The sequence below is a fragment of the Uloborus diversus genome, chromosome 5 (assembly GCF_026930045.1).
Source record: "Uloborus diversus isolate 005 chromosome 5, Udiv.v.3.1, whole genome shotgun sequence".
In the NCBI taxonomy this organism is placed as follows: Eukaryota; Metazoa; Arthropoda; class Arachnida; order Araneae; family Uloboridae; genus Uloborus; species Uloborus diversus.
The window spans coordinates 106,153,706-106,442,063 of record NC_072735.1 but is presented as its reverse complement, the minus strand read 5'-3'; the positions used below and the strand labels follow the sequence as shown (position 1 = coordinate 106,442,063).

Sequence of the window (288,358 nt, the reverse complement as noted above, 5' to 3'; positions counted from 1 at the left end):
CCCAAGTAATATATGTATAGGCACATATCTCAATATTATTTTCATTTTTGAGAGTTTGACGATAGAACTTCGTTGGCGAAAAAAAACGACTCCATTTTCCGAAAATACCGTTGTTGGACTCTGAAGAAAACGATAAGTAGAAATTTTCTCTCACACAAAGGCAGCTACTAAGCAGCTGATTTTTCTATTCAAGCATGAAATTAAAGTAACAGAAACAAAAACAGCTGGTGTCGCTTTCAACAATACCTAAATGATTGTGTGAATTTGCGGCACGTGGTGTCTTGTATCTATAGCTGGACAAACCTAACCTGGCAGCGTTAAAATGCCACGGAAATATAAGTTCGTTGCTTGAGGCACCTGGGGCCCTGCCCCTTATCCTCTGGTGTGGTATGTTGAAAGTTCTCCGGTTGGGGACATGGCTTTATTTTGGCGCAGAAGATGGTTGCGTGGATGTACGAGAGATGTGGCTTCCTCTAACGGGAGTACCATAATGGTTAGCCGAAGGCTCTTCAAAGTAAATTTCAACTAAAGTTCTTTTTTTAAATAGGTTTTTTTTTTTCACTTCCTACATATTTTTTTAAGTTTTATACTTTTTTCCCCCGTGGGGGATTTCTAGGCTATTTGAATGAATAAAAATAATAAAATAAAATTAAGACAATGATAAAATGTTGATAAGAAATTAAAAAAAAAAATAGTGAAATGAAAATATATAGGAGCATGCTCCCAACCAGAGTGTAGCACAATAACTAGAGTCGAAACGAGGTATGAACCCGATAAGGGATTCGCTCACCCAGTTTCGAATTTGAAACTAAGCTAGCAGAGCGTGAGGCCTGCGAGAATTTGCCGGATCCAATGGATCGTAATTTGGAAGGTTGTTAAGTAGTGGATTGCCAACACGGGGGATGTTGTAGTGAAATCTCTTGGCGAGCTTTTTGCAAAAGTTGTGGAGCGTCGGGATGCCAACCTCTTCCACCAGCTTGTCCGTACGGACGTACCAGGAAGGGTCGCACGCCGCTCGAACCATCACTCTCTGCAGGTTTTCAACTCTGTTAAAGTTAGAGATTGCAGAAGTCGCCCATATGGGCGCTCCATAGGTAATAATGGGTCTTAGGCAGGACTAATAAATGAGCAGTTTATTATCCGTTGATAAAACGCTTTTTTTGTGCAGGAGATAATTTAGTGGTTTTTTGGAAGTGAGGTACTTCTTGCGTACCTCTTCAATGTGAGGTCGCCAGGTTAAATTACGGTCGAAAGTTATGCCTAAATATTTCGCCCGCTGAGACCAATCAATCGGGTCGGTATAAAGATGCAGTTTAATAGGAGGGAGCTCAGTTGTTCTTGTAAAAAAGCAGGTAGCTATACTTTTGTTGGCATTAACTTTGATTTTCCAAGTCTTTAGCCAGATATCTAGATGTGTTAAGTGGTTTTGAATTGCTGAAAAGGCTTGATAAAGTCCCTGAGCGGAGGCTAGTATGCAGGTGCCATCTGCATAAATGGCAAGATGCGTGTTGTCCATGTGTGGGATATTGTTTGAGAAAATTGAGTAAAGAGTTGGGCCTAAGAGGCTGCCTTGGAGGCACCCCGGCCCGCATGTGTCTAGGTGTTGAGAGAGTTTCTCTCACTCGAACGATAAAGTGCCTATTCATAAGATAGGAGCTGATAATGTTTATGAGTGCATGAGGTAACCCAAGGCGTATAAGTTTGTAAATTAGCGCATCAATCCAAACCCTATCGAATGCCTTCGCTATGTCAAGGAAAAGCCCGATGGTTTTCTGATGATTTTTTTTTCAGCCTCTCTGATTAGTTCTGTGACTCTAAGTAGTTGGTGGTTTGTAGAGTACTTCCTGCGGAAGCCGAACTGTTCAGCTTGTATGATGTTGTGATCCGCAAGAAAGTCAAGAAGTTTATTGAGAATGCAGAATTCAGTAATTTTGGAGAGAGCAGAGAGCAAGCTGATTGGTCGGTAGTCCGACGACTCCGCTGTTGCTCTTTCCTTTTTTGGAACAGTGATTATTATAGCAGTTTTCCACTCCTGCGGAAAGTGACCCAACTAGAGTATTTTGTTAATGAGTTTTTCAATATAGAAAATAGTACGAATTGGCAGGTTTTTAATTAGAGAGTTGGTGATTCTATCAAGGCCTGGGCTTTTCTTTTTCTTACACTTTTTGACATAGCTTAGAACATTTGAGGGCTGAATCTGAAGGGTGTTGCTAGCGTGTGAAGTTGTGAAGTAATTGTACAGTGTGATGTTAACAAGTGATTCAGTTTCGTCATGTCTGGTGTTGTTAGGTGTGAACTGCTGTTCGAAATGATCGGCAAAAAGTTCTGCCTTTTCAATATCAGTCACAGCAGTTACAGTTTGGCCTCCTGGAAGGGTTTTGCCTTTAATGGGCGGAATGTGTCTATACGTCTCCCGATGCCGCTTGACGGCTTTCCAAATGGAAGTGTCGTCCGCAGTAAGGGAGGAAATATATTGAGTCCATGAGTCATTTTTGTGCCTTTTAATTGCTTGTTTAACTAGTTTCTGTGCCTTATTGAGGTCGGACTTGGAAGCAGGATTCCTGCGGAGTTGATAAGTTTTCGTAGCTGATTTTTTGACCTAATTAAGTTTCTGATGTGGAGGGGGAGCTCCTTAGCTTTGCTTTAAAATGGGGATGGAGGTTTTGGAATGGATATTAATAATGGTATTAGTTAAATTGTGAGCAGAAGAATCGAGCTCAGTCCCAGTATTGATGTCCTGAAAATCAAAGTGAATGGAGTTCAGGAGTTTACGAAACCTGGGCCAATCAGGTTTCGAGGCGTGTGGAAGTGCAGTATTCACTGTAACCGCGTCAAAGACAAAATTGCCTATGTTGTGATCCGAGGAGAGCTTTGCAAGCGAAGTCACCTCGCAACTGTAGGGAACAATTTGACCATCCCAAAGTCAATAGTAGATGCGCTGGTCACAGTGATACGTGTAGGTGTGGGAGCGTTAAAATGATGTGATTAGGATCTACGGAGCTTCCACAATGTTGCCAGGTTGGTTTGCCCCAATTATAGAAGGATGTACATACAGGTAGTTATCAAAATTATAGAAACACCTGTGAATAAAAGTGACATTTTTGAATGCGCTTCGTAAGTAAGTAATAAAGAATAAAACTAGATATCTATTTTTTTTATAAATAATAATGTATATGATCTGGTAGTATTTGGTAGTTTAACGGAAGTTCTGGAAGTCTTGAATTTTATTCAAGTGCGTGCAATGTCGGACCTCTCAAATTTTTAAAGAGGCCAAATTGTTGGAGCGCGTCTAGCTGGAGCAAATGTAACTGAAACATCTGAACTTTTTGGTGTTTCGAGAGGTACAGTATCTTAAGTCATGCTAGTATACACACATCGCGGTAAGACAAGCTTGGATAAGCAAAACAGTGGAAGGAAAGAGAAGCTCAGTAAAAGAAATCGACGGGTGTTGAAGTGGATTGCAGTGTCTAAAAAGTGAACAACAGCAGCAAAAGTGATCACAGAACTTAATCACGATCTGGGTTCACTAGTGTGAGTGATTATAGTTAGAAAGGTTCCTTTATAAACAGAACATTTACGACAGAGTAGCGATTACGAAATTTATTTTCCAAGTGCTTCTATTATTTTGATAACTACCTGTAAAATAGTCTGGCAGAGTACAGGGGGAGAGGATATAAAAAAGCGACTGTCATTTGGACAGCGAGTGGAGCTAGTCACAAAAACCGGCAATCAGAGCAGCGTTTAGCTACAGTGGCAGTGGACCAGAAGAATCAATGAGAAAGAACAGCCAGGGTACAGGCTTCAAATCTTTTACTACTAGATGACGTACTTCAGAAACAAAAAAATAGCAAACAAGCTTTGGAATCAGATCAGACTTCAATGATAATAGTAGGGTTAACAAAACAGTAAATAATGTTTCCTAATTTCATCATCTGAAACAACACATAACTTTCTAAAGCTTTTATTCATTTATTTTTTTTAAAGTTCGAAATTCGAGAACGACGACATTCACCGATAAATGTCAGCGTATGGCAAATACGTCGGTGAACCACCGAACATTTGATTATATCTTTATGCATTAGGACCAACACTGGTGTGTGTCGACAAGAACAAATATGCTCTGGTGGAGGTCGAAAAGAGAATTTTGAAGTCAATAGGAGGCCAATGAAAACTTACACAGTGTGACACATCCTTCTCACCGTGATAGATCTAAGAGAAGAGAAAAAGTCACGTCACCCTAGAGACGTTTTATCTCTTCTGGAATACTGAGTAAAAAAGTAAATCTTCGATACATTCAACTATCACTATTAGGGCATGGTGGATGTCAACATTTTGTGGTGTAAATTTGAAATTTAAATGTTTAGAAAATTTTCGAACATGCACTAAGCGATTATGGTAATGTTGACATTCTGCAGGTTTCAGTCTTTTACGGTAATACATAGTATGCAGCACATTAGTATATTGTGCAAAAAATATTTTACTAATCATTTACAAGCAGAAAGGATGTTTTTTCAATGATTTGGGGCTAATGTTGTGAGAATCATGTCGCATGTTTGAATTTTTCTTAAGCAATTTCTCTTTAAAGATCATCCTCACAGTAAATTTCTACTTACGAATAAAACATAATGAGCTGAATTTCACGATTTACGAGTTGGGAGCATAAAACAAAATATCATTACACGTAAAAGGGAAAATACTGACTACAAATGCATTTTGAGTGCTAAAACAGCAAAAGAAAAATTCAAATCTCCTTCCTCGAAAAAAAAATACCGTTTTATGCAGCTATAACATCTCCAGAGAAATCCTTACATTCTCATTTCTCTTTTATTTCTCTCACAACTTTCATTTCACAGAATTATTTATCTTTATCTCTTGTTTATTATTGTTTATTATTTTGTACGGAAAGTTGTTTTGGATCAAGCAAAATAATATACTTTTAGTGCTGAAGCATAAACAACGGCTTAAGACTAGAAGCGCTCAGTTTATATGGATCGTTAAAAGTTTATTAGAAAATTTTCATCACCATTAAAATTTTTTCTTTTCCTCACATTCATTTTTTAGTAAAACAAGTACGAGCGTAATTTTTATTTAATATTTTTACAAAAAAGCATGCAGTTTTGTAAAAGTTTTTTTTGTCTAAATATAAAAATTAAAAATAGCTGATGTACTGAAAGTTTTATTTACAGTTTATCATTTGTACGGGTTACTTGTATTTGATATCACATCGTGCAAAAGAGGGAACATTACCTTTAGATGTCCTTTCTCGTTTAAAATATTTTTAACGCTCTAAACGAAATGGATACAGGTTAGATATTTTCTGAGTCTAAAATCATCCTATTAAAAATACCATATTTTTCTTTATCCTACCCTTCTTTATTATACACTTGTGATACTAATGGGGTCGTTTCCAAAATTTTAAAGTAATTTTTTTTTTGAAAGAGCATGCTTAAAAACAGAGGTTCTGACCATATTTTAAATAATTTGCTTAAGTTTAATATTTTTAAAAAATTACTTAATTCGGTGCGCTTTCATTCTTTGTGCTTCTGCCGATGACATCACAAATGATGAAATGCCATTCTGTGTTGCCATTCAACGAGCAAAATATTTAATTCGCATCTTTACCTCAAGTGTATTTTCAACGATATGGTTGATAGCAAGCTTAGAGCGCAATTTTAATTCGCTTTTTGATTATCATAACGTGGAAACGCGGTACAAAGATGCGCCAAAAGAGCATCATTTGTGACGTCATCAAGACCATGCCTTGTTTGAAAAATTGGACACTTAAAAAAATCAATTAAGAAACAACTGTTGGGAAAATAAAATAATTTTTTTGGGTCCATGTTATTATTATTATTTTATTGTATTTATTTATTTATTTTTTTGCTTATTCTATCAATTTCAGTTACTAAAAGTACTATTTTTGACTGAAGGAAACAACCCCATTAAAACATAACCGTTGACTCACTTATAACACAAAGTACCCGAAACTTTGCAGAGCAGTTTAAAATAGGCTCAGAGTTACTCTGAATGAGTGTACCGATATTTTTCTTTCAGTTTACGTAAATGTTAGAATACTAAATCAACTCATTTACTAACCAATCATTAGTACTAATTAATTACAGAAACCAAGCGACTTATTTGTATGCGTTTATAATTACTTCTACAGTAAATAAAAAATAGATTACAAAATTTTCATGCATAAGTTTAGGGCTCAATAGGATTTTTTTTTATTTTGGCTAGGATATATTTTAGTAACCGATTATTTGAAAATCGTTCTCTTAAAAACTGTATCATTGCAGTAATTTATATGTATACATTTAACTTCGGGCTATCCGTGTTAGTTTATGTTTGGATTTTCAAGGAAAATTGAACGTCTCAGGCAAGAAAAATCCCAGTCCCACTGCAAATAATCGCACCTTTTTGTTCAGAAAAAAAAAGTTGATCCTGTATAGTTTTTTTATAAACAGCACTCTAATCAAACCTGATGAAAATTTCCTTTTCTGCCATGTTCCATAGACGTAAAAATTGACTAGAAAAGAAAACCGTCTACGTCCTACAGAAGTAGATGGGAAATAGAATACACCTCCCTCCAAAAAACAAAACGAAATCTAATTTAATGAGCAGACGTGTCGAAAACCATGTTACTCAAGAAATTTCAGGCTGTAGATGACGATTGCAAAATCCTTGTTGTTCATGTTTGCACGTTACAATATTTCCTCAATAAATATGAAAGGATTGTTTTATATGCGCACAAAATCCATAAAAGTCGAAATATCAAGGGATTTTCTAACTACGGGTGACTAATCTGCTAACCAAATAATACTAACTTGGGTTACTGGATTTCAGTTTGTATATGTTGGTACTAAGAACCAAAACACTCTCATATTTTCTTTACGCCGCACAGTGGGGCGAAAACGCCAAAAAGCGCTCATAAATGTTATTTTTTTCCTGTATCCAACCAATTGAGGATTAATAAATTTACACAGGCCTACCTCTTAGCCAATCAGAACTAGAATTTTAGAGCCCTTCGTCCACTACAAAGCTGAAGGGAGCCTTTAGAAAGTTGAAGAACCATGAGTGCGGGAATTTACAAAAATTGCTTTTAAGCAGTCTATAATTTTTTTTTCTTACTAAATGCGGGTATTATTTAATTTCTCTCGTGTCCAACGATAGTAATAGGACGAAAAAACAATGAGTAACGAAATTCTCAACCAAAAATCGGTTTTGATCAGCACCGAAAACTTGGGAATTCAAGGTTATTTTTTCCAAAACACTCTACAAAAAAGGTACTTTTATGTCCTCTTAGAAATTAATATTAATAAGTCATAAATGGTCTGTAGAAAGACAATGAAAAGGAATTAGCTGCGTAAACCTGCGAACTTTGGATCCTGAGCCGAAACAAAACGAGAAAACTCCATTATAACATGCCTGTGTAAGCAAACAAGGGAGAGAGGTTCAAAAACACTTTTAAGCGCTTTTTGGCGTTTTCGCCCCAATGTGCGCCGTGCTGGTAAGTTAATGAATAAAGGTTTTTCTTTTATATAGCTAACATAATTTTAGAATGAATATTTATTAATTTTTAATGAACTTTTTAAAATGTTAAGTAATTTTTTTTTTTTTATGAAGAAGCTATTTTAATGAATTAGCTCAATGTGCGGGGAAAAAAATAACGGATCTTCAAAAAGAACGAAATTGCCCATGTCTAATGTGCACTATCCAACCCAAAACCCCAAATCTGCCTCTTCCTTTTAAGTTGTTTCATCCAAAAATGCTTCTCTTCTGAAATTGTATACGTTTTATCCATCTTTTCCTTAATTCCTCTAGGCTTTTCTCACGTGTCGTCTACTGCTAGGGGATTGAGGAAATAGGAGAAGATGGCAGAGAAGATTAAGCGAACGAATTCGAATAAGTTTCACTTCCCAACTATTTAGAGCTGACGCATTAATTGTGGCACAAACCAGAAAGATTATTTCTGAATAAACGTACAATTTAAATAGGTATTTTATAGTAATAATTCCATCTGCTTTTTTTAAGGTAGGCCTTTTAACTTAAGCAAGTTTGGCAGAAAAAGATTACCAACATTATTTCAAGCAAAATAATTAAAGCAGGAAAGTGAAATAGTGTCTTAAACAATGATTAGCAGACACTTAAAAAAAAAAAGCGAAAAATTTTCAGTTACAATAAGCTATTTAAAGACTGCAAACAATATACCAATAGTATGATTACGAGATCTAAAGACTGCAGTTTTGTTCTTATGTGTCCTTAGTCTGGAAGTCAAAAAGCTTCAATAGTTTTAAAGCTTTTAACTTCATTTTACGAGTTGAGCCGTACATTGCTCGCGGACTCTCGGAGGGGCGCCAAATTAGTTTTATCCTCCAGTTTGAAGGTAATCTCAGCTTCAATGGAAAGATGTCCGCCTCTAGCTTGGTTTTCCAGATTCATGAGTACACGACAAGCACAAAACTATTTTCTGGACGGCACAACCAGGCTGTCGTTATATTAATTGCAGTTCTAAACCTTAATCCTCTCTTAATGGCGGTAAACCTTACAGTTTACCAGTTACAGTTACTTATTATTCTTTTACTTACAACATATTACTTTAATTTACAGCTTACTGTAACTTACAGCTTATTTTTATCTATTATTATTTTTATCTTTTATTTCCAATGGCAGTTAGGTTTGACAAAAGGAAAAAAATAAAAAATAATAAAAAAAACAAGAACATGAACATAAAAATACTCATTTCCACATTCTTCTTCGCGCCTTCCGCTTTGCAACTGATGATCCATGGAGAACTCTGTACTGAAGAAGATGGCGGCCATTCATAATAAGCTGACTTCGGCAAATGGGACAATAACGATCTGGGGCCAGGTTGATCCTGTGTAAGTGGGCAGCAAAACAGTCATGTCCAACGTTAAGTCGCGAAACAACAACTGCTTCCTGGCGTGGGCAGTCGAGAATACTATTTGGGTTGAGGTCCTTCCGTTTTTTGTTAGATACCCTTTATATTAGTTGAGTGTGGAAATTGTTGACCCTTTACTTTTAAACACTTGTTTAAAAGTTGAGTATGGGACCGAAATAGTGCTAATTTGTTGAATGGGGTTATCTTTTTAGCCAGAGTGTCAGCAATTTCATTTCCCTTAATTCCGCAACGAAAAGGGATCCATTGGAAAACGACAGATTTACCAAGTTTTTGTAGGTTTTTAATAGAGTTATGACATTTCAATATAACTTCAGTAGATGGGCCGTCCATAGATTTTATTAAATGGAGAGCAGCTTGTGAACCAGAAAGAATGACAGCATTTGAAAATTTATCGCTGAAACATAAAAGTTGTTCAAGTGCAACGCAGATCGCAGATATTTCACCGTCATAAACAGTTCTAATAGTTTCCACTGGGGCATAAAAAGCAAATAAGTCGCAAAACACTCCAGCACCCGCATTAGGCTAATCAAGTAAGGATTCAATCGGTAAAGACACTCAACCAATGAGGTTCCGGGTAAAAAGTATCCATTGTTTCGAGTGTAAGATCGCGAAGGACAACAATAGGAGTATCATGTTTTGTAATTTCTTGTCCCAGACACAGATTTACGCTTAATTTATAGCAGTCGAAGGGGTTTATAGGTTTAATTTGGTTTTCGAGTGGGAGGGATATGTCCACGTCCAATCTTACTGCTCGTTCTGTTACTTTCTGGGTAAATCCGTCTTGCGTTTTTAAGTTACGAGGAGTGCATGGATAGTCAGACCAGAAATTATCAATCTGCATCAATTTTTTATGTAGGTGAATAGCTTTTTCCTCAAAGACAACACCCAACGGTTTAATGCCGGTAAGTTTTAACATTGAGTCAATAGGTGTGGACTTCACAGCACCTGTGATGAGTTTGATGGCTTGATTTTGTAAAACCTCCAAATTTTGTAGACGTGATTCAGACATAGTAATGAGGGGCTCACAACAGTATGTGAAAAACGGAAGGATATATTTTTGATATGTAAGAGCGAGGGTAGAACGGGCACAACCCCAAAGACAGCCAGCTAGTCACTTTAAAATTCGAAGTCGCTTAACAATTCTACCTGACAAATACTCTACATGATTCTTCCAGCTTAATTTCGAGTCAAAAACAGTGCCCAAATAGGTATAGGTGTCAACATTATCGAGGGTAGCTACATCGAGAAAGATTTCTGGCGATTTTTTTTTATGTAACGGAACCAAAAATTATGAACACTTGCTTTAATCGAAACAAAATATATAAAAAGGGAAACCCCTCCAAATGTGTTATTCTTACTGAAAATGCCGAATACTAATAGCATCATAATCTCTGTGCAAATGCAGACAGAAAATCTTAGTGGAAGGGGAAAACTTATGGCGGCAGCCAAATTCAAACCTAAAGCAGGAAAAATTCTTTACATTGAAATATTCAAATGACATGGTTACAATAGCCTCAATTCTGAAAATAATAATAGTACTAATTATAATTTTAAGTTTAGAAAGAAAATTTTCCTGTTTATTTTAGACTACTTTAAAAGATGTAGTTAGACTACAACATTATATATGTATACGCATCATTTTATTTTCTTGTAAATCGACAACGTTTTGAATATGGTGACTAAATAACTGACTTCCTAAATTCTAAATTAAATTTCGACTACTAAATATATTTTTTAATATCAGTTTACACATATGTCGCGATCTGGTAAAGTAAACTCACATCAGATAAAATTCTGTTTTAAAGAGGGGAAGCTCATAAAAGACGTTTTTCGAACCTTTCTGAGTAAATCACAATTCACATCTTGTCTTCATCACACAACATAGCTACGGAGTTTCTTTTTTTTGCATACATCTATGTACACCTTCTCACAAGTCTCAGTAGAAGAGAACTCGGTTTGTTGCACTAAAAATGTACCATAATTTTCTGCCTTATTTTGAGCTTGAAATTTGAGAATTAGTTGTGAGAAGTGCTTTATTTTTGAATTAATGAAGAATCACATTGGGAAGTTTCAACGTTGCCTACTTTAACTGTTGAATTTTCACCCATTCTCAATTTTACGCATCTGGCGCTCTTGAGTTGCAAATCACTTGAATTTTATTTCACTTTTCTCGGAAAAGTTACTTTATATACGTAATCAAAAACTTCATCGGTCTTCAACCATCAGGGGAAAGCTATTTGAGGATACATATGCATACATAAACATTCATTATTCATACATTGGGGTGGTAAAAAATTTTTTTTATCAGCTAGAGCCCAGGACACCCTCTATTGTTTTAGACTTAGTAATAGTATTATGCTGTAAAAGTTTTAGCTTCTTACTCAAATTTTAAGAGGGTGCTCAATGACCCCTTAATTTAACATTAGCAGTAGCATAAAAAACGATACAAATGTAGAAACATTTAATTTCCCCAGCTTTTTTTTTTTTTTTTTTTGTAAATAATTATTTTATTGCAATGTACATGCATATTACTAGTGTATATTATAATATGTATCATTGTTTTCTTAGTTCAATGTATTTTTAACCCCCTCCCCATACTTATGAAGTTTGGGGGAGGTGTTGAACACCCTCTTTCAGTTGATATAGGACGCTAATATTCTTCCAGTATATTACTTACTATTCACAAGTCTAAAAATATTGAGGGGTGTCGCGTTATCTAGGAGAAACTTTTTTTTTACATGTATTTTTGAATCACCTTAACATACATTTTAATGACATTTATGATTATGAATACTTTTTTATACAATAAAATAATTTTTTGGTATAAAATCTCAGTTCACCGATTTCCTAAGAATAGAAACTGGATTAAACACCAAAAAATTTCTTATTTTGAGAATATCACCACGCAGTATATATCTAGTCTTCGGTAAACCTATTTATTTTTGGAGAAATATTTCGCAAGACATTTTCTATGAATAAAAATTTCGAGCTCTAGTCGGGAAAATAACATCGAACTCCTGAATGCATTATTTGCTATCATCGAGCAATATTTTGAAAAAAAATAAAAAGTGGTAACAAATGCATCTTGTAAAGTTGTAAAAATAAAACATACTTTTCAGAAAACTCAGAAATCTACAAACTGAGTATTGTAGATTTTCTTAGACATCTTTTCGTGTTTATTGGAATGGTAAATCGTGTGTTCCATAAAAACATATTTTTTTCTATGCCATTTGGGGGGGGGGGGGGGGGACATGAAAAAGGAAACTCATAAAAAGAGAAATTAAGTGCTTTTATTATGTGTTCTTTTAAACAGCGTTAAATGTTGCTCTTTTAAAGATGAAAAAACGTATTTTTCGATAATGGTTAAAATACTTCAAAATGCAAATGCGCTTTTGTAAAACTCTGCAGTCGGACCAAGAACTGCAGACTTCTCAATAGCTCGACCTGTTAATGATAGCATCAGACCTTTAGAGACAATAAGATATTCCGTCAAGAGCTCAACGAGACTGCTTTCCCGCGTATCAACATTGATTTTCTTGCATCAGAGCATTTTGCCGCGGACAGGTAAACAGCAGTATCTAGAGAAATGAGTTTTCGAGATGTTTAATGAAATGCGGTTTGCATTACATACTAACAATAGGGAAAAGTTAAAATTAAGACTTTTATTCGCGCTTTTTTTTTTTTTTTTTTTCAGCGTAAACCAAATAAGCAAGCTTCTCTTCTCTACTAATACTAAAGCTGAATCTCTCTCTTTCTGGATCTCTGTGACGCACATAGCGCCTAAACCGTTTGGCCGGTTTTCATGAAATTTGGAACAAAATTAGTTTGTAGCATGGGGGTTTACACCTCGAAGCGATTTTTCGAAAATTCGATTTTGTTCTTTTACTATTCCAATTTTAAGAACACTTTACCGAACAAATTATGAAAACGTTGAACATGGGCGAGCAAATGAACATAGCAAATTGGCGACAAGTTTTCATTCAATTTTTGTAAATATGCAAGTTAAACAAATGACCTTTTAATTTTCTTCTACGGGCAAAGCCGTGCGGGCACCGCTAGTGTACAATAAAGCTAACGTATAATAGATGACAAAAATGCAAAAACATGAAAAATGAAAAATTCGCAGTTACTGCCCACAGCAGTATTAATCTCTGAACTAACTAAGGTTACAACTTATGGGAGGGGGGGTGACCCGGGCCTGATCTGTCCCTTGAAACGCAACAGTAAACTTCAAAATAAAAACTCCATTTGTTCCTTTCTGTTTACATTCCTTTTTATATCATCTTATCAATTTTATGTATATATGATTGTCCATGTGAAATTATTATCAAATTATAACTTTCTATTTACATTTCCAAGTATTAGAGTTGACTATTTTTAACCTTTGAGGAATTACTTGCTACGCTACTGGTACTGGGTAAATTTAAATATCTAGATTGCACATAAAAATAGTGTAGGAAATGTGAACTTTATAAATAAAGTTTATGTAACCTTCCCCATGTAAAAATTAGTAGCCAGTTTCTTCATATTTGTAGAGCTGCTGAAGAAAATGTAAGACTAATAAATTTTGGAAAAAAAAACTTTTTTCAGTGTCATTTTCAAACAAGGATAAAGTTTAAACAATTCTGGAAACGCTCGGAACTTTCAGAATGTCTTATTTTTGTTGCCTAGTCTTTACTCACCAACTATTTAGTTTCAAAAACCCCCATCAATGTGGCAGTAGAGCTTGTTTCCCTGTTCCTAACTCTGCAAAAATTAGTAATCAGCTTTTCTTATTCGACGCAATTCGTCGCGACTATTTTCCATTGCACACAACAAATGAAAATACATTGGACACAGGTTCACTAGCAATTACGAAATATTTTCACTTGTGGAAACCTAATACGAGGGACGTTTTTCAAGTAAGTTCCGTTTTGAAATTGCAAAGACATTTATTGCAAAAAAATCTACCACCCTTACGCTACATTTCGACACTGCTCCCGTGATTTTCCAAGCATTTGTCATAGCGTGGTACAGGTTTTTGTATACCTATTCGTAGAAAATTGCCGCCTGTGTAGTCAACCATGGGGTAACATGTTCTCTGAGCTCATTATTGCTGTTGTGCCACAAACCACCTAAGAAAGACTTTAGATGCCGAAACAAATGAAAGTTGCTGCGAGCGAGGTGGGGGCAGACCAGAGGATGTTCAAAACGTTCCAGCCAAAGCCCTGTAAGAGTTCTCATGGTCGTCTACACAGGCGGCAAATTCGTACGAATAGGTATACAAAAACCTGTACCACGCTATGACAGATGCTTGGAAAATCACTAGAGCAATGTCAAAATATAGCGTAAGGGTGGTATATTTTTGTGCAATAAACTTCTTTGCTCTATCTATACTCGTTCTTTTTTTATTTCTAAACGGACCTTACTTTAAAAACAAGCCTCTTACTAATGATTCGAATGCTAATTAAAGTTGGTTTTTATTATTTTCAATTCCACATAGTAGCTAAAAAATGTTTTCTGGAAAGGGAGTGTTTATAACAGTGTTAATATGCATCTGCATTTAATATATAAGTAAAGAAAACGTATATATATATATATAAACAGAGGCCAATTTCACAGCTTTGAAGTAAACTTTAACTGCCTCCTTTAATAGTTTTAATGTATTCTTCATTTTTTGAGTTTGTGTTTATGTGTCTCTTCAGTTTTATTCATGTATTTATTTATTTTAAAAAATAAGCTAATTCTTCTTAACATTTCTTTTCACCTTTCCCACTTTTCGTTATAATATTTATGCATAAGTTCTTCAGTAATGTGTTGGTAAATCCCTTTCACTGAAAATTAGTGTAAGTACAAGTTTCTAATCCCCTTCAACGAAAAGTGCTTAAACAGGATGGGAACCATGCGAATAGCGCATCATTAAATCCACCGAAAACAATTATTCTTCTACTCTTAGCTATTTCATTATGCAAATACGTTTAAAAGCAGAACAAACTATGCTCACTCTAATATTTAAAATATTTTACCGCAACTTCCAGTCGTGTGTTGCGAGTAATAGTTGGAATTCCAAATAGTTAAGTCTCATTATCTTTTCTTTCCCTTTTCTTGACAAATCTCTTGACTTTCATCTGTTTGTCTTTTTTCTTTAAATTTAAAGAACTTAAATAGGTTAGATATCATGGAAAATTTTTTACAGTTGAAAGTTGCGAAGTAAGTCAAATAGTGCAAAATGCATTCGCATATAGCGTAACATAGTTTTCACTATTAATAGAAAAAAATAAAACATTTTTTGTTCTTTTGCGGCTGTTGAACTTTTTTTCTTTTTAATAAAGTATTTCGTTGTAAATTTTTAAATACAAGAGGAGATACTGTGATTAAACTGCGGTAAATATTTTTTTTCTCTGTCGCTCTTTCTCTCTCTCTCTTTTTTTTTTTTTTTTTTTTTGCTTCAAGCCGCTCTTTATCCAAATCTGCAAATTATTCTTATAATAAACTTATGTTGTATGATTACCATATGTAACAAACAAGCACACTTCAGTGCGCAGTATTTTTCTCTTTAATCCAAACTAATTGGAATCAGGGGAGTTCAGACTACCAAATCTTTCGGATTACATCACAAATTAGTCTTTTCAAATGTCTTAAATAACAGCTAGAACATGGTTCCTCAACCTGGAAGGTGCGTCTCTCTAGAGGGCGTAGAAGAATTTCAAAAGGGGGTGGAAGAGCGTATAAAAATAATACAAGACAAAACTAAACATTATATGATTTAATCACATTTGTGGTCAGATGTAAATAATCGTGACATTACCCTTTTTTTTCTGTTTTCAAAATTCAGAGTCAACTTTTCCATCCTCTCCAAGACTGAATGATCTCCTTGATTTTACGAAAAATCTCTCATGGTGAATGGGAGATTTTGTTTGTTGTTGGGGATCGTTGTTGTTGTTGTTGTTGTTGCACGCCCCCGTTCGCCAGCAGGGCTAAACCAGGTTCATGACATCGTACACCCTCAAAAAAGCCAACACTGTTAAAGGATCGTCAGCTTAATTCCATTTTGAGAGCTCCAAGCACGAGTGAATGTATTCTGGTGAAGCCTGCACAGAAGAACAGTTGGAACAAATTTCAAAACTCTTGGAACCCTCGGAAAAAATCATCGATTTAAGGTAATCACTTCCAAGGCCGCCAAGAATAGTTTGAGCCTGTCTATTAAAACCTAGAGCCAAGTATCCTCCAGGACGAGAACAATGATACCAATGGTGCTCTGGGGGGACCATCCAAGTGGATGTATTGATGGATAAATTGTAGGAGCTTTTATCAAGGCATTTAGTGCCATTGAAAAATGAAATTACCGAACAGTTTCTAGAAGTTACTTCAGGAAAATGGAAGTTTGCTGACAAGTAGTGACTTTAAAATCGTCGTAAACACACTTCTCGATCATGTTCAAGAATAGTCAATCAATCTAAAGTGTGATTTTTAGTCGATTATATGTTAAATGTTCAAGCAGGAACGAATCTGCAAACAAGAAAAGCATTTCCTTGAAACGAAAAATCGTGAGAGTGATTTGTAAAAGGAGGGGGGGGGGGCACAGAGCTTGAAAGGTTGACAAATCCTTGTGCTAGAACTTGGCTCAAGTTCTTCATAAATATTACCGAAACGAGAGAAATGCATTGCATTTTAAAGTATTGTTTATGCTATTTAATTAACAGTAAACATAAAATATAAACAATATTACAAAAGAAATTACTACAGCAGGATTAATTTTATTCAAAGTACACGTGTCTCATTTCGGTGGGGGCGGATTAGTGGACGTTCGGATTACGGGGGTTCTTATTGAAGAGGTTCCGAAGTTTATACCAAGACAAAAGTAATAATTTTAGTTATATCCTAGTCTTTTCTGTAAGAATTCAACGAAACCCAGATAATTGTTCTAGTATCAGATAAACTTTTAAAAATAGGTATAAAATAAAATTATCCTAAGAAATATTTTCTTCTTATAGAGCAAGTAACAAAACACACAAGCGTAATGTTTTAAAGAAAAGAAGTCGACAAAAAAGAAAACTTTCTTCTTCAAATAAATATTTTTACTGCTATAAATGTGGATAAAATTTCATGATGACTCCAATTCGCTCATTGAAGGTTTTATGAATGTTTTGATAGGGAAAATTGACGAGAATAAGTCGCAATATTTTTTACTTTATTAATTACAGCATTGTTTCACATATGTACTACCCGCTTTCGCTGAGTTTACACAAGGTAGTAAGAATATTCCAATATCAATAAATATTCGCTACGAATTTCATTAATGCTAGATTTGAAGTTCTTTTTCCAAAACAAATATTTAAATCATTTTTAAAATGTGGTATCGCTACAAAGACTCATTTTTGCAATGCAGAAAAGAATTTGATCTACCAGCGTTATGAAGTTCAAATTTTTTTTGCATTGTTAAGATTTTCCTTGCAGCACGTGCATGTAATATATGTACGCATATTTTTGTGCGAAAGAAACGTTGTTTCTATTATTACATTGGTGAAATATAATCATTTTATCCTGTACCATGCAATAGTTCTCGTCTTCTTTTCAAGAGTTTGGGAATTTGAGGAAAACTTCGAGATATTGGAAGATTCAAGTTATAAAACTTCGGGCGCGAGTTGACTATAAAAGCAGCGAAAATATACCATTTTAAATGCTTGCCTAAAATATTTCTTTGATATACATATCGTACCCCGGCAAGGAAAGTAATGCAGCTCAAATTTTTGGAAAAACGTACTTTATGCATATAAAAACTAAATTTTATGCTCTTTCTTGTCACAAAAACCGCACAAAGTTAGCTTACATAACCGGTGCGTAGTGGCCGGTGCGTGTAGTAAAAACGATATCATCAATAGTGACATCATTAATTTTCTTAATTTATAAGTAATATTTTTGAGCTTCAAATATGCATTATTTTTCTAGACAACAAAACCTAACCAGTTAACATCACATTATTCATTGTTTGCGTGTATTGCGTGAGACTAAACCGCTTAAAACTACCTATTTCTTAAAACCTTGAGTTTTTCCATTGCTGTGTTTAAGTTGTATCACTTTCCCTGTCGGGGTGCGATATCATGGTTTATTTTGTTTTAAATGTTCTTTGTCTTCCACTTTTCTACTTTTGAGTATTCTCTTAATATTTAAAAATAAATTTATACATTCAAACACGTTTTACAGTAAAATCAAAGCAATTGAGTTTTTTCTTTTTTTTTTTTGGGGGGGGGGGGGTACTTTAACTCTAAACAGGTGAGGAATTTTTTACAACTTGAGTGGTGCTGTAGCTCTATTATTTTTAATTTTCTGCACTCCAGCGCTCCACAAAATTTAACCAATTAAAGTTGGAAAATTTACAATAACTACTAAAATATTTATCATAAAAATGCTACTGAAAAATTACCGTAAATGGGATACATATACAATTCAATTCCTATATGTTAACATTACAAAATAGTTTAACGTAACAGTCCAGTTTTGTTGCTGGGCTGTAAGAAATTAGAATTCAACTATATAACGACACATACACGATTATATTGCAATCTTTGAAGAAAATAAAATGATTTTTTCACCAAAAAGTTAAAAAGCATAATGTAAAAGGTAGCAATTGAACGAGCATAGTGAGACATTTTTGACGCAAAGGTTATTTGCCCTCGTCCCCCGACTTTGAGATATAAGGTCTTAAATTTACCGAAAATACGAAAAGTGCCAAATTTAAAGACTTGGCGTGACATTGAGAGTATATGCGATTTTACTGTCTGCGTGCGGCAGGACATCCATCTGCAAAACGTGTGAAAGATGTTTTCCATTGCTCACCGAAACTCGCAAAATTTTGCGACTGTTCTATAAATTTTGGCCGGCTTAAAATATCTCCTATTTCTGTAACGGGAAGCCAGGGCAAAAAATCTATGTGTCCAAAAACATGGTTTGCTTCACTCTTCCGATTGCTACTTATTTAGATTTTTTTCCTAATTACACTATCGAATAGTTCCCTGTTTAGGTCGTTATCCAGAAAAAGTCAGAATATTTCATTTCAAAATTCTTACAATTGAAGATCACTAAGGTTTAACAAAAACAATTGGTTTTGATATTAGTTATTGAATAATTAGTTACTAATACAGGGTATTATTCAGGTATAAGTCTTTTGCGACTGCGAGAAGCTATTGCTAATACTTAAGGACATTTACAATATATCTCTATGGCTGCATTCCTTAAAGTAATTCCAGGGAAGTGTATTAAAACTGCAAAACTACAACAGTACAATTATGTTTATTAAAATGTAACTTCATAGAAGATTTCTTGCAATTGTCGAGCAACCAAAGATGCTTTCCATTAATAATTACACTTATTTAAGAATGAGACTTAGGAAGATTTACTACAAATTTCGAAACTATCACTAATGCTTTATGAAAAATGTTAGTTATTTAAGTTCAATTTTTTGAAATACTTTTTCCAGCTACAAAAAAACTATTATTAATACTTATCCCCGATTGAGTGCTCAATTTTTCTTAAAAGGAAGTCTCTTAAATATTTGTATTTTTTTTTGAAGCAAAAAAGAAACTAATTCCAAAATTTATGTTCGGAAATTACAAATTAACGTTAAAGATATCGCTAAGTAGTAGCGTTTTACTGTGTGTGGGGGGGGGGGGGGAGGAGCGTTCCGTCCCGGATGACACCCTTTTTGAGGGGTAAAACCCAAAATAGATTTAAGAGTTTTATAAATATAAATACATCAATTTTTTAAAAAAATTCAAAAGTTATATGCTTTATATTATACTTAAGTTACCAAATGTCATCGAAAGTGGAGCACAGTAGTATGGAAAGGGGGTGGTGGTATATGCATAAAGAGCAAATTTTACATAAAACACGCTCATGATTTGTACTTCCATTTAAGTGTAAACTATCGTTACACCAAATTTAAAAAAAAAAAAATGTTTCGGAAAATTGTATGATAAATTGTATTGTGTTTACATCAGACTTTTTGTGGGGGGGGGGAGGGGGCAGGGGAGGGGAGGTGAAACCACAAATTATCACCACCGGTGACATTCAAGCTAGTAATGCAATTGCGCTTAGTATAATGAATCTGAAAAAGCAAAGTTCAAGGCAAAGTCCTACTTTGCATTCCTTGCCGGTAATTTCAGTTTCTTTACAAAATTTTCCAACATGTTTAAACAGCAACTAACAAAATGCTTATAATACATTCTACATTGAAATAGGATACACATGGCTTGCAAAATCACGAAGTGTCGTTTTAAATACTGCAGAAAGTGACAGTACTGATATTTAAACTATGAAATAGCAGGATAATGTTTTGAATATACGTCATACCTGTGGAAATTGTGGGATGAGCAAACTTAGTAACATTTACGCACACAGCCCATGGAAATCACAGAATAAAGAGTCAGAGGTTTTAAAAAATACTCTAACTTTGTGTTTTAATTCTCAACAGTATAATTTCTCAGAAGTTTCATATAATGGGGGAACTACATCACTTGTGTCACGAATGTGATTATGTTTATTTACGTACAAGCGCATGGTGCAGATTTTTTGGCTCTGCGAATCAACCAATTATAATTAACAAAAGTAATCATACTTATTGAAATATAATTACATGAATGATATTGAAAAATGACGAATTGTCGTTTTAAATACAGTAAAAAATGACATTACTGACATTTAAACTATGGAAATAGCAGAATGATGTTTTGAATATACGTCAACGTCAAGCTTGTAGAAATCGTGAAGTCAGCACATTTATTTTAAATTCTCGCTGCCGTGGAACTCACAGAATAAAATTCTAATAAAATAAAAGTGTGTTTAAAAAAATACTATAACTGTGTTTCAATTCTGCACAGTAGCCCCCATTATTTCGGTATCCCCATTAAGTCTCCTATCGTCATTGAGGCCCCTCGCACTTGCGACCTAAAATGAACCATTGCATGTAAAAACCTTGCAGTTGTTTCTTCTCAATGGTAAAAACACACTGACTTTTGTTTACATTACTTTGATGCACATTTATATGTTTTCAATTGAATAATATGTGCAAAGAGAAGAATAATGTATCTACAAGCTGATATACATAATTTACTTTGAAATTATTTCGAGGACTATTGATGTAATGATAAAAATCAGTTGGCCAGAATTTCTTTTTACACCTGAAAATTTTTTACGCACCAATTGTTGTTTTTAGTTTCAATTTCATAAAAATGGCTCCCTCTTTTTCGATTGAAAAACAATTCATTGATGCATTTCATTTCGTCGATAAATAATATAAAGGTATAAATCATCACATGCAATGTTTTAATGCATTTGACTTTAAAAAATGAAGAAGATAATGACAAGTCTAAGATCATTAAAATATTGCGATTTGCATGCCTCCTTATTGTATTATTTTTTTAATAAAAGAGACAAAAGAACATTGCAACAAATTTTGCACCATGAACATATTTCGGTTTAAATACACTTAAAATTTGTAATGCCACAGATAATAATATCAAACATGAAATTAAACATTTACGTATGATCAAATGAAAAATGCTTTAGATTTAATCGAGCTTTAAAAAAGCAAAAGAAAATATATAGAAAACGATTACCTACAAAGAAGCACAAAAAGGAAAATTAATATATATTGAAATGTTAAAAATAAGTTGATGAAACAATGTTGTGTGCTAAGAAAGAAAATTATTTGATCATAAGCATCTCAATGATATCGTAAGATGCAACAATGTTTAAGCCCCCAATTCCGTAGCTATAAAAATTTAAAAGTATTTCTTGTCACTGTAATTGAAACAATTTTTAAAAGACTAAAACTGTTAGCTTACCTTCAAGTTAAAACCACCTGTAAATCCTTATCCTGGACTCGTATTTGGTCAGTTCAGAGCTCCATTTCCTTTATCAAGACACATTACCATCCCCAGAGAAGTAATCTCCTTTAGTTCATTGTTCAAAATCGAATCGGATTAGCCCAGTCAAAATCCACGCTTCCCACCCAATTCAATCTTAAGGCATCGAAACACCGAGCTCATACAGAACACTATCTTCTTAGACGAGAGGAAATAGACAATAATTTGAAGGGGAGTTCCACTGAAGAAGATTTTTTTCCACTCAATTCTCGGACTCTCTGCATCTCCGCATCTGAGTTCCGAGTCCTGAAACAGCAGTGGAAGCTAGGGTTGCCAGTTGGTGAAGCACAGGACTTCAAAATGATCGCCAAGCGTAGGCTGTTTGGCGAGGAAGAATGTGAGACTAAAAAGACCTGTAGCTCCGCAAGATCATTGATCTTGCATGCTTGGTTTTTTTAATATGCTTTTCCATCGATTTGGTATTTTTTCTAAGTGGAAGAATGGAAATTAGCCATATTGGTACATGATTAATATTTTAAATACAGAGAGCAGAGGCGTAATGGGTTATTTTTATGCATTTGCTTTAAAATGATGCTCTTAAGCACAGATTTAATATTTAAAGTTTAAGTAATCTGTGTACAATGTGATAGTGATTTTTCCTGTCGAGATTCATACAACATTTACCATGCTGGGCAAAAACGTCTTTGAAGAAATATTTTTTACTCTTTTGGTTGCATTTTAAAAATCTATCTTTCAATTCGACAAAAATTCGACCAATTATATGATTTTTTAGCACAAGAAGACCAGTGAACTGTAGAACTGCAAACCAAACTTGTCATTATATACTACATGCAATACACCGACTGCCCGATAATCTCATTCAGATACTTAACTTTCGAATATCAATATCTGTTCAAAAACGCAACATTTAACAAACCCCCCCCCCTTTCTTTTTTACTTTTTTTCAAAACCAGCAATTAATTCTAGATTCTAGGTTATTATGTTTTATCTAAATTTATAGAATTGTTTAACGAAACATCGATTCGAGATCCAAAATTACTCAGAAGAATTAAGGGTCAAACAAACATTCAATATCGAACGAGCTAATGAAAATATCATCGTTTGTCTTAAAACCAATTTGAGGTCGCCGTAACATCCGACGCCATAACACTAAAAGCTTGAGTTCAATAATTTTATGAAGAGTCAGTAGGAGTCAATTACGTAGAAGGGATATAGCAACAAAAGAAGCAACAAATTTATTATATGAACACCCTAACACTACAAGGACTTAAAAATGCGGTCTTTAATTTTGAAAAATTTCATATGCCCTCCCCCCCCCCTCCTTTGAAAAACTTTTCTCGACGCTACTGGTTGGGGTAAAGGGAAACAGAATTTAAATTTTTTAATTCACATCCTTTTATTCCTTTTGGATGAATGACGAAATAAAATTTTGTGCAGTGTCCAAGACTACACTCCCGGGAGTAACTAGGTATGAACAATTGGACTTTATGACTGTCTGTTACAAAATAAAATCATGTTTACATTTACCCCAAAGTAATTCATTTTACCCCATATATCAGAAAGTGGTTTCTTAAATTATATGGAAAGTACGAATTTATCAAAATAAGCATGTGTCAGTGATAACAATTCTTGCTATGCAATTTTCTTTCCGTTATTGTGTGTGTCCTATGAAAGAAAAAAAAGTTGGGCACCACTGATCTTAACTACGAGGGTTATTTTTTTTTCAAGGTCCGATCGATCGCGAAACAAAGACCAAAAAGACGATGGAAACTCCTTTATTTGGAATATGTACATGTACATACACCTTCTAGCTACTTCTCGACGTAAACTCCGCTCCGATTAAGACATTTGTCGCAGGGTGGTATCAGTTTTTCGATACCTTCGTCATAGAAGGCACCCGCCTAAAGCCCTGGTTTCCTAGGAGTGAATCACCGATTTTCGACGTCGCTCCTCGCCGTGACGCTGAAATCAAAGTCAAGTGGATTCCGGCGTGACTATTCATGAGGTCGATTTAGCTCGGGCGCGCATGCGCAGAAGAATCAAGTTTTCTCCACGGCGAGGAGTGACGCCAAGGATCGGCATGTTCGCTCCTAGGAAACCAAAGCTTAAGCTTTCAGCCAATTCTGTACGCTGATCTGCAGTTCGGTGTCGGAGCCAAACGTCTGTCCTCCTGGCCAGTGTTTCATATGACCAAAGACCGCGTCAAGTCAGGGCTGTATGGAGGATGGTCAATCACTGTCCAGCGAAACTGCTGCAGGAGATTTTTGTTTAAAGCTGCAGTGTGTGGGCACGCATTATCGTGCAGAAGGACTATGGCTGATGACAACATTCCTCTACGTTTGTTCTGAGTCTCCCCTTTTTTTTCAGCATTCAGAAATCGAATTACAGCACGCACTTCACACTTGGCGGGAGACGCAATTGTTCGAGGCATGTTTCCTCGTTCAATGCGTTCTCCGAAATAACCACAGCGACTTGATCCACTGCACAATCTTACTTGAGACACTGCGCAATAAATCTACTCACACCATTATCGGCTTGACTTTCTGGTTTTCATTCCGCAATCAATCGGACCTAGAAAAAAAAAAAAAAAACCTCGCATGATTCTTTTAAGTTGGGGGCATTTAGAATGAGTAATTTACTATTAGTTATTGTACCTGACTGAATCTAAAACCAAATCCGTTCATAAGTAAACAAAATTATTGAGGTTTTTTCCTTATTTTTGCTTTATGTTTGAACTAATGTAACAGCATATCGCAACAACATAGAATAATTTCACGACGAAGTTTTTTTGAGTATTGAATAAGTTGTTTAATTCTCCTGGATGGGAACAAGCTACAGGTATTTAGCACAATGAGAAAAATAAGTTTAATTATGTAAAGCAGAAAAGACAAGTATTGAAGCACTGACAATGAAAACGGTCAAAAGAATGCTATTTGTGCTAAAAGACATTGTTAACCGAAATTGAATGTGACATTTCTGCACTAAAATCCGTCTCTTTGAGAATCTTCCAGTAATTAAATTCCAAGCCCAGAACTTTTTGAAACCAATTAACTATTGTACGTTTGGTCCATCAGCTTCCGAATTAAGGGTGCGGGTTTCAAATAAAATGTCAATTGTACGATGTGGACCAAAAAAAAAAAAAACATTTTGTGGATGCATAATTTTATCCGGGAAATTCGCTCATTGATCGAAGACGATTTTCGATTGTTCGAATTTCTGTAATTTATTTATATAATGTAATAAATTATTTATTTAATTACAGTAATTTCTTTAAATTAAGTTGTGCAATGAATTGATGATGTTAACAATTAGTAGCGAAATTTGCTTTATACGAGAGAAAATAATCATATCAAAAATGTTTTGATCAATTAAAGGAAAAGGATCAATTAAGTTTTAGTTTGCAATTTAAAAATATTTTTCGTTAATTCACATTTGACATTATTTGGTTCTTTCACATAATGTTTCAGTTATAAATCTATAGTTCTTAGATAAATGATTTTATGGAATAAGAGGGTGAATATACTGAAAGATGATACAGCAATATATTTATTTATATGTATTGCAATTTAATAAAACAAAACAGTCCAGTGCCCATGCTTGGGAAAGTACCCTACTTAGGATGTTTTCGCAAATTTTGCTTTGAGTACTTGCATAACTATCGGTGTTTCACCAGTAAGAAACACATGTTGTTTCAGAATAAATGAATAATTATCTGTTGAGGCTATGTGTGTAAAGCTGTTTTGCACCAGATTATGGGTAATTTGAATTCTTTTGGAAATTTTAACAAAATTTGAGATTTTTAAGTGTGGATATAATTTTGACTACCTTCGTTAATTGAGTAGCATTTGTTTGAATTTTTATCTCACATCTTCTCGGGTAAATTCTTGATTATCAAAAATAGGAACGCAGAGAGAACTAAAAATCAGCTGTACGAGGTGAGCTCACCAAATACTTTTGGTGACTTTTTTTTTTTTTTCAAATGTAGAGAGGAATGCGGTAGCATTAAAATATAAGGAAGAAGGTTGAAGAGACAAAACTTTTAAGGGCAAGTACATTCTGAAATGTTTAAAAGCCTACAAGACAGTATTATTTCTATCAAACATTGTATTTCTTTACTTAGTTGGAAAAAAAATCTTCAAAATAATTATAGCTGTCCCAAGTTATTATACATTGCTTCATGAAAACAAATTCAAAATGCTTAATGTCCCAGGTTAGACAGAAGGATCCTTAGTGTTTTTTAGGGGATATATCTAATAGATTTTAACCGCTGAAGAACGTATAGATATAAGTATTTTCCATTATCTATAAAATTGGAATCAAACGCAAATTGGAAACAGGTGATTAATCTGCTACTAAAATTAAAGTCCAAAACTGTCTCAAAGTATGGGCCTGTACCAAAATTAAGGTAGACACTTTTTCAGATGTTATTAAAGCTGTAGTTATTACAGCTGTAGTCAAAAAATGCATGAAAAAAATATTTGTAGAGGTAAAATATTTCAAAGAGCACAAAACAATAAAGTAAAAAATATTTGCTACAGTAATTCATCGAAATTATGCGCTAGAGAAAGAAATACTACAACAGATTCTCAACTTTACTAACATGAACCACGATGACAGCCCGAAATTTTTCCTTCTGCATACTATTAAAACATTGTGTTCATCCCTCAAAGGATGATCTATTCTATGGGGATGTTCGGGGGAAATGCTATGAAGCATTTTCCTCCAAGAATAAGAATAAAAACCTTGTAAAATTTCCCCTCCCCCCCCCTAAAAAAATCAATGGTACAGCCTGCTGCGTTCCTGGGCAATACTGAACGAATAACATTGCATTATTTGATTTTCGCTGACGTTATGCTATGGCTTTCGAACACAAACGCAATCAAAATGGCTGTGTAACTAATTAATAAACATCTACGATGAATAAAAAAGAAGCAAATCTATATATATATATATATATATATATATATATATATATATATATATATATATATATATATATATATATATATGAATGTTTGTCTGTATGTCATCCATGAACTCAAAAACTACCCGGCTGAAACTTTCACCGTTTGTTATTTTTGGTACTGGGAATGTTTATAGACTAGTTCGAAAAAAAATCCGATCGATAGTTCCTTTTTTATTCCAATTTAAGTCACAATCCATTGGATAAGTACGAATAAAATTATTGACTGCAGAAATTAATTCGCGTGAAAGCTCTCATTGATAAGAAGTTAGCTGTTGCCATTTTTCTTGAGTTTGAACAAATAAATTCTTTCTTTATTGTTTTATGGCTTTTCATGCAACATGGGGATTTAAAACCTTTTCTATTTGATATTTTTAGCTATTGATTGATCTTACAAACTGCGTGAGTACAAAATTTGAGTATAGTCACGGCTTCACTTGATACCTGGACCGATTATTATGAAAATTGCTATATACATATATATATTTTTTTTTTCCACGGAGAAGATGCATAATATGCTCATTGAATCCACTCGCCACCAGGTGGCAATGCAGAGTAACAACTTCTGCCCCGTTTAACCGATTGTCATGAAAATCAGTATAATGATGGTTTTTTTTTTTTTTTTTTTTTTTTTTTTTGTTGGCGTAGCAACGCGCGTCGGGTACAGCTGGTTTACAATAAAATCTTGTGTGGTTACTTGAACAGATAAGATATTTGCAACAAATTCGTGGCTTTTAAAGGAATTTAGCTTGAGCGAAGACATAAATGGTAGTTAGAAAATAGTTTCTTGATATATTTCTGTATTTTATGTCCAATTGTCCTATTATTCTAAAGCCTGAAAAATATTATTAAAATAGTTTTCCGACCAATATTAGTATCAAATAGTTTTTTTCCTCAGAAAAGGTGTCAAATTTGACGGCAGTTTCATAAGCAACTTAAAGAGGGAGCCCTCTTTCCTTCCCTTTTCTTCTATCGACAGCAATCATTAAATTGAAAAATAAAGTTAAGAATCTAAATTTAAACTAAAAAAATAACTAAAACTAAAAAAATACTTCAAAAAAAAAGCTTTTGAAATGTTTTTTTTTTCAAAGGTTTCAATGATTTTTGTATGCATATTTGAAGAATTTTTACCGAGAGGGAGGGGATGGGGGTCGAGCTTTCCCATAGTCTCCGAAAAATTCACACTGTCTTCAGAAAATTTTAGTGAGTCCACTATCAATACTGCTATCCTGGCAACTTTTTCTTTCTCCAACATCTCCTCACGTAGCCTAAAGAGTGCATCTGCAGGCATTAATTATTTTTAAAATATAGGAAACAGCACCCACCCTCTCTAACATTTCAAAAAATTGTCTAAAATTGCGTTTTTAAAACTTCAATATCCAGAAAATTCCGATGACGGACTCCATTCCGTGACAGTTCTTCTAACGTTCTCAAAGATGACCAAAAATACGTCTTTCACTGGGGGGGAGGGGGAGGAGGGATCTCTAAAGCTCGATCCTTTCCTTAATGTTACTACCAAAGATAGCCTGAAAGTTTGAATTTAAAAATTAAACTTTCGCAAATTCACCGATGAAGATCTCTAACTTTCTTAACTGAAAAATAGTTTTTACATTTTTGAAATTTAAACTTTGAACAATTTCCGGGAAATGACACATGAAACCTTTTTTCCTCATAAAAGGTATCAAATTTAACGGCAGTTTCATAAGCAACTTCAAGCGGGAGCCCTCTTTCCTTTCCTTTTCTTCTATCGACAGCAATCATCAAAATGAAAAATAAAGTTAAGAATATATATTTAAACTCATCATTTAAGCAAATTTTTACAACAATAGCAATATTTTTATTTCAGGAGAAAAGTAGAATAGTAATGGAGTTACTTAATCAAAAATAGTTTCCCATTAAAACAATAAATCTGTTTATGTATTAAATCCCTGTAACTGAAACGTAAACATTGTCTGCAATTTACTCCCAAAAATTAAAAATTCACACCTTCATCATCGGAAACTATGAAATTTCGTTTCAACCATAAAATTTCAAGATATTTTGCAATTATACTGGAAATTCGTATGAGCTTAACTAGGAAAGACAATGTCACTAGAAATCTCGAGAAATTATTTCGGAGCACAACTCCCGAGAGAGCGGCACTAATTATGCAAATTCAAATGAATTGTCAGAAATAAAGATGTTGTTTAAAGCGCATTCACTTTACGAGGAATTATGTAATCAAATCAAAGTAGCATAACTGTTTAAAGGAAATAATGTTTTAGTATTTCATTTATTAGAAATTCCGCAGTAAGAACATTTAATTACATAAATTTTAGGGAAACTTTTTTTCTGAAAAGCGAAAAAAATCGTTTGGCAGAAGAATTAGTTTCAGATAACCCAAAAATAAGATATTTTATAGACAAATAACGTAGGAATGCAAAATATTAAAAATGAAGCAGATCGGTTGCTCTTAAATGCAAAATTGAAACACGAAATGTACGTTTAAAAAGTACTTTAACTTGTTCAAAGGTTTTTAATAAATAATTGCAGTTAATACTTTTTAGTGCTATAAACTAAGCAGTTTTAAATAAAGGGAAAATTAAACGAAAAATACCTTTTTTTTTTAAATAAAGGGGTTACGTACTGGCTTCTCGTCATTTCCAGAACTAGTACCTTTTTTTTAAGGAGATGACATCCTTTCTTTCAAATGGCGCCTCTATCGGTTGATAGCTATTACCACGAGGATTTGACACTTAGCTACTACAACAGCTTAATATTAGCATATTGTTTCCTCACTTGTTATATCTGTTATTTTCTACAAAAGAAAAGTGGTAGCTATCACTTTTGAATAGATTATCAAGTTGGTCATTATCATTCAGTTAAGTTAAAATTGTATTGTTATTGTTTTTTTTTTTTTTTTTTTTTTTTTTTTTTTTTGTGAGCTTCGGAAAACAGCCGTAATTAACTTTAAGAGTCCAGTATAATATTTAAAAGGATAAACCTCTCTCTTTTTATAGCATTGACATAATTTTGTGCAGCAAAAATATTAATTCAGATTACCAATACCTGTTTTATTCAAAAAGCAGGCATTTAATTTAATTTAAAAAGGTAGTTTGAAATCAATTTCATATTAATTTGAATTTTTGTCTTACAATAAGCGAAATCTTTCTCGGAACGGCGTAATAAAGTCACTCACCCACAATGACTGAAAACATTTCAGTCATCGTAGTAGCTCTTTAAAGCAAAAATTTAACTACCATTACGAACTAAAAATTAAGAAATCTCATTAAACTTAAATTCGTATTTAACTACCAGCTTCGGTTTCAAATTAATGAAGAGGACATTCATCTATACAAATTTATGTCACAGCATTCATAAATTACGACAAACTAAGCATTAATTTTGTCTAAAATATGACTTTGTTACGGATATCTAAAAGTTTCAATTAATTAAAGGTTCGGATTATGATGTACTAATGAAAATATCTCTTTTAGGCAGATTCTGAAACATACACCGAATGGACATGGAGCAAGGATTTAGTACTTAATGTTCTGTAGCTCATTTTTGCGGTTAAAAAAAATATGTATCCTAACTTGAATTTTAAGGTCAGTTTGTTTACATGTTCTACTCAATGTGTTTTTAATACTATCCTGTAATAGGCATCGAATCTAAGACAGAAACCAAATTGATATCATTGAGTTTAGGTGAAGCTTTAACTAAATGTAAATTATACTTCTTTTTTTTTTCCTGATATATCTATACAGTCATTCACGATCACTTTCAGCCTCAATTTCTCAATTTTAAACTGTGCCACTCATATTTTAATAGTTTTATTGTATTTCGTTGCTATTAACTGGAAAAAATTCTCTAAAAATATATTATACAGGTATTCAAGATAAAGATAATTTCAAATTTTTATTTTACTAACTTAAGTCGGTTGGCAATGCCATTTGACTGCTGGCTCAACGGTAGGGGAGACTGGAGATACGTGATCCCTAGGGATGCATGATCCCATAGCCAAAAATGTACCAAAATCATTAAGTAAAGATTTGAAACCTGACAATTATATTAAAGTTATACTTGTACATAAAAATTGGCAACTTTTTTTCCAGCCATTTTCGTTTAGCTCAAGAAATTACCGTCTAAATGTGTCAAGGGAAACATTTTTTAGGAAAGCATTCCGAAGTTTACATTATCCGGTAAATACAACTTAAAAACAAATTCCGAAGTGTAATATTAAAGTATAGACAGTCTTTAATAATTGAGACATATTTTCAGTAAATTGCCACTAATTGTTAATAATAGAACAAGTATGTTTGTAAAAATCTCATATTAGGGATACTTGATTCCTTCGTTTAGAGAGATACATGATCCCAGGGATCAAGTATCCATATGACAATATAAACACAATGAAAACAATATAAATGTTGTTTACTTAGTTGACATTAACTTTAAACATTCAAAACCATTCTAATATAATAAAGCTTATCATAGTTTGAGTGATAGATTTAAACAATCATTACTGTAAATATGCTAAACAATTGAAATATCAGTTCGCACTTGTAACCCCCATAACATTTCAAACATTTAAACATAAACTAACGCTACTGATAAATTATGTTCTGGTCAGCCAAATGTGCTTGAACAAGTTGAAATAGATGTCAAATCTTTGTTTGAAAGAAAAAAAAAACATTTTGCTATTGTTAGATTTACAAAAAAAAAAAAAGTGAGTTGTCTTAGTCATTTCTTGTAGCAACAAGATCAGCGTTGAGAATAGTTAATACATTGCGAAAAACATTTAAAGATTTCTTTATATAAAAAAACTTATGTCTACAAAAATGTCAAAATCATTTGATAGGGAAATGGAAATAATATTGTCTGAAATTACATTTTGGTACGTAGCGTTGGCAAAAAAAAATGTAAAAATTAAAATGTGAAATGTGTATCAACTAACCCCGGACTCTCTGCTATCGGCAAAAATTTAGAGCAATATAATAGGCAGAAATGCTTAGGAACATGAGAAGAGTATCAAATCGAAAACTCTTTCTCAATAATAAATGATAGCAGCAGTGGTACATAGTAGTAGCTGCGGGGTTAAAAATCCCATAAATTTTTGTTTTAAATTGCATTAACCATAATATCATGTTAACCCTCTAATGCATCAGGAAGCCATTTGGAAACAGTTTTCATATGTTATATTAAAAAATATACTGTTATATAAATAGGCTAAAAATACTCTCAAGGTAAGACACAATCAAAATCTGGATTGAAATTTTAAAAAATATTTTTCCTGTTACTTATTCCGTTATTAGAATCACATATTTTTTTCTTATGAGAAAATCAAAAGTCATGCATTGCACGGTTAATTATCTGTACTCTAGTCAATAAATTCATATGTTCAAGTGCTACTGCTATAAAAAAATTTCTGTACTTGTATGAACTTTTATGAATTGAACTTTTTCTCCAGAAAGCTGGCTGTGGTAACGGGTATAAGAGCCTAAAATAGTTTCTTTTATGCGTAAATATAAATGATTAAGTATTTTTCACTGAGTTTGTATAAGGTATCCGACTACGTTGAAAAGGCGATTTTTGTCCAAAATTCACTTTTTCTCAAAATAATTTTATTGAACAGCCTCATTCTTTAAGATTATGAAACATTTTGGTTTTATAATCTACGCAAATTAGAACTCACGTTATAAGCATTTGAATACTAAATGTCTGCAGTATAACGCGTGTTAAGTCTAATCTTTACTTATGTTGTTTGAAGAATGCAATTATTTCTCGATACTGGCTACGGAAAACATGATTTTGCAAATTCTATTCAGTATTCATGCATGAAATTTGGCATGCCTGTCTTGTAAGTACTTGTGAGTGGAATAGACCACCGATTATGTAAAAGATGAAATATTTTTTGATTTATAGCTTTTTTACCGAAAAAAGTTGACAAATTTTTGAGAAATTTCTGGATAAAGTCATGTAATTTGTCATAAACCTTAAAATTCTTGAAATATTTCTTAACCTGCGTTCTGTTTCATGTGTGATATTTATACATGTGAAAAAATCTAAGCAAATTGTTTATAGCTAGTTAATTTTTATTAATACAGTGTTTCTCCTAACTAGTAATTTTCAGTCATTTTTGCCAAAAAATCACCCATTTAAAAAAAGTTATTGATACTATTGTTTATTTTTAAGCAAAATACATGTTTTAAGATCATTCTGCTTCTAAAAAAACATTAATATTATTTCATAATAGTGTTTTTAAAAAAAACTGCTCCAAATGTGGTATAAAATATTATTTACGGAATCATTATACGTTATGCACTTTCATTAACGTAAATACGACGCAAACTAAGAGATATAGGGTCGACAAGAAATAAGTTGAGCACTTCAAATGACTCTAGATTGCTTGTGCATTGGTCCCAATGAGATGACATTTTGAACTACAGATACTTCAAATGATGCATTTGAGAATTATTAAGTTTCAAAAATTTAGTTTAAAAAGTCACGAATGGGTGACCTCTGCATAAAAAAGCACTTAAAATGTTATTAATCTTAAATGATCTAAAACAATAAACTTAAATCTGTTCAATATAGCCCCATCCCGTTCAACACTGGTCAGAAGCTGATAAACAAATTTAGAATACGATGTGCTTATAATTCCTTCCGAGAAGTTTTAGGAAGTAATAGCCGTTATTTGACAAAAAGAAAAGGAGGGGGGGGGGCCTTCATTTTCATCTTTTCGCTCAAATATCAACTAAATTCATATGGTTTCTTTCTTTTATGCTATATATTACCCAGTAAAATTAAAAATGTGAGTCAACCAAGGCAGTTATTATAATAATGTTAATACTTAGTTGCTACTTTGAATATTAACTCATAAAAAATACCCAAATGAAATAAAGAAATAGTAGTAAAACTCTAAAAATATTATAATGCTACTGATTTTATGAAATTAGAAGAAAAAAAACTGAACTTCTTTAAATCAGAATAAAATTGTACTACAAATTTAATGTAAAAACAGAAAGGATGTAATGTAATAAAAATGCATTAGATAGATTATTAGACCCCAGTAGATGAAAATCATGAGTTGAAAGAAACAGATTGTTCAGAAATGTATCTTTCTGTTCAAATTCCTTTCGATTCTCTATCAAGACGAAAGAAAGCAACTCATTCCTTACTCGCTAAGTACCGAGCTGATCTGATAAATCCCAATAAAGACACAATAAACAGTCTATGCATTTCGGGTAGGCCTCATTCCCGCAGGAAATTTTCTTCTCCCAATTCAGAACTGTGGCCAAACGGAAGACTGACACAATCTTGTTTGCAAGGGGACAACGATAATTAAGAAAGAGCGTGAAAGAGGTTCTAAGGATAAAGAGGTTCTTGTTTTTCTATTCAACATTAAGTCCTTTTTACTTCCTTTTACAAAAAAGGAAGTATTGTATTCGCGAAAAAAATTTCAATCAAAAATCGGCCTTAATTTCCATTTTTCTCACCCCCGAATATGTGTTGAGTTTTTTTTTTTTTTTTCGACCCGACCACACGTGGATATATGCGTACAGACAGCCCAAATATCCATTTTGACGACTCCCGAGTTAATTACAACGAATTTTCTCGTGACGTCCGTATGTATGTACGTATGTATCTCGCATAACTCAAAAACGGTATGTCCTAAAAAGTTGAAATTTGGTACCTAGATTCCTAGTGAGATCTAGTTGTGCACCTTCCCTTTTAGTTGCACTCAGAATGTTCCTAAGGGGGTCTTTTGCCCCTTTTTGGGGGGAAATCATTGTTAATTTCGATGTAAACTTAGGTTGTGTTATGATTTGACGGACACTTGGTGATATATCGCCAGTCTCTTGGTCGCCAAGTTTTCTCGCCAACTTGGCGACAAATTTGGCAGATTTTTTTAAAAATTTAGTTTCTATTTGGCTTCTGTTGGTGATATTTAGAGAGTTAAACAATTGATTCACATTAAAATTGCCAATAATGGGGAAATGACATTAAATTGGAGTAAAAGGAAGTCATGTGATGCACACATCAGCTCGTTTTTAGATATTCATATATCATGACGGTTCTGAATTATTTTTTTTTAAATTAGATTATGTAAACCAGAAGCTCTCAACCTGGGTGAGAGGGTGCTCCTGGATGGGGAGAGAGAAGTGTAGATGGGCGATTCTCGAAAAAAAGTCCTGTGCGTGACGCCAAGTTTTTTATATTTCCCAGCTAATCAAAGCCTTCAAAAAATATTGCTCTGGGGGAATAATACATGCTTTAATATGCTATCAAAACATGACAGTTAATCCCATATTTAAGTAATAGTTACTTGAATAAAATAAAAAAAACTACACACGGGACATTTTTCGAGAATCGCCCAAAAGAAGTTCAAGGGTGGCGTGAATTCATAGAAAAAAAAGTGGAAACGTAAACTTATTCAATGTTGAGCTCACATATAAATACTTTCGACCGTATACCCTTTTCTTCTCTTTTTTTTTTTTTTTGGTTGAGGTTTCTAATGTCGTTTTTATCTACATATCCCGGTGGCTCTGAATTGCATTGAAAATGACATAAGTTGTGCTCTGTCACAGTCAATTCAATATTAAAAACCTTGTTGAGGACAAACAGTGGCAGCCTAGCCCTCCTAATTATGCTGTGAAGGCAAGGACGGATACAAGGGAGGGGGTGATGGGGGCGATCGCCCCCTCTTTGGACCAAGACGCAAGAACTCTCCCTCGGTAATTTTCGATTCTAAAGTTTCTAAAAAACGCAATTTTAGCCGATCTTCAATAATTTTACGTAAAAGAAGGGTTCTCCCTTGAAAATTTTCCGGACTTGTCTTGAAAACGCTCCTGTAACACATCTCTTAACACTTTAGTGATAGGGATCGGATCTTTGTATAGGAAGTTTTTCGAATATCTAAAAACTCAATTAGACGATTTTAGAATGATGATAAATGGAGCTCTGGGGCTTCCCCAATGATAAGGAAGTTTTCTAATTAAAATAAAAAAAGAAGCAATTTTAAGTCACCTTTGATGACGTGAAGGTAAAAGATGAAGTTCAGTGCACTCCTCCAAAATATTTTCAGAAATGGATGCTTCAAAAAAAAAAAAAAAAAATTTAACGATCTTCTGTGATGTAAAAGGCGGAGGTTCAGGAATTTATAAAAGGGCAAGTGTCTGAAATGAATCGCCCCCTTTTTGAATGCGTTCTGGGTCCGTCCTTGTGTGAAGGTGACTGGTATTGCATGATAATCTCATTTACATTCTAGATTACTTTAAATTAAGTTCTATTTAGTTCTTAGAAACTTTAATGTAATATGTTCTAATAAGAATGTGTTTAAAATAAAGCTATGTGCAGTCTTAATAAGCTTTGTGTGCAACTTCAGCTGTCCTAAGGGGTTTTAAGTTCCAAGTTTCGAGTGTTCTATTGTCTGTTTTCCACAAGAAGGCACTTGACTCCTTCTTCGTCACGTGGTGTCCAATGATTCTATTTCGTTGTTTCTGGCACAAGGTATATTCGGATCATAGTAATTTGTTGTAAAAGCAGCAGTTTTTAAAATGTAAGAATAACTAAAATGACAACAGGCAAGTGATGTAAAGTACACTAAGACTTTTTTGCACATTAAAATGGACGTCCAAGTTAAGGCTATCTGGTTGTTTCATTTAGAAGCGCGTGGATTGCTTACTGATCCCCCTCGCGTAAAATTTAACTCTGCGTTTGAGGAGGCGGGGCGAAGTGCCTTCTTGTGAAAAATGGACAATACTTGTATTGACCTCACATGGTGGTGTGAGGGTGAAACGTGACCTCATACATCAGTGTTCCAAGAGATTGCAGAGCCTGAAAGGTTGAAAATCCCTGCTGAAAAGAATGACATTAAATGCACGATGGAGCTCGCAGATACATGGTTAAGAAGCAACAAAGAGACGAACGTAAAAAGACGAGACAGGATTTGAAACTTGAACTTTGGGTGAATAAAAGCAACTCTATGCCGAAAAAAAATTTAAACTCCTATATTATTAAGTGACGGAAGTTTTTAACCGATAAATGCTCTTTTTTGTGCCCCACTTTTATTTTAATAGTGTTATTTGATCTATTAGATGAAAACTGAAGAAGAAATCCCGCAATATTGTATAGTTATAAACATTGAGAAATACTAATTGTAAGAACTATTTAAAATGCATTATTAACTTAGTTAAAAGCTACCTTGATACTTAGGATAAGTTCAATCTCATCAAAAACAACCCTGATGTAAAAATTTCCCCGCCAAGAAAACCTTTAACTTTTCCGCACAAAAAAGAAAGCCTTCATCCTAAACCCCAAAACCCTCAGCCATAAAAAGTTATGATATCTAGTTTTCCCGTCAAGTATCTGCCAAACTATCATCCTCCCTATTCTCCTCTTTTATCACATCTACTTCCGTTAGAACCTTCTCCCACCTTCAACTCCTCAGAAATATGGATAGATCTTTTCAATTGTTTATCTTGTTTGGCGGGAAGCTTTTCAAAGTGAAGTAGTGGCTTGGTGAGCAAAAAGCTTCCCGCCAAACAAGATAAACAATTGAAAAGATCTATCCATATTTCTGAGGAGTTGAAGGTGGGAGGAGGTTCTAATGGAAGTAGCTGTGATGAAAAAGGAGAAGAGGGAGGATGATAGTTTGGCAGATACTTGGCGGGCAAACTAGATATCATAACTTTTTATGGCTGAAGGTTTTTGTGTTTAGGATGCAGGTTTTCTTTTTTGTGCGGAAAAGTTAAAGGTTTTCTTGGCGGGGAAATTTTTACAACAGGGTTGTTTTTGATGAGATATCACATCTTTTTGCATTGAAATTATTACTTTGTCTGTAGTTTTAGAATTGAGAACTTCAAATCAGAAAATGTTCAATTGAAACAACCCTGTTTTGTGTTTTTAAGGAACAATAATGGCAAGCCTAATTTTACGTCAAGTTACTTTTTGACCATTTAGATGCTATGCTTGTTTTGCGAGAATTTGGCTGTTTAATTGTTATTGCAATCTTTGTATCCTCTCGGTTACATAGAAAACTTCTTGGATAATAAAATACTATATTTTAAATTATATTGTTTTAGAGTATTTTACAACTGCGCAATAAATTCTATTACAGTTTCTTTATTTGACAGATTATTCAACATTTTCATGAAGAATTTTTTTTTTCATTTCTTTAAATGTTTTACAGCTTGAGGGCTATTTTAGTCTAGCTTTTAACTTTTTGTTTTATGACTTTTTTTCTTGAATCGTATTTACGTTTTAAGAAAAAACATCGTATTTACGTTTTAAGTTTTTTACGTTTTATGGGATAATTTTAATTGTTTGGAGATTTATCTTTCTTTTTATGGAGGTCTTTGTCTTGTTTAGTGCCTAGTTCTGTTTAGAAGTTCATTAAAACGACGAAATAACGCATGCTATTACCAAGCAAAAAAAAACTAAGCCATTAAATATTTTAAGTTTGTAAGTGTCAGAAGAGCTATAATGACGTGCTAAGCACAGATGTGGTTTCTGCACATTTTATCAAAATTGAGTTATTGTCACCAGATGTTCGTTAGTAATTTAATTTACCTAAATGTCAAGTTTTTTTGGTGATTTGTGAACACGAAATATTAAAAAAAGCTTTTAAAAAAAAGTCGTAACTGCACAGTTTGCGGAGTTTGCTAAGGCAATTTGAACGTAAGTGACAAATGCTAAGCCTTCAAAATGGTATCTGCGCAGTTACCACTTTTTTCCTTAGTAATTTGTAGATACGACTTTTATACCTTAGTAAAGCAGCATATTTAATAATGTAGCAGTTTATTGTAACACAGAATATTAAAATTTATTTACCGTTGAATAGTTGATACAGGATAATAAAAACTAATACAACTTTGCATTAGAGACGTACTGAGTACTCGGTAACTATTCGGTACTCGTTGGCCTACTAGGCCAATTTGCCGAGTACTCGGTACTCGGCCAAATTTTGATCAGATATTCGGCCAATACCGAGTTGTTGCAAAAAATTGAACATTGTTCAAATCAGATATTACAATCAATAATAAATGCAGGTATATAATATACTGCAATCACTAACAGTTCAAATTTACAAGCCAAGGTTAAATTTTGAGAATAATGAAGCTTATATTGTTTCAATGGAAAAAATCTTTATTGTAATGTCCCCAAAGTTAATAAAATTTATTTATAAAAAATTTGACAAAAAAGGCAAGTATAGAAAATATGGAATTTCTATGTCATTAAATGGATTTTTGCTACGAACAAAAAATATTTATAAGGAATATAAAAATACCTTAGCTTAAAAAATAAAAGCAAACAAAGCAACGTTAAAAGCACAAATGTGCAGGAACACTGCAGACACATGTTTTGGCATTTCAAGGAACGCCTTTTTCAATGCATGAAATGTGAGCTCATGGATTTAAAGACATTCGACAACAGTCGGATTTTTTTGTCGAATGTCTTTACATTCATTAGCTCACATTTTATGCCTTCCAGTGTTCCTGTATTTGCTTTTAAAATTTTTTTATGTTTGGCGGACTAGAAATATAATAGATTAGTATAATTTGTTTAAATTCTGACTTGATTAATCTTACCTTTTGTTTATTTTTAATTTATAAAATAACTTTATTCTAAAATTTTTTACACAAACAAAATCTTTTAAATAATGCATAATTAAATTACATCTGAAATATTGTTTTAAAAACCATTATATGGACATGAAGGTATATATTACTATTCCAATAAGTTCAAAATGTACCACGCATGTGTCGGTGGTTCTTCTTAAAACATAATTGGTACTCGGTAAATCGCTTCTCGGTAACTCGGTACTCGGCCGAGTAGTGAAAGGCCGAGTACTCGGTACTCGGCCAAAGTGCTACTCGGTACGTCTCTGCTTTGCGTAATTGTTAAAGTAAATATTCAGCTTTTTCTATTTAAATGTTTGTTTAAAATGCAAATTCTAAAAAAAAGGTATGTAAAATATTCATATATTATTCTTTCATGCAAGAAAAAAAAAAACGAATTTCATTCTACGACCAGTAATATTTTTATTTAAGTATCGTTTGCTGTAAAAATTATCTTCATGCTCGGTAAAAATGAATCTAGAAAATAAAACATTATAAAAGACACATTCTTTGAATATAAACAATAGAAAATTGTTATGGATTACAGTTTTAACTGTCCGGAGTTTTGAAAATGGTATCTTTCAGAAGGTAGATTCTGTTAGGTTTGTATTAACAAAATGAAGCGTCAAATACAGCTAAGTCCAAAGAAAGCAGATGTTTTCAGTACTATTTAATGATAAATTGAGCACGTTTTACTAAGCTATTTTGTCGTATCTGTGAAGATACCCCTAAAAATTCCTAGTAATTGTCACTTACGGTGAAAATAGCTTAATATATGAAAAGATTTTGAAAAGAAAATTTGTAGTAACCACATTTATTAATTTTAAATTAATATTTTTACAAAAATACTCTCTTACGGTTTTTAGATAAGTTATTTACGAAACAACTACCGCAAGTTGAGCATTTAATTAAGTCATAAATCAAAGAAACGAGTTGTAAAACTTTAATCATCAATTTCTCATTTTGAACTGTACTGCAGATACCACATCTGTGCTTAGCACCGCAGTATACAACTGTACTCGACGTCAAATGGCGGATATCCCAAATTTGCCACAGCGACTGCGCATGATGCACGCGGACGTAACTCTTTAAAAGTCTTGATTAAATTAATTGCAAAAATTTTGTTTGTTAACAAATTACTGCAAAACACGGATATACACACACGTATTTCATATATTTTCAATTCATAATGTGCTATGTTTGTGAAAAATGCATTAATTTAGAAAATAAGCAAACCAATAAAAAACGACTATTTTTCGCTTTCAATTATAAAGTAAGATGTATCATATTCATATGCGTATAGTTTCATATAATATGTCACGCAAAATATTCTAATGGTTTAACCCCAGTTTCGCACCGACATTTAAAAATTTTCCCCTCTTAAATATATCAAAACTGAAAAACAGGGGGAAGGAAATTTCGTATCGGCAAAACCCTGGGGGGCGGGGGGGGACAGCATTCTTATCTCATTCATTAATTTGTTTCTCCGCTTAAATATAAACAAACAACATGGAATCTTAAAACAGAAAACCCAATGAGCAAAGTCCGCGCGCATGCGCAGTCTCTGTGGCAAATTTGAGATATCCGCGATTTAAAGTCTAGTTGCAGCTGTTGGATCTGTTTTAGTCTTGATTGAATTTCATTTCCTAAGACAACTTTGAACAACTGTTAGATCTGTTCTAATCTTGCAATTGCAGTCAGAGATTAACAAACCCTATGAGCTGAGAGTAAGTACATAAGAATTTAATGGAAATTAGTGATTTTTAAACTTTAATTACTCCAGCCTATGATGTCTCTGGGGGTTGAATTTTCGTATATGTACTCAATGGCCCCCCAAGAATATGTATCCCAAAAATCCTTACCATAGCCTTCGAGGGGCTGTGATAGAACCCCGGGAAGGTACAATTTGAGGAGTAAAAACGAGTGGGAAGGGGGGTCAGATGGCACAAAAGGCACATCAGTAGGGCACAAGGAATGTGTGTGCGAAATTTCAGCTTGATTCGTCTTTTCGTCTGGGCTGTAGCCCTGTCAAAGAAAACGAAAACTTTTTTGAACAGCGATTTTCTAACTTGAATTCCTCCTCCCCCTGGTGGTCCTGGGGATTGTGTTTTGGTTTATGTCGTCAGGGGCCTCTAGAGATTGAGTATACCAAAAATCAACTCTGGGAGTCTTCATGTGGTTGAGATACAGAGACGTGAAAAACCCAGAAAAACCCCAACTTGTTCTGTCGTGTTAACTGTTCCTTAGTCGCTTTTTTCTTTCGTCTTTCTTGGCGGTGGACTTGCTTTTGTTGGCTGCTGACGTTCGGTTCTCTTGGCGTCCACGTGAGAAATTATACAAAATGTATTATCATATTAAAAGTAGGGTTGCTTGGTTTAAGTGGGACCCCTTTTGAGAACAGTTCGTTTTTAAAACCTTATACAAATGTTTTGAAGCAAAAAAATTTTAACTTATTTTGTTATTTTATGTTGAATGGTATTAATAAACAAAAGTTCATCTTTTTTTTTAAAAAATGCTTTAAATATTCTTAACGATTATATTTTTTAAGAAGTCAGATGGGTGTTCCACTTACCCCTTAATAAGATGAAGTGGGCCACCCCCCCCCCTTTTATTTAAATTGAAATGAAGCATATCTAAAAAAGTATAAAGGGGGGAGGTGGTTACTTGATAAGGTATGTAAATTATTAGTATGAATAATTTTTTTGTAAATGCATCCATTTATGAGATATTTACTGTCTTTTAAATTTGTATGACGGAAAATTTTAAAACAGAAAACAAAACAATTGCATCTATGTGAAATTTATTGAAAGTCTATAGGTACATATTTTACTTTTCATAATACAATTGGATTAAGATCAATCTTGGTAAATTTACCAAAACCGTAAGTTCAAAAAGAAATTGAAAACACTAAATAGCTGCGTCTTTTTCAAGTTGGCTATGGAAGAACCATTATCACATCATCCTCGGCAATAATTCCAACACTATCTGAAACAGGGGAGTTAAAAGTGTTATATTTCTATTCGTTCTTTCTCTTTCAACATATCATCAACTTCTAACGTTAGCCCTATACAATATTTTATGGTTTTCTTTGATGTAAGTTTCACAAATACATAATCACCTGCTTAAGCAGTTTTTGTAGCTGAACTATCAATTCCTACTAGGTCATCATAGTTGTTTGTATTTCATTTATTCAAGTATTTTATCAGCGTTGCTTTTGATTTTAAAATCATCAATATTATGGGGAAACCCAGATGCGGATACAAGGGGAGGGTCATGGGGGTCATGACTCCCCCCCCCCCCCCATCTTAAGCCGTCGACAGTAGTATCCGTCCAAATTGTGTTCAAACATTTTATGAATAAAATGTTCACGATTTCAGTTGTTTTTTCAATTCATTAATTATTTTTGAAATTAAATTTTGGAAATTTGTTCTTTAATTGCTTATGAAATTAATTTGCAACCTTTATTGCAATTAGGAGCGCTATTCCAGACCGATTTCGGGCCTTTTATTGACACCCAGGCCTTGTAAGAAAATTATTGAGCCCTAAGCCGTAGGTTCTTTCGGAGGCGGGGGGAGGGGAGTCCTTCTTCAGAATGACACCCCTCCCCCAAGATGGTAGGCTGTATCCGCCCCTGGAAGAACACACCTACCCCTTATAGTGAAATTTTACAAGGTAAGTGGGACTCCTCCTCTTAAACAGTAATTACCAATATTTAAAACAAAAATTTTTGTTGCAGTTAACTTAAATGCACTAATTGCACTTTCAGTTAAACTATACATGAATGTTTAATGATCATAAAAAATAATAACTAATCTGGGAAAATTTCCTTCAAAATGTTGCTTGAACTTGCAAAAAAAATATTTTTCAGAATTTTCTTTTTATTAAGTTCTATGTCCTAGAAAAAAAAAAAACACGAAACCCAAATACATGCAAAACCAATCACTGTGATGAAATGTGACACGATCAGTGTAAAATAAAGTGTAAGAACCATGTCCAAATTTCAGTTTTCTGGAGGGGACCCACTTACCACAGTGACCCACTTCAACCAACCAACCCTAGTGTGTATTTAAACCAGAACAATGGAATTCGTAAATGCTTCAAAACAGTTTTTATTTCAAAGCATCACAAAAGCAAGCAAAGAATGATAGATGCAAGTTTGTGACCTTAGGGGCTTATATTTCCGACCCCTGCTTTAGATACATTGTCGCTGTGTGAACTTCAATGTTTACTGTAGACTAGTATTACCTATGCTACTACGATTTGAGTTGCATACAGTTTTAGATACAGTAATGCCGTGGGTAGGTAAACGGCATATCTGTAGAAAGGTGGTTTTGAGATAGTTGAAGAAACGCATTCTGGATTCAATGCTAACGATTGAGAAACGTCGGAAAAGACGTTTTTTTCGCCCTTTGTTAAAGCGGAAACTAAATAAGCAAGCTTCTACAGTAGAGCTAACGTCTAATAGATGACAAAAATGCAAAAAAAAAAAAAAAAAAAAAAATGAAAAATTAAAAATTTGCAGTTACTGCCCTTTACCTGCACACAGCAGAGTTGACTTTCATTTTACGCGGGGGTTTTGTTCCCGGGGGTCGCATAAATCAAAACCGCGTAAATTAAGACTTAATGGTAATGTAAAATAGTGTTATAATCCTTCATTCTAGTGATAACTAATTACATAATAAGTTTATTGTACTTATATCGATACCTATGCACAACATGCATAAAGAACACAAAGTAATTTAGTGTTTATAAAAAGGAGCTGGTTATGATAGTCTTTTGGCCGTCATTAAGAATTTTTCTCGTAGTTCTTTGCAGAGCATTAACCCTTTCCTGGTCACTCGCGTAACTTCTTATGGCGAGATCTACTTTCACTAGCAAATCAGAAACATCATTTGCTATTGTCAAGGAATGGCTCAAACTTTTCAATGTGAACGTTTCTGGTTGTGTGTCATGAATGTCGATATCCTCCTTGGTTTTGTCTTCCTTTGCTACTCTTTAAAGATCTTCTTCCAGTTAGTTCTGCATTGTGTGAGTTTAACAATTTTAATTCTGGAAATCGCTCCGAAACCAATTGGAAAAAATGTCTGCAGAGGTCCAAGCTCAATTATTAATGCATCAAAATGGAGTTTATTGCGTGTAATATGCAATCTCAGGTCTCTGGATTTAGAAAGAGGGGGAAAATTGGTCTGCATTGCCGCATCCGCGTAAAATCAAAACTCATTTGCGTAAAATAAAATAAAGGTGTCAAATTTCAAACCGAGTAATAAAAACCGCGTAAAATAAACTCGTGTAAAACGAGGGTCTACAGAATTTCAATGAAAAAAAAAAGGAGAACATTTCAAATTTTTGAAACTATACTTCATCTTTAGCAAAATATTGATTTGCAATTTTGCTTTCAATTTGCATGAGAGAGCAGGATTCGGCGAAGCTCTTTTCCATAATTATCTCAACTACTTCTCATTTATGTGCATAAATATTTATGGCTATTAGCCCGAAGAGCAGTAACTCTTTCAAGAATCATCACCGTCAAACCCAGATCAAATAATAGGCCATTTAGTTCGAGCATCAGTTGCGAATGGATAACGTATTCATAAGGATACTAAGTATTCACTAATTTAATCAAAATAAGTCATATTTGGAAAATATTTAAGATCTTGATTTCTGTTTGTGTCGCTTAACTGGTGAAATGACTCTTTTTTTGTGCAAAAGAGGAGGTGCACTGTAAGCAATTTTGGGTAACCTTGTTCCATAAAATCAGTAGCAGCTTAGCTGCCTCTACTGCTCTGAAGTAACTTAACAACTGAAATTCAAGTAGTTATCAAAATAATGGAAACATATGTGAATAAAAGTGACATTTTTGAATGCGCTTCATAAGTAATAAAGAATAAAACTAGGTATCTATTGTTTTTATAAATAGCAATATACATATTCTTGGGTCATTTTCTCTAAACTGCTAAATTCTTGTCCTTGCTCCAAAAATAACAAACTAACTAGTATAGAAATAAAACTGACGCTAGAATGCTTTAACAACACGTTTTTATGTTTGTAAAATAAGTTAAAACAAACACTCTATTATTATTATACATTTAAATAATTTTTTGACATGATAAATGTCATTCCCCTGTGTGTCCCCCCCAACCTCCACCTTAAAGCAAAATCAGCTCTAAAGATTCAGGAAGCCATGCATATTTGTACAGAAAATGTTGTTTAACCTCTTAAGAAGTAATATGCAATGTTGTAAAATAGAAAAAAAAATTCTTCAAGGTTTGCATTATTTTAAAAAAAAAATAGTAAAAAATGTCCTTTGATTTTTTGTCATTCCCCTGTCGAAGAATGGAATGAATGTTTCTCACACCTGGTAATAGTTGTATTAACTCATAAATTAATCTTTGAATTCTGGTCTCATCATAGAAATAATCTTAATTAGTTCTTTTTGAATAAATCTCAGACTTACTGATAACCAGTGCTGTATTTATTTGTTTAATATTATGCGTATTTACATTTAAAATGCTTTCTACAACTAGTCAACTGCATGCGGATAAAACGGATGGCGGAAAGTGAAACAATTCATTCCATTTACTAATTCAATTTTTATTCAAATCACTTACTTATTCGTTTAATTATTTTTTTACATTCCTTTATTTAATAATTCACTGATTTATTCACTCATTCATTTATTTTCTCATTCATTCACTAATTTATTCACTCATTTTTTTCTCATATATTAACTAATTTATTTATTCATTTATTCGTTTTTTGTTTTATTTCCCTTTCATTTGTTCATTTATTCGTTTATTTACTCATTTATTTGGATAAAAATATCTTTAATAATTGAATAGAAAATATTTTACTAGGAAACTATTTAATTTTTCACTTTGCCCCATGAAGACAAAGCGATAATTTCCAACTTTGTTCGGAAGAACAAATCTAGTATCAAAAATAAGAAATGATGTTTCAATGCAAGTTTTATTATAAAATACATTGTTCTTTCTTTGTGTATCATAATTTTCAGAATAAATTTCCAACTTGTTTATTTTAAAAAAGTAAGTTATCTTAACTACTTAACTTTGCCCCACATTCATCTACTTTATGAAAATGAACAAGAATTTTGAAAAAATTCCAAGAATTAAGAATGTTTCAAAAAAGCCATTTAAAATGTGTTATGGAAGTAGCAAAAAGTTATAATTTATCAGGATTTTTAATTTAAAGCAGAAAACACGTGCTCAATAATGACCGCTCCAATAGTTCCTACGCAGCACTTCACTACGGAGATAGTGTTGCAACCAAAAAGCAACATTTACAAGAAAGCATCTTGCTGAGGCCGATAGTTTTAATTAGTTCGGTTAGTAAATTAATCCCGTTTCGTTTTGTAAAATAGTTTCGTGTAGGAATACTATAAACATTTCAGTGAAAGTATGAACTTCATGTTAACCGAAAATAGCTAAGTTTTAGGGGCAGACACAGGTGTTAATGCCCCTAAAACGGTACTAACGGTAAATCCAAGCAAATTGGGAGGTACAGGGGTCTCTGGGATACTAAGTTGCTAAAGTTGTTAATGGGTCAGACCGAAGCCTCATAGCTGCATATTATTATAAGTGTTATTCCTATTATTATTGTCTCCATCATTGTTATTTAAAGCTATTGTTGTTCTTTTTACTATTGATGCAGCAACAATGACTACTTTATTTCTTCGTAAAACGAACTTTTAATGTCCACGTATTAATAGTAAACTTCTTGTATTTAAAATTTTCAAAGTGTTCATTCAATCTTTCATCAAGCAATATTAAAGAGAAAAAAAGAAGGGAAAGGCCAGAAAAAAGTTACACATAGCTTTATAAGCGTAAAAAACAGAAACCATCAAAAACAAAATAAATAAATGGTTGAAACCTGTCAATCGCGAACTAGCTCGGGGTATTTGAACTGCTCCTAAAACATGATGAAACTAACAAATAAAAAGCTAAAGATCATCTTTAATTGACGTGAATTGTCATATGGCAAATCTTTGATACGTAATGAAAAGCAAAATCAGCCTTTCGAATAGATAAATAAGGTAGTTGTTCCGTATCTTCTTATATATTTTTTCTTTATTTCACTGTAGTAGCTTTGTCATGTTTCGTTGTTTTCCAACCCCCGTACATTAAAATGGTTTATAAAAATAATAATGTATATTTAGCAAAATCAAAACAGAAAAACTTGGGTGATAATATGCAATACGTAAAAAAGTATGAAAATAAATACAAAAAAATAAAACACAAACCGATATTGATAAAACTTTAAATTGTGACTGACTTGGTTTAGTGGCTTTTAGCTAGTTTTTCGGTACAATAAGGACGTTCTAATGCAGCCTACTGTTCATTTTATGCCATTCAAACCACAGTATCAAACCAATGCTATAAATATCTAAGCACTATCGAATTAAATATATTACTACAGCAAATGTCAAATGAGTTCGTCACGTTGATGCGTTTTCCTAGATTTTAAAGCTGAAGCAATTGCTGTGTACAGTCAAATAACAAAAAAAAGGGGGGGGGGAATGCCTTGAAGAAATCAATGTATTATACCTAACTTGTTTATTTACCTGAAATTAAAGGCAATGCGGATGCATTTGCGTTGGAGGTATATTCCCCGATACTTAATTCTTCTGTTCTTGCAAATATCCCCCCCCCCCAAAAAAAAGAAAAAATTATAACCTCTCTAAGTAAAAAAAAAAAAAGTATAAAGAAAAGTTAAGCAGGTAAAGCCACCCGAATCAATGGTAAATGAATGCTGGTAAAAATTAGATTCAAGAATTACATAAAGATTTATGTTTTTCTTTTTTTTTTTTGAAAATATACTTTCAAAAAGATTACTAAACAATGGATGCACATAGAGCCCAGATTATATGCAAATGCATACGTGCATATGTAATTCCAAGTATATACGTAACGCAATTACGAGCTCTCGCATGTTTTTTCTTCTCTCTGTATTAGTGCATATAAATCCAAACTAACGAGATTTAACTAGTATGCTGTGGCTATCACGAAACTTTCTTCTATATTGTTCTTTTTTTTTCCTCATCCCTCCCCATGCTTGACGAGGAAGCAATATTCCCAACAAAAACAAAATTACACTTGCAAAAACTTGACGACCATCCCAATGTATGAATTATTGTAAAAGCAAAGCAAAGAGCGAAAATTGAAAGTTATTTTAAAAGCCTTGCTTGAATTAATTACAAATATTTTATTTGTTAACAAATATAAGATGACCACAGTTAAAAATTTTAAATCATTGAGATAAGATTTCCGATCATTTCCATACAATTAAAATCACGAGAAATACGCAGACGACAATCTATTACGATTTATCTTTGTTATTGTTGCATTAATAAAGCTATTTTTATTCAAAAAAAAAATATCAACACCTCTTGGAGCAATTGGCGTCAAAATTGAACCAAAGCCTGTTTACATATGGATTTATATATATTCCAAATTTCAACCAGAACGTAGCATTACTTCTTGAGACAGGGCACTCACAATGGAAAAAAAGAACGGGCGATTGCGCTACCCCCTTTTTAGCTGTTGACACCAAAATAAAATCAGCTCTTATACCCACGAAGGGCTACTTGCTGATAAAAAATTTTTTTATTCCGTTCATTATTTCTTGAGATACAGCAGTTACAATTGACGACAAAAAACGTTCAATAGCTCAATCCCCGTTTGAGTTATTGACACCAAAATTGTATCAGAACCTGTTCCCGTTAATGGTAATATATGAACCAAATATTGTTTGATTCCGCCAGTTACTTCCTGAGGAATAGCAAGCACGCGTAACTCAAAAAACGTCCCATCGCTCTACCCTCCTTGGAGGAATTCGCGCCAAAAACCAATGGGCACAAGTTCACATAGGAGCATATATGTGTACCAAATTTCGTTCGATTTCATGCGGTAGTTTTTGCTGTAGAGCGGCCACAAAAAACTGGTCACACACAGACGTGACACACACACACACATACACACAGACAGACAGACATTTTCCGAAAATAGTCGAAATGGACTCAGCACACCTCAAAACGTTCGAATCCGTCAAAATTCGAAATTCGAAAATTTTCACGAATCCAATACTTTCTTCTATATATTAGATATAGAAGAAAGTAAAAATAGATGCAAATCACTGCGTTTTTCACTTGCTACTGGTTTATTATACTTTTAAAAAATAATAACACAATCTTTTTGGTTCCTCATAAAGGATCAAAAAAAAAAAAAAAAAAACCCACGTGAAGTAATTTCGCGGAAATTAATACCCTTATCACACTGAATTTTGATTTTCAAAACTTATATCCTTTTCAGAATAGTTTACCATACTTTCACGTATAAATATGCCCGGTAGCAAAAACAGCTCGGCTCTGCTACGTCCGTGACAGAATCTTGAAGAGGCCTGCGAACTGCCTTTTAATTGGAAGCATTTTTAAATTCCTTTTACAAAAAAGGAAGTATTGTATTCGCAAAAAAAATTTCACTCAAAAATCGACCCTAATTTCTATTTTACTCACCCCCGAATGAATATTGAGTTTTTTTTTTCGACTCGACCACACGTGGATGAGTGCCTAAAAGCGTATAGACAGGTGAAATATCCATAATGACGATTCTCGAGTTAATTACAACGAGTTTTCACGTGACGTCTCTATGTACGTATGTATTTGCGGATGTATGTCACATAAATCAAGAACGGTAAGTCCTAGAAAGTTGAAATTTGGTACGTAGACTTCTATTGAGGTCTAGTTGTGCACCTCCCCTTTTGGTTGCATTCGGGTGTTTCTAAAGAGGTCTTTTTTCCGTTTTGGGGGGAGGAATCATTGTTAATTACTATGTAAACTCAAGTGGTGTTATAATTTGGCGGACACTTGGCGATATATCACCAGTCTTTTGGTCGCCAAGTTTTGTCGTTTTCCCCTACTTTAGGATTATCTCGCAATGTTCCCGCGGTTACCGTGCCACTCTATTCCACCGATAATCGAGAGTGTACTGTATGGAAATATTTACTGTTTAATGTTTAAATAAAATATTTTACTTAGATCTTTAATCTGCCAGACTGCTGAAAAAAATCTGCAGCTGGATAAATAAATTTACAGCAGTAAAAGTTTCTTCATAATGAGCTCTATATGGAAAAGCCCTGATACAGATGTAACTTCAAATAAATTGCAAAAAAAGGGGGGGGGGAGTTAAAGAAATGTACAATATTTTAAGGGGAAACTGAACAAAACAAAACTTTTATTGAAAAAGATTGACAAATTCATAAATAATAAAGTAATGATTTCCAACTGGTATTTCACAGTTCATAACCAAATTATTATACTTCAAATACTGCCCAGTAACGTCTGTAAGACTTGAAAAGATATTTTCAACCGTAGGGAGGGTTTTTAGTCGCAAGACAGAGCTCAATTTTAGAAAACCATGAGGAGTATATTGTGATTTTTCACTACAAAAGTTAATAATGAGCATACTATTTTCAGATCGAAAAATTGTTTTAATATGCATTTATCCCCTGAATAACACAGTGCAAAAGCAGAAAAGGCAATCAGTTTTATTCAGTTGACAATTTTTCCAATTTTTTTCAACTGACAATTTTTCTTAACGTAAAGAAAAACGAGCTGATAAACTTCCTTTTACACCAAAAAATTTTATTTCCCCATTATTGTCAATTTTAATGTGATTCAATAGTTAACTCTCGAAATATCACCAACAGTAGCGAAACCAGATTTTTTTTAAAAAATCGCCAAATTTGCCACCAAGTTGGTGACAAAACTTGGCAACCAAAAGACTGGCGATATATCGCCAAGTGTCCGCCAAATTGTAAAACCAACTGACTTTGCATCGAAATTAACAATGATTTCCGCGCAAAAAGGTGCAAAAAAGACCCCTTTAGAAACACCCGAATGCAATTAAAGGGGAGGTGCACAACTAGACCCCTCTAGGAGTCTACGTATCAAATTTCAACTTTCTAGCACATACTGTTCTTGAGTTATACGACATACATACTCACATACATACATACATACTCACAACTGCACATACATACGTACATAAAGACGTCACGAGAAAACTCGTTGTAATTAACTCGAGATTGTCATAATGAATATTTCGGGCGTCTACATTCTTAAGTGTATATGCACGTGTGGTCGGGTCGAAAAAAAGGTAGACATTCATTCAGGGGTGAGCAAAATGGAAATTAAGATCGATTTTTGAATGAAATTTTTTGCAAAAGGAAGTAAAAAATATATATTGAAGTACATTTTTAAATTTTGGTGCACATTATAAGTAGTTTTAGTGCATACTTTAATTATTTTTAGTCAATTTTATACGGACTTCACACATAAAGTAACTTACAATGAGATTAAAACCAGCTGATGTGTGCCTCACATGACTTCTTTTTACTCCAATTTTCCCATTATTCGCAATTTTAATGTGATTCAATAGTTTACTCTCTAAATATCACCAACAGTGACCAATTTGAAACCAAATTTTAAAAAACATCGCCACGTTTGTCACCAAGTTGGCGACAAACCTGGCGACCAAAAGATTGGCGATATATTCCAAGTATCCGGCAAATTATAACACCACTTGAGTTTACATCGAAATTAACAATGATTTCCCGCCAAAAAGAGGAAAAAGACCCCTTTAGAAACACCCGAATGCAACCAAAAGAGGAGGTGCACAACTAGACCCCTCTCGGTGTCTACGTACCGAATTTCAGCTTTCTAGAACATACCGTTCTTGAGTTATGCTACATACATACGCACATACATGCATACGTGCGTAGAGACGTCACGAAAAAACTCGTAGTAATTAACTCGAAAATCGTCAAAATGGATATTTCGCGTGTCTATACGTTCTAAGGCACTTACTAGGTGTGGTCAAGTCGAAAAAAACTCAACATTCATATGGGGGTGAGCAAAATGGAAATTAAGGTTGATTTTTAAGTGAAATTATTTTTGCGAAGACAATACTTCCTTTTTTGTAAAAGGAAGCAATAAAAATCATTGCTTTTAAAAAGTCAAAACAAATTGAAATATTTCAACTAGAAAAAAACTAATGGTTAATTAATATTTCGCAAAGGAAAATAAAGTTTTAAACAACGTGTACAAACTTAATCTAGATTTTTAAAAAATCACTTTAGAATACGCATGAACGAAAAGACTGAATTGTGAGTTGATGAGACTAGAGCATGTGTGATAACAACTACGTAAGCATTAGTATTTGCAACGGTGAACAAAAGAAAGATCTAAATTCTGAAAACTTCTACTCGTAAATTGAAAATGTTCTTACCTAAAATCAAAGCCGTTAACACATCCATAAGTACTGATGCAGTACAATAACTTTGTTGTAGTCTTTGCTGGATTCTCCTTCATAGGTAGACATTCACAAACAACACGAAGTAAAACATTCTTCTAATAAAACGCTTTAATAAGAGACTTGAAATGAACATGTTAGAATTAATAGAACGATAATAACAATGCTTATAAGGAAACTAACTCAAAAGGAAGCTAAATATAATGCCGCAACCAAAAGGGCTGCCGAACAGTATTCGTATTCGTAACACACAATTGGGATACATAGCTATTCTCAACGGAGAAGCTTTTTATCTCTAATGATCCTATTTTTTGTTCCAGGACAATACAAAGACAACACAGTAGATGGTGGTGTCATCTATGGAAAGTTCGAGAGAGAATTTACAACCAAACCAGTAGCCGAATAACTTCCTGGTCTGGCACCCCCAGAGGTATCGTTTCACTTGGAGGACATTGAGACCACGAACACATTTAACATCGCCCAGTCCCCTTTAATGACGACGGTGGATCTTCGACCATCGAGGTTCGAACTCAGGACCCTCCGGCCCCGAATCCGACACTCTACCGATCGGGCTACCAGGCTGCCGAACAGTGTTATGAGGAAAGGAAGTTCTGATGTTTTTACTTGTTGCCAAACTAAATTTCGAAGTTCGGTTCTTGTAGGAGTTTCTAATAGCAATCTACACAGACGAGACACGGATAACAGCGTAAAGCCTAAATAAATGATAAACAAATGGCAAATAATTTTTCTTCATAAGGCAGATTAATCACAAGTCCTTGACCCTTCTGAAGCTAATTTAAATTGATCACCACATCAGTGATGTAGGGGAATGTGGGGTAAAGTGAAATAGGTGACAAAGTGAAAAATATTTTCATTTTGCAGTGCCACCTATCTAACTACATATTAACTATCTTAATTCTGTATTCTTAAATATATAGTTTGTTCCGATCAAAAAAAAAAGAAACTCTAAAGACCAAGGTATATAAGAATACAAGCCAGTGTCAAAACTTGGTACACATATAGTAATATTTTGTTGTTTATCAAAAGTATTTTTTGTCATTATAAAATGACATAATTTCTGTAATTCAGATTTCAAATATTGATTGAGATCTATTGGTTTCCAGTGTGGTACTTATTTGGCTGATATTAGAAGTATTTGGATTGTAAATGTTAAATACAATTTGCCGAAGTACATGCGGGGCAAAGTGCACTGGGAAAAGTAAAATGATTTATTTGGTTAACTTATTTACTCATTTGGAGCCTCCGTGGCTCTCTGGTAGAAGATTCGTCTTCTAAGCTGGAGTTCGTGGGTTCGATTCCCGCCGGTTCCCTGGATGTTATTTCCTTCTCTTGCGTTGTAAATCCTTCCTGTGTATGTCCTGAGACAGGGCGTTTTGTACGCAGTCCTTAATGTATGTGAAGCTGTTTAGCTTCTGTGTAAATAAAATGATTAAATAATCACTCATTTATAGAAATATTTACTTATTTTTTCATTAATCAACGATGATGATCATGCTCTGTATAGATACTGGCTTGAATTGGTAAAAGAGGAGCATAATGCATAAATCTCCAAAAATATTTTTTAATGAAAAGAACGTAGACACCAGAGTCATTGACTGTAGTCTAAAATTATAAGATCCAAATAATCTACATAATACAGATGTCAAGAAAGTTGAAGATGCAGTTAACTTATGAAATAAATAAGTGAAACCTCAATTTGTGCATAAAAAGTGTTATTTGCGTCAAATTAAAAAGACTTACTTTGATTAAAATGAATCAAAATTCACAGTATATTAAAGCTTGAAATGTATTTATCTATAATATTAAAATCCGACCGGTTCTGAGTATGTATGCATGAACAATGAATGAATGGATGGATGCCCAGGCTAACGATTATTTCTGATTTAGCTAATAGATGTCTCGTGACCTTGATGATGGTCACGTGACTGTGATGAGGAAGAGCCGCCAAACTTAGCGACATATAGGGATTTCTCGCAGAATTTAAAAAGGAAAAAACAATTGCCAAAGGTAACAATATATATCTCTAAATCTTCAATTCCTCACCAAGCCCAAAAATTGACTTTAAAAAGGTATGACGTCTTCACTATGTAAAACGTCGAATGTCCGCCGCAAATGGCTAGTAATTCGTTCAAAATACACTGAAAAAGTTTTGTAGAAACAGACTGAAACGAACCACGTTTTAAATAAACTTTTAACAAAAATGTTACAAGAAATGAAAAAATCACTTTTGTTCTGAAAATTTATAAAAACAATTTAAATAAAACAGAAAAATTTTAGAATTTTTGCATACACGTGGTTTGACTTACAAATGTCGAATTTTGTCCATAATCCAAAAATAATTCTTTTAAATTTGAGGAAAATTTCCTTGTAATGCGAAACGCATGCATGCAATAATTTCCTATGTCTTACTTATTAACCTTCATATATATATATATATATATATATATATATATATATACATATATATATATATATATATATATATATATATATATATATATATATATATATATAATAGTAAATGATCGAGTAACGCTGCTGACGATATCAACAATGAAACTCGCGCCACGGCATAAAAATGTGATAATGGATTTTGTAATGTTTAAAATGCAGGGAAATTCTTTGTTTTGACAAGACTGAACTGGATCCGGTAATTTAACTGTTTTACTCTTAAGGCAGTCATTTTAGGGGAATGAAGATCAAAAAATGGTTGAAAATTAAAGCTATCTACTGGAGTTTAGGATTAATCCACTGGAGTTGGGGTTAAAATTGCAACTATCAATATCACCAAACAGGCAATTGTTTTGTTCAAATGTAGAAGCAATTTTCACCCGTCATACCTTGATGTGCGATTTTCTAGTATTTTATAATTGAGGCAGTGAGAAGCAAAGGGATGTAAGTGGACATTTTCAAGTTCTGAGTAAAACGCCTTTAAAGATAACTTCTGAGGTCGGCATTTGTTGAATTTTTTTTCTAAATCGTGCTATACAGCAGCACCTACCAGGGCTACTAGTACTATCTTTTGCCCCAAGACAGAGGAGAGGTTCACCTACCATTTGTACTGGATATCTCCAATTTTTTAATTTTGTCACTTACATTCCTTTGCTTCTTATTGCCTCAATTATCAATCTAAAGGTGTTATTTTTATGTTAAACTAGTGGTACCCGCACGACTTTGCCCGTAATAGAAAAATTAAAAGGTCTTTTGGTTCGCCTGTATATTTACAAATAATGTATGGTAATTTTCTCGCCATTTGGCTTGTATCCATGTTACGGTTCCGCGTTATGATAATTTCGTAATTTACTCGTCCATCTTATGATACTTTTGTTCTTAAAATTGGAACAAAAAAAGAACCACATGGAATTTTCGAAAAATCGCTTCGAGGTGCACACCCCCATGCTACAAACTAACTTTGTGCCAAATTTCATGAAAATCGGCCGAACGGTCTAGGCGCTATGCGCGTCACAGAGATCCAGACATCCTCCGGATATCCAGACAGAGAGACTTTCAGCTTTATTATTGGTAAAGATCAAAAAGAAAACTGCCGTTCTTTTGAGTGACATAAAATATATGCAACAAACCCACTAACTTAGTCATGAATAGATTTCACAATTGAGTCAGAGTCGAAATTCTTGATGCATTTTCTTTCGAGCATGATTTTACTTCTTTAAAAAGCATTTCTACTGCAACTCAAAAATTTGAAAGTATAAAATACATTATTTATGTTTCCTTGTTTTTCTTTCGTGTTAAATCCTCAGTTGAGAATAAAAAAACTAATAATTCTGTCCAGTTAAGTTACAGTTAATGAAAAATGAAAAGTTCAAATCTGTGAGAAAAATGCTGCGCTAAATTTCCAACTCTTTTTTAAAAGTAGTTTTGTTACTTTCACTTATCAACATTTGTTTTGATTAATTACTAAACGTAATGCAGAAGGTAATTTATTAAATGCTTAAATAAAGCGTTAAAAAATGAAATTTCGTGAAAGGAAAAGTACTTAATCTTATCAACGTTACATCATGTTTGTTTTTGATCTTTAAAGTTTGGTTAACATTCCGTAGTAAAAATTTTTAAAGTCTAAGCGTTAATCTTCATATAAAAAAAAGTTCACTCTCTTTCTTTCTCTCTTTTTTATTATTATTATTTTTTTTTTTTTGACGTATAATATGACGTATAATTTACATTTTTTTTTTGATGTAATTTTATAATGTTTTGAAAACAAATTTATCTTTTATTTCAAAGAAAAAGTAAATGTTAATACTTATTCGTTAAACTTTTCACATTTAAAAAACACTCCATTTTTTGCATCTTTAAATCTCTAATTGGTGATAAATGTAACATATTTGTTTTTGGACTTAATTCTATCATTAGATAAAAATATGAACATTCATCCTTGTATTTAAAGAAGAAAAAAAAGCATTCAAGCGATATTGTCTAGCTTATTTAGCAAGCAATAACAATATTCCATTAACGTATTTATCCTTGTCAAAAAAAAAAAACATTATGGGAATGTTTAAAATGCATAAGTAACAATAAATTCGCGGACAAGGAACTCTTATTTACCCGACTATGGCGAAGTTAAAAGGAAAAGTTATGTTTTTAGCTGTCTATGTACATTAGTATTTACGTATGTTCCACCGTAGCGCCTAAACTATTCATCCGATTTTGATGAATAAAGTGTCAATCGATTTGTTACTATCGCCCACGTAACATAGGCTACATGCTACATTTTGACTGATTTCAGTAATAGCAGGTGACGATTTTTTTCATTTTAGCAGTCTTTGTATTTACGTATGTTCCACCGTAGCACCGAAAATAATCATCCGATTTTGATGAATAAAGTGTCAATCTATTCGTTATTATGGTCCGGATAACATTGGTTCAAATTTAACAATAGAATTAGATGAGTTTTTTTATTTTAGCAGTCTTTGTATTTACAAATGTTCCACGTGGCACCTAAACATCCGATCCGTCATTATCCGATTTTTCTGACTAAAGTCTCAATCGGTTCGCTATTATATATAGAGTAACATGGTTACATTTTAACCAACTTCAGCAGTAAAAGGTGTCGGTTTTACCTTGTAAATATCGATTTTAATCGATTGTTTAAGCACGGGTTTTAAATAAATTTATTAATAACCCGAATATGGGAACAAAAAAGTAAAAACCAACTTTGGTGTTGATTTCTATTATAGTCTTATTAAGTAAGATCAAAGTTTCATATTCAATTTTTTTATCAGTTTGATATAATAGCAATAAATGAAAGTTACAAATGTTTGTATATCGAACTAAAATGCTTGCTGGTTAAGAGTGCATTATTTACGCTATATTTTTTATCCGTCACAGGTTAAAACGGAAAATATTAAAATTAAAAAGTTCAAAAAACTGAAACCCGACTACAGTAAAAAACACTAAAACAAGGAAGGTGCTGTTTGATGTCATCATCTTATTGAGTAAACAAGTCATTTGATATGTTAGATATTCCTATTTATTTAGTTCAGTTGAAATCCTCTGTCACTTTCACATTAAGAACCTTATAATTCAAATGAAATGCCGTTATCCTGCATTATTGACTACAGCTTTCTTTATCAACGCACAACTACGACCTTTGAATTAAACCTTATAATTTAATTCAAAGGTCGTAGTTGTGCGTTGATAAAGAAAGCTGTAGTCAATAATGCAGGATAACGGCATTTCATTTGAATTATAAGGTTATTAATGTGAAAGTGACAGATGATTTCAACAGAGCTAAATAAATAGGAATATTTAACATATCAAATGACTTGTTTTACTCAATAAGACTATGACATCAAAAAGCAGATACCTTTCATAAAATACACCGTCAGCTCAGCCATTCCATAGGGGCGGCTAATTTACTGCAAAGCACCTACCTTGTTTCTTACCTTTTAGTGTTTTTTGCTGTATTTGGGTTTCATTTTTTAAACTTTTTTTATTCAATTAAAGGAATGAGCCATATGGATAAAACGACATCCAACTCTACATATGGGGGGGGGGAGTCTTTCGGTGGATACGACTTACGATTACTAGTTATGTAATGAGTAAGTTGCACTGTTAAAGCATTACTTGTGTACTATTAAGTGTTCCTATCAAAAAGAGTTTTTTTCTTTTTTTTTTTCTTTTTTTATGTTGTTATTTTGGTCACGTGTCCCAACGTCTATGGTAAGATAACATGTCACAAAAAACTTAGAGGGATGTTACATAATGGTTAATGTCACAAAAAGTGCAGAATTGTGATGCCTCACAGAGATCATGCTGTGACACACTAGAATTGTTTTCAACGTGACCCTGCAACAATTACTTTAGGGTCAGTCACTTGACGATACAAAAAAAGTAGTTACCGTAACGTCATTTTACGACGTGGCCGTGGACTGACATTCGCAACTTTTTGCAATCTGTCAATGAATTTAATTTGACGTTTCGTGAGAGTCACGTGACGATCCCATAAGGATCTCATTTTAGTCACTGAGGGGTCATTTAGTCATTAAGGGTTCACCGCTTAGATGTTGTATTAACTAGGTGCCGAACGAGAAACTGGTTCCATGGGCAAACGAAACCACACAGTTAACAGGACCAGCGTGTGCAAAAACTATTACAAAAAGAAATTCCTGAATGAAATTTAAACAAAATAAATGCTCATTATTGTAAAATTTTCAAATCACACAACTGCGAATTTCAATTTGTTAAACTGTGAGCTATTAAAAGTGCTCAGCCTATTAACTTTAAGTGGAAGCTCAACCAGGACGTAGGATACTTCTTGAAAAAACATTTATCTTGTGCAACATCATAAAGAGCCAAATTTAAAAAGTAACTTGTTTATTATGGCTATGATATATACAATGACATGTTAAAGGAAATGTTGAGAATACGCTCTTTACATTATTAAGTAGCTCATAATACTTTAAATGACTTTTGAATCTAACATTCTAAGTCAAAGTCTGAAACGTTAAACATACTGAGCTATGATATTCATGTCAAGAGCAATAAGCCGAAGCAAACGGCAAAAACGGACAGACTCAACTGAGCTGCCGAAAGAAACAACCAAATCTGACTTGGGTTGAAATTGAAAAGGGAAGAGAATGAAGCAAAGTGCCGGGAGCTTAAATGCTACCGGCAATTTGCATATTCTGCAGACGCGATCTCGTTGCAAGAAGGAATGAACGAATGAAAAAAAACCTAATGCAAATTAAGGTTGCCAACACTTTTGGAAAATAATTTTCTTCCTTTCGTAACACAATTGATAAGTACAGGATGGCATTATTTTATGTGACGCAAGCAACTTTTGACCGTTTACTTTTGAGATTTTCTAATCTGCCCGCCTTTAATGGCAGCCAGTGGTTGCCACTACTAAAGTTGTGTATCAAGTTATACACACTGTGTGGATATTTCAGTGCAAAATTTGTCTGTAACAATTCCAACCTTTCAGAGAAAAGTACTAAGGCTACCCTACAGCACAGGAGAAGTGGTGGGTTCGTTCCATGAAAACTGTCAAAAATCGAGATAATAATATCGTCGGCATCATGCTAACTAATGAATGTGAAAAATCGCATTTTTCAAATTCGATGTTTGCTGTATTTCTCAAAAAGGGCTACTGGTTATAACTACACTTCAAACGATAGCTTTTTTTTACTCTTAAAGTTATTTTTAAAAATTCGAACACTGAAAATAACTAAACGCGTCAGCTGCAAAAAAAATATATTCAGTGCTTTAGCTCTTCTGAAAAGTGCCAATTTTCACATTAGTTAGCTTAGCATTGTGCCGAGGATGTGTGAGAATCGTTTCACGCAATTGATATTTTAATAAAAGAACTAAATCGGAACCAAAATACATGTGTAACTAAAATTGAAAAAAAAAAAAAAAAACGACTTGCATTATTATAGGGCTCTTACCAAAGTTTTGCTTCGAGGAGTGTTTTACAAAACATATTTCACGTGAAATCTATATGGTCGATAAAATTTAATTTCTTTTGCATATTCAAATAATTTTTCTTATTGGGTTATTTAAGTAAAGTCTGCTGCTTTAAGGGCATCAACACGAACGAATGCAAAAAAAATGACGTAGGGGCGACACTTTAGTTTTCAATTTTTTTTCTCGGCTGCAAATTATCAGTTTTTTTCAAAAACAAGTACGTGAAGAAAGATATTTTTTTTCCTCTATCTTACAGTATTTTTTTAGTTGAAATTAAGCATATAGTTTTGATAAAATATTTTTTTCAATAACTTTATAAAGGGATCATGAATCCCCACGTCAAGTATACATGATCCCCTCATGTGGGATACTTGATCACACTGAGAAAATACATAAACTTTTCCTTGGTTCAGCTTCATTTATAAATTTCAGTTTTCTAGATAATGTTTCTAAAAAATAACACTAGTTCTATTTTTTTATTAAATTATAATAAAGTGTACTCAAAAGGACATTTTTTTAAATTCCACTAGAACATTTTTAAAAAATGTACACAACTTAAATGAACTTATGATGCTTTTGATCAGTAACTTATTCTCTAATACAGTTGTGAACAATATATTTTATGAATAAAACTAACAATTTTTTTAAAGTAGCGTATTGAAACTGAAATTACAACAAATTAAAATGAAAAAGAAAAATTAATTTGAATTTTGACATCTTGAATTCAAATTATGTTTTTCGCAATCACGAGTGTGTGTATGCAGGCGTGTGTGTCTGTGTGTGGGGGGTATGTGTGTTTGTGTGTAGGGGTATGTGTATGTGTGTGTAGGCCAGTGTTTTTGTGTCTGTGTGCTGGCATAAATGTGTGGGTAATTGTGTGTATGAATGTGTGTGTGGGGGGGGGTATGTGTATGTGGGCATATATGTTTGTCTCTGTGTGCAGGCATGAATGTGTGGGTTGTTGTGTGTATGTGTATGTTTTTGTGTGTGTATGTGTAGGTGTCTGTATGTATGCGTGTCTGTATGTATGCATGTGTGTATGTGATTGTGTATGTGTTTGTGTGTAGGTGTGTGTAGGTGTATGTGTGTAGGTGTGTGTAGGTGTATGTGTGTAGTTGTGTATGTATGCGCGTGTGTGTAGAACATGGATGCAACCTGGAGACGGCTTTCGCTATAGGAGCAGCATCGTGATCACCCGGTCGACGGTGATGGTGCGGAGGGTGGCGGTGGGAAAATAAAATGCTAGCACGCCAAAAACAGTCAAATGACAGCAATAAGCAATCGTGATTGCTCAAAAAAAGGATGACAAGCACAAAAATCAATTTATTTGCTTCTTGTCTTGCAATAGTAAAATTAAGAGTTTTATCAATTGAATTAATTTTAAAAAAGAGGGATGAAAAATGTAAGTATCAGCATACTTATAGAAAAGAATCGAAAGCCTAACATATATTTTCAAAACCTGAAAAGTCAAATGCGAAAAATTCGTTTGTTGTAGTTCTTAAAGTTCAGCTCAACTCATCTGAATGTGCGCAACTTAACACATTTATTCTCATTTACTACACATTTGTCAATTTTTCAGGAAAAATAGATTGATTGAACATGTTACCTTTTCGCTTTAGAAAACTTATTTCAAACTCTAGAAATCCAACTTAGCATTTTATCCACTAATGAGTCTACATATTGGGAAACTATTTTTTTTTGTTGTAAATCTAACTATAGCAAAATCATTCTTTTTTTCAAAAAAAGATTTGACATCTATTTCAACCTGTTCAAGCTCATTTGGCTGATCATAACATAACTCATCGGAAGAGTTAGTTTGTGTTCAGATGTTTGAGCTGTTATGTAGGTTACAAGTGCGAACTGATATTTTTATTGTTTAGCATATTTACTGCAGTGATTATACAAATATATCACTCATACTATGATAAATTTTATTATGCTAATATGATTTTGAATGTTTAAAGTTAATGTCAACTAAATAAACAACAGCCATATTGTTTTCATTGTGGGATCATGTATCCCTCTAAACGAAGGAATTAAGTATCCCTAATATGCAATTTTTACAAATATACTTCTTACAGTATTAACAATCAGTGGCAATTTACTAAAAATAAGTCTCAATTATAAAAGACTGTCTATGCTTTAACATTACACTTCAGTATTTTGTTTAAGTTGTATAGATTGGATAATGTAAACTTCAGAATGCTTTCCCAAAAAAATGTTTCCCTTTACACATTCAGACAATCATTTCTCGAGCTAAAATAAAATGGCTGAAAAAAACAAAGTGTTGTCAGATTTTATGTACAAGTACAACTGTAACATAATTCTCAGGTTTCAAATCTTTATTTAATGATTTTGGCACATTTTTGGCTATGGGATCATGTCTCCCTAGGGATCAAGTATCCCCAGTCTCCCCTATCTTTTAAATGATGGGGAGGAAATCTGATGTGTGCACAATATAGCTTATACCCTGTTACATGTTTAAAGTGTTTTTTAGCAACCTAAAAGAATAGATGCGTGTATTTTTTTTAGTACTCATATACTCTTGTTGGAAGTAACGCTTCTTAAATTCATAAAATAGGTCAAATACAGAGTTTAACACTTTGAAATTAAGAAAACTTTGATGTTTTTGTTAGCGTCACAATTTGAAGAAAAACACTGTATTGTTTTGTAAGAAATGATGTTCAAAATAACTACAATAAAAATAAATGCTGTAGATAAAAGCCCTGATTTTCTACAAATTTTTAATAGTAAAGTTTCATTTTTCAAATGAAATTTAAAAACATAAAAATTAAAATTAAAAAAAAAACACACAAATAATAATTTTCTTAGTCAAAAAACTGTAATGAAAATCTTTTTTTTTTCGGGGGGGGGGGGGGAGATGGTCTTAAAAATTTTAGGAGAAAGTTTGAACCCTAAACACACACCCCTTATCATTTTAACTCAACTATTTCTTCTCATCGTTTCCTCTCGCCTGGTACATTTTTATACTTCCATTTTAGGCCAATTTAGTGAATACCCAAGGGTAGCTAGTGCATTTGAGGAGTTTGAGTTTTATATCAAGCTTTTCTCGTAGATTTCTATTGCGTCATAAGCATTGTGTATGCAAATAAAACTTAGGCCAGAACGTTTGGGGATAAACGTGCCAATCATGGCACTCCTGCCCGCACGTGAAGCTCAGAAGGAGTAGAGACAGAGAAAAGGAGTGGCGCAGGAAACGTCCTAGGCTAAGTGCGTTTTGCGCAGGATAAGAGAAAATATCCAACAATGCTTAAAGGTTGCAGAGGATCCTCTTTCGCAACACTAAATAGGAAGTTTAAGTAGTTTTGTGGGAATACGAGAAGCCGAAAAAATAATGCAAAAAGAACTATAAGGACATTCCAATAAATATGAGGGGCGAGCAATGACATTGTAAACATAAAAAGATCCGCTGATTGATATTTATTTTTTTATTCCACCCATGAGCACGGGTATGATATATTTGCGTACGTATTTGTCCTTTTTTTTCAGGAATTTTATGCCATAGCTTTTGAGGGTACTAATGACTCTTAAAATTTCAATGCGACAAAACAAATATCCATTATTTAAAAGCGTGTAACTAAACTTTTATAAAAGCTGTGATTGCAATTTTAGTTTCAAACGGAAACTGTAAATCTGAAACAAAATGCATAATATATAATACATTTAAACAGTTAAATGTTATTGTGAAAAAAATAATAATAAAATTTAGTTTTTTCTTAAGTTCGAAAAAAATACATATAACAGCGCGCACTCTTTCTCTCTCTCTCTCTCTCCTACTGCAAAATGCATCCATATTTCTGATATTAATTTTAAAGTATTACGACATACTTCTCTAATGACCTAAAATTTGAATTTAAAAAAGTTATTTATTTATTTTTAAAATTAAAAAAAAAAATCAAAACTTAACAAAATTTTGGAGAGTTTTTATACATTGGGGAAAGTTGCCGTCAATGAACCACGTAAGTTTTCGACTTTTTTAGGAATGGAAATCCAACTCAAATTTCACGTTAATTATAGGAACAATTTCTAAGTATATATCTCTTTTGACAATAATATTCACTTTTCTTGATAAATATACACCATATAGAATGAAAATTAAAAATGTATATTTTAGCATGTGGTTCATTCATGGCTACCGGTTGCTATGGATGGACCACCGAGTTTCCATCGATGAACCACATTCTCAAATTAAACTAGTTTGTTGCGGCCATCATGAAACTTTCTTCTATATCTTTCATATAATTCTGATCATTCCCCATGCTTGACGAGGAAGCAATATTCCCAACAAAAACAAATTTACACACGCCAAAACTTGACGACTATCCCAATTCCTGATTTATCACAAAAGCAAAGCAGGGAGTGAAAATTGAAAATTTTTTCAAAAGCCTTGCTTAAAATGATCACAAACATTTATTTGTTAACAAACACAAGATGGCAACTGTTAAAATGTTTATTAAATCATTGCGATTTTCTGATCATTTTCCAAAAATTAAAATCACGCAAAACACGCAGACGACAGTTTATTACAATTTATCTTTCCTATTGTTGCATTTATAAAGCAATTTTTATTCAAACAAAAAAAATCAGCCCCCCCATAGAGCGATTGGTGCCAAAAATTGAACTAACGCCTGTTCACTTTTGGATTCAAATTTCTTCCAAATTTCATCCAGAACATAGCATTACTTCTTGAGATATGGCACTCACAATGGGAAAAAAAAAGAACGTTCGATTGCGCAACCCCTTTTTCAGCTATTGACGCCAAAAATAGAATCAGCTCTTATACCCTCTAAGGCTACTTCTCGATACACTTTTGTTTGGTTCTGTTCATTATTTCTTGAAATAAAGCAGTCGCAATTGACGGCAAAAACGTTCTATAGCTCGACCCCCGTTTGAGCTGTTAATACCAAAATTTAATCAGCACTTGTTCCATGTTAGAGGCAACATATGGACCAAATTTTGTTTGACTCCGCCACTTACTCCCTACGGAATAGCAGGCACGCATAACTTAAGAAATGTCCCATTGCTCCACCCGCCTTGGAGGAATTCGCGAAAAAACCAATGGGCAGAAATTCACATAGGGGCACATATATGTACCAAATTTCATGTGGTGGTTTTTGCTGCAGAGTGGCCACAAAAAACTGGTCACACACACAGACAAAAATGGTCGAAATGGACTCAGCACACCTCAAAACGTTCGAATCCTTCAAAATTTGAAATTCGAAAATTTGCACGAAACCAATACTTTCTTCTATTTCTTAGATATAGTAGAAAGTAAAATTCAATGCGTAACTTACAAATATTTATAACAGGTAATTAATAAACACTACACATAACAATAAGTTATAGAAAAATAGATTTATTTTCTAAAATGTTTTATTTTCGGATAAGAGGAACATAAAAAATTCCAGCACTCACACAGCACACAGCTGTTATCATCACACCTCGTTCACCACTTGACATTTTTCCAACCTGTGCAGCACTCTTCTTAGCTAATATGTTTTCAACCTCTTTTGAACTGTTGAGAATTTTGTTAAATCGATTTTTAAAATTTTCGTTCGACGCACGATTGTACTTGTTCTCTAAAATGTCAGAGAACTTATTGACAATTTTATTATTGGATCCAGAAGCTTAAGTCTCAAACTACCATAAAATATAGTACTAACAGAATATTTGTCTTAATTAAATCTGTGGGACATGTTATTTTTCTCAGCCCAGTTTTTCGGAAGTAATTTCCAAAACGTCTTCTCTAGTTTCAAAATATGATTCATTAATCATATTCCTATTTCGGAGGACTTATCTCCTAAATTTCTAACAAGTGACTAAGGTAACAACAAACCGGTTTTATCTTCTATGCTACTGTTTGAAGTTGCTTGCAGGACTCTATATTGTCAGCAGACTTCGTTAAGGTTCATGCCACCATTTCTGTAAGCTACTGCAGCAGTTACATGCTCTCACTTATCCACTGGCTATATTTTACTAATTTTTGCATTTTTCTGGAACAGCAAAAGTATTTGAAACTGTATTATTATATTTTAAATCATATTTATAAAAAAAATTGATTTCAAATTGTAATAAAGTATAAGAGTTTTCATGAATTACTGTGATTATTTGTTTTTCATTATCATATTTATTTTAAAACAATTGAGCAATTTTCAAAGTTAATTGAGCTGAAGTTACAACAATATTTGAGATTTTCCATGAATGAACCACTTTGTCAAATGGCTCATTTGGGAAAACACCTAGCTGTTCAATGATAGCAACTGTATCATTTGGAATATTCTTATAAATGTTACAATGTGACGAATCATGATGAAACATGAAGTATGGGGAATTGTACTTGAAAAGGCACTCTTTTAAGTCAATGTTCACGTTTAGATGATCAATGATGTTCAAAGCATGCTATAACTAAATGAAAATCTCAATAATTAGTAAGATAATGGTAGAAATCCTTTCTGACCGATTAACAATATGATGAAATAATTTTATCTACTTGACGACTCTGCAGTAGATTTTTTTTAAGACAAAGGAAGGTACTAAAACTGAATACGCGTCTGCACAAACTCTGGTACGGGAAATATCCTTGAGGTCTGGTCATGGAACCGATTCATTACCCGGCAACCTTCCCCTATATATATGTATATAAAAAAATTAAAAACATTTTGGCTAAAAAAAAAACTAGATTCAGATCATAAATATAGGCAAGGAAAATAAGTATGAAAAGTTTTATGAAAATATACAATAATAACTCTCCGGGATAACATACGCGAAACGAAAAACAGATTGAGAAAAAGTTGTTTAAACAGCAACTATTGACAAAAATCTCTATGGAGATAATTTGAATTTTCTATCGATAACTCGGAAAGTGTTTAGCGTATGGTGAAAAAAAAGCATCAAGCTGTTCAAAAATAAATTGTGCATAACATATATTTTTTAGAAAATAGTAAACTTTGAAGGTTAAAGGTCTTTATATACGAGGGTTATTTTCTTTTCTTTCTTTTTTTTTTTTTTTTTTCAAGGTCCGACCAATCGCGAAGTGAAAACCAGTTAGTCAGGCCGATTACGCTGTGCATAGATTTGTTGCGTAGTCTCTCAAGCAAAATTGTGCAGTGCATCAGGTCGCTGTGGTTATTTCGGAGCACGCAGTGAACGAGGAAACATGCCTCGAGCAATTGCTTCTCCCGCTAAAAGTGTGAAGTGCGTGCTGTAATTCGATTTCTGAATGCTGAAAGAAGGGCGATTCAGAACAAAAGTAGAGGAATGTTGTCATCAGGCATAGTCCTTCCGCACGACAATGCGCGCCCACACACTGCTACTTTAACCAAAAATCTCCTGCAGCAGTTTCGCTTTACCGTGTTTGACCTTCCTCCATACAGCCCTGCCTTGACGCGTCTTCCGATTATCATCTCTTTGGTCACATAAACGCTGGCTAGGAGGACAGACGTTTGGCTCCGACGCCAAGCTGCAGATCAGCGTTAAGAATTGGCTGTAAAGCATTGGTTTCTTAGGAGGGAATCGCCGACCTTCGGCGTCGCTTCTCGCCGAGAGGAAAACTTGATCCTTCTGCGCATGCGCGCCCGAGCAAGATCGGCGTTGTGAGTGGCACGCCGGAATCACTTGACTTGGATTTCAGCGTCACGCCGAGTATCGACGTCAAAGCTCGGTCATTTCGCTTCTAGGAAACCAGGGCTTAAGCTTAGGAGGCCTTCCGTGACAGGGGTATCGAAAAGTTGGTACCACGCTGCGACAAATGTGTTAATCGAAGCGGCGACTACGTCAAGAAGTAGTTGGAAGGTACAAATAAAAAAGTTTCCATTGTCTTTGTGGCCTTCATTTGGCGACCGATCGGACCTTGAAATAATAATAATAAAAAAAAACCTCATATATAGAATCCTTTCATGTTATAATTTTGAATGAAAGGAACCATTATGCATATAATATAAAGTATCAACTTTCTAAAAAAAATATTTGTTCGCTTGTGTTACGGGTGTGCCCGTACTTTCATATCCGCAACAGGTGTAAATCATTCTTTTAAATACAAAAAAATATTATTATTTTAATTTGATATTTTATATAATGATTAGCTGCGCTGCCCGGCTTTTCTCGACCTACCATGAACATAAAAGTTGTGTCAAGTGACGTATATTCAACAATCAGACTTAAATAAAAGAAAAAAAACATCATGCAAAATTTTCCTTCCGAACGATGACAGATATTAAAATACTTTTGAGAAATTAAAATGAGAAAGATGGATTTAAAAAGCGTAACCGTGGAAACACAAAATAAAATAGTTTTTGAAATTAAAATGAGAAAGATTGAGAGAAACAATGGATTTAAAAAGTGTAACCTTGGAAATGCGAAAATAAAATGGTTAACAACTTGAATGGAGATGAGATTTTTCAAATTTGATTTAGAAAAGCTTTTTTTTATTATTTATTTAAGAGCTATTCAGAACTCCTCATGCACCACAAAGTATAACATGAGGCTTACAAAAACTTTTTTTTCCAATGGAGATAGAAGCTAAGTTTTTCGACCGAAGGTCGAGATAGACCCGTAGTAAAAAATATCGCGTTTACTAATGGTGTCAAAAAGAAAGCTGTGGGACATTTCTTTCACTTTTTAGCCTACTTTACCCGTAAACGTCAAAGAAAGAAGAAAAAAGCATGAAAGAAGGCTTAAATGCATCTTTAAAATATCGCTAAAAACAAATAATAATAATAATAATAATAAAATGATTAAATAAATATCGAAAAATTAAAAAAATGGAAAGTAGGGTATTGAGATGGGGAAAAATGTCTGTCTGTCTGCTGCCCTCCCCCCCCCCCCCTAAAAACTTTTGAGTGAATAGTCCGATTCGAACATTTTTTTTTTTTTTTTTTGATCGGAAGATCTTGGAGAGGACACCTCATTCCTATATTTCAATTTTTGATTTGAACAATTTTTCTATCAATTTTGAACAGTTCAAAAAAACTTAACATTAGCGCCTACGGGGGAATTCAAGGCAATCCCGAACTCAGATGAGAATTTGCTTCAAAACACTTTGTAAGAAACATTACATTACCCTCAACATTTGCGCCTACGGGAAAACTGGAAAGGCGGATTTATTTCAAACAACTTTTGTCGGAAATAGCTCTTGACGAACAACTCCCGACTCCAACCTCGAGAGTTTTGGGGCACCTGACTCCAACTCCGAATCCTGTTCCCGAAAATTAGTCGGACTCCGACTCCACGACTTTGACTTCGTAGCTTTGGCAAAAATTTACACACGGAAGAAAAAGGACTTGACTCCGACTCCTTTATCCCCCCCCCCCTCCAACTCCGCAAACATTGGCAGAGTTGTGTGATACTTTAAGTGAAAATGACCGATTCCAACTCTAAATCTTAGATTTAAAAACCTTCGGCTCCCGAATCCAGCTCTTTTGTCCCAAAATGAGACTGACTCCTATTCCGCAATCAAGAATTTTACTGAGATACTGAGAAATACCTAATTATTCCTAATATGATTCGTTTTTATTTTCACTCTAAAGTTTTAATTTATGTATTCAGTTTTCGGCATATATATTCGGAGTCCTTTATGTTTCTACGTAAAGCTATGCGCAGACGGTATTATATATATATATATATATATATATATATATATATATATATATATATATATATATATATATATATATATATATATATATATATATATGTGTATATATATATATATATATATATATATATATGTATATATATATATATATATATATGTATATATATATATATATATATATATATATATATATATATATATATATATATATATATATATATATATATATATATATATATATATGTATATATATATATATATATATATATATATATATATATATATATATATATATATATACAGTGGCTCCCAAAAGTCTTCGTACACCTTGAAATTTTGAAGTAAAACTAAAATAACGCAAAACTGAATTCGAATATGAAGTCCAATTTTTTTTCACATCATTCCTATGTTATTCTGAATGAAACCCAGTAGTTTTTTTTCAAAATATTGCCACATTTTATTTTTGAAATTTGTCAAAAAACGAAGAGACAGAAAAAAGATACGCCACAAAAGTCATCGTACACTGAAATATTTTCGAATAAATTCATAATTAACATTATCATATGTGGTTTTTTTATTATTTTTGCATTGTAATGATACTATAAAGTCATTTGCCTTTCATTTTTTGTGTATTTATTCCCTAATATTCTGCTTATTATTTTAAAATGGCAGGTATGCGTAGAAAACAACAAACACGATTCGAAATTCGATTTTTTTTTCCCTCACAGTAGCCGTAAATTGGTTTGAAATGTCTCTAAATTGGTTAATTTATACCGTTCTATAGTGAAGTGCTTGAAAAAATGCTTTAAAGACAAGAATCGGATCGAAAACAAGGTAAGAAAAGGTCAACTGGCAAAGTTAACAAAGCGTGATCGGAGGTTTACAGCTAAAAAAAATGAAAAATACACATTTCAGAACTGAAAAAGTTTCTGCAGAATTGAATGAAACATTTTACGTTTAATTTTTACCTAAAATTATTCGCCAAGGTTTCTGATTAGCTGGATTACATGGGACCTCTTCCCACAGAAATTTTCTTGTTCGTGCGAAAAACAGTAAGCTTGCGCTTTCCGTCGTAAAATCAATGATAAATAAGCTCAAAACGTTTTGGAACATCGTCTTACTTATAGATAAAATAAATTCAACATTTTGGGTTAAATTGTTGTATAATTGTAAATGGAAGAAAAAAAATGAGGAATTGAATCTTAAGAACTTATTTGGATCAGTTAATCAGGACGGTGAAGGTGTTCTTGTGTGAGGGTGCATCTCAGCATCAGGACTTGGAAATTTGGAATTTTTTGGTGAAATAATGAATTATGCTGTTCATTTAAATATTTTAAAAAACAATTTTAAATTATTAGCCCAAAATTTGGTAATCGGAAACAACTTTGTTTTTTATCAAGATAATGATAAGAAGCACACGTTCGAGTTTGTTGCTTTAAAATTTGTCCTTTAGCTTAGAAATATGTCCTCAATCACCAGATTTAAACTTAATGGAACATATTTGGAGATATTTGGTGGCTAGATTTCGAAAATACACCATTGAAACGAAAAGCGAACTAGAAACAGTAAGACTAGTAGTGCGACTGAACACTTACTCAGAAATTGCACAAAAAAAGAAAGAAAAAACAATGAAATCTATTCCCAGACGCTTAAAAGCAGTTGCTGGTCCTGCATGGTATTCTACTAAATAATAACTTAGTAAAAAGTTAAATTATTTACTAATTTTTTGACATTTTTTCAAAGTGTACGAAGACTTTTGTGAGATAAAATTTCCGGCACTTTTTGGTTTTTGATTTTTAAAAAATTAAGTTTTAATGTTTTATTAAAAGTTTTCATGTAGTTTTGTTAAAAATAGATCATAGATCTTATAATAAAATACCTATTCCGAAATATTAATTCTAACTAATGGATAGAGGCCTATTTCAATGAAAGTCGTAGGTGTACGAACACTTTTGGGAGCCACTGTATATACTTTTTATTGACAATGAAAATTATTTCTTTAAGTTGACATTTTATTGTTTTTATTTATTTTTGAAAATGCATTAATTCATTTAAAAAATAATTTTTTGGCAACAAGGGGAAAACAAACGATTATTGATGTGATGTATTTATTGTAATAAGCTTATTAATTTTATTATTTTTCTTTTTGAAAGCTGTTAAAGATGTTTTTTTAATGGAAAGAAGTGTATTAGTTGCTTTGTTTGAAAGGTGCTGCTATTTTATTTGTTCGTTTATTTATTTATTTATTTTATGCATCTAATTCTTTAGATGATTGAGGCATCTTTTATTCTTAGAAATCAGCTTAAAATATTTTAAAAATATGCTTGAAACAATTTGCGATTTTAGCTTTTTTTTTTGAGAATGTTGATCAGATACTAGAAAGAAGATATGGTATACGGGAAAGTAGGCTCGTTTAGTTCTGGACGGAACTGCTTGTTGTTGATATATTTAATGAAGATAGTAGTGCATAAATTTCAGCTAAGACTACAAAAATTCGAGCTAAAAAGAAAATAACTCCCGCCGTAATTAAGTTAGAGCATTGAAACAAATTGCGAGAACGAGGAAAATTTTATCCTTTCAAACGATATGTAATATTAATACGTGCAAGTAATTTTTCACCCCCTTGTTTGGGAATTTATGTGAAAATTGGGCGTAAATTGGAATTAAAGAAAAAAATTATCGAATTTTTTTCCGAACGTGTCCGCAAACCTTTCCGGGGCTAAAATAAAGATACTGTGAACATTTCAGCGAAATCGGCCGGGTAGTTCTCGATTTTTGCGCGTTCAAACAGACGCTTTTTGGAGACTTCATTTTATACTACGTAGAGAAGGTACAGTTCCTTATATTCGTGTCTCCGTTTAACCTGTAAGGCCTCTATTTTTGTAAGCGTTAGTCTTTTATGCATAATTTCCATGCATAAGAGACAACTAATGCATAGTTTCATGCATTAATTGCAAGAATAAGTCAAAATATGGTGTAGAGTTAAGTTATTGAAAGTTTGAGGCGGAGAAGAAAAGCAGTGAAAAGATACGAAATCTAACTCTTATACGGATGGACCCTAGGTCCCCTATCTTATGTTTAGGGAAATAATCTACATTTGAAAAGATTCCCAGCCCAAAGAGTACGATAGTACGACAAATATTCACTGAGATATAAGACGAAGCGTTTTGTAACTTATTCTGATTTACACTCGCAGTTAATAACATCGTTCGAAAAGGAATATAGCTGCTAACAAGTGTCTGTGGAATAAATCGGTAACCTCCCATCACATACCACAGTCCCCCGTACCAACCATTATTTGTGGTTTGACAAGTTGAATGACTGCCCTGAAGAGAGTTCTTTTTTTTTTTTTCTTTTCTTTCTTTCTTTTTTTTTTGATCCAGATTAAAAGGCGAGCAATCCCCAGGGCCCGACTAACTGAAAGTGCGGCCCAAGGCCCACAATGATAAGGAGGCCCCCTCTCTAATTTACCACTTCAAGTCAATGCAAAATAATATTCAATATTATTTAAAATAGGATGTTTTCAATCAATAAATAATTAGTTTTAATAATTTTCCGAAAAACTTGATTTTTTAATGATATGCATTAATTTTTAAAAAACTCGGGGCCCCCTTAGGAGCATGGGGCCCCAGGCCCAGGCCTAGTTGGCCTGTGCGGCAATCAGGCTCAGGCAATCCCTGGTCCAGCGTACCAGGGTAGAAGCTATATGGTCTTTGGAGCAACTCCAGTAGATAGCGTGACTTGTTGACCACTTTTTTGCTTCTTCATTCTCCTAAAATTAGTCTTTCCAGTAAAACAATTAAGTTTCCGGATCCAGTTCAGCCTTGTCACAATAAAGCATTTCCCTGCATGTCAAAAATTTCTAAAAAATGTTATCAAATTATAAATTATTTACTAAATTTTCGGTGCTTCAACAATGAAATAATGCCGTCACTCAAACTATGGCGCGAGTTTTATTGTTGATGATATCAGAGCGTTACTCGATCTGTGATTTTTGCTATTATATGTATGGGGAGGCTGTGACTTAAAAAATATTAAATATTCAATCCACGTTAATCCTTGAAATATTTAACTTCAAGCAGACAATAATCGGGGGAGTTATGGACGAACTAGGCACAGCCCCAGTAGCCCTCTATTTTATTTATTATGTCATAAAATTGTATTTATTAGACTTAAAATAGAAACTTGTAAAAGAACGTACTGGATAAAAATCTTTTTTTTTTTTTTTTCGTTTTATTTACTATTTTGAGCAACTACGAATTGCTTATGGTTTTCACTTGACCATTGAATGACGTCTGTCCTTTGATTTAATTTTTCTGTGCTTACAGTGCAGTCGTTCATGAGCCTCGGAATCGAACTCTCTATAAACGAACTTTTCGACTTTACACAACCCATTTTTACTCGAAACCAGTATCCAGCACATACCATCCAGCATCCAGCACATAACATCCAGCATCCAGCCCATGGAATTCAATTGAACTTTAACGTCTTCAGTTCAAATGATTTTTGCGGCAAAAGCCTTTATTAGAAACAAGAAACCCAATGAGTAGGGTCCTATTGCAATTCGTGATTGCGAGAAACACAATTTGAGAATTCAAGATCTCTAAATTCAAATATTTTTTCCCACTCTATTTGTGATTAAAAATAAACATTCAGTATGTTTGTACAACAAATTATCCTATTCTTTTACATTAATATTACACTGCAGTTTGCACGGAGCACTTTCAGTTGTATTCATACCACAAATAGTAACTACTTTTAATTTTAACACTTAAAAAAAAACCTATAGATATTTCTGTTTAAATTAGATGTAGCAATTCAAATAGAGTGCAGCTTGAAAAACGAAGAGTAATAAGGTAGGTAAATGTATATTTATAGTTTCACAAAATGCATACAAAAGCACAAAAACTGTTTAAAATATTGAGATGATGAATCATAGGAATGATGGTACGTTGTGTAAGAAGATGAGAAAGGAGAGAACCCACAGGAGCTTTAGGCCCATGGCCGCACCTTCACCATTACTTGAACAGTCCTTCATACAAACCAATAAAAGCTTTTATTTATTCAATTTAGCTGGTTACAAAGGAATTCGTAATGTTGGTCACGTTTTATCTCATGTAAGTCTTTTTTTAAATATACGTATTTTGCGAGGGGGAAAAAATCAGTTAGAACAATCTGCATAATTTTGTATTGCAATTTCGAATCTAAGCATACAAGTTCTTTGTCACACAATTAGCTTTTTTTCATTATCATGATTTTATGGAGTTTTTTTTTTTTTTTGATGATGATGATGAAAATGATTTTTGTAATTTTTGTTGTGCAGCTTCAATTGCATGCACAGAAGAAAAGGGTTTTCTTGTATATCCAAGACACGACATGCTAATATGATTGTCAAGTTTGCATCTTACAATGAATTAGATGATATTATAAGTTTCAGTAAAATATCATCTTATAATCTATATATATAAAAATCTCGTGTCACGATGTTTGTTCAGGGTAAACTCCGAAACTACTCAACCGATTTTTTTCAAATTTCATATCTATGTGTCATTTGGTCCAACTTAAAAGATAGGATAGTTTTTATATTTTTTTATTGCAAATTTCATATTAATTATGCAATAATAGTGTGAATTAATTGTTTAGTTTTAAAAATTCGTAATAGATGGCGGTGTAAGTTAATTAATCGATATAACTCTAGCATCGTATGACTTACTGCTAAAAACACCATGACAAAAAATTTAGAGATGTTGCTTAGAATTTCCATATAACGTTTCGGGATATTATAGGTTATTATTCACTTCCTGAGAACTATATTTTTCAAAACGTTTCCTTGAATTGCTACAAATTGCAGATTTCACACCGTTGTGAAAAATATTTTTCTCCACCAGTATCAAGATTAACTAAACGTATTTAATAGGTGTATCGGTTTCAGAGCGATTACGGTTCGTCCAGATTCACTCAACACCCAATTAGTGCGAAAAGATATCTGGAAGAGCCTTGCAAGAGTTGTAGAGGAGTAACATTCCAGCTACTTGCTTGAGAGTCTGTCTTCGCATTGGCAATGCGTGCATGAATGCTTTGAGAGCTTTCTAAGAAAAGCAGGAAGGTTCAAGGCTATTATATTAAACCTGCGTTAGGCTTCTCTGAAGCTGCCAGAATCATAACTGCCTTTAACCAAGAAGACTACTGAATTCTTCAAAAATATTCCAGGTTACTTTCAGGAAGGTTAATGAATTTAAGCGGAAAACAATTATTTTCTTTATTGCGTTCCCCAAGAGATTTTTAATATAATTTAATTCTTGCAAAGATACGTTCGCAACAGAAAATTGCAGTGACAGTTGCATCATCAAGCATTGCTGCTACTTTTTTTAGATGGTGGACGAACAGCACATTCAGCTTTAAAGTGGCCTATTAGATATTCATAACAAACAAAACGCAATCTGTAACATTAAAGAAGAAAAAAACGTGGAATGGCTGTAGTGTTGCAAGAGAGTGAAATTAAAATTTGGGATAAGTGTACTATGGCTCATGAGTAAAAGCATTCATTCGACGCACATCATAGGATTGTGCAAGATTTGAACGGCAACGATAAACTTTTAGACGAAATTGTCTGACTACTGTCTGGAGACTTCCGGCAGACATTAAAAGTTATTCCGATGAAATCAACGCATGGTTAGAAACAATCGTTTTTATAGCGTAATGTCGAGATAATGCGATTGGCCATGAACATGCGAGTATAAACGCAAAATAATCTGATCGGACAAGTATTTTCTAAGCGATTGCTATGTAATGGAAACGGTGAAATTGAACTGTATCAAAATATACAGTACAACAAATAGCCAGACAATTTCTACACTACCGTTGAGACGAAAAGTGAACTAATTGAGAGTCTATTCCCAGATAAATTTAATTTTTTTAAAATCATATTTGCCTATGTAATCGCGCTGGTTTTGTAGCAGTTTTGTTTTCGTAAACATTCCCGAACAGACAGGAATATTTGGGGATCGTCAATTGTCGACTGTCAAATACATATCCCGAAGAATGTCGCAAATTGTATTTATTGGCCGTACAAAGTCATTGGGAGTTGACACTTTCTAATGCAGGTTTGACCTAAGGATAAACAGTATTCGTTAACTGTTTAAAACAATTTTGACGACATACTATCCAACACAATCATCATTTTTTAAGGAGAAACTATATAACTTTCCCGTTTGAAGACGTATTTCATAAAGTTTAACAAACACATAAATGTCAAAAAACAGATTTTACACCAGAGATGAATATGAAGCTTTAGTTTTAACTGAAGGTTTTTGCGTTTCAATTTCAAATTTGCCACTTATTTATTATGATATGCCGTCACTTGATAGCTGGGCCACCGGCTTAGTTCACACTGATTTGCAACGTATAACAACAGAGCAATGACGCTGTCTTAGCTACAATTATTGCGAATAATGAGCCATTACTGACGGCTGGAAAAAAAGCTCTCCATTGATGCTGAACAAGCCTATAAAGTTGTCGATGAAAACAAAGCAGTTAACATTCCAACTGAATTTTTAAATTCCCTGGATACACCAGGAATGCGACTACACGATTTCCGGTTGAAAATTGGCTCAACAATTTATTCTCTTTCGCGATTTAAACCCACCTAAATTACGCAACGGTACACGTTTCTTAATCAAAAGTCAACAATTTTGACGGGAAAGTTTAAAGGAGACATGTTTGTGTTGCCACGTAATCCATTAACAGCGTCATAATTTTCAAACACATTTGAAAGGCTTCAATTTTTGATTCGTTTAGCTTTTGCAAAGACCATAAATAGATCTCAAGAACAAACAATGTCTTCTTTCGGTTTGGACTTGAAACATAAATATTTCTCTCATGGGCAACCATGTATCGCCTATTCACACGTGGAAAGTTATCATATTTTTCTTATTAGCAAAAGACTGGTTAAGCAAGAACATTGTGCAAAACTTAGTGCTTAGACAGTTTTCAGTTTTTAAATAATAGAAACAATAGTTCGAAGTCAATGTTATCTACTTCATTGAAAAAAAAAAAAATTTATATGTTTTTAATTTAGTTAGTGTATTTTGTAAAGAAGTTATTGATTACAAACTATAGAGAAAGCTGAGGTGAATAAAATGTAGTGTAGAATCTAAAAATGTATGAGGGTTCACGCTTAGTTTCTACATTCAGTTATTTTACAATCAGTTTCGATATTTACTATCACTTTCAAGTTATTATTATTATTTTTTTTTTTTTTGCCGAAGTCATACTTACAAAATTTACTAAGCGTAAGTATAGTGCTTTTTCCATAGAAAATTTAGTTGGTACTTACTGAATTCAATAAGTACTTTCTTCAGCCTGCACTGTAAAAAAAAAATCCGAAACGTTACTGACCAGGAAACATCACGAGTTCAGTAATCATGAAAAAGTTAAAAATGGTCGCATTCGAAAGAGTATCTTTAGAAAAAAATTTGACCCAAATATTGTGTGCCCTCGTCCTTTTGTTTTTGAGATATGGGGGGTCAAAGTTTGTCGAAATCTTACGAAAATTCGCCAAATTTAAAGATTTGGCAAGAAATGGAAAATACCACGTGATTTCATCGCCTGCGTCTAGCAAGACTCTCATTTCCATTTCTGGTCATCTGCAAAGCGCGTAAACGATGTTTCGAATTAACCCTTTACTTGTGTGGGTAAAATTAAAAAGTAACTATGAAGCCTGTGAAATGGAAACTAGAGAGCTTTATCCAGAGGAGCTACAACTTTATAACGAAATTGAACGTAGGATTTAACTTTGTAATCGTGATAATAATGCATTTCAGAATTTAAGTGCATTTCAAGTGTGTTTTACTTAACTAATTTAAGTTTGTACTCTTGTAATGAAATGTGTTGTAAGTAATTAATAATTATGTACGAGAATTAATATGAATAAGTAAAAAAAAACATGCTTATTAAAGCTTATATATTGAAAATAAAATGGATAGTTTTTGATGTTGAAAGAACATGATCATGGATTGTAGTATCCCAGCTCTTATTTATATTTTCAAAAGTTATTATCATTCATGAAGTTTTATTGTCTGACCACTGCTAGCGAAAATGTTTAATTTAAAATCGAAAAAAATAATAATTAAAAAAAGAAAACAACGGATAGTAAATGTCAAAAATTTGCACAGCAAAACTAACGATGTCGGAAATTACTTCATAACAGATTCTTATCAAAAATTTTACAGTCGACGTTCATTACAACAACCCCTGTAGTTCGAAAAAGTCTGTCACTGCAACTGAAAGTCGCTATAACGTAAATGCACATCATATTGCATGTTATTTAGTCATTTTTAAAAATACTGAAGTCACTTTTACCAATTATGTTTTACGTTAAAAGGGAATTCAAATACGAGCAAAATAAACATTAATACAGTTTTTTTTTTATTTGACTTGTTAGAGGGTTTACACATAACTTGAAAACGATACACATAACGAAAAACACACTGGAAATAACTGACAGAAATCGTTTTTTTTTAATTTGAGAACATGGTTTGAAATCTTTTAAAATGTCGTTTTCTTCGTATTTAGATACTGTTGAAGACTTCAGATTTACGACTTTTCAAAAAAAAAAAAAGACTTTAAAGTGTGTTTACCGTTTCTCTACGGTTATCATATTTTTTTTAAACAGTTTCATCATCGAATAAACTCTTTCAGTGGAAATATTTCACCCGCAGAAGCATAAAAGTTTTAAACATCAGTTTTTTAACAGACAGTTTTAAGAATAACAAAAAATTCCATTGTTTTTACAATAAAATAAAACAAATATTTCGGGCTGTGGCGTTTTCCCCTATACAGTTGCACGTTAATATCCCGGAACACAAGCCCCTAAAAATTTCAATGCCGCAGTCTGTGCCACGACACCCCGCGCCATGGTAGTCACCCCGAGTAAAGAATTAATGCAATATTTCTCACGCGCTTTGGTGGTGACCAAATATGGAAGTGAAATGTCTTGTCAGATGCAGATGTTGAATTCGCGCCGTACCTTCCATTTCTGAACAAAACTCGCTAAATTTGGCGACTTTACTAAAAATTTCGGCAATTTTTAAGACATCATATTTCGATAACGTGGTCACGAGGGCACGTAGTTTCAGTGCCATAAACATGTTTTCCAATGCTCTTTCGAATGCCACCAATTTGGAATTTTCTTGAATTTCCTTGATCGTGATGTTTCCTGGTGAGTAAAAATTTTCGATACTTGCTTGCAGTTCTGGCTAAGGTTTGGCTATTTTTGCATTACTGCTTATAGAAGTTCCTTAATAAATCAGAACGGTGCTAAGCTTTTTTTTGTATCCCTTCCTAAGTTTACATTAAAGTTCCAGAAACACGACTAGCTTCAAACGGGAAGATCTTCGAATTTTTCAAGAGGCTTCCGAGATAATTTCAGGAAGGTTATTAACTTTTATCGGAAACCTTTCCGGATTTTGGCATGACATGTTACTGGCAGAAATTCGCCGCATTAGCTGCCCATAATTTTCCAGGAACATTTATGGAACGTTTTTACATTGAATTGAATTGATTACATTGATTACATTGGAAGTTGATTACATTATTGATTACAATTGATTACATTGGAAGAAATTGGCCACATCAGCTGCCCATAATTTTCCAGGAACATTTCTGAATCGTTTTTACATTGAATCACGCTCATTATCAATCTCATATGTTTTAAAATCAGCTATATTATTTTAAGCTCTATTAAAAAATATTTATTTGATTCTATCAAAATAATGAGTAAAAGTTTATTTTAATTCAACTTCTTTGCCACAGCAACGCGTGGCTGGGTCAGCTAGTTCAAGTATAAGTTTCTTTGAAAAAAAATTGCAAGTATGGAAGCTTTTTATTCTTTACACCAAAAACGTATCTGTTTGGCTTAGTAAACTGTTTGTATATATTCCGATTATTTTTTTGGAATAATGGACTTGATTTTAAGGAAAATATAGAAATTTAACATAGCAAAAGAGTCTAATTCTCCTGTCAAAAATATTTCATAAAAATGTATAAGTACATAAGTGTCTCAAAAAATATTTATTCTCTTGAAATTGGATACTTTGCGTTAAAGATACTATAAACAATTTTAATGGGCGTAAACAGAAATAATTAAAGGAGGTATACCGGCTTAAATATATGCATAATACATTTAGAAATAAACGAATGGAAATGTATCATGAACAAAATTGTTTTTTCTTCAGCACAACTTACTTCTTTTAATCTTTAAAATCAAGCATTTTTTTATCTATAAAAAAATAAGGTCATGGTGTTTTAAATTTTGAAATGTGTTTTTAGATTCATCCTAAAAAATGATTTTAGAAAAGAAATACTCTTAGAGTTTTCTCCTTTCATAAAAATATTCTCTAAGAAGGAAATTTATTCTTTTTTGCTTTCAGGCAGTTATTTTGCAGCTGATAAAGATTTCATCGATAAAATTTCCTCCGAAATAAATCGATGTGGTGAAAATTTTCAACAACTCAATAATATATGATGTCGGTTAAGCAAAATCTATTCAATAAGATAATAGATTAATCAACTTTATGCTAATGTATGTATTAAATCATAACCGTAATCGTTTGCGGTCGTCGGGAGGGTGGTTAAAGCCCTGTTTGCTAAGAATGCTCTTCTACATTCTTTTACTCTTTTTGTTATCAGAATGAGCTAATTAAATTCATTAAAAAAATCCAAACTTTTTTTTTTGTGGAGAGATAATGAATGACTTTAAAATTTTAATTAAGAGCATTGTAAACAACGGGATATGCGTGGGAGGAATGCTGATTCAATGTAATAGTTTAACTTTGTTTTGGAGGAAAGAGGATAGCCCTACCTCCTGACTTTTATTTTTAGTTACCAAGTGTCTTTAAAAAGACATAATGGTTGCGCTATTTGCCTTTGTATTCCAATGAATTAATGAGTTGTTGACGTCAGTAAAATGACGTAAAATGTTAATCGCTCGAAGCCGACTCGGGGTTGTCCTGTTATTCAAAGCTTAGCTTAATAGTTGGAAGGAGTTTTAATTCTGCTTTTGAAATTGGTCTAGGTAGAGGCAGGCCCAGATTTTTTTTTTGATTTATTTATTTTTGCCTCCTTAATGTCTAGGCCAAGGCATCCACTATGGTTTGTATTTAGCTTTAAGAAAGTTTGAAGAATGACTGCTTTCTGTAAAGATACTTTTTAATCGACTTAAAAAAGGAGGCGGTTATCAGTTCAAACCGTATGTTTTCTTTTTTTTCTTTAATGTCCACTCACAGCGTCCTACTTAGTTAATTTGATGATTCCTTTTTAATGGATAGGGGATGGGTTAACTTAGGAACTATTACTTTGTTTGACGATATCTCTTCGTTAGAAAAAAAAGAAAAAGCTATGGGTAAAAAGCAGGGTTATGCAATTTTCCTATTTAATGATTAAATATAAACAGTGGCAGATATAGACTACGGATTTGGGAGGGGAACTTTTTTGTAAATGATATTCATCGAGGATATATAAAATGTATTATGTTTTAGAAATTACAGAAGAACCTCGTTTATCCAGCCGTCGTTGTTGTGGATCAAAGTTTCTGAAGAAAAAAAACCCTTTTGTCTTTGCATAAAAAATAATTTTAAATTATGCTAGCAATTACATAGCTATAATACGCCAAACATTCGCTTTTTCTTTCGTTAAATGTAAAGCTTCTGTACAGATTTTACAATAAATTACGATGGTCTGAAATAAAGCCCTGAATCGTAGCTTTAGTAGCGACACGTCCACCATCTTGGGGCTAAACAATGCATACTTCTACGTCTGCTATGGTGAAGTAGCGTGTTTTGCTTCTTAATTGTGGTTTCTTATTAACTCCATGTTAATTCACAATCAAGAAACACCACATCCATGAAACAAAACACGCTACTTCACCGTAGCAGACACAGAGGAAAACATCGTTTAGCCCCTTAAGTCGCTACTTAAGCTACGATCTAGGGCTTTAGTCTGAAACAGAGACGGTCCTTGAGAAAACTCCAAAACTACCGTCAAAAATCGCGTTTTAGGCTTCTTTTTTTTTTTTTTTTTGGTAACGTAAGAAAAAGTCATGGAGTACTGATTTTCTCTCGAATTTCTTTTTTTACATTGAATTTCTTAATATGGAGCATTTTTATGAAAAAATAAGGTCGTGATAAAAACGATTTAAAAGTAACTTTTAAATCGATTTTGTTGACATGGGAAAACGCAAAAAGGAATGAAAATTGGTAAACGAAGAATTACAAGCATAGCATATACTGACACCCTGGCTGCAAAATGCCTTTTTTTCTTCTTCTCCCCCCTCCTTTTCCGATGCCATAAAAACTCTTAAACCTATGAAGTATTATGGTGCAAACCGCAAATTCATACGACAATTTGTTGGTTTTCTATGAATTTTTTAAATGTGTCAAGGACTTTTCGGACACCCTCTATTTTCTGAAATCACCACCAAAAAATAATAAGTTCAGCTTCTCTTATAGTTTTTCATCACAGGTCGGCGTAATTAATAACGCTTCCATAGAAAGATTATACAATTTTGTACCGTGGTAAGTTTTAAAAACTTTAGTTTTCAAAGGTTTGAAAAAGTAATACAGTAATAATAAATACTCAATTATCTTCTGAAACTCACAAATTGTAATCAACATTTTGGCATAGTCATATAAACAGAAATTGCTATCTTTTGCTCCTCAACATATTTTGTTTCCAAGTGTCATTTAAAAAATGTATTTTAAATAGCTTTCAAGGTTTTAATTACAAAAACGCTTCTTTTCAAGATAATCTGCATTAAAGATTTTTTTAAAAAATTTATTTTTTAATTAAAAATTCAAAAGCAATTACAATTGAAAGATTGTTCTTTGAAAAAGATTCGTGTTTAATAACAACGATTTAATGATTTTCTTTTTGCTTCTAAAAACAGGTTTGGAATAGTTTTTAAATTAAAGCATTAATATTTAAAACTTGTGGTACAAATGCAATTACTTCTTCACCAATTGATAGTCCAAATATAACAAAAAAAAGAAAATTCAACAGTTTTTAGAACAACGTGAAACAAAGATTTCTCACTTTTTTTTCATTAAACTATTTTTTTTTTTTCATTTGCAGGAAAAAAGTATGCAAGATGAATAAGTGAAAAAAAAAGAACGAATTAATTTTTAATTACTTTCAAGTAATGAAATAGAATGTTTCTGTAGGAATGTTTTTTCTAAAGCTCGCGTTAGTTGTAATACACATCAAAATACTTATTTGCGTACAAAGATACCTTAATTTGATTTTAAAATACGCTCCAATATGTCAAAAATATTTTCACTTTTCATAAGATATTTTTGATTGTTTTGTTTATTTGCAAAACGCAAAAAAATAAATTTATTTTGCTAAAGCACCGTTTGATGAAAAACTAATGACCTACTTTAGAAGCAAGTAAGTTTATTTAATATAATTTCAAGTTTGTTAACACGATTATAAATATAAAACTAAAAGAGTGTTTTTTTAGAGTGTTAAGTACACGATATATTTTGGAATTTTTTTAGATTAAAATATAAATTTAATCCGAAGTTATTGAGTTCTATTACAGCTTCAACTTTAGAGATTCGCAACTCCAGAGCTCGAATACGCTACCTTTCGGTGATTAACAATATTAAAGAGAAGGGTAAAACATTCCATTCCACGTGTCTTCTTTGGGGTAAATTACAGGCTTCAGACAGTTTAAGGTGTAATGTAATTCCAGAAGAATAGAAAAGAAAGCTTCCCACAAACATGATGAAAACTTACTGTCATTCACTACGCGTCAAAGCAAGGTATAAGTTACGGCATTTGTTCGTTCTACCTTTCTCATCCGCCACTATACAGTGGCTGCAGCGCCCCCTATAGTTGATTGTAGTTGCGAATTACAAAATTGCACTTTTTTTCTTTGTAAATATTTTTATAAAAAGGTTTTAAAATTTGAACGGTTCAATGTATGGAGAATAGCGAATAGATTATGATAGGTTACATTGCTATATATTATGGAACTACGATCCGAAAATCCTTTGATGTCTGAGAAATTAATATTTTTTTCGTGTAGTTAAACAACTAGTTATAAAAATCAGTACAAAACTGATATTGTAACGAATATTGTCTTTTGGCTAGTGGCAACAATCTGTCCAGAATCCGAAGTAAACTTCACACAAATTATTCAATTAAACTTAAATACCTTTTATGAACTACTTGGCTGACGTCATCGATCTCAATTCGCAACTCCAATAAACTATATGGGGCACTGAAGCCATTGTCTAATGGCGGATGTAAAAGGTAAAACAAACACACGCTGTAACTTATAACTTGCTTTGATGCTTAGTGAATGACAGTAATTTTTCATCGTGTTTGTGGAAAGCTTTATTTCCTATTCTTCTGAAATTACATTACCTCATAAACTGTCTGAAGCCTGTAAATTTACCCCAAAGAAAACACGTGGAATGGATTGTTTTACCTTTTTTCTTTGGTATTGTTAATCACCGCAAGGTAGCGTATTCGAGCTCTGGAATTGCGAATCCAATCCCCATCTTTTGACAGGTGATTGGTTTTCTCTGTTAAAATTACTAGCCGTGTATTCAGAGAGTGAAATCATTGAAATTTGCAATAATTTTACAGATTTGTTTTTGAGTAAAATGTGTGTGTTTTATTTATTTATTTTTTTTATTCATTTATTTTTTTTTATTCAAAATCTCTTTATCTTCTTTCGAAAAGAATAGAAAGAATAAAGTCGAAAACCTTTCATGTTAAAAGTATCTTACTTGTTTAAAATTTAGTATCTTAGTATGCAATCAATTAACTTTGAACATTTCCAAAGATTTTTCCATTTTTTTATATTCCAATGACACTTCCACATTTGAAGTTTTGTAGTATTTTGCTTCATATTTAGTAATTCCAAAAGTATACTGTATTCTTGGGTGCCAAGAGCGAAAATAGGAATTTATTTTGTCAGGGTCCGAAGCCTGATATTACGAGAGTTTACCAAATTTAAGTTTGACAATATTAAAATCTCTATTCATAGTTAGTGGTTTTAAATTTATTTTGGGAAGGGTCAGGAACCTGTTTCACTCCCCACCTTAAATACGAGGAGTGCACTAGTGAAAACTGCTGACTGAATAAGAGCTCAACCAAGAGGTGTGTTAAAACTCCTCACAGAATCTTTGGTTTTAAGCCAAGGCCTTGGTTTTAACCCAGTCCAAGCATGTTTATTGTTTATGTTTATTGTGTATGCATGTAAGGTGCCATTCATTAACTACGTAAGGATCCCGAAAGGGAGGAGGGGTGGAAAAATCTCTACATACCCTTACTTTGGGGGGGGGGGAGAGAAACCCATACCTTACGTATTATTTTCCAAGGCGATATTTTATACAAGAAATCGCGCGGTCAAGTGGTTTGGTAGGAATCATATTTCTTTTGCGTCTGGAAAGTAAAAAATTATTAGGAGGAGCTGTTTTTTAATTTGTTTTACAAATAATGAATGGTGCAAAATATAATAAAAGAATCGCACTATGTATGGCATGTTTTATTTTTAATTCGTACCGCATCATATAAAAAAAAAAATGTCTGAAAAACATTCAGTCTGGATTACAACTTTTTTGTAAATATTTCTTTACACAAAAAGGTTTAATGAAATAATAGTTAATTAAATTATAATTCCAGTGATGTAAGATTCGTTATTTTATTATTTTGAAAACGAAATGGAATCTTGAATAAGAATAGGAGGAGGGGTTTGAAAAATCTTACGTAACCTTACATGGGGGAGGGGGGTCTAAAATTGCCAAACTCATCCTTACGTAATAAATGAATGGCCCCTATTCTGTCGTGGAAAGGTAAAATGTACTATCCGCAAAGATGAGTTTTTGAGACATTCGAAGAAACGAATTTCGGATTCCATACTAACAATAGGGAAATGTTTTATTTGACTTTATTTTTCCTTCTTCATTTTCAGCGGAAAGCAAATAAGCAAGCATGTACAGTAAAGTTAAAGCACAATCGATGACAAAAATACATGGTAATCACAGAGTGTGGTAGAGCAAGAGACATATAGATAGAAAAACCATTTATTGGTTTATATTACATACAAAACTAAAAATTAGATCCCTGACCTGATCAACAAACTCAATTTAAACATCTGATCCGGCATTGCGTCATTCACACTATCTCTCTATCGACCATGAACACATTCTAAAGACCATATACATATAACTAGAAAATAGCTACGCCATCTACGCAATTTACATATTTACATGAAATACACCGCCAGCTCAGTCATTCCATCCGAAGACTGCAGTTTCGTGCTTATTAACACTCATCAGCCCGGCAATCAGCCCGGTCATTTGCCGAGCTGATGAGTGTTAATAAGCACGAAATTGCAGTCCTCGGATGGAATGACTGATCTGGCGGTGTATTTCATGTATTTCTGCCTTAGCCCTGGCTATAGGGCGGTAATTTACTGAAAATTCACGTATTGTTGTTCTTCTTCGTATTTTCAGTTCGAATACTGTCAACACAAAATAAATAAAAAATGAAAAATTTGCAATGCTGTTATTTACCTTCCCACGGTAGTATTCTAATCTCTAAAAACTTCGGGTTGCACCACTGAGGAGTTTGATTCATATTGAGTGGCTCATGCATAGACCTATTTCAGCTTTAGTTGACTGAACATTACAGTGGAGTACAGTTTCAAATTTTAAGTTATATAATACTACTGTTTTACCTTCTAATTTTTCTCATTTTAATTTCAAAAAAATCAGGTAAATTTTTAACTCGACATAACAATATTGAAATGTAGCTCAATGATGGAAAAGTTGGTAATTCACATGATTAATATATTGAACATGCGTAAATTTTGCTTTAATGTTAATTTTTTAAAACGCATTTATTATAACTTCAGTTTAATATTTTAATTCATAGATTACAGAATTAGATCATGGAAAATTGCACTTAGTACAAAAAAAAAAGAAATCGAAACCAGCCATTTTGTGTTGCAGTCATACAATCGTTTATGAAACTGGAGAAAGAGCCTTTTTTTCAATTTAGTACTTAGGAAATTATGAAAACTTATGATTGAAATTGAAGGTTTGAATTTATTGCTTATAAGGCACGACTTATCTTGTATTTGTTCCCAAACATTTTAAATTTGAATTGTAAGGCTTAATCAATTGCTCTAAGAATATGATCGGATAGGCAAATAAATGCATGAAAAATTAATCTACTGTCTCACTGGGAAAGAGGACATCACTGTTAGATTGAGGGAAAGAAATTTCTCAATTACTAACAGTTTCTAAGGTTCTATCTGGATCAGAAGAAGCTCAGACTGTTTTTGAAGTCATTTAAGACTAAACGTCGACAACACTCCTGCAACGTGCTTAGACACTACCAGTTCAAGTACTAGTGCCAATTCTGGGGTCGGTGTCCTTCTATAGAAAAAGCTTTGTACAAAAACTTCTACCACGTGCTTACAGACATCACATTATGGAGTTTATAAGTAGTTCAGTCTCTGAAGTATGTGTGGTAATTGCATTTTCTAGAGAAGTTTTTCATGCTTAAGCATTTTCAAAAATGTTGGGGTTTCATTGATACAGAGGGGAGTGGGGGTGCTAGCTTGAACTAGGAATGTTATTTGACATTGCTGCAAAGCTACTACTAGATATAAAGATAGAGACAATGAAACATTCAAGCATGTAGCCAGAACTGAGAGAGCTAAAGCTGAGGAGGAAAAATAAAGTCTATCTAGAACTCCTAACTCTCTTTTTACTTCCTTTTACAAAAAAGGAAGTATTGTATTCGCGAAAAAATTTTCACTCAAAAATTCGGCCTTAATTTCCATTTTGCTCACCCCTGAATTAATGTTGTTGTTGTTTTTTTTTTTTTTTTTTCAATCCGACCACACGTGGATAAGTGCCTAAGAACGTATAAACACCCGAAATATCCATTTTGACATTCCCCGAGTTAATTACAACGACTTTTCTCGTGACGTCCGTATATACGTATGTATATATGTGCGTATGTGCGTATATATGTCGCATAACTCAAGAACGATATGTCCTAGAAATTTGAAATTTGGTACGTAGGCTCCTAGTGGGGTCTAGTTGTGCACCTCCCCTTTTAATTGCATTCGGGTGTTTCTAAAGGGGTCTTTTGCCCCTTTTTTTGGGGGGGGGATCATTGGTAATTTCGATGGATACTCAAGTGGTGTTATAACTTGGTGGACACTTGGCGATAGATCGACAGTCTTTTGGTCGCCAAGTTTTGTCGCCAACTTGGCGACAAATTTGGCGGTTTTTTTTTTTTAAATCTGGTTTCAATTTAGCCACTGGTGGTGATATTTAGAAAGTAAACTATTGAATCACATTAAAATTGTCAATAATGTGAAAATGGGCACTAAATTGGAAGGAAAAGGAAGTCATGTGATGCATACATCAGCTCGTTTTTTCGGTAATGTTTAAAAGGAAATTAAATTTACGGCAACCGTAGTAGTTCAACACGTCCGGATTTATGTCTAAAGTCATATAATGTCTTAAGATTTGGGTGTTCAAATCTCATGCTACTAATATTGTAAATCACATTGAACTTCAAAATAACAAGGATTTCGTGACATGTGCATTTACATAGCTTCCTGTGCTCCTTACAATGACCTGTTGCTGAAATTGCTACTTGAATAATACATTCAGCCATTTCAAAATCAGCATTAATTTTCTAATAATTTATGGTATTTATCAGAAATAATTCAACAGCTCTGTCAGTATGTCAACGTAAAGACAGATGGTGAAGGTGAATGTTATGCAGAGTGAAGTTCCTTCTAAAAAGCATAGAAATCACTGTAAAAACAAAATAGTGTTCATTTTAATTCCATTAGGAATAAGAACTTAAAAGACTCCATTACAGTTAAGTCAATGATTTTATTTCAATCGCTAAAACTTCCAGTTAGTTATCTTGAATGTGATCCAGACTTGTGAGACTATATGGCGACTATAATCTGCCAAAGGACGTAATTAAATCCCTAGGAGTTGCAAACTATTTTGCCAAATACAATTGTTTTTAGTAAAGAATGCAGGGGGGGGGGGGGGGATTCATGATAAAACAAAGCTACAGTTGCCGTTAAAAGTTGTTGGAAATCAACAGAAAAAAGTTCTCTAGTAGCAGAAAAAAAAATTCTTAATTTTTGGAAAAATCGATGCAGTTTCGATTTAAAATAAAACGTTGAAGTAAATGTGTACAATACAGCAGTACATAAATTGTTCGAAATAATTGCGTTAACTTTAAATAGTGCTTTACGTAGCTAATCTTAATTTGCGCGATCTTTTCTTAACTTTGAGCACCTCTAAATATCTGTAAGTGTCGCTCTAACTTTTATGTAATGTTTTTAAAGTAAATGGAACCAAATTAGAAGGTTACAGATCCAAAAGCTTGATTTTTTTTCAATGACTTCTATGATTGACCCTAATGAATGTAAGTTCTAAGTATAGGGTATGAATAGAAAAGAACTTCCATAGAATCAAGAGCTGCTTGTTTCTTGTGTAAAAGTATGTTTTGTTTTGTTTTTAGACAACCCCGTGACTATTGTTCGACAAGTGATATTCAAAGAAAAAATATGCAATGAATACGTAACTAAGAAAAAAGGTAACTAAAACATAGCTTACGTAAAAGAAGTATTTTCCAAGAAAAGCAGTATAGGTCTAATTTGAGCTATGCCGATTAACCTCTCTCCTTTTCAAATTGTTTAGCAAATTTGACTTTTAAAAAATTCTCCTGGCAAGGTTACCTTTTCCAGTCCTTTTTTTTTTTTTTCAAAAAAAAGAAGAGAAAAGAAAGAAAAACAATATTGTACGCTGCTCATCGCATTATTGATGAAATAACATCTTAAACTAGCTCAGAACCAGACATGTTTTGTTTTATTGTGTTTTCACCATCAATAGTATCATGAACAATAGTTTTAGGAATGAAAACAATATTGGCAGCAGGTTTTTGTTCTCTTTCTTCCTGCTTTTATTTGCTCGCTTCTCATTGGTCGATGATAGCTCACTTTCAATTTCGTTAATTACCGTTTAATTTTGGTCAGATTCATTTTTAATTTCAATTTTACACATGCTAATGCTGTTATTAACGACAAACAACTCAGTATTTGTGTAGTTGTTGAAATCGCTTGTCCTAGGTTTCTTGTGTAAAAGTATGGGTTTAGTTTTTTTTTTTTTTTTACACAATTCTTACTAGGCAATCCCGTGACCATTGTTCAACAAATGATATTCAAAGAAACATTATGCACTGAATGCTTAACTAAAAAGAAAAGTTAACTAAAACATAGCTTACGTAAAAGAGAAGTATTTCCCAAGAAAAACAGTACAGTTATTCAAGTCTACATAATTTGAACTATCTCGGTTAACTTCACTCCACTTCAAATTGTTCAGAAAATTTGACTTTTAAAAACTCTCCTGGCAAAGTTACTTTTTCTACTCCTCATTTTTCAAAAAAAAAAAAAAAGAAATGAAATGAAAGAAAAGCAATATTGTACGCTGCTCATCGCATTAGTCAATAATTCTGAAATAACTGGCTGGAAGCTACTTTTGTAGTTGTTGAAATCGCTCTTCCTACATTGTAATCTAATTAAAGAAATGTTTTGGCAAGTTGATTTTTTGTGACTTCAAATACACATAGGAATGTTTAACGTAGTCTCTTCAAATTGATTTTTCATTTAAAATAATTAAAACAATGATGCAAAACGTAATAAGATTTTCCTCAAAATCGCGAAAATTTATTACTTCGCTCCGCGTATGATTCTGACTTAAATAATGGGCTTATGTTTTTAGAAATTGGCTTAAATTACAGCCAAGTGTCACAGTAAGATGCTATGCATATTTTGTTTTGGCTCATAAAGTAATAATTATTTTTTATAGACATAAGTATAAAAATTTTGAATAAAAATCTTAATTGCGATGTAAAACCTGTATTTAAAAAATATTTTTCTACTAGATTCACTTAAAATGATGTATATAAGTACTAGAATAGGTCCTACAAAATTTATGTATACACAAAATTCCAGAGCTATGAAACAATAAATTGTTTAAATATGATGCAATTCATCAGAAATTTTACGTTTAAAAAAAATGCGTCCAAAGCTAGAGCTCCCAATAATCCCCAATGTAAACAGCCTCTACTATTTTATTAAGAACTTCGGAAGTATTTTGACGATCATTGAAAGTTTGGCACAAAACTGTTCAGAAAAGCAAGGATAACAACATATATAATTTTTAAAACATGGGATTTTTTTTAGGTTAAAACGTCCTGAAACCCCTAAAATAATTGATTTTACATCCCATTTCTAACGTGGGTCTCAAATTCAGCCTAAATAGCACTAATACTTCAAACCATACTATTCATTTTAAGTGGATTTTATTATTATTGCTTCTTTATTTTGGATTTTAAAAAAAAACATGAATGTTGTGTATTAAAGACACACAATAGAAGTGAAACTTTAAACTTTTTTTTTACATTATTAACTGCTACTTCACCCACGCCACTCTCTTATTCTTCTTGCTCCTAAGTTAAGCATATTCGCAACAAAATTTTATATTTTAATGAAGAAAATAGATTATAAATAACGAAAAAACTAAACAATAAGTGAAATCTGCTTTTGAATTTATGCAAAAATAATGAAAAATAATACTAATTATAAAGTTAATTTTGTTAGTAAAAGTTAACGAACTAATTTCGAGGCAGAGCTTAAGCAATCTGGATCACGCTTTTAAACTGATGACCTTACTTAAATCAAGGAAATATGCATTGTTTGAAAAGTTCAAACTTACAAATATATTTCTGCCTACGTTCAGCTGCTCTGGAACTATGTTTCAGTGAGTTCCCGGCACCACTGTTCTCCTGATTGTGCTGATTATCTTTAGAGAGAAAACCGGGAAACTTCTGTCTGAATAAAATTCCTTCACATCAAATTCTAAGCTCTACTTTTACGCGGGAAACATTTTTATACAATAAAGTATTCCCTTGGGTGTGACAGTTTCTTATTTACGACAAGTCTCATTTTGTAGCTAATTCCTTCCTCTGACAGATTTATCTTTGTTTCCCCTTAGTTCTCTTACAAGGTGTCAGTCGAGATGGGAAAAATACCCAATCAAATTGAATAATGGAATATATTTTTATGTCCAAGGAAGACAGTACATTCCACTGATAATGCATCGTTATTTGGATTAGAGAACAACGTCGTTAAGTGACAAATCGTTGTGTGTTGTACACGCTACCTTCTCCATGCCATGTTTAGAATCTAATTTATGTAATTGATTATTGAACGATTGTGCCATTTACTGAAATTAAACCTACCTACTGGTTTGCCCCATCAGAAATTCGCAATTTATTTCTCCAATTTTTTGAATACAAGTAACAAAATTAAAAAAATAATAATAATAAATAAATAAAACCGACTGAGTCGCAAATGTAGAATCAAGAGGGAAAATTGAAAATCTTTTCTGAAGTCTTGTACTATTAAAAATCAATTACAAGTATTTTATTTGTTTTCAAACAGAAACTGTCAAAAGATAAAAATTTTGAATCTTTGCGTTTTCTTTCCTTGTCAGCCAACGATGAATTCGGTTACCAATCGCTTGAATCAAGGTTTAGCCATATTTAAAATCTGCTCTAAAAAATAAAAAAAAAATTCTGTATAACATAGAAGTTCTAAACACAGGTCGACTAGAGGTGCCCTTTTAGGATGTCACGGGAGGTCATTGTGTTCTTCCAAAAAGTTCCTTATTCGGCAAATTTTGTCTGACGATTCGGCAAAATTTGGAGTTCTATTCGGCAAAATTATCATCGTTCGGCGAAATTTGTAATTCCATTCGGTAAAATTATCATCATTCTTTAAAATTTGGAGGTCCATTCGGAAAAATAATTATCGTTCGACAAAATTTCGAGTTACATTTGCTAAATGGAGAATTTAAGGCTGCTCAAAAATTGAAGTTCAGAGCGCTCCTAAAGTTGAACGTGCTGAGCTCCGCCTGTTTAAACTGACCACTACCACAAAAGTGCTGCACCCCAAGGGGTCAACTTACACAAGTTAAGTATTTATTTATGCGATTATGTTATTTGAAATATGATATCATTATTGATTATTTGATGCAAAAATGCAAGGGACTTCTTGGTAAAATGCAACTATTTTTTACTAACGTAATTTAGCAATATTTAACAATAAAAAGCATTTTTACTCAAAATCGCGCACTTTATATTTATGTCACCAATAAAAGCAAAATTCCGCCGTGTTTTGCGATTTAAGACCTTCCCCCCTTCCTACAGGCTAAAACGACTTTTACATCCGAATTTGTTTCAAATTCGTTTAAAAACACTTTGACGCGATGGAAAGAATTTCGCCAACACAGGCAGAAAGATTTCCACTAGCTCAGTGAATAGTGTTTTGGAAATTTGAAGAATAAAATGGCAAAAAATAACGTCTAAAAGGATTTTCTTTCGTCGGTATCATGGGTAAGAACACATGTCAGATATATTTTTCTTCCTTTTATCTTCCGCCCTGAGGAAAAAACACATAAAGGCATAAAGAAAGATTATACCAGCTAGAAACTGTTTTTGGTAAACATTGCTATCACGCTTCAAAATAAGTTCTTTCTGATCCAGTCGACATGAAAATTGTTTTAGATGTTTTTCTTCAGTGTCTGAATTAATACCTACTGTAAAATAGAGGATTTAAAGCGACGAAGTTTTGTTTTAACTATTACGTAATTTTAACTTTGTTATATAAAACAAAATGTTCATTTAACAATGTTTGCTGTAAAATTAATATTTTTTAAAAAATTTCTTAAGATTTGATCTTTAAAGAAAGAAAGAAATGGTCCGTGAGGACAATTAAAATAGTTTTCAAGGTAATATTTCTTTAATTTAAATTATATATATTTAATTTCTTTAATTTAAGTTCAAAAAATTCAAAAGCAATACTACTTAGAATTTGAACTGCATAAATTAGGCGAAAGTAAGGGAATGTCACTTACTTCAGGGAAAACATAAATTACCTTGGTAAATTTGCACAAAAAAAATCAATATTTTGTTTAACGAGATATAGAAACAAACCCTTATGAACAGTTTGCCGTCAACTTTTTTGCATAAAAGTTTCAGGAATTTCTTTATCGATTATTTAGCTACACCATTGATTGAGAAATAATGCCCGACATGGTACGTAGCTGTGCTCAAAGTTTGAATACAAGATTTAAGTACGATGAAAGACATTTATATATTTGTGTTGACTGTTCACACGATTAGATATACGCTTGACCAGTAAAAGCGGCTTTATGCAACCACTTTCTCCATATTGTAACCACATAGTAAATACAATGAAATAACGTTTTGTTATCTATCTCGAATTTCGAGATAGATAACAAATCATCACCATCATCAGACAGCTGAGACTCATCAGTGTGAGGTAGTTCAAACCACTGAAAAAATGCTGGTGTCATACCAGCTTACGCGAGCACCATTACCTACATCCCTATGTTGTATTTAAATGCATTATGATTGGAGTAACAAGGCACAAAACACTACAAAATAAATAAACGCATGAACTTACGACTAACCGTATATATTTAATAACAGTAATGAATTAAATAACGTTTGAAAATAAACTCTTACCTCCAAGCCATAAGTTAGATGTTGAATTTTGTAGCAAAACAAATGCAAACTGGCAAAATGGTGCAATGGTGGGCGGTCGTCATAACCCAACTTTTCCCTACTTAATATTTCTAACGCACATTATAAAAATTTTACGCATGAATGAATTGCGAAATGTCAACCGTAAAGCAAAGGCACGAGGATTTCTAGATTTTTCATCCTACTTTCTGACATCTTTTCCACGACTTTTTCCAGCATTTAAAGCCTGGAGACTCTTTTCCAAATTGTAACAACTCAGTCCACAACAACTTCAGACTCTATTTGTAAATCCAAAGCAAAACGAATTTATTGAAAAATCTTCATGTCTTATTGCCGCACGATTTTTGCTATTTTGAATATTTTCCTGTTGAAAATAGTAGTTTTAATTTACAAATGTAATGAAAAGATTCGTTACAGTATTTTTTTTACGGTTTTCTAATATTCACTTGCCATATTTTTCCAACGCAACACTTACTGATAACACAGGCCGGCAAAATTCGGGTCATGAAAAAGTTATTGAACAGTCAAGGGAATGCCTAGGGGAGAGGAGAAGGGATACCTGTTGGCCCGAGACCGAGCTTGAAGGGGACCCAATATTTTTTAAACTAGGGGTGAAATCAGGGGCGGCATTTCAGTATTTTATTTGGGGGGCAAAGTTTCTTAAATGTTAATTACCTCAGTATAGAACTAAAACACATATTGGCTAACAGCAAGTAATCATGATAAGGGGGATATTACATAGTAAAAGTGCCCTTAGAAAAGATATTTGTTGATGTGAGATATTTTTTTCAAAAATAGTATGTATTTTTAAAGAGTAGCTATGAAAGCATACTATGAATTGAGCAGTTGAAATGTGTTTCTAGCAGAAGAAAGTGATGAACACTCATTAAATAGGCATACTTAAAATAAGAGCGTAAAAATGAATGTAAAATACCAAGGCATTTTCTTGAGAAAATCATGCAGCCACAACACTGCACGGGGCAACCTACGTATATGAGGAAATTACGTCTTTAGTTAAAATTAACCATGATTCTTCATCAGTTTTTTCTGCTCTGAAAAGGCCGGTCTAATAATTTAAAAAACGGAAAACCCTTGATCATATCTGGAAATGTGTCAAGTTTTATGAACCATTACCGAAAACCAGCAAAATTGTTTTTCTTGAACATTGATTTGCGATTGATGTAAATTGAATTTGCTCACTTTTTATTATTCCTCTCAAAAAATTTGGGGGTGCGACCGCCCCCTCTCGACCCCCCTATTTGCCGCCCCTGGGTGAAATATAGGACAATATGGAGGGGGGCTCGGAAAAGTCATTTGTGACAGGCCTCAAAATTTCTGTGCACGACCTTGTGTACTGTAATGAGTGACTTTTATACTATTTACTGTGCTGATTTCAAATATATGGCATCCATTTTTTTTTTCAACTACAGAAGGATTTTCTCAAAATATGCTTAAATATAATTAGCAGAAAAGCCTTTTTGCATATTCTGGGACAAAGAAGGTATTTTCAAAATATTTGTAAGATTATTATTAACAAACTAATTTATGCATTAAACAATTGGAAATGACATGCTAAATACATATATGAACTTTATAGTAATTGGAGCAGTTACCATTTTTTAATATAGTCTGGATTCAATTTAGAAGTTTATTCTTTTTTTTCTACAGTGTCTTTGAAAAATTCATGAACTCATTTTTAAACTCATTTTCATGCATTGTCATCCGATTTTAAACTATGTTTAAAATTTCAAGTTTCTAGTTCTTCGAGAAGTTAGTTAAAAATCAATCACAAGACTTCATCCGAAAGACATACACCCATTTCATGGTTTTAAAATTAAATTCCCATCACTTTCAAACATTTCAAAATCATTTTCAGGTATTGTCATCCGATTCTGAACTAACTTTACATTTTTAACTTTCTTGCTCATCTGGAAGTTAGTCAAAAATCAATCACCAGGTTACACCCGAGCGAACATACACCAAACCAAGTTAATAAAAACGTGGTATTAACGATGTGCTTCGAAATCTGAATTATTTAAATGTAAGAACTAAAATTTTGATTTAAAGAAAGTAAACAATCTTTAATGTTATCATTGTTTATTTGAAAAATGCAGAACGTAAATTTCAAGAAGGGAAATAACTCACACTCTTCAAGTTTAGCTAAACTTGCTGCGGTTAACCAAAATAGAAAAAAATAAATTAAAAGAGTAGCATCAGCTAAGCTTAACTCATTTTACTACACCCAAGAACAATTGAAATAAAAAGTAAGATACGTCGCCAGCTCAACCATTTCCAGCCGAGCACTGCAGTTTCGGGCTTATTAGCACTCATCAGCCCGGCATAGGAAAGTGACTGAGCTAGAGATGGAAAACCTCATAAGGAAGCCAAGAGTGCCAAACAAACTGGTAGCAAATGTAGAATTAGCTCTGATCAGACTAGTGACCGAAACAATGGTTCGGTTCAACTCGAACATTGAAGGCAAGGCATGGTATATTCAGTAAGTTACTGGGCTACCAGTTTGTTTGGCACTCTTGGCTTCCTTAAGAGGTTTTCCATCTCCAGCTCAGTCACTTTCCTATGCCGGGCTGATGAGTGCTAATAAACACGAAACTGCAGTCCTCGGCTGGAAATGACTGAGCTGGCGATGTATTTCTGCCTTAGCCCTGGCTAATGGGCGGTAACTTACTGAAAAAGTAAAATGTTTGAAAAATTTCTCAACCGATTGGCTTTAGATGTCCTTCAGAGCTACTTATGTGCGAAAACGCTTAAATATCAGACTTTAATGTAATACATTTCGAGATTTTCAGAAGTTGGTAAATCATACGTTTGGAGCATTACTATTCATAGTCTGTAAAGTACTTAATGCAAGGGCGCCCATATAAGGGGTTAAAGAGGACTCAATCCCCCCCCCCCTTCGAAATTGGTTTTTCCTTGCTTTTAGTACTTTTTTCTTTGCAAAAAATGTAAAAACACTTCTTCTCCAGCCGTTAATGAATAATTTATTAAAAATGTCAAACTTTAATAACTCTAATCTGTACTGATATCGGTTTACATGAGGAAAATATCCTGTTAAACCATGGGGAAAATATCTGAGCCCCCCCCCCCTTAAAAGTTTGCATATGGGCGCCCTTGCTTTAATGTGCTGTCAAATTCATGAAATCAACTTTTTCAGAACTTTAAAATTTTGTCAACAGATTGAAAAAATATGTTATAAATTTAGGTTCAGTTGGTTTATTGATTTGTTACAAAGATTGGAAAAATAACAGTTCTCATTTAAGTTACACTGAGCTATTTATGAACTGGCTCATTTTACCCCACCCGATCCTATTAATTGTTAAAATTGACTTAAATGTGAAAAGTGTTTCATTTATTTTGAAATTAACTGCAATGCAAGAAAAATTGTTTTTTTTTCTTTAGGTTTTATTTTTTCAGTCATTCTTTATGTAACTTTTTCAGTTTATTTCTTTATTTTTCATAGCATTTTTGTAATGTTTATGTACTAAGCAATTCCAGATTAGTGAAAAAGGATTTTTTCATCAGTTTTCCAGAGCCAAAATTTAAACAAAAGAACAGGTAACTGAATACATTTTTAAAGTTTTTGAATAAATTTATCTGCACCTTACCTTTACTATACAGCTACAATTTTTAAATTCTCGTCTTTTTTTTTTTTTCACCATCAACTAAGAAAAATAGTGCATTTATAAATGTTCGGTAGAAAATTCAATAGAAATTTGCTATTCAAATATAATTAGCCCATTAAATACTGATTTTCAGGATTGACAGTATTTTTCACGTGGGCAATCTAGTAAACAATAAAAATATAAAACTAATATCTTCTGGAACCTGTCGTCTTATTTTAACTTGTATACGTTCATAAGAACTAATATCAATTCAGTTTTGTAAAAGAGATGTTTAGGAATGATGATGTCAAAGTAAAAATATTCACAAAAATATCATTTCCTGTCTGCATAAAATATTTTTGGAAATATTTCCTTCCCAGAGGAAAAAGAAGTTCTGATTTTGTTCTGTTACACAAACCCGCATAGAAAGACAAATCTTTAGAGTCTAAAAGAAAAAAGTAAATCGTGTTAAAAGACGCCCTTTTCGTAAACATCGTTCCATTCTCTCTTTGTCTATGGTTCTCGTGAAAGGTTCTTTCTTGGAAAAGAATTTTATTGAATGATTCCTTACGGTGTCTTTTGCGACGAATTTTGTGTGACGTGATGTCACTCCAGTTGAATAAAATGCTTTGTGTTTTATTTCTCGCTATTGTTCATTCTGAAATACCGTAAAATTAAAAGAATATTCGGTTTGATTCTGCTTTTGTTTTGAGTTTTTATTTTGTGATTGTTTTTAAAGATATATCATATCACACTCCAGGGTCCTCCGTACCTACCACAATTTGGAGCTGAACCGGTTGGATCAGGAGCTCCGACGACAGCTCTCAAAAAAAAAGTCTGTTTTCCCTTCGGGTTTTTTTTTTTTTTTTTTTTTGATCCAGACCAGAAGACGAGCAATCCCTGGTCCAGCACCCGCAGAGGTATTGATTGATTCACATGGAGGACTTTGTGTCCATGGCATATTTAGTGTGCCCCTGTAACCATTAACGAGCATGGAGGATCTTCGACCGGCTGGCATCAAACCCGGGATCCTTCAGTTATGGGTCCGACGTCCTACCGATCAAAGCGATGCCCTGCTTTCGTACCGACCACGGCCCTTGGTTTTAAGAATACAGATACGATAATTTATTGACTTGGTAGATGAAATCAGCCGCCTGTTGCTATCAAAAAGCTAAAATAGAAAACGTATTACCAGGCCCTTCATTTAGGGGGGTCATTTACCCGCATCCTGGCTTTGGGAAACTAATTTATTGCACGTAAGTGGACATGGGTTTTGTTGGGGTTTATTTTGAGAAAATTTGCATTGAGTATATCCCCGTAATCCTGGGAAAATTCGAAACGATGAGCCTGTGTATCACGATCACGTTTATGATATTGAGCCGTGACTCATGTTTCATGTACCTTTGACCTGTTTGCAAGTTCCATGATGTGTGCTACCATATGTCTTCCATGATTCTTGATTTATTTATAATGAATTGAAATCGTCCTTTTTCCCTGAAATGATTGCGGTCAGTATCGACAAAAACTTTCTAGTTATCCGAAAAACAATTAGCTGATACCGAAGCAGTCAAACATAAGGTACTTCTGGTGCGGGGGGTGGGAGCTACTGCAGAGAAACCGGTTGAATGATAGGATTTTATCAAAGGAAGAAATTCACAATGGCAAAGAAATGCTTTGATTGGCAAACTGAAGAAGAAATTTAGATCATTTCAAGGATTACGTACAATAAGTTGTACGAATGAGTCGAGTGTAACAGCTGTTAATTTGAAAAAGGAATTGAAAATAATATTGTTAGAATTTCTTTCTGTTACACATATGTTCTACACATGAAACCACTCGCGCAATTAATCACGCAACTTGTTACTAAGCATTCTCCTTCGTCAACTGAAATAATCTTTCTTTTATATTGTTACAAATCCTGTAAATAGTAATTATTGTAGGAACGTAACCTGTAAATAGTTTTCCGTAATGAATATACAACCCCTTTTCATATGGCTAAAGTATACGACCCCTATTTCCTTTTTGTTCATTGATAAAATTTGATAACGGTCTACTACTTTACAGAAGCGTGTGGAATATTTGAGAAATTTCTTTTCGGTGTCTATATAAGCCGTTAGCGATGGATAAATAGGGGAGTTTCGATTCAGATTTCGAACTGTGAGTGTGTATTAGCTCTGTTTATAGCGAGGCATTTCGCTGTGTTGTTTTCGTATTTGGAAGTAAATACGTGTGTAAACGTTGAGTTTACGGTGTTGTGTGATAATTGCTTAATTGCTGATGAATAATTTAGCAGTTGTTGACGATCTTTCCTGTACATAGTGTAAATAAATTTCCTGTGCTTTTATCAAGAACTGTGTCTTCATTTCAAGAAAGTGGAAGTCGCACCGAATCCGTTACAATATGTAAAAAGCTAACTCAAATGGAGCTTGGTCCCATCTTTAAAGTTTTACACAAGTGTAACTTCATTTCTGAATCAAGAATACTATTCTATGTTTTTCACACATGAATTGTGTTGAGAGAATCTCATTTTTAAAACTTTCCAAAAGCGAACAATCATATGTTATGTTAAGTTAACGAGCTTTTGTATGTTTTGTCGTTTTTCCAATCTTGCAAATGGGCATTCGATCATTTTTCACTCTTTCCCCACTACTTTTGCCATTTATTTATATTTTCTAACTAAGTGTGGTGTACAATGCTAATGTTATCCCTTAAGTAATATCAATTACTGCCGTTTTCCATTTAGTGCTCGTCTCAAACAAATAAAACTTTAGTGTCATTACCTTGATTAAGGGTTCCTCGATATTTTTTAACCTGTGCCCTCTGTTGAGTACCAAACCGTATCCTGGTCCAAAATGTGTTTTATACATAAGGGACGAATTCATAATTTTCCAGTACGTACCAGACAGCCAATTTAATCCCGGGTCGTGACACTGTGAAAGAAAAGTTTAGTTTTTTTTTGAAAAGCAAATATATATATATATATATATATTGTAACGGATTCGGTGCGACTTCCACTTTCTTGAAATGAAAACACAGTTCTTGATAAAAACACAGGAAATTTATTTACACTATGTACAGGAAAGATCGTCAACAACTGCTAAATTATTCATCAGCAATTAAGCAATTATCACACAACACCGTAAACTCAACGTTTACACACGTATTTACTTCCAAATACGAAAACAACACAGCGAAATGCCTCGCAATAAACAGAGCAAAAATGCTCTCCGGTTCGAAATCTCAATCGAAACTCCCCTGTTTATCCATCGCTAACGGCTTATATAGACACCGAAAAGAAATTTCTCAAATATTCCACACTCTTCTGTAAAGTAGTAGACCGTTGTCAAATTTTATCAATGAACAAAAAGGAAATAGGGGTCGTATACTTTAGCGATATGAAAAGGGGTTGTATATTCATTACGGGAAACTATTTACAGGTTACGTTCCTACAATAATTACTATTTACAGGATTTGTAACAATATATATATATATATAAACAGCTCAGCATATATGCATATATGCCGGGCTGATGGGTGCTAATAAGCACGAAACTGCAGTCCTCGGCTGGAAATGACTAAGCTGGCGGTGTATTTCATGTATGATTACAGTAAAAAAGAAAGCAGAATCGATTGAGAATTGCAGAAATTTGCTGACTGGCGTTAAGAAGAATGGTTTTGAATAACATATATGTGGATTACTCATTCCAATTGAACATCAAAGTTTGTGGAATTTAAGTAGTACTACATATCGTCGCTTCAGAGCAACATCAGTAAGATATCTTAGAGTTATTTCTGGGATTAGGTATTTTACTGCTGCTCTGAGGTGACGATGTGCAATGTGTAAAAGACTAAATGAGATTAGAGAAAAAATAAAAAATCGAGTTGCAAATGCAAAATTATTTTTAAAGAAGAGTTCATCCAGAAATAAATAAGCTTACTTTCATTTATCTTTATATATTAATAGGCAAGCCGTTTTCTTTCGGTACCGATTTCTCCTCTGTTTGTGAACCGATTTCCTTCATTCTTTTTTTGTTCAGTAGCTATTGTCGAGTTTTAGTCATCAATAAAAAATTTTGAAATCGAACACAAATTAAAAGAGATATTAATAAAAAACACATTTTCGTCCTAAATAACTCTTTCTACGAGAACGGATGGTCCGTTTTTTTCGAATTTGATATGGTTGGAAAGGTCTTAAAAAAACACTCCTAACGAAAAAATTGTCAGGGCGCCCAAAGTCCAATAACCTAAATCCACTAGAAAAAAAGTTATAAGCGTGTTTTAGTTTGCGAAACTCAAAAATTTTATCTCTTTTCCATTGTTGAAATTCATTGTTGGAAGCGTGAAACATTAAGTTTTAATTCATTTTTTAAACCGCTTTTTCTACACGAAAAATGCATTTTAGTGCTTCGAGCTTGGTTGGAAAGCTCGCGAAAAATGCTTTGAAACACGTCTTACCCGGTTTTACAGCGCGAAAATCGAAATCGGTATATTGGCTAGAAACAGCGCTAGAAGCAATTAAAAGTTAGTGAAATTCATTTTTATTTGCTTTTTCACGCGACATATAGTTAGCGTGAAGAAATTGCTGTATAATATTGTGGTGTTGCCATTTCGCGCTTGAGCGTAAAGAAATGAAATACTTGCATTTGTTTTTATTATTGAGGCTTTTTGGGTAACTACGGGAATTTAAAATATTTTTATTTTGATTATGTTTTCTCGATTTTAATATTTAAATAAATCATTTTCCGGAGTGAGGGAGGACTCTCAGTTTCAATAAAATTACCTTCTGCAGAAAAAAAAAAAAAAAACACGCACACACACACACACACACTCAGTTCCCAATAATACCTGCAGTTGCTATCACTACAAACAGATCTCAAGGTGAAACTTTTGATAAAATTGGCATATTATTACGTCTTTTAGTGCTTTTGCATGGACAATTATATGTTGCTGCTAGTAGAATTCGTTCATTTGACTGTTGAAAAATTTAAATTTCTAACAGCCACAGTCATGCCTACTTTTACAAAAAATATTGTTTGTACAGAAGTTTTACGTATTAAAGGAGTTTCGCGGTATCATTTCATTCAGGAAGATTTCCAAAATTGTGAAATTGGCGAACTTTATCCAGTGTTGGCACAGTGAGAAATATATTTATTTTTCATTCGTAAAAAAAAGTAGAGAAATGTCTATTTGCAAGGAGCTGACAACAAATGAATTCCCCCCCCCCCCCGTGACAAGGGGGAAGAAATAGATGACGAGAGTGACATCAAGCCTTTTTTTTTTTTTTGTTAAGATCGTTTATGAAAACAGTGTGACATGTGGTAATGGAAAGAGGGGGTATGGTGAAGTGAAAATTTGTGACAAAGGGGAAAGGGATCACAAATTTTGAAAAGTGCATTAGTCAATTATCCCCTAAACCGTAAACAAATCACAAACACGATTTTTTAAAATAAAATTGCGCTATTATTGCAACGTCCAGTGTTTTTGAATGGACAATTTTTAATGTAGCAAGTAGGATTCGTTCTCTTAACTGTTTGAAATTTTATATTTCTAGTGGTAGAGGTCAAGGCAACTTACTCAATAATATTAAACTTTTAAAAATAAATATTGTTCATTCAGAAGTTTTACGTATAATCTGAGTTTTGCAGCATCATTTCATTCGGGAAGATTTCGGTAATTGAGAAATTGGCGCTCTTCATCTATTGGCATCAATTTTTTGGCACCATTGCAACGCGAGAAATGTTTTTTCTTTGCATATGAAAACAAAGAGTAGGGAAATGTATATTTGCTTACGGTTACCACAAAATAGGGGCAGTCCGAGAATGAAATCCCGTTTTAAGGTGAAGTTCACGAAAGAGTAACAGTTTATGACAAGAGAGAGGAAAGAAATGACATGAGGAACGTATAGTGGGGAGAATGTGACAACAAGCCTTTTTTAATAGGAACGTTATGAAGAACAGCGTGACATGTGGAAAAAATGAAGATGGGGTATGGTGAAGTGCGAAACTTTGTGACAAAGGGGGGAGAGTGTCGAAAATGTTGAAAAGTCTGACATCAATTTTGCACCGTCCTTAACCATAAACAAATCACGAAGACGACCTTTTTTTAAAAATACTATTATTGCGACAGCCAGTGTTTTCGAATGGACAGTTGCCACAAGTAGAGTTCGTTCATTTGTTACTTGAAAATTTATATTTCTAATGACAAAGAAGCAACTTACTCAATAATAGTAGACGTTTTATCTTACTACTATTATATATATGCGAAAGTTTGTCTCTATGGATGTATGGATGTTTGTTACTCTTTCACGCAAAACCTGCTGAATGGATTAGATGAAACTTTACAATAATATAGCTTATGCATCAGAATAACACATAGGGTAGTTTTCATCCCGTTATGGGGGGCAAAACCCCCTTATGGGGGCAATAAAACACAATTTTCGTATAAATTCTCTAATATGGGGATGAAAAAATACTTGCACATATTAACATTATATGTTCATCGAAAGCTCTGATTTTTCTGCTGAAGATGGCACCTGTTCGAAATTTCTAAGGTAGAATGAAAAACGAGTTATGAGCTTTTTAGTTCCATGTTCGAAGGCTTTCCTCAACTCAATACAATATTTAGTGTATCATCTCAACTCCCTGTCTTTAGCGACTATTGTTATATTGTTGACTATCTTTGCTTTTCGTTACTGTTCAAGGCTTTTCTCAAGTCAAAACTTGAAGTGAGATTTTCGCACAAGATTGGAAAATAATACATGGATTTGGCTTATTATTTTCCATTTTAATGCAACTTTGAGGCAATTTATGGGTTTTTTTTATTTATTTGTGTTGACTGGGTATTTAATCGATCAGCAGGAATCTAGCCAAACTTTTTTGTGGGATCATTTCAATAGGTAAGGCATTTGGCATTTTATTCAACTGTCGCTGTTTTTGAAGCTAAAGACTACTCAAAACTACTTCTCGGTTTTCACCATGTAACCAAATATAACCATTTCTTTAATATTTCTTTCTTTAAATTTGTTAACACGTAAAACAATTTGCCAACTAAATTAAGCGAATCCATAAACAGCACACAAACTTCCATTAATTTGTCTTTGCACACAATTTCAAACAATTGCCAAATTTTTACTGTTTATTGGAAACATTTCGGGTAGCGTCATTTTATAATCACCAGAAGTATCTCTGTATTTCCCGACTCTATCTCTTCGATGAAAATTAGTAACATACAATTTTACAAAGTAGGGAATAGGAGTCTCATTTAAGGTATCCCAAAACGACTAACACAAATTTAATAACATTTTAAATCGCAGTAAGGGGTTACGGGTGGCTACACTTTTTTAAAGTTTGTACTTCAATAGCAATATAGAAAAGGTTTTAGACTATGTTAAAAAAGAAAGAAAAAAAAGATAAATCTTTTTAATCAAGTGAAGTATAATTTTATACTTTGGAAATTCCTCAAATTTGTATACGCTTAAATATCGTTTCTTCATTTCTAAAAGAGTAACATTTTGTTCTTCATACTTATTGCCATTTTACTTTTATGGGTAAGGAAGAAGCTCTATTTTTAATCACGTCAAAGCGGTGTGTTTTGAGTTATTTCAATTGGGCAGTAGAGAACGAATAAAAGTAGCGATTGTTTCTCATAATTATTACAGACCCAGGCTGCGCGAGTACTTTTGCTACGTACAATTATCTGGTAACTAAATAAAGTCATGAAATGGAGTCGGCCCTCTACCCCCAGTTTCCATCGAAGACAGATTTAATTTTCGCCAGAAACTGCCAAATACATGCAAAACATTTTCTTTATAGCATCTTCTGTTCGGAATTAAAAATCATATCGTATGAATATAGATTAACCAAACATTTTACGCAGTTTCATAAATTTGGCAAGTATGTGTGTAGGTGTATGTGTGTGTATGTGCGTGTGTATATGTGTGCGCGCACGTGTGTGTGTGTGTCTGTGTGTAGTTGTGTATGTATGCGCGTGTGTGTAGAGGACATGGATGCAACCTGGAGACGGCTTTCGCTATAGGAGCAGCATCGTGAGGAGCCGGTCGACGGTGATGGTGCAGAGGATGGCGGTGGGAAAATAAAATCAAAGGACATCAAAACAGTCAAGTGAGAACAATAAGCAATCGTGATTGCTCAAAAAAAAAAAAAAAAAAAAAAAAAAAAATGTTGTGCTTACTCTGATTTTAATGGTATTTTTACTCGGAACTTTTTCGTATTGTAATCAGGACCCGCTTACGTTATTTAGAAACAGTTGATTTTCTTCTGGTGGGGATTTTAAAGGTTTGATGTTCTGACTCTAAAGGGACATTATTAGAATCAGGATTTGTAGTGATTGTTGACCCTTTTTTGGGATGATTTCTACGGTAAGAAGTTATACATTATACAATAATTTAGACTGCCGGTGTAGCGCTGGATGTTATGTATTTGAAGGGGATCGGGACCTCACTCGAATTGGATTTTTTGAGAATTACCCAAACTAACTTCTTTACAACTCCTGGACGTTTTCAAGATTTATTTTGTGTGATCTTTTGAGTGTCTTCCCAGTTTCGCCGACATTTTATTTACCACCCTTCAACCTGCTTTTCAGTTTTAATCATACCTTTTGATACATTTAAGAGGGCAGGTAATTTGAAATGTCGACGAAACTAGAGACAAACAATTTTTTGGTAAATATTTGACCTCTGCCTGTAATGACCATTAACTTGAATCAATTGAAAAAAACTACATCAACGTGAGCGAAGCCGCAGGTAAAAGCTAGTAAGTAATATTGTTCATACAGAAGTTTAACGTATAAACTGAATTTTGATGCTTCATTTCATACGTTAAGATTTCGAAAATTGGATAATTGGCGATTTTTTTCCATTGGCGTCAAATTTGTTGTTTCCAATGCCAAAGCGAAAATGTTTTTCCTTCGCATACGTAAACAAAGAGTAGAAAAATATCTATTTGAATAGTTTTAACACAAGGCAACATGGTATCTTTATCTTCTTTTTATTTTATTTTATTTTATTTTACTAATAATAAAGCTGAATGTCCCTCTGTCTGTCAAGATCTCTCTGTGACGCGCATAGCGCCTAGACCGTTAGGCCGATTTTCATGAAATTTGGCACAAAGTTAGTTTGTACCATGGGGGTGTGCACCTAGAAGCGATTTTTCGAAAATTCGATGTGGTTCTTTTTCCAATCCAATTTTAAGAACAAAATTCTTATAAGATGGACGAGTAAATTACGAAATTATCATAACGTGGAACCGTAACATGGGCACAAGCCAATTGGCGAGAAAATGCACCATACATTATTTGTAAATATACAGGCGAACCAAAAGACCTTTTAATTTTCTATTACGGGCAAAGCCGTGCGGGTACCACTAGTTATACATAAATGGCTACTTCTGTATGTATGTCCGGAATAAGCTTCAAAACTACTGGACGGATTTTAACAATTTTTTCCCCATAGGTAGCTACATTATCAGGGAGCAACTTAGGCTATAATTTATTCCTTAAAACTTGGTTTAAAAGAGCTATGTTGGAAAACAATAAATTTCATGTAATTTCCCCATATTATGATTAAATATAAAACCCATTATTACGAAATTCGTTGCCAATAATAGCAATATTAAAAATATTCATAAAGAAAATTTTGGATCAAGGCTTCTCTGGGGCAAGCATGACATTTACTGCTTTCTTAGGAATTGTATCCTCATCTTTATACATAAATGGCTACTTCTGTATGTATGCATGTATGTCCGGAATAAGCTTCAAAACTTCTGGACGGATTTTAACCATTTTTTCCCCATAGATAGCTAAATTATCAGGAAGCAACTTTGGCTATAATTCAAACTTAGTTTAAAAAAGTTATGTTAGAAAACAGTAAATTTCACGTACTTTCCCCATTAAATGATTAAATGTAAAAGCGTTACAAAAATTCGTTACCAGCAACAGCAATATATTAAAAGTAGTCATAATGAACATTTTGAATCAAGGCTTCTCCGGCAAACATGAGTTTAAAGTCATTTAAACATTTGGAAACTCTACTTTTTGCACATTTAGGAAAACATAGTAGAGAGGTTTTTTTTTTTGTGTGTGTGTGTGTGTGTGTGTACTATATAATTAAATATATAATTAAATAAAGCGCAAAGGTTTTTTTTACTGATCTTTGTTTTTGTAGGTTCATATTTTGGAAATTCTTCAAATTTTTATATGCTTCAATTCGTGCTTTTGTTTCTAAATGAGTACTCGTTCGTTCTTCATACTTATTGCTATTTTACTTTTATGGGTAAAGAAGAAGCTCGATTTTTAATCACGTCAAAGCGATGTGTTTTGAGTTCTTTCAGTTAAAACAGAAAACGAAAGAAAGTAGCGATTGTGCCTCAAAATTATTATTGACTCAGGCAACGCCGGGTATTTTTGCTAGTTACTAATAACAAAGCTGAAAGTCTCTCTGTCCGGAGGATGTCTGGATGTCTGGATCTCTGTAAGGTGCATAGCGCCTAGACTAGACCGTTCTGCCGATTTTCATAAAATTTGGCACAAAGTTGGTTTGTAGCATGGGGTGTGCACCTCAAAGTGATTTTTCAAAAATTCCATGTGGTTCTTTTTTTATTCCAATTTTAAGAACAAAAATATCATAAGATGGACGAATAAATTACGAAATTAGCATAACGTGGAACTGTAACATGGGTACAAGCCAACTGGCGAGAAAATTCACCATACATTATCTTTACTAATGATAAAGCTGCAAGTTTTTCTGTCTGGATCTCTGTGACACGTATAGCGCTTAGACCTTTCGACCGATTTTAATGAAATTCGGCACAAAGTTTGTTTGTAGCATGAGGGTGTGCACCTCGAAGCGATTTTTCAAAAATTCGATGTGGTTTTTTTTCTATTCCAATTTTAAGAACAAAATTAGACGAGTAAATTACGAAATTATCATAACGTGGAACCTTAACATGGGCATAAGCCAATTGGCGAGATACGAAATTATCATAACGTGGAACCGTAACATAGGTACAAACCAGTTGGTGAGAAAATTCACCATACATTATTTGTAAATATACAGGCGAACCAAAAGACCTTTTAATTTTTCTATTACGGGCAAAGCCGTGCGGGTACCACTAGTTCTCTATAAAACTTAAGCCATGTAAGTTTATAGTAATGACGCTTCTAAAGTCATCCTTCATTAAGGACCGACTATATACCAGTCGTTTTTTGTGCGTAACGTAGATTCTGAGACTCCAACTCCAAATTACGTTATTTCAATAATGACAAATTTTCTTAGCGACAAATAAAAGACAGAGGAAATATGAAGTTAGTACCACAGTATGTGTTGGTCAAAAGGTCTAAAGTTGAAGGTACCATGTTATTGCCATGATAAAATAGAAGAAGTTAGATCTTTTTAATTTTCTGGGATTTTTTTGTTCTCGAGATAAAAAAAAGTACAGAACTTGGGAGTGTAAAAGCTTTTTTAAATAAATTTAGGCTGCTTACTTTTCAATTTTAAACTTGAAATTAAAATGCTCTTTTAATGTGCAGTAATTCAAATTACAGAGAAAAAAATATTAGTTGTATAATGCCTTATAAAACAAGTACATAAAATGAAATTATATTAAAGATAATTTTTTAATCCAGATCGGGGTTGCCCACCTGGTGGCGGGGGGGGGGGCATGGTGCAGACAGCGCTATTGAAATTTATAGGGGGGTTGTTTTGAGGGGTACTCTTCTCATTTGGGGGGGGGTCTTCGCGATATATAGGGGGAGGGTGCGCCCTTGCTGTCAGGGGGGTGGCCACCATTGTCCTAGTTGTGCATAAATAACTGGAAAATTATAAACTCACTAAATAGTTTTCAAGCATTCTAGAAATTACAAAGTGCGTCATTTTCAACGTCATTCAGTTTTATTGTAAAATTAATTGAAAATATAATTCCCTATTATCTCTCCCTTTCTGTAAAATTTTACTTTCATCCGGCAAACATTTCGTAAATACTTTGAAAAATCTCCAAACATCCGAAAGTTTTCCAATTTACATATTAATTGAACGAAAGTGAGTTAGATACAGCTATTGTAAAACCGGAAGCTTTATCTCTGCTTAGAAATGTTGCATCAGAAATAGTTTATCGACTACTTCGCAAAATATTCTGTAACTGTGCAAGGTTAAAATGCAGGGTTTCGATGTATGTAATGCATATTTGACTCTAGTATAAGGTTCGTAACATTCATATGAACTTTATATGAATAATCTTTATCAGTTTTCCTTTCCTAGAATATTGCACGATCTGAAATGAGGGGCTCATGTGAAAAACTTCGAAACAAATCTCCCTCAGAGGGAAAATTTCGACTCTTTTTTTTTTCGGAAATTTCAATCAGAATATAATACTTCAGTGCATCCCCAAAACCCTTTTTTCATACCTCTCACTTGTGTCGATGTAATGACGCATTAAAGGCAAATAAATAAATAAAGGATATTTTGAAATCGTAATACCACCTTTCTTGAAAACTTTGAACTTTGCTTGCGCAAAAAGTCCTTTTGTGACGGAAAAAAAGATGCAAGTCATCCTTTTATATTTCTTTTTTTAATATACATAGAAATAAACTAAGGAGCTGTCCATAAATGATGTCACAATTTTTCCCACAACTTTGTACTCCCCCCCCCCCACCTTTGTCACACTACACCTTATCTACTCATCCCTCCTCCCCCCCCCTTTGTCACATATCACGCTATTTTCATAAACATAGTTTGCTCACAAAAAATCGTGATGACATTGCATTTACAAAAAAAAAAATCAGTGCCCCCCCCCCCCACACACACACATTGTTGAAACAAGAATACAAACGGAAACAATCTCATCGATGAGTAAATAATTATTATTCAAATATTTGATTTTCTTTTTTTTTCCTTAATTGAGTGCTAAAATTAAGACAGTGTATTGACCGTTTAATTGTGTTCTATTTAATGGTAAAGTTAATCTGAACAACCAACCCAAAGAAGGATACAACGGCGATCGCCCCTCCCTTAAGGGATTCTGCACCGGTAATTTTCCCGAATTGAAGTCCTGTTTTAGGCGTTCTTCGATGAGGGGAGTGTGTTTCTAAAATTCCCCGGAATTATTACGAAATGGAAGATTTAAAACGAAAATTTTGAATACCTCTTTTAACGGAAATGGTTCGGGGGTCTCCTTGAATAAATCTCTATATTTTAGGTGTATTGGATGAAATGCTGTGGCAGTCCCCCCCCCCCAAGCATGAAAAACCCAGATATGTTGAAAGAAGTAATTTAAAAAATCAATCGCCCCCCCCCCCCCCGAACCATTTTTGGATCCGTCCTTGAACCAATCGCGAACACTTTTAAAGGCCGTGTTTCTTTTTTTCAATGCGTTGTATCTTGGGGCTAAATTGTGGTTGTACTTGAGAATGTCTCAGTACCTTGTTAAAACGGGAACGAATCCTCCCCTGTATAGGAAATGAAACTATGAAAAACTTGAAGAATAAATAAAATGCAAATTTACGTTCACCCTCAGCAGCAAGATCTTCATTGCATCAGAAGCAATCACTAAGTTCGCTGTGAATTCCAGTGCATATAACATGCCCATGAACTCACCTACTGAGTAAAAAAGCTTTTTTTTTAAATTTCTTCTATATTTTTTTTAATTTAATATTCATGTAATAATATTTTTTCTGTTATTTGCTTTCAATACCCTGCATCCCACGGTACAACAGTAGTGTACTATGGGATACTTGATTACTTTACAAAGGTGTAAAAAATAATTTGCTACACCCCTTAAAAAATAACGCTTTCCCCACTTTCCCTTAGTTTTATTAACGTTTTAAAGCGGTTGTCAACGTCTTGACAACTATTGTAAAACGTTTCTTGTGCTAATTGGACTAATTTTAAAGTGTTTATAGATTCTTTAAATGAAGCAATAAGATTGAACTCGCATTTCGATTGCAATCTTTACCCAAGTAAGTATTAAAATATTTTTTCCAAACTGTCCCAAGGCACAATTCTTTCTTCTACTACTAAAATTAATTTGGCTATACACAGCAATAACTCTATGTAAGTTTTTCAGCGTTGATTTGAAATGTATCAAATCTTTGAACGCCTTACAAAGATATTGATTAGATAAAAATATATTTAGTAAATTGCCGCCCATTAGCCAGGGCTAAAGCAGAAATACATGAAATACACCGCCAGCTCAAATGACTGAGCTGGCGGTGTATTTAATAAATATATTTGTTTAAATTTTTAAGATGAATTGTTATTATTTATGATTATGTTATTATATATCACTTAAAAATGAGCTACAAAATGAAATAGACTAGTTGACGACTAGTTAACTACTTTTGGAGAAGAGTAACTACTAGTTGCAAGTAGTCCCACAAAAAGGTAGCTTGGTATTAATTTTCACTAGTCAGTAATTAACAACTCTGGACCAGTAAGTACTGAATAAAGAGTGAAAACCAGCTTATCCATCAACAACTATGTCCAAACTACTCCAGAAGAAGAGATTTTTTAGAGTAGTAATATGTGTAAAACTTAAACCACTTACAATGCACAGAACTTCTCACAATGTTCTAATTAAAAAAAAAAAAAAGCAATTTTTGAACAATAATTTTAATATTCATTATATATACATAACATTCAAAATATACATATTTTACAATCACAGTACATATTAGGCATTTCAAACATTTAAAAAGGATAATACATGAAGATTTCAGACTAGACAAAATAGTTATATATATATCAGACTTGATTGTATTTAATACAATAAATCTTGCACCTGGTTAATATGCCACAGTATGGTTAAATGCTAAATGAGATAATAATACTGTAAAAAGATGAAGGAAATATTTAAAAATATTACACCAGAATGAAATAGAATAACTAATACAAATATTCACGGACGGACCAACACCAAGCTCTAAACTCAAATAAAATGATGATACAGAAGTGATCATATGATTAATTTTATGAAAGTTTATTTTTATGCAAAATTACAAGTTTACTTCAGCACTTATCTCTAAACTATAAAATGAAGTGTCCTTAAACTATAAAAACCTTTCAAATGATTTCAATACGATTTTTTTCAGTAGCTGATGAATTATTTTTGATTTCCATTACTTCTTAAAATGTGCATAAAATCTTTATTAATTTTTTAACTGTCATTTTGTTGATAAAGTTAAATGTCCATACTTTGCATGAATTTTGACATCTTATCCATTGCAAAGGAAAAAAAAAAGTTATACATCATACACACAAATATCATTTTTTTTTTCATATGACCATCGTAGCATTTAAAGTCATTTCCCAGAATAAAACTAAACTTCACATATTTTTTTTTCTTTTCCAAAAATCCAATGAGTGACCAATTTTATTTCTCTATATTAAAATTTTGTTGACGTAATTTGAACAAAACTACAACTAGAATATTTATGGAATAATGACTTGAAAAACCAACACAATGGTGGGATACATTTCCGAATAGAAAATAGCAATAATATTGCTGAAAATGGAGATAAACAAATTTTTTAAAAAAGCTACCACAGCAAAGATAATGAATGGCGCATGAAGTGTTTTCAGCAGGTTTTAAGAGGTAGAAAAACATATGAGTAGATGATAAATAATTTTAAAAGATGCATTAATAATTCATTATTAAGAGAAAAAAATAAATAATAAATTAATGAAAATGGTTTTACACAGCATGCATGTTCATCACTAGTGAACAAACTATTGCACAATGGTTTCATGGCACATGTATCATAACTGGGATCATTGGGTACGTTAGAATAGAGCAACTGGTTAACCGATTACTAACCAGGCGCATTAATCTACCAGCTAGCCGATTGCATATGAAAGCCTGCTGAACACTCATGCTGATGTCATTGAATCAACTAACCGGTGAACTGATTGCTCTATTTCAATACACCGTTATGTTCTGGAATTGCATGGGAGTACAAGATGTTACGGTAATAATCTTAATGCATGTTCTCTTAATTCCATAACACAATCAATAAATGCTAAAAAGATAATATCAAAAAACAATTAACTTTTAAAATATTTTCTTTTACTTTAAAAATATTTTGCATGTATTGTTATGTACACATATATTAGACAGTTGATTTGTATAGCATTACAAATGCATTTTTTTTTGTTTCTGAGTTTTCATATTTTTTATCATAATGATTTGAATTACAAATCAAGCTTATGCTCACACCATTACCGCAAAAAATATAATACACACACATCGAATTGTGAGTAGGATACTGCTACAACAAAAAAAAAAAGTTTTTTTTTTGTGTGTGTGTACAAAGGAAAAAGTTTCGAGAAAATTTTACAGAGTAAAGAAAAGAAATGCAAACTTTTAAATTAGAAAACATACAGCAACTTGTCATTTAAGTCAAAGGAAAGTAGAGTTTAATTTTTAATTCTTATAAAGTAAAATTCAATGTTTCAAAAACAAAATTATTTAATATGACAAAAGAAAACTTTACATGAGTTTGATAAAAAAAAATCAAAATAATTTAAATATAAACAAATGGTAAGAATGAAATATGTTTTAGAAAAAGCCATTAACACAAAATATGTTTTAGTATCAAAATAAAGTTTAGTTTAAAAAACCCGTTCAGAATAAATTCACTTAGGTTGACAGGTAAAAAAAGGAAATTTCTTTTGTAGAATGTTAATTTTATAAGTTTATAACTAAAGCTGTATTAACTAGAATAATGGATAAAATAAATAAGGAATATTTTGTTTATTAATATTGATCAAATAATAATAATTACGGTGTATTTAGTATTCAGCTAACATTTTCTAACTTCAAAAAATGTTTTTAATGATCAATCAAGTTTTTAACATTTTTCTGCCAATGTTAGCAAAAAAAAAAAAAAAAAAAAAAAAAAAAAAATTGAACATTTAAAATACCAGTTTATTTTTCAACAAGAAACTTCATGGGTTGTAACGAAAGAAAACTGAATAAAAAATTTGATGGTTTAGAATGTTTGCTAAATTACTTAAACTTTCAAAAAACATGTATACACAACTTAGAACATATACACTCTAGTCCACACAGGGCCGGATCTGTTAACTTTGGGCCCACCCCATAGGTCAGCAGTGTATATTTGCATCGTTAATAAGTCTTATAAGTCTTAGTGCCAGTTCCCCCCCCCCCCCCAATTTCAAAGTAGTATCTGCACTTTTCATCAAAATTGAATTACTTTCACCAGGTTAGTTCTTTGTCACCTAATTTACCTAAAATCAATATTTTAAAATCTTTTGTGAATGGGAAACATTTCTAAACATATTCGGAAAAAATTGCATCTGAATCAAGACATGGAGGCATAGAACTTTATAATAAAGCAATGTCTCATTTTGAGCTCAACTGCAGATATACAACTTTTGTGCTTAACACAGCAGTATAAATTAATAATCTGCAAAACATTTGGTCTCAAGAGGAGAGCATTGGAGGGAGTTAAATGTATTGCACTAGCAATATATTTTCACCTGAGTTACGTAACTGACAATATTGTACGAGTTTTTCTTAATTAAACAAAATGAGGTAACCTTGCTTGTTGTTTTGTTTCAAAACATATTTGAAGCCTGACATTTTGAAAGCACATTTAAAGCATGACTAGAATCTTGAACGTAACATCCAACTACAAAAATCATCAACGTTATAATGTAGGCCAATTAAGATACTTATATACTATTTCAACCACCTTTTGCCACCTAGATTTTTTTTTCCTCCAAAGTAGAGAGAAACTTATACCTGCAAAACTTATTCACATGCAACAACCATGCCCTTTAGTCCATGTTTACTGCATAATGGTAATAAGTGCAATAAATTATGTTTTCAACATTATATGTATAGTGAAAGGCGTTAACTTCTGCAAAGGGAATGGCGGATTTACCACGTCTCAATTGTGAAGGATCCCAAAAAACACGGGCCTGAAAATGGGTCTAAAACTGCACTGGAAAAAATATGTATGCTAGACAAAGGGGCCCTCAAAACTGCATTACAATGAGTCCCCAAATGTGTGAACCTGCCACTGTACAAAGGTGGTTGAGACATTATGTAAGTAACAAAATTAAAGAGTAGAGACAGTACAGTTGATGAAGCACTTCAACACGCAATATTTGGGTCAAAAGTTTAAAAAATATATATACATTTCAATGGAGATTGACGACAAAACACATGACATAAAAAAGTGAATGTTGACAAGATGTGAGTGATTTATTACAGACATAGGTTCTTCTCTTGGGCTAACTTCAGCCATTGAGATCGGTTTTCAGCAACACCAGTAACCAAAGGAACTAATTTGTCACTTATCTTAGCAAATGCCTGAAAGAAGAAAAAAATCAGATACAGAAAAATACGTTAAAACCTTACATTCATTTTAGCCATCATTCTATTAATAAGCCTTATAGGTACCTCATAAACAGGAGTACAAATGGAATCTATAAACCTCACTTGCATCAAAGGCAATTCATCTTTTTTGTCACGATTCATCATGTCCTTTAAGAAGAAAACATAAAACAACAAATTAAGAAATGAGGGAAAAAGGACTGTAAAGTACATTTATTTTTTTCCTAGAGAATAAACTTCTCCTCTAGACAATATTTTGAGTTTAATTTAAAATGGACGCTGCTAGGAAGAAAGTAAATAATCAAAATGACAGTTTGAATCTACTGGGTCATTTCTCTCCAACCTTTTTTGCTTAAGTGCCATATTGTAAATTTTTGGAGGCAAGGTGGGTCAACAATCCAACATTATTTAATTTTAGGTTGTTTAGTTATTCTTGGTCAAATGAGAAGAAAAGAACAGGTAAGCGACTATCCCCCAGAAGATTTTTAAAATTGAAGTCCCAAAAATTAAATTTTAAAACTATCTTTGATGACTTTAGGGAGGAAAGTAAAAATTTAGACTCCTCCAGGAAAGTTAACTCTCCTCCAGGAAGAGGCAGTTGCTCTTTCTTGCTCCACTCTGGCTACGGTCTTGCTTTACAGCGGTTTTTGAGATTATCTTAGCTTAGTTTTCTTCTAAAATGCTTAAAAAGAAATATATTGTCAATTAAAAAAAACATGCTTTTAGTTTGAAGCTTCTCGCAGATCAGGAAAAATCTGCTCGCAGCCTGTAGGTTGAAGAGCCCTGTACTGGGTCATTCAACAGAAAATCAGACATTTTTTCCAGCATATGACAGCTCTATACTTCATTTCAAAACGTGGAATTAAAAAAAATAATAATAACTAAGGAATCACACATGTGGGATTATAAGGGTTTTTTTTTTTTTTTTGTTAACTTACATTTTTTAAATATTCATCAAAAACAAAATATTAAAGCTCTCACATGCAGTATAAAATGTCTGATTTTTAGTTCTTGAAACTAACCAAAAAACTAATAAAGGTCTAAAAATAAACAACAAAGGTTTTTTTTTCCTTTTAAATCAAGTTGTGAAAGTCCAAAACAAACATGGGTTTTGTAATTTAGTAGTGAATTATTTCTTAAAAATTTTTATACATATAATTTAATCATTATCAGAATAATTATTTCAGAATTTGACTTTTTACAATTGGCAATAGAAGCTTATATGGAATCGTTACATATTAACTCCCTAAGTTTGATCATATATGTCAATATTTAAAGCTTCACTGCACAATTGAATACCCCATTCAATTGAGTAGCAACGATAGGAACTGGAACTACTGATAATCTTCTAAGTTGAGCAGATAGAACCACACTGGAAGTTTGGCCTTGGTAATTTATATTGAAATTATATGATTTGTTATATCAATGAGCTTTAAATTTGTCTCAACAAGTGTGCCATAACAAGAGAAAGGAGCTATTGCAATGATGTACACTCAACAGCCAAAACATTATGACCACCCCTAACTTTTTCAAAGAATTCGTCTGGATGACGTGGAGACTACATGATGAAGTGGGGTTAGTATATAACTGAGGCTGGAGAAGGCCAGGCTTCATTTGAGCACTTTCTTTTGCGAATTATGGGAAAGGGTAACGATCTCGGTGAATTTGATAGAGGGCAGATTGTGATGGCCTGAAGACTTGAAACGAGTATCTCAGAAACTGCAAGACTGGTAGGTTGTTCATGATTTGTCGTTGTTAGTACTTATGCGAAGTGGAAAAAGGACGGTGAAACCAACAGTAGGCGTAAAGGTGTTGGACAGCCACGCATCCTCAAAGATAAGGGACGTCAGAAACTAGGCCGCTTGATAAAGCAACATTGGAGGCAGACAGTTGATAAACTGACAGCTCAGTGCAATGCAGTTGCGATTGAAAGTGTTTCCAAACACAAAGTTAAGCGGACACTGTTGGATATGGGACTGCGCAGCAGACGTCCTACTCATGTGCCTCTATTGACCAATCGTCATCGCCAACTACACCTACAGTGGGACCAAGAACACCAACACTGGTCCTGGGATGACTGGAAAAGAGTTGTCTGGTCCGACAAATCACGATTTCTCGTTCATCACATGGATGGTTGTGTCAGGGTTTGCCGTCTTACAGGCGAACAATTACTCCCGTCTTGTACCGTTAATCTTAAACAGGGTGATGGTGGCGTTATTATGGTCTGGGGGACTTTTCCTGGCAGGCTCTGTGGTAGAACATACCATGAAGGCTGTGGAATCGTGGCAGATCAGGTGCTCCCGTACATGGCGTCAGACTTTACTACTGGAGATGGCATTTTCAGCAGGACAATGCCATATATCATAGGGCTATAATTGGGTTGGAGTGGACTGAGCAGCATGATTGGACCCAGCAGTGTGATGAAGTATTCTAATTAATGCCCTGGCCAGAAAATTCACCGGATTTAAATCCTATCGAGTACATTCGGGATTTCACGGAAAGACAGCTCAGAGCTGAAACACCCCAAATCTCAACTTTGCCTGATCGCTGCATTAACATTGGGTACAATCTACCTCCAGACGTCTACCAAGAGCTTGTGATATCCATGCCAAGGCGAGTTGCAGCTGTTTTGCAGGCCAAAGGTGGCACAACGGGTTATTGACTGGGTGGTCATAATGTTTTGGCTCATATTTTATGCGTATATTTTATGTATGTAGGTGGGATAAAAACAAAAAACTGGACATTTAATTGAATTAATAAAATGGCACAAATCAATGAATTTAATTCTTACAATTGGTTGAATTTTAAGTTTTTCTTTTTCAATGTCTCCTTGTTGGAAAAATTCAGAAGCAACAAGTTCTGCAACCTGTAAAGATAAATTTAAAAAAAAAGTTAATGCATGGAGAAATTTTATCACACCTATCAATCTTTCAAATTCAAAAAAAAAAAAAAAAGATTACAGGAAAGAAACAGAAGATTTTCAACCGGCATACATTTGTATTAAAATCATGTTTTCTTCTTTAAAAATTGAGTTTATTAATATTAGTCAGCATTAACTTTATTTAACTGTCATTAAGGCTTACCATTTTGAAAAGAAATCATGAAACTTCTAGTCTTGGCTCACATTGTCCAAGGTGGTACAAGTATAATAAAAGTAAATGACAAATGTTTATAAAACTCTTAGCCAATTAAATACACATCATTTAATTTTAAAATGCTCCTCAATATTTTGGAAAAATATTACAACTAATTACAGTTGAGGCAATTCATAGTTGCTCTTTTAGATTTTACAAGCGTATCCTTATCGAAATCCACAGAGTCACAAGGTTTTTCATTCTTACACTTTAAAATTAATACATTTTTCAATCGTTCCCTCGAATAATGAAGATTTATTTTAATGAAGATTATTATTGTTATTTTAAACCATGAATAATATTTTACATTCCGTATTACAGTGCTGGATAATTAAAATAGAAGGACACAAGCAATTTTGCCATACTTTAACATTCTCTTTACATTTTTTTATTTGTTTTTAAAATATGAATTTGAATATCAACTCTATTCTCTCTTGAAACATTGGTTAGATCATCAGTTTGGAGAACATGAAATGGTTCTTCTAATTTTTCCAGGCATCTTCATCATTTACATTCTCCTCTTTGGGCAAAAGAAAACAAAACTTTTTTGAAGCTGAACCATCTTAAATCATTACAAAGCTGAGTTTCAACAGCATTTGAGTTGACTATACTTTCAGAAAAACTTCAGATGATAAAGAAACTTTTTTACTATAGCTGAGCATGCTGCTATGTAATATTTCATTCATACATTTGAATGAAATTCTTCCTTGTCAACCACCTTTAGTTGTTGACCAATTTCAAAAGTAAAATTACTGGTCGAAACATCCACTTTCTTTTGAAGCATTTATAAATCTGAATTTTAGTTGCAAAACTTCTAGTTTTTTTTTTTTCAAAATAGCTGGTTTAACAAAGCTTATTAAAAGCCTCCTGAAAAGATGTCGCTAAAAGTCTTGCAGTTTGTGTCTATGTGGAGCTAGTATAAAAGTATTTTTAGGGTTAAATGCTGATACAACAATTAAAAAAAAAATACAAATAAGCTTTGTTTTTCTTCTGAAGATAAAAGAGTAAAAAATTTAACCTCTCCAGTGACTGCATTCAATGTATCTCTTTCTCCCTCAGTCATATTTTGAAGGCTTTCACAGCTATTTGTTTATTGTTATTATTATTATTATATTTTAAAAGAACAATTTTTTTGAAAATGTTTACTTTGCATATACTGTCTGTGCTGCATCGTTTTAAAACAGCTTGACTTTACTATTGTAGTGAGCTGGGTGTATGCAGAGACTTGAGTAAACATCACCAGTTACAAAAATAACTTTACTATTTCAATAACAATACAGTGAAAACAAGTCATTCCGTGATGTTCATCAGTCGGAACTGTAAACACCACACAATTTCATTTTTCTGGGAAGAAGTAGTAGTTGTTTTACTCTGCGCTCGCAGCTCGATTACATGAAAAAGTGCAGATACTCTGGAGAATGTGGGATGATTCACCACACTATGTTCAGTTTCCACTTTTCTTTTCTTGCTCTCTTCCAAAAAGCCCTTTGGCAATCTAAAGGGGTCTATTGATCTCTCTTTACATTCACACAATGACCTAGTTGACACTTATAGGAACTTTCTTACTTCTAGTTCAATATTAGCTGGTATGGCTGCAGCTGCTTTACAAGCAGCCAAATTAATTACACAGCATCTGCAATCCATTTTAATGATATGTACCCATTTTTAAAGAAGTTTATAACTCCATTTTTTAAATCAAGATTTGTCAGCCTCAAATGCAAAACGAATTTTGAGAAGGATTTCACACTTTTCAAAAACACCAAACATATTTTTAAAAATTTGTTTGTGTTAGCTAATCTTTCTTTAAACACATTTATGATAAAATCCTACATTGTAGTTTCTCAATTTTTTCATTAAAAAACAAAATATTGACCAGATTCATGTTTTAACTAGTGTTCTTAACACCATAAATATCAACTGAAGTTTTTGCAGAGAATTTACGATTTCTTCAATCTTTTTTGACATAAAACGCCCAACAATTGCAAAAGATTTGGTTCTTCCACAAGCATAACATTTCACAACAACTGAACATTTTTTGAACAACGGACTGGCCTGATCAGCACCATGCAATAGGATATTGTGCACAGTGAAGAAAAGGCATTTCACATTAATAAGTACTTAATAAGTGAACACCCAGCAATGCTTATTGAGCTAGTGAAAAAAATTAACTTATTTTTAGAATGATAGTCATCGACAAGTTTCGCTTTCTCTATTTGCTTCTACCATTTCTGCTGTTGTAATGTATTTGTCTTGCCACCATAACATATCGTAAAGTGTGTTCAGCAAATCATGCAGTGAGCACAAGAATAATTATTAGATGATTTTTTTTAAATCTAGCTTATTTAACATGAATAAATATCTCTGTAGGGTTGCAAAAACTACTTCATTTTATCCACGCTTGCATTGAGAAAGCAATTGTCGTATTACGTTGAGCTTGATATTACACAATGGCTAGCTTAGAGCTCTGCATCTCCACAACTGTTGTATGTGAAAAACATCACTGCATCTTTGCACTGCGTTTCACTGTTTCTTTCACCCGAGACAAACAAACCCGCACAAAATAATTTTAATAGCGAGCACCTGCCAAGTTTGGGCAAAACTTCCTCTCTCTTATGACAGTCAATTATTTGGAAATGTATCCAGGGGGGTGCACAGGAGGGGGGAGAAGGGACACCTGTTAGCCCGGGGCCAAGCCTGAAGGGGCTCAACATTTTTAAAATGAGGGGTGAAACATATGCAAGGACATAGGGGTGAATAATATGGAGGGAGTCCGTAAAAGTCATTTGTGACAGGCCCCAAAATTCTTGTGCACGCCTCTGGGTGCAACTGTGTAAATATATTAAGAATAGATTCACTTATCTTCAAAAAAGAAAAAAAAAATTCAATAGTAATTGAAAAAATTGCAACAAATTGAATGCAAATGGACAAGTAAATAATTGCAAATCAATTTTCAATAAATTAGCAAAAGAAAAAAAAAAAGACTAACAAAACTTACAACTTTTTGTGTTTCCCAAGGCTTAGTAATTGCAGCAATATCACAAATAGTCATAAGCATAGCCCTGCAACAAAGAAAAAGTGTCCAGATAAATAATTTAATGCAAAGCAACTAACAAAATTTTTTCCCAAAAGAGCATTTCATCACTAAAAGCACATGAATCACTATAATAATAATGGTTTAAAAAATCAAAAAGAAAGAAAGTTTTATCCTTAGACAACAAATAGTAAAAACTGAAGCAAGCGCTCCACTTCATTGCAAGAAAATGATACTGCTGAGCACTCATTCCATGAATATTCATTACAAAAAATGCATTGGGTTATGCATATTGTAACAGTCAATTCATCAAAAAATAAATAAACAAAGAAACACCAATAATCCAGGTAAAGCTCTTCAAATTCGGGTGTTCCCGGTACGAAAACACTTTTTCCAATGAACAGGTGTTAAACATACACACTGTACAGATCGTCATGCAAACAGATCAGCACTGTGTAGCCTCTTCGTGACAATGAAATGTGATATTGGGCCATACCATGAAACCCCCATATTGTCCGGTACAGTTGGCCCTGCTTAATCGAATATCGTCATTCCAAGAAATATCTTATATCTTTAAACGAGCAATTCTTGTTGGTATATATATATTTCTTATCTCGGAAACGGCTCTAACGATTTGAATGAAATTTTGGATTTAATTATAGTTCTGCATTCCAAGTTCATCTACATCAGTGTTTTTTCTGTAAAAACGCGATTTTTTACAAAAACCAATTTTTTAATATAAAGTCTAATTAAGTTATGCCTTGAAAAAAAAACTGAATTGACGCATCAGGCAGACGATTTGCAACCATAACAATGAAAATGTGTCTCTTCTCGTTTTAAAATTTTAAACTTGCTTAGGGTTACCAGGCTTGGCTGATATTAGCCACTTTGGCTAATTTCAATCATACTTGGCTAAAAACAAATTCAAAGGCATTATGTAAGTCGATGTAAGGCTTTTGTTTTCTGCAAAACTATTGCTTGACCGTCTTATTTTATTTTATTTACTTATTTTCTCTTTTACACTTCAAACAGTTTTATATGTTTTTTTTTTTTTTAATCATGCATCTAAATTCTATTTCGGAAAAACATATGTCTTCAGACTTTATATTTTGTTGTTATAATTTGTTGGAGTGGTTTGTGGATCATTGGTTTTTATGGATAGCATGCTATATGTAGCATTTTCTGGCGTAAAGTGACCAACTTCTAAGAGTACTTATTCCAAATGAAAATCTCGATTGGGATAAAATCGTGAATCGCAACTCTTTCGATAAATGACAGGAAAATTGTCTAGTGGAAACAAAAATGTAACAGATAGTTTAAAGCAAAATGTTGATTTAATTGCATTCAGAATCTTTTTTGTTGGTTCTTTAATGTTATAAGAAGGTTGCAGCGCATTTTCAATCCAATTTTTCATATTTATTGTCGCCATGTTTGGTCTTAGAAACTACTTTTTTGTCAATACCTTGCGTTAAATATTTATACGCAACCAGCTCAGAGATTCCCTTGGTGGATGTATGTGAGAGAGAGGACATCTATATTTAGTAGTAGGCTTCTTGTAGCTGAAATGATTATAATGCTGATGAAGTGTTTACATGCATATCTTTCGTTTCTCAGAAGCATATCCAACGACTGGCGAGAGCCTTAATATTTCGTTTACGTGATGCTTTTCAAGTATATTTGAAAAAGTATTGAACCTTAGAAAAAAAAACAAGCTGACAAAAAATAATTCTTTTAAAGCCGAGCGAGGCTCGCTCGTCCAGGTACTTATTCAATTAAGCAGGATATTTGATAGGCGGGTAAATTTTTTTTACCTTTCTAAATTGGCAATATGTCTTAAAAAGTAATAACCATAAATCAATAGCTTTATAAAGGAAATAATTAATGTTACTGGTAAAAAGTTTTTCATGAAAATTAAAAAAAAGTAACTTAAAACCTGAATTATGAAATCTTTGTTTTGGCATTTTTTTCAGCACATTATTTTTTTAAAATTATGTAATAGTGGATTGCTTGCTCAAGGTCTTTTGGGAACACTTTTGTCAATTTATTATTGTCTAAAATGCGTATATTTCTTTGTGTTATTTAACTATCAACTGCATTATTCATATATATATATATATATATATATATATATATATATATATATTTGTAATGGCAACGACAAAAGAAATAAGAATAGAAGAAATGTCTTGATGTAATATGAATGTTTTCTCGCTCAGTGATGGCGAGAAATGTTGTTTTATATTTTTACGTTGATAATTGTTCTTACTTAACTTATTTCTTATCAAATTTTTCTCAGAAATTTTTAAGGAAAGCAGATCACTATTCTTCCATTAAGTAGGGATTTTCAACATTACATCTATGGGGAAACATTCGATTCAGGGAAGTTTTATTTGTATAAGCAGGGTTTTCATTTATCCGTTACCTGATTAAGCGGGGCTGACAGGATATGACAGCTCATAAGGTACTAACTTTAAAGGCAAATGAACAAAAAACTTTTGCTTAAGGAATCACACATATGTGTACGGTTTTTTAAAAAACAATATTTTTTTCATCCTTTTAAATTACTATTTTAAAAGAAATATATGAGCTGACAAGTGCAAGACAAATAGTCATTCAATAGTCTCTTGGATGCATCTTGCTATTATTTTCCCAGTTTTCAAAAGTTCTTTATTTCTTATAGGGAAACATATAGGATGACTGTGCTGCTGTGGTTGCTTGAGGACAACCAGTAATGAACAGTTAGACAGCTAGTCTTGTTGTTTGAAAAGCTCTCCAAAGTTGCAAAACAATGCTGTTAGCAATCTCAGGCTCTAGAGCTTTACTTGTTACACTTTGAACTTCCTCAATTTTTCCAATGATTTGACTTTGGGTAAAATTATCCAAATGTCATCTGAGAAAGGGATGACATTTTATACTGAGGTGGCACTCGACGTTGTTAAAACCAATACACAGAGTGCAATCACTTTCCAAAAGAACTGAGCTCCCACCACCAACTTGCTTAAAATCGTTCTGACACTCCTCCATTATGTTAAGTAGCATGTATGTGCATTTGCTACGTACTGAACCCTCATTGGTCTCCAACAGGGTATTTTAGTAGACTCTATCTTTTTGTTTTGTTGAAGAACAAAAAGAACACAAGGATGTTTAACTTAACAAAATTACATTTTTGAAACTACCATGCATATAAATATAATGAAAACATGAAATTATAAAATTATATTTTAATTTTTTCTCTTTTTTTCCAATTGCAAATACTCAATGTGTCAGCCCTTTCTGACAAAACAAACATCTAATCTCTAGCTGTGCTGGTTCTACACTTTAGTATCATAATGTCCATAGTTCGCAATGCTGCACAAATGCATTCTTAAAATTCCTATCGTGTTTTTAGAATCATGATTAATAATTTTAATAAATTGCGTCTTTTGAGGTAATTGAATTGAAAGAAATCACGAGACATGTGGAACAAACTAGGTTGCAATCCATTTCATTCAACATCCAATTAGATGTTTGTCAGGCAATAAAGGCTCACACATTGAACATCTGTAACAAAAAAGAAACAGCACTTTTTCTTTTTTTTTTTGTGCATTCTTTTAAATGTAATAATTTTGAAAAATGAATACCTAAAATAGTCATTATGTTGTGTTCTGTATCATTCATAAAGATTAAACCTTAGTGAATAAAATGTCACTAACTTTAATTAACTTTCACATAAATTTAAGAAAAATTGTGTTTGATATTTATAATTAATTAGTTTTTAACTCTTAGGGGAAGTATATAACTTAAAGGAAAAAGCAGTGCTATTTGTAATTTAAAAAAAAAAAAATGAGAAACAGCATTTGTTATTCAGTGTACTTAAAAGTATGGACAGAGCATTATCATGTCACAATAGACTTGTACATCACCTCAATCTGAACATCTTACGCGGTGGTGTGAACAAGATCCTTCAGATTAATATGAAGATTCACAAAGTATAAGTTGTTCTTTAATTTACCAACATTATCAAAAAATTGTCAAATTATATGGTTTGTCCCAAAAGTAATAAGACTGATTTTTTTGCCAGGCTATATCGCCCACACCTGCGCGACTGGTTGGAAGTGGGAGGGGACTCTAAGCCTTCCAGAGACACCAGGTTCAGTTGTCTACGATCTCTTGGAGCGGTGGGAGGTCAATTTTAGTGAACCTCCCCGCAGAGTCATTGTCATGGAGAGAACTTTGGAGCAATGCTATGCCTTTAAAATTTTGCGTCAAACATCAAAAGACGGCGATGAAAACGTTTGATTAGTTCACTCAGGCCTTCAAGGATGATTGCTTGTCATAGTAGCAGGTCAAAAAGTGGCTCAAGTCGGTCAAAGATGGCCGGGAGGAAGTCACAGATGAGGCTCCTTCTGGGCATCCATCATCATTGTGAACGGACAACAATGTGCCTTGTGTGCGAGATTTGCTGAACAAAGAACGCCAAATGAGTGTTCGTTTGATGTCAGAAATATTAAATTACCAAAAAGAGATGTTTATGAAATTGTTACGGAAGACTTAGCTAAGCGCAAGATTTTCGCGAAACGTGTCAAAAGTATTGTCCGACCGTCTTCGTTGTCAACTCCTATCTGATCCGGAATGGTGTTTCATCGGTGTCACAGACCTCCTATAGCTCCATCAAATTTCTTACTCCCAAAGGTGAAAAGAGAGCTAAAAGGAAAGCATCTGGAGACCGTGAACAACATTCAAAAGACCACAATGAGGTGCCTTAACAGCATTCCCAAAAGCAAGTTCCAGAGGACGTTCGATGAATGGAAAACACATGGGCAAAGGTGTATCGACGCAGGAGGAGACTATCTTGAAGAGCATTAAATTTTATTACATGTTTGATCAATAAAACTATGTTTTTGAAAAAAGTCTTATTACTTTTGAGACAAATTGTATACAATGAACTGTGTAATCAGGTGGATATACAGTCGAACTTGCTTGTAACAATCGCAAAGAGACTGCCGTATTTGCTCATTACAACCGAGTGCTCTTAAAAAACGAGTTTGTGAAAAAAAATCCTAAAAATCATCTAAGTGGCTTTTTTTCTTTTTTTGAATCACTGTGCAGTATCAAAGAAGTTGGTTACTTTGCTTTGAATTGTCTGAATGTTCCTTGTGTCATTGTTTTTGAGAAATACACATGTACACATATATAATTTTTAAATGTTTCTTTGCCCACAAATTAAAAGGAGTGCTGTCATCTCTTGTTCTGTGGATTTATGATTCATTTACTAACTTTGGTTGACTAAGAAATGTTAAAAAATATTTACCAAAAAAGGGCAAGGGTCATTCTCCAGAAAATGTAACTTTTGAACACAAATATTTTTCAATTTCGAAACCTTTTGTTGAGTAATCACGATTGCTTATTGTTCTCATTTGACTGTTTTGATGTCCTATCTTTTTATTTTCTCACCGCCACCCTCCGCACCCTGTCACCCTCGACCGGCTCCTCATGATGCTGCTCCTATAGCGAAAGCCGTCTCCAGGTTGCATCCATGTCCTACACACACACGCATACATACACAGCTACACACACACACACACACGCACACACACATACACACAACTACCCACACATTCATGCCTACACACTGACACAAACACATATGCCTACACACACATACACATACCCCCCACACACACATACACACATTCATATACACAACTATCCACACACTTATGCCAGCACACAGACAAACACACATGCCTACACACACATACACATACCCCTACACACAAACACACACGCCTACATACACACACTTGTGATTGCGAAAAACATAATTTGAATTCAAGATGTCAAAATTCAAATTTTTTTTTCTTTTTTTTTCATTCTTATATGAAAGTGTTACCTACCAAAAGTAACCATAAACAATTGCCCAGCTAAGTTCAAATTATTTTACTCATAAATAAAAATAATAAAAAAATGCCATGTTCATGGAAATAAAAAGAAAGAAAAAATCTTTCAATGTTTAAAAATTGAGGCCAATTTAATATCAAAGTAGTGATTTTGTTAATTGTGCAAACAAGCATGGGAATATAATATTAAGCTCTCTTAAGTAAAATACAGCTTAATTAGTAGTTTCAAATGTATGTTAAAAAATAGTATTTGGTATATTCGAGGAGATACTGGCAGTTTTTAATTTTGGTAGAATGCCTATTATTGATGTATTCCTCCCCCCCCCCCCCATCATTTATTTTTACCTCAGAAATAATGACATTGATAAGGTCTGTCATGGAGGTGAGGATCTTTCCATTAATATAGCCCTAATAGATACATTTTTCATGGATTTTTTTCCCCTTTGTTGCCACAATCTGCACATATTAAGCATATGAAAACATGTTCACTTCTTTTTTTACATTAATTTACATCCCTGAAATTCAAATTCATGGAGGTGAGAAGTCAGAATAACCACACTAAGTTTTTAAAGCAAAATCTATCTTCTTGTTTTACGACAAAAATCTCACAACTTCAACTGTGGCTGAAAATAAACAATCTTGTATCATGGGAAATAAAATTTGATGTCATTACTGCCACTTGTTAATGAGGAATGGCATTTTGTGTTTAGGTAATGGAGGTGAGAATGTATTGTGTGACATGACTCCTTGTTCTTCTAAAATGAACTAAAACACAATATTAAAAAATTTAATATACTTAAACAATTAGTATTTGAAACACTTGTGAAAGTAATAAGAAATAAATAAGTATATACTTTTCATTAAACAAGTTACTGAGCAACATAAGCAGTAACACAAGGTGTGTGACATGCCAAGGAGCTGAGAATTCACATATTCTGAACCGAAAATATACTAAAATAAAAACTATTACTAAAAAATCATTGGCAGGTTTAAATAGATATATTTTTGATGAAATTAAAAATCACTGTTAAATGAATTGTTCCTTGAAGTTTTTACTGTAAAAGGCGTGTGACAGAAAAGTTACTTTTTGAAGAATGACCCGCAAGCTGAGCTGGAAATCAATAGAAATTTTATGAATCAACAAATATATTGCTTGCTTTGAGCGGGTTTTTCTCTTACAAAACGAGTTATGCTCCCATAGACTTAACTTTGTACCAACCAAGTATTTTTTATTTCCTCGCTAAATACAGGTTCTCATAGAATCAGGGCTCATTATAAGTTAGTTCAACTACAATAAAACCTTATTATAATAAATAACCTCTTCTTCTTAACCTGTTAACTAAAATTTTTAATTGCCATATTACAGTGGAACTTGCTTATAATGAGTCCTGATTTAACAAGTAAAGTAGAAATATTTGGTTGGTATGATGTTAAGTGTGTGGGAATAACTCGCTTTTAATGTGCAAATCGATATATAGTAAGCAATACCAATGTGATTCAAAAAAAAAAAAAATCTGTTAAATTCTTTGAGTCAGTTCAGCCAATCCTTTTTTGAAAAACTCTTTAGCATTCTCAAATCAACAGAAAGGTAGTGACTAGTCATAAATTTTGGGAACAAGTGATTAAGTCCTTTTTATTTATTAAAAAACTTCAAACCTTTTTGAAACCAAAGGGGCAAATGACACTTTTTCAGGCCATGAGTTTTCATTAAACAATGACACAAGATACAATAAGAGTTCAAAGCCAATTAACCCACTTCTTTGATACTGTTTAAAAATGAAAAATAAATGAAGTAAATATGTATGAATTTTAATGATATTTTCGAAACTCATTTTTTTAAGAGCACTTGGTTATAACGAGCAAACATCTGTTACAATGAGCAAATATCGCAGTCTCATCAAGTTTGTTATAAGTGAGTTTGACTGTACAAGAAAGAAATATTTTTGCACAAGGGAACAACATGAAACAAAGTAAATGTTTTATAGCATCTAAAAATTAACAGCATGTTGACATTCTTGTTCAATTAAGGAACAAATAATGACTTGAGCGATTTTTTAGCATCAGAAATGATTTTGAATTGCATATCAAAGTTACAGAAAAATGTTTAAACTATTAGAAACACAAACATAATAAAAAAAGACTTTTTTGTTTCAAAATTCACCAAAAAAGAAAAAAGAATACACAAATAAGAAATAAATGAAACATTTCTAATAATTTATGATATAACTTTTCAACTCAATAACTTTGCCCATAAAAATGAAAGCAAGTTAAGTGTGAACAAGAGAAATCAATAAAATTTTCTAAAAACATAACCGTTACTGATTGTTTGAAACTTGTGAAAATTGTTGCTTTAAAAAAATTCTTACATTATTTTGAAAATGGAAGATTTTACTGATGTTGTTAATTATATGAACATAATAAATCATTCCATTGAGATTACCTGAGTAATTCCCTGTGATCTTCTCTCTTCCAGTTATGTGTTTTGGTTTCCACGATATGAAAAAATGTACCTCTTCGCCTAAAAAATGCAGAACAATTAGTCAAACTAAAAAAACATCATAAGCAAAAAACTGAAAATAATATTAAAGTACTCTGAAATTTTTAGTGCAAATAATTTACTTTTGACTATGTGGATCAAAGAAATCGACACAACAGATGAACGGATTTTAACACAATTTATGTTTTAGCTAGTCCCCTGGGACTTCAAGTTATTAAGAGTTGACTGTATATAAACGCTTGTTTCTTAGTCATCTGTCTCATAATAGAAAGACGGGAGAGACCACAGTGGCCCCTAGGCTATTTTACAAAAAAAAAGATAATTCTTTCCTTTCTCCTCATTGTAGTAGCATAAAAAAATGCTATTCACTCTAATTTAATCTCTAACTTCCACTTTATGCAGTTGGTTGGATATCCGAATGCTATAAACAGTACTGATTGCTCACCAACCAAACAGCAGCCATTGCTCTTGGAAAGAGAAACTAATTCTACCTTTTGGCCAGCAAAGGTTTAAAAAAAACTGAAAATAATTGCATACTAAGTTTTTGTTTAGTTATAATAGAAGGCATTGGGCCTGTGGACTCGCACAGAAAGAATTTTTAAAAGAATCCATTCAAAAAACGGCTAGGGGCCACACTGGCCCCTTAAGTCTTTCTAGTGTTAATCAGATATTTTGGATTGAAGCCAAAATGAAAAATAAAGGGACTTTATAGTATTTGTTTCACATGTTTGGGAACCAATTCTGAAAATTCCAGCTAATTATGAATATGTGGTACATCAGCAGTATGTTTGGCCTACATTTACTCGGTTAGGACACAATGGTCATAAAGTTAAAAATGTCATTATTTCAGACAGATTGCTTACATTGCTTTGAAGTTTTATTTCCCCATTCCTATAATGACTGGATTACATTTACGGGTATTATTTGTAATTTACTCTATCAAACCTCAAATGCTATATGTAAGAACTCTATTTAAAAAATAAAAGATTTTTGCACTATTTTAACATGAAAGTTTTAAAATAGAAAAACATACATTTTAGACATGAAATAGCACAAAACTGGCATAAGAAAATTCAGTATCTTGAGTGACAATACATAAATTTTATGAGCATATGTGGCCTTACTACAGTTGCATATGAAACACTATTGATAAAATAATTTTGAATAAGTGACAGTAAGAAATATTACCTAAAATAAACTGCCAAATCTGTAGCTAAAATAGCATCCTCTAGAACATGAACAATATGAGAATATTCATCAGGAGACAAATGACTGAGAATTTGGTTACCCTGCAAATCAAGTATAATTTAAAAGTAAATAAAAATTATTTGGTTTTCACATTCATATTCAAAAACAACATAAGATTTGTCATAAAATTTTTACCAGGGTGTACTTTTTATAAATTTTTAATTATCTTGCACGAAAATGTGATTTACAGTCGATTCCCGACTTAAGCGAGGGATGCGTTCCAAGATCCTTCGCGTAAGTTGAAATTTCGCGTTGTGGAAAAGGGTATGTGTAAAAACGCTTTTAAACATACCCATACGATTAAAGACATTTGTAAACACCACCTCAAACTGTTAAAAACGATTTCTGAACTATACATTACTGTTTCTTAAATAAAAAATTGATTTTTTAAATTGTATTTTTTTTAAAACCGTTTTATTTAACATAAAAAACTGTTACAATGCACAAAATCAATGATCAATGGGAAAGGAAGACGAAAATAAACCACTACGGTACGTAAACTATGTAGTAAGAAAAACAAATGCACTATAGTTGTTGAAACTTTCTCTTTTTCCTTCTATCTTCACAAACTTTAAATGAAACAGAGCTCTTAGCTGTCATTATATTTCAACTTTCCCATATAGAATGAAAAAAATAAATGGAAAATAAGGAGTAGTTATTTGTATAAGCGATGTTCAGTCTCATATGGTGTGGGAACTTCCGCTCTCAGTGATGCCAAAGGGATGAAGGTCCGTTCACGAAAAAACCGCGATTCCCTTAGGAAAATTTTCATGTTGCAGGTGAAGAATTCACGTTAGGAATAAAATTCTTTACCGGGGGAAAATTTGCATTCTAGCCATTTTGCGTAAGTCGGATCGCGTTGTAGCGGGAGTCAACTGTATTTAAAAAATTTAATTATTTTTTGAGGGAAAAAAATAGAGACGACAACAAACTAAAGGCAAACCTCCTATAACAAGGTAGATAGGATCCTACCAAAGTTGGCTGGGTTGTGTGGTGGTAAGGTGTCAAGCTATACTGCGGTGCGCAGGTAAATGGCAGTATCTGCAGAAATGTGTTATTGAGATATTTGAAGAAATGTGTGTCGAATTCAATATTAACCATAGAAAAATCTTGGAATTACACGTTTTTTTGAGCCTTTTTTTCAGCGGAAATCAAATAAGCGAACTTGTACAATAAAGCCTCTGGTTTTGGGTAATGATCCACAATCTAAGTAGCCAGTTGGTGAATTTTCAAGATGCAAAAATCAACAATACCCATGTCATATAATTATGAGGCATGTGAAAAATCCCTTGGGTATTCATTTCACTTTGAATATCCTCAGCAAAATTAGAAAATCTCTAGTGCAGCACTGAAGAAAGAGCAGGTGCCTAAATCCGGTGAGAACCTGGGCATCATAATTCTTTGGGCCATTGGCATCTGCACCTTGATGATGGCATATAAAAGTCTGGATGCCATATCGGTGGATCCTATTAGGTGGTCTGTAAAAGGCTTAAGCTCAAATAAAAAGTGGCCCCATTAGGAAAAAAAAAGAAGGTTCCTACCAAATGTCGTGTTAGGAGGAACAGGAGACGGAGATTCAGCCAAAAAAGAAAAAAAAGCTAGAGTACCAAAGATCATGAAAAGAAAAAAAATATTTTAATCTGTATCATCAACTTATTTTTTATCAACATGTAAAATCAATATGAAACACAAAATTGAATGAAATAAAACAAAACAAAAAAAAAAATGTAACCATAATTTAATTTCTTCCTTATTTGCATTATACTCAAACCTGAGTGTTTTCTTGGTTTTAATCTTATTCTCTGTTTAAAAACATTAAGATTTTTTCCTCCTTTTCTGTCAATTTGAATTTTTTGCAGAGGAGGGAAGGGGAGGGCGGACTTGTTTTTGAAAGATTTTTCTTGTGGAATTATCTTTTTAACATAATTTTCTTAATGAAAAAAAAAAAAACATTGCCTTACTTTTCCACTTACTACAGCTTTTGTCACTCTCCAAAACATTACATCCATGTATCAAAATATTTCCCCACTAAACACTATCTTGTACTTAAAATGTGAAGGTTTTTAAATTTTTTTTTTATAGAGAGATAATTTTGAAAAATTAAGTTTTTAAATTAGGTAAAAATCTAAGAAGTAATTCAATATACTTGTATCTAAGCTCTGATACTCCGCAACTTGTAAAAACTTTTTAAATAAGTATCTTTTTTCTCTTTGACAAAATTTCATTTAATGGAAGCAAAACTTATTTCAGAGAAACTAGAAGTTTATTCGATTACTTTTATGCATTATTAATGCACATCAACCGAATAATGGTATTACCTCACTATTTAAAATCATTATACACTGGTCAAAATGATGATGCTCCATAGTAGAAGTAGAATACAATTGAGCTAAAGGAGAACATGACCTGAAAAGAAAGTAATAAAAAACAAAGGTTAAATATTATACATTTATGAACTTCTATACACATTTGAGTGTGTGTGTGTGTGCGTGAAAAATTAAAAAATAAAAAGTATTCAATGAGTAAAAAAAGACCAAATTTTATTAAAATGTATAAGTATATTTATATAAAAATTTAAAAACAAAGGATGCAAAGGGCATTTAGTAAACGTACTGGAGGTGACCTGCCTGGCTAATGTACCAGATAATTATACGTAGTCATATGCTGCAATTATCCAGCAGAATATCTGTGTCTTATTAAGAAATGAACCATAAAGCTGATCTGTAGTAAATGAATAATGTAAAATAGTAACTGTTAGAAGATACTTATTTTCCTGGCAAAAAATCATTTTTATGAACAGCTTGAGATATTTATAATTATAATCTACGTTATGAACCCTTTTTGTAGGAAATAATGACAAAATCTATACAGGCAAATCTTTTCATCCACTTGTCCATAAAGTTGGAAAATTAGCCACAGTAAAAAATGAAATGTTTCATACTTTTTCGATAAAGTAAAAGAAGCGTAACATCCATAAATAATTTCCACTTAAATTTCAACCATAATTTCTCTTTTAGCCATCTATGAATGAATTTTCACCATTTATTTTTTAGATCTACCATTTTGCACAATGCAGTTGAAATGAAAAAACAACATAAATAAAGCAAAAATTGCCAAGAAAACAAAGCCTTTCATTTTAATTGCAAAAACTCTTATCTACGGTAGTTTTTTTGCAGAGTATAATATTTATAACGATTAAAGAATTTCAATTAATATTTATAACAATTTCACAGAATACTTACACTATGATTCTCTTTCACTTTTCCCCCCATTAGATTGATATAAAATATTTAAGTTTAAACTTAGAGAATGCTAAGCATAAAATGCATAAAAGATTCTTTTACCATATTTGAACTTTTTACAAACTAGAAAGTAACAAATTTTGTTTATTTGTAATTATTTTCCTTCCTAAGAGGTGCCTCATTAACAAAAGTTTATCATAAGAAATATTTCAAAAATATTATTTTAATTAGTGAATAACAAACAAGAAATCAATGATAGTTGTTGCTTTAGGTAGGTATTATACTTTTAAAAAAATTTAAAGGTATTAAAAATAAAAAATTAGGCTGAGAAAATATATCATGCTTACTTTATTTGAAATGAATTATTGGTGCCCCTGTGGTCTAAATCATGTGATAAGCAAGCAATAATAAGAGCAAGTGTTTCTACTTCTCCAAGGACATGGCAAAACTTTGTAATCTGTTAATAACAAGCAAATTTTAAGGACAAAATTACTAAACTAATATAGCACATAACAAAAAGTCAAAAAATTCATGTTTCACTAGATTTTTTTAAATTTTAGTTTGTTACAAATGAGTAAATCAAAAAAGAATGCTAGTAAAATGTATGACAATAAGAAAACATTAAATATTTCACATAAGCATTATTTTTCGATTTCAAAGTTATACTATAAAAAAAAAACTACAATGATCTTTAACATAAAGTATATACTACTTTTGTTTTTAATTTTATGATTCGATAAATAGCTATTCATATAAAAATTATGAAATGAACACAAAAAAGACTTACTGTTAGAACAGCAAACATCATCTGCCCAACATTGAACGCATGCCTCCAGTTATGATACGTGACTTGTCTATAATTTTTTCTAACACTTAATAGCCATCGACATAGCATCTAAAATAAAAAACAGAAATCAAGTCTAAAAATTTAGGTTGCCGAGATAACTGATAAATATTTAAACTTTTTATTACAGTGGAGCACCGATTACTTGGACTGAGATCTGGTAAAACAAAATATCTAGATAATAGAACAATTTTAAAAAACAGGTTATGGCAAGGTTTTTTTTAGGCGACTTCCCTTTACACTTTTACAGGCTTAGGACTGGCAATTGTAATAACCCATACAACAGCTGGCCTGTTTAGATATATATTTTTTAATTTTAACAGACGTACACATAAATATTATTACTCATAATTCATTGTACATATTTTTAGAAATAATTTATAGGGAAAAAAGAAAAAAAAACCCACATAAATTGATTGATCTGTTAAATTGAACATCCAGTCAATTTGCATCCGGAATAATTTGTGCAATATAATATTAATATTTTTTATATTTATTACACAATGTAAGGAAACTCAGCTGAAAGTATGCAAAAAATCAAACTGAAATAATCCACTATAATATTAAAATCTGTTCACGTCCATCTGTCTATCTGAAGATCGATCTTCTCGAGAATCGCTGCGAATTGAGAGCCAAACGAGATACCGAACAATTCGAAATTTTCCAAAGAAAACAATAGGACCAATCTCGTAATTGTGCGACTTTGATAAGCGGAGACATTCATTAAAACGCTAATTAACATAACATTATTCAGGAATTTTTATTTCTTTCCTGTTGCCATTTTGCATATGGGTGAGCAAGAAAAATTCTAATAATTGTTTCAAAAGCGATTTTTTTGGCTGCTGTCTAAATCTTAAAACAACGTTTCCATCTAGAATTTCATTTTAAATTAGTTTAAAATTGGTTGCTCTATTTGGACATAGCCTTTATTTTATAGTCTGTCCATTTTTTATTTTTTACATTCAACGTTCTTAACTCTTTTCAGCATATGAAAGTTGTTTCTTTAGCTATGTTTATTGATTGTAGTGTAAGTTTATCATTCACCAGCCTCATATTTTGGTACACTTAGGATGTGCGACTAATTATGTTTATTTTATTGGACTTTTTCCCGTCATATGGGTGAGTTTTTGAATTGTAATAACTCTCTTTTTTTTCCTGTTTCTATTTTTGAAATACAGTTTGTATCGTTAAAAGAACATGTTAAATTAAGATTGTTTGGATTTCTTTAAGTGAAACAGAGTTGAACAAAAAAGATTGTTTTTAAGGACTTTAACTAAAGCTAAATTGGAATCTGATGACTTGGTATTAAATTAATGCTTATTGGTATTTATTTAGTCTTGGTGCTTGTAATTGTACATAAATATTTCAGATATAGTCTATCGAATGTAATTCATTTTAACGTGAGCACAGATTACAGTTGATAATGCATATATTTTCATCTTTTGTGCTAATTGAAAATACTCATAAGATGTATCATTGTTAACTACGATTAACCTTAAAGAGATTTTTGCCAAAAATATGCTCTACTGGTGTTTCTCAAACCTTGCATTACCCGTATTTATTTACTCCTTAGTGCTTTAGAAAATGATGTCAGACTAATACAAAAACATCAATTGGACATCTCTTTCATTTTTAAGTAGCCCGTGCAACGCCGGGCATGCAGTTAGTTACTATTAAAGCGGGTGGAAATGATACAAACCCCAGTTTTGACATAATGAACGTTCATAGTACACTCTGGGATCTCACAGTTTCAATAGGAACTATTGGGTAACCTTTTCTGGTAGTGAGAGCGTTGCTATCACTGTCCAACCAGCCCAGCAGACAAATAACCCGGTGATTGTGAATATATTTGTTGTGAGTAACTGCTGATAGTGTTTGTAGACAGCTCAGAAATTCATGTTGGTGTACTTTTCGGGCAGAAGGGATCACGATTTCCTGAGTAGCTTTTGCTTTCATATTGCATAAAGAAAGTTACCACCAATTTTCATTCAAAAATAAAATATTTTTATGTTGCTATTGTTACAAATGTGTAAAGTTTACAATTTGGAGGTTGAGTGTGGTACAGTAATTAGTCAAAATTTTGGAGGGTGAGTTGGGATCACTTTTCTTTGGCCTGTATTTAGCAATATTGTCTTTTCCGTTTCAGGTTTATTGATAGACAAGAGTGAAAGAATTCCATATTTTGCAAATTCTGCACATTTCTTTAAGTTCAAAGTAAATCTAAAGTTCCTGCATATGACTTATCGAATTCAACATTTTCCCCCGAATTATCGGAATTTCTGAGAATTTTAGATTTGCTTCTAATTTCAAAAAATCTGAAGAATTTGTGCAAAATTTTGTCTTGAGTTGGAAGATATTTGCGGAAAATCTGCAGATTTTTACAGAAATTTCACAGAAATCTGTAGAATTTCTGCAGAAAATGTGTCTTGAGTTTTCCTCACACATTTGAACAGAATTGCTCTGATGGTCAGTCACAAAAACAATATTTTATATCCAGGAAAAAGTAGCAAGAAAAATATGTAACAATAATTACCACATAGTCAATGTGAAACCTTTCAATAAGATCCAAGTCCATAAACATCCTTAAACAAGCTTTCAGCATGTCTTCATCATTCAAACTGAAATCATTAAATTTTAAATCTTGTAGCTTGTACACATGTGTTGATGGTACAATATATTTCTGAAATCACAAACATCAGTTTCAGTTCATGAACTTAATTGCCCAATATTTCAGACAATATTATCACATTTAACAGAAAACTAATACAGCTTTTGACTGTTAGAACAAGGTTTAAAAGATTTTAACAATGCTAAAATAGCACAAAATCTCCTACAAATTGATTCCTTTTGCAGATTTTGTGCATTTGTAACTGCATCGTTTTGGTTTGCAAAAAGTGATAATGATTTTTGTTTAATTGCATTGATTTTGAGGGGGAAGGAGAATACATGATTTATAAAAGCAAAATGTTTCCTTATATATTTAATGAAAAACAGCAGCAGTTTTTGTACTTCCGAGTCTTTACATTTTTAATCAGAAATCCGCATTTGAGTTATTAGTGCAAAAAATGCATGTGTATTTTCTCATTTCACTAACTGAAAAAAATAATTGAAATACAGTACTGGTACAGTACAATAATTTAATTTCTCAATGAAAAGAAGGGTTTTATGAAAAGCAAATGCAAGAGAAACAAGAATAAGAAACAGAGTCAGATACTGTTGAATTAAATTTTTTTTCAAAATGTCAAGAATGTTAGTCAATTATGGTAGACATATACACATGAATGCATTGTTTCTCTTCTTTCACCTTTTGTTCTACCTTTACATAAACATTTGTCAACACTCACACATATGTGTACCAAAATTATGATCACTGTTCCGTTTTGATATGATAAATCCTAAGGTTTAAATGAATGAATTACCAACATTTTAATGCACAAAAATTGCATATTACTGCAGACATGAGTTTTGGGGTTACTTGGAACCCTTTTTTTCAATGCAAAGAAGTGTGAGCTTTTAAAAAGTCATCCAAGGAAAGCTTTCCTCGGTTTTTGAATAAAACTTAAGTTTTTATTAAATTATAAGATAAATACAACGTAATACAACTTTCAATACAATATATATTGTTAAGAAACATTTTATCAATTGTTGAATGCATTCTAGCTCCAAGAGTTCAATGCACACAAATTTTAAAATTAAATCTACATTTCTGTTATGTTTTATCATAAGGTACAATTTTGAATTTAAAAGAATATATCTTATATATAATGATAATTAGAAAAGAAAATTTGTAACATAAATTGTTTAAAGCTGAAGCCGCTGAAACACAGCTTATGATTCGGCCAGGCCGAAGCTTCCGTGGAATGGCCGAAGCTCCAGCCTGGCTGAAGCTTTGTTCCATCTCTTATTTTTTATTTAAAACATTTACATGAGGTTTCAAAAATATAGATAGAATGTTAGAGATTTAAAATCTGAAAACAAGACTTGAAATTATAGATCTAAAAACTATTCTAAAATTAGGTATATCTAAGAATTAATGATGCTAAGTTTATATTGAAAATCAGTAATGACATTTTGCCAAAGTGCAATTTCTGTTAAAAAAATTGTACTTCCACTTTTTCAAAACTTTCTTCCTTATTCATTTATTTATTTTAATTCAACTAGCAAACATGAATACTTTTGATCAACAGAATGATATAAAAAGGGACATTTTTGCCAAATTTTAGCATTTAAGCAAAATGAAATGATAAGCCTTAAAATATGCAAATTATTAAATCACAGAAAGATTACTCACACTAAGCTGCTTAGCTTCTTCAATAGGAGCAGTTGCATGATATGATAAAACATCTAAGGTTACTTTGGTTTTAGCAATGGCTTTAATGGCTTTCTCATACATTTGAGTATTCTGTATACCCATTCCACAAAAAATAGCAAAAGCCTGAAATGAAAATTTAAAAGTAAGTATAAAAAATTTTACTTTGCTTTTTTATTAATTAAAGCATGCAGTCTAATAATTCATTCATGAAAAGAACTACTTTTAAACTAAAAAAAAAAAATCCATTTTGAAAGAGATTTGTTGTTAGGGATCATTATACATGGTTAGAAGTAAAATAGAGGCTCTCTATTTTACCTCTAACCATGCCTAATATTTACTTCAATTCAATATTGATCTCTATAAACATTGTCACAGCCCATTCGTTTTTGGTCTTTATAGGATTTATTTGTATGAAAATATTCATATACAAAGATTGGAAGCATGGCTTGAGGCCACGTGTTATGTTTGGGGTGGGAGAGGGTGACCCTTGAATTTCTTCTTTGATTGTACCTAATTGTACAATGCGTGTGTGTGTAAAAGGGAACTCAGTCAAAGTTAAGACATGGCTTCAATTCAAATTATTTTTTATTCAATCACAATGTCATGTTTGTTTGTATGTATGAAGGATCTTATTGTAGAATTACTGTGCTTGTTTAAATTTTTACCTATTTCTTATAACATTTTTGAAAAAGAATTCATACTGATGGTGAGTATGTATTTAAATGCATTTAAATAACAACATCATCATTATTTAAAGGTAGCAACTTAATATCAAATTGGTGAAAGGCTTTTTTTTAATAAAAATTTATTTCTTTTGTTATTTTATAACACAGTAGATTACTTTCATTTACATTCGTAATTTACATGTATTTTTTGTCATTGCAGATAAACTTAAAATTCAAGGAAATTTATTGGCGGAATGTGATTTCTGAATGACGTAAAACACATCTTTAAATGAGGTGGATGCCAATTTGATTCTCACATTTTTGTTAGTCACTCCTGATGTGGCTATCTGCTCTCATTTTGTTACATGTTATCATTCTTGATGTGACTATATTTTCCTGGCAGTTATGTTAAACCTTTATTCTGCTGCATATGTAAGAAAAATAAAAGTTTTTTATTTAAACAAATGATTTGTGAATCAGAAAAACGTCCAGGGTGCTTAAGCAACATCTTGGGCTCCGTCCGTTCAGACCCAAAACCGTTTCAGAGCATGATAAGGGTATTTTCTCTTCCCCTTTCCATGGGCACCCATATGCAAAATTGTAAGGGGGGGCTCAGATATTTAAACCATAGCTTAGTGGGATAGTTGCCTCATGGAAACCGATTTCAGGACAGATTAGGGTCCAGTCATTAAAATTTGACATTTTTAATAACTTATTCATTAATGGCTGGAGAAGAAATGCTTTTACATTTTTGCTAAGAAAAAGTACTAAAAGCAAGGAAGTTCTAATTTCTAAGGGAGGCTAGAGCCTCCCCTTACCTCCCTATATGGGCGCCCTTGCCCCTTTCTCAATGCAAAGTAGATATTGCTGTAAATGGTGTGATAAATGATAAATCTTCTAGGATTGACAACATTCATTCCGAATTTTTAAACCACGTTGGCTCAAAATGCTAAAGACAATCCCCTTATATTTTTCAATATAATCTGGACTTCTGGCTGTGTTCCATCTTTATGGCACACAACAATAGTTATTCTTATTTACAAGAAAAGCAGAAATCCTGAAGAAATCAACAATTACCAATGTATATTCTTAACAAGCCTTATGAGTAAAATCATGGAGGGGTTTGTTTACAACAGATTCAACTGCTACCTAGAGTCTAATTCTTCGATTGCTGAAGAACAGGCAGGCTTCTGAAAATTCAAATCGTCTTCTCACCAAGTTATTCATTTTTGTCAAACCATAAAAGATGCATTGGACTCTAGACAAGTACTTATTGACAATGCCATTATCCTGAACTCAGCATATGATATAGTTTGGAAAAAAACCTCCTGTATAAACTTTACAATATGGGTATATCCGGTCAATTATTAAACTGGATCTAGAGTTTTATAAGTCAACGTTCCTGTAGAGTCTGATACGAAGAAAGCCTATTAAAATATGGTGTCCTTCAGACTAGTCTCCCACAGGGATCAGTACTAAGTTGTATTTTTTTAATGATAACATCAATGACCTCCTCCAGAAGAGAAAATATTCTCTGAAGTCGAATGCTTACTTTCGACTACAGGAAAAAAATAATGTACACAGTGAAATAAGTTTAGCACGAAAAATCAGTTAACATGAAATGATATAGCAGTTCAGACCATACATTATGAAATTTAATACATATCTTTTAGCAAAAAAGTTTTTCAACATGAAAAAAAAAAGAAAAATTGGGGCCTGTAAGTTGTATGCATTCTAAGGTACAGAAAAACCCCTCTAATGCGGACACTAACGGGACAAATTTGTTTTGTCCACAATGGAGGGGTGTCCGGGACAGGGGTTTAATAATGTTATTTGTCTTGGAATCAGGGAATTAAAAATTCTCCGCATAAGAGGGGTGTCAGTTAGGAGGAGTTTTACTGTATATGGTTATTTTTATTTAAAGGTAATAACTTTAGACTCAGAAACCTATTGTAATTAGATTTTTTTAACTTTTTTATTTTGTCATTTAAATACTTATTGCAACCCACAAATTAATTACCCCTTTGAGGAGTCAAATTGCTTCTTTTGGGGGTGATCATCCTCATGTTGGGAACCACTAATTTATCTCCTTTAAATTTTTAAGGAAGACAAAAAGTGATAAATGTATAAAATACCCTATAACTGCTCAATGATTTGTTTGAAAGAATGGAGTGGAAGGGAAGAGAAATGTAAGAAAGTAAAGAGAAAAATATTAAAAAAATTTTGTGCATAATAAGCAGTAACAATTACTCTTTTTACATTATAATTAATAAAATTTGAAATTGCTGGGCAAAGTTACAAATAGAGTAAAAAACAAAGAAAAAGAAATAGAAAAATAGAGAATGAAAATATGGAAACTAAAAACTATAAATTATAATAACATTTAAATGAGAAAAAATTTCAGACCTACTTCGAACAAATGCTCATCATTCTTATTGAAGGGAACACCACTTAGTTTATTAATTAGCTGACTGACACCAAGAATTTTGAATTCAGCATTTCGAATGGGCATACAGAGGACAGAATGATGAGAAAAACTACTATCTCTGTCAACCTATTATAAAGAAAATATACATATTAGTGTATAAAATTTTAGATCAATAACACTATTAGACTTAATTAAAGTTGAACACTTAGTGCTGAAAATGTTGAAATACGGTCAATCTCAGTAGGCACAGAAAAAAAAAGAAGAAAGAAATAGTGTTAAAAAAATTATGCTGCCCAATGAAAAACCTTGCGAAGTTTTTCATTTCCCAAGTAGGCACTGATGAAGGGAGTGATTGTCCTTGAAACCATTATGCCAATTTTCATTATCGTGTATGGAGGTTGCACTTGCTTTAACACCATTGGACTTGTTTTTCAACTTTGATTGTAAACTTCTGTTGCCCGAAGACCAAACGAAAAACCCTTTAATCAGACATTTCAAAGCCACAAAGTAAAACATTTGTAGCATTTTTAGCAAAGAAATTATCTAATAAAAATGTGACACATGAAAATTTGATGATATTAAGCTTGTGATTTTCAATAATAGAATTTATTTTAAAAGGGAAATTCATTTCATTTAACTAAGCAATGCACAATATATGAATACAATATTTCCTAACAATACTATGTGTTAACAACTGCATATAATTGTATATCTGTTTATGAATCATTTAAAATTATAAAAGTTCACTCTCATTTGAAAATCAATTTTCAACCTTTCATTTTCGGCAATTTAATGAATAAATTCAAGAAATTTCAAGAGGACAGAAGATAAAATTGCCTGAAACCAGTGGAAGGATCTGAAATATTCAGAATATAGTATAGTTCTAATGTGATGCCGCAGTTGTTATTAGTGTTCCCATACCTCAATTTTTTGTAACTTATCATGGATTGACAAGGACTTTCAATAAAAATAACTTCATGTTCTGAGCTTATTTATTTATTATTATTTTTAATTTTAAGGTGAAACTTTTTTCTTTAAATTGAAAATTTAGTACTTATTATAATATTACAATTTTAGTTTAGTTACAGATGGGTCAGGTTATCATGCTACAGTCGACCTCGCTTATAACAAGCCCTGATTTAACAAGAACCTGGATTTAACGAGGAAATCAGAATTACTTGGTTGGTACAATGTTAAGTCTACAGGAGCACAACTTGCTTTTAACGAGCAAATCCTGCTTAAAGCAAGCAATATTTTGGGATTCATATTTTTAATGATTTCCCGCTCAATTTATCCTTTCTTGGAAAACTTCCTTTAACTTTCCAAAGTCAACTGAAAGTTAGTGATGAGTCAGAAAAGCTGAGAGCAAGTGATTACTACATTTTTCTTTAATTTGTGGAGTAGAGAAGCATTTGAAAAATATTTGTCGAATAGTTGCTGCCAACGTTATAATTCCGAGGTTATTGAAACTCGAATTTAAATTTAAGCAGACGAAAACAATCATGAAAGCGATAATGATAAATGTGAAGAATTTCAAACTGGATCATGCTCAACATAGTCAATGGCTTTTGATGTACAAAACAGCTTCAAACTATTTGGAAGACCTGGATGCAAATGATGATGATTTTAAAGCCATGAGCATTTCGCAAAAAACAGTAAAGCAAGAAAGAGAGAATAAACCAAGTTCAAAGCATATTGAGTAACTTCTGCAGCACTGTACAGAAATAAAAATCACACAAAGCAAATGTGTGAATTTTTACGATTTTTTCATAAACTTTTTTTTTTACGAGCACTCAGAAAAAACAAGCAAATATCATGGTCCCTTTGCGCTTGTTACATGGGAGGTTGTCTGCGTAAAAATCCGGTGAATCTAAATAGCTGTGTAATAGAATTTATAAATATGTTTAATATTCATTTTGATTCATTTTCAATGCAGGGTTTCTGCAACAGTCGCATTTTTGGCAAAATACGAAAATCTACAAAAATAAAGCAAGGCATTTTCGCTTTTTTTGCTCAAATAAGAAAAAGAAATGATGCCTGATTCGATAGAGGAAGTTGGAATGGAGATGTTGAACTTAATCTTAAAAAAATCTTAGCTGCCATGTTTAAAGTACTATTAAGACCAAAAATACTATTTTAATGGGCAATATGCTCCCCCCTTCCCCAATGAATGCATTACTCTTATTAAAAATCAAACTAGTGTTTTCTCAATGTTAAGTATAATTTTAAATTTTTCATTCAAAAAAAAAAAAAAAAAAAAAGAATATTAGCTACTGTGTATTTTTTTCTTTAAACATGTCACGGCTGATATTTGAATTTAGCCATTACATCTGGAGATGAAACACATTGAGGCAGTTAGAAACATATCTAAATGTATTAACCTTTTACAATTCAACATTTAACTAGTTTTTTTTTCTTCCAAATTTCAGCTTTTTGTTCAAGAACTTTTGAACTCAGCTTAAACACAGTTCTGATACAATTTTTTTTAAGTTTATGATTCCACATATGATTTTTGGTTAAGTGTTTTTGTTTTCTATTGCAGACTGATTTTAACAAATAGTAGGATGCAATTTTTGGTCTTATTATTTATCACTTGTAGTTCATACTATAGCTCAATCAATGAAGGGGATTTAGACACACGGTAGTGTGTCAGCCAAGTTCCGAAATCAGGCGACCCATCTGCCAGTGTGTATCTTAACGAAACATTTCAAGCTAATTTTGACTCCCTCATTTCTCAAAAACTATTAATTCTACGTGCTTGAAATTTTGTATGTCTAATAGAGCTGCCTAGCAGACCTATAATCCTAAATTTCAAGAATGTACCTCTTATAGATATAGAATTATTACAATCTGAAAAGTGTCATTTTTTACACTGACTCACTGACTCACTCACTCACTCATCAAAATGTTTACGAACTTCCAAGTGTCTCACATACTTGAAATTTGGCATGAGAATAGATTTTCATGCATATGTAAAGGGAAAAATCTAAAAAATAAAAAAACTACATTAAAATAGCAAAAAACTACGCTATTTTTTATGAACATCACGGCGTAATCACTTCACCACGCGTTTGCAAAATATTTCGCCAAATAAATCAAAACAAACAGGCTCGTCAAACATTGTCAAAACAAGGTTGTTGAAGTTTTAAATTAACAATCTAATTTCTAACTCATATGGGGCTTGAAACAATACTTTAAGTTCTGCTAAAATGAAAAATGATACATCAAATAATTAACATTGTAAATCAGGGGTAAGCCTTTAAAATCAAAAATAACTGGCTTTAAAATTTTTTAGAAACTTTAGATCTCAATTAAATGCGAAACTTTACAGGAGGAGCCAAAAATGGCAGCAATAATTTTAACAATTGAGAAATATTTTTGCAAATTCTGCATATTTTACGATCTACGTTATGATAATCCCCCCGAACAATAAAGAAACTCCAGATAGATTTTGAGATGAGTCTTAGCAATTTTCCTAATTGTCGACAAATTTGAGGAAGCCAAAGACCAGGAGCTAATGTATGTTGGCCTTGCTGATAAATGTGAAAACAGATGATTATTGCCCAAAAGTGGCGATCGCACCAAGTCCCCAGTTATCAAAATATCTTCATAATTTCTAATGAAAAGAAACCACAAACCAGTGCAGAGCAACAGTAGGGAAAAAAAGGAAATCATATAGTTGTAATATACCCTTTTTCATTTATAACTGTCTAAATTAGAACATAACCTTTGATTTAGCTTTTCAAAAAGTAATGATATCCCAACAAAACAAAAATGTGAAAAAGAAGCCAAGTTCGGTTGAAATGAGATGCGGGAAAGATGGTGTCACCGCCAAAAAAATTTCAGATCTAAACAGTTACCAAATTCCATAGCAGTTCCTCATAGAAGTTGGATTTTCCCATGTTCTTCAATTCATTTAGAAAACAATTTTTTACTTTCTTTGATATTGGATTTAAAACTTGGCAAGTTTGAAAAACAAATTGTGATGACTAAAACTTGCCGCAAGTTTAAAATCCATTATCAAAGCAAGTGAAAAATTGTTTTCTAAATAAATTGAAGAACATGGGAAAATCCAACTTCTATGAGGAACTGCTATGGAATTTGGTAACTGTTTAGATCTGAACTTTTTTTTGTCGGTGACACCATCTTTCCCGCATCTCATTTCAACTGAACTTGGCTTCTTTTTCACATTTATGTTTTGTTGGGATTAATCTGAAAGAAGGAATCTTAGAGGAATTTGCTGTAATTTGTCTCTGACATTAACTTCTACACAAGGGAAAAACCATCTTCTGCTTCCTTTGCTTTTGCATTTAAAATATCAGTGCATTGTAAAAGTTCTCTGATTTTGAGGAGTTAGCTTTGATTACCTTTGTACCTGCTTTATAAAAATGCATTAATGCTGTTAACAGAGAAAGGAATATGTTTATTCAAGGAAGTAATAATTAGTTGAAAAGTGAAACCATGTTAAAAAGTTTTGTTTTGAAGATATCCGACTAGTGTACATTAAACAAAGACAAAAGTTAATGCTTGTACATCAGACAAAATATGCTGTGGTTCATAATGAATTCTCTGAACATTACTGTTATTATTGTTGGACTAGTCTTTGTTAATCCTGTCATTTGATTGAGAACTGCTTACACTTGTTTCGAAAGGTAAATTCTATGCATATGAATAGACGTTGGAATTTTTTAAATATTTAAAGAAATCAGCAGTTCTAGATGACAATTTGTGTGAAAAGAGGGGGGGGGGGGGGGGCGGCAACGAAACTAAACACTACAAAAAGGGTTTATTGTATTTCAAAATTTTTTTAAGTCATCTTGTTGGAAAGTTCTTCCGAAAAGAAGTATGAGTGTATGTGTGTCAGAGAGTCATTAAAATATCCGTGAGCTATAGAATAAATTGCCTTATAACATACATCAACACATACAAAGTTAAAAAACATATTAATGATTTCAGTTGAACTTACCAAGGGATCAAATCTGCTATCAGCATGCACATCTGATATATTCAAAGTCTGAAACATACTTGAATTTTAAAACTTTAAATCATTTTAATGTATCAAAATTAAAAACAGTAAAAACTGCAATTAACTTACTTCTCCAGTGGTAGCTACATAACCAGTAATCCCAATGTTGATAGGAAAACGACCTTCAAAAGGGCTACAAGATAAAAAGAAGCTCAGTCCAAATGTTTATGCAAATACGGTAAAACCTCTCCAAGGAATCACTAATGAGCAATCTTTTAAAAACATGGTCGTAGCACTTTAAAAGGTATCTGTGATTTGCTTAATTCAAGGAAAAGTCACGGTAAACAAAGAAAAATAATTCTTCTACCGAACACTATAACTAAAATTTTGTCTTTCAGAGTAGAATACTGAAAACATATGGTCTTTTTATAATATATGAAAAATTAACATAGAGCTAGAATTTATAGGTTAATAAAATGAGAACTATAATTATTCTTTATAGAGGTGATTCTTCGGAGAAGTTTCACAGTATTCAATTGCAAAACTTCAGAACTAACACAGAGGAAAACTTATAGTTTATTTTTTACATCCAAAAATTGAATGCAAAAAGATATTCATAATTTTTCTGAACATTTGATTTCTAATACGCAATATGAAAAGTTATAGTTATAAATCAACACATCATCAATACATATTTAATTACAAAAGAAAATATTTTAATACTTGTGAATGAAATGAAGCAAAATCTTAAATTATAAACAAGTCTACTTTGCATCAAGCTTTTAAGTGAGTACAGCTGCTTGATAATTTCGAAGTAATTACTGTCTTTCCAAAGTCATCTTCGATGTATTCACTTTAAGAATAACTGCTCTGCACTTAGCAGGATATGTAGATTTACAAATCAATAAGATGGATAATTCTGTAAAGGGTTAGTTTTTGCGTCGGCAACTATTTTAAAGTAATTAATTTTGAGATTCTGAGTTTTGACATTAGTTGCTGGTATTTCTGGCACAAAACAATATTAAGGATTAGCTTTTAAACTTCCTACAGCCTTATTTTATTTACAACGTTTAAATAAGCTTGAATATTCAAGTCCTCAGAGTTCTGGAATTCAGTGTATTAGGTACTTTCTAGATCTGATCTTGTTGCCAAAGTTAGCCTAAAATTGTGTTTTAAAACTAAAATTTCAGGAAATTTCTGGAATGTATCTCCAAACCCCTAGCATTACCAAATACAACCAAAAAATTACTGAAAATTTGAAAATATTTCAAAAGAGAATCTCCCTTTCCTTTACGGAACTTTTCCAAAAATTATCAGATCTTTGCCATCAATTTTGAATATTTCAATAGAGGAACATTATGAACTCCTCCCTCCCTTCAACACTCCTCTGAACAGCATAGAGATAATTAACTAATTTTCAATGTTTTCCCTGGATGATTTTCTACCTTTTTCCCCTACTTTTCAGAGGAGATAGGATGGGGTTTCATATGCCTAAATTCCTCAAATCGTCATCCAGGAAGTCAAGGTTGGTGCCCCACAAGGAGACCCTAGTAATATTATATAATATTGATAGTGCAATTTGACAACTCAAGCAAAAAAAAAATAGCTAGTAACATTTGTAAAAGAGAGGAATGTTACACTTTTGTTTTCCTCATTGTTCAAGACATTAAAAAAATTATAAAAATAGTATTAAAGAAAATGAGCACCTTTTTCTGTTTTCGTCTTCAACTTTTGTATCATTAACATCCAAATCAAATACTCTTGAGAATGTCTTTAAGAAAAGAGAGAATATTGATTAGAAACTTAAAAGTCTAATAAAAGATAAAGTTATCTTAGCAAATTAAAATCTACCTTTGTAGATTCATCAACTAGAAGTATTTGGCACCTCTCACACTGTAGCAAAGATTGAGTATGTGTCATTATCCTGTAGACAATATGCTCAATTGTACTTTGTTCTTCAAAAACCATTCTTGCTAAGTCCAAAAGAACCTACACAAAGAAAAAAAAAGTAAGGTCAAGCAAAACTCTAATTAAAATGAAAACTTTATATAGAATTAACAATCTACAGGTCATGAATATTGAACACTCAGAGCACATAAAGCTATGAGATACGGCCACATGGCCGGTCTAAATTAGAATTGCAACAAAATATCAAGCAAATGGTGCACAAGCTGAAACAACTGACGCTAAAAGACTGTGTGTATGCAATAAGATGAAAAACAGCTATAAATGAGTAAAAATACTACAAAAAAGTTGTCTCCCAATCCATAGTTCATATAAATCATCTTACAAATACAAATACAAAAGTGTCGACCAGCAACAGGCTCTGGGCCCAGCTAGATTGGTCCTAGTCAATTTACAATCCCCAGTGAAGATCAACGGCTCTCTTAAAACTATCTATTCCCTTGCTCATTACCACCTCTTCCAGTAAACTGTTCCAAGGTTCCACTACCTTGCTAAAATAATAATTTTTCCTAACATCAGTGTTAGCCTGAGATTTAAATAGCTTAAAACAATGATCCCTTGTCCTGTTTTCAGTGCTAAACTTCAGCCCCCATAACATCTTTCATTTTAATAAATTTAAACAACTGAATCATGTCCCCTCGGTCTCTTCTTTGCTCAAGACTGTACATTTTTAGCCTTCTAAGCCTGGAATCATAGTCTAAGTGAGAAAGTTCATATATTAGCCTTGTAGCTCGCCTTTGAACCCTTTCCAATACATTAATGTCTTTCTTAAGATAAGGAGATCAAAACTGAACAGCATACTCCAAATGAGGTCTTACCAAACTTAAGGGCAGAAGAACTTCTTTAGATTTGTTTGAAATAGATCTATTGATAAACCCAAACATCTTATTGGCCTTGTTACTAGCAATGCTGCACTGTTGGCTAAACTTTAAATCCTGACTTATTAAGATCCCCAGATCAGTAACTTTGTCTGCCTGACTAATGACTGAACCTTGCAAATAATAACTTGTACACTTATTTCCATGCCCTAAATGTAGCACTTGACATTTCCCAACATTAACAGCCATACCCCATTTATCAGCCCACTCCATAATATGATCTAGATCCTCTTGCAGCTGTTTTGCTTGTTCTTCATTTTCTACAGTCTCCATAAGAAATTTGTGACGTACGTCGCAGAACAGATGCCAGAGCTACAGAACTATTCTGTTAAAGTGAGAGAAGAAAACACAGGCAAATTTTCTGCAGAAATCCTATAGATTTCTGCGAAATTTCTGCAGAAACTGCAGATTTTCTGAAAATATCTTCTAACTCAAGATAGAATTTTGTACACATTCTGTAGATTTCTTTTAATTAGAAGAAAACCTAAAATTCTTGGAAATTACAATAATCCGGCGGGAAGCGTGAAAATCTGCAGAATTTGTGCAAAATTCTATCTTGAGTTGGAAGGTACTTGTAGAAAATTAGCAGTTTCTGCATGAAATTTTACATTCTAAAATTGAAAATATTCTGATTTTTCTTGCGGTTTTGGTTCTAGTTTTCCTTATTTTTCCCAGTCGATCTTTATAAACTCCAATTTCCTCCATAAACGTATGTTTTGGAAACATACCAACATTGAAACATGTCTATTGCGGAAAATTGTGTCTCTTGTTTGAGATTTCAACCCTTTTGCATCATGAAAATAATTCAATTATTTAGAAAGTTTTGAAGTGCTTTATTTTATTCTACCCTAACTATGCTCATTTTAAATTTATTATTTTAGTAGTTTATATATTTATAAACATTTTTTTAATTGCTCCTTTGTGTTGCGTAAAATTAGCCAAAAAAAAATTGTAATTTGACACCTAGGTTTGAATTTTTATAAAATTTTGTAACTTTGCTCTTTCTATGCATTTTAAAATGCATATAAAATATTTTTAGAGAATCTCAATCGGTTTAGGTTCTACAGAAATGCATAACAAAATATAGAGTTTAAAAAAAACAAAACTTCTGCATGAAACTATTTTGATTTACGACTCCAGATTTGTTGAAAAGGCCACATTAGTTGCTTGTGTAACAATGCTTGTGATAGTACTTGCAGAACAATTTTGGTCAAATGATTTTACGTTGCAGAACATCTTCATGTGTTCTGTTTTAGGGCAGTACTATGTTTTAGCATGCTCAATTAAATTTTAGAAACAACTCAGGTTTTGCAAAAATGAGAAATTCTCCCTCCCAGCCCTCACCCCCCAATTTTTTTTCTGACCCTGCATTCAGAGAAATATACAAGAATGGAAGTTGTTGAACAAGTATAATTTTGAACAGATAGTGGAAATGAAGAAAGTTTTATTACACTGTTTAACAATTGCTAAGCTAATAAGAGAACCACATGAAGTTGTGTAGTAATGAAAAAAAAAATTAATAGGTAGCAACCGAAATCTATGCTATTGCAGTTATCAATGTTTGTTATATTGCAATAACATTGAAAAAATAAGTATATTTTCACCATCATCTTGCACTTATAGAGCAGTGATTTTCTTCATTTTATTTAACTGACATGCTTAAAACTGAATAAAAAAAAAGAAACTTACTCACTTGATTTCTTTTGTTCTCCAGTTCAGATCTTTCATATAATTGGGCATTACGAAGTCCAATACCACAAAACTGTAAGTATCTGGAAAATACCTGCATGAAGAAGTTATATTTTTAAAATACTAATGATATAAAAAAAAAAACTGCAAAGAAATGTAACAGTTCTTAAAGAAATATTAAGGCATATAACGTACACAGTCATGCGTGGTTGGCAATCCATTACCAATGAATTATTCCAATAAAATTAATACTCGTTACAAAAAGAACAAGTTTTATCCGATAAAACTTCTACTATTGCCCTGAATCCCAGGAATTCAAAGGAATGCATGGATGCAAAATTCCTTTGAAAGTACCAACACGACAATCTGGGTTCCGAAAAAACAGAAATGTAGCCTACGAAGATCTACGATCAAAACAAACAATTGCATTATACTACAACCGAAACTTGAGCGCTAAACATAATTCCTCAGAGAATTGAAAATACAGCTTCTCTTCTTCAGCAGACAGTGTAAAATGATGATAGTCGGGAATGGACCGTTTTACCATCGAAATACAGTGAAATCTACCGCTTATCCAGCCCCCGTTTATCCAGATCTTCGGTTTATCTTGAACAACAGCATTAAAAGTCATCAATAGATAAAGGACAATTGCCGTGAAAAATCTTGATTGAAGTAAAGTCAACAGTCCATAAAATTCATTATCGGAAAAAAAAAAACAATTTTGTTTGGTATAAACACATTTGAAATTTAAAACTTTCAACATCAGAATATTCATGTTCCTAGTATGCGTTCTAACAGAGCCGTGTCCAAGGGGAGGGTTTTAGGGGTTAAACCCCTCCCATTAGGGAGAAATAATAAGTCAAGAGAATGTATATTTGACTTTTATTAATTTTAATGTGAAAGTTTGTGTGCAGTTAGTTAAAAAAGAAAGCCCCCCCCCCTTTACAAACTAGAATGATATTTTGGAAAAACTATAGTGGAATAATATCTCAATGATTTGTCAATGAAAAATCTTACTTAACTGCATTAATATTTATGCATTAATGATTGTGTTTGGTAATTAACTTGCATTTGCAGTAAGCTCTTATTTAGTTGATTAAACATTATTTCAGAATGTAATACATGCTGCAATATAAAAGATTCTGTGGACAGTATTGCAATATACCGCGTAGTAAACAAATTTGATTTTAAAAAAACGAACAAGGTTTTCTAATAAAACTGATAAGGTTTTATTAAAAAGAAGCTGTATACTACGGTCACACTTGTGCAGCAAGAATTATTCTTCGGAGCTTGGAGGTAGTGTGGGGGCAGAGTCGTTCTTACAGGTAAAGAAATGCTATTACTGGAATCGGAAATTTTACGTAAAAATTAAGTTTGTGAGGGATTGAACCCTTCCCCCCTCAGATAAAGATTTTTAATTTTCAAAACCCCTCCCTTTATGAAAATCTGGACACGGGCCTGCGTTCTAAAAACATTTGGGCGAAAAAAAAACAACTTGCTATAGTTTGGTAAGAATAATTATGCCTCCCCTATGAATGAACTTAAAAGCTTTGATTAAATACCCTCTTAAGAAAGAAAATCAGCAGTTTGATTGACAAAAAAATTTTATACGTGCAAAATTTGTTTTCGGTTTTCTTTTTTTTCTTTTTTTTTTTTTTTTGAGCAATCACGATTGCTTATTGATCTCACTTGACTGTTTTTGATGTTACGCTGATTTTATTTTCCCCACCAGCACCCTCTGCCAGCACCACCGTCGTGTCGATCGGCCTCACGATGTTGCTCCTCTTGCGAAAACAGTCTCCAGGTTGCGTCCACATCCTACACACACACGCTTACACACTCATGCCTGCGCACAGACACAAACACATATGACTACATACTCACACACGAACGCCTACACACACACACGCGCGCGTACACACACAGCGCACTGCATACACAACACGCACACACATGCATACATACACACATATACACGCACCCACATACATGCGCCTACACAAACACACACGCGCATTCATACACACACACGCTTGTGATTGCGAAAAACATAATTTGAGTTCAAGATGCCAAAAATCCAAATTAATATAATTTTTAAATCTGTTTTTTTTTTTTCTTTTTTAAATTAAAGAAGAAGAGTAAAATCTGTGTTAGTCGGACAATTTGTTTTACCGGAATTTTTCAAATACGATGGTAACTGAACGAGTCCATTCATACTTGGCTTTTATGGAACAACACCCATAACAATTATTGGCGAAGTAAACCTACTATCTTCATCCCAATTTCAACAAATCGAACCGTTTAGTTCTTCATATGAAGACTATGTACCACGGTTTAGGAAGATTGGGCGCCGGGATCATTCGGCGCCTAGCATTCTGGGCGCCGAGCCCAATATTCCCAACGCCCATATTTTTTTCTGAGTCATAATTTTGGATTCTAACTGCGAGAATAAAACACAGTGTGCTTTTACGTCATATACCAGTTTGATATAGCAGCTAATTGGAAACGAAATTAATTAGAATTTTCCCACCTTTATCGCTTGTTGATGTCAACCCGCCCATTCCGCGTATGCTTTCAACACTAGCTCACAAGAATTTTGGGTGAGGTTTCGAGATGAAGGTGCTGTTCCACTTTACTTTTAAATTTCCGCAGGTGTTACGAATATTTTGATGTTTAAAGGCAAGAATCGCTAGCAGCTAAATCGAAAAAGAAAATAAATGTAAATAAAATTAATAGGGTAAATAATAATTAAAATAATGATCATCCATCAAAAAGACAACATTTTCATAAGTTTGTCTGCATTGCATGATTTCGTAAATATGTTAACAGTTTACAATGAGACGTTTAATGTTGTGACCGAAAACAGTAATCTGATTTGCAATTGTAGAGGACAGGTGCTTGCTCGTTTCGCAGCCCTTAAACCTTTTTACATCATTGCAGTGATTAGGTTGCATCAAAATTTTACAAAATAAATAAATAAATAAAAAAGCATTGAGCATGCATCCTTTGCCATCAGGAAAAATTCGAAATAGCATTAGTTTTTATTATATCTGTCTGACTTACAAAGATCTGCCATATTCTCTCAGACATTTAATCTGAACTACTTTAGTTTTGAATTTCCGTCCAGAACTAAACGAGCCTACTTTCCCGTGGATATCAACATCGACTTTCTAGCATCTTATCAATATTTTTATAATCAGTTAAGACAGAGAATTTGTCAAGCATACCTTTTTATTATTTTAAGCTGATTTCTAAAAACTAAATATGCCTCTCTTTTGATGAAGTAAATATGTATAAAATAAAATTAAAAAAAGAAAAGAAAGGAAGAAAAAAGAAAAAAAAAACACGCACGAACAAATAAAGTAACAGCGCCTTTTAAACAATGCAGCTAACGCATCTTGTTTGAATTTAAAAAAAAAAAAAAAAAAAAAAAGTTAACAACTTTCAAAAAAAAAAAAAAAAGTAGTAACAATAAAAGAACATCAAAATAAATACTCTTTATCAGAATTAATAAATAATCCTTAAATATTTCATAGAGAATGATCGTGTAACGCTCCTGACGTCATCAACAACAAAACTCGCGCCACGGCATGATAATTTGATAATATGTTTTAAAAATGTTTGACATGCAGGGAAATGCTTTATTTTGATGAGGCTGATCTAGATTCGGTCACTTAACTGTTTTACTGGTAAGACTCAGTTTAGGAGAGTGAAGAAACAAAAAAGTGGTCAACAATTAATGCTATCTACTGGAGTTTAGGGTTAATCCACTGGAGTTATGGTTAAAATTTCAACTATCATGTCATCACCAAACAGGCAATTGCTTCGTTAAAATGTAGAAGAGTAGAAGCAATCTTCACCCGTCATACCTTTACGGGCGACTTTCTTGTAAATAAATAAAACAAAACAAATCGTTTCTTGCTCTCACTTTTGGATTAAAAAAAAAGTGCCTCTGGTTTTATTTTTTCCCCGGTGCCAAAAATTTAAAGGAAAAAGAGATAATTTAGAAAACAAATGACTAAATAATAAAATGAAATCTTAAATAAAAAATCTTCGTAAACAATTAGATTGTCTGCACAGATCTTTCTTTCTGTTAAAAAATAGAGCACTCCGAACATCCTTTCATTTCCCACACATTTTCAAAAATAAAATTAAAACTTTAGAATGAAAATAAAAGCAAAGCATCTCAACAATCATTATTTAACAGTAAAACAGAGTACAGAGCCAACAGTAAACAGAGTTGGAGTCGTGGAGTTGAAGCCGGACAGATTTTGGTGTAAATGAATCGAAGTCAGGAGTAGAAAGGCTTTCAAATTCCAAGAATCGGAGTCGTTCATTTTCCTTTTGCCAAGGCTGCGGAGTCAGAGCTGGAATCAGGCCAGGGGCGGATACAGAAAAATTTTTTGGAGGCTGCCCGGGGAATTGAATCCCCCCCCCCCCATTCGGTGTTTCATAACAAAGTTTTCATTATTTTATTTTTAAATGTTTTTTTTTTTTCATTACTTTTTTTTTCAGGATCCCTTCAGACTAGTGATCTACTTCTAAGTATATAAATATTATGTACTAATATACTTTGAATGTGGATGTAAAACATCTTTAACGTTTCAAGCCGAATAAATACTAAACCCAATATAATGTCACCGAGATGCTATTCAGTGAGCGATTTTAATTAGGAAATTGTCATAATGATTACAACACGAAGGCAAGGTTATTCAATAAATCCATATTTCCATACCTCATTTTAGTTTTTATAAATTATTTTATATTATAACTATAAAATATTATTTCATTAAGAAAATCATAGCTATTATACGGATAAGCTTTATTGAAGAATTCAGGACTATTTCTGTGTGAATTTCAAAGCAGTTGCTGGTTTTTTCTTGAAGCCATGAAATAGTTGAGATAACATAGTGATATTACGTGCCACTTCCATTAATATCATGGTTTTCCCAAGAAACTACAATATGATTTCTTTCATTTTGCATTTTTTATAAGCTGAAAAATAAATCTATTATTTAGCAAATAACTTCCTGCATCAAAGTAATTCTTTTAAGCACGCCTACACATTTTTTGAAGAATGTTAATGGTTGATTCCATCAAAGAAGAATTAATGAACGAATAGCGATATTGCGTTCCCTTGAATTCGAAACCAGCGAGTTAAATGTATTCTGCCACTCTGGGCTTCTGACTCCAGTATTACTTCTTTAGCAAACAAAAATGCTTTTATTTAAAACTAGTGGCACCCGCACGGCTTCGCCCGTAATAGAAAAATTAAAGGTCTTTTGGTTCGCTTGTATATTTACAAATGATGTATGGTGAATTTTCTCGCCAATTGGCTTGTACCGACGTTACAGTTCCACGTTATGATAATTTCGTATCTCGCCAATTGGCTTGTGCCCATGTTACGATTCCACGTTATGATAATTTCGTAATTTATGATAGTTTTTTTTTTCTTAAAATTTGAATAAAAAAAGAACCACATCGAATTTTCGAAAAATCGCTTCGAGGTGCACACCCCCATGCTACATACTAACTTTGTGCCAAATTTCATGAAAATCGCCCGAACGGTTTAAGCGCTATGCGCGTCACAGACATCCTACGGACATCCTACAGACATCCTACAGACATCCTCCGGACAGAGAGACTTACTGCTTTATTATTAGTAAAGATAAAGACTAGTGGCATCTGCGCGGCTTGGCCTGTAGTAGAAAATTAAAAGGTCATTTGGTTCGCCTGTATATTAACAAATAATGGATGATGGATTTCTCGCCAATTGGCTATGTTAAATGGCTCGCCCATATTACTGTTCCACGTTATGATGGTTCCGTAATTTACTATTCCATGTTGTGATAATTTGTTCAGAAAAAGTTTCTTAAACTTGGTATAGAAAAAGAACAAAATCGAATTTTCAAAAAAGCGCTTCGAGGTGCACACCCTCATGCTACAAACTAACTTTGTACCAAACTTCATGAAAATCGGCCGAACGGTCTAGGCGCTATGCGCATCACAGACATCCTACAGACATCCAGACAGAGAGACTTTCAGCTTTATTATTAGTAACTAGTGGCACCCGCACGGCTTCGCCCGTAATAGAAAAATTAAAGGTCTTTTGGTTCGCTTGTATATTTACAAATAATGTATGGTGAATTTTCTCGCCAATTGGCTTGTACTGACGTTACGGTTCCACGTTATGATAATTTCGTATCTCGCCAATTGACTTGTGCCCATGTTACGGTTCCACGTTATGATAATTTCGTAATTTATGATAGTTTTTTTTCTTAAAATTGGAATAAAAAAAGAACCACATCGAGTTTTCGAAAAATCGCTTCGAGGTGCACACCCCCATGCTACATACTAACTTTGTGCCAAATTTCATGAAAATCGGCCGAACGGTTTAGGCGCTATGCGCGTCACAGACATCCTACAGACATCCTACAGACATCCAGACATCCTCCGGACAGAGAGACTTTCTGCTTTATTATTAGTAATATTTACAAATGATGTATGGTGAATTTTCTCGCCAATTGGCTTGTACCGACGTTACAGTTCCACGTTATGATAATTTCGTATCTCGCCAATTGGCTTGTGCCCATGTTACGATTCCACGTCATGATAATTTCGTAATTTATGATAGTTTTTTTTTCTTAAGATTTGAATAAAAAAAGAACCACATCGAATTTTCGAAAAATCGCTTCGAGGTGCACACCCCCATGCTACATACTAACTTTGTGCCAAATTTCATGAAAATCGGCCGAACGGTTTAAGCGCTATGCGCGTCACAGACATCCTACGGACATCCTACAGACATCCTACAGACATCCTACAGACATCCTCCGGACAGAGAGACTTACTGCTTTATTATTAGTAAAGAAGATAAAGATATGCTCTGCGTGTTTTGTGTTCTTTTTGCATTAACTCTAAAAAAAATGCTATAGAGAAGTCAATTAAAAAATAATGAATAAAAGAGTGGAATAAATTCATCCTTGGCCCCCTGAATCCCCCCTAAAATCCGCTACTGAGTCAGACCCAAATCTGCGTACCCGCAGACCCCGGAGTGAGGGAGGAGGGGACGTCCTTAAAGGGACCAAAGGCCCAAGAAATTGAAAAAAAAAAAAGCGCTAAGATTTATTAACGTTACAAATTACACCGCTCTGGCCTCTGGCGAGGGGCCCTTCAGAGTTTTTGGAGGGGGGGGGGCAAAACTTATAGATCCGGGCCTGGTTGGGCCGAGCCAAAAAAAATCTTCTCTATACATCTTCACAAAGAGTTTTTCCAACAAAGTTTTGTTTGAAGCAATTCCGTCTTTAAGTTCAGGATTTATGCTTGCCTTAAATTTCCCCGCAGACGATAATGTTAAGTTTTTTTTAAATGTTCAAAATTGAACGAAAAATTGTTAAAATCCAAAGGGATGGAATGTGGAAAGGGATCCAATGTGGAAATAAGGAGTCGCCCGCCGAGGTTTTTCGAACGAAAAAAAAAGTTCGAATCGGACTATTCATCCCAAAGTTATTTGGAGGGGGGGGGGAGGAGTGGAGACAGAAGACACACATTTCCCCCAATCTCAAAACCCTATTTTCCAATTTTGTTAAATTTTCGATATTTTCATAGTTATCGACGTCTTTTCGTTTATAAGCGATATTTTTGTGTTCTATTAAACCTTCTCTCATGCCAATTTTTTCCATTTGCAATCATGAAATTAGGCGAAAAACATTCGATTTTACTCTAATCGCTTCCGTGCAAGCTGCAGTTTTTGCTAATCATAATTTATTCTTATAATTTCAAGACTAGACGTTTTTTTCTACATAATCGGCAAACATTGCTTCGATTTCTCTCTATTATTAGTGTAAAATTCCTTCTCTAACATAGGAAAGTACATTTTTTTTTCGGTATTTATTCAATTTTAAGTATAAATAACACATGTGATTAAGCGGGTTTGCTGGGCGCGCTATATGGGGCAAGATGCGCTTTGACTTCTTCAGAAAATGAAGGATAGAGAAATGGAAGTAAAAATAGGAATGAAGCTGAGTGCGTTTAATACGCTCGGTTATTTTCAAATGATCAGGAGCTTAAACAGGCACTTCGGAGTCACAAATGCCCTAAAGAGGCTCAATCACATGGCTTGACTTACCTCTAGGACCATAAAGGCCGGCTTATGGGCCGCCTAGTTCAAGGGGCCCCAAAAAAGGATAGAGAGTACAGAAATGTGTACTAAAATATGTCTTTAACTTGTTTCTTGCATCAATAACTATTTATAAAGAGTATAGCAGTGTGACTTTTAACATTAAAACTGTTTTTTTTTTTTTTTTTGCTATATATGAGCCCTAACCTGTAGCATATGCCGTTATAAAAAAAAGCGCGCGGTTGCAATTCTACAGCACTTTTGTCAAGTACACTGCTCAGGGGGCCGTTGCAGTTGTGCCTGGCTTACTATCCTGAAATTTCTAAATTGGGCTCCGCTCATTCAGATTGCTCTGATAAATCAAGAAACTAAATCAGACATCTCTTAAAACATCTTTTAAAATGTGAGTTCTTCAACATGTTTGATAATTTGATTTTTAAATAGGAACTTATTTGTAAGAAATCGTTGAATGAAATAGAGTATGAAATAACAATAAAAAAAGAAAGGAAGAGAAAATTCACTTTTTTCTACTTATAGGCTGATTTAAAAAAAAGTTCGTGATTTACAATCTCCAAAAGTGAAGATGCATGCCCCTGCACTTTTTAATGTTCAAAACTAACGATTGATCGATGAATGATGAAATTGATCGATTCATGTGTTCAAACAACAAAGAGTCAACTTAATAAGTGTGTATTTTATGTTTTTCTAATAATATTGCTTCATAAAAATAAAAATGAAGCTTTGAACTGGAAGGAAGGAGTCGATTCCTATGACTTTTAAAATCATGTCCCGAAAGTTATACAGGAGGTCATTTAATTAATAATGACATTAAAACTTAACAGCGCATTTTTTAAAAGTCATCTCCAGGGGCTCCGCTCACCCAATCTGCCCCCCTTTCCTTGCACCTCCTTTAACCCCCTACTTTTTTGGTGCACCAGCTACCTATGTCAAGAATGGGGTCGTTTCTAACATTTTAAAAGTATTTTTTTCTGAAAGAGCATGCGTAAAAACATAGAATCTGACCATTTTTTAAATAATTTCTTTAAGTTTAATATTTAAAAAAAATTGCTTAAATCGGTGCTCTTTCATCGTTTAACGCTTCTGTCATGTGACATCACAAATGATGAAATGCCATTCAGTGTTGCCATTCACGGTCTAAAATATTTAATTCTTTACTCACGTGTATTGGCAACGATATGGTTGATAGCAAGCTTAGAGAGCAATTGTAGTTCGCTTTTTGATTATCATAACGTGGAAATGCGGTAGAAAGATGCGCCATAGTGCATCATTTGTGACGTCATAAAAACCACGCCTTGTTTGAAGAATCGGACATTTTAAAACTTTTATTAAAAAATAACTATTGGGAAAATGAAAGTCTTTTCTGAGTCCATGTTATTATTATTTTTTTTTTTTTTGCTGATTTTATCAATTTCAGTGACAAAACGTACTACTTTTGACTGAAGGAAACAACCCCATTGACATGAAGAATTTCTTTTACAGTACTCTTTTTACATTTAGGGTTAATATAGAATACCATACAGTGGGCAGTAAATGTCAGTTGCCTATTTGGTCACCACTGTTGATACACCGAAAAAAATCTATGAAAGATAAGATGTTTTTGTTATTTAATTGTCAACGCATTATTTTTTATCACTTTGCCTCGGTTTCAAATAAAACACAGCAATTAGTTCATTCATGTTTATGCAATTCGAGTAGATTTGCAATACTTGCAAAAAGAAAAAAACTGAGTCACGGCAACGTTTGAATTTTCCACCTTGCTTTCGTAATTGATGGTTCCACCAATCATTTCGATAAACTTGATTTAAATTTTTGATTAATGACTTTAATGATTGTTTAAGTCATTCATCATCAGCTTCGCTACTGTGAGTCAGAAATAAATGAGCAGTCGTTCTGTATTCATTTAATAGTATCATCATTGTAGCATTTGTTTGAGAGCTATTATTCTGTGGAATGCAGAATGATGCTAGAAAGATCATTATCTTCTGGAATGCAGAATCATTTCAGAACGATCGTTATCATCTTAATTCCACAAAAAAATAATCCCAGTACATTTTGAAACTAAGTGAAAGCAACAAGTATAAATTTCACATTGTATAGTTCTCCTAAATAATTCCAGTTATAAAAAAATTTTTGCCGCCTGGCAACACTTAAGAGTTATGGTGCTGTTTCAAATTACCAAAGCATATTTGTCGCATGTATTTACATAAAATTAAAAGTCAAATAATATTAGACCTCTAATGGTATTTGATACAAATTGCAATCAATCATGACAAACATGAGATATTTATAAGGTCTCATTGAAAATTTAAATTAATTTTTTCATTGAATTGATTCGAGCCATATGATTCGCATAATTCAATAGAGAGCACAAAGATCTAATCACTTGCTCCATAGAAATACATGAAATTTATCTACAAAAAAGGAAAAGACAAAGTGGTAATGTCTAACTACCTGTAATTGACACTGCACAAGCAAAGCTGGACCATGGAGGATGACCTTGAAGCGAAAACATCACTTGTATTATTTGCAATAAGTTGGTTGTTAATTTTGTAACAAATAGGATCAGCGAGAACGCGCCTCAAACTATTCGGCGCTTTCTGGCTGATTCTACTTATTACAAACTAGAAAGTCGCCCGTCAAGGTATGACGGGTGAAAATTGCTTCTCTTCTTCTACACTTGAACGAAGCAATGGCATGTTTGGTAATATTTTGATACTTGCAATTTTTACCCTAACCCCAGTGGATTAACCCTAAACTCCAGTAGATAGCGTTCATTGTTTTCGTTTCTTCATTCCCCTGAAATGACACAGTTTTACCAGTAAAACAGTTAAGTCACCGGATCGAGTTCAACCTTGTCACAATAAAGCCTTACCCTGCATTTTAAACATTGCCAAAACACATTATCAAATTATCATGCCGTGGCGCGAGTTTCATCGTTGAAACACGTGGGTTACTCGATCGTTGGCTATTATTCATATGAGGATGATACAAATGATGTTTCCGCTTCAAGGTCATCCGCCATCTCTCCGTGGTCAAGATTTAATTGATACTTATAAAGAAAAAGTAAATTAACAGAAAAAACGAGGCACCAAACGATCAGCTAAGAATAAGTATAAAAACTAAACTATCATTTTATCATTTTGGAAAATTTTGTATACATATTTTTTCTTCTTAATTTATTGTTTCATAACAAGAGAAAGTACTGGGTGTTTTACTATAAAAACTTTTGGAAAAACCCTAGAGAACTGGTAAATAAAAAACATTTGAAATCTTCTGAAGCAGTTAGAAAAGGTATCACATTAAACTTTGAAGTAAATGGAATAAAACATGCAAATTGAAAAAACTGCTTCTAGAGAGAATGGAGGGAGTTGAAGTTAAGGTTGCATCTTTAATCATTTGTCTCCCCACGTTGCTACAATATTTAATGGCAAATAATATACTTAATGGAAACTAGAGACATCCATAAATGAAGAAATACAATAAATAAATAAATAAGTAAATCATAATATTAAAATTCACAGAAAACGAGTAAAGGACATGTTTCATATTCGAACGAATCTTTTTAACCTGCTCCCACCCCCTTTTAAGTGTTAAATGTTCTCAAATAAGTAAGACTTAAACACACATATTGATACATTAATAGTTGTTTTCTAGATCTTTATTTATCAATTCATTTCATTGCTTTTCGAACTGTACAATTTCATACTTATTTCATGATTTATGTTTGAAACGAGAACACTGCGGCATTAAAATGTGCTAAAGCAATTTTTAACAATTACGCGGTAACTTCTCTCACCATTATTCCTCACGCACTTTAAATACCCTTTATCTTCATTGAATTGGGTGCGTCAATACTTTGATAACAAGAACAATCAATCTAAATGGAGCAAGTGGATAATTTAAAATCACGGTTTACACGAATGGTGTTCGGAGATCAGATTATTGAGGAGAAAAAACCCAGAAGAATGAAATATTGCTTCAGAAATGATTGATTGAGGCTTCTGTAACGCAATTAAGAAATATGGATGCGATATTTTTTCAAACATCTAGATTTTTGCCAACACATCGAAGTTTCTACTATAGAAGGAGTAAAAAAGTTGATATACATATATATATATATATATATATATATATATATATATATATATATATATATATATTTATCAAAAGATACCTATAAGCGTTAATATCAACAATGGTTGCCTGTGTACCATTGCAAAAATAAAAAATGTTCGGATCACTAAAGAGCCAAGAGTAGTAATAGCTCGTAAAAGTGATATCTGATAGAAAATTGGAAAAAATCATGCGTTTTAAATTCAGCAATTTGGTACAACGGTACACTCAACTCTAAAGCTCTGTCTAGGGGGGGGGAGTGAGCCAAGGGGATTGGCATTTGCCCTTCCTCCCAGGATTTGAAAATGTAAAAATGCTTTTACATATGAAGTGGGCGTGATCTTGTGGTTTTCGATAAAATTAGCATAAAGTATTCACAATTCCTACCCAGGAAAAATTTGAAATGTCGGGTCTAGTGGAGATCACATTTAAAACTAGTTGCTCACAGAAATAATTTGAATGAACAGTTGAAGTAGTGAGAAGCAAAGGGATGTAAGTGGAAAAGTTAAAAATTTGGAGGTAACCAGTACGAATGGTTGCTAAACCTCTCCTCTGTCTTGGGGCAAAAGATAGTACTTTTAGCTCAGTTAGGTTATGTTATACAGCATGATTTAGAAAAACTTTTCAAGGAAAGCCTACCTAGGACCTTACCTATAAACGCGTTTTACTCAAAACTTGAAGATGTCTACTTACATTCGCCTTTTGCTGCTTTGCTGTTCATCGACTTTCATTATCTGTCTGGTTCACACAGAATCTGCTTTGTCTACTGCGCATCAGCATATTCTGTCAGTCAAATAATCTGGAGTAACTTATTGACTCTGGGGTAATTTGCTGAAACATCTGTTTAATTCATGGATACATTTTCAGCAAGCAGAATTTTGTTGCATCTCCATATTTTCTGCTGCATAAGTATGCCACTGGTATGTTACCAAACTTTCATTTTTAAGACTGTTGAGAACAGCATCGGTCCTTCTTTCGTTCTTGATTTCCCCGATCACCCACCAGAAGAGAGTTATGAACGAAAAGGGGCAATGCTAAAAATATTTGGTGGAACTCACTTCTTTTTACAAGTCAGGTGTCATGGTTGACGAACTTTTATTAGACCAAAAAAGATCAGTTAAGGTTAATTATATCTGATTTAATTCTAAAAGTACGCATTCAATAAAAAAGATGGTTTGAAACCAGTTTCTTAGATTTTGCATTATTTTTACTATATTAAACCAAATATCTCCGGAGTCGAGCCCTAAGCCACGGCCTAGTTGGCCTAATTCAGTAACCAGGCCCCGGGTAGTACCATTACAGTGTTCAAAAGTCAGTTCAAATAATTGAATCTTAGGCTCGGTGATTGGGCTGGAATTCCAGGAAAAACTTCCATCTTAGAGGACAAAAAGTGCATATGCATTTGTCTGAAAAATATCAAAATGATCAGATTTCAGATTTTTTTTTTTTTTTTTTTACATTCTGCGTAGTGCGTCTACTACTGACAATTTTACTGTTAAAAACGTCAAACGAAATCTAATATGATTTCATATTGAGTTGGGGAACCAAGCCGCAAATGGACAACTCTCCAAACCTGATTTAAAAACCGTATGAAGAAATAAACGATGCTGCTACAAACAGAAACAAGAGAAACCGGAATATTTGTTACAAAGATTCAGAATTGATGAGCCTCATTATTCTGTCGTGCCTCTTAAAGAGTAAGCATTGCCTGTTATATATGTACTGATTACATTAGAATAACTTACTTTTTCATCAACGTCTGTAAACGGTTCTTCGCCACCGCATTTGTTTATGATTTGCGCCACTCCTTTAACTTCCCCATCTACATCTACTATGGGCATGCATAACATATTCCGTGTCGTGTAGCCTGTCTTGAGGTCAACTTGATCATTAAACCTGGAATCCTGTGAAATATTAATAATGAAAAAAACATAATTTTGCATTAACAACGCAATTAATCATGAACGACATAGTTCTGAAAATCGAAGTCACAGGTTTTATTGCACACACTGCAGAGATTTTATGGTTATGCGCCTTGGTGCATTTATGAAATTAATTCGGATTTCATTATTCAAAAAGAAATGGGGGGGGGGGACATCTACTGCCACTATTCAAAGTATTAGCTGCGTATAATTTATACATTTAAAGCTTATGCACGATTATCTGCGGGTATAAATGACATTGAAAGATGACAAGGAACTTATTGGTGTAGATGTAGATTTTTATCTTCTAAGATTATTGCAAATTTGTTCAGAATGTTGCTTCCAGATGATTTAGAGGGGCGCAGCGCCTTGCCCCTTTTTTTGCAGTGTTTAATGCTCCTTAGGAACGTGACATCAATGTCGATGTCTTCCACAAAATGTCGCTGCTTTCGCCATTGATTTATCAAAATCATAATAGATATTTTTTCTAATGATTAATTTAATGCTTAATTGATGCTTAACATTTGGAAAAAAAATAAGTGCAAGAAAATATGATGATTATACTTATGCAAATACAGTAATAATGAAAAGCTGCATTACACTCAATGATTTCGTCGTCTATCGTTTTGGAAATAGTTTTTGTAGTTACATGTAGTAGAATCTATTGAAAAGGTTAACAAACCTATTTTCCTGAAAACTGTCAAGAATGACTGTTGGATGTTTCAAAACGCTAAAAATATTTTATAGCTTAAGAGCATATTTTGTGCGTGTATTTTTTTAATGTAATTAGAGAGCAATTCTTCCTTTTATTTTCATTTAAAATAATTGATATTATTCCTATTTATTGTTACAATTGTTTTTTGAGTAAATTTATTTTTCAAGTATCCTTGTTCGAAAAATATTGTCTATTGGATCTAATCAATTTCTACAAATTGTTGCTTTAAGTTGTTGTGTTTTTTAGATTTCAAATAAAAGTTGCTACAAAATTATTCTTATGAATATTGCAACAAAATTTGTATAGAGATGAAATTTTTTTGTTTTTATGTGCTTTAGTTGCTTTAATCTTGTTAAATTTGGAGTCCATTTTTCAATTTTCATTCTAAACCAAATACATTCTGGAGAAAAACTTGCAAGCTTAGCCACCAGTTCACAAAAAGTTACATGTACTTGGCAGTGGCGCACACAAGGGAGGGGTCCAGGGAGTCCGGACCCCTCCCATAGCTCTTGCCTTTTTTTTCTCGATTGATTATGATTCCATGTATTTTATACGTAAAATAATTCCAAACTAAGTTAACAACAATTTCAGTTCTTATGAGTGAAAAATTAAAATCCTCTTGTTGAAAGATTTTTTTTTTTAAATGTGCAGCTCTCCCTATAACGAATTGCACAAACGAGAGATCTTTCTCGAATTTGAGAAAATCTAAAAACATACTTAAGGAGAACTATGTAGAATGAGCGTTTAATGAATGTTCTTGCACTTTACTGAATTCAAGCAATGTCATCATCACCACCATCACACTGAGGAACTTATAAATACTTAAATCGAAAAACGAACTAGAAAACTAGATTTTATTCTATGATATTTTGTAAGATACAGATCGGTGTCTGTAAATGAATACACTGTAATAATCAGGTTTTTAATTTTATAATTACAGATTAGAATGAGATTTTTCTTGGTCTTCAGACTTGGTGCTTCTTATATCTGAATTTGCTTCGCTGTTTTCATTTTTGAATAACGAGAAAAGTAAATGCATAAATTCTTGGGCTTTTTGGTGATTTAATTTAGTGCTTGTTATTAATATTTTTTTATTAATTAGTTTTAATTATTCATTCAATGATTTATTTTTTTAGTGTTTTTTGTTCTCGAAAATCTATAAAATCAAGTGAATATATTTGACGGCATATTGGGGGAAGTATATGAAAATGGGACTTATAACTCTGTACCCTCCCCTTGCAAAATTCCAGTGTGCGCCACTGGTACTTGGCAATCGGTTTGCGAGATATCGCCAAGCAGACTTCATTTTTTGCCTCCAAATTTGGTGTAAAATCTCTTCATATCGCCAAGTTTGGCGACATTTTTTGGAGCTTCCTTTGTCGTCTGAAATGAAACACTTATCGTGTCTCCCTAGGCTCTTGATGCAATGTAACGTGATGGTCAGTGATAGAGTACAGAATTAATATAAGCACAATTTGGAGTCAGCCGACTCCTACCATTTTTTTTGGTTTGGCAACTGAAGGTCCCAAGAATTCCCTTCGTTGCAGTCTCTTCGTCTCGAAATGAACGGGTAAGGGAGTTCGTCATGACTTCTGCTTTACCTCAATGACGTGAAGGATAGGAGCTTCTATTTTCCTACTCGATCCCCATGATGCATCGAATAAAATTCGGAAATAAATTTCAGCTAGAGCAATATAACGTCATTAAGTTCTTTGAGCCAGCCATTACTGAGCTATTAATGAATCCTAACTATTGCTACTGGAATATAGATGGAATATAGATTATTCATTTTAGTGAAAAAGCTAACTCAACCCCCCCCCCCCCCCACCGTGTGTTTTTCATGAATCTTCCTTTTTGCGCATTGAAGATATTATTTTTACTTCCTTTTACAAAAAAGGATGTTTTGCATTCGCAAAAAAAATTTCACTCAAAAATCGGCCTTAATTTTCATTTTGCTCACCCATAAATGAATGTTGAGTTTTTTTTTCGACCCGACCACACATACATATGTACCTAAGTAAATATAGACGCCCGAAATATCCATTTTGAAGTTTCCCGAGTTAATTACAAAGAGTTTTCTCGTGACGTCTGTATGTACGTATGTATGTGCGTATGTATGTCGAAAACTCAAGAACGGTATGTCCTAGAAAGTTGAAATTTGGTACGTAGACTCCTAATGGGGTCTAGCTGTGCACCTCGTTTTTTTGCTTGCATTCGGGTGTTTCTAAAGGGGGGTCTTTTGCCCCTTTTTTTGGGGGGGGGAATCATTGTTAATTTCAATGTAAACTCAAATGGTGTTTCAATTTGACGGACACATAGCGATATATCGCCAGTCTTTTGGTCGCCAAGTTTTGTCACCAACTTGGTGAAAAATTTGCCGATTTTTTTTTTTTTAATATATATATATTTTTTTAATCTGGTTTCAATGTGGCCATTGTTGGTGAGATTTAGAGGGAGATAGAATCACATTAAAATTACAATAATAGGGAAATAACATTAAATTGGTGTAAAAGGAAGTCATGTGATGCACACATCAGCTCGTTATCTCTGAGATGGCATAGCGTAGGAGAATCACGCCTCCGAGCCATAGTTTTCGGTTTTACTCGGAAGCCTTATCTATTCAAACGAATAAGGAACGTCATGCCAATTGCAAAAAAAAAAAAAAATCTAGATTGTAATGATCCCCCCCCCCCCCCCACTACACATTCATTAAAAAATTCTGTTTGTGTAAGTGCAGCTGAAGCAAAAACTCGAAATTGTCGTTGAACATTGGGCCTTTATTACTTGCTTGTTATTACATTTTTTTTGACGCTTTGAATGAATTTTAATGTTTGATGACGGATATCTGGAGTCATTTCGAAACTGAAATGGGCCGTAAAATAATATTTTTAATAATAAAGACTCCTTGTTAATTTTTTAAAAAAAGTTTTAATAATTTTTTATTGGAATAAGAAAACGAAAAGTGAGCCAGCTGGAATATTAGAACTCTCGCAACAATGCAGCCGTTCTTGATATTTTTACTTCCTTTTACAAAAACGGAAGCATTGTATTCGCGAAAAAAATTGCACTCAAAAATCGACCTTAATTTCCATTTTGCTCAACTCCGAATGAATATTTAGTTTTTTTTTCGATCCGACCGCACGTGCATGTATGCTTAAGAACGTTTAGACGCCCGAAATATCCACTTTGACGATTCCCGAGTTAATTACAACGAGTTTTCTCGTGACGTCTGTATGTACGTATGTATGTATGCATGTGCGTATGTGTTTATGTGCGTATGTATGTCGCTTAACTCGAGAATGGTATGTGCTAGAAAGTTGAAATTTGGTACGTAGACTCCTAGTAGGGTCTAGTTGAGCACCTCCCCTTTTAGTTGCATTCAGGTGTTTCTAAAAGGCTCTTTAGCACTTTTTTGGCCGGAAATCATTGTTAATTTCGATGCAAACTCAAGTGGTGTCATAATTTGGCGGACACTTGGCGATATATCGCCAGTCTTTTGGTCGCCAAGTTTTGTCGCAAACTTCGCGCCAATTTTGGCGATTTTTTTTATTTTAAATCTGGTTTCAATTTGGCCACATTACCATTGAATCACATTCAAACTGCCAACATTGGGAGCTTTTATCTGTATGAAACGTTTTCTTTGCTTCGGTTCGCAATAAACTTGGGGTAAAAATATTTAAAGTGTTTCTTTGCTTACTCCAAGGCACTGTTATCATTAAATTGGAGTAAAAGGAAGTCATGTGATGCACGTATTTATTTTTATCGTATTTATTTAGCTCGTTTTATTTTTATTTGGCCACATACACTGGACAACTAATTCACAGCGGTTGCAACATGTGAATTGATGAAAATTAATGTGCATTGGGCATTTTAAGCAAATGGTTCTTTGGCAAAATCTCCGATTTCATCTACCAAACGGTCCTTTTGAGGGCCAAACCAATCTGTTATTGCGTGCTCGAAAAAAAGGATTTATTCTGGGTATATTTTCCAATTGGAATAAGTTTATGTAACGGCTTGCTAAATTTTGTGACTGCTTTTAGATCGAGATATACAGGGTGTTCCGTTTTCACCTGCAAGACCTTTATTTTCGCAACTGTTAGTCCTAGATGTATACTTCAAAAATGTTCAAAATCAGATGCAGAGTTAAGATATTGAAAGTTTGAAGCAAAAATAAAAATTAGTCAAAAAATACGAAATTTAACTTTTTACACGAGCCCCCAGGCAGGGTTGCCAGATTTAAGAACAGTAAATACGGGACAGGCTTCTAGAAGTGAAAAGGGGGGGGGGGATATTTTTGAGGTTGAGGGCAATTACTGCATATGATGTATTTTTAAGGGGTGCTTTCCTGCGTAGAACGTCTCTTCATGATAAATCTGAAAAATGCAATCGTAACTGAGCATTAAACTTTAGAAAATGTCGCCGATCAAAGTATAAAAACATTTTTCATTGCGATTGACGACGTATGCGCAAAGATCTACTTTTATTTACATTTGTCAGTGGACTAAAGGAAGCAATCATTCGGCTTCTCATAGTTTGCCGCCAAAACAAAACCAAATTAAAACGAAAATAATTTTTGCGTTTGCTGCCACATGATTTTCTTATTGCTCTTTATTCCACAAATAATGTCTCGTTTTGTGAAATATTGTTATTAGCTAGAATACGGGACGGTTAAAGTCCCGTATGGAAGTTCATCGGGACGCGGGACAATTTTTCAAAATACGGGACTGTCCCTTGAAATCCGGGATGTCTGGCAACCCTGGCCCCAGGTCCCATAACTAATATTTAGGGACATTTTCTCCATTGATAAGTCATTTCAACGGAAAAAGTTTGACATTAGTACGACCAATATTCACCGAACTATGAAACGCAGCGCTTTGTAACTTACATCACTTTAAACTCGCCATCAGTCACACTTTTTGGGGGAAAATATAAGTTAACAAGAGTTTAAAATTATATGTGTGCATATAGTGTGACTTTTCAAATTGTTCGAGTTTTTGTAGTGTGCTTTTGCGTATCATGGCATAGCATTTGCATTTATTTTGCTATAGGAATGAAAATATAAATACTTATTTTATTTACTTCGACAACCTGACATTCCTCTGAAAGGGTGATAAATTCCAATGTCATCTCTTGTATGGTCCCTTAAAACTTTAAACTCGAATGTTTCCTTAAGTTTTGATCTCACAAATGTCAAGTTTTTTTGTGTCAGTAATAGTTTTCAATGGAGATTATTTCTCTAAATATAAGTTAGGGGACCTGGGGCCCGTATAAAATGTTAAAATTTGTATTTTTTGGCTCATTTTTATTTTTGCTTCAAACTTTCAATATCTTAACTCTGCATCTGATTTTGAACATTTTTGCAATGGGAAGGACGAACGGTTGCGAAAATAAAGGTCTTGCAGGTTATACACCTTATATAATGGTTAACTAAAATAGTTTATATTCATTAACATTTTTTTCACGCATTTACAATATTTTATCAAAATAGACACTAATATACTTTTCCTCACAGTCACAAAAGTTGGGTGAGCCGTATCTTGAGTTTGATTCTTTAATAAAATTGTAAATTGGAATTGTAAATTCCTTCCTTAATCTTTCTTCTGATATATGATTCTGAGTATTTTCATTTGAAACCGTTATATGCATTTTGAATACCGTTGTAGCTGCTGGGACTGGTGAATAGTTTAATACAAACCAAAGAAAGTTTCTGCAAAATGCATTAATTTGAGAAATGACCCACACTAGTTAATATATATTTTTAAAGTGTTTCCAGGAATAAGTGACACCAATCCTTCGATCACTAACACTACGTAATATTCTGATATTCTGCCGTGTGCCAGTAATATCTGCAGAAATGAGTTTCCGATATATTTGAAGAAACGTGTTTTGGATCCAATACCAGGGCCCGATCAAGCCAAACTGGTGCCCAGGTCCTGAGTAGATGTTGGTGACCCCCCCCCCCATGAGAAAATCCGCACAATTTTTAAAGTCAGTGTTTCATACTAGAAACCTAATATACTAGAAACTACATTTTAAAGGAACATGACTACATTTAAAAGGAAACCTGAGATTTGAATACCAAACACTTGATAGTCACCATACTAATCACAGTTAAAATTGTCTTACCTTAAGGCGAAAAAAATTTAAAAAACAATTTAAAACTGCAAAAAAAAAAAAAAAAAAAAATCTTTCTAATTCTGACATCAAGCTTTAAAAAGGTTTCTTTCTGGCTTTAACAGAGGCAAATGTGTCAATCAAATAATCGAAATCTATGTTTGATGTCACAGAATTTTCAATGGTCAATAAGAAAAACGCCTGTAAATTATCCTGAGAAATCCAGCTTCCAAATGATTTTTGATTATTTTCAAAAATGAAATGGAATGTTCACTGGAACAGCTGTTGAAAGGTAAGACGAAGCTGCAGGGCTGAATCCACATTCGGAAATGTAAGTGTAATGTTTAATGATCTTATCCTTTTTAAACATTCTGCAGGAGAAGGGTTACCTTTTGCAAAAATTTAAAAGTGTGTTAATTCTTCTGTAAAATGTTCATCTATGTCATCCGAGTAATTTTTTTGAAATTCCAGAGCTAAGGGACAACGACTTCTTTACGCGAAATTTTTTTAACTTTATGAGTTTTTGAGCTGATTTTTAAACAATTTTGAGCCCCCTCTACCTTAAAGTTGAGAAAAAGTAAAATGAGCTTTAAAAAAAGAGAAGGAAGTAAGTAAGTGAATTTAGGCTAGGATATTTTGGTGCCCCTAAATTTGTGGTGCCCAGGTCCACGGACCAGCCAGACCGTGCGTTAATCAGGCCCTGTCCAATACTAGTAATAAGTTAAGGGTAGAATTAGACTTTTTTTTTCCGTATTTCTCAGTGGAAACCAATAAAGCTAACGGAAAATAGATAAAGAAAGAAAAGAAAAATTTGTAGTTGGTTGTAATTGTTGGCCTGATCGGTAAGGCATTCGATTTGGGGCCGGAGGGTCTCGGGTTCGATCCTCGCTGGTCGAAGATCCACCGACGTCATTAATGGTGACTGGGCGACGTTAAATATGCTCGTGGTCACAATGTCCTCCAAGTGAAGCGATACCTCTGGGGGTGCCAGACCAGAATGTTATTCGGCTCCTGGCCTGGTTCTGAATTCTCGAACTGTCCATAGATGGCACCATTATCTGTTGTGTTGTCCACTGAAGGCAAGGCGCCTGGTACGCTGTTCTTCATAGTTTGAGGGCCAGAGGTCCCTTTGATAAGTGACAATTTGTAGTTTCTGCCATTTACCTGCCTAACCCAGTATTATTCCATCCTTATTTATTTTTCGGAAATACAGCTGTTCCTTGCGTTTTGAAGATGTATCAATGAAGGAAAAAAAAGTCCCGTGGCAGTTCTACGTTTGTACTTAAAAAAATTATCGAAGTTACTTGAGCTTATGAAATTGGCATTTTGCTATCTTTTCTCTTTAATATAAAAAACTAGCAACTCGACTAGAGATAGTAATAGCTGCCGTCCATACCTTATAGCAATCTGGTATATTCAGCGCTTCTTTACTTTCCGCAACGAATCCAACAATTCCTGTACCCCAAGGTATGCTGATTTCTTCTTTTTTTTGCATTTGCTCAATAGTGGAATTGCATGAAACGTCAAAAAGCTGACTAACGAGACACCTAAAAGAAGAAAAAAAGAAAATATTTGTATCAAAATGTGAGTTTTTTGTGTTTTAAGTTTTTTTTCTTGAAATCTAAAGTAAGAGGTAGCATTTTTTTAATTGAACCAAGAACCAAATATCAGAGACTGCAATATTAGCAGAACACGAATTACTTTTCGTTTGTATACCTTTCAACTTCCTTTTCAACCAAAATTCTCTTTCTTGAAAATATTAAATAATTTTTCGACTAATCAGCTCCGTTCATAGAAAGAAAGATTGCTAAGTTTCGTTGCACAAACAGTAGCACATTATAAGCGTGTGGTAACAAAACAAGATCTGTCATCTGCTAGTGTTCGTCAAATCTTGTCTGCATAAAAATTTTGTGAAACAATCTTAATTCAGTGACTTGATCGATCACTAACTTAAAAAAAACAAACTGAAAATTAGTTCGTTACTATCATTCGAAGTTCACAGTGAGAAAATGAAAATGTGTAAATGGACAATCTAAGGTACTGGTAGAGGGTTTTCTACCCTAAGAGTTGTTTTTAATTTTTGGCATTACTTTTGCAAGTATTTTTTTCACTGTATATGCTGTATGTGTGATTATTTTTATTGTCAGGAAAGACATGGGATTAAAGTTTATTTATTTCTCAGATCTGACTATATTTTATGTCTCAATGTGTTGGTTATTACATTATGCTATCGAAAACGGGATTAAAGAAAAATGCTTTGTTAATACTTTATTGTGCTTAATACTTAGCTTTTAGTACAAAACTTCAACAACTTGCAGAGTATAGGTTGGGTCTTTTACCCAAAGTCCTTTGATTAAATTGGTGATACAGTAGCAGACGATGATGTAGGCATTACATTTCGCCTACTGGATGACTTACTCTTCTTAACTTTATCCAACGCCCGTTCTTGGTCTCTGGGACATTCGGAAAAATTACTAGAAGAGAATGAATGAATCTACTTGGCTTTCTTAAAAAACGCGCAGTCCTTAAACATTGAAATAGTAGTTAATTTATCAAAGAAAATTTCTGTCATGGTGAGGTATTGAGAAAAAAAATTATCATAAATGTTTAGGAGGAAAAATTAATAAAAAGTAGACACTCCGGCTATGCTGGAGGAAGTTTGAGTGCTGGAGAAGAATTTTGCTCGATGATTCAAGGAATCGTTATTGAGATACTTACCCTAAGAAGAAGAGCATTACTTTTCATATCCGTTCTTATTTATTTGTTACGAATGGGCTAGCTATGATGCGATTAGTTCTCTACCCCTGCAATATCTTCGAATTTTGCAATTAAAAAATATATTAGTCTAGAGAAATAGTCAACATTTATAGCATCAAAAACTCACTCTTGTGCACGTATTAGACAGAAAGGAAACCATGCAATTTGAACACTTCTAAATGTCACCTGTGAAAAGACGGAAGAGAGGCAGATCCGTCATTTTTGCGAGCAGAGGAGAGGCGGAGGGGTTACTCGTCTGCAGGCCCGTGCTGGGTCTCCGAAAAGGGCGGTGGAAAGACTAGTTGGGGGCGCCTATATTTTTAGGTGCATGTTCACATATATATATATATATATATATATATATATATATATATATATATATATATATATATATATATATATATATTTGGTGGGGGGGGGACAATTTTTTTCCGGAAGAAAGAAATCGCTTTCTGGGAAAGTTCTTTTACTTTTTTTTTATTCAACTCCCCCAAATGCAATTTTGTTTACCTGTCTCAAATGCATTTTGTTCTGCTAGAGTTATACTTCAAGCTTTTGGGTTTGACCTTAAGAGGGGCAATGGTATCATGAGAGTAGTAAAGGGCTCTCCTGTAGTTGGGGTACAGAATATCCCCAAATTTGGGGGGTCCGGGGGTTTCTCCCCAAGAGAAAAATTTAATAAATAGACATAAAATTCTGCATTTTGAAGCCATATAAGGGGTAATTGGAACTACAAAAATATGGGGGGAAAATAGGCAAACAAAATTTCTTTAAAGTTATATACTCCTTTGCAAATTAAGATAATACAAATTAAAAGTTGTTTTGGTTCGACAAATCATGTCAGCAGCCGATAGAAAGAAAGAGCGAGGGAGGAGAAAAGTTTATTTATGCATTATTACTTTCGGGGCAACTCGCTTTTGATCACCCCTCCAACTCCAACTCACCGACAAATACTACAATAAATTAAATGTAAAATGGTCAATAGTAAAAAATTGCTTTAAAATAAATGGTGCACAGATTTAGAAAATAGATAACTATATAGTATCATAATGATACTGTCCATTTGGACAATTCATAATTTAAGCACTTCATGAGAAATAAATTGGAACACTTTGCTTTAGAGCTCGAAAGACTTGTCTAATTATTTTTATGGACTCTAGAGCAATTAAAAATATGTTAAGGACTTCACTTGCACTTTTCAGTCTCTGATATTTTAGTACTTGGTTGCATAGGTTAAGCTTTAAAAACTTTGTAAGAAACAGCTCTTTTTAAATTAAATAAAGAATAAGCTATAGATTTCGCATTGCAACAACTTTTTTTTTTTTTTAATTACAAGTAGTGCAGGCTAGAAAACTAAAAGAAATAGAGATTGTGTATTTTTTTTCCTAGCTAACTGAACAGATTGACAACGTGCAGAAGTTATATAAAAGCAAGCAATACACAAGTGGGACAAAAATTAATTTGTTTTAAAATACCCGATTACCCCGGCAAATGTAGATTCAAGAAGGAAAATTGAAAATCCTTTAAAAAGCCTTGTACTGTTAAAAATCAATTACAAGTATTTTATTTGTGAACAAATAGAAACTGGCAACGGATAAAAATTTCAAATCATTGCATTTTTTTTCCATGTTGGCCAATAATGAATTCGGTTACCGATCGCGTAAATAAAGGCTTAGCCGTATTTAAAATCAGCTTTATAAAGCGTTATAATTCGAGTTATATGTAACATGGAAGTTCCAAATACATTCTATCAGACGCAGAAAAGAAAAAAAAAACCTCTTTATTTTGGTACAAAACATTTAAATTTTTAAATATGTTTTCACTGCAAAAATCGCGAAAAACCTTTTAGATTTTAAATTAATATCTTTGTTAATTAATGTCATCCGAAAACGCAACCTAGCTAAGAACACCCTCGATCAACTCTCCTTTCGAACAAAATTTTTTTTCTCCAAAATCGGTCCACCCGTTTAGCCGCTAGAGTGCCACACACAGATACGTTAAACTTATAACCCCCTTCCTTTGTGTGTCGGGGGTTAAAAAGAATTTCTAAAGTACTGCATTCGCTTATTAGGGATGAAATAAATAGCAAGATATGAAACACGTGTCACAAAATATTTCTCTCACCCATCCCCCCCCCCCCCTCCCCGCACCCATTTGATAGAAATTTTAAAATTTAAGGTTTGTAGCCAAACTTTTAAAAATTTTCAAGGTTTTCAAGCATTTTAAAATGAAATTTATCTTTTCTACTTTTCATTTTTTAGTAACGAATCATGCAATTTTTCAGGAGTTGGAAACCCCCTACAAAACAGGATCTCTTAACTATAGCCTGTTTAGCTAATAGGTAAATTCGGCCTTGGTTCTTAGTTATAACAGTACTGACGACAGAGCATTTTTATAAGCATGATAGTATGCCACATAACCACAATGTAATAAGTGACCGCAAATTGTTAACGTATTTGAAAAATAACTTTTTAAATACTAAGACTTCGAATCTGGACTATACAACTACATAGGTATACCATTTACAAGCAACGATAAAATTAAAAATTGTAAAAAACCCCGACTGAGTCGCAACTGTAGTATCAAGAGGGAAAATTGAAAATCCTTTTAAAAGCTTCATATTATTTAAAATCAATGTCAAGTATTTTATTTGTTAACAAATAGAAACTGGCAACAGATAAAAATTTTAATTCAATGCTTTTAATTTCTTTGTGGGCCAACAATGAATTCGAACTAAGCTAAGAACACTCTCGATCAACTCTCCTTTCGAACAAAAAAAAAAAAAATTTTTTTCAAAATCGGTCCATCCGTTTAGGTGCTTGCAGACAGACAGACATTTAAATCTGTCTGTCTGTCTGTCGTTCTGCCCCCCCCCCCCCGTGTTCTATAAGATCACATTTTCCGTTCACATGAAGTCCGTACACGTGTTCTATAAGAAGAAAATGAAATAATAATAATAATAATAATAATAATAATAATAAATTGTAATGCAGCGAAAGCTTAGTTTATAGCGCCCTCTCTTTCTCATACGTTGGCGCCCATGGTTATCGCTCCTCTTAGGATGGCCAAGAAGGCCGGTGTCCAAGGCGAATTTTTTCTGGTGCGGAGGCACCCCCCCCCCCGGCCCAGACTCGCTCCTTCTGGGGTGATCGGCTAGGTACTGGAAAGGGCCCCCCTGGCCCTGGTATGGGGGTTCCGGGGGTCCTCCCCGCGAAAATGTGAGAAAGTTATTGTTTCAAAAATTGCTTTTTCTTTTTGGACATGTTTAATAATAAAACTGAAGTTAAATTAATGTATAAAAAAAACACGCGTTTGAAGTTTTACTTGACTTACCCTTTAGCAGAACGAAATTTCATACCATTTTTACAAAATCTATTAAAGGTGCGTTATTTTATTTATCATTGTTTCTGAATTGAATTTTTTTTCTTTTTTTTTTTTCTTTACTTTTTTATTTAAATAGTTTTATTTACCTTGTAAGCGGAGAGGGTGTGGAGAAGGATTGTGATGCAGGGACAGGCTTGGAAAAGTTTTTCCCACCACCGGTATTTAACCGTCCTGGGAAATACTATGTTTTTCCCACACGGGAAAAATTGATTATTAAAAATATAAATTCAAAACAATCTTTTAAAATATCAAATGAGTTCTAAGTAAATAATACTAGCTTGAAAGACAATACACAAATTACAAATCATAATCGTGTTTATATTCTTCGTCTTCTACTTCCACATTTGGATCTTAGCATCAGATAACAAAACACTAATTAGAGACTTTTTGCAAATTTTATTTAAATTTTATTTAAATTTAACACAAATTATTTGCTTCTCTTGATGACCCTGGTATTTTTAAGTTTAAAAATTTTATTTTATTGTGATCAAAAATATTTATTTAGAAAATTAATTATTGATATAAAACATTGTGAGCAAATTTTATGTTTTATATGCAATAATTCTTATTTATTTATATTCCTTTCCTACACAATAATTTAAAACCCAAGGGGAATTTGTAATAACTATTTGTTTCTAACCTTCATTCTACACATCAGACTCAGATAACCAAAACATTTCTCACATATTGTTATTTAGAAGTGTTTCCCGGTATTTACCACTTTTCCCGGTATTTACCATTTCTTCCCAGTATTTCCCAGCGGTATGAAAAAAACAAGTTTTTGACGGGGAAAAGCCAACCCTGTGTAGAGCCCCCTCTTTCAGTGGAGTATGGTAGACCGGGCCACGTTTAGGTAGTGCCCTTTTTTCAAAACGAATTATAACTGGAGGGCCAACAGTCATAACAGATTGATGCTGCTCCCTATAATAGCAAATATCCTCACAAGGTTTTGAGCATCAGTTGAGCTTCAGTCTGGCGTGCAGAAAGAATTATCGGTTTTCTACCAAGTCGAGTAAATTTTGAGTTGAACGTTTTGAAGCTTACTGTGAATAAATAATATTTAGTCAGAACAAATATAAATATATTAAAATTGTTAAAATTTTATCCTTTTTTTTTTGAGAATTGTATTTGTAGGAACGGAAATGTTATTAACTTTTTTTGGACGTTAAAAATAAATCCAAGCTTGGCGAAGGGGCAAGTTTGCGCTTTGACGTCTGAGCACCTTTACGCACGTTCTTATACTGTGGCTTACTTCTAAACGTGCCCTGACGCTTTTTTCGCTCCAAACTGTCTCAATATTTTTTAGCATCACCAAGCACTTTAGTTTTTAAAATCACTATTTTAATTTTTAATTGAGTTACAAATTCGTATCTTATAGCTTACAATCATGTAGCTCTGTCTTCATGCCCGTTCAGTTTTTACTTTATACACTATTCAGTCTGTAACAAATTTGCTTTATGTTAACGATGGTAAGACATTATGTTCAAAACACTTTAACAGAACCACGTTAGGTGTCAAAATAAATATGCGTAAACGTGTCCCGTGTCCGGGGTAAGTTTACGCAACCGACTTGGACTTAAAAATAATTTTTTAACGGTTAAAAACAAATTGAGCAACAACTAATCTTGACTCCATTAAATGCTTCCTTAAACCGCAATGACTGAAATTTCCTAAGTTGAAACATAGAATATAGAAAATTCATTGAAAAAATTCCGCTGAAAAGTGCTTTGGTCGACCCAATAGAATATTCCCAATTTTAGGTGGTCCGAGGGGTTCTCCCCCGGGGAAAATTTTGAAAATCAGATATAAAATTCTGCATTTTTAGGCGCGGAGCTTAGTCTCTAAAAGGGAGCCCCTTATCCTCTCCATGAGTGAGCCACTGTTGGAAGGGACTGAGATTTTTTTACAACTTTTAAGCTTAAAGCGATGAATTAATAGTAGAATAATTCTCGTACCTTTTTTGCTTCATCTTGTCATTATCTTCTCCCAATGTATCTATTTTTTAATTTCCATAATAGAAATTATAGTTGGCTTGCACGCAAGTAAAATACAGACCTTCAACTATCCTACTATAATGCAGATTGCTGAAGTAAAAACCCCACGTGGAATAGTTTTATGGCCAATATCCGGTGATAAAGACCCTATCGGAAAGATTTCCATGTGCATTCAATTTTCCCATTTATTTACTGGTTTAAAAGCAAAAGGATTTGGTGCACTAAAGCAATCTACATGAATCCATTGAGTCTTGAACAAGTCATGAAGTTTTTATGTACTCCTATTTTTATTACACCTGCACTTCTCTTTTGTTCGAGTTTTTTTTCACACGGCCATCATCCATACCCAAATTTCACAGTTCTTGTCTTATCTCATCTCATTGATTCTACAAGAACTTGCAGTATTATTAGCGGCTTGTATCAGAAAGGCTGACATCACTCTCCGAGGGGTCCTAGTTTACTCCTGTCACAGGAGTAACTTATAACCATGCGTTTAGTACCGCCGTCACCCCTGGAGGCGTCAGTCGGTAGTACACTTGGAGAAAGAGGGAAGGAAAGAAAAGTTGTTGGTTAAAATTTTATTTGTTGGAATTCGCAAAAGATAACTTTTTTCAACTTTAGGATTACTCTGGAGATCTGCGTACTCGCAGACTCCGCAATGCGAGGAGGAGGGGGGGAGGGGCACACCACTAATGGGCCCACGGCCCGAGAAACCAAAGAATTAAAAAAAAAAAAAAAAAACGAACACCTAATCACCTCCAGGATCTGATTACTGAATAGGTCAACTAGGCCGCGTGGCCTAGGACCCCCGATATTTAGGGGCCCTGAAATAACTGAAACTACTTTAGTTTGCGGCTAAAATTGTTTTAGCCTATGGATAGAGTTTGAATACTGGGCCCCCCATAAAAATTATTGGCTTACGACCCCTCGATACCTTAATGGGGCCCCTAATATCTTTGCTGAAATTTTAAAAGTTAAAAATATGTTTTAGCAAATATTTGAAGAAAAAACGAAACTGAACTCATATTAACCCAGGAGCAGCTAAACTGTGCAACTGTGTCGTTTAAACACATTTTTAAATAGACAAAAAAATATACGTACGAAAAGCATGAAAAATCCGCAAAGTTTTAAAATCTCTCTTCGGGTGCCCACCAGGGGGGGTCATGGCGCAGACTGCGCCATTGAAAGTTTTAGGGGGTGTTTTGAGGGGTACTTTTTACTTTTCTGAGGGGGGTTCTTGCTTTGGGGGGGTCTTCGTGATATTTAGGGAGGTGCGCCCTTGCTCTTAGAGGGGTTTGGCACTCCTGAATCTCTTAATGATAGTTTTATCAGTTCTAAAAGGGTGAAAGCAAAAATTTAACTTGATCAAGAGATTGATGTTAATGTTTTGTATCTCAACTTATATAAAAGGCAGACAACACCTCTAAACATCCCGGTTAATAGAGGAATAAAATGAAATTCAAAAAATGGATTCAAAGCGTTTAAAAATGAACCGAAAATGGTGGCGGTTATCAGTGGGCGGTTATGGGCCGGGATGATTTTTTGCAAGGAGGTCGAGCATTTCTGTTAGGGCCCGTAGGCGATCCCTAAATTGCCTATTTGGTAATCCGGCCCTGTTAACGGGACAAATTCAGAGAAATTAAATCCCAAGGGGACCCTAACCTAAAATTAATATTTGCCCCGGGGCCCTACCTGGCTTTAATTAGGCACCCCAGTGTGCTATTTGTATAAAACTTGAAAGAGTGATCAAAAGCATCCCGGACAGGGCCTGATTTAGATATAGGCAGGTTCTAAGGAAAGATTTTTTGGAATCACTATGCAGTCAAATCTTACTTTTAGTCATTAGCAAAAACAACTTTAGCCATTATGGGGCCCCTAAAAAGCAAGGGCCCTAGGCCACAGTCTAGTTGGTCTATTCAGTAACCAGGCCCTGATCGTGGCAAAACGTATAAGGAAACATATTGAAATAGTTACAAGGAAATCAAAGAATTTTAAAATCATTTTTTGCTACAATTTTTTTTTCCGCTTCATTTGGGGGCTCCTCCTAGCACGGGGACTCTCGGCGATCGCCGACTAGCCGATTTGGCCAGTCTGGGTCCGCTCCTCTCTCTCTTTTTTCACACAGAATGATAAAAAAAAATACCGAACAGTTTTATACTAATTATTACATAATTGAAAATGTAACCTATCATCAAAATGTAATCTATGTGCGCCATTAAGACAAGAATTAAATCTAATGTATTTGTATTCTAAAAACAATACTTAGACTAAAATTTAAAAATTAATAATTAATTATTATGCAGAAAAAGTTTAGTTTATGGCGCCCTCTTAGATCTCTGCCCGTGGTGCAATTGCCCCTTTCGCCCCCCTTTCGGACGGCCGGTGGCACCAGGGCGCCGTAAAGTCTGAATGGTCCTAGTCTGAAGGCGCCATTATTTTATGGCAATTGCACCGCTACTAAAAAAACGTTTCAAACTGAGGAACCCTTACTTTTTTCCCTCCCTGACTTCATACACTGCTTCATATTAACTCTAAAGGAACATTTAAATAGAAGCCATCTGGTTACCCCAGGGAATAATTTAACTTTGTCCAGAAAGGAATGATGGGGTCATCAGGTGTAAACAGTGATGAATGGCAGAGGGTAATTTACTGTTCAGAAGTTGCCGAACCGCCCCCTCCCCTTTTTTGTATGGATTGGGGAGCTCTTTTATTGCAACTATTGTATATCTTATTGAAACTGGAAAACTAGTACGTTATCTTTATGCGGGCACTTTACGGAAGATATCGCTTTCCCCCTTTGGCTATTGTCTACTTGAATGGTGCAAGATTTTAATAATTAGTTTGTAGCTATGGCTGAGTTTTCACTCGACAGATTTATAATTTTTCTTGAAGTATTTTCTTTCGTACTAGTTTCGATAGAAGTTTACAGTCTTTGAGAAAAAGGGCGTCGTAAAAGGGGGCGCACCGGAATTCGTCCCGGTGTCCCGGTGGGCCAGCACGGGCCTGCTCGTCTGAACTAGACGAGGTTAAACGTCGAGTTAAAATGAGTTCTAGTTAAGACGAGTGACCTGGTCTTAACTAAAGCCCAAGATCGTAGCTTAAGCAGCGACACGTCCGCCATCTTAGGGCTAAACGATGTTTTCTTCTATGTCTGCTACGGTGATGTAGCTTGTTTTGTTTCTTGAATGTGATCTTTCTTGATTATGAATTAACATGGAGTTAATAGGAAACCACAATTAAAAAGCAAAACACGTTACTTCACCATAGCAGACATAGAAGAAAGTATTGTTTAGCCCCAAGATGGCGGACGTGTCGCTACTTAAGCTACGATTGAGGGCTTTAGTCTTAACTAGACGTTTGTAGATTCTATAGCAACTATGGGCAGACAGTAAATAAACAGAAGCAGACTTACCAGATAGATATAACCGCAGAAATACTACTGCAACTAGCTTTGAAAGTAGAAAATGGTTTAAACGTAAATATGTGTTTAGCAGTAAATTACAGCCTATAATTAAGGGCTAAGGCAAAACTACATGCAGCGCACGAGATAGCCCGGTTATCACATCCAGAGACTGCAGTTTCACTCTTATTAGAACTCATCATTCTGGAATAGTGAATAATCAAGCTGGAGGCAGATATCATTTCATGAGAGCTGAGAGTGGCAACAAACTGGTAGATAAAGTAAATAATTTTTCTCACCAGCGTGTGTCCGCAACTATGTTCCCTAGTATGCCCCCATGTGTACTGCGAGTAGTTTGTTGACACTCTCTTCAATGGGATGACATCTGCCTAAATCTTGGTTATTCACTATTGCAGACGGATGAGTTCTGATAAGAACGAAGCTGCAGTCTCTGGATGGGATAACCGGGCTGTCTGGCTTGTTGCAAAGATATGTGTATCTGAATAAACTGATTTCAATGTTTATAAAAACTATCTGTCAAACATTGTTAATCAAATTTTCACTCTATAATTTTGCTTTTTATTAAATATCATATGAGATAATGGAAAAGCGTCAAATAACCTGACCATCACCTACCTGTTGGGTTTTTCTCCACGCACTAGAAAGAGGGAACACCTGTCGGCATCCGTAAGGATACTGACGTTCTGTAAGATTTTGTGACACAAGCTGCGGATTTCGAGATCGTTGCAGATGTCTTTGACGAGTTCGAAAATAAGTTCTCGTTCGTCGAGCGCTCGCAACTCCTGACGACTCTTGCGCCCAACACGGTTGTTGTTCGACTGGGCACTATCTCCAGGAAGAGGTAATGATAGGAAAGTAGGAACACCATCTACGGTTGTGCTGACGATAGGCCTGTAATTCGAGTACAAAAAATCAACTTCAATTTTTGCGAACTAAGAAACAAATGTGGATTATGCGAACTTCAGCTATGCAATCTGGGCTGATTCAGAGTTAAACTAGAAACAACATTTCATTCTACAATTGTTCTCACACTCTGCAACAAATAAAATGTAAGGTTTTCTTTCGGGCATGAGACGAGGTGGGTAGGGGGAGGGGGATTTTAGCTATTGGGGATGTTGTAGCTTAAGTACACTACCTGCCTTTTTGCCAAATGAAGCTGGAATTTCTGCAACCAGGCTTGCACCAAAAGTTTTTCAAAATGGTTAAGTCAATCCTAATTTTATGCTTTTTCGTACTTTTGTAACAATATTTTGAAATTATAAATGCGTTACTACATAATATTTTTTAAAGAAATTAAATTCATAATGTATGTTCAGTTTATTTTCCGAACCTCAGTGATACATTAATAGAGTGCATAAGAGAACTTTTGAGCTTTTCTGTAATATGTACTTTATTTTCATACCTGGACAGATGCGATTGAAAGCAATGAATGGTATACTGAACTTTTTTTTGGCGGTCTTTTTGTTTGTTCCATGTTTATGTTCTTTCCATGTTTTTAATCTTGCGATTGAGATCATTTGTGTTTTCTTGTAGTTTGAATGTAGTTTGAATTTTTTTTTGAAGGTGTTCTAATTATTATCTGTGATGCTTGTATTTTTGGTTTAAAAATGTTATAATTAATTAATTCCTGTCATGCTTATATTTTTGACTTCCAGTATCTCCTTTGCTTGACTTGTGAGTTGTCGGAGTACTAGTGCTGTTTTTTAGGCATTTCGCCCGCAGCACTCACGAAACATCTGAAGAATTTTTCCCTACCCTCGGGGAGTAACTCCCTGATGAGGCGCCAGGGAATTTTGGGATTTTGATTCAATTTTACGTTTCTTCTTGTTAAACTTTATACTGCTATTAAATATATATGTATAGATCATCATCTTATTTGTTCAGTTTCTTATTTACAGCTTCTAGTGAGTGTTTTGACTTCAAGAAAATGCGCAGGGCACCTCGATTTTAAACTTTTGGGAGGGCGGAAATTCTCAATTTGCCGAATGGAACTCCAAATTTAGCCGAATGATGATACCTTTGCTGAATCGTCTGAAAACAATTTGAAAATAAAGAAATTATTACACATAAAGAAAAGGTTACACTGACCTCCTCTGACGTCTCTTCGAGACCTCCCCCCCCCCTCCGAAGAATCTCTATGGATTTGGGATTAACTGCCTTTAGAAGACTGCTTATTGAAATCAGGATTATGTTTCGTGCTTTTACCTGTATTGACGCCTTTATTACATTCAAGATATCTATTTCCCCTGCAGCTTTCTGATTATATCGGAATGAAATAAGCTCGACTTCGTATATCACAGAGTAAAATTAAATACAATAATTTAACCATGTACTAACACGCATGATAAATCAGCAATCAAGCAGAAATTATTCAAAAATGAATTATGTATGAGAAACAAGAAAAGAGGGTATTCTAGATTGCTTCTTTTGCTCTTCCACCCTTCTGCAAACTTGTTATTATCAAATTAGTTAATATTTTTCTTAGTAGTTTTCTTTTTCTTTTTCCCTTTTACTAATTTTTCCACTCCTTCTTCAAAACTGCTGTTCTTCTAAAGGTATAAACTATGCGCTTACATACGTAAAATTTGCAATTAAAGAGAAGCGTTGAAACTTTTTTCTCTTTGTCTCGATTAGAGATAAAGAAAATATGCGTGGTCTTAATTAAGAAAAGAGATTTCCATATTTCTATCTCAAAGAGATTGTTCATTTTTGACATAATTATATTCACATTTCTGTTTAGCCACAAATATTATTTGTATAAATTATTAATCAGTTATAGTTTGTATCTGAGGCAATTTAAAACTATTTTGAAATGAAAGCGTCGTTCCAACAAAATTTCCAACAGTTTTTATGCTCTAACCCAAACTTTTCTAAGAGAGATCTACGATAGGTAGAAAAAAACAATTGAAAAGTTTTAATAGACCTCACAATTCTCCTTATTGCGAAGACCATTAAGAGCAAGAAAAGTAATAAAAATTCAAAATGACCTTTTCATTAAAAAAAAACGAGCTGATGTGTGCATCACATGACTTCCTTTTACACCAATTTAATGCTATTTCCCTATTATTGCAATTTTAATGGGTTTCTCTCTCTAACTCTTTAAATATCACTAGCAATGGCCACATTGAAAGCAGATTTAAAAAAAAAAAAAAAATCGCCAAATTTTTCGCCAAGTTGGCGACAAAACTTGGCAACCAAAAGACTGGCGATATATCGCCAAGTGACCGCCAAATTATAACACCACTTGAGTTTGCATCGAAATTAACAATGATTTCCCCCCAAAAAGGTGCAAAAGACCCCTTTAGAAACACCCGAATGCAACCAAAATAGGAGGTGCACAACTAGACCCCACTACGAGTCTATGTACCAAATTTCAACTTTCTAGGACATACCATTTTTGAGTTATGCGAGATACATACGCACATACGCACATACGCACATACGCACATACACACATACGCACATACATACAGACGTCACGAGAAAAGTCGTTGTAATTACCTCGGTGATGGTCAAAATGGATATTTCGCGTGTCTATACATTCTTAGGCACTTTTCCGCATGTGGTCGAATCGAAAAAAAAACTCAACATTCATGGGGGTGAGCAAAATGGAAATTAAGGGCGATTTTTGAGTGAAAATTTTTTCGCGAATACAATACTTCCTTTTTTGTAAAAGGAAGTAAAAAACGATACAGTCACTAGCAATTAAACATGTACATAAAATACTCCCTACCTTAAGAGTCCACCTCTTTCGAACTCATGGGCAGATATTTTGCGTACCGGACTAGATGTTCCAGAATTTGGACTAGTGGGGCTCACGGTTGATGATGAGTTCTCCTGAACCATTCCTTGAGGTGCAGAGTGAGACAAAAGCCATGAATCAACCATTTGGCGGGAAGCCTTTCGAACGAAATAATCATATACAAAGTGAGGGTGCTCATCCAGCCACGATTCCACTTTTTCAATCTCTACTATAAAGAGAAAAAGAAGGGAATTAGATATAGTTTCGGACAAAACATTGAATGAACCAAGCATATTTTGCACAGCAAAGCAATAAGATTTTACAGTGAAACCCCGATATAACGAACTTCTAGGGACTACAAATTTTGTTTGTTGTGACGGGAATTTCGTTTTAGTGTAATTCAAGCAATGTAACAGCCAATTAAATTAGGATTTAAAACTCATTCTGTTGAAATGGAAATTTCGTTGTATTGGAACTCGTTGCATCTGGATTTCGCTGTGTCTTGAAAGTACTTTTAAAAAACCATAAAGCTTGAGTTTAAAACTTAAATGACGTTGAAGACCACGTTAAGCCTGCTAAAAACTGCAGATAAAGAAATTTCTTTGAAGTCTGCATACAGTGAAATCTGTGTATAACAATACTGTCTATTACAATAAACCTGTCTATAGCGATATTTTTTTTAGCAGCAAATTTCCCAGCAAAATGTAAGCATAAATAATCAAACTGTCTATTACGATAACCTGTCCATAAATATAATTTTTTTTAGGTTCTAACAGTATCGTTGTAGACAGGTTTTATTCTAATAACTCAACCGAAAAGAATATTTGTTCCTAACTAACGAGTTTGAAATACCCACTACTTCGTTTTATTAACGTTTTAAAATGGTCGTCAGCGTTGTATATTCGTTAAAGCGCTTTTGTGTGTTTGTCCGTGGCATCGTAGATTCAAAACAGATGATCCGATTTTGCTTTTTTTTTTTTAAATTAGACGTCATCGAGAGTGTCCTTAGCTGATTTTTTTCAATCAACAGACCGCGGACCATTTGGGGCTTGCAACACACATCCATGTAGGGTGTTGCTCTTGTTTGAAAACGAGACTTGATAAAGAGTATGCTGTCTTAGCTATGATCCATTGAGTCAGGTGTTTCTTTTAAATTTCTAATTAAATACCAGTTCTTTCCCTTACAGATGCTATGACAAAATCATATCTTTAAAATCGCTGAAGAAAAATATACAATTTTTTGGTGATTTAAAAAGTGATCAATAAAATTAATAAGTAATTTTTTTAGTCATTTGTGTCATATTGACTATTTAAAGTACATACGTAAAATTATCAGTTTTATTTCAGTAAAATTTCAATTGCACAAAATGTTTTTGATTCGGCAAGTCTGCTATGTTAATGGTGATTGTCTTCAAGGCAGTCATCATCAACTTGGAGGTGATTGTGTTTCCATGAGGATATTAGAGTAAGCTTCTGTTTTTAAAGAAAGAATAAATTTTCTTTTGTGAGAAAGGAAAGGGAGAGATACTTGGCAAGTTTTAATATCTATTTGGCACCTGAAGTTTGGAAGATTTTTTTTTAATAACAAACTTATCTACAATGGTCCTATTTATGTGTGGCCCGCTCAAAAGTTCATGTTAGAAGCAAAGTAATTTTAAATTTGCGTGTTATTGTATATGCTGCATTAAAAGCTATTAATTATTCCCGTAACACATTGGATGTAAAATAATTAAAGCTCAGCACTTCAACAATATTACACAATTTTCAAATCAGCGGATGGGGAAGGATTTGAAATAATTATTCAATTTTATTTAAGATTTTATTACTTAAGATTAATTAGTTCTTGAAACAGAAGTTTTAGGGACTGGAGTTCGGAAAATCGAAGTTTACACGTGACGGAAATCTGAAAGCGACATCAATGTTCTTCACAAAGTTTATATGAATTCAATTTGTTTTCTGATTGACCATATACCATTGATTAATCAGTAAAAAATTGATTGATGAAAGATAAAAAAGAAAATCACTACACAGGAATATATTACTATATTTTCAAAAGCAAACTGGTATATATGCCCATGCCGAACTAAATAAAGTTATTAATATTCAACTGGAATCCTGTTTAATTTATTTGAAGAAGAATTTTAAGAACTTTGGCGACATAACTCGAACATTTTTTACACAGGATACGTACGCGACCTGGAAAAACTTTAAAAAGAAGTCCTTGAATTTCGATATTTTTTCCCCCAAGGTCTTTAACGTCCTTGAAAATTGGATAATATACAAAAGCCTCGGGAAAGTCCTTGATTTTCTTATTTCCATAAGCTAAGCATGTGACGGGATTGATGTAGTAATCGTGTGGGATAGAGAGCTTCTCTCACAATATGAAGAGGGTAGAATTCATGTCGATTCAACCAGGGCACAACCTTGATAGTCTTGGAATTTTTGAATGTAACATATGTTAAAACTGGTAAAAAGGTAAAATCAGGGTATATTGTCCAAAAAAAATTCTAGAGCCGAGATACAGGCCGCAAAAGATGGAAGCCCGGGCATCATTTCTCACATGCGATTTTCGACAAAATTTTAAAAGTTCTTTATCTCAAGAACTGTACAACATATTTTGTTGCGTTTTTTTTTAATTAAAAATATAAATACATGCAGCATTTTGAAATGTATGCATAAATTTTCTTTCCACAGTATTAAAAAAAGAAAAAAAAAGAACTTTTTTTCCCCCACTAAAATGACAATTTCAAAAATTTTTTTTTTTACCCTGATCAATACCAATGACCATAACATTCTTTGAGAATTAGAGCTTCTACTTTGTTCGTTAAACAGTTTTTGAAGGCATTTGAAAAAAGGTTTTTCAAGAACGCAATATGTAAAGGTAGACATGAAAATTCAAAATTTTATTTTGCCTCTAGTGGCCAGAAAAAATACTTTTAATTTAATTACATTGAGAAATTTCCATTTTGAGTCGCCAATTAATCCTGGACATTGATTTTAGTGAAAACAAGATGGCATTGTGCTTAAGAGCCAGTTATTTAAATGATCAGGCAGGCTGGATAGTTGACACTTTTAAAGTTTTCTGAAATTTTCAGGATATGCCCCTTATTTAAAACTACTAAACACGTGTTTTTTTATTTTTGCAAAAAGAAATTTCTTCCTTAAGTTTTTGGAGGTCCAAGTTGGACTTCGTTCGTTTTTTCTGAAATTTTCAGGATATGTCCCTTATTTAAAACTACTAAACACGTGTTTTTTTATTTTTGCAAAAAGAAATTTCTTCCTTAAGTTTTTGGAGGTCCAAGTTGGACTTCGTTCGTTTTTTCAAGAAAAACATACCAATTTACACAGGCCAATACTTTTCATTTTAAGACTGAACGGTGGCACTGGCAATTATCTTATGTTCTACTATATCCTCGATATCTGTTAGTATATAATTGGTTGTGGTTGACTCCTTTCGCAAAGGTCAGGGGTCACTCAAAGTTGTACGAAAAAAAGTTTTTTTCTGCAACTTTGACCGTTGAAATCTTCTTGCGCCAATAGTGAGCCACAGTAGTACATATTTCAGAAAATACATAACAGAGAGTAGCATCCAAAAAGAAAAAGTTTTGTGTGACAGACATTTGGCGCACCGAAATATTTGACTCTGAAATTGCAGAAAACACAAAATTGCATGACTTTCAAGGTCATTAACTGCTTGCGCCAAGAGTCAGCAGACATGAAACTACTTGGAGAAGCCTTTCTTGTCATCGAAACACAATCAGTTAACAGACCTATATCTACTGTTTCAACTTTTACATAATTTGACTCCAGACTTTGCTCAACGAGTGTTTTTTTGGCGCTTGTGAAAAAATGCTAATTACCTGCTTTTAAGTATTTATTACTATTATTTGTAAAAATATTATAATAAATTTTCATAAACCAACTAAAATGGTTTCAAAAGACAACTTATACTTGGAACAAAAATGAAAATTAAGTCCATAAACTACTCAGAATGCAACAAAAACTCTATTTGTCTGTCTAAGTTAAATAAACATCCTTGTGAATGAAAAGTAAAATATGAAATAACAACATCAAATAGCACGAATTGCAAATTACTGCAGATACGTGTTTCGGCGTAACAAGGAGGGCCTTTTTCAAATCAAAAGGAATCAGCTTATGGATGAAAAGTGATGATGTTGGCGCAAGAAGATTTCGACAGTCAAAGTTGCAGGGAAAAAAAATTTTCGTACAACTTTGAGTGACTCCTGACCTTTGCGAAAGGAGTCAACCACAACAAATTATATACTAACAGATATCGAGGATATAGTAGAACACAAAATATTTGCCAGTGCTATCGTTCACTCTTAAAGTAAAAAGTATTGACCTATGTAAATTGGCATATTTTTCTTGGAAAAATGAATCAAATCCAACTTTGACCTCCAAACACTTACGGGAAAAATTTGTTTTTTACGGAAAAAAAAGTGTTTAGTAGTTTTAAATAAAGGACATATACTGAATTTCAGCAAAATCAAAAATGTCAACTATCCAGCCTGCCTGATCCTTAAAAAAACTGACTCTTAAACGAATCTTCGGGCTCAAAGTTTGCATGCGTGAAAAGGTTACGGCCCAGAAAATTGGCTGGAGACTGCGTTCTTGTTTTCATAAAAAATAAAATTCCTGGATGAAGCGGCAATTTAAAATGAAAATGGGATTATGTAACTAAATTAAAAGTGTTCTTCCCACTTTTTGCAGAATTTTTTTTTAAATTTTCAAGTCAAGCTATGCATATAAAGTTCCTGAAAAATCCTCATTTTTTTCAAATGCCTCTAAAACTTGTCAAATGTAAAAATATAAGCTCTCCTTTTCAGGGAATGTAGTCCTCAGTGGCACTAATCAACAGCAAAAAGAAAAAAAAAAAGAATTTTTCGGAAGTGGCATTAAGTTTTTTTTTTTTTTTTCAAACGTCTAGAAAAAAAAACTGAAAAAAATATTTAAAAATGTTGCATATCTGTTGAAACAGAATAAAATAACATTTTAAAATAAAAAATAGAAAAAACAAAAACAAATTATGTTGTGCCGTTCTTGAGTTAAAGAACTTTAAAGATTTTGTCGAAAATTGCAACTGAGAAATGATGCCCAAGCCGCCAGCTTTGGCGGCCTGTATCTCGGCTCATGAGTTTTTATTTTTTTTTGAACAAAACCAAAATATACCCGAATCTTACATGTTCATCCACTTTTAACAGGTAATAAATTCAAAAAATTTCAATACTATCAAGGTAACGCCCAGGTTGAATCGACATGGATTCTACAGAGGAGTTTTGTCAAAGGTGAAAAAAAAAAAAAAAACTGGAAAATACGGCAAAAGCTGTCGTGGCAAAAAATTTCATTCTTCCCATTTGGTAACAAAGAGGCACAATTTGTTATGGTTTACTTGCAGTGATGTAACTATGCAATAACTTTTCAATGATGTATGCTGATTTTAAAAGTATTAAATACAATTTAAATTTAGTGTTTCATGTTTCTTCAAAAGTTGTGGTTGCTGAGGACAAATAAAAGTATCACACGTGCCTCAAAGAGAAGTTTTACTGCTAAAAGTTTTTGTCAATACATGTGTGACTAATTTTGCCGAGATATTTTACTCATTTTGTCTTTCAATATATGTAATTTTGTTGACTTTCTAATTGAAGATTATTTTGCATAATTGAGAATGAAGTAAATTCGTTATATATTATATATATTTAATTCGTTATATATAATTTACAATAAGAATATTATGAATTAAATATTTTAAATACATCTTTCGGTCTCATAATGTAACTTGTGTTTAATTTGGTTCCATTTGTTTTATTTGTTCTACACCTTTGATTTTTTCCGTGAAGAGTCGTGGAAAGTCCATGTGACTGCATAATTTTGACTCTGCAAATAGTGTGCGCACCCTTTCTATTATTCATTGGAATTCTTTGTTCTGCGTAGAATGAATACAGCGGCTTAAATTTACCAATTAAATGATCCTTCATTTCTTGTTCATCAATTTAAAGTTACTGAATGGAAAAGAATACATTTAGAAATAAGAATTGAACGAGTATTACTCCATTAAATTGCTACAAAAAACTTTTTCAACTGGAAATAAAATGTGCAATTCCACACACTATTTTCTCAACCAGATTACAATAAATAAATTTGGTTCATAAAAAATTTTAGATTACTTCAATGTCATTCATTGATTTTAAAAGAAATTCGTTGAAAATTCAAGATCATTACAAAGTCTTATTAAGGTTTGATACAATTAAAAAAAAAAAACTTCTATTTAATAGGTACGTTTTTAGGTATGGAACTATATCGTTTGAGAATCGTTATTTAACAGACGAATTTACTGTTGCTGTTTTTCAACGGTTTAAAAACTAGCAAAATTAGTTATAAAACGTCAAAATTCAGTTCTTTAAGTGCTAAAAACTAGTTGCAAAGAGGCAATATTTCTATATTTTCACCCTTTCTAAAACCTTTTAAAAAAAGGAAAACTGTCGAAAATATCAAAACCAGCGAGACACATTAACATTTAAACCACGTTTGATAGTAACGTCATTTTAACGGAATACAGCCATGTTTTATCAACGTTGAAGAATTTTGTTGAAAAATAGCACAAACAACGATACATTTTAGCGTTCAAACACGTTCTACATCAACGTCGTTTGAACGGAATGTGGTGACGTTTTTTCAACGTTGAAAAAAATGGTTGAAAACAGCCCGAGCAACAGCGACAGCATGTTGCTTGGTCGTAGCATGTTAGTTGGCGTAAAAAACCACAAACACCATTCGAAAACAGCCCATGCAACGAGACATACTAGTGTTCAAAACACTTTTGACCACTAAAGGCTTGGTTTCCTAGAAGCGAATCGCCGATCTTTGACGTCGCTCATCGACGTAACGCTGAAATCAAAGTCAAGTGGATTCCGACGTGACCACTCAGAACGCCGAATTGGCTCGGGCGCGCATGAGCAGAAGAATCAAGTTTTCGCCTCGGCGAGGAACGACGCCGACGCTAAGCGTGTTCGCTTCTAGGAAACCAATGCTTAACGTTGTTTCAACGGAATGGGTAACTTTATTTCAAATTTATAAAATCGGATGTGCTTTACTTGGGAAAATACGTAGTAGAACTAAATATAAAAAGAAAAAAAATGTAATTTTTGACATATTGAATTCAAATTATGCTTTTCGCAATCACGATTGTGTTTGTGTGTGTGGCGCGCGCGTGTGTGTGTAGGCGTGCGGTCGCACGTGTGTGTAAGCGTGCAGGCGTGTGTGTGTGTGTGTGTGTGCAAGCGTGTGTAGAATATGGACGCTACCACCCAGCAGCTCGCTGGAGGAGCAGAAACAGGGCGCTGGTCGACGGCGGAGCTGCAGAGGGAAGCGGGGGCAAAAATAAAACAAAGTTCGGATGGACGGACGTCCAAAACGGTCAAGTGAAAACAATAAACAATTTGTGATTGCTCAAAAAAAAAAAAAAAAAACCAATTCAAAGCAACTTGCAGTAACTTCTTGACAACACAGGCCAACGAGAGAAATTATCAATCCAAATAAATATTTAAAGCGGATTTGAAACAGTTCATAGCCACATACAGTGGCTCCCAAAAGTGTTCGTACACTTTGAAATTTTTTACTAAAACCAAAATAACGCAAAACTGAATTCGACTATGAAGTCCATCATTCCTATGTCATTCTAAATAAAACCCTGTAGTTTTTTCAAAATGTTGAAGGATCTTCTTTTTGAAACGGGTCAAAAAACGAATACTACGCCACAAAAGTCATCGTACACTCAAATATTTTCGAATAAATTCACGATTAAAATTATAATATGTCGTTTTTTTATTGTTTTTGCATTGTGTTGACCCTTAAAAGTCATTTGGCTTTAATTTTTTGTTTATTTATTTCTTAATATTGTGCTTATTACTTTAAAATTAGTGATGTGCCGGATCGCTAAAAAAGTAGATCCGCGGATACGGATACGGATCCGAATCATTTGTGTCAAGATTCACAGATACGGATACGGATCTCAAATTTTTTTTTCCACAAAATTCAACCATCCAAGTGTAAAATTTGTTACCGAAGGTATTCCCGTCAGAATAATAACACTGTTGCTTCAAAAAATGTCATCTACGGCGAAAATATAATCAAGACTATAATTTACTGACAGCGGATAGAAATTTTAAATCATTGAGCTTTTTCTTCTTATCTTACGACTATAAAATCGCTATCAATCACGCGTGTAAAGTCTTTGAATTGTATTTAAAAATTACTGATCAAGATTATAGCTCCAACTGTGTACAGCTTGAAAGTTTCAAATAAATATCAAACGCAGAAAACTTCGTTCTTTCAATTTTTAAGTTTTTACTACCATAATTCTGAAAAACGCTAAGTCGGTTTTTATTAATATCTCCGGTAATTAAAGTTCCTTAAAAACGAGGCCAAGCTAAGAACACTTTCAGTCAAGTCACCTTTTGAACGAAAAATAAACTATCAAAAACAGTTGATCTGTTTAGGAACTACGATGCCACAAATAGACACACAGATATACTTCAAAATATTATTACCCTTTCCTTTTTGTGACGGCGGGTACAAATTGGCTTCTGAAATGATGCCTTTTATTTTAAATAGGGAATAAAACCTAATTTATACGGAATTTTACACTTTTTTTATCCAAATATTTGAGAATTTTTAGAATAGAAAAGATCCGTTTAAGATCCGCCAGAAAAGGTACGGATACGGATACAGATCTTTATTTTCCCTCGGATATCCGCGGATACGGATACGGATATCCGGAACATCACTATTTAAAATGGCTGGTATTCGTAAAAAACCACAAACACCATTCGAAATTTGATTTTTTCCTTCACAGTAGCGGTAAATTGGTTTGAAATGTCTCTAAATTAGTTAATTTATTCTATTCTGTAGTAAAGTGCTTGATAAAATGCTTTTAAGAAAAGAATCTGACCTAAAACAAGGTAAGAAAAGGTCAACCGGCAAAGTTGACAAAGCGTGATCGGAGTTTTACAGTTAAAAAATTTATGAAAAATACACATTAGCTGGATTAAATGGTACCTCTTTCCGCAGAAATTTTCTTAGCCGTGCGAAAAACAGAAAGCTTATGCTTTGCGTCGCAAAATCAATGATAAATAAGCTACGTTTTGGAATTACGTCTTACTTACAGATAAAAATGGAATAAATATTTTTGGTTAAATTGTTGTATAATTGTAAACAGAAGAAAAAAATAGGAACTTAATCTTAAGAACTTAATTGGACCAGTTAATCAGGACGGTGAAGGTGTTTTTGTGTGTGGGGTGCATATCAGCATCAGGAATTGGTAGTTTGGAATTTTTTGATGAAATAATGATAAATCTCATAATGCTCACTTAAATATTTTAAAAATCAATTTTAAACTCTTAGCCAAAAATTTGGTTATCGGAAACAACTTTGTTTTTTTTTTTAACGAAAATACGGTTTTGAAAGGAAAATAGAGCTAGAAACAGTAAGACTCGAAGTGTGGTTGAACACTTACTCAGAAATTACGCAAAAAAAAAAAAAAAAAAAAAAATCTATTCCCAGAGGTTTAAAAAGTGTTACTGATACAGGATGATATTCTACAAAATAATAACATAATAAATAGTTAGAATATTCAATAATATATACACATTTTCTAAAGTGTACAAAAACTTTTATGAGAAAAAATTTCCGACACTTTCTGATTTTTGATTTTTAAAAAATTAAGTTTTAATACTTTGAAAGAAATTTTCATGTAGTCTTGTTGAAAATTGATCATAGATCTTATGATTAAATACCTATTCCGAAATATTAGTTCTAACCAATGGATAGGGAACTATTTCATTGAAAGTCGTAGGTGTACGAACACTTTTGCGAGCCCTGTATAGAAAAACAAGTTTCGACAGGGTACAAAAAATACTTTGATTACAAATCTTTTAAACTTGAGATCATTTGAATAAATTCCATTTGAAGATACAATTTTTTTTCTTATCAAGGAATTTTTCCCACAGGTTACAAATGTCTTATTATGTATTATGTAATGTCAGCTGTTTCGCATCGGAATAAAGGAAAATATATTTTTTATATTTTAATATTACATTTCAAACGACAAGATTAGCTATTTAAAATTACAGCGATGAAGTGAACTAGTACATCAAGATGTGTTTTTTATTCACTTCATCGCGTTAAAATATTTTCAGAAACTTTTTGAGTCATCAGTTGATTAGAAACACGAAAGAGTAAGAAGTAAAAATATGCTTAAAGATTTTTCTCAGGCGATAACGATTTAAAAAAGACATTCCGCCAGATGACAAATGCTTCCTTTTATTCTTAGTACTTTAATAAATCGAATTGCGAGAAACGACGTGCTTCATTTTCATTTCAGAAGGAATGCAAGTAATTATTTCTGAGAGAGAATTATACATCACCTTCTTATTATCTGAAAGTACTTTCTGTTTAATTGAATGTTTTATGTTCAACTGTTTTGCTTTAACGTTTTCCGGTTAAACTTGTTGAAAGATTTACCACCAACCAACTCAGATTATCAGTACATAAATTTATTTAAAAAAAAAAAAACTCCGCATGTCTTACTGAGATGAATTTAGCTGACAGAAATATGCAGATACTGTTTTACCTGTTTGAAAAATGCATTTTATTCTTTCGATTTTCATTGAAAAATGTCAGTCACTATACGTGACTCTTTCAAACATTTTTCTAATTACTTTTTCACTCGTACACCTGTCAAACAATCATTGAAATCGAATTCCAAGCTGTCGTGATTTTTGATATTTTCCATTCATTTCTCGACATTGCTCACAGCTCACTTGTGGTGCGACATCGATATAGATGTTTTGTTAAAATATCGGTGTTTTTACCATCGATGTTTGAGGGCTGATGCTTTTTCTAACACCGATGTTTTGCATTCGATATTTTTTCTAATATCGATGTTTTGCTATAAAAGTTTTTTCGAAGTCGATGCTTTATATTTGACCCAAAAAATAGCCTTAAAAATTGTGAATGTTTACATTTTAGAGTTCTGAGAAAGCATTATTATTAATTGGTTATGTTGCGAGATCTAACACATCGGAGAGACCGCATCCCTCGTGTGTAAGTTGAGACTCGACTGTAGATGTATATTGCTAAAAAGTTAACACTTCTTTTCCAGCACACTGTTAAAAAAAATATTGAGATTTCTAAAGTTTTCCTCTTTCTCAAATATCTGTACCTAAGAACCAAAGGAACGTATGTCACATTATGATAATTTTACAGTAGGGAGGAAAAGCTTTTTTCTGGTGCATGTAAAGGATAAGGCGCGCTGTTTCAAGCCTGGTAAAAAATTGAAAAGGATTTTTTTTTTTTTTTTTTTTTTGAAGAATTACATTCACTATGGCTCGATGCGGAATAGGCTTCTACATACAATCTTTACTAATAATAAAGCTCAAAGTATCTCTGTCTTTATGTCTGGATGTCTGTGACGCGCATAGCGCCCAGACCGTTCGGCCGATTTTCATGAAATTCGGCACAAAGTTAGTTTGTAGCATGGGGGTGTACACCTCGAAGCGATTTTTCGAAAATTCGATTTTGTTCTTTTTCCATTTCAATTTTAAGAACGTTTTCTGGAGCAAAATTATCATAAGATGGCCAAGTAAATTACGAAATTATCATGACGTGGAATGGGAGAGCGAATGAACATAGCCAATTGGCGAGAAATTCGTCATCCATTATTTGTAAATATACAGGCGAACCGAATGACCTTTTCATTTTCAACTAAGGGCAGAGCGATGCGGGTACCACCAGTGCAAGAATAAACCGAAAATTTCAATTTTTCGACTTACGTTCTTCTGGCTCTGAGGTACAGATATAAAACATGACTTTTTTTCAGTACTTTTCCACTACTAAGATATATATGAACCTACAATATTGTTCCCCACTCTCAATAAGTCATTGATTTAAAAAACAATAATTTTCCTTTACATCTATACTTAGTATAGATGTAAAGTAAAGTATTCATTTTAAGTCGCTGTGGATGTTTATAATCTTTGAATATAATTTGAGTTTTTAGTATAATTTGTACAATTCTTCCATGTAGTAAGTATACTAAATCAATCATTTAAGGTATGCATTATATTATTTCCTTTTCTCTTCTTCACTTTGTTTTTCTTTTCATTTTCCTTTTTTGTTCGTGCAAGATATCAATTGAAATTTTTTACAAATTTCTCTGATTGATAATTATAATTCTTAAATAACTTACTTTCTGTTTTGTATTATTCAGGACAAAATTTAAAAGATCTTACTAAACTATTAACTTAATTTGTATTGATATTTCTTTCTTTCCTTTTTTTTTTTTTTTTTGTATCTTAAATGTTTAAGCTATTCATCCTCTTGCATTACTTAATTTGGAAAGACAATATTTATTATCATTATTGTTTTATCTTTAGTTTGATGGTTCAAAAATCTTTCCGATAAATAAATTTTTTACTGTGAATTAAGTTCTAGCATTAAAACATTTTTCAGAATTTATTTTGCGAACTCAAACATGAAAAAGTTCGATATTTCTGAACATAGATATGTAAAAAACATCAATCTTTTAGTTTTGAATATCGACGTTTTTTCAACGATGTCATTTTTATTAGAAGTAATAGTGCGACAATGATACCTGCTACGTTTTTTATTATTAAAGTTATTCACATGGGGTCGTTTCCGAAATTTCAAAAGTATTTTTTTTTTTCTGAAAGAGCAAGGAAAGCAAAAAAATATAGGATCTGACCATTTTTTAAATAATTTGACAAAGTGTAATATTAAAAAAAATATTTTAATCGGTGTGCAGATTCAATTTCATTTTTTACACTTCTGCACATGACATCACAAGTAGTGAAACGCCTTTCATTGATGCCATTAGCGCAGAGCGCCACATTTAATTCGCATCTTTGCTTACATGTACTGGCAACGATATGGTTGATAGCAAGCGTAGAATGCAATATTTAATTCGCTTCTTAATTATCATAACGGGGAACCGCGGTAGAAGCAAGCGTCAGCATTCAGCCACTGCCGTCATTCAGCGCGCCATTGGAATACGTGCCATTAGAATCCTTTAAAAAGGACAGGTCGACTTATCCGATATTTTGGTTCCAAGACAGCTTCGGATCCAACCTTGTTCCTAGTACATATTTATAAATACGATATAATATTAGTTGGTTGCTATGCCGCAAAACAATTGATGATAAGTTGAGTAAAATGTCACTTAAGTTAATCTAGAAAGTTAACCTAGTTTACAAACTCAACAAAAGTGTATCGGGGAATATTTACTGTAATGAACCTTACTTTCACATCATATTTATTTTAAAATTGTTTTAATTATATCTTCTTCATTTACAGAATACAATAATCAAACATTAGTCAGGCAACACATCTAAAGCTTGGACACCAGTTTTCTGCAGCGAGATTTTTGTACAAATACTAATTTTGTCCCCCGGCAATTTCGGAACCAAAATGTCGGATGAGTCATATTTCCTTATATAGTGGCCTTACGCGCCATAGCTCATCACTTGTGACGTCATAAAGACCTCGCCTTGTTTAAAAAACTGGATATTTTAAAAAATTAATTATTTTCAAAATTAAACTTTTTGAAAATAAGATTTTTTCTTGCTTCATGTTTTTTTTTTTTTTTTTTTTTTTTGTTCATTCTACCAACTTCAGTGACTAAAAGAAGTACTTTTGACTGGTGGAAACAACCCCATTGTCTCTATGTTAAGTACCTTATTTTTAGAGGAAAACTGACTGAGAAACATTTTTACAAACAAGCTTTTTCTGTTTTTGTTTTTGATTTAAAAGTTACGCTGCGTGTCCGGTGAATTTTCTTTTTCATATCGATAGATAATTTTACAGCTCAAGAATTGAACCTTTACAAATAAGTTATTTTTATTTCAAATATTTAATATTTCAAAGGGTGAAATGCGTTGGAAATATCATAAAATCAGATGATGTCATCGCGAGAAAAATGGATGCATCGTGAGAAAGATTTCAAACCCAACGTCGCAACCATTTATAATTGCTTTTTAAATTTCAACCCTATATTCGGTTCTCAAATATTTTCACTCATTCTCGTTTCAATACTCTCTAATAATTCTCAAAGAACCCATAGGGCCATTTCACCGTCACGTGTGGGACAAAAATACGCTTAAATTTCATCAACATTTCGCCATATCTCTTAATATTTTAATGAAGCATGGGTAAGCAATTTTTTTTAATCTTCACATTTGATACAAAGATACTCCTGACACAATTATATTCTGTATTAAACAATTTTGTTATTGAAAATAAAATTTATTCACATGCGTCACGTGCGAGACATCCAACGTCAACCTCTGGTAACTTGCTTAAGAATAAGCTAATATTTTTGCTCTATTAATACAGCAATGACGAAACAAACTGTAGAGTTTGAAAGCTATGGTTCCAACGTAAGGGAAGCACATCTCATTAGTTTAGAAATAATTATTTAAACCATTAAAAAAAATCTGTATATGCCCATTCCATTGAAAATGGTCATTTTGTCCCGCACGTGACGGTTCCTATATTTAATAAAAAAGAAATAATTTTTGAAGAAAGTTTTTGCTTAAGAAGTCACACTTGCGTTTGTGATTTCTTAAGCAACAAAATTTTGATCATCATCCTTTTAAATTATTATTTTTATGAAATAGATGAAGCGTCAGGTGCGGGATAAAAAAAAAAACGTTTTCTGTGGAATGGTCCTATATCGATTAAGATTCATTTTTAAAACTCTAATGCATCACCATCTCATGGCAGAATGCTAACTATGCATTCATAATTGTTTTTAAAATTCAACACAAAATTCGATTTATAAATTTTCAATCATCCTCATTACAGTACTATCTAATGATTCTCAAAGAATTGATATCGATTACGATTCCGTTTAAAAATTCCAATGCATCGGGATCTCATGCCACAATGTTACTTATCTGTCCATAGTTGCTTTTTAAAATTCAACCCAAAATTCTGTTTTAAACTTTTCCCTCATTCTCATTGTAATGCTCTCTAATGATTCTCAAAGAATTGATATCGATTACGATTCAGATTTAAATTTCTAATGCATCGCTATCTCGTGACATCGCTCAATCCTAATGACGTTTCAAGAAAAATATTATTCTGAAGAATGAATCACTCATTTAGCGATCAACATGGAGATTGTCATAAGCCCAAACCGCACCTCGTAGTTATTGAATATCTTAAGGTTCCAGCTTGATAAAAATCATGTCACACACGGTACACGGTTAACTAATCAGATCTAATTTACATAATGTATAAATCATCTCTTCTTGTTTTCGAATACAATTATTATAATTGTACAAACCTACAAAAATTAACTGAGTAACAAGAGAGTCAAGAATGTATTTATTGTGTTTGAAATATTAAATGTAAATTGTTTAATGACTTGAACTCAGATGCTGCCATTTATAATTCCATTTATCAACATAGTAGGGGGTTTCTGCTGATATTGGCTTAATGATCTAATGCTCGCGGCTTTTTAATTTCAGAAGAAATGTTTCGAAATATCAGTATAGTAAAACATCGAAACAGGGTTCCAAATATTATGCGATGAAAAGCTAATTTGTGTTTTATTTTCTATGCTCAAAAGTAAAACTAGTTTAAGCGTCATATTTGCTGTTTCAAGTTCAATTATGACACTCCTAACAATGGTGTGAGACATGAAATCAAAGATTTCATCCATATTATTTCAGATACAATCTATTCTCTATTACACTCCTGTTTGTGAAAACTGCAACACCATAAAAGAAGCATCCTAGTTAAATGAAATTTAATACACAGTTGAGTGGTAATGGTACAAATAAATGATTACCCTTTCAAACCAAACAAACAATAAAAAGAGATAGATAAGATAAGATAAGATAAGATAAGATAAAATTTATTAACAAACAAATTACACATACATAACAGTAAGCAAAATTAAAAAAAGTAAAGTTAAAAAACTTACAAATTATAAAACATAAATTACAAACGTCATAACAAAACATTAAGAAAATCTTGACTATAGTTCAACATGAGTTAGTATTAAATTCAACACTAAAGAGCGCCAAAGGCACTGTCTGCAGTGTTTTTTATATCATTAATGCTCCTTGCAGAATATGTTAATGCTGTATCATCTGCATATAGAGTAATAGGGAAGTTTTCGATTTTTCAATTTTATTTTTATATGATAGAGTAACATGTATGAACATCATAGGTGAAAAAATTTTTGCAATACGATAAGTAGTTTTTTTTAAATTAATTTTTAAAGTTCAAGCGCTTGTGACGTCAAATGGCATAGGAAGTGACGTCATCCCCTCTTCCGATAGGGGAGAAGCGAAGGTCACGCATTCGACTTCGAAGACGAAACGTAAAAGGCTTTCTCCTCGTATTTAACTCCTCGCGTTTCTGGAACATTAAACCTCTCATCCTCTCGAAAATATTCGAATATCTCATTGATGTTACTTGAGGAAGATTATTTAGATTGTGCTTTAACGAATCCAGTCTCCATAGTGTGTTCAAAAGGATTATTGAATTTCTAAAAAATAAAAATATCAGCGCGCTCAAAATGTTCCTATCGAAAACAAGGGATCTTCGGCGGAAGGCTGCCCATTCGCGCCCTCTGACGTAGGCTCGTGACGTTTCAGAAGCGCGCACTTTGCGCGTGGATTTTTAAAAATTCATTTAAAATCAACCACGGTGTTTTAAAATTCGGCGATGGTGAATTTTTTAGTTTTGAGTGTCAATTAACAATATCCAATAGCCAAAATATGAACATTTAATAGGTTGCAACTTCCCTATTGTACCGTATAATTTAATGTATGACCTGTCATTAATATATATTAAAAAAAGTAAAGGACCTAAAATTGATCCCTGAGGGACTCCCGTTTTTGTTGTTTTATATTTGCTTATACAGTTATTTAGTTTTGTTGCTTGTTTTCTGTCCGTGAGATAGGATAATATCCATTTGTAAGGTATTCCTCTTATTCCAACATTGTATAACTTTTTCATTAAAATCTTTATGCTTACACTGTCAAATGCTTTACGTAAATCCAAGAATACTGCTGAAGTTTCATAGTTTTCGTTAATGTTCGCATAAATTTCACCTGCTAATTTTAAGTATTTCTGTTTTGCCTAAACCCGTATTGTGCGTTATGGAAAAAATCATATTTTTCTAAGAAATTCATCAACTGAGAGCTATAACATTTTTCCAATAATTTTGAGAATATTGGTAGAACTGAGATAGGTCTGAAATTATTAGAAATTCTGTATTTTGTGTGGCCACCACGCGCCACAATAAGAGCTGCTACACGACTCGGCATGGAGTGATACAAAGTTTGAATATCTGCCTGCGGAAGAATATTCCATATTGTTTGCATGCGCAACCAAAATTGGTCTGTCGCATCAACAGGACGAGGATCACGAGCGAGACGCCGCCCAACGAAATCCCACACATGTTCAATCGGTGACTATATATCGAGAATATGCAGGCCAAGGTAGAAGCAGTACCTGCTGCGAATCAAGGTAGAATTTGACAGTCCTGGCGACATGTGGACGGGCATTATCCTGCTGGAATACAGCCCCTGGCAATCCTTGCAGGAAAGGAATAGCTTGGGGCTGTAAAACTTTGTTTGTGTATCAGATATTGTTCAAAATTGCCCACAAGTCGTAGCAATTGTGATCGTTCATGATATGCAATGGCACCCCAGACCATAACTCCGGGTGTTCGTCCACTGTGGCGTTCGATAATGCACTCCGGAATATGCCGTTCACTGGCATAGCGCCTGACCTGAATTCGGCCATCATGGTGCCACAAATTGAAGAGGGATTTGTCAGTAAAGACGACTTGCTGCGAATCAGCACGCCAGCTCCTATGCACATTGACCCATTGTAGCCGCAGGCGGCGATGATTTTGCGTGAGAGGAATTCTGTATAAAGGAATCTTTGTGCGCAGCCCACGCTGCAGCAGACGTCTCCGAATTGATGAAGCACACAATGAAGCACCTGCAGCTGTTGACCACAGTGAAGCCAATTGTCTAGAAGAAGCTGTGAGGTCTCCGTCAGCGCCATACGCACCAGATGTCTGTCCTTGCGAGCTGACGTCACATTTCGGCGTCCACTCCCGGATTTCCGAGCTTTCCGACCCTTATCCGTCCACTGCTTCCAAACACCCATGATTGTGCTGCTGTTACGCTGCACACGAGCGGCTGCTGCACGATAAGACAATCCAGCTTCACGAAGGCCGACGATTCTTCCCCGTTCAAACTCCGAAATTTGCTCAAATTTCGCTTTCTTTCGCCAAAGAGGCATAGTAAAGATTCAGTTAACGTTTATTCTAGCATATAACCACCGATAATCATACACTCCTCGCTACAGCCGTCTATTTATCTTCGGTTCTATCCGCCGTTCAGAAGGCGCTGCTCAGCATACGCATGCGCTACCGGTCTGCGATTCCAATCATTTGCATAACACGCTCTACTTTACATTTCTTGCAGTTTTCAGCTCACTCGCGTAAGTCCTTCGTGGTGTTGCAATTTTCACAAACAGGAGGGTACTAATGACACAATATTTCCCCCCTTTAGTGTCTATAAACCTTATCGTTAAATCTCGAAGCAGTAATTGTGTACATTACACAGCTAAACTTCTGATAAGCTGGTTAACTCCATTAACGTGCGAAATCGCAAGTTTTTCACATGTTGTACATTAACGGCTTTCCTATCATTAAAGTTTAACTAACTTTTTGAAGAAAAATCAAGTTCAAAAAATTGCAATGTCACCAATCTTTTGATTGCACTAAATACACTTAACTTGAAATAAATTTGCTTTGATATTTTTCCAAACTTTATCAATATTTTAAAAGGTTTGAATTTTTTCTATTTAATTGATTCATTATTTAATGTTTTATTTACTAAGTTATTAATTGTTTCATTGTATTAGCTTGTTTCTATTGCAATTCAAAAACATATAACATCTTGTAAATTTGCTTCATTTAAATAATATTTTAAATCGTTTAATGTAAATTATTATCAAAGGAGAAACTAATGTTTTGAATACATTAGGTAAGATTTTTGCAGTGCATCATTAAAACACATTCAGTATTAAAAGCATAAATGCATTTTGGTTTTTTATGCAATGTTTTCAATATGATGTATAGAGGCACCTTAACTACATAAGTTATCCGATAAAGTTATCTTCTCTTCGTGCTCTTGAAAAGCAAAAATTAATTCCCATTTCATCATTAACAGGGATACCATTAGTAAAACCTCACCCTTGGTAATGACCAAGGGTGCCAAGAAAAGTGTTGTCTGAATAGCCCTTCGCTTCATTTTGATTCCCGGTCGATTATCATAGAAATAAGATTAAACTGGGTAACCGAAATTTCTGAATAAAGAAACCTCCAATTATCTGTAAACGGTCTCTAAAATACGCCTACCTGAAAGACCTGTAACTAATGGACAGTGATATACATAGGGAAAAAAATCAGCAAGAGGGATAAAATCATAAATTTTTTCATCATGCTGCTATCGTGGTTGAGCAAAAGTGTTACTGTGGTTTGAATTTGGAGGATTGTGCAACAAATTTTCGGTGGAGTGAGGGGAGATGATTTCGGGGGAGAACTACTGCCCCATTAAAATCTGGTATCGGTGTTACTGGTTACTATTATTTTTTCGAGAGCGAGGGGGAAATAGAACGAGTGCGTAGTATCGCAGTACGGGAAACTGCACTGTAAAAAATCTCGGAAAACTCTCTGAATATATAAAAAAGTTTTCCGTAATACACAGATTCGTACGCCCTCCGCAGTTTTCTTCTATAATCAGAAACGTTTCCGTTTAGCAAGAAAGTAAGAGTCGACGCATGCGCAGATTACACGGCAATTTTATAGTCCAGCAGAAATCTAAACTGAAACTTTCGAAAGCACGCAATGAAAACAAGTGTTGACTCATGTATGCGAAGTAACACTCATCAAGGGGATTAGTAGAAGTTTTGTTCCTCGCATGAATTCACTGAAGATAATTTTAAAGTCTTATATTTTCTTGCTTATGTATCGTCATGAGATTGAATTTGAAGCTATGTCACTTATTTTTAAGTACGAAGTGCAAATTCTCGACGCATGCTCGCGGAAGGAATACAAACTGAAATTAAAAACCAAATAACTGCCTAGAGGACGCCATGTAAATTCATTGCGTCGCATAACTTGTGTAGGTAATTTACTTTTTTCTTGGATACTTTTCTTCTTTCTACCAAATGGGTAATTTTTGTTGGCAGAATTTTATTCTGTCATAAAAATCACCTTTTTGGTGACCAAAGCCTGCAAAAGACCACCACCGACGAATAGGTAAGTCGCTTTGCAACTCTATTACTTTAAAGAGATTTAGTTCATATAAAAAAATTTAAATAAGTGTTATTGTGTACTTTGTTTTTATGTGTCAATCTCAGTTAATATTTGGCTGAACATTTATGTATCAAGCATTATGAATTAAATGTTATAATATGCAAATTGTCAGGTTTGATAGTTCGTCTTTAAGGTTGCATGTTTTCATTCTCTTGTAAACAGTGTAGCTAGATTGTATGAAGTAAAAAAAAAATACTATCTCTTGTAATTAGGAACATAGTGCTTCAGTATTATCTAAATGACGATATCTCTTTAAATATTTGCATTAGCGAAACGCTTTAAATTAGTTAAATGTGTATTAATTTATTTAACAAATAAATACATGTATGTATTTAAAAGTGTCTTCATTTTTTTCGTTTTACGAGCCTCAATTTTACCAAAAGCAAAAAAAAAAAAAAAAAAAAAAAAAAAAAAAGACTTAATAAAATATTTTTGTATTTTTACACCATATTAAAGTATTTGACTTATAATTCATATGATACTTTGATTTATAATGTATATGATACTTTGATTTATAATGTATATGATGTTGCTTTTTCGAGGGGGGGGGGTGCTTCATAGCATTTTATGGGTGCACCATCACTCTTATGGGGGGTGGGGGGGGGGATTCTCGTATATATGAAATGGAATAATCATGTAATAGAGTTCAATGTTTTAATAAATAAAATATATAATGCATTTTGCGCACACTGTAAAAATAAAATCAGTAACCTATTTTGAATAAGTATTTATATTTGTGATGAGCTGGAAAGGGCAAGAACAGAAGAATCAACCCGAATGGTTCCAGCAGGGGGACTTGGTGTCATATTTAAATTCATCAATTTCTCTGTTGGTACTTTTCGGTACACTTTGTTCGTCAGAGAAATTGATTTGAGGTGAACAAATTCCGGAACGCGAAGGGTAGATAAGTCCTGTCAAATTTTATCCGAAGATAAAAGCTATCAAGTTTGATACAAGATATGTTTTTAAGTTCTGCATTAAAAATACAATATGTTGATAGTTTTGTCTTGAAAATATTGAGAGAAAAACTGAAGTTTAAGATTGTTTAACAAACAATCCCCACTTTTCAGAAGGTACCCCCACTCCAATTCCCCGACGATTTTGTGATCAGGAGTGAAACTAGTAGATTATTTCATAATTTTTCAAAAATTTATAACTGTGCATATGTTATGCTGTTAACCATGCTATTTGTCATTAGAAATTCCAAAAAAAAAAAAAAAAAAAAAATCCACGAATGATTCTAAAATTGCTTGTATTATTGCTCTTAGATATGAAAGAATTGAAACTGATATGGTATGCAATACTATAATAAAGAATTATATTTTAGAAAAAATCACGGAAAAAGGATTCCGAAATTCTCGGAAACGTTTTTGAAAATTGTTTGAAGAATTCCGAAATACTCGGAAACGTTTTCGAAACTTTCATGAACCACAGCTGCACAGAATACTCAGAAACATTTCTGGAAATTACGGAAAGAGGATTCCGAAATACTCAGAAACGTTTCTGAAAATTACGGAAAGAGGATTCCGAAATACTCAGACACGTTTTTGGACATTACAGAAAGAGGATTCCGAAATACTCAGACACGTTTCCGGACATTACAGAAAGAGAATTCCGAAATACTCAGAAACGTTTTCGAAAATTTCATGAACCGCAGCTGCACGATATACTCAGAAACGTTTCCGAATTTTTTTTACAGTGTGGTTAGGTTTGACCTTTTTTTTTTTACAAAGGTTTTTTTTTTTTTTTTTAAGTTTTCGTAAGAGAAAATCCTAGTTGACTTTTTTCGAGAAGAAATATATCTTAGCAACTTTTCGCATAGTTGTTTTTTATTTTAATTATTTTTTTTTATTAGCGATTTTTCAAAATTGTACAAACCGGGTCAAACCTCCCCACTTGAGGGGGTTTGACCCACAATATGGGAGGTTTGACCAACAGAGGTTAAAAGTTATTAAAACTAGACTGAAATGTTAATATGCTTGATTAATTACTCTTACATGATACAAGCAACAATTATATCAAAAGGAAAACCATAAATTTATTCTATGAAATGAGAATATTTCACGTATCCACTCCTTTTATGAACACAAGTGTAATCTTTACAGTTTGCTTTTTTTAAATATTTTTAGACATTTTCTTTCTCTTTAAAATATAATGCATTTTTTTAGTCTCAACTTTGACAGGGGTCCATCAAAATTCTAGATGTGATCCGTTCAATATAGATACGTTGATATAATACTAAGAGCTATCTAAAAGAATGGACTATGCAATGATCCTTTTTCTAACTAATTTTAGAAAGAATTGTTACTTTGAGCTTAACTTTATATTCATATAAAATATACAGTACTTCAATTACAGTAAGTTAATTTAAAGTAAATAAAATAAATTGACAAAAACAAAACGAGCAATATTTTAGCGAAATAGGGTCCTAAAATCTTAAGGGCCCTTGGACCTCAGCCTGGTTCAGCCCTGGCTGAACATCTTTATAAGTATGTTAACAAAGTTGGAAAACAAATTTCAGTTGTGTTTAGTTTGATCAGAATTATTCACAAACAGGAAGTGTTTCAAATGACTATTATTTGTACTATGTAAAGTTACTTTAACTACAAGTTAAGAGCAACATTTATTTCATTTGAACAAAACACAATCAAACTCAAAACAAATAAAATAAAATACATTGTTTTAAAAATACTACACAATCAAACGAAATTAAATGGAGAGGTTTGACCCGGGTCAAACCTCCCGTAACTGACGTGGGTTAAACCTCCCTTAGTAGCCATTTTAGACTTGTTAATAAAAAATATATTAAAATAAATAGTGAATTTTAAAAGTAAGTTAACAGGCTTTCAGCACATTAATCATAGTATATAAATAATGCAGCTTACTTCTGTAAAAGTGAATGGCAAATCGCACAGAGGAGATGAACTTGCATCGAAAAATTTTACTTTTTTGCGTGAAAAAGCTATCACACGCGATTTCTTCTTAATTGTACTTCAAAATGGCTAAAAAATAGAAACAGCTTTTGACTTGACTTAATATCATGATGTCTTCTGGTGCTCATCAGTTAAAAATGTGTTCAAATATGAAAGTGATTGGGTGGGTCAAACCTCCCGTGTGGTCAAACCTTCCCAGTCTCCCCTATATATTTCCAAATTTTTTCCACATTCCATACTCTCATGTTGAGAATGCTACCATGTTTGAAAACAGCATCATCCTCTTTCTAGGCTAACTCATCAGCAACAGTAGCAACAGGTGTCATTAGATTTTTCCTGTCTTCGATGAACTGAAATGTAACCATAATTTTGCAACAATTACTGATAGTAAACTAAACATATCCAAGCAACGGGGAGACGAATTTCTGTTGCATCTCCGTAAAAAATTTTGTGTAACCTTACTCCATAAAATCGGTGATAGCTTAGCTGCCTCCACTGTTCTGCAGTAACTTAACAATTGATATAACTGATATAACGTTACACATCGCTTGTGGAAGGTTACAACATAGTAATATAACTATAGCGTAACGTCTCACTCAGGGGTGCCCATCCTCCCCCCAAGTTCAATGGCGCGAATTCCCCCTAAAAATTTTCTCGACCCTTTTTCCCTTTTCAATTTTTTATCTCCATTTTTTTTTTAAATATTTTTTATTTATTTATTTGTTTTTAATTATTATTGTTTATTAGAAAAGTTATGTACTTCGCCAATGACACACACACACACACATACACAAACTAAATAAATAAATGAAATAAAATGTAAATAAAATAAAATAAATAATTTAAATTAAAAATAAATTAATAAATAAATTTAAGTAAATAAACTTTAAAACAATTTAAAAATTCCCCAAAAATTATGATGGCGCAACTTGCGCCATAATCCCCCCCCCCCCCCTGTGGACATCCCTGATCTCACTCATTTGTGTGCAAAGTTACACTAGTATTTTCTGTATATGCTTACAGAGTAATTTCTTAAATGTTTACACATTAGTAAACATTTAGCTTTCATCTGACTTTTTCGAACGATTTATCAAGTCCATGCTTTTTAACCCCGCCCAATATACACCAATTATTTATTTATTTTAATATACAAACAAGACATTTTTATTGCAATAAGAGGAGAAATGACTTGAGCGATTTCCGGAAAATGTTTGGTAATTGTTAACTAGCATCCATGTTGCCAGTAACTGTTACCGTAAAAATCAAATGTTACAGTACAATTTTACGGTTTCCTCGGTAGGCCACAGCAACCAATTGGAGCTGGGATCGCTTATTTCTCCGGTATAAATTACCGTAAAAATCAGCGAATGTAAGTCCACCATTTTACAGTGACAATTACCAGAAAATCTTCTTGAGTTTTTAACAGTGCAATGACGGTTTTCGTTTCGCTAACAAGAGTTTACTTGCTCTGCGTCGATTCTGATCTTAACGCATGCGGTTTGAATTCTTCTGAAACCATAGTGCAAGGTTCCTCCAACAATTTGAGTTTTTAAAACAATGATGATACACACTTCAAAATTCGTGTAACATTATACCCATTAATACTGGTAACCTAACACATTTTTTTTACAGTGCAACTGTTGACCACCCACGACGGTGTTGCTACCAATGTTCTTTTATCGTTTGCACTGCTTATTTCTTTTCATTCGTAAACAGAATGTCTTAAAGCAATTAATTGCTGTCCTGTGTGGCCATGTGCTGGAAACAGTTTGAGACATAATGTCACGTCGCGATCCATTATCATTCCGAAGTTTACCACAGTCGAAGGAAACTCGGAGATCCTGGAATTTGATAGCTATCACATATGTTCTTAGATAAGGGATGAGACGTAATATCTTCAAGTTTTTGGCATAACGTCAGCCATAAAGAATTTTTGCATTTCCATAAAAAGGGCGTACTGGAAGTTATTTCGACAAAGCGAGAGCATGTTTCGACAAAAAATCGGAGGTTTAACCTTTGATTATGTCTTCCTGCAACCACTTTTTATAAAGAACTGCACTGTACTTTGAGACTGGAAGTGCGAATAAACGTGGGCCATGCAAATAATTTCTTTCTTACAATGAAGTCCACCAAAGCTCCTGTCAAAAATATATTTTAACTTTCTTCAATGAAAAAAGATATTTTGGACAGAAACTTAATGAGGAAAAATATTCTTCTTTTAGTGTTACATTTTTTTTAAAGCTTGAAGTATTTTTCTTTTAGTGTCAAATTTCTTCTTTTAGTTTTAGTCTGAAATATTGTTATTTTAGTGTTACATTTGTTCTGTTAGTTTTAGCTCGAAATACTGTTCTTTTAATGTTATATTTGTTCTTTTAGTTTCAGCTTGAAATTTTGTTCTTTTAGTGCTACATTTGTTCTTTTGGAGTTACATTAATTTTTTTAACTTTATCTTGAAATATTGTTCGTTTAGCGTTACATTTGTTCTTTTAGTTTTATCATGAATTATTGTTCTGGTTTCACATGTGTTTGTTCTATTCGAAATTTCGTCCCTTTGTAATGATATAGACCGTCATTTGCTTGGATTGAATTTCGAAATAAAGCCATATAAAATACACACTTTTTTAGCGTATAATATCTGTAAATTCCATGTAAAAAATATCCGGTGTGTGCAAGTAGTCGAGTTTGCAACGGAAAAACTTTTCTTGACCGGTCTTTACGCTTTTCTGAGACACAAAAAAATATTTATTCCATTGAATACAGTATATTTTATAGCATTAAACACTAGTTGGCGCCTTTGAGTTGAAACTTTGAAATAAACTAGTGCAAAACTAAGCTATAAAAATGTTGAAATCACTAGTTTTTTTAAATCAATATTCGACAGAAATTGTCGTCGTTTTATAACTCCACTTGGTCACCTGAAGATTATAAAGTTGTACTGCATACTACATTCAGCAGGATTTATCCTTAACTATGATTAATTCCAAAAATATTTATTTTTCAATTGATTTTGGCACATATTGCGCTATACTGAAAAAAAAATCACTTTTAATGAAAAAAAAAAAAGCAAAATACTCTAGCTGCAAAGGAAGTGAAACCGTATACTGATGTCGGTTGAAGAAAACGTGATCAAAATTATTTCCTTTTGATTGATTAAAGCCTTTCGTATAGAATAATCATGTAGAACGTAAGAAAAGGGTCACGTGAATATCGGAAAATTTTCCTTAAAATTATATAACATTAACGAGAAATGAATTTGTTCTGCCATAGAGAAGCGTTGATGCTTTTAATTCTCCAAGCATATATGGATGCCTCAATTTCCAAATCGATTATCTCCACTTTAAAAAAAATCCTCATTTCTGCTTTAATAAGTGCTTATCAATGCTTAGCATCTAAATTTGTATTTAATTTTTCGTTCAGTACAAATTTGATCATGTGATGTCAAAAAATGTAACACAATGTCCTATTTACTCCTATGGATATAACACCATCTTCTAAATAACTTTTCTCTGCTTTTATTTTTATGGGGTTAGTCGATTTGGCAAGTGAGGAATCCATATTTTAGTCGCACTAATTGACTAAAAAGATTCGAATAAATGGAGTTTGAATAAAGTATTTTGATTGGTGTAAAATGTACTGAGTGTGGGAGGGGGGCATTTTTTGTCCTAAAATAAGAAAAATATCAAAATATCGATTACACACAAAATGAAAAAAAAAATGAAATCATTTTTTTTCTTTCTAAATCACGGTGAGTTGTACACTTTTATGGGCCAAAAAAGTTTCTCATTAGTTGCAAAATTGCAATGTAAGCCAAAACGACCAAAAGAAACATTAAAGAAAATCCGAACTGGCCGCCGAAAATACACCAGAAATGAATTTAAAAAAAAAAAAAAAAAAAGAAGAAGAATAAATTAAGTGGTGAAAGCGATTGAAGAACCAGAAATGGGGAAAGCTACTCCTTTACCTTCAAAAAATCAATAAATAAATAAAATAAAATAATATCATAAAAATGAGCAAAAAAGGCAGAATGTGGCCTGCAACAAACAAAAAAAATTCCCTGAGCGTTGGTTTTCTTATTCTTAAAAAGTATATCCTAGACAATCTATTTAACACCGAAAGCTTGAATAAAGTTTATACGTACATTAGGGTGGTCCTTATTTATAAGGAAAAAAATTTTTTTTCGAATTTTTTAGAAATTATTTGCCAGAATGTACCTTTATATAAGACATGAAAATATAACAAATTTCAGCTCAATCGGTTAATATTAACACGTGCCGCATCGACGCTGAAGTTGTGAGATTCAATGTAAGGCAGTTATTACCTATAAGAACGACAATGTACGCTCGACTGTAAACATAAAATTACGCATTTTTTTTAAATTTTAGTATAAAAACATACTAATTAAAATGAAAACGTAAAATAAAGATATAGTTTATCCTAATACTATATTTTTTATTTATTGAAATGATACATCCACTTCAGATACATATTTTGGATTTAAGTAAGCCTCCTTTTGTGGCGACTGGGAACTCTCTCCGGTACTCCTGAACAACCTGAATAAAAAAAAATAATATTGAATGTGTTTTCTAAACCTAGCCTATATAATGTGTTCAAGAAAAAAATAACAAAAAATTAAATTTGTTTATACATACCTGTATCAAAAATTGTTTTTGATGTTCATTTTTCGTCATTTTTTCATTGTAATCCTCAATCAACTTGACTCCTCTTTCTGCAATATCATTTGTACATTTTAAGGTTGAAATGATATTTTTTCCTGTGCGATAATCCTCTCTGTTTTCCCAATTCAGCGGATCGTCCTGAAGAAATTCAACACAAATACCGAATCGTTTAAATAACTGAAGTGAATTGGCGGACAATAATTCAGTTGGTAGATCTTTTTGAACAAAATTTTGGACATCTCGGATTTGCAACGATAGTTTTTTCTCAATGACTTCTGTCTCTTCATTTTCTTCTTCTTTTTCATTCACAGTTTCTATGTTTTTACTTGCACATTCCATAATTTTTTGAGCCATTCTAATTTTTTCAACTCTCTCAATTCTATCGTCAAATATTGCCATGGCAGCACACTCTTCACTTAGATACCATAAATGGTTTAAAAATTTTGTTATTGCAATGGTTGCAATGTTTTCATTAATATTTTTAAATTTAACCAATTTTCTCAAAAAATATATATCATTTAGGGGAGCTCCTGTAGTATTCGTTGCTGAAAACCAGGCCTCTACATAACAGTATACAACGAAAACGCAAATTTCTGCATTCAGTTTGGAATTATCCTTTCTCATTTTCATTTGATCGCGAAATAAAAAAAGTTTTAAACAATAAATCGCTTTAGACATCCATCTCGCTAAATGATATGCACCGGGGGCCCTAAAACTCACATTTGTTTTATCTCCCAAAAAAATGAGCGTCAATTGCAAAAACTCTTTGTAGTCATCACGTGGTTGCTCTTCTGCAAGTTTCTGTTTCACAAAATAAATAATTTCGGGCGCTACATCTTTCAGTGCATTATAAACGGCTTCATCGCTGGTATAATCTAAAAATTTCATTTTATCAATATTCTTCCAGTTTTCTTTAAGTGCTTTGAATTGAGCAATTTCAGGGCCGGATGTTACAATTGCTTTTGTCCTCGTGAATACACCAGCCAAAACGACCTCAAATATATGGTGTCGGCATGGAAGCCACAAAATATCTCGCCCTAACCTTTGTTGAAGCAGAACTGCAGCTCCTTTTATACGTCCAGTGTTTGATGCTGTAGTATCAAAACAAAAGGCTTGAATTTTTTCGGTTAAATTCCATTCATCAGTGATATGGAACACAGCAGAGCAAACTTCCGATCCTCCTGATGATGCAATTCCAGGTACTCCTAATAATTGTTCAAAATCTAAACCAACCGCGATCACAGGAAGCCGATCAATTTTCTCATTTTTTGTGATATCAGGCAATAATTTGGAATCCCAATGCACTTCAATAAAATTTGCATCATTTCCTACCGATTTTATTGATGAATATTTTATTTTCCGCAAAATCTCTCTATTTCTTTTGATAGACGATCTATTGAGAACAAACTCGGTGATATCTATATTAAGAGCTTCTAGGACGGCAGAAATAATATGCATTGCATCCCTGTCACTCACTTTACATTTGTCCAAGGCAGCGGCCAGGCGAGGTGTCATTAACGTCTTTCGTCCTCTCTTGTTTGAAGATGGACCCTGTTGAGATTCCGATATGAAATATATGTCATCTTCACTGTTGTCTTGATTTATCACTTTTTTCTGTGAATCTTCGTGTTCTTTATCTTCCATTTCAAAATGTCCAATCGAACAACTAGAATTTTCCAACAAATCTTCTTTTCTTTTCAACTCTGCAGCTGTGCGTTCTTCTTTCCGCTTTTCCTTACGTAATAATTTGATATCTACTCCCAACATACAACCTACTCTACCTTTCTCCCTTTGCTTAATTAAAAATTCTCTATCTTCGGCGATTTTAATCTCATTTAACGCATTTAAGGTGGCAATATCGAAAAGGTTGTCTAAAGCTTCTTTAAAATCATTTTCTTTTTCTCTCTGCCGTTCAGTATCTCTATTTTTAGATTTTTCTAAATTTCTGACATTATCGTACAAAGATTTTAATTTCGAAATACAGTTTGAACGGTTTTGAACTGGGATTCTTGCTTTTTTCCAAAAAACGACCACTTCATCAATAACTAAAGCACTGCTGTCATTAAGATTTAAATTTACCACTCTCATGTTATAAAAAAGTACACTCAAAACATCTCGTTTACATGGTAATTTACTACCGCAGATTTGATTTTTCATCACTCCAACTAGATAAATATTGTTCCGCAAAGTGGACATTTCAGCACTTTTATCAATTACTTATATAGCACGTCTTTTCTTATGCACTTCAAGTACGAAACTAAAACGAATGTAGCATTGAACAAATAATATGTAAAAACAAAATTGACTTGTCGAGACTTGTAGTCGCGCTTGTAGCGAATTCGAACGCACTTGGCGCCGACTCGTCGTAGCATGTTAGACAGTCAGATGCATGAAACTTCAAGGCCAATGCGGCACGTGTTAATATTATCGGATTGAGCTGAAATTTTGTATTTTTAATGTTTTGGTGTAACTGAACAAAATTACAAATAATTTTGAAAAAATATGAACTTTCGAAAATAAGGACCACCCTAATGTACATGCATATTTTTTATACAGCCATATATCAAAAATATTTAAACCTGCTATTGGTAGGCTTTTATGGTCACGTCCCTTATTTTAATTTGTCACAATTTTAACCAAGTGATAATGAACATTGTTCGAAGTAAGAGATAAATGTCAAAAATACTATAAGAGATAAATGTCTTCAGAGTCCAAATTGGTTCCCTGACAGCCTGGGGTGCTGTAGAAGGAGGCGAGGGGTGCCGCGAGGTGTCCATGGTATCAATATAGTATGTGTATGTAACAGACACGGTCCGGCTATTAATTTCCTGGACTGACGTAACTGTAAGAGAACGGCCGGAAGATGACGCTAATGATTGCATATTGAAGAGCGTTTTCTTGCGCATGCGCAGTGCAATCGACGCCATTCTGAAGTAAGTGGTTCTCGTGGAAAGTCGCATTAAAACATAGCTCTTCAATTCCTGTTGTCACCATAATGCGAGTTTTTTCAATTGCTTCCAGCGTGCGTACAGACTGCGGCCGACATGTGTGTGGATCATCATCGATGCTTTTGCGCCCGTCCTGAAAGTGTTTATTAAACCATTCAAAAGCTCAAGTAAACTTGTTTCAACGTTTCGTATGTTTCTTCAGCTGTCTTGTCCAATTTGAAGCAAAAATTAATGTTAATTCCTTGCTCCATTTTCACTTCGACGACCAAAATGGTCGCAAATGAATGCAAATTTTTAATGCACCAAAAGCAAGGAAGTTCCAATTTCAAAGGACGGGGGGTCGAGCCCCCCTTGCCCCCCCATGCGGGCGCCCTTGTGTTCCGTCTTTACGAAAATACATTAAGCATGGAGAATTTAAAGGAAAAAAGAGCATTAATAAATAATAGAAATTTTTTTCAAAAACTAATTAGAATGTCTACAAATTACATTTTTCTTTTCTTCGTAAAAACTGTATACGGAAGTGTTTTATTTTGAGCTCTGGAATAAAAGTAATTTTTCATGTAATATTTTTGTCTCTTCCTGAACTCTCTCAACTCTTTCTTCAGTGCTTTCAGAAAACAAAATAAGTGGGGAAATAATTAAAAAAACTAATCCTTAGCTTTGTCTCGAATTTATCAGTTGAAAAATGGAGAAGTAGACATGAAATATTTAAAAGTAGAGAAGGCAGTGTTGAGCTGAATCGCCAAAAAAATTCTGACATTCTCACATAATTGAAGCAAAACTAACATCTTAAAGATGATTTGTGGATACCCTGGAAAAAATGTTGCAAAGCTTTAGAATCCGTTAGATTACTCTATTATATAAAAAAAGAGAAAGTAAAATCAACTTACTTCAGAACAGAATTCAGAACTTGAAGTAAAAGAAAATTAGTGCTTACTGAATATAATGGGGTCTCGACTTACGCAATGGACGTGTTCTAAGATCCTTTGCGTAAGTCGAAGCTTCGCGTTGTGAAAAGGGGTATTTTTCGACTTTTTTTTTTAGAAAATAAGCAATTACTCTACACACTTGCAAAAAAAAAACTCTCAAACTGGTTTAAACCTTAGAGCAGGAATTAGTAAATGGAGGGAGCAAGTCCAATCACTGGCGTAGCAAAAGCTGAGGCTCAGATTCCAAGTCACGTGACTCAACAACGACGAATGGTTGACACGTTTGGCGTCAAACTAGCGAAAGAAGCCCGATTTCTTCCAATGCTTTGCTTTAAAATCAATCACGTGACTTGAGGTCTTGGGTTCAAAAAAGAAAGTCTTCACTCCCTCCATTTTATCTTTTCTCAATGGTTTAAACCAGTCCTTAAGTATATGTCCATATTTTCACACAAAGGACTGAATTTGCACTGTGTTAAAAAAAAAAAAACTGAGTCATTCCATCTAAATTACTGTTATGATGCCCAAAATCAATTACCGATGGGAGAGAAAGATTTCAAGTGTAATGCTGTATGTACAGAACGCAATAATAATGATGAAATATACAGGATTATTAGAATTCTGTATAGTAGATATAGTAGTTATTTATGATAATGATTAAACAAATGAAGATTATGATGGTTGGTGCTGTACAGATGATTAGATCAATATCAGTGTTCTCCTGCATATTCCAGTTTTTTCAAAGAAACGTTCCCTTATCCAGCTTAATCTGAATAAGCATGCTTAAGTGCCATTATGGTAAATTAACTTTAACATTTAGAATGAAAAATGTGGAGCGGTTATTTGTATACGCTAACAAAGCAATGTTTAGACTAGTACGGTGTGAGAACATGGACGGATCCAGAAATCGTCCAAGGAGGGGGTGATTGATTTTTTAAAATTTACCTCTATTTCGTATCTAATTTATCCTTTTCCGTTGAAAGTGATTTTTAAAATTGCGTTTTAGAACTTCAATTTCGTCGTCATTCCGGGGCAATGTTTTGAAACCCGCTCTCCCCTAACATGATCAAGGGTCGTCGAAAAGTGCCCTTTTTAGCAACTTCAGTTTCAAAAAATTACCGAAAGAAAGTCACCGAATTCATTTCTTTCATTAACACTACCTGAAATGCCTACAATCGCTTCATTAAAACTTGCATTTTGAAAAATACCCGGAGAGAAAACCTCCAAAATCGTCTTCCTATCACTAAATATTGTCTGAAATAGCACTTTTGGAATTTCAATCCTAAAAAAGTTCCGGGAGGAAGATTAGAACTCCACTCTGTCTTCAAAATATCGTCAAAAATAGCCTGCACTATCAGTTTTAGAGCTTCAATTCCGAAAAAATTTTGATGCAGGGTCCTCAAAGGAGGAGTGATCGCCCCCATCACTTCCGCATTTCAGTGATTCAAAAAGAATGAAGCCTATTCTTGAAACCGAGTATTTAGTAGCCAATAACGAAGCCTATATTCTTACGCCTAGTAACTCCCTTCCGGAAATTTGTGTTACGGGCGAGAAATTCGTAGCTGTTAAATCCGTTGCTCGTGAAAAACTCGCGTTATAGACATTTCGCGTGAGTCGAATCACGTTGATCCACGCGTATTCGAGTTTCACAAAATCTATTACTTCAATTTAAAGACGATTTGAGGTTACATTGAAAAAAAAAAGTTTTAGAATCCGATGTTAAAACGTTTTCGAGTCCAACAGTTTACTCTACCACAAACAAAAAGGAAAATTTTTCATATGAACTTGACTTCAGTGCATTAGTCAGAACAAGTAGTTGAAGAAAATCAACGTTTGCTGAATATTCTTGTTTTACAAACTCTATTACTCAAAAAAATGATACAGGAGACAACAATTACATACGAGAAACGTCATGAACTTAATACTCGATTAAAAAAAGAACGAAAAAATGTGAAGACAGGAAAAAGGATACATTGTACAATGTACATTAGAAACGACAAATTCTTTATTATTAAGTGATTAAGTTCCTTTCTTCTGTGATTGATTGTCACAGTGAAAATTGAAGTTAGCACACAATAGGGAGCAAAAGAAAATGGTTTTCGCGATTTTCAACACAATGTACAAATATAATAATTTTAAAGAATCCAAAATTATTTTTTGAACTGATCAAGCTCAGAAGATAAAGTAAGGCAGTTGCCTCAAATCCTACGTTTGAACAAAATTGTTTTTCGCGTGCTGAAAAATTGCGTAGCTTCGTAATAAAAATGTCGAAGCTATGCATACGGATTTATTAAAAGACAAAAACTGGGAACAGCAAGCACATTATTACTTAGTAGTTAAGTTATTTTCGGGAATTGTCACAACGCAAAATAAAGTTCATTCAAATATAATTGGCAAATTAGAGAGATCAACAACAACACCAAAAAAGTTTTTGGTTGTTTTTAACATATTATACAACTATGTCGTCTTTTAGAATACTAACTTACAAAAAGAACTGATCAAGTATAAAATTACATTTGACAGATTGTCTGAAATCCTACGTTTATACAAAATTGCATTTTGTATACAAGAAAATTCCCTAAACTTGTAATAAAAATGCGGAAGAAATGCATCGAGATTAAGGTATTCAATGGCAGAGACAAACTACATTCTTCCTAATTTTCTAAGAACTATTCTGGTTCTGTCAACATCTCTTGTACGCTGTTGATATTAAAGAACTCAACGAAAAATTTCGTAGAAACATATTTTTTGTGTGACAAAAATCCATTTAAATTGTAATAACTAATATATTTTGATAAAACCCCCTTGATATTTACAAATAAGCAACTGAAACTTACCATCGAAATCTCGGCTTCTCTCAAGTACTTTAATAGAATTCAGCAACGTAATCATTCTCAGTACTCTTACGAAATTGATGTCATTGAGTACTGAAGATATTCCACCGGGTATGAAGAAACTGGTCTCTTTAAAAGCAATTAGCGAAGACTGGAATAAAACGCAACAAAAATCCTATAAATTCCAGATTTTCTAGTTCCTTTAGCCACCACTTCAACTCTTTTCGCCAACTCCTCGAAATATGATAATAAAAACGTGACTTTGAAAGAGTTTTTTGAGCCACTTGGATTCATATTGAGGCGGAGTCAAGGAGTTGCTTATTTGTCAGCCAAACCAATGGCCAACACTTACAAATAACAAAATAGGTCGCCTTGAAAGACTGGCAGTAAAAATTTTAAAACGAGCTTGAGGATGCTCGGTTAAACTTAATGAAACAAATGAGAACTAAACGTGCTTTGAATTAGGAAGAAAAAAAGAGAACTATGTTACTTCATCCTGCAGTAAAAAAGAAAAATTCACGGTCATTATGGAGATCAGGGTTAACATTTTCTTTTGCTTCAATGCTGAACTTCTTTGATTTATAAATTAGTGTCACTATGCGACTTTTTATTTAAAGACGGATTTTGAAAGAAAAAAAAAAGGAAAAATGTTTTATCTTTCTCTGCTTTACCCCTTCTAAAGCCGTGGGAACAATAGTGTCAATGACTAGTGTGGGAATCATTTACCCGTAATTAACCTCTAAAAATACTTTATCATTGATGATTAACGTGAAACTGTCAAAAGCTGGAGACATTTTGCTAAAAACCCGTCAGTTTTTCACCCAATGAGCAGGGGTGCCCACCTAGGGGGGGGGGGGGTCATGGCACAGGAACTGCACCATTGAAATTTTTCGAGGGTGTTTTTAGGGATATTTTTTTATTTGTGGGGGTTTTTGCTTTTTTTGGGGGGTTGCGATATTTAGGGGGTGCGCTCTTGCCCTTAGAGGGGATGGACACCCCTGCAATGAGTGTAATTTCTTACAAAAATGCAGGGTGAGATAAAAACCAAGAAAACAACTAAAGACATAGTCCTTCCTTTAAAAGTAATCTCAATTTAAAAAAAAAAAAAAACGCCCTTTCTAATGGATTACATCATAAGCTCAGATGAAGTCAATTTAAAAATTTTGAATGTTCACAAAACTGTGAGTAAGAGCATAAATTCTTGTCTCGTTTAAAAATTGTTTCCATAGCTTGGTAAAATCATTTATTGAAATTATTTTTCAACTATTTGAAAAGCTGCGTAACAAAATCAAATGCAAATGAAACGAAATTCCGTTGCTTTTTAGGTTCTCAGCACCAAAATGATTCACTAACATTAGTAAGTCTCGATTATGCACTATCCGTATATTGCGTTTTTGAGCCTTTTACAAAACATCAAATAATTTAACATGTAGTCATCCGTTTTAATGAACGGGGAGAACTTCAGAACAACCAACCCCCCCTTCTTGTCAAAGAACATTTAGGAATTCAGGTTTTCCTTGTACTCGCTCCATTACCACGGGTGAGATATTTTCGCATTTACGTTTTATTCAAGGAATTTTTACCCTTTTTAATTATTATATATATTGTAACACAAGGAACAATTATGTATCATATTCATTACATGAGGTATCAATTTTCTAAAAAAAATTTTGCATTTATGTTTTGTATGTGTTGTGAGTGTGATCGCATGGTCCCGCCCGCAACACTCAGACGTGAATAAAGAGCAAATAAAGAGTTTTTTTAAAGGTAGAGAACTTTAGGTTCAAATAAAACGCAGTTAAATCTTGTTAATTGCCATGAATGTTGCTTTATTCGAAAGATCATTCTTTGCCATTTTTATTTAAATTTGATTTCTGGCATATGGCCACCTCGGCTGGCTCGGAGAAAGTCCAATTGGAAAATCCAATTTTCTCACTTTTTGCAGTTATAGAGGCCGTATGTCAATAATAAGGTGGCGAATGTTCTCTTCCAAGCCGTCAATCGTCTGTGGCTTATCGGTGCAGACCACAGACTCCACATAGCCCCACAAAAAGTAGTCCAGCGGTGTTAAATCACGTGATCTTGCAGGCCAATTCACGGGTCCATTACGCGAAATTATTCGTTCACCAAACGTTTCTTTCAATAAATCAATTGTGACACGCGGTGTGTGGCGTGTTGCACCGTATTGTTGTTTATTCACGATGAAATGGCAAACCGAACTGAGCATAAAACAAGAGGCAGCTAACAAAATGGCACACATATCAAACTGTTGCAACTTAAAGTTCTATACCTCTAAAAAAAGATCCATTACAGTGGCCGCCGCTTATATGATTCACGTTTGTTGTCAGCTTTGAATCCGTAAAGCGGCTGATTCAACAAAGCGGCTAGTTCAATAAAGCTGGATTTTGTTCTGTTTTTAACGATTTGATTCATAAAAGCAGTTGATTCCATTAACCACTGATTTAATTAACCGGCGTCCACTGTATATGTGTAAAAATATCTTACTTGGGAAAATCTAAGCAGTTCATCTATTTTTTTTTTTTTTTTGCCGTGAAGCCTCAAAGGATGTCACGGTTTGATAGGAGGGGGTGGGGGGAGTTTGCGAACTTGTGAGAGTGTGACAAGGGGGAGAGAGGAGGTAACAGGAATGTGACATCACGCATTCTTAAAAAAGAATATGTTTATGAAAATCAGCTCGACATCTGACAAGGGGGGGGGGGGAAGAGTGTGACACTGCGTGACAAAGGGGGAAAGGGGCCACAAATGTTTAAAAAAAAGTGAGATCATTTATGGACTCACTTTTTTTAAAAGTGAGTCCATAAATGACCGTAATTGAAAAAAAAAAAAAAAAAACTATTTCGCTCGTTTGGAGGAAGAGTGTCACAATACGAAATTTTTAATTTTCTGTTTTTCCTCTTAAAGAGCTTCAAATGACGTTATCTTTTTTGGAAAATAATGATAGATTTTTTGTTCTAATATTAACCACTGGAGAGCACAGCAAATTTACGAGTACTTTTCTTGCGGCAAATTTCCTGAAGAGTTTAACTTCAAACGCTTCTCCTGTAAAATTTCATTTCTTCGTATTGTGGCACTCTTCCTCCAAGTAAGCGATTTGGTGAAATTGTTGTGTATTACATAGAATAGGAAAAACTCAGTGAGTAGCTTTGAGGTTACCAAAGAATCAAACGAAACAACTTAATGAAAAAGCCTCTCATGGAAACAGAACCTTCTAGCATGTTTTTTGGTAAATATTTAAAATCTTCTAATTTGGTATGCATTGCCGTTCACAGCACCAATTTTTCACGTCGCATATAACTTTAGGAAATATATGGAGAAAGCAAACATAATTCTCGAGCACATAGGCTGCTAATGACAATGATTCCGTCGACGACGCGCTTCCAGCAGGCACTCTATCGTAAAATCTCTGAGTAATTACAACGTCACCTGTGTAAAACCAGATCTTTCCTTGTCGATAAGCAATGAACTCCGTGCACGAAATATCAAACCGTCAAAAAAACACCTTACTTACATTGAACATGAGCTGGATACAAGGGAAATGGAAAACAGCACCATACTCTGATGCAAGAAATGTGGCCTGCTACCTGCTGTTGTATTTTTATGGTTTCACTGAGTACTGGCTTTGACTGATTAATGAGGAGGAGTCTGTGTACTGTATTCACAGTATGGAACAAAAGCAATTGTTTTTTTATTGCTCGTATTTCATTGGACGACGCAGCTGCTCTCGCACGTGCCGATATGAATAACATTTTAGTGTTTATGTGTGGGCGATCATTAAATAATATCATGATGACGAAATTCAAATCAGATACAATGTATTCAGGAACTTTCGGATAGGATTTTTTTACTTTTTTTGTTATTAAACGTGCCTTTTGTCTGAATTGGAAACCGGGGAAAATAAGTTCAAATATTTATTTTCTTTATCTTTCGTCGAACTTTTAACACAATTTCCAGCAACCACATAAACAGTCCCCCCCCCCCCAAGCTCAATGGCTCAAAATACCCCAAAACATTTTTCTAAACTCTCTTGCTTTTATATTATTTTAAATATAGCTCTTTTAAGAGCCCCAAATTTGCAGTTAAATTTGCATCCTTCGCATTCATTTCATGTATCAATCAAAAGTACTAAAAAAGCGTATAAATAAAAAAATTATAATGTAAGTTATATTAAAATGTAATGTAAGTTACAATAATATATAATATAAGTTACATAAATAACACTGTTTAGAGTCCTAAATTTCCAATTAAATTTGCATCCTTCGCATTAGTTTAATGACTCAATGAAAAATATTAGAAAAAGGCAGATAAATATGTAATAATAAATAAAAGAGTTATTTATTATTACATAAATAACTCTTCCGAAATCTCCATGATATATCTCTCTTAATATAAGATATAGATTCCTCCATAATATATCTCTCATAATACATCTTATCGCTCCATAATTCCGAAAAATGTCCGGGGGAGAGCTTCCGAAAATTCCTCCCCTAGATTAATCGAAGGTCGGCTAAAACTGCGTTTTTGGAACTTCAATTTCAAAAAACTGCCTGCCCCTATCTTCACCAAAGATGGCCTGCAATTACGTTATTAGCCAGGCTCATCATTGGGGAAGGGGGAGGGGGGGTATTATGTACTCACATGTAAACGAGAGTGGTTTTATTCTGTTTTATTTTTATTTTTTTTTTTTTTTGTATAATTCACAATGAGAATAATACTCTTTGTCCCTCCCTCCATTCGAACTGGCGGACTTGTTTTTAGCCCTTCCAATTGAAAAAAAAACTTTTCCCTAACATAATCGAAGACAATCTACAGTAGTGTTTTTGGAGCTTCAGTTTCGAAAATTTGTCGCGTTAGGGTCATCGAACCTCTCTTCTCCCTAACATTACCGAAGATGTTTCTTTTTTTTTTTTTCTGTTTCAGTATCGAAGCTGCAGGTGTGTCTGTGTTTGAGCATGTGTGTGTGTGTGTGTGTGTGTGTGTGTGTGTGTGTCTATGCATATTATCTTTTTGGTGTTTTTCCTGAAAAAACTTAGTTTTTTTTATGTAAAATCTGCTTGAGTTAAGTCTTGGGGAAAAAATAAATGAACGAAAAAACAAATGACTTGCAACCATAGCGACGAAAATCAGTCCTTTATCAAAAACAATGAGCTGGACTTATTTTTGTCGTCATGACAATCTGAAAAATCAGAACTACGTCAACAGTGGTCAAGTGAGAATATTACGGAATTCGTGATTGCTCAATGAACAAAATGAAAGAGTCCATAGCAGTATATTATCCCCTTCAGCCCCTTTGTCATGTATCTGTGTGTGGCAATTTACCTCCCGCTTTTGAGAGTGGGAAAAACACGCTTATCCTTTCCTCGATCAGTTAAGATTAATTCCGACACCATCAGCTCGGGTCAGATCACACTTTTTCATTGCTTTTAAGCTTGTTTTTCCCCCTCTCCGCTAGCGCTTTCCCCTTTTCCTTGATCAGTCGGTCAAGAACTGCCTCCCTTTTCGTTGCCCAAAAACCTCCAGTTCGTTTTCTTTCCTGCTCTTGGTCACCTGTCGTCTTCTGGGGCTCTGGAGCTGCTGGAGCGGTAGTGACCTTCCCGGATCACCCTTCTCCCTCAACGCGTTTCTCCATCGCGCACAGCATCAAACGCGCCCAAGATACTCTTCTGCTCGTGCCTCTCTTGTTTAATCGCCGATCGACTTTGGCTCACGGTCGCAGCCTCATTTAAACTGCAAAGTAGTAGGGGACATACACTTTGCGGTAATGTAAACGTGTTTCTGACAAATATTAGGCAATTTTCAAGTTATTTCTCGAGGGATTCATTGCATAATTTGAACGTTTTAAACTTAGATAACGCAATTCAAAAGCTTACTTTATTTTTAATTTTATTTTTTTGTTTTTAGTCTGAGTTCTAAATTTAATGTCATGAACCCTTCAGCAAAAGAATTTTTAGAACTGTATTGTTTTATGTCTGACTTCCAATGAAACAAGTTTGTACACTATTATACTCAGAGTTGTAGTTAGGGTGGAGGAGCGAGGGGGGGGGGAGGCATCATTTCCACAAATATTTAGCTAATTTCTGTAAAAGTAATGCAGACTTTATGTTAATTAGCGTTTAAAATTAAAGCTGGCATAAGTATTCTAAACCAACCTTTTTTAGCCTTACAGAAACCCGTCAACTAATAACAGCTATCCTAAAAAAAAGTGTGATACTCCAAGTATTTTTCCGAATTACAGCGCTGATTATATTCTACATGCATGATTGAGGTCGGCTAGGTGGCGTAGTTGTTAAGCGTTGGAATCGTGAGCCTTTGGTTGCGGGTTCTGACCTCACGTCCCAAATGCTCAGTCGACGAATTTAAAAAAGGGGGGAAATCTGCAGCGCCCATGTTGCATTATTTAATTCTGCGACATGTTAAAGATCCATTGAGCTCCTATTTGTGTGACTTAGGTATTCTCCACTAAATTAAACTCCTAGTGCAGTTCCGCATCGTGAGAGCCCAGGTGCCTCCACCTGGTGAGAAACTGGACGTCGAAATTCTCTATACCATTGACATTCAGACCTTAATAGTGGAATATAAAAAACTGGATGCAATGACGACGTTAGAAGAAAAAAAAAACTTATAATCCAGCCTTTAAGAGGAGCAAGAAGGAAGTATGATATATCAAACTAAGTTTTCCCCTTGTAATGAGCACTTTTTAAAATGCAAAAACGGAATCAAGATGTGAATGTTTTCTTCTGCTCTGACAGTGAAAATGAATAAACATAATGTTAGGGGACGTAAGTTTGGAAGGAAAATTCCTCACTCGTGTTACCAATGTTTAAGGAAGTAACTTCTTCGATGCAAGGAAACGAAAAAATATGGTTCAAAATTATCTACATAGAATTTCGGAAAGATACTTGAATGTTGGGAAGATTATTGCCAATAATTTATGAAAAGCTTGTGGTGGAATTACAAAAAGCGGTTCTTTGAAGTTTGTAATTCGAAACTGAGTTATTAACCAGATTGGGAAAATATTTGAATATGCAAAAAAGCTCAATGAGAGGAATAAATATATGTCTGTATTCTTTAACCGAATCAAAATAAATGTCTAGTTCAAACGGAAGCAATGATTGATTTTTTTTAAAATTTTTTTTAATAAAATAATTTTTGTGCGATATTCTAAAGCGATGTTTTGACTACTGGTTAAGCTTGAGTTAGGGCTAAGTCAACCTTCTCGACTATATCTAGAATTGTATTCTGTATTTTTACATAATAGCTCCATTTTGTAACGTCAAAATTCATCTAATATGCAGTTTTTAATTACGATGTCAATATTAATTTATTATACGGCGAAAAAAAAAGAAAAAAAAAACGAAACTTATTCACCTTTATCAGATAATAAATTGATCGATTTCACGATCTACATTAAAGTTAAGGCATGCTTCATTAACGCCTTAACTTTAATGCAAATCGTGAGGAATAAGTTAAAAGGGAGGCACAAGAGTCAGGCATCATTAAAATTAAAGCATAATTAAGATTGGCTAGATTTCACTCGAGCATATGTAGTGATCAACTAAAATAGTTTTTATTCATTAACATTTTTTTTTCCACTCGTTTACACTATTTTATCGAAATAGACACTAATATACTTTCACTCACAATTTAAAAGTTCTTTCCTCGTTTCTCTGACGCCGTTATACTCTTACAGTAACAAATAAAAATAATGTAAACATGTATTGAAATTATGTCAGGATATATAAAAGGGAGTTTGTTCTTCCTATGAAACTCACTTTATCATTGTTCGCACGCTCTAGCTATCGATCCGCGCGGTCTTGGCAGCAAAAAATGAATTCTCATTTATCATCAGTGTCGTAACTACATGAGTTTTTTGTAAAAAAGCCGCAAGCAGCCTTTCAAAAAAAAAATTTTTTTTCAAGTGCAGTTGATAAAGAAAAATATCCTCACGTAATTTATCAAACTGGGGATGAGCTTAAGGCTTTGACGGCTTCTATCCTAACAATTATTTTAAAGCCACAAAAGATTGCAAACTATGAAGCTTTAGTCATGCTTCACGACTTAATTATAACTTATCAACATATGTTAGATTACACCACATACGCCTTTCTTGATAAAGTAAAATATAACGTTCAAGAATGAAATTCTGCGTTTGGACCATTCTACCAAAAAGATGCACTTTGGTCCCGCACTTGACAGCTGATATATTTCTCTCTAGAAAAAGGTGTGTCGGGAAGACTTCTCAATAGCATAGATTGTGTTTATGATTCATATATTTACATAACATTATAATCATTTGTTTTCACTGTACACTTTCATCTTTGTTCTTAAAAAAAAGAACGCAAACTGACTGACAATCACAGTGGCTTAATCGGTAGAGCGCTCAGCTTCGGTCCCATTCAACCCCGGATCGGGCCCCAGAAAAGACGTTTCAAGCATATTCACAGCAAAATTGCTGACTTTAATGAGGAAAATAAATTATAAATAATGATAATACTAAACAATACTCGAAATGCTTTGGTTATACACGTGTTTCAGCGGATGCTCAGTTAATAACCAACAGCTGTACTCAATGCACTACACGCGATAAACGGGAAAGAAAGAAGAGTGCATGTGCGATTTATATCACTCAAAATTGGCCAATCAGAATTTCTAAACCCTCGCATAGAAAGTTTAACTTTACTTATAATATGAAAAGATGATAAACAAAATATTTTGGTTGAGAAATCATGCATACTTTTATGATTTCTTAAAGAACGAAATTGCGTGCATAACCTTCTTAAATTATTAGTTTCACTTTCTTAATACAACTCAAATTCGAAAAAAAAAAAAAAAAAAGAATATCAGAACTGTTTAAACAAAACTTGTCAAAGAGCCGGGTAAAATAAAAGTATGCTAATGAAACAAATTAAAGATGCTATATATGAATAGGTAAAACAATTTCAACAATTTTAAAGGTACAGTGAAACCTGTGTAAATTGAACACTTGCGGTGCACTACTTTAGGGGTCAACTTAAACAGGTGGTCAACTTACAAAGGTTGATTTATATGATAAGGGCTAATTCCGTGCCTGAAAAAAGCGGTCAACTTAAACAGGTGGTCAACTTACAAGGGTGGTCAACTTCACAGGTTTTACTGTATTATTTTAACTGTTTAAGAGTCGTTGACACATTTGAAAAATATGTGGATTTTTTATGTGAGTCAAAAAATTAGAATAAGCAATTCATTCAATGAGAATTTGAAAAGTAGTGAAAGAATTTGCATACCTGTTAACTGCGTAGGTTGCAACAAGTATGAAGCTTGGTGTCTGGAAAGTTTTACGTTATTCTTTTGGTGAAAATGGGTTTTCAACGTGATAAAATCGGAAACAAGGAAGTTGCTTATTGTATCAAGTTTAAAGTTAAAAAAAACAGTTAATATTGGATTAAAAGAGCTATTTACTATCTACGTTCTCGAAGATTTCAAAAGAATATCAATGGACATACCAATTAAAAAATTAACCAAAATAAATGAGGTAGAAGCTTGCGAAAACCGATAGAGATGAACTCAAATTAAAGTGAATCGTCCAAAATAATCGTTTTAAAACTGCCTTTTACAATCAAAGGTGTTGGAAACAATCTGTAGTTATTGTGTTTAGGCTAACTAAACTTGGATGATTGCATAAACTGCAGTTGCAATTGCGAGTCCTCGAAGTAAAACCAAAGATGAACATGAAGCAGATACGTGACCAACTCTCCTGGAGTAAATAGAAGCTCATTTGGGTGCAACAAGAGTAATAAAGTATTTTATTCAGTGATAATTCTTTATTTGAAATATCTGTTGAAGAAAGAAGGGTACGGGTTTGGCATTAGAAAAGCGAAGCGCTTGAAAAATCTTGTGTAAGACGTTCTCTTAAATCGAGACATCCTTTATGATGTGGGGATGCATGAGAATGAGAGTTGCTGGAACTAGGTAATTTTATGTATCTTAAAACAACGTGTGAATTCCGCTGTTTATCAAGATATACTGAATTACTGCATGATACTCTTTTCTGAGGCACAGCAGTGACAAATTCAGAGGCACATTTATATTTCAGCAAAATTCCGCTTCGTGTCATATCTCTAAATCGACTCATAGATTTTAAGCAGAAAAGTAGCTTAGCAACTCTACCAATCTCAATGCCATCGAAAATTTGTGGCATCGTCAATCTAAAGAAAAAGGTTCAAGACTTAGGGCCCGCTAACAAAATTGAACTCATTGCCGCATTGAAGAGGGTAGAGAAACAGTATCTGTAGCTTTGAATGTAAACAGCCGGTGGAATTTATATCTGAAAGGGTTAAAGATGTGATTCTTGCAAAAAATTACGCGATAAAATATTGATATTGTTTCGTTTGAAAATGTTTTTTCCTGTTTTAAATTTAATATTCTATTTTTTTGACTCAATGTAAAGTTTCATCACTTTTAACTTTTGGATAATTATGTCTAAGATAATTTTTAATTAAGTTTATATGAAATGTTAAGAGCACTTTAAAGTCTAAGAAAGGCGGCATGTTCATTTAAATATCTACTTTGCTCTCATATTTTGTTAGATTAAGCTTTTTCTCCAAACAATAAAAGTATTCTATTTTTTTGAATTTGGGTTGTATTTGCTCACTTTAGGTAACCTGAGTTTTGAATATTGAAACTGCAGCTTTTATACCGAATTTCAATGAAAAATCTCCACAGAAATAGGTTATTCTGACCACTTCCAAGAAATTGCCGCCCCTACAAGGGGGTTTGTTCCCCCGTATATCCAGCACTGCTTTTTTTTTCATATTGCTTAATAGTGTATATTGCCTAGAATCTTCATTTTTTCAGCTTTTCTCTTCTTTTTTTTTACATTAACTATTCAAATCCGAAAAACTCGCTAAAAATCTTTCTTTCTTCATTCTTTTTAAAAACTTTCTTTTAAAAAGAAGGACTTGCGATCCAAGTATGCTTTTGCAGATATTTCAGATTGGTTTTCAACATTTTAATGAAAATCATAAACATATTTAACAAAAAAAAAAAAAAAAAAACGTATTAAATCAGAATTTATCGTATCAGAATAAGATAACGATACATTATTTAAGAACCAATTTGAAAACAATGAACGTCTATCAAAAAAAAAAAAAAAAAAAAACGCACATCATACAGAACATATAACCAAATTTGCAGCAAAATTGACTCGTTTTCAGTATACTTGCAATTCCATTAAAAAATGCATCAAAAAATAATAACACGTCAACCATAATTAGCTTTGAGGTCAAATTAAATTAGGGTACATGAAAAACTCAACTCTCAACCAAAACGGAGTCAAGTAGCTTTCATATTTTGATATAACTAATTGCTGGGCATTTATCATCTGGAATTCAGTTTGTAATTAATGCCTTACAAGACATGTAATTATCGAGGAGGGATAGAGTATTACATCTAGTGCACATGTACCAGCCAGTGTTTTCAAATGATTGCTGTTCAAAAAAAAAAAAAACTGAAATCCGAAATCTACAATATATTCTACAATTATTAATGAACTAAATACATTAATGTACTGACTGTTACCAAAGTAAAATCCCTAGAAGTAAATTGCAAATATAATTATTGTTGTTTTTTCTGTTTATAAGATTTTAAGCGAGATAACGGAAAACTAAACGCAATTGAGGAATGGAAATGTATTTTAATTGATGTTGTGGTGAATGTTAATGAGCATTTCCTGACAAGCTTACGTTTCGGTGTGAAAATTTTTAGCATAAATTTTCACGATATTGTATATATATATATATATATATATATATATATATATATATATATATATATATATATATTGTAAGAAGCAGTCGAACTCTGCTTTAACAAGCTCTGTTTTGATAAGAAATTAGATTCAGAGAGGAAATTAAAAAGATTTGGCTTGTACAATGCTAAATCTTTGGGAACAAACTCTCTTTTAACGAGTTAACCCCACTTAAAGCGAGTATAACTCATAAAATGTCTGTTGATTTCCTCCTCAGAAAAGATTATTCCATTTTTAGAAAAATTCCATTACAATTTTGAATTGAACCTAAAGTCACATATAAGGCATAAATCATAAGAACAAGTGATAATGCGGTATTGTTTTTTTCTTTTTTTTTTTTTTGAAATTCGCGAGTAGAAGGAGTATTTAAAAAAAAAGTTGAAGAGGATGTTATCATTTCCGAGATATGCTTTCGGGGGGGGGGGAGGATATTGTAGTTGAAAGTCAAAAGAGAGAAAAGAAGAATGAGAAAGCGACAACCATAACTACAAATGAAAAAAATTGAAGTTAAATAGCCCTCGACATACTTGGCTTCTAAAGAGTAGAAAAACTGAAAATATTTTGAAGCCGCGGGTGCAAATGAAGCTGTTTTTCGAATCCAACGTTCCTCGAAAATAATAACAAGAAAGAAACAATAAGACAGTTCAAATCAAGTAACTAACTTCTTTGGTTCTGTTCAGAAATAAAAACAAAAAATCAAGCATGTTTAAATGTTTATGATTTTTTTCACAAAACCGTTTTTTACGAGCACTCAGTTACAACGAGCAAATATCTGTACAAGGAAAAAGGAATTTGGATACTACACAAATGAAAAATTTTTTGCGCAAAAGAGAACATCTGTTTATAGGTCTTGCAACTATAAAGAGTTCTCGAAACCTTGAAGCAGGTGTTAGCTTTTGCGTACAGTTTTTCATGGTGGCATCATCAACGCTAGTTAAGATTTGTAACGCATAAATACGCAGTCCTCTTTAAATATATAAGTTGAATGGCTCATCGAATAGAAGAATAGAATAGAAGCTTTCGTTTAGTTTTGGTTTCTTTTTGTGCAGAACCCTTTCTCTTTCGTTTTTCCTCCTTCCTTTACTATTTTTCACGTTTTTAGCTACTTTCCCATAAAAGTAAAAGTAGAAGAAAATGGCATGAAAGAAGACAATGCACTTTTAAAATATTGCTAAAAACAAAACAAAAATAAGGTCTAAAATAGTGATAATTAATTAAATAAATATCGAATTACGAATTGTGAAGTAGGGTATTGAGATAAGGAAAATGTATGTCTGTCGATCTTTCTGTGTTCCCCCTCCCATCTCCTAATAACTTTTGAGTGCGTAGTCCGATTGGATTTTTTTTTTTTTTTTTTTGTTCGAAAGATCTAAGCAAGGGTCATTCCCACAATTCACTTTTTGATTTTAACAATCTTTTGTTCAATTTTTAACAGTTCAAAAAAAAATTTTGCACTAGCACCTATGGGAAAAGTTGAGGCAAATATAAATCCCGCACTTAAAGGCGAATTTGCTTCAAGCAAACTTCGTTAGAAAATGCTCTTGGCAGAGAACATGGAAAAGGAAGTACCTTTTTTTTTAACTTCAACAATATAGGTTTTTTTTTTCTTTTTTTGAACAGTTCAAAAAAAAAAAAAAAAACCTTCACTTTAGGCTCCAGAGGAAAATTTAAGGCAATATAGATCCCGAATTTAAAGACGGATTTTCTTCAAACAAACTATGTTGGAAAAAGATCTTTGTGAAAAACACGTGTAGAAAAAACCTTTCTGATTTGAAAATTTTTTCATTCAGTTTTGAACGGTTCAAAAGTCCTTAACATTAGTCCCTACGGGGAAACTAAAAATCAATACAAATTCTGAACTTAAAGGAGAATTTGCTTTAAACAAATTTTGTAGGAAAAATCTTTTGATGAAGAACCATGTACCAAAAATATCTTTTTGATTTGAACAACTGTTCGTTCAATTTTGAACAGTTCAAATCTCTTAACGTTAGTGCCTACGGGGAAATTAAAAGTCAATATAGATTCCGAACTTGAAAGCGGCTTTACTTCAAACAAATTTTGTTGGAAATAGCTCTCGACGACCTACTCCCGATTCTAACTCCAATAATTTTGGGGCACTTGACTTCGACTCAGACTCCTGTGCCCGAAAATTAGTCGGGCTCCGACTCCCCGACTTCGGTATTGACACTGATTTCTGTTAGAAATAGCTCTTGATAAGAAACATGTATAGAGTACAGTTTTTAAAATTAAGCTATTTCAAGGGCATTTTTTGAACAATTCATTTTTTTTAACACTAACGATGTCGCGAAAACTTATTTTTGGGCACGAAAAAATTAAAAATTTTGTGTAGATACTGCATACATTCTCAATTTCTGGTTTCAAGACATGGTAAAAAATCAACCTATAAAAATCAAAATACAATTTCTGTAGACTTAACATGGACATGATTGAGAAATGATATGACCGAAACAAAACAAAATTAATTCAAATCGCAAATGTTTCTACCAAGGTTATGGAATCGGTGGGAAAATATTGACTATCTTCCGACTCCGACTTCTAGAATTTAAGGGCCATTAACTCCGCGACTCTGACTCTTGTACTCCAAAATTAGTCAGACTCCGACACTCCGCAGCTATGGCAGATATTCAGACACGGGGGGAAACGTTAAAGTTTTCAACTCACGACTACCCCATCCCAAATCAGTTCGATTGCGACTCCGAATCTTTGAATTCCAAACCTTCGACCCCAGACTCCGACTCCTTTATCACAAATTCAGATTGACTCCGCAGCAATGCTTTTTACTGAGAAATAATTTTTGTTGATATGATTTGCTGTTATTTTCACTCTAAAGTTTCAGTTTATGTATTCTATTTTGGGCAGCGGCAAATAAAGCGCGATTTGGAATCTTTTTTTTTTTTTTGATGAGGATAAAAATGTTTTCTTGAAGTGGACATTTTGCTTTTTTTTAAAAAAAGTCTTTATATTTGTTTAGGGTAACGGCACCATTTCTGAGCCTTTTGATGTATTTAGACTTTTTGAACAATTTTTCTCTCGTGCAACTACATCTCATCTAACGTTAGGCTCCTTCTGGATCCTCTTGAATTAGTTAATTCTATTTTTATTTGCTAAACTTCGAAAAAAGGTCCGACCCCCAGTAACAGACACCGACAATTATGATGATACCCAGTAACAGATAGGATGAGGAAAGGATGAATAATGGGAATAATTCACCTTTTCTATTCAAAATGTGCAAAAGTTCTTTATGTTTAGATCTAAAACCTTATTAAATTCAAATGCACATGAAACACCTGCAGATCTCGTGGTAGTTGTTCATAACCTTCCACTACTGCCTTGTAAATACCAACTGGCTCATAAAATCCACTCTGATAAACACTAGATGGTTGCACCTTATTCATGGGTCACAACGATATCAGTTTAACCCGCCAAAAGTTCTTATTATTTAAATCCAAACTTACGACTGTCTGTTACTGGACCCTTGTTTGTTGCTGGACACTTGCCTGTTACCCTATTTCTTTTTAAATTATTTTTTACCAACGGGGAAAGGTAAAATCTGCAGCGCTTTATTTTCACCCGGAAGTAAGAGCTCTAAGTAAAGGATTTTATTTTTTGATTAATAGCATTTATTTTTTGGTTGGGTTTTGAATTTCAATTCCTTTTTTTTTTCTTCTTGAAAGCGATGAAATAACTTTTTTTTAATGGAAAATAGTATATTAACTGCTTTGTTAGAAAAGTGCTACTTCTTTATTTGTTCGCTTATTTATTTTTTAAGCATCAATTTCATCAGATAAACAGGCCTATTTTATTTCTCGAAATCAGCTTAAAATGTTAAAAAGGTATGTTTGACAAAATTTGTAGTCTTAGCTAATTTAGGGAACATTGGTTCAATACTGAAAAGTCGATATTGCTAAACGGAAAGTAGGCTCGTTTAGTTATGGACGGAACAACTTGTTAATGCATGTATAGCGGCAATGGCGTTACTGAATTTTTTTCCATGGGAGAAAAAGGTTTCGTTATAACAGTCGTTGCATAAAAACAAAACAATTTTCAAAAATTGGCAATATAACTTGAAGCCCAATTATTCTGCATGGGGGGGGGGGGGGTTCCCCTTCTCTTTTTTCCTTGCTGCGCTCTAGTTTAACAATATTAATTGCTTCAAATTGTAAATTCGGGTTTGGAAATTAATGTGAATTAAAATTTGTTCAGCAGCATGCATATGTAAGTAGTGTAATCAATTATAAAATTAATAAAATCAAAACTTGCGCAAAATACAATTCCTCTAATTAATGATCACGTCCTCTTTTTAAATATCTTAATGGAAACGCTTTTAATGTCTTAATAATACATCGTGAGGTTTTTTTTTTTTTCTGTTCAGTTCCCGCATAATTTAAAATGATTTATAAAGTATGTTACAAGAATAATAAGAACACTTTCTGTTCAATGGCAGTTAAAGTACACAACGATCTGCTTGTTTTCTGTCTTGTGGGGCACGGGAGTGTCAGTATTATGTCAGAAGTTTTGACCGCTCTACGGAAAACTTTCATACCTTTGCAACATTTTGCTTTTGAAATTGCTAAGTGTAAAGCACTGTAGCTAAGCCCAAAAACCTTTAACCAAGTGCACTTCTGGAAAATCGAGGAAATTCGCTTAGAGCGGCTAATATAATTAAAATTATTATTTTTTTTAACATCTAACAAGTAAATACTTCTGGGGGGGTCAGTTTGTAAAATACATGTGTAAAGTCTGCGATGTCACTTACATCGGGACGATCGCAACGGGCCAATGTATGCCAAGATATGAGAGGGTGCGATAAACCAAACTTTTGTTGAAAAACAATTTATAATTTTTTAAAAAATATTCTTCTTAAAAAAATAGTTTTTAAAATGCTAATACAATAGATTTAATTCCTATCTTTATGATACACATAGTTTTTTGATTACATGTTCAATGGGGTTGTTTCCTTCAGTCAAAAGTAGTACTTTTTGTCACTAAAATTGATAGAATAAGCAAAAAAAAAAAAAAAAAAGGACTCAGAAAATACTCTCATTTTCCCAACAGTTATTTTTTAATTAATTTTTTAAAACGTCCGATTCTTCCGTCTTCTTCTTTCCGACGTCTTTATGACGTCACAAATGATGCACTATGGCGCATCTTTCTACCGCATTTCCACGTTATGATAATCAAGAAGCGAATTACAATTGCGCTCTATACGCTTGCTATCAACCATATCGTTGCCAATACACGTGAGTAAAGATACGAATTAAATATTTTGGACCGTGAATGGCAACACAGAATGACATTTCATCATTTGTGATGTCACACGACAGAAGCGTTAAACGATGAAAGAGCACCGATTTAAGTAATTTTTAAAAAAATATTAAACTTAAAGAAATTATTTAAAAAACGGTCAGAGTCCATGTTTTTAAGCATGCTCTTTCAAAAAAAAATACTTTTAAAATTTTGGAAACGACCCCATTATGTGTCATATTTCATATTAAAATGTTCGATACTGATGGGATGGGCTATGGAAAATATCCATGCAAATCCTAAAATTTGCCTATGCGCAAGAGGGCGCTTTTTGTTTATGCAAATTGGCCACCATAAATTTGACTGTCGGTTCAATTTAGTTAGATGCTTTGCTTTTGTATCGTAGCTTCGAGAGCTTTGATGTTTATCGACTCGAGGCAGTTTTGTTAGCAAGGGCAACTTGGAAGTTCTTGCAATTGTTAAATTGAAAAAAGTCGGTTTACTTTTTAGATAGTTGCCTAGCATTTACTTCATGGGCTCACGTCCACCATTCCGTGTGTTTGGGGAAGGGAGGGGGGCAGAAAGTATTATTGGCAGCAAACGCCGTCATTTCTTACGACGACCTTGCCCAGAGGCATATCTAAAGTGGGGAAATGTACCCCACGAGAAACGCTGAAATTTCGTTTTTTGACGATAGAAAACCAACTAAAAATACCTCCCCCCCACCCAAATTTTACGCTGTCCCCCCTCTGATTTTTTTTTCTGGTTCCGCCTCTGTTTGCACTCTAGGGTGGTTCAAATAAACTTTTTCTCAGCTAGAGTCCAGGACACCACCTTTTTTTTTACACTTCTAATAGAATTATGCTGTAAAAGGATTAGCTTCTGACTCAAATTTTAAGACGGTGCTCAATGACCCCCTCAATTTAACATTAGCCGTTACATAGAAAATGTCGCAATTTTAGAAACATTCAATTTTCCCAACTGTTTTTTTTTGTAAATATTTTTTTTTATTGCAATGTATATGCACATTACTCGTGTATATTATAATATGAAGCATTGTTTTTTCAGTTCAATGTGCATTTTTAACCTCCCTCTTCATACTGATAAACTTTGGGGAGGGGTAAAGTAAGAAAAACAACGTTAAAAAAGCATTATTTTTTTTAACGTTGTTTTTCTTACTTTACTGTTCAGCACAAAGGTATTTATTTATCTTTATTTGAGGGGGCTGAGCACCCTCTTTCAGTTGAAATAGGAAACTAAAATTCTTCCAGTATATTGCTAACCACAACTCTAAAAATATTGAGAGGTCTCCTGGTATCTAGGAGAAACCTTTTTTTTACATGTATTTTTGAACCACCCTATTGCGCCCCTTTGCATCTCACTGCATCAGTTTATCTCTTTGACAATAAAAACTACAGACTCTTTTCTTTCTGAAATGCAAAGCACGGACCTGAGTGTAAATGCAGCATCATTCCCCCCCCCCCCCCCTCCAAGTTCAAAAGGTTAAAAGCTTTGCGAAAAGGGAAAGAGGTGTGAAAATTGAATCCACCTTCTTGCGGTGCTCCTCCGTCTTCTCCGTCTCCGTCACTGGATTCTCCCATCGCCTTCGGTGAGCTGCTCTTATTGTGCGGGGGAGGGGGATGGGGAGGCAGCGCGGATCCCCCGCGCGGATGCCAGCCAGGTTGCCACAGCAAACGCCATAGGGAAGGACTTCCGCTGCCGCCCTCCTTTTCCAGATTGCTGCTTCCGCCCGACTTCCGGAAAGTGCCTGCAGAGAGAGAAAGAGGAGGAATAAGTGAATAAATGCTTTATTAAAAAGAGCGGAAATGCGGAGAAACAATGAGCGGTTTCGGAGAACATTGATAGCACAATAGTAGTAGATCTTTCACATGCATGGCGTTTTAAAAATTCAGTGCCGGATCTGTGATTTTTTCGAACCGGGGCAAAAACTTAAAACTGTCACCCCAACCATCTTGTTTCAGGTTTTTATATCTAGTTTCAACGGGAATAAATAAAAAAAAACACGGAAATAGGGTGCATTTGCACACCCTAGAATTTGCCGCCCGGGGCAACGGAAAGGCCTGTCATTTCGAAAATTTCCAGGGGGAGGGGGGCAGAGGGTATATACTCAATGCAAATTTGACTGTAAAACAGCAAAACCCACGCCCACTTACATGTAAATATATTAATTTCCGATAGCCGTGAGGAAGCAATTGACCCCTTGACCCCCCCCCCCCCTAGATGACGGTCTGATAAGGGTCCCAGTTTTCTCTTCCCTAATCTGGCACTGTATGGCATTGCCATTCCGCATCTACCCACGGCCAGATTAAGGTATGGGCTCATGGGGCACTGTCCACGCCCAGGCCACCAAATAAAGGGGGGGGGGGCTGAAAACGTGTAAGTAAAGTTTTTAAAAATCGAGTAATTTCATACCGCACTATTATTAAATAGCACTAAATTTCGCTATTGTTTCGTTCAAAAGCTACATAATTGCTACACTTTTGATGTTTAGGTCTTTTAGCAACGAGGCAAACTTTGGCATGTTATTTTAAATACATATTTATCAAAAAAAAACCATTTCTACTTTTCCCTTCAAAGTCACCATACCTACTACTATTTGTGGCTTAACCAGTTGGATGGGATCCTGAAGACATTTCTTCTGTAATTATTGCTAATTATATTGTAATTCACAATAAAATACATTGTTCAATAAGACATCTCTAATTTTGACTTAGTTACGGAAAAATGTAACGATGGAAGTAATTTCCCACCTTAGTATATGCGGAAAGTTCCGCCCCCTTTGGTGGCAACGTCTTACCTATGATTCGGATAAAAGGGAGCAATTCTCACATCACGCTCTACTTCATGACATCTACGTCAAGCTTTTATTTCACGTTTGCCGTGATGCACGACAGAGAAAGTATTTAAAGTTAAATAATTTTCTCCAACTATGCAAGTGTCACGGAAAAAATCGCAAAAGTTAAGCACTTGATCCATTTAACTCGTGAGGCAAGATCGAGAAACTAAGTTAAGGCTAAAATATTTTTCACAAACTATACAAATGTCAGGCAAAAAATCATAAAACTAAACCAGATCCTGTGACAAAAATCCGTTGACAATAAATATATTGCTGAAAAGCTGATAAAACTGTGCATCAGTTTCTGAAAAAAAAAATAACTTTTCTTTATTCCTCAGGGGAACAGACTAACCCTCAAATTAATGGCTTGCGCCAAGCGAATGTGAAGTTTTCATATACCAGCCTTACATTTCTTTCGCCAGAAATATTACTCAAGCCAACTGATGCCAAGTGTGATACGTTTCTCACATAAATCAAATCTTGAAAACCAGTCGCATCGAAAATACGTATCCAAAAGCTTAAAAAATGTACAAAAAAGAGATAGACTGGTAAGTAAAAAGACTCACTTCAAATCATTCAAGGATAAGACTATTTAAGGCTCATTAACTCTTTTCCGCTTTATCTAGATTTTTTCTTGAGCTAGCTTTAAGGCATTTTTTTCTTTGTCAGCTCACCCAAGTTAGTCAGATAGTATTAATTGTTAGCTTTTTCTGTTGAGATCATTCTTATAAAGTAGAGAATTAAAATCGTTAAATGTTTGTGGATTAGATACATATGAGTTGATTAAAATCTAATTTCAGCAGTTATTAAAGAAAGTAGAGATAACGCCAAATTAAGAGATATGTCGGAAAGAGGAAAGGTAATTTGAGATATTTATGAATAGTAAAAGTCACAAGATGAAAGTTTTCTTGAAAACTAATTCAAACGATTTTTTTAAGTGTCAAATAGGGGAAGATGGGGCACGCTGGTCCGTTTTTCTCCTTTTTATTTTTTATCTCATCAAAAATTTAAATGAGCAGTTTTATTTTATAGCGCGAGTTTCATTACATATTTAAAATCATCCCAGATTTTTTTTTTTTGAAAAGGTTCAATTCAATTACGTTCCTTATACTAATTTTTTAACAGAATTCTATGAAGTGAACTTATAACAATTTTAATGATAAATACTATCCAATATTGTAATTAACTTATGTTCTTTAGATTTCAGCATGAAAAAAGTTTAAAAAGCAATATAACATATTAAAATATTAAACTGACAAATTTTAAACTTTGCTCTATTTATTTCTGAACCATCTCCATTTTCTCAAGAATCAGCACAACTTGGGTTTTCATCAACTTCACTGTTGCAGTTACTAGAAGATTGCTGTTATAATTCTTCTAAAAGTTTTCGTTTTTTGTGGGTTTTCTAAAAGTGGACCAACCTACCCCGGCTTCTTAGTCATATTTTTTTTCTCTATAACAAAAAATAAAGAAACTAAAAATAATTGTGAACTAAAAGAACTTACTTTAGGGGAGGAGTTTATGTTATAACTACATTCTTCATTAAAACCATTTAAAAAATACAATTCAGACTTGTGAAAATTACTCCACACTGAAAAAATAGCATTAAAATTTGTTTCTGAAATATTTTTTTTTCCAATATAACTGTAACATGTGATTTTTTCGTAGGATTTGTAGGAATAAAGTAGCTATATGTTGGTCATAAATTAAAACAAAAAATATTAATAGTATTAAAACTATTGAGACCGGTTCATTGGGTCCCCGAGATCCAACGAGTCCCGACTCCCCGTACCTTTCTGATATTAAAAGTTAATGTGTAATTTTGCATTTTTGGAGAAAAACATTCATTCAGTAAATTTTTGCATTTGATCAGAGAAATATAACGATGATTAAGCAATGAAAGTAATATTTTTTAACTTAATATTTGTTAAGTTCAGAGCAGAAATAAATGGAGGTATTAAAATATTAAAATATTTTAGGAAAACAAGAGTAATTATATTTCTGAAGAGAAAAATAATGCAAAACATTTTATTGAAAACAAGAAAATCATTCACGACTGAACAAGTGTGATTTTTTGTATACCAACATAGAGTTTCAAACATCAATTAGATGTCTTTCAATTACCCCTGGCTGAAATGTTTTTAAAATATATCTTTTAAACAGTTAAAATTATTTTCTGACAGCATGAACGGTCCTTTATGTCAAAATAAAACTTTTAAAAAATAGTAATAAAGAAAAACACGAAAGTAATTGATTCTAACCGTCAGGAGTTGTGTTTAAGTACTTTGCAACTGTTAAAAAATGCTAAATTAGAAAAATGTTAAAGTTTTTGAAATTTTTCTAACATTGTGTAAGCACACTGATATAGGAGACACAAAATGAAGAACTGAAAAATATTCTCAACCTGACTATCTGAGATTTTCATGATTTTCTCGGGAATCTTTCCCTTTGACATTTTTATATAATTTTCATTAGAAATCATCATTTATCCTTGACGATTAATTAATTTTAGAAATTTGTTAAAAGCACTTTTAGCGGCAGTGCTTAAATATGTTATAAGTTAAGTTTTATAGCAGTTACAGATTTGTAAAATAGCATATCACGAGAGGTAAAATATTTCCAAATCCATATCAGAATTTACATAAAGATTTCTTTCTTTCTATGATGGTTCAAATTTGACTTTCAACCAACCACAGTAAGTATATTGATTGAACTTAGGTAAAACATCGTGAACTTTTTTTTTTCTAAAATTGTGTCATAGTTTCTGTTTTTCAATCATTTTAACTCCTGTTTATTGTAGGAATAAACTTGCTTGAACTTTGACGCAATATTTTACAAAAGATTTTTATTGATCCCCAGCATGTATGCTTTGATATTCTTAATTATAAAAAGGTTTAGACTAACATTCTCTTTCTATTGTATGTCTGTTTCAAAGTGCAAATGTAAGACAATGTGCCTGTGTTCCTTAGTGTAAAACGTTTGCGAAAGTATGTTTTTAAATATGTGTTTTCCAACATTAACTGTTTTGAAAAAGTGTATTTAATAAATAAAAGTAACAGTGGTGGATGCACGGGGAGGGTCATGGGGGTCATGACCCCTCCTCCTATGCCGTCGATACTAGTATCCATCCACATTGTGCTCAAACACTGCATGAATAAAATGTAAACGATTTCAGTTGACTTTTCAATTCATTAATTATTTTTGAACGAAAAGTTTTGAAATTTCTTCTTTCGTGGCTTATGAAATTAATTTACAACGTTATGCCTATTAGAAGCCCTATACTTGATCTATTTCGTGTGTTTTATTGACATCCAAGCATTTTGAAACTTTTCGTGCCGAAAACCTTAGGTTCCTTCTTATCATTCTTTAGCATGACCCCCCCCCCCTCCATGAAACGGTAGTCTGTATCCGCCCCTGGAGAGAAATAGCATTTTTTTATTAAACAAACTGTTATATGATATCGTAAAATTGCAACATTTTAATAATAACTCATCTTTTCTTTTTCGAATTAAAAAAAGACAAAGCAAAAGAAAAAAATACTACACAGCAAAATGATAACGTTTACTTTATCAATTAAATTGATGTTATGTGCAGGAAAAACTGTCCTCAACTAACACTATTTTTATCAACATTAAAGGCATTGCTACGGACAGTTCATTATTAATTAAAAGTCAGAGCAAATTAATTACTCTACGAAACTGCGCTTCTGATCAAGGAATGCGCAGAAATGAATAATGAATGTCCTTCTCCATAAATCTTATATTTAATCTGATGTAATTAATAAATGTTTTAGTTAAATGATTTTTTGTGATGGTTTTGACATGTTAATAAAACAGCACTCACATCTGAAGTAAGGGATTTTTCAACTTTTTTATTTCATTGAGCACAGAAACAAAATATTTTTCAATGATATTGCTACTTTGTTGATAACAACGAACTAGGTATGAAGTTACTGTCTGACCACGGATTGTATGGAAAGACAAACATCCGTTTTACAGCCGGAAATGGAAAAATCTACTATTTTTTTTACCGATGTCAGCTTTTGCAGAAGCAGAGTCTCATTCAAATGAGCGGAATACGCGCATCAAATTTTTACTTTTCCTCCTTATTCACATATTTTCGTCTTGTCTGGACGTTTGAAAATTCCATGCAATCCGTGGTTGGACAGTACGCTTTGTTTTCGGAAAGAAAAAAATGGTAATATTGTGGGGAGTCAAGGCTTTTGCAATGTTTGACGTATGTGAATTCTCGCAATGTACTTTGTATATGTGCGAATGTGCGTCAGCTGCGGAAGATAACCAATAACAAACCCGGTATTCAGGTTTGCTTATCCTACAATATCATTCAGTTTTGGTACGAATGTGTATTAAAAGTAAGCATCAAATTAATTTAGTTAGAGAAGTTTTGCTTTTGAATTTGAGCTGGGCCAGATGGAAGTTTGCGAGCGAAATGAGCAGGGGTCAGAGCCCCAGAGTAGGCATTAAAATAGTGGGTCTAGAATTGACTACGAGTTCACAGAAAAAAAAATAAGGCAAAAATTAAATGCTATTATGTCTTACTGTTCCTTTAGTGACAGGGAATAGTAAGACGCACTAAATAGGAATAATAAGATACAGTTTTCGATTTAGTAAACAGTAGAGGAACCTAAATCAACGCGGAAAAATATGATTGATTACTGCCGTTTGTTTTTAGATTGAGTTATTGGCTTTGTCAAGACCAATTTTATATCTTCTTGGCGCACAGCTGCGACATCTGGTGCAGGAGAAAAGACAATTTTTTCACTGCAGCACATAAATGTAATTTTGTTTTCATTTGAAGCATTAATGTTTTTTATTTTCCCAACATACGTATATATATATATATATATATATATATATATATATATATATATATATATATATATTCTTTTTCTGTAAACTCTACAAGAACAAAAATAATCTTATAATCAATATATATATATATATATATATATATATATATATATATATATATATATATATATATATATATATATATATATATATATATATATATATATATATATATATATATATATATTAATTTGAATTGTTGGCATCTTCAAATTATGTTTTTCGCAATCACGAGCGTGTGTGTGCATGAATGCGCGTGTGTGTTTGTATAAGCGCATGTGTGTGGATGCGTGTGTGTGTGTATGTATGCATGTGTGTGCGTGTTGTGTATGCAGTGCTGTGTGTGTACGGGCGTGTGTGTGTAGGCGTTCGTGTGTGTGTGTGTGTATGAAGGCATATGTGTTTGTGTCTGTGTGCAGGCATGAGTGTGTGTATGTGTGTGTATAGGAGTGTGTGTTTGTGTCTGTGCGCAGGCATGAGTGTGTGCATGTGTGTAGGGTATGGGCGCAACCTGGAGACGGTTTTCGCAAGAGGAGCAGCATCGTGAGGCCGGTCGAGTCGGCGGTGGTGCTGGCAGAGGGTGCTGGTGGGAAAATAAAATGATAGGAATTCAAAACCATCAAGTGAGAACAATAAGCAATCGTGATTGCTCAAAAAAAAAAAAAAAGCTTTGGGAGCTCCAGCATTTCTGCATCATTTGCATGACATGTCATATCAGCATGCCAAATTTAGTCCCTCCAAATAAGCAAAATTAAGAAATTCAATAAATAAAAATGATACACAGCAAGATTCATATAAAAAGTGGATGCTTCAATTCTAATATCAAAAGAGTAATTATTTTTCAGATTTTTGCGTCTTGAGAATCTAAAGATGCGCTAACAAACCACTGAGAGTTTTTTTCCCGCAGAATATCCACAAAAGCTGAATAATCACGTGCTTTTCAAATTGCACAGACAATCTACATACAGGTAATTGAGCTTTAGTAGTATAGTAACTTGTTCAGGAATTGTGAGTTATTGGTAAATACTGTATGCACAGATATTAAAAAGACTTTTAAACGTTTTGGTTTTTAGTTAGCAAAAATATTAACTAATGAAAGTTCCGTTAAGATCAGGCAACGCAAACTAATTTGTAGGTATTACAACACTTTAGAACTGATATCGTGTTTCACTAAAAATGGCGCCAATTAGCAAATTACATATTAGAGTGTTTAATATTTTATATTTTGATGCTTTCTTGTGTATTTTGCTCAAAAATATAGCAACACGGGGTGTAACGTAAACATGAGTAAATCATTAGTTCTCTGTTAGAAAGAAAAATAATTGAACATCCATTTCATGACTGATTACATTAAAAGTTATGTAATGTATTCAAAACTACCATTATCAATTCTAAGTTAAAATGATCTATTAACTAGACCACCAGATGCGGCACTTCTTATAATTAGAATTTTTTTAGAGAGAGATTAATTTAGATTGATTGACAAAGTTGCTGGTCTGCTAGATCATACGTGACAATACATTTAACAAGTAAAACCATGTACCTAATAAATAATAGTGGGACACCATTATGGAACTCATTGTAATAACTGATCATGAAACAAGAATGCTGCTAATCGACTTCTGTTCTTGATAATTGATTACACTGGACAACAAACTTGCAAAAAAAAATCCTTCTTCCGAAGTGAATATAGTCAGTTTTTAATGAGTTCAATGTGATGAACATGAATATGACAAAGAAACAGCTGAACTAGCTACGGTAAAACAAGCGCAATATTTAGAAAAGTGCATGAACAGCGAAAACCTGATTTCACGTTTCTCATGGGGCTGTGTTAAAAAACACGTAAAATATGGGAAAACTTAAAATACAGGAAATACATCGCTTATTTGGAAGAAGAGTGCCACAATACAAAGAAATGAAATTTTACAGGAGAAGCGTTTGAGGTTTAACTCATCAGGGAATTTGCTGTAAGAAAAGTAGATTTGTTGTGCTCTCCAGTGGTTAATATTAGAAAAAAATTCTGTCATTATTTTCCAAAGAAAATAACGTCATTTGAAGCCTTTTAAGAGAAAAAAAAAGAAAATTAAAAATTTCGTAATGTGGCACTCTTCTTCCGAACGAGCGACATAGAAAGGAAAAATCAAATGGAAAAAAATTAAGGGTACTGAAGATGACTCTTTCAAGAGGAATAATATCTACATTTGAGGAAAACAACATTTTTTCAAACCATTTTAGAATATTTTTACACGCTCAGTAGCGAATTCGGGCGTTTAGGTTGAAAACAATTCCTAAGAGTGAACTGTTTTTTAGTAATTGAGTTCAAAGTAAATGCAGCATTTTCCAGGATTAAAATACTTTTTAATTTGTTCCTAGTCAGAATAAGAACGAAAATAATTTATCACTATTTGAAAACTTTTCAATACAATATTGAAAGAAGGGACGAGCTATGCTTCCGAACCGGAAGCATTCTTGTTCATCTTCATTGGCGGACGTAAAGTCCATAAGGTCAGCTACAGATGGAGCAGTACCACGTTGATGATAATCTTTAAAAAAAGAAAAAAAAAAACAGAAATGAAAAATATTGCTTGCTTATTTTACAAAAAAATTTTCCTTTTTTTACTTCCCAGGAAAAACTTAAAACGCGGATAATTCAGAAATAACAAACTTACAATCCTAGTTAAATTAACATAAGTATACTGAAAACTGGGATCTGATGAAAAAAAAAAAAAAAACGTGAAAAGCGGGAAAAACGTAGATTCGCGGGACGCAAAATTAGGATTTCAGTGTATATGTACATACATTGTAGCACAAGTTATCAGTATTGGCGCGCACCAATTTTCCGGTACCGTTATTCCAAGTTGGCAATGTCCTGATGAACACTTTCACTTTGCTTACAACCGACCATTATTATTAATCCACAGTTACATGAGACCAAAAAATGAATTTCAACATACATAATTACAGCTGAAAGCATGAAATAAAACTAACAACTCTTTACTAGATCGTTGAATACTTGACCTTTAGCATTCCCCCAATAAATTCGTTCTGCGTTTTTGCTTTGCATTAAAACTAGAGCAATATAATAGAAATATTTAATGTAATTATAATGCAATCAAACGCTATGAACCTGACTCGTAGACGCTAATTGGTTGTAGAATTTTATTTATTTTTTCAAGTCAAAGAGCTATTATATGTGACATAAAGATATATTATGTGTACAAAAGACACTTGATATCAGTGGCTTCTAAAATTTTTATACATATTTGTGCCTTCTTTTTTTCATACAAAACGTTTCTGCCCCTTCAGTTTTGGTAAGAAAATATAATAATATACTTTATATAACTAGTTTTTCCGCACCGAAACATATTTAGTAACTATTGCTATTTAAGGGATACTTGAAAACACATTAAAATTCTTACGAAAAAAAAAACAGTACAGCATGATTTAGAAAAAAAAATCAATGAAAGTCAACCTAGGACGTTACCTATAAACGCGTTTTACTCAAAATGTGCACTTGCATCTCTTTAATTCTCACTGCTTTATATAATGTTTTAAAATTATTGTTTCGCATTAAACACTGAAACAGCCTTGAAAAATTAAGCTCTAAACTTATGAGGCAAAACTCTTTTGTAACAATGTATGTGCAAGACATTTTAAAATGTTTATCCAAGTTAGTCCTTGCAAGTTTATTTGAACTAAAAAACGTGTACGATGAAGATTTTTTTTTTTTTCATTTTAATTTTTTGTTCGGCGCTTTAATAAAACATAAAACGTTGAATTTATGATCAAGTGTTCTGAGAGTTATTCATATTTTATAAAATAAATAAAGTTTTGTTTTATTATGAACCCGCCGTATTCATCCAGACACGACCTTATCTGCAGCATAGGATTACAGGAGCTAGAGAGAGAAATTTACGGCCACAGCGATCATAGGAGGATCATATTTTTCTTTCCAAAAACTGTGTGAACGGCGTGATCATAATTATGCAGTTTGTATTCCTAATATGTCTGTGAAAAAAAGAACTTCATACTATCAAAATAATGGCGAAGAATGATTTCGAAAGTAAAAAGCTTAGATTTTAGATAATATTTGTGCGATTCGCTGTAAGATATGAGTTTTACCAGAGCGATATCTTTTTGAATGTTGGATAAGGAGCTTAAAACATATGCTTATAATAAGAGCATTAAACTATCAAGAGACAAATTTTTAAATTTAGACAAATTTTAGATTTTTGCATTCCCCTTTTAGAATTCTTTCCTAATGCTGGTTTTGTTGAAAAAGGTTTTGCTTAATTATGGTAGTTTATAAATTGTCCGCGCGTGAGTAAGTTTTTAAACGTGAATGGTTCTGATCTTTCTCACGGAAAAAGGATTTTTTTCTAACAGTTTTTTTGTTTTTGAGAGTTACAAGCTGTTTTAAAACAAGCAAGCGATTGAGGGATGATAGTCGCTGAAAGATGGGTTTTAGTAAAAAATGCTATATTAGAAATTAATGTGAGGAAATGACGTCTCTTCGTCTTGAGATTGTTATCAGAGTATCCATAATAAGAAATTAAATGCTAAGTTTAGCTTTTTAAAGAACTGAGTTCAGAATAAAAATGTGTCTTTAAAAATAGTACAGAATGCAGAGATAAATTTATGCATAAAACTCAAGCTCTTGAAAAAATGAAAGAAATACATATAGCCCTGATTTATAGAAATATGTTTTTTTTTTTTTTTTCAAACTTAAAGCCTGAAACTATTGTAAGCCAAATCCTCTTTTTTTTGTGGTTTTATTCAGGGCTACGGGGTCAGAGTCAAACTGGTTTTGGGGTAAAAGAGTCGGAGTCGGGAGTCGAAGGTTTAAAATTTCAAGAGTCAGAGTCGGTCATTTACCCTCAAAGTTTGCAAATCTGTCAGTGCTTGGGGAACCGAAGTCAGAGTCGGACCGATTTTGGAGTAAAAGAGTGGCTCCCGGACTAGATCACTTTCTCTCCGTCTCCGGTTTTAGTACACAACACATCTCTTGATTTTACGTTTTCAAATTTTCAAGTTTTTTTTTTTTTTTTTTTGTAGCTTCAACGCCTACCCTCCTTTCTGTGCCACTGCTGAGCAGTTCATGTGAGATTCCACTCGTTTTTCTTTAGAGAGAAAAAAAATACAATACAAAATATTGTTTTTAATCTAGCGAATTCTTGTTTTTTCTGTTGCTTCAAAATTTTCATTTAACGTAATGTTTCAGAAGTAAAGTAATATTTTCTCTTGTTAACATTATGTATTTTCCCATTTTTTTTCTGAACCAGCTATTAGCGTCCCACGTATCTGTAAATTGATCCAAAAAATTAAATAATTTAATAGTTTGAAATTTAATTCTGATGTGAATATTTGGAAATGAATAAACAATCAAGTTCAAAAAACGGAAATGCAAAAAAAAAAAAAAAAAAAAAAAGCACAAGTTTGCCTACATGCATACAATTGTAGTGTATTTCCTTTAAGGCAAGGAAATTTTCTTTTAAGTTTTAAATTTATTTAGGTGTTTATTTTAATACATTTTTTTAAAAATAAACATCTCAGGTTTTAGAAGAAATATTTTTAAAATAGTTGAATGTAACTACTTTTTTTCTTCATTAGTTTTAATTTATCAGGTGCATTAAATTTTATATATTCTCTTGGTTACTAAGATTTTTAAGGACTCTGGTAATGGGTCATGGAAGTGAATCCAGTCACTCTCCCGTGCTGCATAGAAATCCTATGACTTCATGCTAAAAAATAGGAAGTTGGCGTACATAAGTCATATTTAGGCTCATTCTGAACTGTAGAGAGGGTTTCTTTCTTTCTTTTAAACCATTTTCTTGATTGGCATCAGTTACCGCAATACACCACTCAGCTACAGTACGTTTAATTGCATTGTCACACAATCACGAGTACATTCATCCAGTATAATGAAAAGAGGTAAAAATACCGCCTTAAAATCAAAGAATTCAAGTGGAAGTAGCGCTTAAGGTTTATAATTTAACAACTCTTGAACGCGCATCTTTTTCCATTGCATTTTTCTCGGAATTTTGGATAGCCCATTTGTTCAAAAATCGAAACATTCACTGGTCCAAATTAGTTTGTATTAATGGGGGTTTGTTATAATTAATCACTATTATGATAACGAAAATAAAAAACGCAAAATAAAACACGAAAAACGGCACAATGTCCTTCGAAATTGATGCATCAACGACTAGTATAATTAATAAATAAAACTCTGAAAGGTGAGTGCGCCAAATAAGGCCACCTTAAGGTTCAGGGCCTAGTATTTTGAGTTTTCATGGTTCAATTTGCTCAGAATTTGCACATTCATCGTATGACTCGTTAAAAAAATAAACAAAATAATACCATTTGAAAATTGTAAGTTTCAATAATGTTTAGTTTTAACGAAGAAACTCGATTTGGTCTTATTAGGAACACGGATCTCCACTAAGGTCACCACTAGAAAAACGTCAAAAAATACTATCAAACCCTGTACCAGAAAGAACGCAAGGCTGCGACGTCCATACCGGAAATTCTTGAGAAGGCAGGTTATTTCTGAACTGGAACGATTTTTTAATTTGCCTTCTGTGTTAATCTGTTGAACTTAAAGCAGAAAAATATACAGTTCAAAAAGAAAGTGGAAGAAAAAAATTTAAAAAAAGAGAAGAAAGAAGGAAAAAAAAAGAATCAAGGCGCTAAGTTTACAGTTCTCTTGTACTTGTAAAGCAGGTTAGCTTTTTGTATACAGGCACACTTTTAAATTTAGTTTTTGATTTCCAGTACTCTTTGGTGAGTATTTATAATAAATCTTGTGGAGTAACCTAATGCTAGTTAACTTTGTTGATTATTTTTAGGTCTTTTAATTAACGTCGCGGACTGCTGAAAAAAATTCGACTGTTAGGCTATCAAACTAAAAAAAAAAAGTGCATTGTCACTAAAAAACCTTTTAAACCCCATTTAATAAACTCTAAAACATTATTTAAAACTCCACATTTACTTCAATGGAAAGGAGATAGATCAAACGTCACAATCGGGAAATATATAGGTCGTTATTTTCATGTTTTTGGTCATTTCTGCTCACAATTCGTGCATATGTGTATAGCAGAGCAGCATAGGCTCATATCTTCCAATCGATTCTTCTGTGTCTTAATAAGAACAACAGAGTCCTAATGAGATGTAATCATTGCCTTATTGAGCTACAATCTAATTTTCTAGGGTTATCAAATCACAGGAAAAATGACGGTACACAGCGACATGTTTCTTTTGAATTCGTCAACTACAGAAATTAGGTTTTCTACAATAATAATACTCAGTTGTTTTATAGTATTTTAAACTATAGTGAAAAAAGAAGAAACAAAACTAACTTTAAAATAAGATCACGCAATTTTGTAAAGACTTTTGTGGTAACTTTTGCTGTACTTTTGCCAAATAACTGCTTGTTGACAACGTTTCATCATCCGTTAGGCTTTCTCAAGACTATAAAATCCCGATCTAATTAGTTTTTGCTATCTTAAATACAATAACGGGGGGGGGGGAGGCTTACTCGTCTGCATGACCTTATTTGTCACACTCACTTTACGAGATTTTTTTTCTGTTTTTTATGTTTAAAGGCAAAAGAGGTTATAATTTTCTGTAACATTGCGTATCATGACAAGACACTACGCTCTTCTTTAGTTAAGAATTTTAAGGTTTATGCAAAAAGTTTTAGAATCTCGGAAATTATTTGAGGAAAAAGGAGTTTTTGATTACTGCCAATTAAAGTAGTATGAAATATTAAAACTTTTCTGAAATACTTTTTCTTGTTTTGTAAACTGCTTCTGTTTTTGAAAATATTTAAATTGCAGTGAAAATTTGACTTAAAAGTATAATTCATTAAAAATCTTACCCGTAATGTGAAATACTCACTAAGCAAAGTAACTCTTTCATATTCAATGTATCAAAAACTATATCAACAGTATGAAATATCTTAGAGTATTACGTGAAGAAAATGCATTAAAAAAATTTATTAAATAACTGAGTATTTATAATGCATTCCTATAAACACCCAGTTATCTAGAAAGTCATTAGATTCTGCCTACGCTTTTAAATTTGACAAAATATGAGACGAAGCATTATCTTTAACTAAATGCATGGCACGCATAGCTGAAATTTTATTAGGGTGATGCATCTCTACGTATGATGCGCAACAGTTTCTATTTCTTTCTGTTTCTTATTTCACTGTAAGGTTGTTGCTCTGCTGGGATCTCTTCCTTCTCCCCAGACGAAATCTCATCCATAATTTCTTGTGTCACAAAATGTAAGCTCCTTTATCTCTTTATCCATCTGTTCGTGGTTGAACTCTTCCACAAGATCATTGATGTCGCTTTTATCGACCTCCAGGGCAAAATCTTGGCAATCGACACAATCTCGTCAAATACAGACTACAAAGAAACTTTCTCAAAAAGAGCGGCATTGTTTGTAAAAGCTGTATAGACGCAGTTCTTCTGTGCAGCGCATAATGAAAACGTTTATCGCTAATAATGTAGGGATACATTTTTTAATAATGTCTTGTAATGTCGCTTGCAATGTAAAAATCACTCATTATCCGCCAGGATCATTAGCGGTTATTCAATGTTTCACTGTACACGAAATATGCATTGAAATGAACTGAAAATAAAAATAATAATAGTAGTAATAATAATATTTAATATTATTATGAGGAAAATGATAACTTGCTTTAAATTAACGAAATTATGCTGTCAAAGGGTGTGTTTTAAAAAAACCGAATTGCTTTAGTTACTAAAAACATAGACCATCATTTTCTGTAATTAAAAAAAATTTACATTAGAATGTTTTACTTACTATAGTGTTTTGTTCTTTCCTCAAACAATAACAACAATAATAACAGCGGAATTATTACAGTAATCATAACTAAACCTCGGATTTCGGTGATGCTTAGATTTTTTTATATACATATGAAGGTAGTTCCAGATTTTTTGGAGTTTTTTAAAATTTTCCAATTGTTTTGTAAATACTTTTTCTGAAGTTTGATAATTTTTCATATGAAACGTAAAACCCATCTAATCATTTTGCTCTTTATATTGTAACTATCTTACAAAACCCTCACTCACTCTATCTCTTTTGTGAAGTGATATAAAAGAAAAATAACTGAGCGTTGTCACAAAGAACAAAATTTTTTGTGAAGAACTAGAATTTCCAAACACTTAGAAAAAGGTGTCTTATTTCAACAGACGAAGCTGTAATTCATGAATTTGAAAACTAATCGTAGGTGACAGTTTTCTTCAAAAAGGTACAAAGAGATCTGTAGATGTCGAAATAAACTTTTGAAACTATCGAAAATAGTTTTGTAATTCAACTCATTTATGACTTCTTGTATTTCATATAAGAGAGGATTTAAAGAATTTAAAAAACACAAACTAATGCTTCAGGTATCAATTTTTTTCCTCTCTTCGTCAATTTCTTTTTTCCCACTTTAACTGCTATTATTTTCCCCCTTCATTTTATCATTTATTTTCAATGAAAGGGCATTGCATTGATTCCTCATAACACATACTTTAGTACAATTATAATTTTAAGAAACATTTGTCTGTTTTGATAGATATTCTATTTAATTATATGAGCATTTTTGAACTGCAAAAATATTTTGTTATTTTTACGGTTATTCATTAAAGCGTGTTTAGGAATCATTTAGATTATCCCAATCAGTGATGCAAGATCAAATTTCCATAGTAATTACGAGTAAGAAAAAAAAATAAATGAAAAAAATCCGAGAATTTAATTAAAAACTGTCCGCAAAAACTACTGAGCTAAATAAGTATCCCATAAGAAAGGAGCTTTCTTTTATTCGAAAGACAATGAATGGAATTTGAACCATTTCAGTTAGCGCGAATAGTTTAATTTACGTGACATTTATAACACACATGACACACGTCGGAAGACATTATTATAGGTTTAGCATATGTTATACACCAAGAAGCAATGTGAAAGCAATTGCATATCACGTTTCTTGTTTCACTGTTATAAGCAGAAGAGATAGATGTGCACTTCTCACGATATTAATTTAGAAAACATATTCTAATGCGGATCCTTTTGCCTCAGGTGATAAAATGTTTCGTTTAATCAAGCACCCGTTTTAAACGCATACTTTCTTCTTTGTTTTCTTAGTCAGAAATCAAGGAACCACCATTCGCCGTGTTTTAATGAAGGATCACGACCTTAAAGATCGCGCCTCCAGTCTTGACGTCAGATTTGTCAGTAGGGCGTGGGCGAAAAACTAGCAAAACTGTCTGCTCGTTTTGTCATTTGGGCAAATTAATGAATGGAACGACTGTTTTTCCATGATTATATTTTGTTTTGGCAACAGGCTTGAATGTTCTGTTCTCTCCACAATCTAAACTGCGTGTTTGCAAGATTTAATTGATGATAATGTTTCGTAACTTATGTAACGGAGGATTTTTTTTAACTTCCGCTTTGGAAAGCATGTATTACAGAAACACTGGAAGAAATTCCGTCATATTGACTTTAGTCGCGAATTCAATTATTATTATTACTACTATTTTGAACATTACTTACTATTTTGAACATTCAGAAATTAATTCTTTGAAAAAGAACTAAGTTTGGAGTTAAATTTAGCGATGAGCAATGACGTTCTTTTTAATGGTCTGAGGATCGTTCTTTTCGTTTTTTTTACTCGATCATTTGAACGACGTCGTTTATTTAAAAAAGTTGGGGGTGATTTCCGCGAGTGTTAACTCACTTACATTGAAAATGTTTTGTTCTATCATCAATAATCTTTCAAGAAAAATCAACTAAAATTAGCTAGCAGAGTAATGAAATATGTCGAAAAAACTCATAAAAAATATTGAAGTTTCTATGTATGAAGCAATTACGGTTCATTTTGTGAGATATTTCGCGATGACCGAGTGGTAAGATATCTGTTTTCCATTCTAAGAGTCGCAGTTTGATTCCAGCTTGGTACACATTTAAATACATTTTATTTTATAAAAAAAATATGTTTGTGAAACTGACTTAACGTCGGAAAATTAGCAAAATTGACGTTAAAAATATTAAAAAAAAAAAACGAATACCGTCCTCTAAAGCATGTTTAATGCTACAAAAATAGCGATACAAATAAGGAACAAAATATGAACTGAAGTGAAACAGTGAATTTATGCTAAATCGAAACAACGTTACAACTATTGCCGCAGGGTTACAAGTGAAAATTAAACAAAACATGATTTTCAATTGGTAAAAATTGAAAGTAAAATCAAAGGATCATCAAGAGTGCTGAATCTGAGAAAAAATACAAAAATATTGAAAAGATAAAGTAAGTTTTATGCAAAATTTTAGGAAGAAGGAGTAATCACTTGTCTGCTATTTTTAATTGCAAAAGCTCACTAGCGCAGCCAGAAATAGCTGTTGGAGGGGGGTCTTGATCGTTTTTTAAAAACAAAAATACCTTCTGGACGTTTTGTTTTTAAATCAAAAATACCTTCAGAAAGGGGATTTTTTGACCATAAATACCTTCTGATGAGTGTTTCTGATCCAAACAGCCTTTTCATATGCATAAACTTATAGTATTAGAACTTGCATTTATCTTAAAATCAATGTCTCTGGGGGAGCGTTTTCACTCCCAAAACCCATTCTTCGCTGCGCCACTGCAAGCTTAATTTTAGTTTTATTGTAGTCGTAAAAGTTTTTATTATTATTTTTAACTATTGAGGACGAAATTCGGTTCCTCATAAGACAAAACATTTCAACAAGAGCGGATCAAGACATTTTTCAATGGAGTTTTTTAAAATTCACCTGACTACCTATCCTGGTTAGCAAATGCTCATCACAAATATTTCGGATTTCAAGTCTAAATCATTTCTGGGGAGAGCCACAAAACTTTCTTCCTCTTACTTTAACATTACCCAAGATCTTCTAAAAATGCGTTTTTTAACTTAAATACCAAACATTTACCAAAAGAGGGGCCCCTACGGGAGGAGCGATCGCCTTAATACCCCTCCCTTGTATCCGTTTTTGCGTTTCAATGTTCAGAACCGTGCTTGAAATATTCATGTCACGTGAAATGGAAAATAAAACTAAAAATAATTTATAATAAGTTTCTGAATTCTTACTTGCGAAGATAAGAAAGATGATATGAGGCATTGAGAATCAAAGGGATTTAAGTAGACTTTTTAAAGTTTCGAGTAAAGCGCGTATAAAGTTCAGATCCTAGGTAGGCTTTTATTGATTTTTCAAAAATAAATCTTGCTGTATAGCAGCACCTACCAGAGCTACTATTATCATCTCTTGGCCTAAAACAGAGAAGAGGTTCTGTTACTGTTTGTGCTGATTATCTCCAAATTTTTAATTTTGGCACTTACATCCTTATGTTTCTCACTGTCTTATACAAGAATTTTAAAATTTCGCATTGTTTTCTTTCTTGTAATATTTGAATCTATCCTATTAATATATGCATTTAAAACATATCCCAACTGAATGAAGGTCTTTCTTGCAGCACATACGTGATACGTGTGTATAGTTTCAATAGAATTAATAAGGAAGAAACAAGGCCCCACGTAATAAGTCATCACGCCTCATAAACCGAGCTGATTTCTTCCGGGTTCACTACTTAATGCGCATTAGGCTTCATTGTGGTACACACAGCTCTCGATTATTAGTGCTTATTAAGCGGGTTCGAACGGAGAATCGGAAAATACGGACAATCGAAAAATAGCTCTCGAAACTGTGAATGAAATGATAATAAAAAAGTAAGTTCACTAAAATTTGATTTGAAAAAATTTTGGTTACATTTTTCGCTGTCAAGATTGACGTAAGAACTTTTCAAAAGAACCAAAAAAAAAAATCTACTGAGTCATAATAAAACAGAGTTTTTTCAAAAGGGCGTACCGACCTTCAAATTTCGACCTTAGTTTTTGAACTGTATTTTTTTTTCTTTCTGATTTTTGTTCTGGTTACTTAAAAAATATAAACATCGGCTCCGTTCGACAAAAAATAATCGTTTTTGATTCACTTCCGAATGAATAATTTTATTTTATCAATACTTTTATTTGTACTAAAAATATAATTTTGCAATAAATGTACATGTAATAATGATAATTGTATGGTTGAAGTTAAGTTAGAAAATATTAATCAGTTGGTTACAGTAATAAAATGACGGAATACGTATCGAACCGAAATGAACCGGTACAAAATCGCATGTAAACAAAGTTTATGAAAAAAAAACCCCAATATAATAAGAAAAAGAATTTCTTCTTCAAAAAAAGAAAAAAAAAGAAAGAAAAGAAAATAAACAATTAAACAAAAGAAATTACATTAAATTAAGGGAAAAATTGTAAAGCGAAAAACAGAATCTTGAGGATGCGAAAAGATTCATCGCTACACTTAAGGTCCATTTACCACACAAATTAATGGATCACGTGACTTGCTGTTTACCAACCATAAAGAGAGAAAATGAGAAACGTTAATCAATGACCATACAAAAGGAGGAGGCACTTTTCACTGCCTAGTAAAAGGAAAACAGAAATGAAGCAATGGAACACGAAACTCGCTATCTAATAATCACGAAGATAATTTAGAGAGAAATGTTTAGCCACGACAAAGTGTCACCAAAAAACAATTTTGATTGCTCAAACAATGCAGAAAAATCCCTTTTTCACAGCGTGATACCTGGACTTAAGCGGACCTTTTTGAACCACCACTTCCTAAAGAAGTCGGCAATGCGTTTAAAAAATTTAGATTTGCAAATTGAAGAAAGACCATCTGTGCGCATTAATAAGACTTGCTTAACATTTTTCTAACATTTGCTGACAATATGAAATACATTTGTTGAAAATCTTGTTCAGATAAACTTATTAGTTCATTTGTACACAAACACTAATTTTGCTTAAATTTAATGAAATAATTCCTTCTATCTTCGTTCCCTTGGACTTGAGTCTCAAAAAATAAATAAATAAATAAATAAATAAATAAATAAAATAAAATAACAGTTACCTAAAAATTAAACATAATCACTATGAAACTATTATATTGTGGCCATCACGAAACTTTCTTCTGTATCTTTCTTATGAATTCTGATCCCTCCCCATGCTTGACGAGGTAGCAATATTTCCAGCAAAAACAAAATTACACACGCCAAAACTTAACGACCATCCCAATTTCCAAATTAATTGAAAAACAAAGCAAAGAATGAAAATTGATAATTATTTTAAAAGCCTTGCTTAAAATAATTACAAATATTTATTTGTTAACAAACACAAGATGGCAACAGTTAAAAAGTTTATATCATCACGATTTTCTTGTAATTTTCCAACAGTTAAAGTCACGCGAATTACGCAGACGTCAGTTTATAACGATTTATGTTTCTTACTAGCAAAAATACCCGGCGTTGCCTGGGTCAGTAATAATTGTAAGAAACAATCGCTACTTTCTTTCTTTTTCTGTTTTAACTGAAAGAACTGAAACACACCGCTTTGACGTGATTAAAAATCGAGCTTCTTCCTTACCTATAAAAGTAAAATAGCAATAAGTATAAAGAACCAACGAATATTCATTTCAGAAACGAAAGTACGAATTTAAGCACATAAAAATTTGAAGAGTTTCCGAAATATGAACTAACAAAAACAAAGATCACTAAAAAAAACGTGCGCTTGCTTCATTTAATTAAATAGTACACACACACACACACAAAAAAAGAAAAAAAAAAGCTCTCTACTATGTTTCCCTCCAAAGTAGTTCTCCCTATAGTAGTTTCCCTCTATAGTTTCCAAATGTTTAAATGACTTAAACTCATGTGTGCTCCGGAGAAGCCATGATTCAAAATTTTCATTTTGATTACTTTTAATATTGCTGTTGTTAGGCAACGAATTTTTGTAACAATAGGTTTTATATTTAATCACATAGAGTAAAAAAAAATACATAAAGAGGTCCTGCTATACAAAGAAATTGAAGCCGGAAGTTGCACCGCTGTATCCGAAGATTCTTAGCTTCTCGCTAAGTATTTTAAGATAAATCTTGATTCAAAACATTCCATTACTGAATCTCAATTGGTTGTTAATTTAAACTTAGATATTGTTGCAAGTTTATTAAGCACGTTTTTGAAATTGCATTAAAACATGAATTAAAATGCAAACCAATCTGCCAGCTACTATGCAGTCTCTTTGCGAGATTGGTGAAAACTATATTTGCGAAGCGATCACGTTATCATAACCCCGCTCATCATTGCACCGCTGTATCCCATAATTCCGGCTTCAATTTCGTCTCCTTTTTACCATAGACGGGGCCTCTCTATGTATATTTCTTTACTCTATGTTTAATCACATCATGGGGAAATTACATGAAATTTACTGTTTTCCAACATAATTTTTTTAACTAAGTTTTTAAGGAATAAATTATAGCCTCTAAGTTGCTCCCTGATAATGTAGCTATCCACGGTGAAAAAATGTTTAAAATCCGTCCAGTAGTTTTGACATTTACCCTGGACATCCGGACAGAAGTAGCCCTTTATGTATAAAGATTATTGCAATTATAAAGCTATTTTTATTCACACAAAAAAAAAAAAAATCAGCCCCCTATGGAGTGATTGACGACAAAATTGAACCAACGCCTGTTTACATATGGATTGACATTTATTCTAAACTTCATCAAGAACGTAGCATTACTTCTTGAGATATGGCACTAACAATGGAAAACAAAGAACGTTCGATTGCGCCACCCCTTTTCAGCTATTGACGATAAAATAGAATCAGCTTTTGTACCCTCTAAGGACCACCTGTCGATAAATTTTTGTTCGATTCCGTTCATTATTTCTTGAGATATAGCAGTCACAAGTGACGACAAAAACCGTCCTATAGCTCAACCTTCCTTTGAGTTATTGACACCAAAATTGAATCAGCACCTGCACATGTTAGGATACACTTATGAACCAAATTTTGTTTCATTCCGCCTGTTACATCTTGGGAAATAGCAGGCACATTAAAAAACGTTACCAAACGTTTGTTAATCGAAAAACGTTACATTGTTCCACCCCCCCCCCTTAGAGGAATTCTCGCCAAAACCCAATGGGCACAAATTCCCATAAGGACACATATGTGTACCAAATTTCGTTCGATTTCATTCGGTAGTTTTTGCTGTAGGGCGGCCACAAAAAAACCGGTCACACAGACATTTTCTAACTAGTATGTTGTGGCCATCACGAAACTTTCTTCTATATTTTTCCTTTTTCTGATCCCTCGCCATGCTTGAAAAAGAAGCAATATTCCTAACAAAAACAAAATTACACATGCAAAAGCTTGACGACCATCCCAATGTCTGAATTATTGCAAAAGCAAAGCAAAGAGCGAAAATTGAAAGTTATTTTAAAAGCCTTGCTTGAATTAATTACAAATATTTTATTTGTTAACAAACATAAGATGGCAACAGTTAAAAATTTTAAATCATTGAGATAATATTTCCGATCATTTCCATACAATTAAAATCACGAGAAATACGCAGACGACAATCTATTACGATTTATCTTTCTTATTGTTGCATTAATAAAGCTATTTTTATTCGCAAAAAAAAAAAAAAATCAACACCTCTTGGAGCGATTTTCGTCAAAATTGAACCAAAGCCTGTTTACATATGGATTCACATATATTCCAAATTTCAACCAGAACGTAGCATTACTTCTTGAGATAGGGCACTCACAATGGAAAAAAGGAACGGGCGATTGCGCTACCCCCTTTTTACTTTCTTCTATATCTAATATATAGAAGAAAGTATTGGATTCGTGCAAATTTTCGAATTTCGAATTTTGACGGATTCGAACGTTTTGAGGTGTGCTGAGTCCATTTCGACCATTTTTGGAAAATGTCTGTCTGTCTGTGTGTGTGTGTGTATGTGTGTGTGTATGTATGTATGTGTGTGTGTATGTATGTGTGTCACGTCTGTGTGTGACCAGTTTTTTGTGGCCGCTCTACAACAAAAACTACCGCATGAAATCGAACGAAATTTAGTACACATATGTGCCCCTATGTGAACTTGTGCCCATTAGTTTTTGGCGCGAATTCCTCCAAGGGGGGTGGAGCAATGGGACGTTTTTCGAGTTACGCGTGCTTGCTATTCCTCAGGAAGTAACTGGCGGAATCAAACAAAATTTGGTCCATATGTTGGTATTAACAGGAACAGGTGCTGATTCAATTTTGGTGTCAATAACTCAAACGGGGGTTGAACTATAGAACGTTTTTTGTCGTCAATTGTGACTGCTGTATCTCAAGAAATAATGAACGGAATGAAAGAAAAATTTATCGGCAAGTAACCCTTAGTGGGTATAAGAACTGATTTTATTTTTGTGTCAACAGCTAAAAAGGGGGTAGCGCAATCACCCGTTCTTTTTTCCCATTTTGAGTACCCTATCTAAAGAAGTAATGCTACGTTCTGGTTGAAATTTGGAATATATGTGAATCCATATGTAAACAGGCTTTGGTTCGATTTTGACGCCGATCGCTCCAAAAGGTGTTGATTTTTTTTTTTTTTTTTTTTTTTTTTTTTTTTTTTGCGAATAAAAATATTTTTATTAATGCAACAATAAGAAAGATAAATCGTAATAGATTGTCGTCTGCGTATTTCTCGTGATTTTAATTGTATGGAAATGATAGGAAATATTATCTCAATGATTTAAAATTTTTAACTGTTGCCATCTTATGTTTGTTAATAAATAAAATATTTGTAATTAATTCAAGTTAAGCTTTTAAAGTAACTTTCAATTTTCGCTCTTTGTTTTGTTTTTACAATAATTCAGACATTGGGATGGTCGTCAAGTTTTTGCATGTGTAATTTTGTTTTTGTTAGGAATATTGCTTCCTCGTCAAGCATGGGGAGGGATCAGAAAAAGGAAAAATATAGAAGAAAGTTTCGTGATGGCCACAACATACTAGTTAGCTGTTGACACCAAAATAAAATCAGCTCTTATACCCACTAAGGACTACTTGCCGATAAATTTTTCTTTCATTCTGTTCATTATTTCTTGAGATACAGCAGTCACAATTGACGACAAAAAACGTTCTATAGCTCAACCCCCGTTTGAGTTATTGACACCAAAATTGAATCAGCACCTGTTCCTGTTAATGGCAACATATGGACCAAATTTTGTTTGATTCCGCCAATTACTTCCTGAGGAATAGCAAGCACGCGTAACTCAAAAAACGTCCCATTGCTCCACCCCCCTTGGAGGAATTCGCGCCAAAAACCAATGGGCACAAGTTCACATAGGGGCACATATGTGTACCAAATTTCGTTCGATTTCATGCGGTAGTTTTTGCTGTAGAGCGGCCACAAAAAACTGTGACACACACACACACACATACACACACACATACATACACACACATACATACACACACACATACATACACACACACAGACAGACAGACATTTTCCAAAAATAGTCGAAATGGACTCAGCACACCTCAAAACGTTCGAATCCGTCAAAATTCGAAATTCGAAAATTTGCACGAATCCAATACTTTCTTCTATGTATATTAGATATAGAAGAAAGTAAAAATGGATGAAATGGACTACGCCCACCTCAAAAAGTTCGAATACGTCAAAATTCCAAACTCGAAAATTTGCACGAATACAATAATTTTTTCTATATATTAGATATAGAAGGAAGTAAAAAATTGATGAAGACGAAAAAAAAAGGCCTTTATTAGTTAATTAAAGATAAAAAAATCATTAAAAAATAAAAGTAAAAATATAATACGTGAAATGAAATGGAATAAAATTAATGTGTATTTGAATGATTTTGTGTTAATGATTAAGTAATAACTTACTAGAAACATTCGTTTGGGAATTTTTTTTTTCTTGGAATTAATTAATTGTAGTTTTGGGTTGCTTTTAATTTTCTTCTTATCCGAAATATCAAAGCTTCTGAGAATGTAATAACTTGTAAGAAAAACTACGTTTCAGAACATTATCGAGAGAAACTAATTACCATAGTTAATTAAAAAGGATTAAAGCCTGCACTTGAACGTCAAACTAATTGCTTTTGAGATTATTTCTCAAAGTAATAACGTTCATTTTAAAACCTTAAACGTTAAGAAGTAACGATAGCTTCTTAATTAGGCATCGTAAGCTGAACATTACTTGATAAAATTTAAAGATTTTCGTCAATAAAATGCATCAAGTGAAAATGATTTAACTTCACGCTTCAGAATTTCTTAATTAATCTCTTCAAAATTATATGTGATTTTTGCAGCAATTACTATCAACCTCACCATCACTTCATGGTAAAAAAAGTGAAGTATGGTAAAAAAGGCAACGGATTTTTTGTCGGAGTCGTGAAGTCGGAGTCAGGAGTCGAAGGTTTAAATTTCCAAGAGACTGAGTTGGTCATTTTCCTTCAAGGTCTGATTTTCAGGTAAACAAATCGGAGTCAGAGTCGAAGGCTCAAAAATTCCTGGAATCGGAGTCGGTCATTTATCCTCCGACTCCGCAGCCGTGATGATTAAGCATTAGAAATTTCTGATACCAGAAAATGAGGTAGAGACGTAGTCTTTGGTTGCTGGATTGCATGCAGGGGCACCCCAAATTTAAATACTCGGGAGTGCGGGAATTCTGTATATATGCCGAATGGAACTCTAAATTTTGCCAAATGATGATAATTTTGCCGAATGGAAATCCAATTTTTGCCACATTACGATAATTTTGCCAAATGGAGCTACAAATTTTTTCGAATGGTGATAATTTTTCCAAATCGAACTCTAAATTTTGCCGAATGATAATAATTGTGCCGAATGAAAATCCAAATTTTGCCGAATCGTCAGATAACTTTGCCAAGGACTTTGTTAAGGAATTTTTTGGAAGGTCACAATGACCTCCCATCAACTGCGTGGAAAAATATCTGAAAATAATCAAGGCGGTAAGTTGGAAAACGTTTTGTTGTTCTGAACTTAAATATGTAAGTACCTACATTGTAGAGTTAAAAATTGAATATAAAACGCTATCTACAAATCAAGTTTATGTTTGATTAATTATGTAGAAGAAATCACAAAAAATGTTTTGGAATGTATTTTTGAAAAGTCTTGTCCGTTATAGTCGAACATTTACCAACTAATTAAAAACTCAAAACTCATGGACTGTAGTTTCTAGTACTTAATTTTAGTGTCTTCTAATCTCTACGTGGATTTCAGTGGAACTCGTACATCTTAGAAAACATGCGTGCTCTTTCGATTTCGTATTGCATCACACGCAGCGTCCTCTATACTTTAATTGCAATAAAAGGGGACTTAAATTTGAACTTTCTCCCGGCCCATTAAAACTGCAAATTTCAATTTAAAAAAATATCAAAGAATGATTCATTTCACTGTAACTCTTTTACGCAAACGAAACACAGGTACTCAATAAAACACAAATTGTACGCAAAACAATTATTCAACGCACAGTTAGTAAATTATAACACTGTTACTAATTTGGTGGGACGCAAGTGTGTCGAACAGTCCTCGTTAAACTTTTACCATTTGGCAACAATAATTTAATTACACGTATTTCTTCATTCTTTCCCGGAAACACTCAGGCGATCTTAGCTATTAACCATTTAGTTACGGGAATGCTTTCCTCTTTAATTATTACGATGGTACCTAATTTCTCGTTATTCTTTTTAAAAATCTCTTTGAATCTCTGCTGAAGATCCCTCCAACGTTACCAAATCAGCAGGTTAATCTTAAGGAACCTTTACTACTCAGAAAGTTCATTTTCGGATATTTTTCATGAACTAGGTTTGACTACCGAGCTGATTCGTCTACCAAGCAAATGTGACCTGGAGACAAAACCTGAAAATCATTAGGGTCTGAAATCATAGGACAGAGGCGCCTTGAGTTTAGAAAACCTTCAATTTGAACTACAACTGTAGAAGCTCTTCTAGCATTAATTTACTGGCTCCTGCAATCCGTTTGAAATGAAATTTGAAAGATTTCACGCCTTCCTTCGAAAGGCCTACATTAAGCTTTTACCTTTAATTTATGAATTAAACAGCACTATTACTATTGTACTCTCCCTGGTGCGCTACATTTAACTTTACTACCACTTTCTTAGCAATTTTAGCTTCTATAAGAGAGCATCTACCTTCAGCTTGATTATTGACTATTCCAGACTGATTAGTCAAGGGACAAGGACGAATCTACAGCTTCTGGAGGATGACATAACCATGCTGTCGTATTGCATGTAATTCTGCCTTAACCCTGGCTAAATGGCGGTAACTTATGGTTTATTTAACCATAATCTAGTTCTATTTTGGTACTTACCCTTACTAACCAGATACTGTAAAAAAATGAAAACAAAAAACAACTGCCTTATTAAGAAGAATTCTAAATTGGAAATGGTGTAAGAATTATCTGACTCTTTCTGAAAAAAGCGGATGCTTTTGCTAAAGTCATCTATCATTGTGTAATTAATCATTTTCTTTATGAAAAATTATAAACTAATATTTTAAGTTAGTTTTTTGTCGTTTCAAGCATTTTTCAGATTTTCCGGGGAGTTCGCTTTTGAATTAAAAGCATTTTTACTGTAGAAGTATAAAAGTATTTTATTCTAAGCTAAAGAACGGAGTGGATAAAATTGGCTTGCACTCAAAACATATGTGGCGCTGTTCCAAGATTAGGCCAAGTTAAACAATGGAATTAAAAGTTCAGAAGTTATCAAAATAAATATTGAAGCTACAACTTGTGTCCTTTCCTTTGAAAGGAAATTGAAAAATAACGTCTGAAAGAATTGGGTGGTTTCCTTCAGTCAAAAGTACTACTTTTTGTCACTGAAATTGATAGAATAAGCAAAAAAATAATAATAATAATAATAATAATAACATGGACCCAAAAATACTTTAATTTTCCCAACAGTTATTTTTAATTATTTTTTTAAATGTCCGATTTTCCAAACAAGGCGTGGTCTTGATGACGTCACAAATAATGCATTTTGGCGCATCTTTCTACCACGTTTCCACGTTATGATAATCAACAAGCGAATCAAAAGTTGCGCTCTACACTTGCTATCAACCATATCGTTGCCAATACAAGTGAGTAAAGATGCGAATTAAATATTTTGCTCTATGAATGGCAATACTGAATGGCATTTCATCATTTGTGATGCCATCGGCAAGATTCGTTAACAGTAAAAGCGCACTAATTAAAGTATTTTTTTTAAATATTAAACTTAAATAAGTTATTTAAAAAATCATCAGATCCTATGTTTTTAAGCATGCTCTTTCAGAAAAAAAAATACTTTTAAAATTTTGGAAATGACCCCATTAGTGGCTAAGGTATTCTTTGCGTCATTCGAGATTTGCGCAAAATATAAATGTACAAAATTAAAGAGTATTAGTTCTAAAAACCATTCAGAGTGGATATAATAAACGAATTGAGAACTATCCTCCACTTTGGTTAATGTTGAGCCATGTCAGAAATGTGCTGCAAAATAAATTTGAATAAAATTATTGCAATTTTGAACTAGAAAATAAAATTTTTTGAATAGTTAAAAGCTCTTCATATTTTTTATTTTACAACATCACAATGACTATTGCAAGATAGGGGACGAAATATTTTTTAACAACTTCAAATCAACATTCAATAAAAGCTTTCAAAAGTTAACTACAGACATATTAGAAGATACAATAAGCTGCGTAGAGTAATTCCATTTTAATTAAATAAATAAATTGAGAAACTGATATGTTAACACAACTATTTTGTATCATACATGTTTTAACTGTGAGAGTGATGTTTAATTTTAGTCCTTATTTAACTTAATTTTAGTTTAATTTTAGTTCTATATTAACTTAAGCACAGTGGGTCTTTTGCAATTCGTTTTGAAAACAAATAGATTAAAACTTAAGAAGTGAAGCAAAGTGGATTCATATGTTTCACTATTCTGTAACTCAGAGTCAGAGGAACGTAAATCACATTATGATAATTTTACAGTGGAAAGGAAAAACTTTCTCCTGGTGCATGCAAAAGATGGGTCGCGCGCTCTTTTAACACAGGTAAAAAATTGAAAAGGATTTCTTTTTAAGAACTACGTTCACATGGCTCGATGTGGGATAGGTTTCTACATACAAAGCCCTAATAAACAAAAAACCACAATTTATGGACTTACGTGAGGTACAGAATTAACTCAAAGTGGATGCATTTGTTTCAAAGTAAAATCTAAGTAATTCAACTGATATTATATTGATAAAGTACCGGATATTATATTGACAAAGAACCAGTAGTCCATATGCCACCAAAACTATATATAATGAACAGATTCTCACCGGGAATCAGACACTTCTAGCAACTTGGAGCGAAAGACAAAACATGTTACCATACCTCAAAGTAATTGAGAACTTTAAGAGTATGCACGTTGAAAACTAAGTTGCTATTTTTGAAACGGAGACTAGAAAAAATAATTGAATACAGAAAATATGTAATTTCTTACGTACCGATGTTTTCCATTACAGGATTTAAGGAAGATGGCATTTCAAAGAAACTGCATCGTTACGTGGGAGCTGCGTGATTTAAAATCTATTGTAAAGGTAAAAATATTCCATTCCATATTATTCATTGTTTTTGGCTTTATGCACGTAGCCTTGCAGATTTAAGTAGGACGGAGCTATAAAGATTCACAATGCATGTAACAAGAATAGATCGGAAAATATGACGCCATCTTTCTCCTAAAAAAAGGTCTTGTAGATGGAAAAGGTGACCGAAAATGGAAAAGATTGAATGATTTATTCCCCATTAAAAGCTACACGACATTTTATTGGCTCATTTTTATTCATTTCATTGTGATACCTCAAAATTTGTGATGACGCTAAATAGAGAACTAAATTACTTTACAGCTTTATTCCAATTCGTCTAGCAAAGTTTTTTTTTTCAAAGTATTTTCACTTTTAAGATTAAAAAAAAGTACACTGTTAACAGTAGCGTTGCTAACACGTTTTCCACCCGGGGCGATAAATTTTGGTGTCATCACAAAATAATAATAATAATAATAATAATAATTAAAGGAACAAGTTCATGTAATTTTCATAAATAAATTTTTATTCACATCGTGCAACTAAAGTTAACGCTAAAATGCACGACGAAAGCTTTCTAAATGTGTTTCATTCATAACTCATTTCTTTTGCATTGAAAAAGGCGTTCCTCGTAACGCCGAAACACGTGCTGCCGTAATCCGTAATTTTGTGCAGCTAAACGTTGTTATTTCTTATTTACCTTTCAAGCTTCAATTTAACCCTTAGTTCAAAAGTATTCAAATATAGTCCCTGATTTGGGACAGGGAAAGGATTATTTTAACATTTTTCAATTACGTAAGAAGATTAGTAAAATATAGTACGAATTTGTGAGCTACGTATTTATCCTTTTCTCAGGAATAAATTTGCTAATAATATTGGAATCAATCATTGCAACTTAAATACTGAGCTGAGGTGAACCAATTTGCTCATTAGCGAATGATTTATTTCAGCTTCAACTATATTTATAGTGGTAATCCCACGTATAATTCAAGATCGATTAATCGTTTGAGGAGCTATCAAATATTCAATGAATGAACGCACAACATATCTGGAAATAGGTAATGGTATCTCAGCTGTGTATCGCTCCCTATGCACAGCCATTTCAGTGTAATGGAAGGTTTCCTGACGTCAACGCTTCATTATCCTTCCAATCATGTTAATGACTGATGGTGGGAACATTCTGACGTTTTGACGAAGAGAATGAAGGAAGAAGTTTACATTGCGATTGTGCAGTGGTTTTTTTGAGTTGGTTATGAATAAAGAAGGATTTAGGTTCAACAGATGATTGAAAGAAAAATAGATAATTAAGCGTTAAACAGTCTCGTCATTTCGAAAGTTTCCAGGAGGAAGGAGGGGGGGGGGGGTATGTACTCCGTCCATATTTTGTTAAAAGACTACAAAAACCACGCCGACATAGGTATAAACGCATTGATTTCTCAAAGCCAGGATCCAATATCCCTATTGCCCTCCCCCCAACCAGTTTATTAATATGCCAAAAATACTGCGGTTAGCACGGAAAGATTTCCTGCTGATGAAAGGCGTCTTTCGTTAAAAATATAACAAAGAATATTCTTAGAGACCCATATGTTTGCGTCATCGACAAAATTAATAGTTGAAGGTTATTGATAACAGAATGTAGTAATTACTATTATTGCAATTTAATGGTCCCCAAAGCACTACTTGTCATTTAGGGAATCAAACGAATACAACTGTCTCTTAATCCCCGACTTTGAGAAGTATAATGAGTGGGCGCATGTTTTTCGTTATTTTAAAAATGTATTGTTTGCTGAGCAGATATCTTTTACTCCCTTCTCTCTGGAAAAAATTGAAATGACAGTTCTATTATGGTGTACAAAAAAAAGGGTTCATTCAATAACTGTCCGGCTTGTAAAATGCATCTTTGCAACTTTAAGGTGTTTTGCCGATGTACATAGCGTTCAACATAAATTCCATGTTATAATGAATCAAAGGTAACAGGGCAGCGGTTTGGGAGGGGATACCAGACCTATAGTAACAGGGCCCGGAGCTTTGGGGGGCCCGTACGATCATGAAACCGTTTTTCCAATAATAATGTCAAAATTTCATCAAAAAAAAAAAAAAAAGCTATTTCAGGAAACATTTATTGAGTTTCTGAATTTCTCAGAAAAAGCGAGATTTGATATTATTCAAGATTTGATAAATTCCCCCCAAACAATGCAATGCAATTTTAAACAATTCATTTTCAAGTTAGTAAGCGTATGAGTGAGATAAAATGAAGTAACGGTAAAAAAAAAAAAAAAAAAATACAATGGCGGGGGGGGGGGGGGTATTGGGAAAGGGCTCCGAAAAATTTGTACCGGGCCCCATTGCTGGTAGCGACGGCCTTGAAGGCAACTCTTGGATTCATTCCAAAAATAATGCTCAAGCTTTACTTTTCAGCAAAAATTAAAGCGACAAAATTAATAATTGTTTTGACGAAAACAGGTAATCTAAGCAGGTTAACTATCATAGTAGGCCTCGTTTCAGAATGCAAAACTATTTTTTAAAAAATTATTTTATGTTCTAATCGTTCTACAACTTTAGGATAAAATTCATCTCGCGCAGCGTTTTCAAAGCTTTAAAATGCTGAAAATAGACAAAAGGTACGACATTTCTTCGTTGAGATATTTTCAAATTTACGGTTTTGCTTAAAATAAGAACAAAACCAAAACCTGCTCGAATTTTCTAATGAGATTACGCATGTTACTTTCCTAAGGAGATGATTAAATTTTGAGCCAATTCATTCCAATCCTTTAAATAGCGTGGATAAAACTGAATACATATCTTGATTTCGTGTAGAATAATACTTCTTTTGTAAATTACAGTGAGCATTCAGAGTCTGTGACAGATAAGGAAACACAACTTTTACAGGTCTTCATGGACTACCACTGAGAATTAATCATCATCATAGAAATCTCCTGGCATAGTGTTAGTTATTGCATCCATAAATCTTCAAGATTGGGGTATGACGCTTAATTTTGCAATCGGTGACTAATGAAGTGTCAAGTGTGGTTAGTGGGGTACGCATGCAAATTTGGCAGACCTAAATCATCAAGATTGAGGTCTGATGACTACTTCGCAGTCTGTAACTAATGACGTGTCAAACGTGGTTATTGAGATATGTATGCAAATGTGGAAAATCTGACAACACTTCTGCAGTTCTACTTGAAAGAAGCACACGAAACGTACGAGCTTGCATTGTCACATAGATAAAGTTCTTTGACAAACGGCTTTCTGACAATCTATGTGTAGGAACGACTTTATATCTAGTTTGCAGAGCAAACGTAATATCTATTAATTTCTGAGCTGTCAATGTCGTAGGAATGAAGATTAGAAAAGATTTCTATTAAATATTTTACCGTACCACGATTTAAATTTAAACGTTTGAGTACCGACGCTTTGACATGATGTTCTGTCAAAACCAGCAACGTGATCTGAAGGCAAAACGTTGATGATGATTGCGACCACAGTGAAACGGAGCTTAAGGATGTTGATCCAAATTTCTGGTAATATATCGGTTAAAAAAAGGGCATAACGTAGAAAAGTGAAAATTCCAGCTTAAATAAAAATAAGCTGCTTGACCTTAAAAGGTTTTCGGATCACTTTCGACAAAGAAAATAAACGTCTAAATTGCCTTATAGTACAGTGCTCTTTAGCAAAGATGTAAGCTAAATGATTGGTTGCTAGTTAGAGACGTCCCGATGGGAGGTAAAAGGAGGCCACTGTGACCATTCACAAAAATTTTCATGGCAAATTTTATCTGGCGATTCGGAAAATTTAAAGACATTATAGCAATATTGAAATTTTTAGATGCCCGAGTGCTCCTTTCTTTACATTAGATGTAATGCATTCCAGTATTTTATCAATCTGCAAAATTTGAAGTTCCTTTCAGTAAATTGACAATTTTCGCCCTATCAAAAATTGAAGTTTTTGGACCCCTGTTGCTGGTGTTTAATCTTTGAAAGATGTCCATAACCAAAAATGTGAGTTTTCTACCCTTCCTCAAGAAATTCGTTTTTCAATTTTATCGGCCGCCTGAAAATTGTACGCCAGGCGATCATTTTAATTTGAAAGTGAATTAAAAGCAGTTCATTCGGCATCCGTTGCTGAACGACTGTATTAAATTCCCATTGGTATACTATTCACTATGCCTAAACAGTTAGGGGACACAAAAAGGGGAATTTAAGAAATCGGAAAAGACACAATGAATCTGTATAACATTGTTCAGAATTTTTTGTTAGCTTCACTTCGAAACAAACTTTAACAAAAACCCTTAAAAAGGATTAAAAATCTGTGTAAAAGACCCTCTTTAATTTCTGTAAAAATATTCGGGGATGTTTCAGCATTTGTAAAATATCTCTATTAGTTAAAACGTAGGAGTGTCCATAAATGATGTCACACTTTGTTTTCAACTTTTTTGACCCCTCCTCCACCCTATTGCCAAAGTTTCACACTTTACCATACTCCCGCTCTTTGTTACATGTCACGCTATTTTTTACTGTCCTAATTTTATAAAAAGAAAAATGCTTTGCGTCACATTTCTTGTTACTCATTCACTGTCACGAACTGTCACAATTTCACGAACCCCCTCCTCCACCCTCAAAGCAAGACATTATTTGTGGTCAGCCCCATAGAATAAAAATATAATGTTACAGAACTAAGATTCACTATTTTTATCAATATGTTTCTAAAATTGAAATAGTATCTTCGCTGAGTTGCGAAGCTGAAACAATACTTTACTGGGAAAAATCGTTTTATCGAATTACATAAAAAATGAAAACTTTAAATGAATTTACTACCTAAAATTTAAAAGATTCATTTGATTTTAAAACTATTATCAACGATACTTATTTTTTACAAAATTATTTTCGAAAGAGGACTTTTTCCAAAATTTACAACATAGTCTGTATGTGCAAGATAATGCGCAACATACATTTGAAGTTGCGGATCTGCGACATGAGTTTTTAATTTTGTAACTTTTACAATGGCAACATTTTGGAGGATTTCAAAAGTTAAAAACCGAAGATGTAGTCACATCTATAGTCGGGGCAAAGCTAACTTGGTAGTGTTGTGAAAGCTCCGCAGATCCTAAACACACTATTCGAACGCAAGCGCAACCAGGTTAGGTTTTACCCTAACTATAATGTGTTTTTTTTTTTTTTTGAGCAATCACGATTGCTTATTGTTCTCATTTGACCGTTTTTGGTGTCCGTGCCTTTTTCAACTTGGACCAGAAGCTTTTGCAGCACCACCGCCCACCGTCCTCTGCTGGCGGCGCGGCGCGGCTGCTCCGGTTTTGAGCTATCCGATCTCCTGGTCGGACGCGTCCATGTCCTACACATACGCACGTTCACACACATGACTTCACACACATACACTCACACACGCCTACGTGCATACACACAGGTCTACGCACACAAACAACTATGCACACGTAACCGCCCAGGAAGAGAGGCAGTCTTGGGGGGGGACAGGAGCCGTTTCTAGAAACAATAACTCCAATGAGTAGGGTCCTGTCTCAGTTCATGATTGCAAAAAACATAATTTGGATTCAAAATTTCAGAATTCAAATTAATTTTCTTTTTTTTTTTAACTGAGGTTAAAAATACCAGTTTATAGCCTACTTTTATGTAATTTTCTAGCTCTGTCATTAATGTATTTATAGCTATTTTGAATGGCAAATAAGATATTCTGCAATTGAAGACCGTGGTACAAGAAACAAGAAGTTACTTTTTGCGACGGATAAGCTCCCACACATAACAATTAATTATGCACAGGTAATATTATATTTTGATAAAATGTCTTTGAAAATGGTTTCATAGTGACAAATTTCAACATGAAATTGAATATTTGGACAAAATCCTAAAAAAATAGCATTTTAAAACGTGTTTCTTTTCGTGATTCCTGGAAGTTTTTTTAAGTGGATCTGTCCTCCTCTTGGACCGAGACCTTCAATTACTTTTGTCATATCGTTTGTTACAGGGCCTAGGTTCTAATAATAACAATAAAAAAGTACACAGCCGTAATGTCTTCGAAGCTCATTATTAAACGTAAATAGTCTAAATTCTATCTAATAAGAAAATTCCCACATAAAACTAAAAAATATACCAAAGCTGAGCTCGTGTGAGCTCTCAGGCAAAGTAAGGTTTGTTTTTTACGTTTAATGTTAAACTAGTGTAAGAAGATAAAAATCTTCCAAAATAGTAATGCAGGAATTTTTTTTTCAGTTCAATGAATTAACTTCAAGAGTTTCTTAAGAACCATTCTCACTCAGAGCAAAAAGAATTTTAAAAATCTTACCTGCGTTTCATTCTGTGTCTCTTTGAAAGTTCTTGATGAATTACTTCTATGGCGGTTTTTACGATTAAAAGTTAGATAAATGCATATTACTTGTTTCTATGGCATTCATTAAAATGACCTAAGAATTTTAACGTGTATTTTATTCGTATCTGACTCTTGGAAAGAAGAAGTATATTTCAAACTTTATTTCGAACACGTTATTTTAAGGAATAGAATAAAAGACGATATCATATCACGTTCATGGAGTCAATAATTATGCACGTTTTCGACAAGTGATCATGCTTTTTGAAAATTTCATATTTTACCGCTCTTGACTTAATTTATTTGTAAATTCCACATTCAAAAAGTTAATATTTATATTTCGGTAGTAGATTGAATTCCTACGCAGCTATTTTTATCGCCAGAAACCTCACAACAGAGCAGCAAAGAAAGAAGAACCGTTCTCTGAAATTCATACTGCATCCTCTTGCAATATTTATTGCTTTCATCGGAGAAAGTGGGTAAGCATTTGATGAGCTGGTTTGCCCAGCTGATCTAACGGTACTACTGAAATGCCAAACAAGCTTTTATTTCGAACGGGTCAACGAATCCTAAAGCACATCATTGCCGGGTGGGTTGACAGTAGAATGCAATGCAACGGAGCTTCCTGCAAGGGTTGCCGCTGGGACTTTCATGCGCCAAATTTTACTCGCCAAAATTGAGTCGAGAAAACGAAGCCCCATCCCCGTCTCTCTCTTTTTGAGCAATTACTCTAAGACAGGTGAAATTTGTTTTTGGGTGTTTTTTTTCTCCCTTTTCTTTTTAATCTGAGCTATAAATGTTCAACCTTTAGTGTCGCAATTCGTTTTGCGAAATGATGGTACGCACTAGCATAGAACGTTTCAGAATGCATATTTCAGCTGCAGGAAATTTCTCTGAAGTATTGTGCAATATCCAATTATGTATTACTTATTTTCGGTCAGGTAGCGGTGCCCCCCCCCCCCAAGTTCAATGGCGCAATCCCCCCTCCCAAACAAAATTCCAAACCCTCTTTCCCTTTTCATTTTTTATCTTCAACTTATTTTATTTATGTTTTTTAAATATTTTGCATTTATTTATTTTTTAATATTATGTATTCATTTATTTTTAATCATTATTATTATTATTATTTTTATTAAAAAAGTTATGTGCTACGCCAATGACGCACACGCGTACACACACACACTTTAAATAAATAAAATAAATAAAATATAAGCAGAATGAACTGAAATAAAATAAAATAAATAATTAAATTAAAAAAATAAATCAATAAATAAATTCAAATAAATAAATAAACAATAAAAAAAATCTCCCCCAAAATTTAGATGGCGCCAGCCACAAGTCAAAAATTGTCGATTTTGAGTTATATACATGTCCTGGTTTATTTTATTAGTTCTATAAAAATTCAAGTCAGCCACAAACGAAAAAAAAACTTTTATTTTTTAGATGTGTCAGTTTGTTACTATAAGAATTTAAGCTAACGCTCATTACTTTTAAATTGATTTTTCTTGAAAAACAGTTTTGCAGAAGTTGCAGTGTTGTACTAGGTGTGCGATGTGTATCCCAGCCAATTTTATAGCATTTTTTGGGAGAGGGGGGAATAGCAGGCAGCGAGCTGCGCGATTGAAGTTTTTAGTGGATTTTATGCAGGTTTCAATCTTATTTTTTTCTTGGGGGGGGGGGGGGGGAGTCACGTTCTTGGGAGGCACTCCGTAATGTATGAGAGTTCCCGCAATCACCTTTGGGGGAGGCACCCTTGGTTATGAATAAGCTTCTATTTTAATTCTTTCATTGAAGAAGCAATTATTTGAAAACAAAAAATCACTTTCATGAAAAAAAAAAGGAGGTTTTTTGAAAACAATACTAAAAACTCAGATGCAGCAGATGTGTGGCCAACAAAAAATTTTGAACTCTAATCAATAAAAATATTAAGTCAAAATAAAAGTCAACAGAAAATAGTTTACCTCCTTACGCTATCCGAAATCAGAGTAGGAACAATAAGCAATCTTCTTTGTTATTCAATTAAACTGAGTGTTAGTATGTATTAACGCTCTTTAGAACCATTTTAGAATCATAATAGTGCAATAATTTGTACAAATGTTGATAAAATTCCGATAAGTTTGCAAACTGCAGCTGCCTTTTGGTTAACTTCATATATATATATATATATATATATATATATATATATATATATATATATATATATATATATATATATATATATATATATATATATATATATATATATATATATATATATATATATATATATATATATATATATATATATATATATTTAGACACACGGCAGTGTGTCAGTCAAGTTCGGAAATCAGGCGACACATCTGCCAGTGTGTATCTTACACGAACCATTTCAAGCTACTTTTGACCCCCTCATTTCTCAAAAACTATTAAATCTACGTACTTGAAATTTTGTATATCTAATAGAGCTGCATAGTAGACCTATAATCCTAAATTTCATGAGTGTACCTCTTTTAGTTATGGAATTATTAAGATCTGAAAAGTGTCATTTTTAACACTGACACACTCACTCACTCATCAAAATGTTTACGAACTTCCAAGTGTCTCACATACTTGAAATTTGGTATAAAGATAGATTTTCATGCATATGTAAAGGGAAAAATCTAAAAAGTAAAAAAAAAAAACTACATTAAGGTAGCAAAAAATTACGCTATTTTTTATGAGCATCACGGCGTAATCACTTTACCGCGCGATTGCAAAATATTTCGCCAAATAAATTAAAACAATAGGGCTCGTCAAACGTTGCCAATACAAGGTTGTTGATGTTTTAAAGTAACAATTAAATTTCTAACCAAAATGGGGCTTTAAACCCGCTAAAATGAAAAATGATCCATAAAATTGAAAATCTAGAGCTAAGCCTTTAAAATAAAAATTAACCAGCTTTAAAATTTATAAAATCTTTAGATCTCAATTAAATGCAAAATTTTACAGGAGGAGCAAAAATGGCAGCAATAATTTCAACAATTGAGAAATATTTTCGCCAATTCTGCATAGTTTACGATCTACGTTATGATTATACCCCTGAACAATAAATTCCAGACAGATTTTGAGATGAGTCAGCAATTTTCCTAATTGTCGACAAATCTGAGGACGTCAAAGACCAAGAACTAATGTACTTTGGCCTTGCTGATAAATGGGAAAAACAGACGATTACTGCTTAAAATTGGCGATCGCACCAAGTCCTCAGCTATCGAAATATCTTCAAAACTTCTAATAAAGAGAAACCGCAAACCAGTGAACCGTAAAAGCAGGGGAAAAAAAAGGAAATCATATAGTTCTATACGCTTTTGCACTTATAATCGTCTGAATTAGAACATAACCTTTGATTTAGCTTTTCAAAAAGTAATGATATCCCAACAAAACATAAATGTGAAAAAGAAGCCATGTTCGGTCGAAATAAGGTTCGAGGTAGATTGTGTCCCCGACAAAAAGTAGTTCAGATCTAAACTGTTACCAAGTTCCATAGCAGTTCCACATAGGTATTGGATTTTCCCATGTTCTTCAATTCATTTAGAAAACAATTTTTCACTTTCTTTGATAATGGATTTAAAACTTGGCAAGTTTGAAAAAAAAAAAAAAAAATAGCGATGACTAGAACTTGCCGCAAGTTTAAAATCCATTATCAAAGAAACTAAAAAATTGTTTTCTAAATGAATTGAAGAACATGGAAAAATTCAACATCTATGTGGAACTGCTATGGAACTTGGTAACAGTTTAGATCTGAACTATTTTTTGTCGGGGACACAATCTACCTCGAACCTTATTTCGACCGAACTTGGCTTCTTTTTCACATTTATGTTTTGTTGGGATATATATATATATTGTAAAATTTCACGAACAATGTTTTAGAAAAAAAATCCAATTCCTGCATCTCCTCTGCAATATTACTTGCTCCTCTTTTAGCATGTTATTTCATTGTTAATCTTTGATAATATAATTAAGCGGTTCTATTAGGCCAAGGAAAGATTTCGAAATTGACCCTGACTTCATAGCATGTACCTTCTAACTTGATGCAGTTAGTACAAGAGAGATATTTTAAGGCATATCATGTTTAAATATAATGCTCTGGACAATGCACTGAGCAGGGGATGCTGAGAGCCACCCTACCAAACTTAAATTTTAGGAGGGTGGAAATTTCAATTTGCTGAATTGAACTCCAAGTTTTAACGAATGATGATAAGTTTGCGGAATGGAACTTCATATTTCGCAGAATGATTAAAATGGTGTCGTTTCCAAAAAATTAAAAGCATTTTTTTTCTGAAAGAGTATGCTTAAAAATATAGGTTCTGACATTTTTACTTCCTTTTACAAAAAAGGAAGTATTGTATTCGCGAAAAAATTTTCACTCAAAAATCGCCCTTAATTTCCATTTTGCTCACCCCCAAATGAATGTTGAGTTTTTTTTTCGATTCGACCACATGCGGAAAAGTGCCTAAGAATGTATAGACACGCGAAATATCCATTTTGACCATCACCGAGGTAATTACAACGACTTTTCTCGTGACGTCTGTATGTATGTGCGTATGTGTGTATGTGCGTATGTGCGTATGTGCGTATGTGCGTATGTATCTCGCATAACTCAAAAATGGTATGTCCTAGAAAGTTGAAATTTGGTACATAGACTCGTAGTGGGGTCTAGTTGTGCACCTCCCCTTTTGGTTGCTTTCGGATGTTCCTAAGGGGGTCTTTTGCACCTTTTTGGGGGGAAATCATTGTTAATATCAATGCAAACTTAAGTGGTGTTATAATTTGGTAAACACTTGGTGACGTATCGCCAAGCTTTTGGTCGCCAAGTTTTTACGCCAACTTGGCGACGATTTTTTTTTTTAAATAACTTGGTATTAACTTGGCCACCGATGGAAATATTTAGAGACATTGAATCACATTATTTTTATTTATTTTTGAAAGTACAGTAATTCATTTTCAAAATTATTTTTTGGCAACAGGGGAAAAACAAACGATTTCTTTTTTCTTACTTTTTTTTTTTACTTAAGTATTATTTTCCCGAAAGAATTTTCACTCAAAAATCAACCTTAATTTCCATTTTGCTCACCCCCGAATGAATGTTGAGTTTTTTTTTTTTTTTTTTTTCAAATCGAACACATGGATAAGTGCCTAAGAACGTATAGACACCCGAAATATTCATTTTGACGATTCCCGAGTTAGTTACAACGAATTTTTTCGTGACGTCTGTACGTACGTATGTATGTGCGTATGTACGTATGTGCGGATGTGTGTATGTGCGTATGTATGTCGCATAACTCAAGAACGGTATGTCCTAGAAAGTTGAAATTTTGTACGTAGACTCCTAGTGGGATCTAGTTGTGCACCTCCCCTTTTGGTTGCATTCAGATGTTCTTAAGGGGGTCTTTTGCCCCCTTTTGGGGGAAATCATTGATAATTTTGATGTAAACTCAAGTGGTGTTATAATTTGGCGAACACTTGGCGATATATCGCCAGTCTTTTGATCGCCAAGTTTTGTCGCTAACTTGGTGACAAATTTGGCGATTTTTTTAAAGTTTTAAATCTGGTTTCAATTTGGCCACTGTAGGAAATATTTACAGAGTAAACTATTAAATCACATTAAAATTACCAATAATGGGAAAATGACATGAAATTGGAGTAAAAGGAAGTCATGTGATTCACACATCAGCTCGTTTTAAATAACTTGACTAAGTTTAATATTAAAAATAATAATAATAATAATCGTTGCGCTTTCATTGTTTACGCTTCTGCCGATGATATCACAAATGATAAAATGTCATTTACTGTTGTCATTCGTAGAGCGGAATATTTTATTCGCATCTTTACCCACGTGTACTGGCAAAGATATGGTTGATGGCAAGCATAGAGAGCAATTTTTTTTTTTATTCGCTTCTTGATTATCATAGCGCGGAAATGCGGTAAACAGATGCACTAAAGTAAATCATTTGATACGTCATAAAGACCACGCCTTATTTTCAAATTTGGACAATTAAAAAAATTAATTAAAAATTAAACGTTGGGAAAATGAAAGATTTTTCTTGCTCCATGTTATTATTATTTATTTATTTATTTTTTTTTGACTTATTCTATCAATTTCAGTGACTAAAAGTAATACTTTTGACTGAAGGAAACAACCCCATTGTGCCGAATCAAATTCAAATTTTGCCGAATCGTCAGACAAACTTTGTCTAATAAGAAAATGGTTGGAAGGTCACAGTGACCTCTCGTCACCTCCTCTCAGGGAACGCCTAGCTCTAAGAAACTTTCACCGGATTGCCGAGATACATTAACTACGCTGCGAAAAGAATTTATTAGCTTCCAGCTAATAGCTAGTGCTACAGTCAACCGCACTCCGGCCGACCAAAAGCTGTGTTAGATACATACATAGCAAACCTATTTTTTCCAAGCTTTTCAGTTTCATTCTCTAAAAACATCAAAACATCTTAACTGCATTTTCACAAGAATAAATCCGAAGTTTTAAAAAACTTAAGCCGTAAGCTTTACGTAAGTATGGCGTAACGGAAACCATATGGTGAAAACATAAACCACATTTTCGCCGATTTGGCTTTCTAATTCTGGAAAGGTTAAAACTCCTTCAAAAGTTTCCTTATTTTAAGTTCATAAGTAAGTGCAACAATACTTAATTGATCAATATGTCAAAATAGCTGGAATTTTTTCTACTAGGTCTATCAAAAATGAACGCATGAACCTTTTGAGACATTAGCTATTGAACAAAAATATTTTTTCCCTTGAGCTGTTTTAAACATAAAAATAGAATTGAGTCGCAAATGCATATTTTTTTCGAAATAAAATTGGTGACGCAATCCATTTTACACAATGGATTATTCGTTTAAGGAAGTGGTGAGCAACCAACAGCCCACGGGCCAGATCCAGTCCGCTAATCTGATCCGTGTCGCCCGTTGTTTTGTTTAATGTTGCAAATAGAAAAGCACGATTATTGAAAATGTTACATTTCGCAGAAGATCGTTTCTGAAAAACGGATGCATTTGATTAAAAAAGCTTAGGAATGATAACAGTAGTTATTGGTTCTTAATTTTGTTTCCTTTTCCATATTTTCTAAAATTAATAAGAAAAATTTTAAATATTTTGAAATTTTACATATGTTCTGGCCCACAAGAATCATTTTAATGTAGGGTGCGGCCCGCGGGGAGAAAAAAAGGTTGGGCACCACTGATTTAAGGCAATGACGTTTACCCTACGGCCTACGAAACCTATCCGTGAGGCCCGTTGTTTTGTTCAAATGCTATGAATCGAAAAAAAAAAAAAGAAAACACGATTATATGCAATGGCATTACGAATTTGGAGCCGAGTATTCAGAAATTGGTTTCGAAAAAACAGATGCAATTAATCAAAGAAGCATCAAGTAATAAAAAGTATAATTATTGGTTTGTAATTTTCCTTCCTTTTCCATATTTTCCCATGTTATTTAGCAATTTTTTAAATATTTTAAAATTTTATATGTATTCTGGTCCGCGAGAATCATTTCAATATGAGGTGCGGCTCTCGGGTCGAAAAAAAGTTGGCCACCACTGATTTAAAGGGGTCATTTGAATATTTTGAGTTGTGATGACGCAAAAATGTAAGCTCGACAAAATTATCCAACTCATATGAAAACTAGTTCAGGACGAAATATAGGAAAAAGATATCACAATTACAAGTTTTAAATGAAATCGTTCATATTTTATTCCAAAACTTACGTTCCATCAACTCAACAGTGAGTCTTTATCAGTACTATACACAAACAAATTTTTAAAAAACCACAAATTTCTCACGTAATTAAAGCAGAAAATTTCTTATTCTTAATCATTTTGTGAACCAGAAATTATAAATCTGTGAGAAAAGCTAAAATAACTTTGGTTATAGCATTTTATATTTTCATACTTTTAAAATAAAAT

At 33.3% G+C, this 288,358-nt stretch overlaps 1 protein-coding gene across 3 annotated transcripts; it reads right to left on the bottom strand.

Moving 5' to 3' along the window:
• Positions 1–114,153: 114,153 nt before the first annotated feature.
• LOC129222732 (dual 3',5'-cyclic-AMP and -GMP phosphodiesterase 11-like) lies at positions 114,154–281,000 on the bottom strand. Of its 3 annotated transcripts, none has more exons than XM_054857264.1 (23): positions 280,398–281,000; positions 244,377–244,595; positions 190,985–191,222; positions 187,867–188,142; positions 177,092–177,242; positions 168,690–168,848; positions 154,696–154,785; positions 152,011–152,148; positions 151,866–151,930; positions 150,289–150,352; positions 150,160–150,207; positions 145,176–145,319; positions 142,080–142,223; positions 140,322–140,468; positions 137,732–137,839; positions 137,292–137,401; positions 136,021–136,108; positions 133,643–133,743; positions 132,398–132,475; positions 124,043–124,106; positions 120,705–120,779; positions 117,980–118,063; positions 114,154–117,889 (listed from the first exon to the last, which is right to left on the bottom strand). In XM_054857264.1, the coding sequence occupies exons 2-23, from the start codon at positions 244,426–244,428 to the stop codon at positions 117,785–117,787; spliced, it is 2,529 nt and encodes an 842-aa protein (XP_054713239.1). In that variant the 5' UTR covers positions 244,429–244,595; positions 280,398–281,000; the 3' UTR covers positions 114,154–117,784. The 3 variants fall into 3 exon arrangements, with proteins under 3 accessions (XP_054713239.1, XP_054713241.1, XP_054713240.1); XM_054857266.1 differs by having other exon boundaries at positions 190,985–191,219; XM_054857265.1 differs by lacking the exon at positions 280,398–281,000 and adding an exon at positions 273,837–273,943.
• Positions 281,001–288,358: the final 7,358 nt, after the last annotated feature.

Bases quoted from the DNA above. Each gene is read 5' to 3' on its own strand.
- LOC129222732 (XM_054857264.1), bottom strand. From the start codon at position 244,428: ATGGGAGAATCCAGTGACGGAGACGGAGAAGACGGAGGAGCACCGCAA. The intron at 168,849-177,091 runs GTATGGACGGCA...AATATTTCACAG, and splicing joins ATATACCAGATTGCTATAAG to GATTCCAGGTTTAATGATCA. The intron at 120,780-124,042 runs GTAAGTTTTGTT...TTATCTTTACAG, and splicing joins CTTGGGAAACACAAAAAGTT to GTTGCAGAACTTGTTGCTTC.